Source organism: Mytilus californianus, unplaced genomic scaffold, assembly GCF_021869535.1.
Source record: "Mytilus californianus isolate M0D057914Y unplaced genomic scaffold, xbMytCali1.0.p SCAF_11, whole genome shotgun sequence".
Lineage (NCBI taxonomy): Eukaryota > Metazoa > Mollusca > Bivalvia > Mytilida > Mytilidae > Mytilus > Mytilus californianus.
The window spans coordinates 674,675-886,378 of NW_026262593.1; the positions used below are offsets into that span (position 1 = coordinate 674,675).

The window sequence follows — 211,704 nt, forward strand, 5'->3', positions numbered from 1 at the left end:
GGTAATAGAAATATGACTGAATAGTGACCCTTTATCATGTTTATTACGACGCTTTTTAAAATTAATACTGTTAACTGTTTACTGGTAGGTTCCTCCTATCTAAGGAGCACTCCCAAAGGATAAATTTATTTATCATTTAAGCAAAATGAGGATGTTAAATTTGATGTATGCCTTTTTGTGCTTCTTCGTTACATTTGTTTGTTTTTATAGTGATTAAGATGATAACACAATGTTGACTGCTTTAACCCTTATTTTTGACAATTTTACCTATTGTGTCCAGTGGCGGATCCAGAACTTTTCATAAGGGGGGGGGGGGGGGGCATAGGCGGTGTAATGATATTGCTATATCATCTTATCAATCTATTTACATTTATAGAGACTCCGCCTATCTTATCTTGATTGACAATATTAACAGTTACACGTGCTTAAAGTTCATTGACTTTATCTAGATATAACACACTGGGGCTTTATATCATGAGCAGTTCTATATCATGTAGTCTTACAATAAACATGTATTAATTATATGGATTAACTCAATTGGCCTCTAACGATGGTAACATAACATGGTGTCAGATGTAAAAACGACTTTAAAATAGTTAATAGCAAATGCTATCGTTATTGTTTGGTGCGGAAAAGATAAAAGAAAGAATGGATGGTCAATTTAAGCAACCGCCAGAAATGGATTTTTCCCATGAAGACAACCTATCCGAGAAATGGAAAAGGTGGAAACAAACAATTAACTTATACCTAGAAGTAGCTATGGGTGAAAAAACAGAAAAGGAACAGTGCAGAGCTGTCTTATATGTCATTGGATTAGAAGGCCGAGAAATTTACAATACATTCAATTTTGGTGAAAATGAAGCTGATAAACTTGAAGTACTGCTGAAAAAATTCGAGGACTATTGCATCCCGAAGAAGAATGTTACAGTAATCAGACATCGTTTCAACACACGCGTTCAAAATTCGAGTGAAAGTATTGATCAGTATTTAACAGACCTGAAGTTAATTGCCAAGAACTGCGAATTTGAACACTTAAAGGATGGACTCATTCGTGATAGAATAGTTTGTGGCACGAACTCTTCCAGAGTAAAAGAACGTTTACTTCGAGAGGATGGGTTGACACTGGACAAAGCTGTTGGTATTTGTCGCGCCGACGAAGAATCTAGAAAACAGATGAAAACGTTAAACGAGGAAGAACAAGTACACGCTTTGAGGAGGAAAACTCAAAATCAGAGACCCAACCGTAAAGAAGGCTACGCAAAGAAAGGTCCGAGCAGACGAGATCATGAGAAGCGAGAGTCGAATTCGAGTTTCAGTTGTGGAAAGTGCGGAACAACTCACGAGAGAAGAAACTGTCCCGCATACGGTAAAAGGTGCCATAAATGCAAAAAGCCGAATCACTATCAGAAGTTTTGTAAATCAAAGTTTTCGAAAAGTGTTCACGGATTAGATGAATATTCTTCATGCGAATCGGACGGAGAAAATTACTTCGTAGGAGCAGTAAACAGAAAAACGGAAATCAAAGAAAATGCTTGCTTTTCATCATTCAAATTGCAAGGTAAGACAGTACAATTTAAAATCGATACTGGTGCTCAAGTCAACATCTTACCGCTTTCAATTTACAAAAAATTGTCAAACGTCAAATTAAGCAAAACTTCCACTACTCTTACTAGCTATTCAGGAGATAAACTCAAAGTTGTAGGAAAATGTTCGTTGCATTTAAAAGACAAAAACTGTGAATTCTTTGTGACGGACACAAATCAATCTCCGCTATTAGGATTCAAGGCATCAAATGAGTTAGGTCTAATTCATGTTATCATGACGGTACAAACAGACGTTGACGATCCTGTCAAATCGTTTCCGAAAGTCTTTACAGGCTTAGGATGTCTAGAAAAACCGTACCATATTAAAATAGACTCAAGCGTCAATCCTGTAATAAACCCGCCGAGAAAGATACCAGCCGCGCTTCGAGAAAAGCTTAAAGTTACATTAAAAGAAATGGAAGACAAAGAAGTAATCCGAAAGGTCGATGAACCGACAGACTGGGTGAATTCGTTTGTTGTTGTAGAAAAGCCGAAAACAGGAAAGTTGAGGATTTGTTTAGATCCAAGAAATTTGAATAAAGCGATAAAAAGAGAACATTTTGCGCTACCAACAATAGAGGACATAACCACACGACTGACAGGTGCTAAGTATTTGAGTAAACTAGATTGTAATAATGGATATTGGCAGTTACGCATGGATAAAGAGAGCCAACTCCTTACTACGTTTAACTCTCCATTCGGGAGGTACTGCTTCTTGCGAATGCCTTTTGGAATTAAATCGGCTCAAGAAGTCTTTCAAAAACGAGTGTCACAATTGTTTGAAAACTTAAAAGGAGTTGAAACTGATATCGACGACATTCTAGTGTGGGGAACAACGCGAAAGGAACACGATGATAGACTTCGCTCAGTTCTTAACAGATGTCAAGAGGTTGGACTAACGTTAAATGCCGACAAATGCAAGTTTCGAGTCAAAGAGGTGACGTACATAGGACACACTCTAAGCGCAGATGGAGTAAGACCCGATCAGGAAAAAATACGAGCTATCAAAGAAATGCCGGCTCCAACAGACAAAAAAGGGGTACAACGACTACTAGGGACAATTAATTACTTAGCAAAGTTTGTTCCGAACATGTCAGCAGTTACAGAGCCTATCAGAAAGCTATTGAAAGAAGAACACGAATTCATTTGGACACATGAACAGCAACAAGCATTTGAGAAATTGAAAGACATTATAACAAAGAATCCAGTACTAAGTTTCTACGATGTGACAAAACCAGTAACTGTAAGTTGTGATGCATCCCAATGCGGTCTTGGGGCAATGTTGATACAAGACAATAAACCTGTTGCATATGCATCAAGATCATTGACAGATGCCGAAAGCAGATATGCCAACATAGAAAGAGAATTGCTTGGTGTGCTATTTGGATTGGAAAGATTTAATGATTATACGTATGGTAAACACATAAATGTTGAATCTGACCACAAACCGTTAGAGATGATCGTGAGAAAATCTCTAGGGTGTGCTCCGCCACGACTACAGAGGATGTTATTGAGGTTACAAAAATACGATTTCTCACTGAAGTATATACCAGGGAAAGATTTAATAGTTCCAGACATGTTATCGCGAGCGCCGATAAAGATCAACACAAATAATGAAGTGGAAAATGATATAGAGTGTTTCGTGAACATGGTCATAACAAATACATCAATATCTGATAGAAATCTAGAACAAATAACGGAAGAAACTTCAAAGGATGGTACTTTACAAACACTGACCAGGCTAATAATAGACGGCTGGCCAGATGATAAAAATGAGGTTCCAAAGGAGGTTTTTGAATACTGGAATTTCCGGGATAAATTTTCCAACGTAAATGGAATTATTCTAAAAGGAGAAAAAATAATTATTCCAGCGAGTATGAGAAAGAATATGCTCAACAAACTACACGAAGGACATTTGGGAATAGAAAAAACCCGAAAATTAGCAAGAGACTCTATATTTTGGCCAGGAATCAATGCACAGATTACTGATTTTATTTCTAAATGTAGTGTGTGCTTAGAAAGCAGAAGATCAAACACAAAAGAGCCAATGGCAGAAAGTGAAACTCCAGAACTACCGTGGATGACAGTTGGTACTGATATTTTTTATTGGAACAATAACAATTACCTAATCATTGTCGATTACTACTCAAGATATTTTGAAATTGCGAAATTAGAGAACATACGTGCGTCATGCGTTATAACACACATGAAATCCGTTTTTGCGAGACACGGCATACCGTCAAAAGTCCGAAGTGATTCAGGATCACAATACGTATCAGCTGAATTTCGACAATTTGCAGAATCATGGGGATTCACACACACAGTGTCTAGTCCACACTATCAACAATCCAATGGACTAGCCGAAAGATTCGTTCAAAGCGTCAAGAAAATGCTAAGCAAATCTAAACAGGACGGAAAAGATCCGTATATTGCTATGTTAAAATACAGAAATACGCCGTTGGAAAATCTTGACTCACCAGCTCAACTCTTAATGAATAGAAGACTGAGGACAACTATTCCAACAATAAAGAACCGTTTGAAACCAAAATGCGGTAATTTGAAGAACACGCAAAGGAAAATGAAACAGCAAAAAATAAATCAAAAACAATGTTACGATAAAAGTTCAAAACCATTACCGGAACTACAACCTAATGACACTATACGATTCCAGCACAATCCTAAAGGAAAATGGGACCAAGGAACTGTCGTAAGAAATAATAACACTCCGAACTCATATGTCATTGAAACACCAGAAGGACAAATTTTCAAACGAAACAGAAAACATTTATTGAAAACAAAAGAAGACAAAATCGAACAAACATCTCAAGAAGCAAATGAAAACAATCACAACGATTTTGACAATATAAATGATGAACAATCTTTAGAACCATCGTTTGTTAGAAGAAGTGAGAGATCCGTCAAAAAACCTACTCGACTAATAGAGGAGTGTTAAATTCAAAAGGAAATCTGAGTAGTGCCGTAAGGGACAGAATAATGCCCTTGCTCAGATTTTGCGAGTAGGAAAAGGCAGGATAGTCTATTCTGGCCTTACGTTTGTACGAAATTATTTAAATAGATAATCACAATTTATTAAAACTTGTCCGTGAAAATTATTTAATTTAGTATACGTTTTCTATTCATTGGCGAAAACATTTTATCTATTTTCTTTATTGATCAACATGTGATTTTCTAAAGTAATTTCGTATGATCGTTAAATTTAATGCTTGTCTGTAAATATTTATCGTAGTTAATTAGATTCAACATGCAACACAAACTGGCTAGACTTTCAATGTGACTTAATGAACTGTGTTAAATTTAATTGCTTGTCTCAAGAGGGGGGTTGTAATGATATTGCTATATCATCTTATCAATCTATTTACATTTATAGAGACTCCGCCTATCTTATCTTGATTGACAATATTAACAGTTACACGTGCTTAAAGTTCATTGACTTTATCTAGATATAACACACTGGGGCTTTATATCATGAGCAGTTCTATATCATGTAGTCTTACAATAAACATGTATTAATTATATGGATTAACTCAATTGGCCTCTAACGATGGTAACATAACAGGCGGATCCAGGGGGGGGGGGGGGGCCTGGGGGCCCGGGCCCCCCTTTCGTGGGAAAAATTTGGTTGATTATATATGGAATCACTGAAGCATGACTGGAGCGGGCCCCCCTTAGGTCAGTCAGCGCCCCCCCCCCCCCTTATGAAAAGTTCTGGATCCGCCACTGGGGCCGCTGACTGACCTAAAGAGGGGGGGGGGGGGGCGCTCCAGTCATGCTTAAGATAAGATAAGATAAGAAAACTTTATTTTGATTCGGCATAAGTTAAAAGACACAACACAAGCTCTAAGGAGCTTTTGACCGAATATAAAAACATATACATAACATAAAAACAGTCTAATTTGACATATAAAACAACCTGTTATACGAAGTTAAATCTCACTTACATAGCATGCAATAAAATTTAGCAACAAATTTAAAATGAAATAAAACATGCTAGACCAGAGCAAACAAAAGCAACATAAATAATAAACATCTCAAGAATTATCTGCAAGCAGAACATCGACATTCCAAACCATTCCAGGACTGAACAAGACTTTTAAAATGTGAGAAAAAATGCTTCAGTGATTCCCTATATAATCAACCAAATTTTTCCTCGGAGTTCAGTATTTTTGTGATTTTACTTTTTATGAATGATTAGAACGTATATGAATACTAACAAAGACTAAGTTTTAACTTATTAGTTGTTTTTTTTTTTAATTTGTGTAATTTGTATTTACCGCCAAAAAAAATCCTTGTTTGATGCGAAATCCTCGGGTTTTATCCTTGGAATGGAATGAGGAAGAAATGAGTGAGGTCTGTTCACGTTTGTTGCTAATATTATATCTATAAGTATTTTGTTCCCCGTGGTTCACTCAATTTTTATTTTAACTTCCTGGAATCCAATTATTGATTTTACGAAGAACTGATATAAAAGGCACTTAACAAACATACGAAATAACCTAAACTAAATTTGACAAACAATCAGTCATGTTCTAAAAGTATTATAAAAAATATTTATATAATAATGAGCTCTGAGAATGAATACAAGAACTTTAAAGTGAGTATTGACATATGTCTAAGCCTGTTTTGGGCTATAACAATTAATTTTGGGCATGCTTGGTTCAATGGAGAGTTATTTCTCATGTCAATGCAAACCCAATGGAAAGTGAAAGTAGAATTTTTTGCACATTTAACCAAAATTTGGTAGGGTGATCCCTATCAACCATATTTTAGCTGTGTAAAAATCCGATTTTCACAATGCCATTGAAAATTATGAGCTGGTCATATAGATATAAAATTTTAGATATTTTTTATTAGTAGGGCATGATTTTCTTTTCATTTTAATTTAGCACTAGCTGGTGAAGGACCCTTTATCTTGACCTGATCTTGATATGGTGGGTTTACATGTTTAGTAACAATTCTAAAGTTCTTAATCAACTAAAGTTCCTGGGTATGTTTCCTGCGCAAATGTAACAATGGAATGTCTACGTATATTTTTGGTTCCTACTTCACAAAATTTGTAAACACTCGTAGACACAACCATTTTACACCTCCACATTGAAGAGAGTTCAAGTGCTGTCATTAGTCAAGAATAATGTAGTCGAAATGGGCGTGACTTTTATCTACCGGTAGATGGCACAGCATTGTAATCACAAATGATAGCTTTTACTGCCAAGGGTGGAGATCTAGAGGAGGGGACTGGATCGTAACCCTTGGCTAGCAAAGATTCATTATTACATGGTGTGGTTACATGTGTAATGTACATTTTTATATGGTGTGGTTTCATGTGTAATGGACATTATTTTATATGGTGTGAATGGACATTATTACTGTATACATGGTGTGGTTACATGTGTAATGGACATTTTTACATGGTGTTGTAATATGTGTAATGGACATTATTATATGGTGTGGTTACATGTGTAATGGACATTATATGGTGTGGTTACATGTGTTTATAATGGACATTATATGATGTGGTTACATGTGTAATGGACATTATTATATGGTGTGGTTACATGTGTAATGGACATTATTATATGGTGTGGTTACATGTGTAATGGACATTATTATATGGTGTGGTTACATGTGTAATGGACATTTACATGGTGTGGTTACATGTGTAATAGACCTTATTATATTGTGTGGTTACATACATGTAATGGACATTATTTGGTGTGGTTACATGTGTAATAGACATTATATGGTGTGGTTACATGTGTAATGGACATTATTATATGATGTGGTTACATGTGTAATGGACATTTACATGGTGTGGTTACATGTGTAATGGACATTATTATATGGTTTGGTTACATGTGTAAAGGACATTAATATATGTTGTGGTTACATGGTAATGGACATTATTATATGGTTTGGTTACATGTGTAACATGTGTAATGGACATTATTATATATATGGTGCATCCATCATGTAGAAAATATCAACCACCCGCCATAAAAATGTCTGCAAATTATCTCACTCAGTCTATTTAAGAGTCCATCTTGTCAAAAATGTCCTGTGGAAATGAGTTCTTGTCCCTTATAGTTCAATGGATATAGCATGATTGAATCTGTTCAAGTTGGAGGACTGGGAAAGAGATATCTGTGTATTCTTCTTGGTATTTGGGCTAGATTTTGTCCTTTTTTATACGCCCGTTTACGGGACGTATTATGGTATACCGTTGACCGACTGTCCGTCCGTCCGTCGTCAACATGTCGGACATTAATTCAAAAACGCTTTAACCAATATGCATGAAACTTTGGTGAATTGTTTATATCTATTGACGTGAGCTCCATTTCTTTTTTAATAAATTTCAGATATACCATTTCCAAGTTTTGGGGTTTTATTCATTTAAAAAGGGGGGATTTTCCAGTTTTCGGACAATAACTCAAAAACAATATCACCAATTTGCATGAAACTTTTGTGAATTGTTTATTTCTATCGACATGAGCTCGCTTTTGATTTTTTTTAAATTTTAGACGATACTTTTCCAATTTATGGAATTTTATTCATTACAAAAAGGGGGATTTTCCAGTTTTCGGACAATAACTCAAAAATGATTTCAGCATTTTTTATGAAACTTTGGTAAATTGTTTATATCTATTGTTGTAAGATCCCTTTTGATTTTTATAAATTTAAGATTTTCCGTTTATTCATAAAAAAAGGGTTGATTTTCAAGTTTTTGGGCAATATCCTTAAAAGAGGGACGAAAGTTACCTTAGGGATATTCAAACTCATAGAATGAAAACAAACTGACAACGCCATGGCCAAAAATAAAAAGACAAACAGACAAATAATAGTACAGATGACACAACATAGAAAACTAAAGTCTAAGCAACACGAACCCCACCAAAAACTGGGGGTGATCTCAGGTGCTCCGGAAGGGTAAGCAGATCCTGCTCCACATGTGGCACCCATCGTGCTGCTTATGTTATTACAAATCCGGTAAATAGTCTAATTCGGTAGGTCACATTCGTGAAAAGGGAAGGGTATTGTAGTTACATATATTATTGTATATATATTGTAGGAACATATCCGATATCATCTGTGAAACGGTTATTCCATAACGGTCAACCAACTCGTGATGGCGTCTGTAAAATTTACGAAGGAATGATTTCAACTTCACCATTTGGAACTCTTGGTTTAATAGCTTCCTTGTGAGCAGCAATCCTCTATCAAGGAAATCATGATGGGAAATACAAGCCCGGGAATATCGTATCAATTGGGAGATATATACTCCGTATGCAGGCGCTGCTGGAATGTTGCTACATAGAAATGGAAAGTTCACAATTGGGAAGCTGAAATCATCTCTTTAATCGTAAAGTTTTGTTTGCAACCGACCCTCATTGTCAATTTCTAGATGTTAGTCAAGATATGAGGCAGCCTTAACTGTATCTGTATCTTAAAGTGTTTAGAGCAGTTTTCATTAAACTTTGATGACTGATTTATATCTATTAAGATAACCTCCCTTTAGTTTTTTTATAAATTTCTGATATAACATTGATAAGTTATTGTTTGTTTATAGTCTGACAACAGATTTACTAAGTATTGCGCAACAGCACAGTGTATTGCACAACAGCACAGTGTATTGCACAACAGCACGAAATCTTTATATAAAATTCAATTCATATAACCAATTTCAAGTTCTTTGACTACATTTATTCAGAAACATATAATATGTCAAATATTTAATTACAATCCAAATTCAGACCTGCATCAAGCTTGAATATTGTGTTCATTTTTGCCCCAACTATTCAGGATTGGACCTCTGCAGGCGAATCCAGCTGCGCTCAGCGAAACAGTTTATTTAAAAGACAAAATGACATTTTGGATTTTTTTCCTTTTTTTGGTAAATTGTTTGAAGAATTTAGTGGTAGGTTTGTTTGTCATTCTTGAAGATATTGATTTGATGATTAGTATATAGTTTTATCATGACAAGTTACAGATCAAAGAATTTGTAACCGGTAGGGGACTATGTATTGCCATGCAATACTCACAGAATGCTTGTTTTTGTGTAAAACCTATCCTATACAATTTTCAGAATAATGAAAACATCACTAAATTTTGTGCATTAACAGTACTGAGTGGTCATATATACTGCCAATGTTTGATGTATTCATGGCATTCAGGAAGCAGTTTACCAAGAACTTTGTATTTAGTTTGAACTTTCCATTGTACAGAGATCACACCATTCCAGTCACTTAGAATGTACTGTTCCATGTAAAAAGAGAAAAGTTACCACAGAAATTTGGTTGAAAGTTTCTCAGGTAAACTGACACCAAACACACAAGTTTAATGTAAAATAGGAGGAGTTTTAGCTAAAACACGCCTGAACTCCAAACACACAAGTTTAATGTAAAATAGGAGGAGTTTTAGCTAAAACATGCCTGAACTCCAAACACACAGGTTTAATGTAAAATAGGGGGAATTTTAGCTAAAACATGCCTGAACTCCAAACACACAAGTTTAATGTAGAATAGGGGGAATTTTAGCTAAAACATGCCTGAACTCCAAACACACAAGTTTAATGTAGAATAGGGGGAATTTTAGCTAAAACATGCCTGAACTCCAAACACGCAAGTTTAATGTAGAATAGGGGGAATTTTAGCTAAAACATGCCTGAACTCCAAACACACAAGTTTAATGTAGAAAGAATAGGGGGAATTTTAGCTAAAACATTCCTGAACTCCAAACACACAGGTTTAATGTAGAATAGGGGGAATTTCAGCTAAAACATGCCTGAACTCCAAACACACAGGTTTAATGTAGAATAGGGGGAATTTTAGCTAAAACATGCCTGAACTCCAAACACACAAGTTTAATGTAGAATAGGGGGAATTTTAGCTAAAACATGCCTGAACTCCAAACACACAAGTTTAATGTAGAATAGGGGGAATTTTAGCTAAAACATGCCTGAACTCCAAACACACAAGTTTCATGTAGAATAGGGGGAATTTTAGCTAAAACACGCCTGAACTCCAAACACACAAGTTTCATGTAGAACAGGGGGAATTTTAGCTAAAACACGCCTGAACTCCAAACACACAAGTTTAATGTAGAAAAGGGGGAATTTTAGCTAAAACATGCCTGAACTCCAAACACACAGGTTTAATGTAGAATAGGGGGAATTTTAGCTAAAACATGCCTGAACTCCAAAAACACAAGTTTAATGTAGAATAGGGGAAATTTTAGCTAAAACATGCCTGAACTCCAAACACACAAGTTTAATGTAGAATAGGGGGAATTTTAGCTAAAACATGCCTGAACTCAAAACACACAAGTTTAATGTAAAATAGAGGGAATTTTAGCTAAAACATGCTTGAACTCCAAACACACAAGTTTAATGTAGAATAGGTTTAGCTAAAACATGCCTGAACTCCAAACACACAAGTTTAATGTAAATTAGGAGGAATTTTAGCTAAAACATGCATGAACTCCAAACACACAAGTTTAATGTAGAATAGGGGGAATTTTAGCTAAAACATGCCTGAACTCCAAACACACAGGTTTAATGTAGAATAGAGGGAATTTTAGCTAAAACATGCCTGAACTCCAAACACACAAGTTTAATGTAAAATAGGAGGAATTTTAGCTAAAACATGCCTGAACTCCAAATACACAGGTTTAATGTAGAATAGGGGGAATTTTAGCTAAAACATGCCTGAACTCCAAACACACAAGTTTAATGTAAAATAGGAGGAATTTTAGCTAAAACATGCCTGAACTCCAAACACACAAGTTTAATGTAAAATAGGAGGAATTTTAGCTAAAACATGCCTGAACTCCAAATACACAGGTTTAATGTACAAATGAATGTAGAATAGGGGGAATTTTAGCTAAAACATGCCTGAACTCCAAACACACAAGTTTAATGTAGAATAGGGGGAATTTTAGCTAAAACATGCCTGAACTCCAAACACACAAGTTTAATGTAGAATAGAGGGAATTTTAGCTAAAACATGCCTGAACTCCAAACACACAAGTTTAATGTAGAATAGAAGGAATTTTAGCTAAAACATGCCTGAACTCCAAACACACAAGTTTAATGTAGAATAGGGGGAATTTTAGCTAAAACATGCCTGAACTCCAAACACACAAGTTTAATGTAGAATAGAGGGAATTTTAGCTAAAACATGCCTGAACTCCAAACACACAAGTTTAATGTAAAATAGGAGGAATTTTAGCTAAAACATGAATGAACTCCAAATACACAGGTGTAATGTAGAATAGGGGGAATTTTAGCTAAAACATGCCTGAACTCCAAACACACAATTTTAATGAAGAATAGGTTTAGCTAAAACATGCCTGAACTCCAAACACACAAGTTTAATGTAAAATAGGAGGAATTTTAGCTAAAACATGCCTGAACTCCAAACACACAAGTTTAATGTAAAATAGAAGGAATTTTAGCTAAAACATGCCTGAACTCCAAATACACAGGTTTAATGTACAAATGAATGTAGAATAGGGGGAATTTTAGCTAAAACATGCCTGAACTCCAAACACACAAGTTTAATGTAGAATAGGAGGAATTTTAGCTAAAACATGCCTGAACTCCAAACACACAAGTTTAATGTAGAATAGGGGGAATTTTAGCTAAAACATGCCTGAACTCCAAACACACAAGTTTAATGTAGAATAGGGGGAATTTTAGCTAAAACATGCCTGAACTCCAAACACGCAAGTTTAATGTACAAATGAATGTAGAATAGGGGGAATTTTAGCTAAAACATGCATGAACTCCAAACACACAAGTTTAATGTAGAATAGGAGGAATTTTAGCTAAAACATGCCTGAACTCCAAACACACAAGTTTAATGTAGAATAGGGGGAATTTTAGCTAAAACATGCCTGAACTCCAAACACACAAGTTTAATGTAGAATAGGGGGAATTTTAGCTAAAACATGCCTGAACTCCAAACACACAAGTTTAATGAAGAATAGGTTTAGCTAAAACATGCCTGAACTCCAAACACACAAGTTTAATGTAAAATAGGAGGAATTTTAGCTAAAACATGCCTGAACTCCAAACACACAAGTTTAATGTAAAATAGGAGGAATTTTAGCTTAAACATGCCTGAACTCCAAATACACAGGTTTAATGTACAAATGAATGTAGAATAGGGGGAATTTTAGCTAAAACATGCCTGAACTCCAAACACACAAGTTTAATGTAGAATAGGGGGAATTTTAGCTAAAACATGCCTGAACTCCAAACACACAAGTTTAATGTAGAATAGAGGGAATTTTAGCTAAAACATGCCTGAACTCCAAACACACAAGTTTAATGTAGAATAGAAGGAATTTTAGCTAAAACATGCCTGAACTCCAAACACACAAGTTTAATGTAGAATAGGGGGAATTTTAGCTAAAACATGCCTGAACTCCAAACACACAAGTTTAATGTAGAATAGAGGGAATTTTAGCTAAAACATGCCTGAACTCCAAACACACAAGTTTAATGTAAAATAGGAGGAATTTTAGCTAAAACATGCCTGAACTCCAAATACACAGGTTTAATGTAGAATAGAGGGAATTTTAGCTAAAACATGCCTGAACTCCAAACACACAAGTTTAATGAAGAATAGGTTTAGCGAAAACATGCCTGAACTCCAAACACACAAGTTTAATGTAAAATAGGAGGAATTTTAGCTAAAACATGCCTGAACTCCAAACACACAAGTTTAATGTAAAATAGAAGGAATTTTAGCTAAAACATGCCTGAACTCCAAATACACAGGTTTAATGTACAAATGAATGTAGAATAGGGGGAATTTTAGCTAAAACATGCCTGAACTCCAAACACACAAGTTTAATGTAGAATAGGAGGAATTTTAGCTAAAACATGCCTGAACTCCAAACACACAAGTTTAATGTAGAATAGGGGGAATTTTAGCTAAAACATGCCTGAACTCCAAACACACAAGTTTAATGTAGAATAGAGGGAATTTTAGCTAAAACATGCCTGAACTCCAAACACACAAGTTTAATGTAAAATAGGAGGAATTTTAGCTAAAACATGCCTGAACTCCAAATACACAGGTGTAATGTAGAATAGGGGGAATTTTAGCTAAAACATGCCTGAACTCCAAACACACAAGTTTAATGAAGAATAGGTTTAGCTAAAACATGCCTGAACTCCAAACACACAAGTTTAATGTAAAATAGGAGGAATTTTAGCTAAAACATGCCTGAACTCCAAACACACAAGTTTAATGTAAAATAGAAGGAATTTTAGCTAAAACATGCCTGAACTCCAAATACACAGGTTTAATGTACAAATGAATGTAGAATAGGGGGAATTTTAGCTAAAACATGCCTGAACTCCAAACACACAAGTTTAATGTAGAATAGGAGGAATTTTAGCTAAAACATGCCTGAACTCCAAACACACAAGTTTAATGTAGAATAGGGGGAATTTTAGCTAAAACATGCCTGAACTCCAAACACACAAGTTTAATGTAGAATAGGAGGAATTTTAGCTAAAACATGCCTGAACTCCAAACACACAAGTTTAATGTAGAATAGGGGGAATTTTAGCTAAAACATGCCTGAACTCCAAACACACAAGTTTAATGTAGAATAGGGGGAATTTTAGCTAAAACATGCCTGAACTCCAAACACGCAAGTTTAATGTACAAATGAATGTAGAATAGGGGGAATTTTAGCTAAAACATGCCTGAACTCCAAACACACAAGTTTTAATGTAGAATAGGAGGAATTTTAGCTAAAACATGCCTGAACTCCAAACACACAAGTTTAATGTAGAATAGGGGGAATTTTAGCTAAAACATGCCTGAACTCCAAACACACAAGTTTAATGTAGAATAGGGGGAATTTTAGCTAAAACATGCCTGAACTCCAAACACACAAGTTTAATGAAGAATAGGTTTAGCTAAAACATGCCTGAACTCCAAACACACAAGTTTAATGTAAAATAGGAGGAATTTTAGCTAAAACATGCCTGAACTCCAAACACACAAGTTTAATGTAAAATAGGAGGAATTTTAGCTAAAACATGCCTGAACTCCAAATACACAGGTTTAATGTACAAATGAATGTAGAATAGGGGGAATTTTAGCTAAAACATGCCTGAACTCCAAACACACAAGTTTAATGTAGAATAGGGGGAATTTTAGCTAAAACATGCCTGAACTCCAAACACACAAGTTTAATGTAGAATAGAGGGAATTTTAGCTAAAACATGCCTGAACTCCAAACACACAAGTTTAATGTAGAATAGAAGGAATTTTAGCTAAAACATGCCTGAACTCCAAACACACAAGTTTAATGTAGAATAGGGGGAATTTTAGCTAAAACATGCCTGAACTCCAAACACACAAGTTTAATGTAGAATAGAGGGAATTTTAGCTAAAACATGCCTGAACTCCAAACACACAAGTTTAATGTAAAATAGGAGGAATTTTAGCTAAAACATGCCTGAACTCCAAATACACAGGTTTAATGTAGAATAGAGGGAATTTTAGCTAAAACATGCCCTGAACTCCAAACACACAAGTTAATGAAGAATAGGTTTAGCTAAAACATGCCTGAACTCCAAACACACAAGTTTAATGTAAAATAGGAGGAATTTTAGCTAAAACATGCCTGAACTCCAAACACACAAGTTTAATGTAAAATAGAAGGAATTTTAGCTAAAACATGCCTGAACTCCAAATACACAGGTTTAATGTACAAATGAATGTAGAATAGGGGGGAATTTTAGCTAAAACATGCCTGAACTCCAAACACACAAGTTTAATGTAGAATAGGAGGAATTTTAGCTAAAACATGCCTGAACTCCAAACACACAAGTTTAATGTAGAATAGGGGGAATTTTAGCTAAAACATGCCTGAACTCCAAACACACAAGTTTAATGTAGAATAGGGGGAATTTTAGCTAAAACATGCGCTGAACTCCAAACACACAAGCTTAATGTAGAATAGAGGGAATTTTAGCTAAAACATGCCTGAACTCCAATTACACAAGTTTAATGTAGAATAGGAGGAATTTTAGCTAAAACATACCTGAACTCCAAACACACAAGTTTAATGTAGAAGAAAGGGGAAGTTAAACATGCTTGAACTTCTAGTATTAACGCCACCTGAAAAAAAATCTTCTCTTTCCTATTGCTATACGGGTAATTATAGAATATAGTAGTGAAGAAATATAGTTTTTGTTATTTTGAAATTTTACCCAAAATACACAACTGGACCCTTCTTGACATGGCATTGCCAGTTAAAAAAAAATGTCATCAACTTATGAGTGTGAATATCCCTTGGTATCTTCCGTCTCTCTTTTACAAATATTCTACGTTTCTTTTTTTGAATATTTATTAATGAAAGTATGTTTCCTTACCTATATTGTGTGCCCTTGTAGTGAATTACCTTCAGTATCTATAACTTATTGGTAACTTAAGTGTAGACCAGGTGACTTGTGAGGTAAGAACATTTATTTATATGATCTTAAATTAAGACAAAAACCTGGGACTTCTATGGTTTGAGGTCCTATTCATATGTTGATAATTGATAGTACTGGTAGAATTATGCTATTTGGACAAACAAGTTAGACTTAATGGTGTGGTTTGAGGTCCTGAACATAGAAAATGATGTAATATTGACAAAAACCTTGGACTTCTATAGTAGGAGGTCCTATTCATATGTTTAAATGACTAAAGTGATACATTACATTATTATGTTTTTCAGATAAAACCTGGGACCCCGTGTGGTACGAGGTCCTGATTGGATCTCAAAGAAGCAAGATAATGGAGAAGGCTTCCTGGGAACTGTGATATTTGTACCTAAGCCTGGCTCTGATGACAAAAAGGTTACCGTCATCTGGGACTCAGGACGAGAGCTGAGATATAGAGCTGGCGAGAATGGAAAATATGACCTACGAGTGTTTGACACGGCACCTTCAGGTAATATATATAGATATACAGGGCTGGGGAGAATGGAAAATATGACCTGTGAGTGTTTGACACGGCACCTACAGGTAATATGGACTGAGACACAGGGCTAGGGAGATTGGAAAATATGACCTACAAGTGTTTGACACGGCACCTTCAGGTAATATGGACTGAGACACAGGGCTGGTCAGAATTTAATATTTCTTATGTTTGACCCTGCACTTTACTGTAATAGGACTGAAACCCAGTGGTGGTAAAAAAAGTATAGGATCTATCACTGCATCAAGTTTGATATGATATATGTCTTCTTGTAAGACAATTGAATTTTATAATAGTCAAATTTTTTAGTGATTCCATAAACAACAGGACTAAGGTTCTTTGACATCACTTTTATTATTACATACTGAAAAAAAATGCATATAAAAATATACTCTATCACAAATGATCATATATTTAAGTTTTTATGCCCCAGCCGTAGGAGAGGGGGCATTAAGTTTTCCCTTGTCCGTCTGTACGTACGTACGTCCAAAAGTTGGTTTCCGTTCTCTAACTTTAGTTTGCCTCAACCAAATGTTATGAAACTTATACACAATGCTTATTACCACTAAATACAGATCAAGTTTGAATTTTGATTAGGTCACTTGTACCGTTCTAGAGTTATGCCCCCTTTACAAATTTTTCCCCATTTTTTCGTTTCCGTTCCCTAACATAAGTTTGCCTCAACCAAATGTTATGAAACTTATACGCAATGCTTATTACCACAATAAACAGTCAAGTTTGAATTTTGGTGCTGTCACTTTTACTGTTCTAGAGTTATGCCCTTTACAAATGGAAAAATTTCTAAATTTTTCATTTTTTTTTCTAAATATCAAGTAATTTTTAAAATTGGAGTTATCTTCTTTTGTACATGATTATAGTTGATTTATACAATGCAATATTCAATTTTACTTCCTACTGATAAATTAAAGCAATCTTTACCATTCAGTGCTTACAAGCTGTTTGATTACTGTTCTAGGGTTATGCCCCTTTACAAATGAAAAAACTTGCTGAATTTTTCGTTTCCTTTCTCTGACTTGAGTTTGTCTTAAAACTAATTGTAATTTCTAAAAATATCAATGTCATTATTCAAGTAATTTTTAAATTTGGAGTTATCTTCCTTTGTCCATGATTATAGTTGAATCAACTACAATCAATGCTTTATACAATGCAATGTTTAATTTTGCCTTCCACTGATTAAACACAGATCAAGTTGAATTTTGGTAGTGTCACTTTAACCATTATTGAGTTATGCCCCTTTATAAATCGAAAGATTGCAAAATTTTTAGTTTCCATTCTGTAACTTAAGTTTGCCCCAACCAAACATTATGAAACCTATACACAATATTCATTACCACAAAACTAAGATCAAGTACAATTTTTTTGTTTCCGTCTCTAACTTTAGTTTGCCTCTACCAAATGTTATGAATCTTATACACAATGCTTATTACTACATAATACAGATTAAGTACGAAATTTGGTGGCGTCACTTTTACCATTCTTGAGTTATGTCCCTTTATAAACATAAAAATTGCTGAATTATAACTATATCATGTATATGATATGTAAGCGGGGGCATCATCTGTGTCCACATGTGGACACAATCCACATTTATTTGTTTTATTGTTCAGGATTAAGGATAGGCAGGTGTCACTCTACATTACTTTCCAGTTGCTAGCTGAATGATTGTGCTGTAGAAAAATTTTCATCTACACATGAAGGCACATTTCAACTTGTATTCATATAAAATGAATAATATATTTACAGGAATATGCAGTCTAAATATAACTTGTAATGATAATGAAGGAATTGATGTATTATGTGAATTTGTTTGCAGGAGTTTGTCATCCTAACATAACTTGTGATATTTGTGGGGAGAAAGGAATCCATGGATTACGATGGAAGTGTTGTGATTGCCATGACTTTGATATGTGTAGTCCATGTTATATGGCCGATAAACATGACCTGAAGCATGCGTTTGTTCGAGTGGATACCCCTAACTCTACAGCGTAAGTACTGCTGTGGTCACATGACTTTGATATGTGTAGTCCATGTTATATGGTCGATAAACATGACCTGAAGCATGCGTTTGTTCGAGTGGATACCCCTAACTCTACAGCGTAAGTACTGCTGTGGTCACATGACCTGAAACATGTATTTGTTAGAGTGAGTATACCTAATCAACAGCGTAAATATGGCTGCAGTCATATGACTTTTAACATTAAATTCTGATTAAAGATTTATATTTTTTATGTTTTTTTCTGTCTTTTTAGTTCACCTGGTATTATTTTGCCTCTGTCATTTTGTCTGTCATTTGTCTTTCTGTCATCAGAAATTAAGAAAAAAAATGTTCTCCTCTGAAACTACTGGGCCAAATGTTATCTAACTGTAGTTAAATGTTCCATAGGATCCCTAGTTTTAAAATTATGTCCTGGGATTTGATCCAGAAAGAAACATAGCTGCTGTTGCTAATAATAGAACATATGGGGCAAAATGCAGTTTTTGGCTTATATCTCAAATTTTTTTTGAAAGAGAAAATCTGACATTGGTAAAAATGATTAGTAGGTCAAGCTATATCTTCTACAAAATTTTAAGAAAAATGGGTCAACCCATCTTGGAGTTATTCCCCCTGAAATGTGAATTTTTAGTAAATTTCAACATTTTCGGCCTATATCTGGAAAACTAAAGCAGTTCAAGCAATTCTGACAGGGATAAAATTCCCAGCAGGTCAAGATCTATCTCCTGTGAAATTTTCAAAAAAATTGGATAATCCATTATGGAGTTATTGCCCTTGAAATACCATTATTGTTTTTTGCAAATTTCAGTTTTTGGTTATCTTGAAAACTATAACAGATGAAGAGAAATTTAAACAATAAGAAAGACCGAAACAATAAGATCTGCCAATGAATCAACATGGACAAAAGGTTGTATTGTCCCCCTTTACATGAGTTATTCTCCTTGGAAGACTTATTTTACTCATTATTTTACAGAAACTATAATAGATGGAGAGAAATTGTAAAAGTGATCAGCAAAATAAGATCTACAAATAGGTCAACATTCATCAATTAGCCCCTTGTAGGAGTGGTCAACATTCACGATTCATCAACTAGCCCCTTGTAGGAGGTATTGCCCGTGAAAGACTAATTTTGCTCATGTTTTGCGTGCTTTGCAGAAACTATTATAGATAGCTATATGGAGAATTGTCAATTGATCGCTTACAGGTTGCACTTTGTAAATACAGCTGTTTCACAAGCCACACCTCTTTTGGGGAGATATATAATATTCATAGATATGTTAATTTGTTAACGTACTGGTTCCCAGATATGATCTCTGTGTTTCATCTCTTAGAGACATAACTTGAGAATGTTACCAGTTTAGAAAAAAATGGTAGCGCCTAAAATCTAATTCTTAGGAGGTCCAAAAGTGGAGGTAGGGGTAGTGTAGAAATTTAGTATAAGTTTAAACTCTTAGAAGTTCAGGGCATATAAATATTGAAAATATGCCACACAGCCCTATATTTTGACCTTTGAATAAAATAGAAGTGCATATCAACTTTCCATTCTGGGATATAATTTTTCACAAAACTTCCTAGTAAAAGTGGCACAGTTTTAGCCGCAAAGGGAGTTCCTATGGGAAATTGCATTGTCTATATTTACAGAATTGCCCTTGAATGATGGTTTTTATCTGTTTTTATACGACCGCAAAAAATATTTGCGGTCGTATATTGGTATGACGTTGGCGTCGTCATCCGAAGACACATTGGTTTTCGCACAATAACTTTAGTTTGAATGAATGGATCTCTATAAAATTTTACCATAAGGTTCAATACCACAAAAGGAAGGTTGGGATTGATTTTGGGGGTTATGGTACCAACAGTTAAGGAATTAGGGGCCAAAAAGGGGCCAAAAATAAGCATTTTTCTAGTTTCCAGACAATAACTTGTGGAACGGTGTATGGATCTCTCTGAAATTATACCACAAGTTTCCATACCATAAAGGGATGGTTAGGATTTGCTTTGGGGGGTTATGGCTCAAACCGTTTAGGAATTAGGGGCAAAAAAAGGGGAAAAACAAGCGTGTCCTGGTTAATGGACAAATACTTTAGTACAAAACATAATTTAAAGCAGTGTAAGGGAGGTAATTCAAATACATCATTTGAATTACCTCCCTTACACTGCTTTTAAATTATGTATTAAGTAATGGTTAATGAACAATTAAGATTTGATTTTGATTTTTGGTGTTTTTACGCCACTTTTAAGCACCACTTTTCGTGGCGGTCAGTTTTTATTGGTGGAGGAAGCCGGAGTGCCAGGAGAAAACCACCGACCTTCGATAGGAAAACTGACAATCCTAGTCAATTAAGATTGGAGTCGAGTGCACCCGCACGAGCGGGGTTCGAACTCACAACCTCAGTGTTGACTGGCTAGTGATTACAGTAGTAACTACTTAGACCACTCGGCCACTGAGGCCCCTGAACAATTAAGACAATTTAAAAGCAGTGTATGGGAGGTAATCCAAATACAATGTTTTGATTACCTCCCTAACACTGCTTTTAAATTATGTTTAAAGAAATGCATATTTATAAAGGAAGACCAGTAAAAATATCTGCAAATGTTGCATCTTTTTTTTTTTACAAAAAATTCCATATGAAAGATTTGACACCATATTTTAAATTCTATTATAAAATAGATTAAGTTAGCACTATGATAAATTTAAATGGGTAATTATGGTTGCAAACTCCATTGGAAATTTGAATTGAGATTATAACCATATCTTGAGGGAAAGAATTTTTTTGTGGAAAAAAGGGGGGGGGGGGGGGGGTAAAAAAAAATTGTGGGCGGTCAATTTTTTCTCATTTCAGATTTCAGAAATTAAAAAGAAAATTTCTTCAAATATTATTTTTTTTGCCAAAAAAAAGTGTGGAGGGGGGGGGGGGGGGGGGGGGGGGGTGTTAATACGTAACAGCATAGTATATTGCACAAAAGCAAAAAAAAGGGTGGTATATTTTTTATTTTTTTTTGTGGGGGGAGGGGGTGTCAATTCGCAACAGCAAAGCGTATTGCACAAAAGCAAAAAATTGTATGTAAATTCAAATCATATAACTCAAAGTTCTTTGACTACAGTTATTCTTTGTCAGAAACCTTTTATGTGTCAAATAAATATTTAATTACAATCCAAATTTAGACCTGTATCAAGCGCGAATATTGCGTCCATTTTTGCCACAACTGTTCAGGGGGGGAATTTTTTTTCAATTTTTTTTAGGGGTTCATACTTTTTTTCTTCAAGATTTTTCAAAATTACAAATTTTTCCAAAATTTTTTTTGGTGGGGGAGGACAAATTTTTTGGGGGGAATTTTTTTGCATAATTTTTGGGGTTTTTTTCCCAAATTTTTTTCAATTTTACATTGATAAATTCTGATTTATATATAAAAGCAACAAATACTGATATGGCAGGAGATACACACCAAACAGGGTGTGTAAATTATTATATATAACAGATTAACTAAGTATTGTGCAACAGCACAGTACTGTGCAATTGTAACAGCCACTATGTTCCGTCAGTTACTTTGTTCCGGCGGAACTTTTCAACAAGAAATTTCGTTCCGATGGAACTTTCCAACTAGTTGTTTTATTCCGAGTGCAGTCGAAAAGTTCCGGAAAAAGGAACTTATCAACTAGCCACAAAGTTCCTCTTTGGCAAATAAGTCAAAACCGGAACTAACAAACTAGCCCAAAAGTTCCAATGGAACTTATCAACCAGTCACAAAGTTCCATTTGGAGAATTGATGCAAAGAACCACATGAGGAGGGGGGTATTCTTCCCTCTGTTGAGGGTACTATGAATACTAAATTTGCATGATAATGCAACTTATTCCGTTTTATGTGAGCTATGAAATACAACTTAAATTTTGCATATTTGTCCCCAAAGAAACCCCTTTCAGTGCGTTGGGTATTCTTGTAAATTAATGATTTGCTCTTATATATACTGATAGTCATTCTTCCCCTCTTTCTACAAAAAGGACGAAATATGGTATATTCAGTATCTTGGTTTCCCTTTGAAAGGTTCAAATATAATATGTTGCGCTTTTACTTTGCATCAATTCTCCAAATGGAACTTTCTGCCTGGTTGATAAGTTCCGTTGGAACTTTTGGGCTAGTTTGTTAGTTCCGGTTTTGACTAATTTGGCAAAAAGGAACTTTCTAACTAGTTGATATGTTCCGTTGGAACTTTTCAACTAGTCACTTTGTTCCGGTGGAACTTTTAAACCAGAGGAAGAACAAAGTAACTAGTTAATAAGTTCCTCTGGAACTTTTCGGCTAGTTAGTTCTTTCCGCCCGGAACTTTCCAACGTCGGAACAAAAGAGCATTTACACAATAACACAGTATTGTGCAATAGCAAGAAATCTTCAATTGAAAATAAATACAAATCTTTTAACCAATTTCAATGGGATTAATTTAAAGTCTTTAATTATTGGGCCCCATTTTTAAATTGGTCTACATTGAGGTCCAAAGGGTCCAAAGTTAAACTTTGTTTGATTTCATCAAAAACTGAATTATTGCGGCTCTATGATATGCTGAATCTTATTGTGCATTTAGATTTTTGACTTTTGGCCCTGTTTTCAAATTAGTCCATATCAAGGTTTGAAGGGTCCAAAATTAAACTTAGTTTGATTTCAACTAAAATTAAATTTTTGGTGTTTTTTTTGTATGCTGAATCTAACCATGTTGTTAGATTTTGGATATCAGACCATTCTAGGTAAATTAAAAGTCCCATTTCAAATCTTTTAAGACCTTTGACCACATTTATTTTGTGTCAGAAACCTATATTATGTCAAAAATTTGATCACAATCCAAATTCAGACAGTATCAAGCTTGCATATTGTGTCCAAACTTGCCCCAACTGTTCAGGGTTTGGACCTCTGCGGTCGTATCAGGCTGCGCTCGGCGAAGCATTTCATAAACTAAGATTTTGGCCTAATTATACTACTGCAACAATTTGTCATCGCAACTCATCTGACACCACACAACAGAATTTCACGTGATTTTGTAGTTAATGAGGACATAATATGTAGATCCACAAGAAATTTTTATCAGTTGAGTTATGAGTCTTAGAACTTAGGAATCTGGTGAGATTTTGTTTGCCCAGTGAAAATGTGGGGCGTGGGGTATGTGAGCGTGCTCACAAAAGTTCTTTAATTTTTTTTAATTGTGAACCTTTTATAACAAAACTTATTAGGCCGCAATCCCCGGTTGTAATAAACCTTCTTTAAATAGCAAGGAAGATCATATTAAATTCAGGAAGATGCCTCATATTTCCAAAAATCCTGTCTGGTTACATATGAATACAAAAAGAACCATACCATTCAAAAACTGCAAAAATTAAATATTCATGAAGATAGAAAAAGAGAACAGTTGCAAGGATGCAAAGAGAATTTGTCTTATTTTATCTATTCTAGTTTCAATGTACCTACCAGATCAAAAAGTGCCAGTAGTAAAAGGACAGCCAAAGGTATATTTCCAAATGCTGAAGTAATGAGAGGTCCTCACTGGAAATGGAAAAATGACGATGGTAAATATACATAATTATATACTTATATAATAGGTTATTGGGTTATCTTTCCTAATGCATGTAATGGTGGATTGTTGGTGTGTCTTAACTGGAAATGGAAACATGATGATAAATATACATTATTATACATGTATTTAATGGATAATCTCCCCTGATGCTTATGTGGTCAGGGGTCCTCACTGGAAAGAATATGTTCAGTAAATACATTTATAAAGGTTTTACCATTGTACTAAAACACAAACATATTTAAGATGAAATATAGTTTCATTTTGATGTACTCACAAACATACACTCAAGAGGGATCTTCTAAATAAAATAAGGAGATGTGGTACGATTGCCAATGAGACAACTATCCACCAGAGTCCAAATGATGTGGATATAGGTTACTGTATGGCCTTCAAAAATGAGCAAAACTCTTACCGTCTAGTCAGCCATAAAAGGCCAGACTTTGACAGATGTAAAACAATTCAAACAAAAAGTAAACAGTCTGATTTATGATGAAACAATGAACTGAAAACACATATAACAGGTATAACAGACAGCAACCAAACAGTGAGTCATCATTCATATACCATGCAGCACAATGCAAATAAATTATCTGCATTAAAATAGGAGGACATTATTTTTAAGGTGGAGAGGGAGGTGTAGGCCTTGTGAAGACACTGGAGACCTGGGGTAAAGATTCATACAGAGGAGCTGTCAAAATTTTATGGAAAGCCGATAATTTGGTGAAGAACTATCGTGTTGGTGGAGAGGGTTGTGTAGATGTGATTTACACACGGATGACAGAAACTGCCTCTGGTGGGAATTATTATGCAGATCATCTTCCGTTTGTTGGTAAGTAGTGGTGGGTTGAAGAATTGTCCTTCCTAGGAGAGGAATTTGTAAACGTTATTTAGAAATTGCTGCGTGAGTGAGTGAGTAAATTTGAAACTATTAGTTACACAGTGTGCAATTGAAGCCAAACCAGATATGAACTTTATTGACCGGATAAATTCCGTATTAGGACAATTGCACATTGTGTAAAGAATTTATCCTGATTTTGTTATCACACCACTTATTTATTGTTAAAAAAGATATTATTAAAATAGTATTTAAAATATTAATTATTAGGACAATATCAACCAAATATATTTAGATATTTAATCTAAAACTGTGAAAAATGAAAAATATTAGGACTTTTTTTTTTATTAAGTCAATGGTATAAGGGAGATGATTCAAATTGACTTAATAAAAAATTGCACTGAAATTTATTAGGACAATATCAGCCAATCAAATTGGGAGAAATATACTCTAAATCAGAATAATAATTTTTACTGGAAGTTTGCAAACAGAGTAACAAAATGATAATGATAATAAATTGATAAAAGATCTTTGTATAATACTGCAAGCATCAAAATGGAGGTCTATCAAATATTGCTTGCAACTTTTCATTATCAATACAGGAGAAATGAAATTATTTTGGTACTTTTTTGTTGTAAGGTCCAATTATTTACAGAAATTAATAAAGTTTTGTGACAAAATGGTTTGTAAGATAGTATTCTGTTTCAGATGTGGTCAACCCTGGACAGATTCTGTTGAAGATTGGTGACAAAGTAATTGTCACTTTACCATTAAAAGGATTCAGGCAGCTACAGGACAACCAAGCATATGGTGGCTGGGATGATGAGATGAATCAGGTAAATTCACTGTGTCTCTAGACCAAAAAACGAAAATCAAACAAAAGTTTATTTACAACTTAGCTTTGAAATTATTGTATAGACATGTGTCCTATTTTTGAAACATTTGGTGACCTAGTGTTTAGAATAAACAAATACACATTTGAGTGTAGAATTATATTTTCTGATTTTAGTGTTTGGGAATAGGGTCATAGCGTAATATTGTATTATATTTTCTAATTTTAGTATTTAGAAGAAACAAATACACATTGTAGTGTAAAATAATTTTTTGTGATTTTAGTGTTTAGACGAAACAGGAACTATTGTTGGCTTCCTTTACAGTGGCATGAGTGTTAAAGTACAATATGAAGACAGTAAAACTTGGGTCATCAATAAAGTAGCTTTAACGAGGGTAAGTATCAATAAAGTAGTGTTAACGAGGGTAAGTATCAATAAAAAAGCTTTAACGAGGGTTAGTATCAATAAAGTGGCTTTAACGAGGGTAAGCACCAATAAAGAGGCTTTTAACAAGGGTTAGTATCAATAAAGTTGCTTTAACGAGGGTAAGCACCAATAAAGAGGCTTTAACGAGGGTTAGTATCAATAATGTGGCTTTAACGAGGGTAAGCACCAATAAAGAGGCTTTAACAAGGGTGAGTAACAATAAAGAGGCTTTAACAAGGGTTAGTATCAATAAAATTGCTTTAACGAGCGTTAGTATCAATAAAATAGCTTTAACAAGGTAAGTATCAATAAAGTAGCTTTAATGAGGGTAAGTAACTGTTTAATGAAATGAATCTTTGATCATCAATAAAGTATCACAAGAGTGAGCAACAATTTAATGTCTTTGAAATTTGAATTATTTAAAAAGTAGTGCAAACCAAAAAAATGAAATAAAAAAAGAAAAAGAAAGAAATAGACAACGTCACTAAAAGTAAGTTGCAAAATTGTACACTTTCAAGAATATAATTGAATGAACCTAAAGGCAACCATGATTTTAATTTCAGCTTAAGATGAAGCTTTTTTGTCTCCCTTGCCATGAAAGTCTCAGTATGTGAGACTTTGAAATTAGTATCCCTTGGTGGTGGCAAAAACTATTTGTATAAAACTTTTATATTTCAGAGGGTTGAAGACCTGGCTTTTTGTTATCTTGTTTTTTTGTATACAGATGCCTGATGTTACGAAGTTTCTGCCTTTCACATGTCTATTATCCTTGACCTCATTTTCATGGTTCAGTGAGTGCTTAAAAAAAATCTTTGTTTTTTTTTGGTCATGACTGAATTGCTCGCTTCTTATGAGATAACTATATTTGTTATATGGGTTCCTTGCAAGGTGTACATGTCTGACAGACATGGTTCACCTGACCTCAACCTCATTTCATCGATCAGTGACAAGGTTAATGTTAGGTGATTAGGTCTGTTTCTCAGATACTATTAGACAAAGTAAACTATATGTGGTGTATGGAATGATTGTAAGGTGTACATGTCAGTCTGGTAGGTTTCATCTAACCTAGACCTCATTTTCATGGTTCATTGGTCAATGTTAGGTGTTCATGGTTTAGTCCTCTTTTTATATACCATAAAGTTAAACAATGGGTTGACTATAGTTTGTGTATTGAATGATGGTAAGATGTCCATGTCTCTCTGGCAGGTATCATCTGACCTTGACCTCATTTTCATGGTTCATTGGCCAATGTTAAGTTTTTGTGTATTGATCTGTTTTTCAAATATAAATAATAGGTCACCAATGTCGCAGGAAAAATGGGACACCAATAATACATCGACTTGGGATGAGGAATAAGTCACCATAAACCCATAAACTTGTCGTGGTAATGCGTGTGGGCCATTTCTGCATTAAATGAGTCGTCCAATTTATATATACTTTATTATATAATCTGCAGCGGTGACTTTAGTCTGCCGCCTCCCCGATTGTAATAATGACCAGTGACTCACTCGAAAAGTGAAATTGTATTAATATATATATATATGGTTAGTATTGCCGCGCTTTGAGCTCATGCATAACTCATGCTATTTGAATATAAATATATATATCATTTAAATAATAATAAAGAATCGCTTTACCTTTCTATTGTACTAATTTAAATATTCGGTACGCAAAGCAAAACATAGCGTACAAAGCTATAGTTTATTTCAAAATACGCAGCGCAGAACTATTTTCGTCAATCGTCAAGAATCAAGAATATGAAATATGAATATGATATGAATGGGAAACATACAACACTGAAAACACAAATAATATGAAATGCTTTATAATGAACAAAATGGATAAATATATCCGGTGACACCAATATTTGGTGTATGGAATGATTGTAAGGTGTACATGTTTGAATAGTAGGTATCATCTGACCTTGACCTCATTTTCATTGTTCACTGATCAATGTTACTGTTAGGTTTTTTTATTGTTTGGTCCTCTAAATATAAACTATAAGTAATAGGTCAACAATATTTGGTGTATTGAATAATTATAAGGTGGGCATGCATATATATATGTATGTCTTACATTGCTCATCTGACCTTGACCTCATTGTCATGGAACTTTAAAAATGTGTAGTTTATGTGATACTTGTAGTAAAACCTTTATCTGAATGACTTTCAGCTTAAAATTACGGTCAGTTAAGTAGGTGAGATATTTCAGTGTGTGCCCTTTTGTTTCTTTACAGTAACACACCATCATTCATGATGATTATATTTCTCTCTGAGGAACAAGATGGTTTTTTTTTACAGAAACATACCTTTAATCAAGGAGATGCTGTTACTATTCTGAATAATTATAATGCTGTCAAAGAGCTGCAAAAAGGTCATGGTGGATGGAACGATGAAATGAAGACTGTAAGTAAAGGTCAAAGATTACAACAGTATAACCTTTAGACAAGTTCTATGGTTGAATGATTAAATGAAGACTGTAAGTAAAGGTTAAAGTTTACAACCTTTAGACAGGTTCTATGATGTGCTGCGAAAAATATTTACAAAGTTCTATCTTAATATTGCCATTAATGATAATTTCATCCATTTAAACATAGCAACCATTGTAAATATTTATAATATATTATACCATAAAACAACAAGATAACAAAATAAAATATGAAATAAGGGTGAATAAGCCAGGACCAATAGGTATAAGGATGAACAGTCCAAGATTAATGATGAATGACAGTACAAGGTTTATTGTCTGATTTATAGGCTCTAGGAAAGAATGGTAGAATAGTTCGTCTTGACAGTGATGGTGATATGCGAATTAAAATTGAGAATAAAACGTGGATATTTAACCCAGCATGTATAATGCCAATAGACGATGACAGCACAGCCAAATCGATACCAGTTTTGTCTAGACAGGACACCAGAGATCATTCTGATGATGAATCAGAGACAGGATCTGAAGGGGATGAGGGTGGACAGGGTAAGTGTAATATATCTACCTGACGTCTGACGGTGAATCAGATAGAGGATCTGAAGGGGATGAGGGTGGACAGGGTAAGTGTAATATATCTACCTGACGTCTGACGGTGAATCAGATACAGAATCTGAAGGGGATGAGGGTGGACAGGGTAAGTGTAATATATCTACCTGACGTCTGACAGTGAATCAGAGACAGGATCTGAAGGGGATGAGGGTGGACAGCGTAAGTGTATTATATCTACCTAACGACTGACTGTGAATCAGAGACAGGATCTGAAGGGGATGAGGGTGGACAAGGTAAGTGTATTATATCTACCTGACGTCTGACTGAATCAGAGATGCGATCTGAAGGGGATGAGGGTGGACAAGGTAAGTGTAATATATCTACCTGACGTCTGACAGTGAATCAGAGACAGGATCTGAAGGGGATGAGGGTGGACAGGGTAAGTGTATTATATCTACCTGACGACTGACTGTGAATCAGATACAGGATCTGAAGGGGATGAGGGTGGACAGGGTAAGTGTATTATATCTACCTGACGTCTGACAGTGAATCAGAGACAGGATCTGAAGGGGATGAGGGTGGACAAGGTAAGTGTATTATATCTTCCTGACGTCTGACTGAATCAGAGACGCGATCTGAAGGGGATGAGGGTGGACAAGGTAAGTGTATTATATCTACCTGACAACTGACCGTGAATCAGATACCTCATCTGAAGGGGATGAGGGTGGACAGGGTAAGTGTATTATATCTACCTGATGTCTGACGGTGAATTGGAGACGTGATCTGAAGGGGATGAGGGTGGACAAGGTAAGTGTATTATATCTACCAGACGACTGACGTTGAATCAGAGACATGTTCTGAAGGGGATGAGGGTGGACAGGGTAAGTGTATTATATCTACCTGACGTCTGATGGTGAATCAGAGACGTGATCTGAAGGGGATGAGGTTGGACAAGGTAAGTGTATTATATCAACCTGACGACTTACGTTGAATCAGAGACATGATCTGAAGGGGATGAGGGTGAACAAGGTAAGTGTATTATATCTACCTGACGTCTGACAGTGATTCGGAGACGGGATTTGAAGGGGATGAGGGTAGACAAGGTAAGTGTATTATATCTACCTGACATCTGACGGTGAATCGGAGAGGTGATCTGAAGGGGATACTGTTGGACAAGGTAAGTGTATTATATCTACCTGACATCTGACTGTGAATCAGAGACAGGATCTGAAGGGGATGAGGGTGGACAAGGTAAGTGTATTATATCTACCAGACGTCTGACGGTGAATCAGAGACAGGATCTGAAGGGGATGAGGGTGGACAAGGTAAGTGTATTATATAGATGATATGAAATCATGGTTTGTATAGGGTTATTTATAAATGACCTCTCCGACAATTTATTCTCAATACATCATCTTAAGATGACAGCAAAGCCCATTTTGATGTGGAATCAGACAAGGAACCAGAGCCCAAGGCGACAAGAAATCAGACACTGAGACATTGATTTTGACCCCTATGATAATATAACCTTGCCTGATTTGTGTCAGGGGCATAACTGTTGTACTGTAGAACTTAGATAGACCAGACTTGGTCTGTGGACACATTATGGGAAGGTAGTGTGTCACTTACGAAAACCAGATCAATATGACCTTAACTTTGACATTTGACCCCTATGATAGTAAAACCTTTTCTGATTCGTGACATAACTGTTGTACTGTAAAACCTAGATTGACCAGGCTTGGTCTGTGGACACATCGATCATGGGAATGAGGTGTGTCACTTACGAAAACTAGATAACTGTGACCTTAACTTTGACAGTTGACCCCTATGATAGTAAAACCTTGTCTGATCTGTTTCTGGGGCATAATTGTTGTACTTAAGTTGTCCGGTACTTTGGTCTGTGGATGCTTCATTGGATGTCGGTGTACAACAAACCAGTGTCAGGTCACTGCTATCTTGACTTTGACCTTTGCCCCTTACAACAGTAAAACCTTTTCTGCTTGATTTCAGGGACATAAAAATTGAACATAAATCTTATGCTGACATTGTCGTTATACTGAATTTCATTTTGCTGTTGTGCAACAAAAAAATGCATGTGCATAGGGGGATTATTCCATCAATGTGGACATCTCTATTTTCTGTTGACTAATATACTTCCATTTATTGTTTAGTATATTTCCTCAAGCATGTACATGGCAGATGGGAGTTTAAGATAATTTTGATATAAAAGATTTCAGAGAAGGGCATTGTGAAAGGAGTGATAAGGCAAACTGCATAGAGTTCAAAATGCTTTTTGACTTTTCAAGTATATTATTAATTTTAACTGGTCTAAAATATCAACCATGTTAGTTGAATTTTTCTTTAATGTTGGATATTATTTTGAGCTATAGCTATGTTTTACACAGACAAAATACTGATGTTGCAATTGTTTTCATGTGGTTGAATGCTATAAAGAAACATAGACTGATTTTAATTGCTGTCAAGCATATACTGATAAGAGAAGGATAAAACCTGGATACATTATTACCACTCCCTCAATGTAATCTATAATGTCCATTCTTACAACTAATCTGACATAGGAGTGATACTTTGGCAACAGTAAATCTTACAACTAATCTGACATAGGAGTGATACTTTGGCAACAGTAAATCATACTGACTTGACCTTATGCATATAAAGTAACTAAATACGGGTATTATATTTATCAGTCCATCACTGTTTTTACCATTAGAAAGGAAACGAATGTATATGGTATATCAAGTCCACACACATTTGACAAATCCAAAGGAAAAGGAAAAGTTCTTGTTTAAGTCTTCATCTAAAAATCACAATATTTATACCGTACTGACTTCCAAACAATAAAACCTGTCAACCTATAAAAATCTTCATTGTTTTGAATTAAGTACAAGAGGACCTAATGCATCTCTTACGCATGACAGAAGTGTTTTTAATCTAATATATCATGGTTTTGAACATATTTATATATATGTATATGTGTAAATGCAATTTTTGTCTCGCATGCCACGAAAGTCGCTGAAAGCGAGACATAGGGATTGCTTTTCCGGCGACGGCTGCCGCAGTGGTGGCATCAACAATTGTTAAGTTTTCTGCATTAATAAGTTAGTTTGATAGGAACTACTTGTGATAGATCATTGATATTTAATACAAAGTTGCATTACTATCAGTACATATCAGTTTGATGTCTATTTTTAGGCCCTGCCCCCTAGGTCATGGTTCAGCAACTTTGAATTAACTAGCAATTTTCAATGTTAAGTTTTCTACTAAAGTTAGTTTGATAGGAACTACTTGTGATAGATCATTGATATTTGATATGAAGTTGCATTACTATCAGTACATATCAGTTTTACAACTATTTTGAGGCCCTGGCCCCTAGGACATGGTCTAGTGACTTTGAATTTATAAGCAATTTTCAATGTTAAGTTTTCTACTTGAGTAAGTTTGATAGAATCTACTTGTGATAGATCAATGATATTTTGTATGAAGTTGCATTGCTATCAGTACATATCAATTTGACGACTATTTTGAGGCCCTGCCCCCCAAGCCATGGTTCAGTGACTTTCAATTAATTAGCAATTTTCAATGATAAGTTTTCTGCTTAAGTTAGTTTGATATGAACTACTTGCGATAGATCAATGATATTTTCTATAAAGTTGCATTACTGTCAGTACATATCAGTTTGATGACTATTTTGAGGCCCTGCCCCCTAGGTCATGGTTCAGTGACTTTCAATCAATTAACAATTTTCAATGTTAAGTTTTCAGATTAAGTTAGTTTGATAGGAACTACTTACAATAGACAATATTTTTATAAAGTTACATTGCTGTCTGTACATCTCAGTTTGTCAACCATTTCGAGGCCCTTTCCACTAGTTGGTCCAGCGACTTTGAATTAATGAGAATCTTGCTGTCCATCAGATTGTCTTTTTCTGAATATTATGCTAACAGGCGAGACATATCTCTGTGTCAACAGTTTATTACTCCTTTGAACACATGTTTTGTAGTACATGTATTCAGTTTATATAATGAAAGATTTCAAGAGTTAGGTAAACATCTCTTATGGGGTAATTCAGGAAAGTTAACAGGTCTAAATAATTTTTTTTTGTGTTCATATAGCTGTTGCTGAAGCCATTGCTCAGCTATTTGTGGCCATGTTGAGAGAAGCTCCAGGCACAGAAGAGGAGAAAGATTCCATCGTGGAGGCTGCAGCCAAAGGAGATTTTGATGTGGTCAAAAAGATTGTCAAAAAACACCCAGATAAGGTATGATGTTTTAATATGATATCCTGTTTGGGATTTTTGTATGAAAATGAGATGTGATATGATTGCCAATGAGACAGCTATCCACTAGAAATAAAATTAAGTGGTAGTAAGCAATTATAGGCAACAATATGGCATTCAACAATGCTAAAAATTCATACTGCATAGTCGGCTATTAAAGACCTGACATGAAAAATGTGAAACAATTCAAACAAGAAAACTAATGGCCTATTTTATAACAAAACAATTTATGAAAAAAAAACAAATACGTCAGATATGAACCAATGACAACAATTGTACTACAGGCTCCTGACTAAGGACAGGCACATAGAAATGTTGCGGAATTAAAAAAGTTTGTGAGCACTCAACCGTCCCCCTGGATTTCTGGTTTGTTTTATGTTTCATATGAATAAAGTGGTAAATTAAAGCTAAAAAATATCCATAATTTCTATGAAATCTTGACTGTGTAATGTAAAAGTTCAATACTTCACTAATGTAAAACACTGTATTTACTACTTTACAATTTCAGATCAATACAAAGATGGAGGGTAAAACAGCATTACAGTTAGCATGCTACGAAGGTCATCACAATATCGTAGAATTCCTAGTAAAGAACAAAGCTGATGTAAACATAAAGGATAGTGAAGGAGATACAGCATTACACTACGCTGCTTATGGGTAATTATATTTCATCCCTTCTTAGGAGCACCACCATAAGAGGAAACCTTAAATCCTAACATAAAGGATGACAGAAAGAAACTACCAATCCATTAGGGTAACAACTAAAACCCAAAGACATCTAAAAGATTGGTTTGATATATAGTTTCCAGCATGAATATTACTAATGGACTTGATCTGATGAGCAAAATGTACTCTCAACAAACGTAAAATGGAAAATATCCATTAAAGAAAATTCATCATTTACTGGAAATGAAGTGAAATAGGGAAATTTTCATACAGTAACAGAAGGGTTTCTATTTTAGAATTGCATTAAAAAAGGAAAAAACACATTTCTCATGACATTGAAATGGACTGGGTCCTTGGCTTTGTGATAATGGATCTTGAATGGAATGAATCTTTGGTTTTGTGTTGTTTTTAGCAATAAGTTTATTGGCTAGGGTTTTGTGTGGTTGTTTGATTTATTGATTTCTTTTCAATTAAAAAAAAGCAACAAATTGCTAACATAACTATGGAAAAAGACACGAATTACTGACAGTTACGAAGTGTTTACTGATTGAATCAAAAAGAATTTGTCATATCTGGTATTTATAAACCTTGGATTAGGTTAATTGTTTATTTTACAGGAAGGAAAGCAAAATACTCCAAGTTCTTTTAGACAACAAAGCAACAGTCAATGCTGTTAATGCCAAAAAACAATCTGCTTTACATATAGCAGTCAACAAAGGTCAACCTAACTGTTGTAAAGTGTTGGTAAACAAAGGATGTGACCCAAATCTTAAGGTAAGAGGTCAACCTTACTGTGGTAAAGTGTTGGTAGACAAAGAATGTGACCCAAATCTAAAGGTAAGAGGTCAACCTTACTGTTGTAAAGTATTGGTAGACAAAGGATGTGACCCAAATCTTAAGAGGTCAACCTTACTGTGGTAAAGTGTTGGTAGACAAAGAATGTGACCCAAATCTAAAGGTAAGAGGTCAACTTTACTGTTGTAAAGTATTGGTAGACAAAGGATGTGACCCAAATCTTAAGAGGTCAACCTTACTGTGGTAAAGTGTTGGTAGACAAAGAATGTGACCCAAATCTAAAGGTAAGAGGTCAACCTAACAGTGGTAAAGTGTTGGTAGACAAAGAATGTGACCCAAATCTAAAGGTAAGAGGTCAACCTTACTGTTGTAAAGTATTGGTAGACAAAGGATGTGACCCAAATCTTAAGGAAAGAATTCCCATGGAAACTTTGTTATAAACAATGCCATTATATCTGTTCCTGTATGTTCTCAATATGTGTTATATTATTCAGAATGGTGATCAACAATATCATTTCTAGGGAGTAGACCCATTTATTGACATTTGTTTGTATTTTTCAGGATGATGACCTTGACACAGCTATGCACGATGCCATATCACAGAAAGATGCTCCTAATGATATACTGAAATATGTCCTGGGATCTAAAACAGCAAAATTTGCTACAGAAAATAGTCGTGGATTTAATGTTCTACACTGGGCAGTTTTAAAGGATAATAAAGAGTAAGTTTAAGTTTACAATAAACAATTTAAGATCAGCTATGGAGAAATTTACGGGAGAATTTATAAGTATATTATTTTAATAAACAATTTGAGGTCTGCCTTGTATATATTCACAGGAGAATGTCACATCAGAACTATTTCAAGTTGTCTTAATTTTTGTCGAGCCTGCGACTTTTGTCGCAGAAAGCTTGACATAGGGATAGTGATCCGGCGGTGGCGGCGGCGTTAGCTAACTTCCTAAAAGCTTTATATTTTAGAAGCTAGAAGACCTGGATGCTTCATACTTTGTATATGGATGCCTCATGTTACGAAGTTTCCGTCAGTCAAATGTCCAATGTCCTTGACTTCATTTTCATGGTTCAGTGACTACTTGAAAAAAAAAGTCTACATTTTTTGTAATGTTAATTTCTTTCTTATTAGGAGTAAAAGGATAACTATATTTAGTATGTGCGTACCTTGCAAGGTCCTCATGCCCGTCAGACAATTTTCATTTGACCTCGACCTCATTTCATGGATCAGTGAACCGGGTTAAGTTTTCGTGGTCAAGTCCATATATCAGATACTATAAGCAGTAGGTCTACTATATTTGGTATATGGAATGATTGTAAGGTGTACATGTCCAACTAGTAGGTGTCATGTGACCTTGACCTCATTTTCATGGTTCAGTGGTCAAAGTTAAGTTTTTGAGTTTTGGTCTTTTTTTCTAATACTATATGCAATAGGTCAACTATAAATGGTGTATGGAATGATTGTAAGGTGTACATGTCTAGCTGGCAGGTGTCATCTGACCTTGACCTCATTTTCATGGTTCAGTGGTCAAAGTTAAGTTTTTGAGTTTTGGTCTTTTTTTCTAATACTATATGCAATAGTTCAACTATATTTGGTGTATGGAAATATTTTATGATCTATATGTCAGTCACGCAGGTTTTATTTGACCTTGACCTCATTTTCAAGGTTCATTGCTCAGTGTTAAGTTTTTGTGTTTTGGTCTGTTTTTCTCATACTGAATGCAATAGGTCAACTATATTTGGTGTAAGGAATGATTGTAAGGTGTACATGTCTAGCTGGCAGGTGTCATCTGACCTTGACCTCATGTTCATGGATCAGTGGTCAAAGTTAAGTTTTTGAGTTTTGGTCTTTTTTTCTAATACTATATGCAATAGTTCAACTATATTTGGTGTATGGAAATATTTTATGATCTATATGTCAGTCACGCAGGTTTTATTTGACCTTGACCTCATTTTCAAGGTTCATTGCTCAGTGTTAAGTTTTTGTGTTTTGGTCTGTTTTTCTTAAACTATAAGCAATAGGTCAACTATATTTGTTGTATGGAAGAATTGTTAGCTATACATGACTGCCTAGCATGGTTCATCTGACCTTGACCTCATTTTCATGGTTCATTGGTCAATGTTTAGTTTACTTGGTTAATGTTAAGTTTATGTGACAGTTGTAATAAAGCTTTATATTTAGGACTATCAACATAATATCAATGATTAATAAAGAAGGCGAGACATTTCAGCGTGTGCACTCTTGTTAAAAGATTGAATTTAAATCCATGTTTACTAAAACAGTTTTTGTTACCATCACTTGGTGTCTGTCCCCCATAAATTTTCCCATTTTCATCTTGTCTGAAACTGCTTGGCCAAAATTGATAAGATGTATTTCTGTTGACAGCTCTGTGGAGATAATAATAAGCAATGATAAAACCTGTGTGGATTCCAAGATGAAAGATGGTAGTACAGCCATGCATATAGCTGCCGCTAATGATCGAGTGGAGATTGCCAGTATTCTTCAGTCTGTAAGTACTGTAGATTAGGGTTAGGGTTAGGCCTGTATTCTTCAGTCTGTAAGTACTGTAGATTAGGGTTAGGGTTAGGCCTGTTTTCTTCTGTCTGCCGCTAATGATCAAGTGGAGATTGCCAGTGTTCTCCAGTCTGTAAGTACTGTAGATTAGGGTTAGGGTTAGGCCAGTATTCTTCAGTCTGCCGCTAATGATCGACTGGGGATTGCCAGTATTATTCAGTCTGTAGTACTGTAGATTAGGGTTAGGGTTAGGCCTGTTTTCTTCTGTCTGCCACTAATGATCGAGTGGAGATTGCCAGTGTTCTCCAGTCTGTAAGTACTGTAGATTAGGGTTAGGGTTAGGCCTGTTTTCTTCTGTCTGCCGCTAATGATCGAGTGGAGATTGCCAGTGTTCTCCAGTCTGTAAGTACTGTAGATTAGGGTTAGGGTTAGGCCAGTATTCTTCAGTCTGCCGCTAATGATCGACTGGGGATTGCCAGTATTCTTCAGTCTGTAAGTACTGTAGATTAGGGTTAGGGTTAGGCCTGTTTTCTTCTGTCTGCCGCTAATGATCGAGTGGAGATTGCCAGTATTCTTCAGTCTGTAAGTACTGTAGACTAGGGTTAGGGTTAGGCCAGTATTCTTCAGTCTGCCGCTAATGATCGACTGGGGATTGCCAGTATTCTTCAGTCTGTAAGTACTGTAGATTAGGTTTAGGGTTAGGCCAGTATTCTTCAGTCTGCCGCTAATGATCGAGTGGAGATTGCCAGTGTTCTCCAGTCTGTAAGTACTGTAGACTAGGGTTAGGGTTAGGCCAGTATTCTTCTGTCTGCCGCTAATGATCGACTGGAGATTGCCAGTATTCTTCAGTCTGTAAGTACTGTAGATTAGGGTTAGGGTTAGGCCTGTATTCTTCAGTCTGTAAGTACTGTAGATTAGGGTTAGGGTTAGGCCTGTTTTCTTCTGTCTGCCGCTAATGATCAAGTGCAGATTGCCAGTGTTCTCCAGTCTGTAAGTACTGTAGATTAGGGTTAGGGTTAGGCCAGTATTCTTCAGTCTGCCGCTAATGATCGACTGGGGATTGCCAGTATTATTCAGTCTGTAAGTACTGTAGATTAGGGTTAGGGTTAGGCCTGTTTTCTTCTGTCTGCCACTAATGATCGAGTGGAGATTGCGAGTGTTCTCCAGTCTGTAAGTACTGTAGATTAGGGTTAGGGTTAGGCCTGTTTTCTTCTGTCTGCCGCTAATGATCGAGTGGAGATTGCCAGTGTTCTCCAGTCTGTAAGTACTGTAGATTAGGGTTAGGGTTAGGCCAGTATTCTTCAGTCTGCCGCTAATGATCGACTGGGGATTGCCAGTATTCTTCAGTCTGTAAGTACTGTAGATTAGGGTTAGGGTTAGGCCTGTTTTCTTCTGTCTGCCGCTAATGATCGAGTGGAGATTGCCAGTATTCTTCAGTCTGTAAGTACTGTAGACTAGGGTTAGGGTTAGGCCAGTATTCTTCAGTCTGCGGCTAATGATCGACTGGGGATTGCCAGTATTCTTCAGTCTGTAAGTACTGTAGATTAGGGTTAGGGTTAGGCCAGTATTCTTCAGTCTGCCGCTAATGATCGAGTGGAGATTGCCAGTGTTCTCCAGTCTGTAAGTACTGTAGACTAGGGTTAGGGTTAGGCCAGTATTCTTCTGTCTGCCGCTAATGATCGACTGGAGATTGCCAGTATTCTTCAGTCTGTAAGTACTGTAGATTAGGGTTAGGGTTAGGCCTGTATTCTTCAGTCTGTAAGTACTGTAGATTAGGGTTAGGGTTAGGCCTGTTTTCTTCTGTCTGCCACTAATGATCGAGTGGAGATTGCCAGTGTTCTCCAGTCTGTAAGTACTGTAGATTAGGGTTAGGGTTAGGCCTGTTTTCTTCTGTCTGCCGCTAATGATCGAGTGAAGATTGCCAGTATTCTTCAGTCTGTAAGTACTGTAGATTAGGGTTAGGGTTAGGCCTGTATTCTTCTGTCTGCCGCTTATGATCGACTGGGGATTGCCAGTATTCTTCAGTCTGTAAGTACTGTAGATTAGGGTTAGGGTTAGGCCTGTTTTCTTCTGTCTGCCGCTAATGATCGACTGGGGATTGCCAGTATTCTTCAGTCTGTAAGTACTGTAGATTAGGGTTAGGGTTAGGCCTGTTTTCTTCTGTCTGCCGCTAATGATCGAGTGGAGATTGCCAGTGTTCTCCAGTCTGTAAGTACTGTAGATTAGGGTTAGGGTTAGGCCTGTTTTCTTCTGTCTGCTGCTAATGATCGAGTGGAGATTGCCAGTGTTCTCCAGTCTGTAAGTACTGTAGATTAGGATTAGGGTTAGGCCAGTATTATTCAGTCTGCCGCTAATGATCGAGTGGAGATTGCCAGTGTTCTTCAGTCTGTAAGTACTGTACATTAGGGTTAGGGTTAGGCCTGTATTCTTCTGTCTGCCGCTAATGATTGATTGGAGATTGCCAGTGTTCTTCAGTCTGTAAGTACTGTAGATTAGGGTTAGGGTTAGGCCTGTTTTCTTCTGTCTGCCGCTAATGATCAAGTGGAGATTGCCAGTGTTCTCCAGTCTGTAAGTAGGATTACTGTAGATACAATTTATTTACCAAAAATTTATGTATGCTCACCTTAAAGAAAGACCTTTAAAAACCTCAGTTGTAAAATTAATCCGGGAATACTACTTAAACTCAATTGAAAGATGAATAAAATTGAAGCATATTGTCTCATCTTTCAAAAGCCCTTTTCTGCTAAAAAGTAACAAGTAATTTCTAGGTCTTGTTGTCCATTTTCTAATTCTACCACTAGACAGTTAGCAAACAATAGTTATAAATAGAATTTTTATGAAAATAATATCTTGGCTTACAATCAATCAAAGGAACAATTAAACATTGTTTTAATGATCTTTACAGAAAGGTAAAGCAGACATGAACATTAGAGACAGTATGAAGAGGACACCTTTAATATTGGCTGTTTCTCAAGGCAAAAAGAAAACCATGGAATTACTGATAACTGTTGGTGAGTGTTATGTCTGAATCAGGGGGGAAGGATGGGGGAGAGGGCAAGAACAATGTATAGAATTAGCTGTTTCTCAAGGCAAAAAGAAAACCATGGAATTACTGATAACTGTTGGTGAGTGTTTAATGTCTGAATCAGGGGGGAAGGATGGGGAGAGGGCCAGAACAATGTATAGAATTAGCTGTTTCTCAAGGCAAAAAGAAAACCATGGAATTACTGATAACTGTTGGTGAGTGTTTAATGTCTGAATCAGGGGGGAAGGATGGGGAGAGGGCCAGAACAATGTATAGAATTAGCTGTTTCTCAAGGCAAAAAGAAAACCATGGAATTACTGATAACTGTTGGTGAGTCTTACATCTGATTCATAGAGCTAGTTGCATTTTTGAGAAAGTTTTTTTAGTTATCTCTTCATCAGGACTAAAGCTGAAAGAATAATTAAGGAGAAGTTAATGCTGATGAGAGTAGACAACCTGTGACTGATTCAAATAGAAGGGAGGAGTTATAAAGGGATGACAAAAATCTGGGATTTAAGAAGAGAGAGGATCACTATATAGGTGTTATTTTATCTTCTTGATTTTATTGCATCCGCTGTTTTTATATGTTGGCTTCTTAAACTTTTAACCTCAAGTTTACCATATAATACTTGAAATTATGGTAGCTGCACTGAACTCTGCTGGATACATTTATTCCTAAGCAACTCCTCTGGTTCTATATATGTTTGATAATTATTGTGTGGTATTTTTATGTTAAACTTATATTGTAGGCTGTGACGTCAATGCTCAAGATAGTAGTGGTAATACAGCTCTACATGTGGCACAGGTCAAGAAAAACTTAGGCCAAGCGGTAAGTTACATGTGGCACAGGTCAAGAAAAACCTATGCGAAGGTGAAAATTAGATGTGGCACAGGTCAAGAAAAACTTAGGCCAAGCAGTAAGTTACATGTGGCACAGGTCAAGAAAAACCTATGTGAAGGTGAAAATTAGATGTGGCACAGGTCAAGAAAAACTTAGGCCAAGCGGTAAGTTACATGTGGCACAGGTCAAGAAAAACCTATGCGAAGGTGAAAATTAGATGTGGCACAGGTCAAGAAAAACTTAGGCCAAGCGGTAAGTTACATGTGGCACAGGTCAAGAAAAACTTAGGCCAAGCGGCAAGTTACATGTGGCACAGGTCAAGACAAACCTATGTGAAGGTGAAAATTAGATGTGTCATAGGTCAAGAAAAACCTATGTGAAGGTGAAAATTAGATGTGTCATAGGTCAAGAAAAACTTAGGTAAAGGGGTAAGTGAGATATGGCACAGGTAAAAAAAAACATATGTGAAGGTGAAAGTTACATGTGTCATAGGTCAAGAAAAATTCAGGTCAAGTTGTAAGCTACATGTGGCATAGGTCAAGCTGTAAGTAACATGTGGCATAGGTCAAGAAAAGTTTAGGTCAAACGGTAAGTAACATATGGGCAAAGGTCAAGAAAACTTGAGGGAAGGTAAAAGTTACATGTGGCACTGGTTAAGTGGTAAGTGACATATGTCATAAGTAGTGAAGAAAAACTTTGGTCAAGATATTATTTCATGTGGCACAGGTCAAGAAAAACTTAAGTCAAGCTGTTGGTTACATATGGATAAGGTTTAACCTTAGGTCAAGTTCTAAGACAAACTGAGGACAAACAGTAATAATTAGCACTATTAAAGATAACTTAAATAACTTATGGCAGGGGTCTAGGAAACTGGAGGCTAAGGGATGAATTATATGTAGCACAGTTCAACAAAAATGATTCCAAACTCTAAGTTACATGTGACATAGGTACAGCCAGTTATTATCTGTATATAATTCCTGATATTTTAATTTCAGGTTGCATTAGACAAGGCAGCCAGTAGCAGTCAAGATACAGCTATCATATGTTCACTGATAGAAAGTGGAGCAAATATAGAAATTAAGAATGAAGAAGGGAAGACACCATTAGACTTTGCTAATGATGAAATGGTCAGACATTTCATGAGAACGTGAGTTTATACAAATTTAGAGAATTAAATTTTGCTGTTAGAATTTCTATGTGAGACTGCAAATGTTAACCTACGATCTCTATGTATAAAACATTAGTTACTTTTATAAGGCAACAACCCAACAATACAAGGTAAACAGACATAAAAAAAGGCCTCTATACAGTCTTTAATGTTTGACACATGTCATATTTGTATTGTTTGTTCGAGCTACTCAAGAGACAATGTTAACCTTTTCCTCCAATGTAAAATTATAGTTTGATTTGAAAAAGATGGCTGACAACTATTTACTTTTAATTTCAAGACCTTTAAAAAGCATAGTGTGAACTGCTGCTTTCTATTTTAGGTTAGCTAAGAGAGCAAAAAAGAAAACGTTTGCCACAACTGCTAAAGGTATTCCAGCTCCCTCTAATTGGACAGACATGCAAGGGGAAACAGTGTTGAAAATTTCAATTGGTCCAACAAAAGGTGGTATCATGCAGATAGAATTTGACAATGTAAGAAATCAGTTTGAGAAGACCCTACCTCAAGCAAGAATTGTATCAATCCATAGGATGCAAAATATGTTTCTATGGGAAATGTATTACTTGTAAGTATAACTTTATTATAGCCCATGCAAACAAGTTTTTGGGATTATATTGGAATCACTCTGTGTGTTGGTTTGTCTGTCTGTCAAAAATTGGTTTACGTTCTTTAATTTTTTCTCCATCAAATGTTATGAGACTTGTACACAATGCTTATTACCACAAAACACAGATCAAGTTCGAATTTGGGTGACCAGTGTCACTCTTACTGTTCTTGTGTTATGTACCATTATAGATGGAAAAATTGCTGAATTTCTTGTTTCATCACTTTAACTTAACTTTGTCTAAACCAAATTAATGTTATGAAACTTATACACAATGCTCATTACCACCAAACACAGATCAAGTTAGGTGGCGTTACTTTCAACTTTTTCAAGTTATGTCCCTTTGTAAATGGATAGATTGCTGAATTTGCCATATATTTACAAGTGGGGTCATCTATTCCCCATTGACACATTCGTTGTTTATTTCCCAATGTAGAACATAAGGGTAAAAAAAAATTACTTCCTTGCTAAGCACCTGAGATCACCACCAGTTTTTGGTGTGTTTTGTTTTGCTCAGTCTTTATTTTTATAAGTTGTGTTTTATAGAGTGTTGTTTGTCTTTTGGTCGATTTTTTATTTTTGCAATGCCATTGTCAGTTTGTTTTTGACTTCAGAGTTTGACTATCCTTTGGTATCCTTCGAATCTCTTTTATCTTATATCTTGAAAACCATAATAGGTAGAGAAATTCTGAAGGGACAGAAATGCTTAAAATGTCAAGATCTACTGCCTTCCTATTTCATCAAAATTATCAGATCACTCCTTAGGGAGTTATTGCCCTAAAATTACAATTTTGGCTAATTTCTTGTTTTCATGAGGTTCAATACCACAAAAGGCAGGTAGGGATTGATTTTGGGGGTTATGGTACCAACAGTTAAGGAATTAAGGGCCAAAAAGGGGCCAAAAATAAGCATTTTTGTAACTTCCAGACAATAACTTGTGTGTTAGTGTATGGATCCCTCGGACATTGTACCACAAGGTTCCATATCACAAAGGGAATATTGGGATTGATTTTGGGGGTAATTGCCTCAAAATTTTAGGAATTAGGGGCCAAAAAAAGGGCCAAAAACAATCATTTTTCTAGTTTCATGACAATAACTTGTATGTAAGTGTATGGATCTTTCTGAAATTGTACTACAAGGTTCCATATCACAAAGGGAAAGCTGGAATTGAGTTTGGGGGTAATTGCCCAAAATGTTTAGGAATAAGGGGCCAAAAAGGGGCCAAAAATAAGCATTTTTCTAGTTTCCAGACAATAACTTGTGTTCAAGTGTATGGATCTCTCTAAAATTGTACTGCAAGGTACCATACCACAAAGGGAAGGCTGGGATTGATTTTTGGGGTAATTGCCTCCAAATTTTATGAATTAGGGGCCAAAAAGGGGTAAAAAACAAGCGTTTTCTAGTTTCAGGACAATAACTTGTGTGTAAAAGTATGGATCTTTATGAAATTGTACTACAAGGTTCCATATCACAAAGGGAAAGCTGGGTTTGAGTTTGGGGGTAATTGCCCTAAAATAGAACATAGGGGTAAAATGTAGATTTTGGCTTATATCTCTGAAACCAAAGCATTTAGAGTAAATCTGACAGAGGGTAAAACTGATTATCAGGTCAAGATCTATCTGCCCTGAAATGTTCAGACAAATCTGGCAACCTGTTGTTGGGTTGCTGCCCCTGAATTGGTAATTTTAAGGAAATTTTGCAGTTTTTGGTTATTATCTTGAATATTATGATAGATAGAGATAAACTGTAAACAGCAATAATGTTCAGCAAAGTAAGATCTACAAATAAGTTGTCATGACCAAAATTGTCAGTCGACCCCTTTAGGAGTTATTGCCCTTTATAGTCAATTTTTAACAATTTTTCTTAAATTTTTGTAATCTTCTACAAAAAATCTTCTTCTCTGAAACTACTGAGACAAATTTAACCATACTTGGCCATAATCAATATTAGGGTATCTAGTTTAAAAAATTTGTCAGATGACCCCGCCTTCCAACCATCATGGCCAACTTGGTTAATATCTCTGAAACTAAAGCATTTAGAGCAAATCTGACAGGTGGCAAAAATGTTCATCAGATTAAGATTTATCTGCCCTGAAATTTTCAGACAAATCCGACAACCAGTTGTTGGGTTGCTGCCCCTGATTTAGTAATTTTGCAGTTTTTTGTTATCTTAGATATCATTATAATATCTAATATCTAATACTATTGATTATGATTTTAACCTTATTTTACATGATTTCCAAAGCATCAGTAAATACAGGTGAGTGACACAGGCTCTTGAGAGCCTCTAGTTGGTTATTATTTTGAATATTATTATAGATAGAGATAAACTGTAAACAGCAATAATGTTCAGAAAAGTATGATCTACAAATAAGTCAATATGACCAAAATTGTCAATTGACCCCTTAAGGAGTTATTGTCCTTTATAGTCAATTTTTCGTTAATTTTTGTAATCTTTTACAAAAATCTTCTCCACTTAATCTACTGGGCCAAATAGAGTATCTTGATTGAAAAATGTATCCAATGACCCTGCCATCCAACCAACATGGCTGCCATGGCTAAAAATAGAACATAGGGGTTTACTATAGATGTCTAAGGGAAAATTGTAAAAAAAAACAATTTCAGAGGGTCACAACTTGAAAACTAATTTAAATAATGATAAGGGGTCTTCAGTAACTATTGTAAGATTAAAATAGGATGACCTGCTTTTAATTTAACTACTGGGCCAAATTAAACCAAACTTGGCCTAAATCATTATTAGGGTATCTAATACTATTTATTATGATTTTAACCTACATGATTTCCAAAAACACAGTAGATACAGGTGAGAGACACAGGCTCTTGAGAGCCTCTAGTTTTTCTTTCTTTTTGGTCTTGGGCAAGTGTAGACTAAATGCAAAACAATATATCTGATTTAATACTTTTTAGAGGGACTCCTTTTCTTTGATACATACACAGGAGGAAATTAGATGAAGACCTAACTTAGATTTACTTCTTTTGTAAAAGTACAAAGATTATATTTATCAGGCTTGAAACAGGAGAAAGAGAGTCTATAATATATGTATCCTTCATTTAATGTGCCTTTACCAATAGTAGGGAATAATAAATGTAGTAGGCTTCAGGGTGTATTGGCCAATCTTAAATGGAGACTTTTGGAAAATCTTTTCAAAGTTGATTAAAATGTGTGAGGTATATATGTAAAAGAGACAGCAACCTAATGTTAAAAATAACAAAAAATATCTACAGGTCAATATAGTCTTCAACTATAAACAGATGTCTATACCATATGTCAAGCTTGAAGTGACCCCAAGTCTAAAAACAAATGTGATAAAAATTTAACAGAGACTATGAATGAATTGCCATCAACAACAGTTACCTCTGTCATACAATGGGTAGCATAAAAGCAGTGAGCTCTCATACAATGGGTAGCATAAAAGCAGTTACCTCTGTAATATAATGGGTAGTATAAAAGCAGTGACTTCTGACATACAATGGGTAGCATAAAAGCAGTTACCTCTTTAATACAATAGGTAGTAATAATTAAAAGCAGTGACTTCTGTCATACAATGGGTAGCATAAAAGCAGTTACCTCTGTAATACAATGGGTAGTATAAAAGCAGTTACCTCTGTAATACAATGGGTAGTATAAAAGCAGTTACCTCTGTAATACAATGGGTAGTATAAAAGCAGTGACTTCTGTCATACAACGGGAAGCATAAAAGCAGTTACCTCTGTAATACAATGGGTAGTATAAAAGCAGTGACTTCTGTAATACAATGGGTAGCATAAAAGCAGTGACCTCTGTAATACAATGGGTAGCATTAAAGCAGTGACCTCTGTAAGTAGCATAAAAGCAGTGACCTCTGTAATACAATGGTTAGCATAAAAGCAGGTACCTCTGTAATACAATGGGTAGCATAAAATCAGGTACCTCTGTCATACAATGGGTAGCATAAAAGCAGTGACCTCTGTCATACAATGGGTAGCATAAAAGCAGGTACCTCTGTAATATAATGGGTAGTATAAAAGCAGTGACTTCTGACATACAATGGGTAGCATAAAAGCAGTTACCTCTTTAATACAATAGGTAGTAATAATTAAAAGCAGTGACTTCTGTCATACAATGGGTAGCATAAAAGCAGTTACCTCTGTAATACAATGGGTAGTATAAAAGCAGTTACCTCTGTAATACAATGGGTAGTATAAAAGCAGTTACCTCTGTAATACAATGGGTAGTATAAAAGCAGTGACTTCTGTCATACAACGGGTAGCATAAAAGCAGTTACCTCTGTAATACAATGGGTAGTATAAAAGCAGTGACTTCTGTAATACAATGGGTAGCATAAAAGCAGTGACCTCTGTAATACAATGGGTAGCATTAAAGCAGTGACCTCTGTAAGTAGCATAAAAGCAGTGACTTCTGTCATACAACGGGTAGCATAAAAGCAGTTACCTCTGTAATACAATGGTTAGCATAAAAGCAGGTACCTCTGTAATACAATGGGTAGCATAAAAGCAGGTACCTCTATCATACAATGGGTAGCATAAAAGCAGTGACCTCTGTCATACAATGGGTAGCATTAAAGCAGTGACCTCTGTCATACAATGGGTAGCATAAAAGCAGTGACCTCTGTCATACAATGGGTAGCATAAAAGCAGGTACCTCTGTCATACAATGGGTAGCATAAAAGCAGGTACCTCTGTAATACAATGGGTAGTATAAAAGCAGTGACCTCTGTAATACAATGGGTAGCATTAAATCAGTGACCTCTGTAAGTAGCATAAAAGCAGTGACCTCTGTAATAAAATGGTTAGCATAAAAGCAGTGACTTCTGTCATACAATGGGAAGCATAAAAGCAGGTACCTCTGTCATACAATGGGTAGCATAAAAGCAGGTACCTCTGTCATACAATTGGTAGCATAAAAGCAGTGACCTCTGTCATACAATGGGTAGCATAAAAGCAGGTACCTCTGTCATACAATTGGTAGCATAAAAGCAGTGACCTCTGTAATACAATGGGTAGCATAAAAGTGTAACAGTGGTTTGATTCCGCCAGTGTACTTTATCCGGAGGAAGAAAATCCCCAGTGATTTTTATCCACCAACAAAAAATCACTAGGGTTTTCTATCCGGGTCCAGTGTAAAAGATCCACCAGTCATTTTAAGGTTCTAAAAAGGTTTTTTTAAAGGGGAAATATATATAAAATGTGGCTTAATAGTTTTTAGTGTATTTGAAAATTGCATAGTTGATTTATGTAAAAATTAGAGAGTTTACATCCAAGGAATGTTCACACTAGTGTTTTTGAACCAGGAATGATTACACTAGTGATTTTGTATTGGAATGATTGCACTAGTTATTTTATACCTGGCGAGATTAATTACACTAGTGCTTTAGATCCATTCATTGATGAAGTGATTAGTACTCATTTTGAACACACGATAACTCAATAATGCTTATTAACGAATGAGTTTTAAATAATTTTTCTAGGCAAATCTATAAAATCATATGCTTTTAAATTGTCACTAATTGTAATATTTATATTTATTGGATTGCCGAAGTTTTTCTATGTATTTGCTTTTTGGATATTTAATCATATCTTCTATTTCATTATCAAAAGATGCTTCTGTAATTGAAACTATGTAAGAACAAATCTGCTCTTTAAATTTGGTTTGTATCAAGTTCAATGTCCTGATCATTGATAAAGTATTTTGAGTTATAAAAATATCCTCCTCATCATCATCAATATTATTTACCAGATTGACTCAGATTAATTAAACTGGTTCCTTGAAAATCATTTTAATTTTAACCCATTTATTTATGTAAACAATAAACCGATCTAATATAAACAAAACAACGATATCAAGATCGACGCTTTCACACTATTTACATCCAATATTCTCTAGTGAAAAACAGTTACCCGGAATAAATACACGGCGGAATGAAAGTATATATATACGCTTACAAAAGCAGGTACCTCTGTCATACAATGGGTAGCATAAAAGCAGGTACCTCTGTAATACAATGGGTAGTATAAAAGCAGTGACTTCTGTCATACAATGGGTAGCATAAAAGCAGGTACCTCTGTAATACAATGGGTAGTATAAAAGCAGTGACTTCTGTCAAACAATGGGTAGCATAAAAGCAGGGAATTCTGTCATACAATGGGTAGCATAAAAGCAGGTACAAGCGATAAATAAGATATCAAACAATGGTTGCAGTTACAGCAGGCAAGTTTTAAGTCAATAAAGAAATCATGTGTCCAACACTCTTAATATCAGTAGCTGTACTTCAGAGTAGATTTCTTGCAGAATATTCATAATCAATAGAGAAAGACACAATTTTGTGCAATGTCCAAAAAGAAAGGATTTTATGTTTGTGATTGTTTACCCTTTTTACAAACTAGTCTTACCTTTATATTTCAGTTGTGTGATTAAATGCAACTTTAATTTCATTTTTTATTTTGCAGGAGAAAAAGGCAGTTTGAGCATGCATATGGAAATGGATGTGCCAATGAGCTAGTCTTATTCCATGGTACAACACCAGATAAACTGGATGTTATTGCAGAACAAAATTTAGACCCTCGACTTGCTGGAGGTCGTGTAGGTGCATTGTTTGGTAAAGGTACTTACTTTGCCACAGATGCTAAATATTCTGATTTGTATGCCCAAGCTGATCACAACGGACATAAATTCATGTTCCTTGTGAAGGTATTAGCAGGGAAGACTTGTATTGGAAGACCAGACTATGTAAGACCACCACCACAAGATACCAAGAATCCAACAGGTCCATTGTTTGATAGTTGTGTTGACAATGAGAAGACCCCTAGAATTTATTGTGCTTTCCATGACAGTCAATATTACCCAGAACACCTTATTGAATACACATAAACTTTTATAACCATTTATGGAAGTGGTGTTGTGCTTTTCCCAACTTTTCCAAAAATTCCAGAAATGCATAACTTTAACCTTAACAAGATTTGCAGCGTTAATGTTGTTGAGGTGGCTGAACCATATACCTGCTAAGAGTCAGTATCTTGTGATGTCAGCTTATATTTTTTTATAATTTTGATTGATTGTCATGCAATATATGGTAGTATTTATTGAAATATTTCATCAGTTATTTCATGTAACTTATTTAAAACACCATTGAATATATAAAGGGTATTTGTGGTTATAACTGAAGAACAATTATCATTTACTTCTTCTACAACAGCTTAAGGATGTTTGCTACTCTGTTTCAAAATAACAAGCTTTTAAAATGATTGTTCTAAAATGATAGTATATAAATAAAGGAACTAAAAAAGCAGAAAAAAATGAAGGGTCCGTGTGCTTGTGTTCGAGATATAAGCCATTGAAAATTTGGCGGGAAATGATTCTCTCTAGATTTTTCATACTTTTAAACATTGGCGGCTTTTTTGTTTCAAAAACTATGAAAAAATAACAAGGATTTTATAAGATTGTCAAATATGGCTTTTTAAACTATATGTAATAAAATTATGAAAAGAAAAGTAGGGGTTAGTGGGCAAATTTTTTTTGTGACAATACATGGATAAAACTAGAGGATTCCGAAAATCTGGCAAAAATTCAAGAACAAGTGGAGCAAACATCCTTAAATGGAAAAGGTGTCTAGAGATATTTTGTGTTGATCACTGTGTAGTTATGTTTGAAAAATGACAAAGTTTTCTTGTCGTTTCACTCCCAACAACAGCAGGTCACCTTGATGTACATTTTATGCTCAAATGAATACAATTACATTTTACATGCTTCTTGAATTTTCTGATATTTTTTGTAATTTCTTCACCCTGAACTATACTTTCTTTTTGACATAGATATGCAGCTAAAAATTAAGATATAACTTGGTAAATAAAAGTTTATAATTCATATGATATAGCTAATCTAATCTATCATTTAATCTAATCTATCATTTCAGTTTGAAAGGGTTAACAGACAAAATTTGCTACAAGTTTTTATGAAGATTGATAATTTATATATTGTATCAATATCAATGTCAGACACTGATGTCAGTGTAGCATTGTTACTCTTTTCCATGTAAACTATCTTCACAGGATATTATGCACGATAATTGTATGTATTGATAGTTAAACATGAGTGAATGATTCCATTATAACCAAATTGATGTGGTTTTTTTTATTTATAATGAGAATACACTTGTTTGTTAAGGAAGGTGTTAATGTTTTTGGTTGTTAATGACATTTTGAATGTTTAAAATATTAGTAGATACTGTAGACTTTTTATAGGAATAAACATATTTTGCTGTAAGTGAAATTTTGTGAATTGATCCTCAGTGGAAACTTGAAAATTATCAGCATAAATTTCTAGAGTAACAGAACTGTGAGATTACCTAAGATGAAATAAGTGATTAAAGTGAACCATTAAGTTTTTGACATTTGTTTAACAACACAGCATGTATTAAATGGGATCATCGATTCCTACAACACTAAAGAATTTAGGATTTTTTAGGAAAAAAATGTGGCTCAAACTGAAAGAGATTGTTACAGGCATTAACTTCATTCAAGGTTAGATTGTACAGGTTGCTCTCACATTTGGAACATGCTCTTACAGATTGTATAGGTTGCTGTAACATTTGGAGCATGCTCTTACAGGCATTAACTTCATTTAAGGTTAGAGTGTTTAGTTTGCTCTTGCATTTGGAACATGCTCTTACAGATTGTATAGGTTGCTGTAACATTTGGAGCACGCTCTTACAGGCATTAACTTCATTCAATGTCAGATTGTACAGATTGCTGTCACATTTGGAGCATGCTCTTACAAGCGTTAACTTCATTCAAGGTTAGATTGTACAGGTTGCTCTAACATTTGGAGAATGCTCTTACAGGCATTAACTTCATTCAAGGTTAGATTGTACAGGTTGCTGTCACATTTGGAGCATGCTCTTACAGGCATTAACTTCATTCAAGGTTAGATTGTACAGGTTGCTCTCACATTTGGAGCATGCTCTTACAGGCATTAACTTCATTCAAGGTTAGATTGTATAGGTTGCTCTCACAATTGGAGCATGCTCTTACAGGTATTTACTTCATTCAAGGTTAGAATATACAGGTTGCTCTAACATTTGGAGCATGCTTTTACAGGCATTAACTTCATTCAAGATTAGATTGTTCAGGTTGCTCTCACATTTGGAGCATGCTCTTTTAGGCATTAATTTCATTCAAGTTTATTTGCAAATGCATTATGTATTCACCTTTGAATGAGTTATTCTCCCAACAGTATGTAAAAATAAGGAAATGTCGTATGATTGCCAATTACACACCTATCCACCAGAGACCAAGGAAGTGGTACCGCCCTCAACACTGAGAAAAACCCACACTGAAAGGATTGATCTTCATCATTATATAAGAAATATAAAATACTGTGATAAGATGACAGACATTATCTCTACAAAACAAGAGGCAGAAGCACTTGGCATGTCAACATAAGGGAGCTACCATTTGATTTTTATGGGGCTAGGATGAAAAATTTTGTCCTGCATTTTTTTTTTAGTTGTAATCTCTGTCCTGCCTTTTTATTAGCTCACCTGGCCCATAGGGCCAAGTGAGCTTTTCTCATCACTTGGTGTCCGTCGTCCGTTAACTTTTACAAAAATCTTCTCCTCTGAAACTACTTGGCCAAATTTAACCAAACTTGGCCACAATCATCATTGGGGTATCTAGTTTAAAAAAAGTGTCCAGTGACCCGGCCAACCAACCAAGATGGCCGCCATGGCTAAAAATAGAACATAGGGGTAAAATGTAGATTTTTGCTTATATCTCTGAAACCAAAGCATTAAGAGCAAATCTGACACGGGGTAAAATTGTTTATCAGGTCAAGATCTATCTGCCCTGAAATTTTCAGACCAATCAGGCAACACGTTGTTGGGTTGCTGCCCTGAATTGGTAATTTTAAGAAAATTTTGCAGCTTTTGGTTATTATTATACGACCGCAAAAAAATTTTTGTGGTCGTATATTGGTATGACGTTGGCGTCGTCGTCGTCGTCCGGCGTCGTCGTCCGAATACACATTAGTTTTCGCACTCTAACTTTAGTTTGAGTGAATGGATCTCATTGAAATTTTACCATAAGGTTCAATACCACAAAAGGAAGGTGGGGATTGATTTTGGGGGTTATGGTACTAACAGTTAAGGAATTAGGGGCCAAAAGGGGCCAAAAATAAGCATTTTTGTAACTTCCAGACATAACTTGTGTGTAAGTGTATGGATCTCTCTGACATTGTACCACAAGGTTCCATATCACAAAGGGAATGCTGGGATTGATTTTGGGGGTAATTGTCTCCAAATTTTAGGAATTAGGGGCCAAAAAGGGGCAAAAAAACAAGCATTTTTCTAGTTTCATGACAATAACTTGTTTGTAAGTGTATGGATCTTTATGAAATTGTACTACAAGGTTCCATATCACAAAGGGAATACTGGGATTGATTTTTGGGGTAATTTCCTCCAAATATTAGGAATTAGGGGCCAAAAAGGGGCAAAAAAACAAGCATTTTTCTAGTTTCATGACAATAACTTGTTTGTAAGTGTATGGATCTTTATGAAATTGTACTACAAGGTTCCATTTCACAAAGGGAATACTGGGATTGATTTTTGGGGTAATTTCCTCCAAATATTAGGAATTAGGGGCCAAAAAGGGGCAAAAAACAAGCATTTTTCTAGTTTCATGACAATAACTTGTTTGTAAGTGTATGGATCTTTATGAAATTGTACTGCAAGGTTCCATATCACAAAGGGAAAGCTGGAATTGAGTTTGGGGGTAATTGCCCTAAACGTTTAGGAATTTGGGGCCAAAAAGGGGCCAAAAAACAAGCATTTTTCTAGTTTCCAGACAATAACTTGTGTTCAAGTGTATGAATCTCTCTGAAATTGTACTGCAAGGTACCATACCACAAAGGGAAAGCTGGGATTGAGTTTGGGGGCGATGAATCATAAGGGGGTTCAAAAAATGGGGGGGGGGGATTTTTTTTTTCCTTTTTTTTCTTTAACATTTTCCATTTTAAATTGGTTATTTCTGATTTATATATAAAAGCAAATAATAATGATATGGTTTGAATAGGCATACATGTGAACCTCCTGACGGGAGTACAATAATCCCGTTTTCAGGGGTCTCCTCCCGACCTCCCGTTGAAAAAATCCCGTGTATGAAATTTTTCTAAATGAAAAATTTCTGCCCAACATAACATCTCAGGCATCTGGTGTAACTGACATTACCTGAAGTTATATTTTACCTGTAAATCAATTAACATGCATAATTATATGGCTTCACTTGTCAGCTTGGGTGTCAAACATACTGGTAAGCAACGATTTTTACCTCAGGCTAACTGCCGTTGTGTAACAAAAACTGTGTATTTATTGGGTTACTTCCCTTGATTTATCCTGTTTTAAGTTACTTTCCTTTTAATAATGAAAATTTTTAAAAGAATATAAATAAAATATAAATTGAACAAATAATCATAAAAGGATGGTTATTAAATGATTTTAAATGTCTTAGGACAAATAAAAAAATAATAATTTGAAAATTATTTGAGGATTCTATACTTCCTTTTAAAGCTTAAATTGAAATTTATATAATAACTATGACCCTAACTTTACAGATAGAATGAATTTCTGAGTTTGCAAATAAAAACTATTTGCAAGAGAAAAAATAAAAAAAAATAAAAACTATTTGCAGACAGCTAAACAAATGTTCTGGTTGCAATGATTGTTTTATAGAATATGAAGTAAAAAATTTAAAGAACGTACTGGAAAAAAACAATGTTAGATTGAACATGTAGAATATAAAGATGGAGAAACTTTATAAGTACAAGGGTACTATAAACATAATAAATTGGTTGGAAAGTTGAAGAAAACACACTTTAAAAGACCATTTTTACAGCACACGGTTACATTTACAACAAAATTAATGTCGATTAAAAACCTCCTGATCTGAGTCCTAATCTCCTGACCAAAATTTCCCAATCTCCTGATCTGAGTTTCACAGTCCATCACATGTATGAATAGGTAAATTGAAAATTTTTAAGTTCTTAGACCACTTTCATTCTGTGTCAGAAACCTATGCTGTGTCAAATATTTAATTACAATCCAAATTCAGTGCTGTATCAAGCTTGAATGTTGTGTCCATACTTGCCCCAACTGTTCAGGGTTCGACCTCTGCGGTCGTATCAAGCTGCGCCCCAGCGGAGCATTTTATCTTGAATATTATTATAGATAGAGATAAACTGTAAACAGCAATAATGTACAGCAAAGTAAGTTCTACAAATAAGTCAACATGACCAAAATTGTCAATTGACCCCTTAAGGAGTTATTGCCCTTTATAGTCAATTTTTTACAATTTTCATAAATCTTTACAAAATATTTTCCACTGTAACTACTGGGCCAAGTTCATTATAGATAGAGAATATAGTAAGGAGCAAGAATGTTCAGTAAAGTAAGATCTACAAACACATCACCATCACCAAAACACAATTTTGTCATGAATCCATCTGTGTCCTTTGTTTTTACTCAAAACTCCTGTCCTGCCTTCTTTTTCAAATTTCATCCTAGCCCCCCCCCCCCATAAAATCAAATGGTAGCTCCCTAAAGGTTAAAATAACTTGTCAGAAAGGTAATCAAGTAGGAAAAGGGCAAGTTGTTTGAGTTGTGTGTATTACAATTTCCCTAAATGAACTTGTCAACAGACAGAAAATGAAGTAATAAACATTAGAAAAGTTATCTCAAAGTGGAATGATTGTAAGGTGTATACATGTCTGACTGGCAGGTTTCATCTGCCCTCTACCTCATTTTCATGGTTCATTGGACAATGATAGGTTTTTATGGTTATGTCAGTTTATCAGTTACTTGAAATAAAAAATTGAATATATTTGGTGTATGGAATAATTATAAGGTGTACATGTCTGTCTGGCAGGGTTCATCTGATCGCGACTTCATTTTCATGGATCATTGTTAATGTTAAGTGTATGTGATACTTGTAGTAAAACTTTCATATTACAGACTTTCAACATGAATTCAATCATAACTGAAACAGGCGAGACATTTCAATGTGTGCTCTCTTGTTACAGTTGGTACTTACGTTATGCTGTCCTGCTTAGGAGTGTTGAGTTCTCATAAACATAATAACTCCTCCACATTCTATATGTGCCTGTCCTAAGTCAGGCACCTTTATTTCAGTGATTGTCCTTGGTTAATTTCTGTCATATTTGTCTTTTTTCATAAATTGCATGGTTATAAATTAGGACTGTAAGTTTTCTTGTTTGAATTCTGTCAAATTTTTCCTTTGGGGGCCATTTATGGCTTACTAAAACAGAATAGGTGTTTTCACTTTGTTGAATTCCGTATGGTGACCTTTAATTGCTTATATCTATCTCATTTGAACTGATGGATAGTTGTCTCATTTTTTATGCCACATGACCTCATGTCAGTTTAAATTTACTGTCTAGCAACTCCTTTTTGTCTCGCCTTGAGGGAGTCAAAAAGCGAGACTCAGGTATGCTGTTTCTGGTGGGGGCGGCGTCGTCAACAATGAATTAGTTTGTGATTAGGTCTAGTTTATAGTGGACTACAAGTGGTAGGTCAATGATATTTTGCATGCATTTGTATTAGCATTGGCACATCTCATTTCCATGGAGATTATTTGGCTCCTCCCCTAAAACTTTTGCTTACTGTGCATGTATTAGTTTGTGATTAGGTCAGTTTAAGAACCACTAGTGGTAGGTAAATGATATTTGGTATGTAAATCCATAAGTATTGGCACATCTCATTTCCATGGAGATTATTCAACTCAGTCATGGTTTATTGACTTTGAAACTTTTGCTTTCTTTACATGTATTAGTTGGTGATTAGGTCAGTTTAAGTGGAACCTCTAGTGGTAGGTCAATGATATTAGGTATGTTGAAGCATTAGCATTGGCACATTTCATTTCCATGGAAATTATTTGGCTCCACCCCTTCAGTCATGTTTATTGATTTTGAATGTTTTGCATAGTTTACATTTTAAGTTTGTGATTAGATCAGTTTAAGAGGAACTGCTAATGTTAAGTCAATGATATTTGGTATGCAGTTGTATTAGCATTTTCAAGTCTCTTTTCCATGGTGTTATATGGCCCCACCCCTCTGCATGGTTCATTGACTTTGAAGTTTTTACATTGTTTACAAATTATAGTTTGTGTTCAGGTTATTGTAAAAGGAACCACTTGTGATAAGTCAATGGTAATTGGTATGCAGTTTTAAAAGCATTGGCATTTCTCATTTCCATTAGGTTATTTGGTTTACATGTTTAAATATTGTCATTTGGATTCAATATTTGCAATATACTATCAAAATTACAAAAAGGCGAGACATGTCTCTGTGTCAACAGTTTATTTATAGGTTAGCATATTCAGGAACCTTGTGAGCGTTTTTTTTTTTATCTGAATGTTTTTGTCATAACGGGAAGTCTTTGACAGTTGGTTTAAAATTTGAGTATTTTTCTGACTCGAGACTATTGCATATTGTGTCGATTGTTGAAGACCTTATGCTGACACCAATATATCTGGATGACGTTTTCAATTTTTTATTTAATTGGGTTCTGAGTGTCTCAATATGACCGCCTCTGTGGTCTCATGGTAGCATGCTGGCCTAGAGCTAGGGTTAGATCTCTAGCCAGGGCAAACCAAAGACTTAAAATTGGCATTTGCTGCTTCTCCCCTACAAACTCTGCATTTAGGAGTAAAAGTAAAGACTAGTCAGCTCGGAGTCAGAATAATGTGTTCCGGTAGGGTTCGGCTTCCTATAGACTGTTACCTTGCGAATTAGCACTTAAATAATCGAGCTCAGTGTGTCGGTTTAGTACAAAATAGTGTTTAATTCATATCACATTTTCATGTTCTCATCCAGATTATGCATTTAATTTGCCACTTGACATTAAACAACCATCCATCCATCATTGGCAGATACACAGCATCTCCTTTTATATGTTAAACCTTATAATAGCCCTCCATTAATCATTGACATATACACAGCATCTCCTTTTATATGTTAAACCGTATTAAGCAGATGTAATTGTCGAGCATGCAACATTTATGTCGTGAGAGCGAAATATAGTAATCCTAGATTCTGTCGTCGACATTTAGGTTCAGTCTGTGAATAAAGTTTTTTTAGACATAAATAACTTTGTCAAACCTTCATGGAATTTTATGAAATTTGGACAAACGTGTTTTAATATGACCAAAAGACAGTATCAATTAGCAAACTTTGTAGAAATTAGCACAATTTTACCCTGCTTTTCATATAAATTTGTTTTTTGCCATCTTTGCTTTCTTGTTCAATGTAGTGGTCATTCTTTTTAGCTGGACTGTATAAGTTTTTTTTGTATGATTTACTTTTTATGACATATGGTCTAGATAAAACATTCTTCCAAGACCAATCTTAATTGTCTAGGATTGCATTTTTACTGACGGACGGTTGGTGGTACTCTTGAGGCACTATGTTTTCCTTCAATTAAAACTGGTATAAACAAGAATGCTGAAATCTAGTTTATACAAAAACAAGCAATTAATCACAATCTAGATAAGATAAAAATCAAAGAAGATTGTGTCTCAGGACAGGAATGCCCCGCTCCAGCTTTGCAACTTTCCTAGTTAAAAAGGGCCATAACTCTAGAACCGTAAGTGACTCGCTGCCAAAATTTGAACTTTGTCTGCGAGTATTGGTTCTTAGCATTGTATATGAGTTTCATAAAGTTTGGATGAGGAAAATTTAAGTTAAGAGTGCAAAAACAATAATGATACGGACAGTAAAGGGTAACACTTAATGCCCCCTTTGCCTACGGCAGGGGCATAAAAAAAAGGGGAGGTTATTGAAATTACACGGATTTGAAATTTGGTCCATTATAAGTTCCTAACTGCATGCAGATGGACATGTACTTTAAAACTCCGGTTCATACAATATTCCAATTGAACTAAGATATTCCCTATATTAATACCAATTATAAACATTAATATAAAAAAGGCACCAAATGAACAAAAGAAAAAACAAAATACATTTATTATCTGTGCAAAGATATCTTAGATTGTTTAAATGAGGATTCTATATTTGAATGTGAATCAAGAGAAAGACATCATTGTACAACCAATGTAACATAAACATGATAAAGCTGAATACTGTCTTCTAATTTCCATTTTGTATACTTTCTGTCTGACACAATTTCTGAAATAAAATGAAAATCAATTAAGAAATGATATACATGTGTAAGGTAAATCTTGTCAAGACATTACTTAAAAAAAGATGTGGTTTCCTACAGGTAGTATCTGAAAATTAAAGGTAACCTACAATACAAATGAATAGTAGTAGAACCTACAAAATACCTAACAACTGTAGAAAGGTGCTTCCTACTGCAGGTAGTAGCTGCAGGAGTGTAAAGGAAATCTATATAATGTAAGATCTTACAAAAATACCTCCAAACTGACAAAAAATGCTTCCTACATGCAGGTAATGGAAATATCAACAGAATTATATCCTACTATTATACAGGCTGGAGAATACCTAACAACAGAAGAAATAATAAGTAGCTTCCTACAGCATGTACAGATAGTATCTGGAGGGTAAAGTAACTGTACAAATTTGTTTCGCATTTATTGGCTCTTGAAATAAACAAAGTCTACCCACCTATCCTCCCTAATTTTCAAGACCATGTAAGCAGAATCATATGAGAAGATAAATCCTAACAAAATAATGTTCATATAATGAATAAAATTCCCTCAAATATGACAGGCATTAAACTAACAAGGGTAGTATTCATGTAAAGGCATAAAAATGATACCTTACATACACACCAAGATAAAAAAAGACCCAGATAATGATCATCTATGCAGAAACTTTCATTGAAGTAAGCTTGGAGCAGTCTTCAACTTATACAGGTATATTTTCTATACCAGCACGCTAAAGTGTTTCAGAGCATTGACTTGAGAAGTTGAAATGATGAAAAAAGTCCTACAATGTTAAATCTCATACCTTTGCCTCATTTTGACAGGTATTTCAATTTGAATTTAATGCTGGGAACTCTTCAAATACAGTACTCTTATTCCTTTAAGGTGGTACCCAACACCTTGACTAATATTAATTTGGCTCGTTTAATTTTCATTAAATTTTGACAAAATGTTTACTTTGACCCTTTGACAAAAATATAAAAATTTCAAAAAATTTGAACCAACCACTTTATCAGAAAAATTTCATTGGTTATATAGCAGTTTGACAAACACTATTTTTGATCATTGAAAAGCTTAATATTTCCTTAACAATACATTTTGTACAACGTAATTAAAACGTTTAGCTGATTTTTACAGAGTTATCTCCCTGTAGTGTTAGGTACCACCTTAAACATGATTTTCATATACAATTCACTCTCATTGTCTTGAACTCTGTTGAGTTAAAATTCTGTAAGATTCCAAATATTTCTGTGGTCCAGATATTGAAAGAAGGTTATCAATGGTTATATATATATATATACATTTACTTCCTTTGAGTCTAATTTCGATGAGCCGATTTTGCATTTTGGAGAAAGGAAATGTGCTTGGGTCAGTATAAAGCATGGAGTGTTCAAACAAATCCAATACCAAATTGTTTTAACAATAGGTTGTATTTTAGAAGAGTATAAACAGTTAGTTGGTTTATTGGATTTTATTGTCCTTCGACTGGCATTTTTTCCTTCAGGTATTATTTTTTAACAGGCAGTTACCTTCCTAGCAAATTCTGGTAAAACAAATGCACTGCTGTGTATTTTAGAGTTGTAATACTTTAAATCTAACTTCTGCATTTCATCAGGTGTAAATTTTCTCAACGGTTCTGCAAAATTGGTATCCTAAAAGAAAGAAGAAGAAATAAATATTCTCACTTTTAATCTTTGTTGAAAATGATTGCTTGGCATAAAATTTTACAAAAAGTCCTTTGAAAGGAAATAATTGAAATTTCCTTACTAAATAGGCTTAGGAGTATTCAATCCTTTAGTCTACAACCTTGAAGGAAAACAGATAACAAAGACTTAATGTGATTAGTTGTACACAACTGTCTGCTTACCAAGTTTTTACTCTACATCATAAATACTGTTCAATAAAGTGGTTTTTTTTTTTTGGAATTTCTGTATATTAAAAATCACATCTGTCCACCCGTATAGGTGAATACCGACTGTTTCTTTATACTAGACATGTTAAATCCTATCTATCAACTCATATTGGAGGAAAATGTCACTAGGGTAGTTGGATAGTTACTTGGTTTTTACTAAGCATGATAATTCTTTCCACTAAGATAGGTGGATAAGTACTAGTCTTTTACTACACATGATAAATCATTTCCTTCAACTAGGATATGTGGATATTTACTGGGTTTTCACTACACCTGGTAAATTCTATCTTTCCACAGGATAGATGGATATTTACTGGGTTTTTACTACACATGATAATTCCTTCCACTAACATAGGTGGATACTTACTGGGTTTTTACTACACATGATAAATCCTTCCACCAGGATAGGTGGATACTTACTGGGTTTTACTACACATGATAAATCTTTCTACTAAAATAAATAGATACTTACTGGAATTTTACTACACATGATAAATCCTATCTGTCCAATATGATATGTGGATACTTACTTAGTTTCCAATAGGATAGGTGGATACTTACTGGGTTTTTACTACACATGATAAATCCTTACTACACCTGGTAAATTCTATCTTTCCACAGGATAGATGGATATTTACTGGGTTTTTACTACACATGATAATTCCTTCCACTAACATAGGTGGATACTTACTGGGTTTTTACTACACATGATAAATGCTTCCACTAGGATAGGTGGATACTTACTGGGTGTTTACTACACATGGTAAATCCTTCCATTAGGATAGGTGGATACTTACTTAATTTCCACTAGGATAGGTGGATACTTACTGGGTTTTCACTACACATGATAAATCCTTCCACTAGGACAGGTGGATACTTACTGGGTTTTTACTACACATGATAAATCCTTCCACTAGGATGGGTGGATACTTACCGGGTTTTTACTACACATGATAAATATTTCCACTAGGATATGTGGATACTCACTTAGTTTTCACTACACATGATAAATCCTTCCACTAGGATAGGTGGATACTTACTTAGTTTCCAATAGGATAGGTGGATACTTACTGGGTTTTTACTACACATGATAAATCCTTCCACCAGGATAGGTGGATACTTACTGGGTTTTACTACACATGATAAATGCTTCCACTAGGATAGGTGGATACTTACTGGGTGTTTACTACACATGGTAAATCCTTCCATTAGGATAGGTGGATACTTACTTAATTTCCACTAGGATAGGTGGATACTTACTGGGTTTTCACTACACATGATAAATCCTTCCACTAGGACAGGTGGATACTTACTGGGTTTTTACTACACATGATAAATCCTTCCACTAGGATAGGTGGATACTTACTGGGTTTTTACTACACATGATAAATATTTCCACTAGGATATGTGGATACTTACTTAGTTTTCACTACACATGATAAATCCTTCCACTAGGATAGGTGGATACTTACTTAGTTTCCAATAGGATAGGTGGATACTTACTGGGTTTTTACTACACATGATAAATCCTTCCACCAGGATAGGTGGATACTTACTGGATTTTACAACACATGATAAATCTTTCTACTAAAATAAATAGATACTTACTGGAATTTTACTACACATGATAAATCCTATCTGTCCAATATGATATGTGGATACTTACTGGGGTTTTACTAAACATGATAAATCTTTACACTAGGATAGGTGGATATTTACTGGGGTTTTACTACACATGATAAACCTTTCCACTAGGATAGGTGGATACTTACTGGGTTTTTACTACACAATATAAATCCTTCCACTAGCACAGGTGGATACTTATTGGGTTTATACTACACATGATAAATATCTCCACTAGGATAGGTGGATACTTACTTGGTTTTTACTTCACATGATAAATGCTTCCACTAGGATAGGTGGATACTTACTGGGTTTCTACTATACATGATAAATATTTCCACTAGGATAGGTGGACACTTACTTAGTTTCCACTAGGATAGGTGGATATTTACTGGGTTTTTACTACACATGATAAATCCTTCCACTAGGATAGGTGGATACTTACTGGGTTTCTACTACACATGATAAATATTTCCACTAGGATAGGTGGATACTTACTTAGTTTCCACTAGGATAGGTGGATATTTACTGGGTTTTAACTACACATGATACATCCTTCCACTAGGATAGGTGGATACTTACTCGGTTTTTACTACATATGACAAATGCTTCCACTAGGATAGGTGGATACTTACTGGGTTTCTACTACACATGATAAATATTTCCACTAGGATAGGTGGACACTTACTAAGTTTCCACTAGGATAGGTGGATATTTACTGGTTTTTTACTACACATGATAAATCCTTCCACTAGGATAGGTGGATACTTACTTGGTTTTTACTACATATGACAAATGCTTCCACTAGGATAGGTGGATACTTACTGGGTTTCTACTACACATGATAAATCCTTCCACTAGGATAGGTGGATACTTACTTAGTTTCCACTAGGATAGGAGGATACTTTCTGGGTTTTTACTACACATGATAAATCCTATCTGTCCACTAGGATATGTAGATACTTAGTGGGGTTTTACTACAAATGATAAATCCTTCCAATTTGATATGTGGATACTTACTCGGGTTTTACTAAACATGATAAATCCTTCCACTAGGATAGGTGGATACTTCCTGGGTTTTTACTACACATGATAAATTTTTCCACTAGGATGGGTGGATACTTACTGGTTTTTCACTACACATGATAAATCTTTCCACTAGGATATATGGATACTTACTGGGTTTTTACTACACATGATAAATCCTTCCACTAGGATAGGTGGATACTTACTGGGTTTTTACTACACATGATAAATCCTTTCACTAAGATATATGGATACTTACTGGATTTTTACTACACATGATAAATCCTATCTGTCCACTAGGATAAGTGGGTATTGCTGTATAGGCATAACTTGTTACAGCATATAGATTGCCACAAAAATCTAACATTCCTTTAATCAAGTCTATATGAAGCCACAAACATTCTCCTGAAAGAAATGTCCCCAGTATAAGTCAATCATTCATAAATAGATTGTTCTTTAATTCAGATCTTCATCAGACTGCTATATGTAATTCATACCCTTTCACTGTGACATTTTTAGAAGTAATTTCTATTGTACAACTACCACTTAACCCCATTACATTAAATTGTGTCATTTGAAAACCAGGCATTAATGGTTATGTTTGATGATAAAGAAGTTGGGTACATGTCAATGAAACAGCCATAAATAATAAAAGACATATAATTTATTTGCTTTTTCCTTTTTTCATCTTACACCATCTTCAGTTCCTGTACAATGTTACAGTTAAAACTCATCATTTAGGAAGTGTAGAAAAGAAAAGGTAACAAAACATTGTTGCAGTCAGAATTTAAGTGTAGCAAAGAAAAGGCAACAAAACATTGTTGCAGTCAGAATTTAAGTGTAGCAAAGAAAAGGTAACAAAACATTGTTGCAGTCAGAATTTAAGTGTAGCAAAGAAAAGGTAACAAAACATTGTTGCAGTCAGAATTTAAGTGTACAATGTAGCAAAGAAAAGGTAACAAAATATTGTTGCAGTCAGAATTTAAGTGTAGCAAATAAAAGGTTACAAAATATTTCTGTAGTTGGATGTCAACTGTATCAAAGAAAAGGTTACAAAAGATTTCTGCAGTCAAGAGTAATAAAAAAGCTCAAAGTGAACAAACTGTTCTGCAGTCAGAAGGTAAGCATAGCAAAGAAAAGGTTACAAAACATTTCTGCGCTTGGAGGTTAAGTGTAGCAAAGAAAATGTTAAAAAACTTTTCTGCCATCAAAGGTAAATGTAGCAAAGAAAAGGTAACAAACACTGTCGAGTCAGAAGTTGAGTGTAGCAAAGAAAAGGTTACAAAACATTTCTGCGCTTGGAGGTTAAGTGTAGCAAAGAAAATGTTAAAAAACTTTTCTGTCTTCAAAGGTAAATGTAGAAAAGAAAAGGTTACAAAACAGTTTTGCAGTCAGAAGTTAAGTGTTACAAAGAAAAGGTTACAAAACATTGTTGCAGTCAGAAGTTAAGTGTAGCAAAGAAAAGGTTACAAAACATTTCTGCGCTCAGAGGTTAACTGTACCAAGGGAAAGGTTACAAAACATTTCTGCGCTCGAAGGTGTAGTGTAGCAAAGAAAAGGTTACAAAACATTTCTGCAGTCCGAGGTGAAAGTAGCAAAGAAAAAGTTTCAAAACTTTTCTGCCGTCAAAGGTAAAGTGTTGCAAAGAAAACATTAAAAAACTTTTCTGCCGTCAAAGGTAAATGTAGCAAAGAAAAGGTACCAAAACATTGTTGCAGTCAGAAGTTAAGTGTAAGAAAGAAAAGGTTACAAAAAATATCTGTACTCAGAGGTTAACTGTAGCAAGGAAAAGGTTACAAAATATTTCTGGGCTCAGACATTATGTGTAGCAAAGAAAAGGTTACAAAATATTTCTGCAGGTGGATGTCAAGTGTATCAAAGAAAAGATTACAAAAGATTATTTCTGCAGTCAAGAGTAAATAGCAAAGCTCAAAGGGAAATAACTGTTCTGCAGTCAGAGGTTAAGTGTACCAAAGAAAAGGTTACAAAATATTTCTGTAGTTGGATGTCAAGTGTAGCAAGGAAAAGGTTACAAAACATTTCTGAGCTCAGAGGTTAAGTGTAGCAGAGAAAAGGTTATAAAACATTTCTGTAGTTGGAGGTTAAGTGTAGTAAAGAAAAGGTTACAAAACATTTCTGCGCTCAGAGGTTAACTGTACCAAGGGAAAGGTTACAAAATATTTCTGCACTCGAAGGTTAAGTGTAGCAAAGAAAAGGTTACAAAACATTTCTGCAGTCTGAGGTGAAAAGTAGCAAAGAAAAGGTTTCAAAACTTTTCTGCCGTCAAAAGTGAAGTGTTGCAAAGAAAACGTTAAAAACTTTTCTGCCTTCAAAAGTAAATGAAGCAAAGAAAAGGTACCAAAACATTGTTGCAGTCAGAAGTTAAGTGTAAGAAAGAAAAGGTTACAAAAAAATTCTGTGCTCAGAGGTTATGTGTAGCAAAGAAAAAGTTACAAAATATTTCTGTAGTTGGATGTCAAGTGTATCAAAGAAAAGATTACAAAAGATTACTTCTGCAGTCAAGAGTAAATAACAAAGCTCAAAGGGAAATAACTGTTCTGCAGTCAGAGGTTAAGTGTACCAAAGAAAAGGTTACAAAACATTTCTGCAGTTGGAGGTTAAGTGTAGCAAAGAAAAGGTTACAAAAGATCATTTCTGCAGTCAAGAGTAAATAACAAAGCTCAAAGGGAAATAACTGTTCTGCAGTCAGAGGTTAAGTGTACCAAAGAAAAGGTTACAAAACTTTTCAGCAGTTGGAGGTTAAGTGTAGTAAAGAAAAGGTTACAAAACATTTCTGAGCTCAGAGGTTAAGTGTAGCAAAGAAAAGGTTATAAAACATTTCTGCAGTCGGAGGTTAAGTGTAGCAAAGAAAAGGTTACAAAACATTTCTGAGCTCAGAGGTTACTTGTAGCAAAGAAAAGGTTATAAAACATTTCTGCAGTCGGAGGTTAAGTGTAGCAAAGAAAAGGTCACAAAACTTTCAGCAGTCAGGGATTAAGTGTAGCAAAGAAAATGTTACTAAACATTTATGCAGTCAAGAGTAGCAACAAAGCTCAGAAAGAACAAACATTTTTTGGCAGTCAGAGGTTTTGAGTAGCACTGAAGTTCAGATGGAAAACGTTCAGCTTTCTGAGTTTGAGAGGAGCATATGAAGCTTGGAAATACTGGCAATAATTTTTGCTGTAATCAAAGTTTTAGAATAGCTATGAATGTCAAAGGGAACAATATTTAGCAGTCAGAGTTTAAGAGTAGCAATGAAGCTCAGATGGGAAAATATCTATCTGCAGTTAGAGGTTAAAAAGAGCAAAGGAGCTAAATGGGTTAAACAAGTCAGCTTTAAGTCAGCCTCTAACTTTTCTATCACATCTTTTAATTGATAAGTATTTCAAGATTATATATTTGTACAAACAGGAAGTTTACAGCCAATAGATCACTGAGGTGAGGTTTATCAAAAACCATGCAGATAGTCACTCATAGCATTAGGTCCTATGGATCTCTTCTGAAAACATTTAATAAGTTCACTATTTCAATCATTTAAGTGTAAACATATTTAATTCATGAATTTGTTTTGTAAAAACAGTAGTATAAACATGTACCAATTATTAAAATAAGTAATTCAAAAATGGAAGTAGGGAACAAAAACAGTGCTCTTATATAGATTCATTCAAAATTCAAATTACAAAATTATATTTACATGCTGATGTTTATATATATTGTATAATAACATAGAAAATAAAACATTAAAATAAAATCATAGCAATTAATAAATCAGAATGAATCATGTTTCCATTTATCTATACTAAATAATGGTTACCTTGACAACAGACAATGCCACCTGGTTTTAATGCAGTCTTCATCAACTCATAATATGACTTCTCAAACAATGAGGATGCTGGTCCTAAAATATACCAATATACTGTAAATTCAGAAATTATTGCGATGTTTTTATTATTGCGAAAAATGCGACAGGGTTATAATCGCAATAATTTAAACTGGCATTTTGAAATTTTTTATATGAATGAAACAGGATTTTTCTCAATATCACAAAAATTAAAATCACATGACAAAATCGCAATAATAAATGCACACAATAATTTCTGAATTTACAGTAATCCTTGCTAGTATCACTTGTCATTTAGATGAAAGTTGAAATTGAGGAATATCAATACTGTTTTTAATGAAATGCCATATCAATTGGGCAGTCACAACAGGTGTTACTGTCCACATGTGTCACCATCAGTTGGTTATTTGACAGTCAAAAACTAGTGTTACTGTCCATGTGGAGAGAATCCAGTCAAATATCTAATTGATGGTGGCAATTCTTCAAATACAGACTGTTATTCCTAATTATATTCATACTAGTGAAATGTTCAAAAAACAGAAAAAAAAATCTGAAATATTGATTCCAATAACACAATTTTTTTGCCAGTTTGCCAATAACTCTGACATCAGATGTTTTCCAATCAAAAGTGGTGCTTAACATAAGATATAACCTTAGAATAGGCTTTAACATACCAATATCATAACTGTTATAAAGATAAACACAAGAAATTGATCAAATATTTTAAATAACTTAAATTTGAAATTTTTTCTTACATTGGAGAATGGTTGATTTATGTAACTATGGAGACAGTTAAGATTAAAAATACTGTAATAAATTTACAGTTCCAGTTTGCTATGATTTTATGCACATCATCCTGTACCTATTTTTAAGAAACAAACACTAGTAAACTCACGAAATTCTAATTGAGGGGCACACATGGACAACAATTTTATATTGTGATCGTAAAATTTGACAGATTTCTTTTTTGCGATCGTTATATTTTGACAAATTTTTCCTTCATTTGTCAGAATTTGACAATTAACATTCCATTTACTTTAAGATTGTTTTAAGTCCCGCCAAATTTGTCAATGATGAATATTGTTTTGACCATCTAGTTCTTTTAATAAAAATTACCATCTGTCAAATTATGACGTTAGCAAAAGAATGTCAAATTCTGATGTATGAATGAATAATATCCATCAGTGACATAAGAAAAATACAAAAATCCATTTTTTTCGCTTTTAAAAAAATCTTTATGTATAATACCTTCTTATACATAGCTTGTCTATTTAAGTTAAAAAACTTCAGACCGAATTATCACAGTTAAACATTTTTAAACACAGTTGACAGTAAAACTACCGATGGACGTCTGCAAAGCTTCAAATACAATATAGTTATCTCTTAATTTTAATTTTTAACTACATGTACCTCTTTAACTGTTATCTTTTATAATGTTACATTGAACTATATGATTGTTTATTATCTATGTGTAAATATCTGTTGATGATTGCATTGTATGTGAGGGCCTCAGGGAAGATAAGTTTGTTGTATCTAACTGTGTTTACCCTCTTTAATTAAAGAATATATTATCATTATTATTGCTCTCTCTTATAGCTTTAGTTGCCCCTGTAATACAAAGACTTAGAACATGAAGAAGACACATGGAAAAGTATCATGTGATACACCTTTTACAACCTCCATGTTAAAATGGCCAGCCTTGGAAATACCCTTTTGACCATGTAGTATTTAGGCAATTAAACCTTGTAGTTTTTTTATGTATTCAAACAATACCTAATTTGTCTGTAATTTGTCACCATTACCATAGTAACAATAGATTACTCACCAATGGGATCTGATGAATCTGTTATTATGACATCAAATTCACCCTGATGTTTTTTCATGTATTCAAATCCATCACCTATATGCAGAGTTAATTTGTCACTGTTAAACCCACATGACATGTTTGGTAAATACTTTTTCGATACCTCTATTACTTTCTGAAATGAAAAAAAAAAATGATTGCCAATGAGACAACTATCTCCCAAGGTTCAAATGAAGTGGATGTAAGCAAAAGAGGGTCACAGTATGACCTTTAACAATGAGAAATACCCATATCTTATAGTTGGCTATAAAAAGCCATGACAGGAAAATAGTGAAGCAATTCAAACAAGAAACTAACAGCCTAATCTATAACAAAAAAATTGAAGAACAACAATTAAGACCGATATGAACTAAGGACCACCACTGAACTACAGGCGACTTTGGACATCACATTTCAGTCTTATTATTGTCAACTTTCATTATTATAGTAGTAACATATTGTTTGTCATTACCTTTTCTCAGTTGATGTGTTTAAGGTATGTTACGTTATTGACAATTTTACTGATGTTTATGATAACCTCTGAGATTTTAAGTGATGTAACATACATTTTCCTCTAACATGTCTAAGGTTATGATAAAACATAAATTCTAAATGAGAATACTTTCAAAATCATGAAAAACAATCTAAATCATGAACTCGCAATATAACATGTTATTGTGATTCCAAAAGTACCATATATTTGCAAAAATCTTATAAAATGGAGGAAAAAAAGGATTATTTCCAAACTACTTCAATTAAGCTCCGTTACATTTTAGTTTTGTTATCTAATTATTTTTAAACTGTTAGCTTAGGCATGCTGGATGTGATCTTGATTATTTGCTAAGGTAACATGATAAAGCTAAGAGTATAATGCAAGCTTTGTTCTCTTGAAAGGTGATAGATATTATTTCTATTGAGGTCATGCATTGAAAACTTAAGGTGGTATTATACTTATTATTCATGATATTGTTGTCTTTAGAAATTTTTTAAATAAAAGGGTTTAGATTAGACAATTTTCAATACACTTTGAAATGTGCATGATACTTTAACTTTGTTTAAACCTGTTTATTTACTTTTGACTTTAATTATTTATCCCTTGTAATTTTTTATTAACTGTGTATTTGCATTCAGGTGTCACAGGTCAAATTTATTCGTTCATTGTGTGTTAATTTACATTTTTTGATTGAGTTAAGCCTTCCAATTGATATTTTATAGTGTGTTTTTCTATGTTGTGATGTTATACTATTGTTTCAGAAAAGGGAGAAGGTTTGGTACCATTAAACCGTTTTATCCCGCTGCAAATGTTTGCACCTGTCCTAAGTCAGGAATCTGATTACAGTAGTTGTCGTCTGTTTATGTAGTTCATACGTGTTTCTCGTTTTTATATAGATTAGACCGTTGGTTTTTTCGTTTGAATGGTTTTACACGAGTAATTTTTTGGGGCCCTTTATAGCTGGCTGTTCGGTGTGAGCCAATGCTCCGTGTTGAAGGCCGTACCTTATCCTATAATGGTTTACTTTTATAAATTGTAACTTGGATGGAGAGTTGTCTCATTGGCACTCATACCACATCTTCCTATATCTATATCCATCATATTATAAATAATAGTGAGAAAACTAAAATTAATATTCATCTAATTATAAGGTAAATCAAGGAAAAAAGAAGAAAAAGCATAAACAATGTACAAGATGTATATACTGTTTACACAGATGCTCCCAAAGGGTACAAGCAGATCCTGCTCCAGATGTGGCACCCGCCGTGTTGCTCATAAGTACAAACAAGGTACAAGATGTATATACTGTTTACACAGAGATATGTCTTGCCTTTGTAATGTAATCACTAAAACTGATACAACTGTTGATGCTGCAAACATTGCTGAAAAGGAAACCTAAGTCCGAGATAAGTCACAGACAAGACAAATATGAAATAAACTAGATCAAATGCAAGCAAAGCATACAATTAAAGCATGTATATTATGGTGTAAACTTTTACTTTCAATATGCTATCCAAAGTGTACCAAAACAATTAGAGGACTATTTTCAGCATCAGCTCAAAGATCTGACACAAAAAGTAAATATTGGTATCTATACAGTCTTGAAAATCTGAAAGAGAAATCAATACCACTTGATGTATTACCTGTTATTTACTAGAACTGTAGATATTGAAGTACCTGCTATTTTGTCATGTGTGTATCATATAGGTATTTTGTCATGTTTGTATCATACAGGTATTTTGTCATGTTTGTATCATATAGGTATTTTGTCATGTTTGTATCATACAGGTATTTTGTCATGTTTGTATCATACAGGTATTTTGTCATGTTAGTATCATATAGGTATTTTGTCATGTTTGTATCATATAGGTATTTTGTCACGTTTGTATCATGTAGGTATTTTGTCATGTTTGTATCATATAGGTATTTTGTCATGTTTGTATCATATAGGTACGTTGTCATGTTTGTATCATATAGGTATTTTGGACTACTTGTTATATGCCAGGCAGGTATTTTAAATTTCTTTGATAACAATGACATCTACATTTACAAAAACTTCATAAGTGATACATGCATTAATGTGTATTTCACATGGATATCACAGAACACTTGATTTTATCTGTAACATGTGATAACATTAATGTATTCATGTTAGGTCTTGAAATACCTTTATTACCATGATACCTGTTTGAACGTACCCTTTACTAACGCCACCTGTGGAGGTTTGATACATAATCTATTTCACATATAATCTGACAACACATGTGGATGCTCAGCAGCTGCATTAACATACCTAATCTATTTCACATATAATCTGACAACACATGTGGATGCTCAGCATGCTCAGTAGCTGCATTAACATACCTAATCTATTTCACATATAATCTGACAACACATGTGGATGCTCAGCAGCTGCATTAACATACCTCATCTATTTCACAAATAATCTGACAACACATGTGGATGCTCAGTAGCTGCATGAACATACCTAATCTATTTTACATATAATCTGACAATTAACACATGTGGATGCTCAGTAGCTGCATAAACATATCTCATCTATTTCACATATAATCTGACAACACAAGTTGATACTCAGTAGCTGCATTTACATACCTCATCTATTTCACATATGATCTGACAACACATGTGGATGCCCAGTAGCTGCATTAACATACCTCATCTATTTCACATATAATCTGACAACACATGTGGATGCTCAGTAGCTGCATTAACATACCTCATCTATTTCACACATATCAACTGACGACACATGTGGATGATCAGTAGCTGTATTAACATACCTAATCTATTTCACATATAATCTGACAATTAACACATGTGGATGCTCAGTAGCTGCATAAACATTTCTCATCTATTTCACATATGATCTGACAACACATGTTGATGCTCAGTAGCTGCATTAACATACCTCATCTATTTCACATATAATCTGACAACACATGTTGATGCTCAGTAGCTGCATTAACATACCTCATCTATTTCACACATATCAACTGACAACACATGTGGATGCTCAGTAGCTGCATTAACATACCTAATATATTTCACATATAATCTGACAATTAACACATGTGGATGCTCAGTAGCTGCATAAACATATCTCATCTATTTCACATATAATCTGACAACACAAGTGGATGCTCAGTAGCTGCATTTACATACCTCATCTATTTCACATATGATTTGACAACACATGTGGATGCTCAATAGCTGCATTAACATACCTCATCTATTTCACATATGATCTGACAATTAACACATGTGGATGCTTAGTAGCTGCATAAACATATCTGATCTATTTCACATATAATCTGACAACACATGTGGATGCTCAGTAGCTGCATTAACATACCTCATCTATTTCACACATATCAACTGACGACACATGTGGATGATCAGTAGCTGTTTTAACATACCTCATCTATTTCACATATAATCTGACAACACATGTGGATGCTCAGTACATGTTGCTGCATTAACATACCTTATCTATTTCATTTATAATCTGACAACACATGTGGATGCTCAGTAGCTGCATTAACAGACCTCATCTATTTCACACATATAATCTGACAACACATGTGGATGCTCAGTAGCTGCATCAACAGACCTCATCTATTTCACACATATAATCTGACAACACATGTGGATGATCAGTAGCTGTATTAACATACCTCATCTATTTCACACATATAAACTGACGACACTTGTGGATGTTTAACAACCTCCCTCAGTACACCCCCATCACCTCCACCAATTATCAAAACCTAAAACAAAAATTTAAAAGATATAACTTAAATATAAATTCCAATTTTAAATACTTAACATTTCTTTACAAAATTATAAAAATAAGAAGATGTGGTAAAATTAATTGCCAGCGAGACAAATCTCCACAAGAGACCTAATGACACATGTACAGAAATTAACAACTATAGGTCACTGTACAGCCTTCAACAATGAGCAAAACCAATATTATTTATATTACTGTTGATGCATTATTTGTCATGTACAAATTTTTTGTGGGTAAACAATGATAAAGGTGAACCAGGAATTTAAATATAAATCATTGTAAATGAAGGAAACACAAATTTTCTGTACGCTTGTGTACAGGAAAACAAAAGATAAAATATCCATAAACATACATTTTTTTCCTTTAAATCCACAAAAATGGGTACAAACGAAAAAAAAAAAGGGTATTTAATGTTTCTGTTACAACATGTACACTATGAAGTAGACTCTATATAGAAACAAACAATAATCAGTATATGTGTCTTTTATCTTTTTATAAGTTGTTATATCATGTACATTGTATATATGTGCTTTGTGCCTATATCTGATGAGTCAGGCCAGTCAAATGATTTTTACATTTTGTTCTTAATCAGGATGGGGAGGGCTCACAAACATATTTTACCCTGTCACATTCTGTATGTCCCTGTTCCAAGTCAGTAGTCTGTAACCATGGTAACTCAGTGGTTATCATTGGTTACTGTTTCTCATATTTGTTTTTCTTTTATCATAGGATTAAACACAACTTTTCTGGAGGTAATTGATATGTAAACTGAGGTTGGTTAATTCACATACTAAATAAAAGTCAAAAGGGCTTTTATGTACAATTTGTGAGTCAGCTTAAACATCAATAACCTTTAGAAAAAAGTCTGTGTCTTATTTTCTCAAAATTTCCAAAATAATAAAGGTTATGGTATTTAGATTTTTAGATAACTTCAAGCATAGAAAACCATAGATTAATTGACATAATTCCCTTCCCTAACTGTTCACTGGTTACAGGATTACCTTAGGATAATTGGATCTCCCCTTCCCAAACTGTTAAAAGTGCAAACCTTTTGTGGGTTATGATGAGACATAACGAGTTCTCCCCTTCCCAAACTGTTCAATGTGCAAAACCTTTTGTGGGTTAGGATGAGCCATAACAAGTTCTCCCCTTCCCAAACTGTTAAAAAGTGCAAACCTTTTGTGGGTTAGGATGAGAATTAAGTGGTAAATGTGCCAACATTTCTTGATATGAAAATTCATCTCTTTCTGTGCACTGTATAACACCATCTAACACCAAAACATTACCATAAGTCTTACTAAAATAGAGAACACTGACATATTATGTATACTGAAATAGGGAACACGTACTGACATGTATTGTATACTGAAATAGAGAACGCTGACATATAATGTATACTGAAATAGGGAACACGTACTGACATGTATTGTATACTGAAATAGAGAACACTGACATATAATGTATACTGAAATAGGGAACACGTACTGACATGTATTGTATACTGAAATAGAGAACACTGACATATAATGTATACTGAAATAGGGAACACGTACTGACATGTATTGTATACTGAAATAGAGAAAACTGACATATAATGTATACTGAAATAGGGAACACTGACATATAATATATACTGAAATAAAGAAAACTGACATATAATGTATACTGAAATAGAGAAAACTGACATATAATGTATACTGAAATAGGGACCATGTACTGACATGTATTGTATACTGAAATAGAGAACACTGACATATAATGTATACTGAAATAGGGAACACGTACTGACATGTATTGTATACTGAAATAGAGAACACTGACATATAATGTATACTGAAATAGGGAACACGTACTGACATGTATTGTATACTGAAATAGAGAACACTGACATATAATGTATACTGAAATAGGGAACACGTACTGACATGTATTGTATACTGAAATAGAGAACACTGACATATAATGTATACTGAAATAGGGAACACGTACCGACATGTATTGTATACTGAAATAGAGAACACTGACATATAATGTATACTGAAATAGGGAACACGTACCGACATGTATTGTATACTGAAATAGAGAACACTGACATATAATGTATACTGAAATAGGGAACACGTACTGACATGTATTGTATACTGAAATAGAGAACACTGACATATAATGTATACTGAAATAGGGAACACTGACATATAATATATACTGAAATAGAGAAAACTGACATATAATGTATACTGAAATAGGGAACATGTACTGACATGTATTGTATACTGAAATAGAGAACACTGACATATAATGTATACTGAAATAGAGAACACTGACATATAATGTATACTGAAATAGGGAACACGTACTGACATGTATTGTATACTGAAATAGGAGAACACTGACATATAATGTATACTGAAATAGGGAACACGTACTGACATGTATTGTATACTGAAATAGAGAACACTGACATATAATGTATACTGAAATAGGGAACACTGACATATAATATATACTGAAATAGAGAAAACTGACATATAATGTATACTGAAATAGGGAACATGTACTGACATGTATTGTATACTGAAATAGAGAACACTGACATATAATGTATACTGAAATAGAGAAAACTGACATATAATGTATACTGAAATAGGGAACACTGACATATAATGTATACTGAAATAGGGAACACGTACTGACATGTATTGTATACTGAAATAGAGAAAACTGACATATTATGTATACTGAAATAGGGAACACGTACTGACATGTATTGTATACTGAAATAGAGAACACTGACATATAATGTATACTGAAATAGAGAACACTGACATATAATGTATACTGAAATAGGGAACACGTACTGACATGTATTGCATACTGAAATAGAGAAAACTGACATATAATGTATACTGAAATAGGGAACACGTACTGATATGTATTGTATACTGAAATAGAGAACACTGACATATAATGTATACTGAAATAGGGAACACTGACATATAATGTATACTGAAATAGAGAACACAGACATATAATGTATACTGAAATAGGGAACACTGACATATAATGTATACTGAAATAGAGAACACTGACGTATAATGTAAACTAAAATAGAGAACACTGACATATAATGTATACTGAAATAGGGAACACTGACATATAATGTATACTGAAATAGAGAACACAGACATATAATGTATACTGAAATAGAGAACACTGACATATAATGTATACTGAAATAGAGAACACTGACGTATAATGTAAACTAAAATAGAGAACACTGACATATAATGTATACTGAAATAGGGAACACTGACATATAATGTATACTGAAATAGAGAACACAGACATATAATGTATACTGAAATAGGGAACATGTACTGACATCTATTGTATACTGAAATAGAGAACACTGACATATAATGTATACTGAAATAGGGAACACGTACTGACATGTATTGTATACTGAAATAGAGAACACTGACATATAATGTATACTGAAATAGGGAACACTGACATATAATGTATACTGAAATAGGGAACACTGACATATAATGTATACTGAAATAGAGAACACAGACATATAATGTATACTGAAATAGGGAACATGTACTGACATGTATTGTATACTGAAATAAAGAACACTGACATATAATGTATACTGAAATAGGGAACATGTACTGACATGTATTGTATACTGAAATAGAGAACACTGACATATAATGTATACTGAAATAGGGAACACTGACATATAATGTATACTGAAATAGAGAACACTGACGTATAATGTAAACTGAAATAGAGAACACTGACATATAATGTATACTGAAATAGGGAACACTGACATATAATGTATACTGAAATAGAGAACACAGACAATTATGTATACTGAAATAGGGAACACTGACATATAATGTATACTGAAATAGAGAACACTGACATATAATGTATACTGAAATAGAGAACAATGACATATTATGTACATGTATACTGAAATAGAGAACACTGACATATAATGTATATTTTGTATACTGAAATAGAGAACTCTGACATATAATGTAAACTGAAAGAGACAACTCTGACATATAATGTAAACTGAAATAGACAACACTAACATATAAGTTTTACTGAAATAGAGAACACTGACATATAATGTATGCTGAAATAGGGAACACTGACATATAATTGATTATGAAATAGAGAACGTTGACATATAATTATAAATGTATACTGAAATAAAGAACACTGACATATAATGGATACTGAAATAGAGAACACTGACATATAATGTATACTGAAAAACAGAACTCTGACATATAATGTATACTGAAATAGAGAACCCTGACATAAAAGTTTTACTGAAATAAAGAACACTGACATATTATGTATACTGAAATATGAAACAGTACCTACATATAAATTTTACTAAAATAGAAAACTCTGACATGTAAGTTTTACTAAAATAAAGAACACTGACCCATTATGTATAATTGTAGAACCTTACCATAAATGACATATGTTTAACGGAATCATAGATGGGTCCTTACCATACATGCTACATGTCTAACTGAACCATTGAACATCACCATACATGTCATATGTCATATGTTTAACTGAATCATAAAACTTCACTATACTTGCCTTATGTTTAACTAAATCAGAAAACCTCACCATAGAAGAGAGAATGGAAACTGTGAATGTGTCAAAGTGACAACAACTAAAGAGCAGAAGGAGGGTCTTCAATGCAGTGAGAAAATAGCACACATGAAGGCAGGCTTCAGCTGGCCTTAAACATGTTAAACATTTATGTACAGATGAAACTAAGCAAAATGACAATGATAAACAAAAAAAGGACTACTAGCAGTTCTCCAGACATGCCAGACTTCAATTAAACTGATCTGGAACATACCTGCCAAGTTTTCAAAATCTCCATCATGTCCATGGGGGATTTCAAGAGCGAGATGACTAAATGCTTCTCTTATATTGTCATAAGACTTTCTAATCTACTACTATATTGTTTGAATGAGTATGCATGTGCTTAAATCCCCTTTTAACTCATTTGAATGCCTGTTTTCAGGTGTTAAATTTGTATAATAACGAATTTCAAAATTCAGGTCAACACCTCTCATGGGGGAAATCCCCCATAAAGCGTGAATGTTGGCAGGTCTGCTGGAATAGAGAACTTTACCATAGGTTTTACTGGAATTGATAACCTAACCATAAGTTTTACTGGAATAGAGAACTTTACTACAGGTTTTACTGGAATGGTAAACCTCACCATAAGTTTTACTGTAATACATGTAGATAATCTTACATGTACCATAAGTTTTTTCAGACATATAGTCCATTTCGTATGAAGTAGAAAATCTCACCAATATTGTGTGTACAAACTTGTTTCATCATCATCATGATCATTCAGTGCATAATTTATAGATAAACAACAGATTAATAAATTCTTTAGACATTGTCATGATTGTCATAAATAATAACCCGAGAATATACAGAAGATTTTTGGCCCTTAGTATGTACCCTTTTGTTGTTTTAAAGCTAAACATATGGAAATTTTATACATAAAAAAAATTGGCAGCCTTTCCCATTGTACTCCTATATTGATAATTCATTTCTTAATAGAGGATTATTGCATGCGGTGCTAGTAATGATTTCCCTAAAACAAGTATAGATCAAGATATTGGTTCAAACAAGAAAAATTTTGACTTATTCAAGTACACCTTCTACATGTTCTAGGGTGTGCTCCACTTTCATGACTCGGCACAAGGATTTTTTTATTATACATGTATATAGAGGTTGTTTAGGACTTTTTGTAAACAATAAACGATAGCACATCATGTGTCACGGAATAGAAGTTCCTTCATAATATAAATTCCAAGTGGAAACAATATTCTGGAATATTATTTCCACTGGAATAAATATTACAGTAAATGTTCCTAACGGAATAAATGGTATAGAATATTTGTTCCAACAGGAACAGATATTATGACATTGTTTATAACAAAGTTTCCAGTGGAACTTCTGTTAGGCGGAACAAATATACGTTGACAACTTTTATTCTGTATTTTTTCTGTTTTGATATTGCAGCACTTTCATGAAAATTTCTGCTTAATTTCTTTAATACACAAGATTACTGAAGGGGTCATAAACCACAAGTATACACATGATACATGTATGTATTTTTCAGAGATGGATTTAGGGGTGGACCAGGGGGTCAGGGAATATTTTTTTTAATTGGAAAAAATTTGGTTTTGATTATTCAGAGAATCACTGAAGCATGACTGGAGCGGGCCCCCTCTTATGGCAGTCAGTGCCCCCCCCCCCCCCCCCTCCTTTTTATGAAAATTTCTGGATCTGCCGCTGAAAGCGAAAATGTTTACATCAAAACATAGATATGGTTTTTTGATTGAAAACTTTGATCGAGTAAAGAGTACTTTACAGTTAAAATCTGCGTATCAGTCTCTGATTTTATCCTAAAATTATGCATTGAATGATAATGCATCATATGTGATAAAATAACAGTTTGGACACGTGTGTTGTTAGTCAATAAAATATATCAAATTTTACCTTTTAAAGACAATTAAATCCTGGTATTTAGATTTTTCATGAAACAACAATTCTTCCACTTGGAGTGACATACATTGTCCTGGCCATAGTTCACTTAACTCACTAAACCACCCGTCTTTAATTAAATCCATCGGTAATCAGCTGATAAGCCGAGAAACGGAAACTGTTAATTTCGGAGTCTCTCTTGGATTTTCCAGGTAGATGAAAACTGCAGAGGATTCCAGAAAATGGCCTCCTCAGACGAACCCTTGCCAAAATTCCATGAAAGAGTTGGATCGCTTGTTCAACTGAGTAATGAGAACAGGACAGCTCAAAGAAACCATCCAGCTCAAGAATTCAATAATGGTGTCGCTATTAGCAGAGACCCATTAAAAGAAGACCAATTATTTGAAGTCAAAATAGACAAAAAGGTGGTCCATGTCTCTGCATGTCTTATAAGTTTTCTTAGTTGTCAGCGTTCTCCACAGTCCCTTGAACATTTTTCGACCAATATCAGTCTTACACTGGTGCAACATATGTGTGCTAACATTTAAAATCAAAACTTGAACATACCCACAAACATTTTGACTGAGCACTTTCCATGTACAATACATGATCTTTCAACAGACCACTTTCTAGTGAATTATAGTTATCTCGTACCTTTGTAAACTCGTACCAATGTCAACTCGTACCACTAAAAAAAAACTCGTACCAATGCTAACTCGTACCACGGTAAATTCATACCATTGTAAACTCGTACCAATTTATTTAAATGCATTCAAATGGTGTTTAATGATGAATATATACTATAATTTCACTCAATACCTCTTAAGTCTGTAAAATGTATATAATTTGAAATTACAATGACCAATTTGTAGCTAATTTTCCTTGTCTAATTGGATAGAGAAAACCATGGCAAATTGGCTTTGTTGTCTCCCTTGAATAGACTCTTTTTTAAACTTTTACTGACAACTATTTGATTTAATTTTTAATCATTCCAAATCAGTAACATTGAATAGATTTGGGTATATTTCTATTGTTTCTAAAAGGAATTTTATTTAATGAAAGAATTTATTTATTGTGTTTTAAAGGTTTAAAATTGTTTATGACCAACAGTTAGTAAGTATTAAATTTATTTTTATACAATATTCAGCACATATTTCCACTGTGTATCATCGCCACCGGAAATTGGGTACTAACGAAGCGGAGAGAAATGGAAAAAAAGTAAACAATGTAAGAATTCATTCAATTTAAAGCATTTCGACTGATTTAACGAGGGTACCGCTTAAGAAATGATTTTCTGATATATAATTCTTTAAATTATTAGGCCAATAAGTACAAAATTATGACAAGATTTTGTGTTATACTTCAAAACTTGCCACTTAGTACCCGGAAATTTTGAGGTCGATTGTCCTCTGTCGCCCCATTGGCAAGATATTCAACTGTTTTTCATTATTTTTCCAGACACACTTTTAGATTATTATAGTGTGGCATCATATTTACTGAAATTAGTTGTCAAAAAGATGTTTTTTAAAGAATATAGACCATAAAAAATAAAGTCTAGGGTACGGCAACTTGCTCGTGTTGACAAATTTACTGTATGGCAACTTGTTTTCAACTGTATGGCAACTTGCTAATTTTAAAATATGTATTTGCCGTCCTTTTAAAGAAAATAAAGTATTAAGTTCAAATATCTAATTATGCATTTGATAAAAATACAATTCGATTGACAGCATTTAAGATTTATATACAATATAAGGTTGAACACAGTCCTATTACATCTTTTACATATCCGATGTATACAATATGAATACGGCATATACAAAAGCTGGCAAATGTTGCAACTTTCTGGAAAGATATGTCACTGTTTCACTGACCTGTTTTATGCCCCTGACGTTATATGTGTCTGTCCCTGGTCAGGAACATGTAATATATAGCGGCTGTCGTAGGTTGCTGTCTGACATTTGTTCATCATTTTGTTATAAATCAGGCAATTTTGATACCGGATATGGGTTTTGTTCATTGTGAAGTGTATAATGACCAATAGTTGGATAAATCCATTTCATTTGGACTTTGTTGGATAGTCCTCTCATTGAAAATCATTCCACATTTCCTTATTCAATTAATGTTCTTGTCTAATTTGTAAAAGGTAGATACAGCCTATATATTAAAATAAAGAACATTAATTTTCTAGGAAATGAACAAGCTCGGTGGCTAACACTGTTTGAATTTTTAAAAATATTAACCTTATATTAATCATTTTTGGAAAGAATGGAAAAAAATCCGATACAAGGGATACAAATCCCGCTGTGACTACGGCATAAACTATATAAAAACTTTCTACTTGAGAATAAAGATGACCTTGTATGTATTTTTTGTTGTTGTCATTTTAATGCTATACTTATTAATACAATACACAAAAGCTAGCACCTTCGACTTGTAAGTTAAAGAAATATAATCAAATAACATCTAATAAGGACCGTTGAAATATTTTTTAATTCCTGATGATGCATACTCATAAAAGTCTTTTGGAAAAATCCACAAAAATTTAAATGTTGATTTTATAGCTTTCTTTTATTCATTTGCCCTCGTAAACAGTTTTGTTAAAATACCGAAATCGGTAAATTCTTATCGTGAAAGAATAAGTCGGGTACACCTTTTTACATTCAGGCGTACTTTAGTTGCACTTTTTTCTTCTTATTAAGAAAAATGATTTTAATTTAAGCATCTATCTAAAAATTAGATTATTTATACACACACACAAAAATAGGGCTAACTGTTGATTTTGAAACACTATGAATTCACATTTATATTCAACCAAATAGATAGGCCGAGATCCATACATTTATAAGTTTCAAAACAGAGAAGGTGTGTTTGAAAACAAATAATCACGTGCTGCTACATGTATATCTTTTAAAGCAAATGCAAGTCTTACTTGTATTAATTATATAATTTTTATTGGCACAATATCACATTACAATTTACTGAGAAATATTATACATAGTAATCATGAAAATGTACTACAATGAGAATTCGGACGAATACACTCCTTCTCACTACCCCTCCATCTACCCCTTTAAGTTTAGGCCAAACAGCCTTAGCAACCGTGTTTTATTCTTTTTTCCCTGTAAATAAAAAGATTGATTGAATTTACTTAAACTAAAAAAAAATACAATCTTAATTTCAATAAGATTAATTCGAAACACAATTTATGATTTATTTCTTCTAATTTTCAATGAAAAAAAGATATTTTCTTCACTTTTCTTTTAACAAATTATTCGTTTCAGAAATTAAAAAAATAAACAATGTATTTAACCCAGCACATTCTTAAAGTGTCTATCCGAAATCACGAGCCTGTACATGTAGTTCGGTGGTTGTCGTTGGTTCATCTCTATCGTATTTGTTGTTTTTCGTACATTGTTTTGTCATGAGTTAGGCCGTTAGTTTTCTTGTTGAATCCTTCCATATTTTTCATGTCGGGGCTTTTTATAGCCGACTATAAGGTACGTGTTTTCGTTGTTGAAGGCCGGACGAGAGCATATAATTGCTTAGTACATACACTTTATTTGATCCTGTTGATTAGTTATCTTATTTGCAATCATGCCACATCTCCACTGTTTATATTAAAAAAAAAAACATTCTTTCAAGCACCAAGGAAAGATGAATGGTCGTTTTTTTTTTAATTTAATTTACAAAATTTCACTCTGACAACAAATAAGACAACAGTTGTTAGTAGTGTAACGATATATGAATGTCTTTATGATAATATGATCGAAAACAAAAACTTTTTGTCTTTAAAACCACAAAGTCGAATAGAGGTACGCAACGACGACTTCTGAACAAAATTAACGGCATACATTGTATAATATTTGATATGTAGTTTATTTTGTATATTTATAAGCCGGTAAAGCTTTGATATGGACAAAATATCGTCACTTGATATCATCTTAACAGTGATTAATTTCATCTTTAAATTAGAATATATTGCAAGACGCCGTACAGACAAAAGTTGTTATTTTGCAATTCGCCGTACAACGTTCTGCAATTCGCCGTACAATAAACAAACAATGTTTTGATCCATATTCTTTAAAAAACATCTTTTTTACAACAAATCTCAGTAAATATAATGTCACATTATCATAATCTAAGAACGTGTCTGGAAAAATAATGAAAAACAGTTGAATATCTTGCCAATGGGGCGACAGAGGACGATCGACCTCAAAATTTTCGGGTACTAAGTGGCAAGTTTTGGAGTATAACACAAAATATTGTCATAATTTTGTACTTATCGGCCTAATAATTTAAGAATTATATATCAGAAAATCATTTCTTAAGCGGTACCCTCGTCAAATCAGTAGAAATGCTTTAAATTGAATGAATTCTTACCTTGTTTACTTTTTTTTCCCATTTCTCTCCGCTTCGTTGGTACCCAATTTCCGGTGGCGATGATACACAGTGATTTCAGTCTATTGCTGAGTGACAGCCCAGGCAGCCCAGGCTTGTAATATTGCTCTCGGGCCTGTAAAAATATCTACAAGCCAACAGAATCTAACTAAAAATTTTCAAAAATTGAGCTCCCGGCCTGTAGATTTAGCAGTTCATCGTGAAGACTGAATTTTAGCAGAATATGACCATGCTAATATGATTAAACAAGTTGATTAGTTAATAATCAACCAATAATCACACAATCAAAGGAATTTAATATATTTATTAGCACGGTAATTAAGAAATTACATTCGTATTTTTGTCTAAGTTTTCATTAAAATCTGGTATAAAATTCAAAGATATTTTAATTTTTTGTATAAAGCTTAAAAAAAAATAATCATAAAACATTCGTATTTTTGTCTAAGTTTTCATTAAAATCTAGTATAAAATTCAAGTAATTCAACTTTTTTTATTTAGTTTACCAAAAAAAAAAATCATAAAACATTTGTATTTTTGAATATATTTTTAATGGTACGAGTTTGCAGTGGTACGAGTTCTGATTGGTACGACTTCCCAGTGGTACGAGTTTACGTTGGTACGAGTTAACTTTTTTGGTACGAGTTTACGTGGTACGAGTTTACAATGGTACGAGTTAACTTACTTCCCTTTCTAGTAATGCCATTCACCTGAAAAGTTTGTGTGCTAATATGATGTAATTTACCAGATAGAGGGGACTGCCTGTATACCTGCACTATTAAAGTTCATCAAGTGTCTTCATGATCGTCATCATACAGGATAAACTAGAAATATTGTTTGTTCCATAGGTACTTAATCACAATTCCCTAATGACAGAAGTGCTGATTATCAATTATAAGAATTTAATTTGCCGAATAGATCGTGCAATATAGCATCATATTTTTTCTACCGCTCGCTCAACATGGGTAAGAAGTGAAGATTCCCTTAAACGCACAAATAATGTTCATTAAAACCAAAGTTTTTGATGGAAATGCATTATGAACTAGAAGTGGTCTATTGGTGCTTTTTCCTGAAAAAATTTGATGTCACAAATCAAATATCTTAATGTGACATTGCCCATGAAGTGTTTTTGTAACAGTGGTTTGATTCCGCCAGTGTACTTTATCCGGAGGAAGAAAATCCCCAGTGATTTTTATCCACCAACAAAAAATCACTAGGGTTTTCTATCCGGGTCCAGTGTAAAACATCCACCAGTCATTATAAGGTTCTAAAAAGTTTGTTTTTGAAGGGGAAATATATATAAAATGTGGCTTAATAGTTTTTAGTGTATTTAAAAATTGCATAGCTGATTTATGTAAAAAGTGGAGAGTTTTCATACAAGGAATGTTCACGCTAGTGTTTTTGAACCAGGAATGATTACACTAGTGATTTGTACCGGAATGATTGCACTAGTTATTTTATACCCGGCGGGATTAATTACACTAGTGCTTTAGATCCATTCATTGATCAAGTGATTGGTACTCATTTTGAACACACGATAACACAATAATGCTTATTAACGAATGAGATTTAAATAATTTTTCTATGCAAATCTATAAAATCATATGCTTTTAAATTGTCACTAATTGTAATATTTATATTTATTGGATTGCCGAAGTTTTTTCTATGTATTTTCTTTTCGGTCGAATTGGATATTAAATCATATATCTTCTTTGTCAATATCAAAAGATGCTTCTGTAATTGGAGCTTCATGTAAGAACAAATCTGCTCTTTAAATTTGGTTTTTATCAAGTTCAATGTCCTGATCATTGATAAAGTATTTTGAGTTATAAAAATATCCTCCTCATCATCATCAATATTATTTACTAGATTGACTCAGATTAATTAAACTGGTTCCTTGAAAATCATTTTAATTTTAACCCATTTATTTATGTAAACAATAAACCGGTCTAATATAAACAAAACAACGATATCAAGATCGACGCTTTCACACTATTTACATCCAATATTCTCTAGTGAAAAACAGTTACCCGGAATAAACACACGGCGGAATGAAAGTACGCTTACATTTTCACCCAAGTGACCAAAGGTCATGTAGGTCAACAGGGGCAGTTCATTCATAAAATCTAAATTTGAATCTCATGTATTTAAACTGCCAGTGTTTTCCCTATATAGAGACAAACCGATCTAATTATCATGGATTTCACAAAAGCCTTTGATTAAGTTCCACACAACCGACTGCTATACAAAGTTAAATTTTATCAGAAGAAGCTACATATTGGATAAAATCTTTTCTATCAAAGAGAACACAAACAGTTATACTAGTGCAACCGGAATGCATGATTCTATTGCAAAATCACTTATGTCTCCACCTGGACTCGAACACGGGACATCTGTGTTACAAGGCAGAACATATACCGACTGAGCTAAAGAAGTACTTCCTTAGCTCAACCGCTTACGGCTGACAAAGTATCTACCACATTTTTTTAAGGGAAGCAATCCCGTCACACTAGAAAACCATTCATCTGTCAAAATACCAGTTACATCTGGTGTTCCTCAGGGCACTGTATAAGGTCCAATACTATTTTCATATATACATTAATGACTTTTATACCTAACTATATACATCACAGTCAAATCAGGCACTTTGCGGATGACTGTATCATTTACGGACAGATAAAATCAACATCAGATTGCCTAAAACTCCAAGAAGACCTAGAAGGGATAATTCCTGTTTGACAAAAATATGAATCAGGCCTTGGATACATGTATCATGTGTATATTGGTCAGGGACATCACTCCAACAGTTTTTACATAATTGACCTGTAGGCAGTATATGAGACAAGATGGAGACCAAACAGTTGGTCATTATGCTTTTGCAGGCACATGCCTTTTTGTCTCAAATGCGCCTTAAGTTGCATAATGTGAACTTTCTATTTCAAGGTTAGAATTCATTATTTTAAGGTGTTCATGTCCCCTCTGGCAGGTTTCATCATACATTTACGTAGATAATTCGATAATATTAATTTATGGGATATTTGTAGTATAACCATTATCTTTCAACATGAATCAACCATGAGCAGTAAAGCAGGCGAAACTTTTCAGCATGTGCACTGTTGTTTTCTATTTATGGCACATTTTGGTGCCCTTATTCATGTTATTAGATTTTTGCACATTTTTGGTTTCATTTTACATCGAAGTTGCACAATTTTTGTGTGCTTGAGGGGGAAAAATATTTTGAACAGAAACACAACCAACAGAACACTGAGGTCTAGGAATCAACAAAATGATATCACATAAAAAGATATATATGTATGTAATGTATACAGTTGCATTTTGTGAGAAGGAGTATTTTAAGTACATGTACTAGTCTAACATCGTAATTTTGGGAAACATTTTTTGATTGTTTCAGGTGAATTCATGGAGTGGATCTATAGAAATTGGAGTGACTACCTGTGATCCAAATAACCTGAATTTTCCCATTAGTGCAACAGGTTTCAGAGAGGGCACATGGGTTATGTCTGGCAGTTCTATACTTAAGGATGGACATTCTATAACGGAGGAGTATGGTGCAGGTAAGTTTGTATACAGGGGTCACACTACTTCAGAATCATAGAGAGAAGTGACTTCTCTTTTTGAAACTGATAGGGAGATGTGGTGAGGCTTGAAAGAGAAGTGCTTGTTTGCTCTTGGCGCTACAATTTCGTGTTTTTGTCGAGCCTGCGACTTTTGTCGCAGAAAGCTAGACATAGGGATAGTGATCCGGCGGTGGCGTTAGCTAACTTCTTAAAAGCTTTATATTTTAGAAGGTGGAAGATCTGAATGCTTCATACTTTGTATATGGATGCCTCATGTTACGAAGTTTCCGTCAGTCACAAGTCCAATGTCCTTGACCTCATTTTCATGGTTCAGTGACTACTTGAAAAAAAAGTTAAGATTTTTTTTGAAATGTTAAATTCTCTCTTATTATAAGTAATAGGATAACTATATTTGGTATGTGCATACCTTGCAAGGTCCTCATGCCCGTCAGACAGTTTTCACTTGACCTCCACCTCATTTCATGGATCAGTGAACAAGGTTAAGTTTTGGTGGTCAAGTCCATATCTCAGATACTATAAGCAATAGGTCTAGTATATTCGGTGTATGGAAGGACTGTAAGGTGTACATGTCCAACTGGCAGGTGTCATCTGACCTTGCCCTCTTTTTCATGGTTCAGTGGTTATAGTTAAGTTTTTGTGTTTTGGTCTGTTTTTCTTATACTGTATGCAATAGGTCTACTATATTTTGTGTATGGAATGATTGTAAGGTGTACATGTCTAGCTGGCAGGTGTCATCTGACCTTGACCTCATTTTCATGGTTCAGTGGTCAAAGTTAAGTTTTTGAGTTTTGGTCTTTTTTCTAATACTATATGCAATAGTTCAGCTATATTTGGTGTATGGAAATATTTTATGATCTATATGTCAGTCACGCAGGTTTTATTTGACCTTGACCTCATTTTCAAGGTTCATGAATTGCTCAGTGTTAAGTTTTTGTGTTTTAGTCCGTTTTTTCTTAAGCTATAAGCAATAGGTCAACTATATTTGTTGAATGGAAGAATTGTTAGCTGTTCATGCCTGCCTAGCATGGTTCATCTGACCTTGACCTCATTTTCATTGTTCATTGGTCAATGTTTAGTTTACTTGGTTAATGTTAAGTTTATGTGACAGTTGTAATAAAGCTTTATATTTAGGACTATCAACATAATATCAATGATTAGTAAAGAAGGCGAGACATTTCAGTGTGTGCACTCTTGTTACTATGATATAAAGGGCCATAGGTACCCTTTTTATTTCATTTTTTATGCCCCCGCAGTAGCGGTGGGGGCATTAAGTTTTACCCTTGTCCGTCTGTACGTACTTACAGTTTTGGGACGTACGCACGTCCCAAAATTGGTTTCCGTTCTCTAACTTGAGTTTGCCTCAACCAAATGTTGTGAAACGTATACACAATGCTTATTACTACAAAACACAGATCAAGTTTGAATTTTGGTGGAGTCTCTTTAACCGTTCTAGAGTTATGCCCCTTTATAAATGGAAAAATTGCAAAAGTTTTAGTTTCCGTTCTCTAACTTAAGTTTGCCTCAACCAAATGTTATGAAACTTATACACAATGCTTATTACCACAAAACACAGATCAAGTTTGAATTTTGGTTGCTTCTTTTTAACCGTTCTAGAGTTATGCCCCTTTCTAAATGGAAAAATTGCAAAAGTTTTAGTTTCAGTTCTCTAACTTGTTTGCCTCAACCAAATGTTATGAAACTTATACACAATGCTTATTACCACAAAACACAGATCAAGTTTGGATTTTGGTGGAGTCACTTTAATCGTTCTAGAGTAATGCCCCTTTATAAATGGAATTTTTTTTATTTTCTTCTAAATATCAAGTAATTTTTAAAATTGGAGTTATCTTCCTTTGTCCATGATTATAGTTGAATCAACTAAAATCAATGCTTTATACAATGCAATGTTTAATTTTGACTTCCACTGATAAAACACAGATCAAGTTGAATTTGGGTAGTGTCACTTTAACCATTATTGAGTTATGCCCCTTTATAAATCGAAAGATTGCAAAATGTTTAGTTTCCATTCTGTAACCTAAGTTTGCCCCAACCAAACATTATGAAACCTAAGCACAATATTCATTACCACAAAACTAAGATCAAGTACAAATTTTTTGTTTCCGTTTTCTAACTTTAGTTTGATTCAACCAAATGTTATGAAACTTATACACAATGCTTATTACTACATAATACAGATTAAGTACGAAATTTGGTGGCGACACTTTTACCATTCTTGAGTTATGTCCCTTTGTAAACATAAAAATTGCTGAATTTTTCGTTTCCGTTCTCTAACTTTAGTTTGTCTCAACCAAATGTTATAAAACTTATACACAACCGTTCTAGAGTTATGCGTGTTTACAAATAGAAAAATTGCTGAATTTTTAGTTTCTGTTCTCTGCTTAAGTAAGCCTCAACCAAATGTTATGAGACTTACACACAATGCTTATTACCACAAAACTCAGATCAAGTTCAAATTTGGGTAGCGTCACTTTTACCGTTCTTCATTTATATCCCTTTATAACTATATGATATGCAAGCGGGGGCATCATCTGTGTCCACATGTGGACACTATCCACATTTATTTTATATTGTTCAATTTATACCTGAGTATACACTTAAGGTAACAGTTGTTTCAGTTTGTCTTAAATAATCACTGATTTATACAGAATTATATTTTCCCTCTTTTAAGAAACTACTAACTAAATATCTAGCACTAAAAAGAACTTTTTTTATATCAAAAAGGAAAAGAAAGTATACTAGTCCCAGCATATTTTAATTTGAATTCAATTAAAAAACTATTCTGTTTATCATGTTTATGAAATTCATTGTTTCACATTAAACATGTTAAAAAGATATATATAAATTAAACATGTTAAAAAGATATATATAAATTAAACATGTTAAAAAGATATATATAAATTAAACAAAGTTAAGCAACTTTAATCCATAAATTGAAACAATGCATTTACATGGAAATATTAACATTAAGCAAGGAGTACATGGAAGTATTTACATTAAGCAAGGAGATCTAACCAAAAGTGTTCATGTGCGTGTGGAATGCGTAATTTTTTTCCTATTTGGGATCATTTTTCTTCTGTCAGATGTGCCATTTGTGCTTCCATAGTTATTATCGTAAGAATACGGATTTCGATCATATCTTTTCCGCTTCTGATGAATCCTGCCTCCGATCCATAGTTCGAACAAATATTTCAATGGCAGACGAAGAAAAATTTACAAAAATAAACGATGTTTGACAAGGGATTTGGAAAGGAATACGACACTTTTAATGAAATAAAGGGATGAAACATCAACTATAGTCAATTTTCATCAGATTCTAACAAAGTGAAAGAAAATACTTCTTATAAAGTTGTCTGTTTGAAATAACATACAACCAATCTGTAAAGTCAATGCTTTCACTGCTTTTCTAAAGAATTAAATTGTTTATGTCTTTGAATTTCTTTACTTATAAATGAAAAATTGCTGATTCATTGACTTGGTAAAAATTGAAAATTCCTGATGACAAAAGCGACTACACCAGGGCGCCTTGATATCGCTTTTGATGTTTGGGCAAAGTGAAGTGACGGACGGAAAAGTCGCCTGCTAGCATGAGCCCTGTGTATACTGTATATGTACTTATTTTCACGGTGTATTTATTTTCACGAATTTCGCGGTAGGTATAATTTCGCGAAAATAAATACACGCGAATTCAAATACAGATTTCATATATATAAAAATATAAAACCATTGAATAAATATTACTGGAATTTATAACTGTACATGCATATTCACCTTGTTGGCCTAAGATAACCTCAACTGAACTGTGAAACTGTAAAACAACACCAGTTATCTTTTCAGAAATTCAATTAAGAATAATAAAGAACAAAAGGTGAAAAATAATAGCCCAAGCTAATTATGACAGGTATATTAAGTAATTAACGACTTAATCGGATTACTAATATTATACATCTATCAAAACAGACGACTGATTTGAAGATTAAATAATCTTTGTTTATTTTGTTTCATATCGTTACACAAATAAAGATATAATTCAGGAAAATTTTAAGAATTATATAAAGTCCGTTTTTTATGTTCTGAAATTTTAGGAAATACTGCGAAATTAAATACACGCGAATTCATCGACAATACCAAAACACTGCAAAATCGTGAAAATAAGTACACGCGAAAAAAAGTACATATACAGTATTTGGGTTTTTTCTGGCAACTTTATAGTTAAAGATTGGAATTTAATAAGCATTATAACAGACGACAATGGACATGTAAGTCGGTATGCATAGGTTATGTCTGGCAGTCGTATACTTAAATATCTTAAAGATGGGCATTTTCTGATAGAGGAGTTAGTGATGGGTAATTTGGTGTATATTTAGGTTACCGTATGTCTAAAAGTTCGGCATTGAAGGTTGCCATTTACTAACAGATAAATTTTATGAGTTATTTTTAGATTTAGTCCAGCTATCAGAGGGGATACAGTTAGTGTCGAGAGAAATTATGGTTCTTTCATTTATTTTCAGATTTATAACAGTAATCAGAGTGTGATACAGTTGATGTTATAAAGAGAGAGTTATGGTTCTTTGATATATTTAGACCAGTTATTGGAAGGGACACAGTTGTTAGTATAGAGAGAGTTATGGTTCTTTGATATATTCTCAGATTTAGACCAGTTATCAGAGGAGGATACAGTTGATGTTATAGAGAGAGAAATAGAGAGTTCTTTGATATATTTTCAGATGTAGACCAGTTATCAGAGGGGGATACAGTTGGTGTTAATAGAGAGAGTTATGGTTCTTTGATATGTTTTCCTGATTTAGACCAGTTATCAGATGGGGGATACAGTTGGTGTTAATAGAGAGAGTTATGGTTCTTTGATATATTTTCAGATTTAGATCATTTATCAGAGGGGGATACATTTGATGTTATGGAGAGAGAGTTATGGTTCTTTGATATATTTTCAGATTTAGACCAGTTATCAGAGGGGGATACAGTTGGTGTTAATAGAGAGAGTTATGGTTCTTTGATATGTTTTCAGATTTAGACCAGTTATCAGAGGGTGACACAGTTGGCGTTATGGTGAACTGGAAGAGAGAGTTAAGATTCTTTGTAAATGGTGTTGATCAAGGAATAGCTGCTTCAGACATAAATTCTAAAGTTTATGCTGTTGTAGACATGTATGGAAAATGTGCCCAGGTTTCTATAATTAGACCCGGCTCTGTACATAGAACAGATAATAGTGAGTAATTCTTTTCATCACATTTCACTGAAAATTAAAGTTTATCATTATCAGCCAGTATAGTGGTTTGGTCATTTAGTTTATCTCAAGGATCCGGAAATTTTTCCACACAATTTCGGTCATTTTGAGATGATTGAAAAGTTGGTGCCCCTTTCCAAATTGTTGATGTCAACTTGACTAGATTCATAGCATCAACGAACTTGTATTGCTGTTTCATCGCATTTACTAAGTAAATGTCTTACCATTACCATGAAGAACAGTTTAGGGAAGGCAATAGTTTAAAACTGAAATGATTTTAATGACTCAAAATGGTAAATCTCTCAGACATTGCCTCTTGCTTACGTTTCTTTCGATTTGACAAAAGTTAAAACCGGAGGTTTGCGATAAAGTTAAAGTACGAATAATTCCGGATTAATTTCCGGGATTTGTTTTGTTTATCAAATTGACAGGAAATCACCGGCTTTTTATGGCTTTTTTATTTTATTACCTTTACAAGTGTTTGAATGTAACAGACAATAGTTGCACTCGTTTAATTTAGCATGAAATCAATTTGCATTTTACGATTAAATATTAAATTTGCTGAAGACAATTTCACGCATGCGTATTATATAGTAAATAAAGCACATGAAAAAATACTTTTTTCTCCGTAAATTTAGGTTAAATTTTTAAATCAGATTTGATGATTGTCTTTGCTGAAAAGTAATTAAATAATGAATACACTTGTCAGGGAATTTCAATTTTTGTTAAGATATCATTCTGAGCTTGTGATCATTGTCAGGTGTGAATTAAAACCACAGGTAAAAAGTGATTAGCGATCATTAGCCAATGTTTCCGGAGGCATTGATATAGATATTAGGAGGGCCCTCAGGATTATCAAACTACTGGAGTGGCAGTTTTATTACAGGAAAGGGATTATAAACAAAAACAAGTGATCACAACTTACACAAGACAGTGCAAAATGGCGATTAAGAAATCCGATTTCAAACATTGAGTCAATGAAATGACCGAAATTACTTCTTTAAAAAAATAAAATTTGTCCTAAATCCCAATTACTCGTTTAGGACAAATAGTTTCATCTTAGGACATGACTGGCATATATGACCGTTTCCGGACCCTTGGTTTATCTTCATATGTCTTAAAATTCTTAGTGGCTTGAGTGCTCCTGTACAATGTATAGAACAATGCCATACTAGACAGATAGACCACCATGAGCTATATTTTATGTTTGATTGAATTCTTTTAAAGCTTTGCATTTAGGTTCATTTACAATTACAACTATTATTTCACAGTTAGCCAATCATTTGTTATAGAAATTACCTCTAGTGATGTTGCCATTTGTTATAGAAATTACCTCTAGTGATGTTGCCAGTCAGATAGCCAATGAATTCCTGACACAAACTGTGTAACAATTATCCAATCAATTGGCTTTCAGGTATTATCCTCCAATGATTTTGACACAAATTGTGTGACAATTTACCAATCAATTCTGTTTCAGATATCACCTCCAATGATGTTGCCAGTCAGATAGCCAATGAATTCCTGACACAATTATCCAATCAGATTGTCAATGATTTAACAAGAAGTGCAGATATTTTATCAACATCCAATACTTCCAATGCAGAAACTTCACCTTCAAATGATATGTTGACATTCCATCAAAAGTGTGGTAGTCTTATTAAATTAACCAATGAAATGAGAACAGCAGAGAGAAAACGCCCCCTAGATGAGTTTAATAATGGAGTTGTCATGACAAACAGACCTTTGAAAAATGATGAAATGTTTGAAGTATGTTGTACTATATTACCCAATGTAAAAATAAGGACATGTGGTATGTTTGCCAATGAGACAACTATCCACCAGAGTTCAAATGAAGTGGATGTAAGCAATTATAAGCAACCACACAGCCTTCAACAATGAAAACACTGAACACTCAAGTTTAGGAGGAAAACAGCAGTTAACTACAAAAGTGTAGTATTGGTTTGACTAGGTGGATGGTTTAAACTCACACAGTCCTGTAATGCCACACTTCACTACTGTAAAACTCATCAACATTTGCTTACAAAATAATTGGGTCAAACAACTTACTGTATTTTCCCTAAGTATAACTCTCACCATTCAAACAAAGATTATAATCAAAAGTATTGTCTTATGTACATGTGGGATTGCCACATTTTTGCTCAACTTGATTTGTTTATGATAATTTAACAGTACTTACCAGTATGGCACAAAATTAACAAACATGTTATTAAAAACTCACTGAGCAAAAAACCAATCAGATATTATTAAACAGTTATTTTAAGAGTTTTGTTTATCTGGCTTCTCTTATCTCTCCTTTCAGGAGAACAATTCACAACATGTACAACTGTCTCTATAGTATCATAATTTATGACTAATATGTTTTCATCCAATAATAACCATATAAAGATTTTTCCTTTTATCAAAATGTATATCATGATAATACCATCATGAATTTATACGACCATGAATTTATACCATCATGAGTTTATACCATCATGAGTTAAACATGTGGAATTACTACATCTGTTCAGCAGTATGAAATGTTGTGACATAGATTAAATTATTGAGAGAACATTTCTTTAAAATTAGGCTATCAAAAGTGTGAGTTATTTTTGCAAAACAAATCCTCTCACATTTTTGCAATTAAAAAAAATATTGCAAATATTTATGAATAAACAGTACACCTTGTTAGACTTTCTCCATACAATAATTGTGCACCTTGTTAGAATTACTCCATACAATAAACAGTACACCTTGTTAGACTTCCTCCATGCAATAAACAGTACAGCTTGTTAGACTTCCTCCATACACTAAACAGTACAGCTTGTTAGACTTCCTCCATACAATAAACAGTACAGCTTGTTAGACTTCCTCCATACAATAAACAGTACAGACTTCCTCCATACAATAAACAGTACAGCTTGTTAGACTTTCTCCATACAATAATTGTGCACCTTGTTAGACTTACTCCATACAATAAACAGTACACCTTGTTAGAATTTCTCCATACAATACTGAAGTTGGGAACCCTACGATTAACACACAACTAAAAGATAATAGTGGCACTGGCACTTAAAGCCTGTTAAGACATGGCCTCCTTTTGAAATTAACTTGTTCATTGGCTTACAGCCACAAGGTCCTACATTGAATCCTGTGGTACAAACATGCTCCGCAGTCCCTAAATAAAATAAAGTGTATTGAACATTACTACACAGTATTAGATTAACTTGTTCATTGGCTTACAACCAGATGCTCCTACATTGAATCCTGTGGTACAAACATGCTCTGCAGTCCTTAAGTAAAATAAAGTGTATTGAACATTACTAGGTACACAGTATTAGATTAACTTGTTCATTGGCTTACAGCCACATACTCCTACATTGAATCCTGTGGTACAAACATGCTCTGCAGTCCTTAAATAAAATAATGTGTATTGAACATTACTAAGCACAACTGCACAGTCTTAAATTAATCACTTAAAAACAATTACTTATTGTGCTTTCATTGTCTGACAACTGTTAGGATGGATAGGAGTTAAAAATACAACTAAAAACCTTTTGTATTGTTAGAATAATCTAGAGTTTTTATCAGTGTATAGATAATGATAAGCAATAGAAATTATATAATGGGAACTAATCTGTATGTCTGTATGTTTTAGATTCGTTTGGATATTTTGGTAGATAAGTGGTCAGGATCTATAGAGGTTGGAATTACAACACATAATCCTGGTACCTTGGACATTCCAGCAACTATGACAAATATGAGATCTGGTTAGTTTTTCTTCAAAGAGGGTAGATTATGTTTGACACAAAAAATTAAATGCTAAAAAGAATATGAGATTCTAACCTAGCATGATATTTATGCTTTAATAAATTGATCAATTACACAAATTTTAGGCACATTGAAGACTTGGGCATGAACGTTTACTACATAATAATTTGGTTACTGTTTGAGTAGTTTTCACACATCTCACAGGAAGTGTATTCTTTCTAACTATATCATTGTAACTATACCAAATCTCAATAAAGCTTTCGTACAATTCATACTTGTACTTGAAACTAATTGATCACACTATTTATTTGTAGTCATCAAAAGATTACTATTTCATCACATAATGCATTCCAAGCAAATGAAAGGTTACTATTTCATCACATAATATATTCAAAGCCAATGAAAGGTAACTAATTGATCACATGATGTATTCTCAGTCAATGAAAGGTTACTGTTTCATCACATGATGTATTCATAGCCAATGAAATGTTACTATTTGATTGCATGATAAATTTGCTGCCAATAAAACATTACTAATTCATTGCATTTTATTTTGTAGGTACTATTATGATGAGTGGTTGCGGGATTCTAACAAATGGGAAAGGTACAAGGAGAGAGTATGGACAATATAACTTGGATGAATTGGCCGTAAGTTAATTTTAGTTTTTATTGTTTGACCTGAACTGATTCCTTTGATGTGTTAACAACCTTACCCGGACAGAGTTAAACAGATGATGGACAATATAAAAATATTTTCTCTGTATACATATCTTTTTGAGTAGTTACATTGACATAATCCTTTAAAAATTTATGATGAAATAATTATTCTTAAGACAACTGCTGCCTTTATGCCATCAAGTATTTGCTATATTGATCACTAATTGGGTCTAAAGGTCATTTCTGCCAGATGATTGATGTCCTGATATTATGGAAGCCCCAGTGAACATTTCATTCTTCATTAGTTTCAAGATAAAGTCATAGTATGTTTTGATTTGTATTTGATATTGGAAATAATTTGATTGGATTGAACAATCCATAATCCCTGTATTAAAATGGATTAAAACTAAACCCCATCAATTGTTCATTTACCCCCCTAAAATGACCCAACATTTATGTGACAAAAATTGGTTCCGGGGTCAGTGATGCATAATTATGTGTGTCCAAAACTTAAGGGTCTAATTAAAATTATACCGTTTAGTCAAAACATGTAAGTAATGATTTGTAGAAAATTGAAAGGAATAAACTATTATCAAACTGAGACAATATATCATTGTATTTTAAAGTTAATACTTATAACAGGGTTTTGATATGACTGATAATTGTTATACTGGTGTAATATGTGATGAAGTTATTTTGTGATTTGCCATAATGCATCTAATCTTCTTACAAAGTAATTAAGAGTAGTAAATTGTCAAATCTAAACTGATGAAATCCTTTCCTGAAAATTTGCCATTGTTAATGAGAATAAAGAAACTGTCCTAAAGCACTTGTGGGCTTTGATTTTAGATTCTTGAAACACAAAAGATGTCATACATGAAATGAACCATTTATTGTGAAAAAATTGTAAAAAGAAAAAATTCTGTAAGCTTTTAAAGTTTATCTGTTATTACAATAAAACTTTTATGAAAAACAATATGAAATTGGTTCTTTGGCTAAAAATTAACACTTAATTCATTTTTCAGTTGAAAATACATATCTTAATTGCACAGTTCCATTGAAATAAAATTGAGAATGGAAATGGGGAATGTGTCAAAGAGACAACAACCCGACCAAAGAGCAGAAAACAGCCGAAGGCCACCAATGGGTCTTCAACACAACGATAAAATCCTGCACCCAAAGGCGAGCTTTAGCTGGCCCCTAAACAAAAATGTGTACTAGTTCAATGAAAATGGACGTCACACTAAACTCTAAAACATATAAATGAACTAAAATTAAAAAAACAAACAAGACTAACAAAGGCCAGAGGCTCCTGACTTGGGACAGGCGCAAAAATACGGCAGGGTCAAACATGTTTTGTGAAGTCTACTTCTATCATTATTCAATATACTTCTTGACTTTATTTCCAGGAGGGAGATAGAATCGGTTTGATGAGGAAATCTAATGGTCAGTTACATTATTACATCAATGGTCAGGACCAAGGTGTGGCCTCTAACGAGACCCCACAGACTATATGGGGTGTGGTTGATCTCTATGGGATGGCTGTCAAAGTAACCATTCTGGATAGAAATGATCCTAACTACCCTAACAACATACAAAACACAGTTACAAGGAATAACGTCTTTAGACATTTTCCTGATCTGTATGATGAAGAAGCATTGGAAGTTACTAATATTGGTAATTGATTATCTCCCTTGTATATTAACAGGGAATTATTTCTTGTATATTAGTAGGGATAATCTCCCTTTAATATTACAGGGCTTATCTCCCTTGCATATTAAGAGGGGATTTACTCTTTCATATTCAAGATGTCCCAGTGTTTTGGGTTTGATGCCTGAAGCGTTGCTATGATGTTAAACTGTATAATGGTAAATAGAAGTGTTGCTATCATGTCAAATTGTATGATGGTAAATAGAAGTGTTGCTATCATGTCAAACTGTATGATGGTAAATAGAAGCGTTGCTATCATGTCAAACTGTATAATGGTAAATAAAAGTGTTGCTATCATGTCAAACTGTATGATGGTAAATAGAAGCGTTGCTATCATGTCAAACTGTATAATGGTAAATAGAAGTGTTGCTATGATGTCAAACTGTATAATGGTAAATAGAAGAATAATGTTTCGTGAAATTTGTTGTTTTATGTAGTTTTTTTCACAAAATAATGACTATTTGGATAGATTTGTTTACTTTGCATCAGAATATAGATAACTGTACGTTTTACACAAGACAAGCTTCAAAGAAAATACACTTGTTTCTGAATTTGATTTTTTCACAACTTTCTGTTTTCCTTTACTTTGATTTAGACAAAGTTAGATTTGCTTTAAAACAGCATAGGTATATGATAGTGAATCATTTCTTGATAAAGATGGACATGTTTGGGCATTTTCAATATATGGACTTCATGGGACACATGTATGGGCATAACATCATGTAATATGTACATGTGTTGAGGATTGGACGACTTTGAGGGGAAGGACATGTTTTTGAGTGTTACATATAACTAAATTTTACTTATGCTACTTGCAGGTGGTGTCCATACTAAATCTTTGCTACTTATAAATGGAAAGTTCATGCCTTTACTTTTGTTGTTTAGGGCTGTTTTCAAACTAGTCTTAATTGTCATTATGATTGTATCTGAAGTAATAAATTTTGCTATTAATATTAAAATTGTTGAGATATATTTTTTAGATGAAGATGAATCTGACAGGCTACTATTTCATACATCCTGTGGGTCACATGCTACTGTTATGAGTGGACAAAGAACAGCTCTCAGACCAAAGTAAGTTTATTTTAAAAGGGGTAATATAGGAACAATTTAGTAAAACTTCATTAAATATATATATATATCTATCTAGCCACCGCATCAGAGTCATCAACTAGTTGTTGAAGTTTGTGATTAGGTAAGTGGGTAAATTTTAAACCAATATTTGTAAGTAAATGATATTTTGTATGCAGATCAATGTTAAACCAAACATTTGTATTGATTAGCACATTACTCTATGTAAATTCAAAAAAAGAAATTTTTTGGACCACACTAAATTTTCTGAAACAATCTTGAAATTTACAAAAGAAAGTTCTTGATCGTAATGTTGTTCAATTCCTCCAAAAATAAAAATGTAGGAAATAAGAAAAATGTGAATCCCATATAAGTAAACATTGAAAAAAACATTTGATTTTGCAGTGCAATGGATGATTTCAACAATGGGGTTGTACTTACAACCAGAACACTGAAACCAGATGAACTATTTGAGGTCAGACTTGATAAAATGATAGACAAATGGGCCGGGTCAGTAGAGATAGGGGTAACATTACATTGTGCTGAGGAGCTTGAGTTCCCATCCACAATGACAAATATCAGATCTGGGACCTGGATGATGACAGGGAACGGAGTGATGCATAATGGGACAACTGTTATTGATGAATATGGACAGAACCTTGATCGCTTAAAGGTATGATTGCTAAGGGGTAGCGTTTGGATGATGCTTATTGGTTATAAGACAGAATCATGAAATATTTTAAGGTTGAACGAGTGTTCCACATAGGTTGCACTCTGTTAATAATAATCTGTGTATTAAATTCATGTATCTTTTTAACACTTTTTAGGTAGGAGATGAATAGGAATATTTGGTGAAGAGCTGATGGGAGACTAAATTTCCATAATAACAGTATAATCTGTCCCACAAGGCTTTGATTTAATATTTTTTAGGCAGGAGATTGAGAAGAGCAAGGATAAGAGCTGATTGTACATTGAATTACTTTGTAAATGGTAAAACCTGCCCACAGCATCTACACTTCCTTGTTATAACATTTTTTAAGCAGGAGATCAAGAAGTCAGGAGAAGAGTTGGTGATAATCTGAATTTCTATGTGAACAGTATAACCTGTCCCACAACACTCACAGTGCTTTGGTTTATCATATTTTAGGTAGGAGATTCAATATGAGTCAGGAGAAGAGCTAATGGAACTGAATTTTTATGTAAATTGTATAACCTATCCGACAACATTCACAGTGCTTTAGTTTAATATATTTTAGGATGGAGAATTGAGAGCTAATGGGATTATGAATTTCTATGTTAACAGTATAAACTCTCCCACAGCACTCACAGTTATTTGATTTAACATATTTTAAATGGAAGGAACTTTGAATTTTTATGTAAATTATATAACCTTTCCCACAATGCTCACAGTTCTTTGATTTTGATTTAATATATTTTAGGTAGCAATACACAGATAGGGGTTTGGTTTCGCATTTTGGCCCTGGTGGATTTTTCAAATATGAAAGTTATTGTGTAATAAAATTAATTTTTAGACAGCTGAGTACTAATTTAGCCTTCAAAGGTGGTTTATAAGAACATCAAGATTATTTTTTACATGTTTTATGGGCTATTTTCTGTTTGACTCTCCGTATTTTCATAGCTAGACCGGTCATCGGTCCAGAAATTAATGTAATGTTTACAAACACTTTTTTTCTACACAAAGTTTTTGACGCAATTTTACAAAAAAATGAGACGAAAGACATATGATTTTCATTGGATTTATTGAAAGATATATGTAAACAGTTTCAGAAAAGGTATTACTTGAAGTGATTGAAATTCTACTTTTGGTCAAATTTTGGGGAAATATGTGACATCTTTTCCCCCCTTTTTGCTATATTTTATAACAAAAAAATGCAGATTGTTGCCATGGATACACCAAGGAGAAATTATATTTTACTATTTCATATACTGGATATGAAATCTATGGAAGATTCTGATTACATACATATGCACATATATGACACAAACAGTAAGCTTAATATTGCAAGAAGGCAATGAAAAGGGGATGGTAAAATTTATGAGGGAACATTTTAATATTTTTTCCTAACTGTTTATTGCTACCTTATGGCATACTTACCAAGCTCAGAATTGTACAATTTAAGACTTTTCATACCACAAATCTATTGATATTTAGATTCTAAATCAACTTCTGATGGGATTAAGTGTTTAAGAATGACAATACATGTCAATTTTATTGTTTACAGTCCTTAGCAACCAAAATTAGACATTTTGACACAAGGCTTATAATTGTACTCTATTTGCTTAACCCTTGCTTCTGAAGGATTGCGCAGTATGTAGTAGCCTAAGTATTGAATGTTTTGTATTTTTTCTTGCGAATATATCAAATTATTATTTTTATCAAGATTTCATGTTACATTTTGACATATATTAAATGTATAGTTGATTCAGCTGTAAGAAATTGATTCCCCATTACCAAGTGTTTTAATCAAGTCTTTGGTATACATTAAACATAAAGATTAACATTTGCATGCTTGAAATTGTTAAATTTTGTACAATTTTGCATCATCAGAGGTTTTATAAAGATTTTCAACATTAAAAAACTGACAAAAGAGGTATAGTTTTTAAGATTTTGCCAAAAATTGAGGTAGAAACAAGATTTTACACTTTGACTTGGCACCTTTCTTTAAATCAGTTTTTGTCGAGTTTCAGTGTCAACTGCTAACCTTCATAAAATATTCATTACTCAACCAATTTTCAAAAATAAAAGGCCATTTTACTCGTTTTAGCTAGCAGAACACAGAAAATTAGTTAAAGGGGAGGATTTGAAAAAAAATATTTACTATTAAGGTAGCAATACACAGTTAGGGGTTTGGTTTCGCATTTTGGCCCTGGTGGATTTTTCAAATATGAAAGTTATTGTGTAATAAAATTAATTTTTAGACAGCTGAGTACTAATTTAGCCTTCAAAGGTGGTTTATAAGAACATCAAGATTATTTTTTACATGTTTTATGGGCTATTTTCTGTTTGACTCTCCGTATTTTCATAGCTAGACCGGTCATCGGTCCAGAAATTAATGTAATGTTTACAAACACTTTTTTTCTACACGAAGTTTTTGACGCAATTTTACAAAAAAATGAGACGAAAGACATATGATTTTCATTGGATTTATTGAAAGATATATGTAAACAGTTTCAGAAAAGGTATTACTTGAAGTGATTGAAATTCTACTTTTGGTCAAATTTTGGGGAAATATGTGACATCTTTTCCCCCCTTTTTGCTATATTTTATAACAAAAAAATGCAGATTGTTGCCATGGATACACCAAGGAGAAATTATATTTTACTATTTCATATACTGGATATGAAATCTATGGAAGATTCTGATTACATACATATGCACATATATGACACAAACAGTAAGCTTAATATTGCAAGAAGGCAATGAAAAGGGGATGGTAAAATTTATGAGGGAACATTTTAATATTTTTTCCTAACTGTTTATTGCTACCTTATGGCATACTTACCAAGCTCAGAATTGTACAATTTAAGACTTTTCATACCACAAATCTATTGATATTTAGATTCTAAATCAACTTCTGATGGGATTAAGTGTTTAAGAATGACAATACATGTCAATTTTATTGTTTACAGTCCTTAGCAACCAAAATTAGACATTTTGACACAAGGCTTATAATTGTACTCTATTTGCTTAACCCTTGCTTCTGAAGGATTGCGCAGTATGTAGTAGCCTAAGTATTGAATGTTTTGTATTTTTTCTTGCGAATATATCAAATTATTATTTTTATCAAGATTTCATGTTACATTTTGACATATATTAAATGTATAGTTGATTCAGCTGTTAGAAATTGATTCCCCATTACCAAGTGTTTTAATCAAGTCTTTGGTATACATTAAACATAAAGATTAACATTTGCATGCTTGAAATTGTTAAATTTTGTACAATTTTGCATCATCAGAGGTTTTATAAAGATTTTCAACATTAAAAAACTGACAAAAGAGGTATAGTTTTTAAGATTTTGCCAAAAATTGAGGTAGAAACAAGATTTTACACTTTGACTTGGCACCTTTCTTTAAATCAGTTTTTGTCGAGTTTCAGTGTCAACTGCTAACCTTCATAAAATATTCATTACTCAACCAATTTTCAAAAATAAAAGGCCATTTTACTCGTTTTAGCTAGCAGAACACAGAAAATTAGTTAAAGGGGAGGATTTGAAAAAAATATTTACTATTAAGGTAGCAATACACAGTTAGGGGTTTGGTTTCGCATTTTGGCCCTGGTGGATTTTTCAAATATGAAAGTTATTGTGTAATAAAATTAATTTTTAGACAGCTGAGTACTAATTTAGCCTTCAAAGGTGGTTTATAAGAACATCAAGATTATTTTTTACATGTTTTATGGGCTATTTTCTGTTTGACTCTCCGTATTTTCATAGCTAGACCGGTCATCGGTCCAGAAATTAATGTAATGTTTACAAACACTTTTTTTCTACACGAAGTTTTTGACGCAATTTTACAAAAAAATGAGACGAAAGACATATGATTTTCATTGGATTTATTGAAAGATATATGTAAACAGTTTCAGAAAAGGTATTACTTGAAGTGATTGAAATTCTACTTTTGGTCAAATTTTGGGGAAATATGTGACATCTTTTCCCCCCTTTTTGCTATATTTTATAACAAAAAAATGCAGATTGTTGCCATGGATACACCAAGGAGAAATTATATTTTACTATTTCATATACTGGATATGAAATCTATGGAAGATTCTGATTACATACATATGCACATATATGACACAAACAGTAAGCTTAATATTGCAAGAAGGCAATGAAAAGGGGATGGTAAAATTTATGAGGGAACATTTTAATATTTTTTCCTAACTGTTTATTGCTACCTTAGGCAGGAGATAGGGTAGGAGTCAGGAGAAGAGCTGATAGAACTTTGAATTTTTATGTAAATTATATAACCTTTCCCACAATGCTCACAGTTCTTTGATTTTGATTTAATATATTTTAGGCAGGAGATAGGGTAGGAGTCAGGAGAAGAGCTGATGGGACTTTGAATTTCTATGTAAATGGTATAGATCAGGGTCAAGCTGCCACTAATGTTCCAGAGAATGTTTTTGGTGTGGTAGATTTGTATGGACAAGCTGCACAGGCCACAATTATAGACCGATATGGTAAGACAATAAAAAGATCTAAAAGAGAACTTTGGACACAAACAGTAAATGATTTTCAAAATTATATTTGAGCACATGAACTGTAAAAATGTTTCTGGTTCTTCTTTCTTGCAAACCTTGTCTAAAAAAGCTAATATGGACTTTAAATTGGCTTATACTTTGAACAGTGAGTAGGAATGTTTTTTTTGTTGTTGACTGATATTTTACTTCAAAGTTACCCATACTTGTTTACAAAACCATTTCATTCGATGGATCAAAATCACCAAGGGGTAAAATTTATAAAATTGACAAGTTTAGAAATCTGTCAGATCTGTTAGTTTTCTTTGAATTGACAAAAAGGGGTATTGTTAAGAAGATGACATCAAATCAAATACTAAGGAGAAAACAATCACGGAATTTAAGAAAATAGTGCTAAAATTTCAAATATAAAATATGCAGGATTTCTGGTATGGAGTAAAAATCATTTATAAATGTACCATGGAAATTTATTTGGGTATTTACAGATAGCCTTAGTTCTCCAGATGCAGAGTCTAGTAGTATGGTTGAGACAGAAGAATTACGGTTTCATCAAGTCCATGGACAGAATGCTGTTATTGTCAACAATGGCAGAACTGCTACACGTCCTAATGCCACTGGAGAATTTAATGATGCCATCATCATGAGTAACAGACCATTGAAGGATAATGAACTGTTTGAAATCATTATTGAAAAGATGGTGGATCGTTGGTCCGGGTCCATTGAGGCTGGTAAGTAGGCCACATCAACGAAAATAATGGATTTTTGGTCTTTATCTGTTGAGCCTTTTGAATACAAGTACTGTAAATTCAGAAATTATTGCGAGGTTTTTATTAATGCGAATAATGCGACTAGATGAGTATCGCAATAATAAGAACTCGCATTTTGATAACTAGAACATAGATCTGTATGTAGATTTTCCTGAAATCGCAATAATTAAACTCGCATTCTTGTCCATTTTTTAAAAATCGCAATAATAAATGCACTCAATAATTTCTGAATTTACAGTATGCAGACCCACTAAATTATGTCCATTGTTTGTCTTGTTCTTTCTAGGGTGTGATAAGGCAGTCCCCAGGAGAACATGATTGGTCTATGATTTTGCTGTAATGTGCCTGACTAGTAAGCAAAGTACTTAGTTCAGGTTTTGTTTATGGGGATTTTTTTATGCAAAAGAGTTAATATGAAAGTGAAGAGAATTTATTTTTAGGAGGAAGGCTGAAATCAACAGCAATAATGTATATTTTTCCCCCTAAGGTGTTAAGCTATTTTATTTATGTGATATATTCTTTTCAGGAGTAGCAGCTTTTAAGCTTGAAGATTTAGAATATTTTCATGTGGTATATTTTTTTAGGAGTAACAGCCATCAAGCCAGAAGATTTAGAATTTCCTAACACCATGACAGATATAGATTATGATACCTGGATGTTAAGGTATGTTCTAGTATTTCCTAAGATACCTGAGGAGTGAGGGGAAATATTATGATACTTGGATGTTAAGGTATGTTCTAGTATTTCCCAAGATACCGGAGGAGTGAGGGGAAATATGCCACAGATGCCATATAATAGAATAATGGGGTCTGTCCTAATTTTTTATGCCCTCCCCCAATAACGGACTGATTAGAATTCCTTTCTTACTTACCATTGACAATATTTTTGATAAGACACATGCCTTGGACTAGACTAAAATTGTGTATCCTAAATTGTTCAACCAAATTTGGTTTTTACAAACTTCATTTTTGATGAATTTGTGAGCAATGATAAGACATGAAAATTAAACATTCTGGAATTGAATCACCAAATATATAAGAATAAAAAGACATGTGAGGTAAATGTCAAAAAGACAGAAACCCAACAACACTTAAAGACAACTAGAGAGGTCAACATTCAGTTAACAACTATAGACAGATGCCAATACAATATATCAAATTTTGAATAAATGACTTTCATTGACATATGTTTATTAAAAGAAAAAAGATAAAGATTTTGTGGGTTCTGCCATACATACTAGGAGGGTAATGTTTATAGTGGATCTGCTACTATTAAGACATGACATTTATGTGTGTCTCAGTGGATCTGCTACAATACAGCCAAAACTTTTATGTGTGTCCACTTAATGTTTTTAGTGGATCTGCTATGATGCAGTCATGACATTTATATGTGCTCACTATTTTTTTTTCAGTGGATAGGCTTTGATGCAGCCATGACATTTATGTGCGTCCACTTTAAGTTTAAGTGAATCTGCTACAATACAGCCATGACATTTAGGTGTGCCCACTTTAAGTTTTCAGTGTATCTGCTATTATGCTGCCATGACATTTTTGTGTGTCCACTTTTTTATTTTCAAGGGATCTGCCTCAATGCATTCATGACATTTATGTGTGTCTGCTTTTTGTTTTCAGTGGATCTGCCATCATGCAGGATGGTACTACTATAAGAAATGGTTATCCTTTAGATTTAGATTTAGTTACTGTGGGGTGTCGTCTAGGGATGATGAGGTGTTCTGATGGGACACTACACTTTTATTATAATGGAAGAGACCAGGGAGTGGCCTGTTCAGATATTTCTTCAGGTAAGTTGGTAGATTGTCATTGACTATCTGTTGATGTTGGGATGATAAATGTTCAGGATGGGACACTTCACTGTGAGTATGGCCTAACAGCGTGTTGTCCATCAACACATAGGGATCACTTCTCTCACCTCCATGTGGTTTGTGTCACATTTTTGTTTAATCTGCAACTCCTTCAAAACAGTCAGCAGAATTCCACCAAACTTGCAAGGATTCTTCTACAGGGCATGCAGTTTTGTACATAATGTTTTAATTTCTTATTTGAATAATTTTTGGGGTGTCAGATACCACAAAATGGACTTCACCTTGTTTGCTTATATTATCTAGGGTCTTATCTAATTGGAGATTCCACACATCTTCCTTGAAAGACTCACATATTTTATTACAAAGGTAGAAATGGAATCTGGGACTGACATGGTCAGTCCACTTCCTTAGATGTTTTGATGGGTGTTTAAGTGTACAGGTCATTGAAGGTTGTTCAACAATGAACAAAACCCACCTTGTATAGTAGGCTATAAAAAGTCCCCAGTATAACAAATGTGAAACATTTCAAAAGAGAAAGACAACAGTCTTATTTTAATATACTTCAACAATGAATGTAAAAACAGTTATGGAAAACAGCAAACAACCACAACTACTGGTTGCAGCTGGTGCCTGGTTTTGGACAGGCACATAAAGAATGTGGAGAGGTTTAACATGTTTGTGAGTGCTCAACCCTACCATTCCTAACCAGGGACAATGGTGTAACAACACAATATAAGAACAAATAGTTAAAATTAGTTGGAAACGGCTGGACTTTTTAGTTTGGTTATAAAATAACAAAAAGATAAAAGAAACAATATACCGATATAGTATTTTTAGTAATGTGTTGATTCATTGCTTTACATGTATGACAACAAAAACAAAATTTTCTATCATGTGATTTAATGTCTTTCAACTTGACTAGTTATGAATAGTGGTAGATATTTAATTGAGAAATGATATAATGATAGTATGAATAAATTTTTTAAAGAGTTATGGGATATATATCAGTGAGACAGGGGTCCAGTGTATAACAGAAGAAAACCATATCAATTGAATGAGGTTTAAAGGTTTCCATATTATTTGAAATGTGATAATTAAATGTTGTCTTAAAATTAGTTAAAAATCAAGAAATTGGAATAGAGTCTTATATAATTATAGCATTAATACATAATAGATAATGGAAGCTTAAATAGTCTTATAATAAGCATCTTTGGGTGTTTTTTTGTCAAGCCTGCGACTTCTGTCGCAGAAAGCTCGACTTAGGGATAGTTATCCGGTGGCGGCTGCATTAACTAACTTCTTAAAAGCTTAATATTTTAGAAGGTAGAAGACCTAGATGCTTCATACTTTGCATAAAGATGCCTTATGCCTTATGATATGAAGTTTCCGTCTGTCATATGTCCATTGTCCTCGACTTCATTTTCGTGGTTCAGTGACTACTTGAAAAAAAAAGTTCAGATTTTTTGTAATGTTAATTTCTCTCTTATTATGAGTAATAGGATAAATATATTTAGTATGTGCGTACCTTGCAAGATCCTCATTCCTGTCAGACAGTTTTCACTTGACCTCCACCTCATTTCATGGATCAGTGAACAAGGTTAAGTTTTCGTGGTCAAGTCCATATCTCAGATACTATAAGCAATAGGTCTACTATATTTGGTGCATTTAATGATTGAAAGGCGTACATTTCCAACTGGCAGGTTTAGTATAGTAGGCGAGACATTTCAGCGTGTGCACTCTTGTTGTATTTTATAGGTGTATTTTTATACGACCCCAAAAAAAAAAATTTTTGAAGGGGTCAATTTTTTTTCCTCAAGATTTAAAAAATTATCAATTTCCAAAAAAAATTGAGGCTCACAAGTTATTTTGCTAATTCTTTGTATATAGTCTGAAAACAGATTAACTAAGTATTGTGCAACAGCACAGTGTATTGCACAACAGCAAGAAATCTTCAATTGAATATAAATTCAAATCATATAACCAATTTCAAGTTCTTTGACTACATTTATTCTGTGTCAGAAACCTATAATGTGTCAAATATTTAATTACAATCCAAATTCAGACCTGTATCAAGCTTGAATATTGTGTCCATTTTTGCCCCCCAACTGTTCAGGGTTGGACCTCTGTGGTCGTATCCAGCTGCGCTCTGCAAAGCACATTTATTGTATTTTATAGGTGTTTTTTTTTTGTATTTTATAGGTGTATTTTTTGTATTTTATAGGTGTATTTTTGTGTTTTATAGGTGTATTTGCAGTCATAGATTTATATGGACAGTGTAGCCAAGTGTCTATTACAAGTGGTTCTGGAATCCTTCCTACAGATAATAATTTATTACAAAATAGTACAGATGTGTCTATAATATCACCATCAGGTAATGTTTTTATTAACTTCAGACTTTGACCTTAGTTAATATACAGAATAGGATCTATCAGTCTTTAAATATTACTTCGGTCAAGTAATTTTGTTTATTAACTAAGATTTTATCGTCCACAGTTTATATTCAGATTAGATCAGATCAGTTTATAATATCTCTTATCAAGTAGTGATGTCTAGTTAGAGCTTTTTTTTTGCACATGTTATAAACATGTCCGACTTTAAATAAAACTTTTTTGTATTTGCATGTTGATCAATATCAGTCCACAGTTAATATGCAGAAAAGTGAAGACTATTCTATGATATCACTTAGATATTTCGTCTTATTAATCTCAGACTGGTCCTCAATATATATACAGAATAGTGATGGTATGTTTTGTATTGACCTGGTATACCATAATTAGATGTAAACAGATCATTTTGTTAAGTTGAGTAGTACATTGTTCTCAATCAGTACACATTGTTCTCAATCAATACACATTGTTCTTAATCAGTACACATTGTTCTCAATCAGTACACATTGTTCTCAACCAAAACACATTGAAATGTAAATTAATAATCCTTCTGTGAAATGTAAAATAATGATCATTCAAAGTTCATAACTACTGACAAAATGTATTGTTTTTATTTACCACAAAAATTGTTCATTCTCAAATAAAAGCACTTTCTTAATTACTTTTATGAAAGGTACCTTATTTTTTTCAGATGTCACACACAAGTTTAGCCAGTGTTGCGGGAAGAATATTTCCATAAAAAATAATGGTTCCTCTGCCTGTAGAACCAGAAATTTTAACCATGGTCTTGTATTTAGTTCTGATCCACTGAAAAGAGATGAACTTTTTGAGGTATTTTTATCAGGAGTGTTACCATATTCCTTTATATCTTTATAACTTCCATGACTCATCTCAACACCGATTTGTACACATGATCAGTTGCAAATTTGTAAAATATTGTATGCATCATTTTATGAAACAAGTGTACAAGTTAGGCTTAGAAAACTATAAGCCATTTTTTCACTTATTTAGTTTCGCTGAATTAGTATACATTATTGTTTAGTTGAAGCCTGCCTCTAGTTGCTGAATTTTCTTGCTGTGTTGAAGACCCATTGGTGGTAACCTTGGGCTGTTTTCTGCTCTTTGGTCCTGTTGTTGTCTCTTTGACACAAAGTAAGATGATGTAGTATGATTGCTAATGAGACAACTCTCAACCCGAGTTGAAAAAGATGTGATGGTTATCAATAATAATCAATTATAGGTCATCGTACAGCATTCACAAATGAGAAAAACCCATACTGTATCGTCACCTATGAAAGGGCCAGACATGAAAAATGTGAAATAATTCAAACGAAAAAAACTAACGGCCTAATATATACAAATGTAACAATTCAATTATATAAAGCAAATATGACAAACATGAACCTAGCTTCAAGGCACATCAAGAATGTGGCAGGTTAAACATATCTGTAAGCATTCAACTCCCCACCTAACAAAGGACAATAGTGTTCAAGCACATCATAAGAACAAAGTGTAAAAATCAGTTGCAAATTGCTTAATCCAATTGATATGTACGAAGCACAAAAAAAACAACAATAGAAATAAAATTGAGAATGGAAATGGGGAATGTGTCAAAGAGACAACAACCTGACCAAAGAGCAGAAAACAGCCAAAGGCCACCAATGGGTCTTCAACACAGTGAGAAAATCGGCACTCGGAGGCGGGCTTCAGCTGGCCCCTAAACAAAAATGTGTACTAGTTCAATAAAAATGGATGTCACACCAAACTCCAAAACATATAAATGCTCTAAAATTAATAAACATACAAGACTAACAAAGGCCAGAGGCTCCTGATTTTGGACAGGCGCAAAAATGCGGCGGTGTTAAACATGTTTTGTGAGATCTCTACCCTCCCCTGAACCTCTAGCCAATGTAGAATAAACAAACACACAGCAATACGCACAGTAAAACTTAGTCTAAAAGAAGTCTGAGTCCGATGTCAGAATAGGTAACAAAAGAAACTTAGCAAGATGACAATGATACATGAATTAACAAGGGACTAGCAGTTACTGACATGCCAGCTCCAGACCTCAATTTAACTGATTGAAGGATTATGTCTTCATCATATGAAAATCAAGCACAATCCCTCCCGTTAGGGGTTTAGTATCATACCATCATAAATATATGAGAAGAACATAAGTCGTATCATGCCAACAACTGGTTTTAGAATAAAATTGTTTATTTCCAATGCAAAGACCCTATGAGTGAATCAATATTAATACCAAAATATGCCATCATCAGTATCATCACTATATCCCTTCTGAATAAGTCTGATTAAAGGTTTGGTTAGCTTTTGAGGTGAATGTCGATATTTTTGTCCTTTGTATTGAATATTACCATAAAAGATTTAATGTGAAATACCTGAACGTATAAGATGTCTGCATGTTGATTTATATTTACGAATGATGTCCTTGTACCTATGATAAAATTTAGTAAATATTTTGACTAGTTTGCGATATCGAAAACCCTGGTGTAATCATTTTTCAGTAATACAGAGATTTCTTTTGTTAAAATCAAATGCGTTGTTACATACACGAGCGAATCAAACAAGTTGAGATATATAAATACCATAAAATGGTGAAAAGAGAACGTCACCGTCTAAAAATGGATAATTAACAATAGGAAAATGAAAAATCATCTCTTTTATCATAAATTTTGGTATTAAGCTTCCCGTTAAAGATATAGATATCAAGATCCAGGAAAGGGCAGTGTTCATTGTTAGTATTAGCTTTATTTAAAGTCAGTTCAGCAGGATAAATCTCTAAAGTGTACATACTGAAGTCGTCATTATTGAGAGCCAATATGTCATCCAAATATCTAAAAGTGTTATTAAATTTTTTGTATCAGATGTTGTTTTGATGGGTCTTTGCTGATTATAGTCATAAATTGTAACTCATAACAATACAGAAACAGGTCCGCAATAAGTGGTGCACAGTTAGTCCCCATTGGAATTCAGATAACTTTACAATATACAGAATCTCCATAGCGAACAAAAATGTTATCTAGTAAAAATTCAAGGGCAGTTATCGTATCAAAACAGGTCCAATTGACATAGTTCTTTTGTTTGTTGTTACTAAAATATGACCTAAAAGAGTTTGAACATATATATTCGCATTCTGACTTTTTAATGCCCGTTTATAATTTTAAATTATAAACGTGAGGTGGATAGACCTTCAACTGTCCTATGAACAATATGTTTTTAATTCTAAACCTTTTTTGTAGATAAGAATAGAAACACTATCCAAAGTATGGTCAGGATCGTTACACATTGGACTTACCAGTTCAGCTATATCAGACTCTACTCCACAGTCCTTGGTCCCAACTAGAGCTACAGAACTCATCTCTAAACCAACTTGGGTAGTACTGGGCTCAGAGGTCAAGAAATGTGGTTCATTGATTAAGGAAAATTACACTCCATCTTTATATAGACTAGAGGTAAGAGTAATAAATTGTATTGTTCACAGATTGAATGTATACCTGTCAATATTATTCATGAATATTTATAGCTCTGTGTTTATCTGTGCAGTATGTCGTTATCTTCCTTCAAATTTCCCTTTATGACTAGAATTAATATTTCTCCTTCATTGTAATAAAATACAAATTTCGAAAACATTTGGTCACTGGTTCATTTTTTTTTTGGTAAAAAATAAATGTAATTTATGCAATTGTACATTTTCATCATTAAATATTCAGATAGGAAACAGAGTTGGGGTGAAGAGATGTGCTGACGGAACCATGCATGTATATATCAATGGAGAAGATATGGGCATTGCTGCTTCTAACATTCCTAAGGTAAAGTGTTAATTTAATTGAACAGTGCATGTTTATATCAATGGAGAAGATATGGGCGTTGTTGCTTTTAACATTCCTAAGGTAAAGTGTTAATTTTATGGAACAATGCATGTTTATATCATTTGAGACGATAAGAGCATTGCTGCTTTTAACATTCCTACGGTAAAGTGTTAATTTTATGGAACAATGCAAGTTTATATCAATGGAAAAGATATGGGCGTTGCTACTACTAACATTCCAAAGGTAAAGTGTTAATTTGATGGAACAAATTTTATTAATTATCATTTGTGCATCATGGGGAGTTCATGAATAAAATGTGCATATTGATGGAGAAAAATGAATAAGAAAACAGATAGTGCATGATTTTATGATATATGCTTGACCATGGAACTATTTTGAGAAAATAACTAGCCTTTGTCTGAGTTCGCAATTTCCATGTTTTTTTATGGAGTGCTATCTGACTTCCCATTGTTCAGCCAAGTCCTGAAAAGGCCATATGATGCAGAACATTCTCAGACTAGAATAAAGGAAAATTGAAAAAATAAATCATTGTTGTAAAGTAAGATTAAAAGGAAGGTTTTATCTTGGTTCTTAAACATTATTTTTTTTAACATATCGTCCAAGATGTTACTTTGTTATGTTTCCTTACAGAATGTGTTTGCTGTGATAGACTTATATGGATCTGTAGAATCAATATCTGTGATTAGTAATTCAGGAGGAGATAATCCAATGCTTGCCAGCCAGGTGTCAACAGTGTCTGAACTTGTAGAGGTAAGGGGAAATAACTCTTTGGTCAGGTATTCCGGTGGCAATAATCCCATACTGTCCAGCCAGATGTCAACAGTATCAGAACTTGTAGAGGTATGGGAAAATTACTCTCTCTTTGATCAGTTGTTCTCCTCATGCAAATAAAGGATCGTCAGCATCAGAACGTTAAGAGGTAAGGGGAAATGACTGTCTTGTCAATCTGTAATTCAAGAGGAGATAATCCTATGCTGACCAGTCGTTTCTTCAGTGTCAGAAATTTTAACAGTAAGGGGAGATATATAGATTACACCACTGCATCAAGTGTGTTACGATATTTCTCCACTCGAGACAGTTAAAATTTTAATATTTAAAGTGTGAGGCTTGCCAAGTTTTTTTGAATAATTAAAATTTAACTGTTGAGTGTGGGCAATATCGTAATACAAGAGTTAATATAGTAGTGGAATCTGTTTCTCTAATGATTTTAAGACGATATTTTAAACCTTCCTTTTCAAAGAGTTGCAGAAAGTTGTGTTCTTTATGTGTGACTTCATCAAGCATGGTCACCTTTTTTCATGACGTCACAATAGGAAATTCAGAAGAAACCAAGAAAAATTTGACATCATAATTAAATTACGACCAATCATTTACAGAGAACAAAATTTTCTTTAGACATGGGAAATATTTTTCTCACACTGATCTAGAAATGTGAAAAAAGTATGAAAATTAGAGAAAAACTTCCTCTCTGATCAATACTATTAAAGGAGATAATCCCATATTGACCAGTAGGGTGTCTGTTGTGTCAAATATGGTTGAGGTAAGGGGAAATGACCTTCACTTTATCAAATTATAGGTCATGAAAACTGTGATGGTTTTTATCTATTTATTTCTTTTATTTGACAATTGACTTATATATAATTATAATTCACAGAATATCCACTCTCATGAGAAAAAAAAGAAAGAATTTTTTGAAATTGTGAACAGTTTATTGCCTGTGTGTTGATGCTTATAAAATAAGGAGATGGTGTATGCTTGCCAATGAGACAATTATCAATCAAAATGTGGATGTAAGCAACTATAGGTCACAGTACGGCCTTTGACAGTGAGCAGAACCCATAATGTGTAGCAGGTTATAAAAGCCTGAAATAACAATTGAAGGGAGAATGTGTATTCACTATTATTTGTAGGTAATAGTGAACCAGGAATTTAAATGTTCAAGAAGTCCAAATTTTGGTGGTTCTCTCCTAGCACTACAGCTTCCTCCACCCAAGAAAACTGACCGCCATGAAATAACCAACAGTGCTGAAAGTGGTGTTAAACATCAATCAAGCAATCAACTAATCTGTTTTTAAGATTTTTAGCTTTGAAAAATAAAAACTATTAAAACAAACCAAACAATTTCAATACTATAGACTATTTATATAATTATAGATTGACAAAGATCAGGATCAAGATACATCCAGTGATGTTAGTTTCCATGGTAACCATGGCAAGAATATTATACTGTCAGCGGGAAACTGTACAGCATGTAGAACAGGCAGTTATAATCAAGCTGTTATAGTTACTAGTTGTCGTCTCAAGAGAAATAAGTTATTCCAGGTTAGTTTACTTAAGTTTTTTTTTTAAACAAAGATTTTATGAAACTCACATGACATGAAAAACTTGTAATTGTGAATAAACATGCTCTATAGATAAGAACAAATTACTAAATAAGACAATTAATTAATTAAAACAATGTTATGCAAATGAAATCAGTTTCCTGCAATTATTTCACACCTTATGCAAGCAGAAAGAAAAGAGTTCACAACAGTTTCAAGCAACCTATATATAGTAAACTTTATAACCAGTTAAGGTTGTTAAACACTCCTATAGGGGTATTCTAAATTAAGTTGATAATGCCTTCACTTGCACTTGCTCTCACTGGAACCCCTTTTATTGCCTCTAACTACACTTGCTTATCTTTGTAAGAGAAATTCTCAAAGATCAGGCATTGTCAGTGGGAACTTTTAGAAAATTCAAAGTACTTCACTGGTTGATAATGAAATCATCAATTAGAATCTCAGCTGTTATACCTCTATTGAGACATGCTTTCAGATAAGAGTAGATATTTAAACTCCTGTTTAGCTCATCTGAATCTGGAGCCAAGTGAGCTTTTCTCATCACTTGGCGTCAGTCGTTCGTTGCCATTTGTCATCTGCCACCATCTGTTTACTTTTACAAAAATCTTCTCCTATGAAACAACTGGGCCGAATTTAACCAAACTTGGCCACAATCATCATTGGGGTATCTAGTCTGATGGCCATGCCTTCCAGCAGAGATGGCCGACATGGCTAAAAATAATACATAGAGGTAAAATGCAAGTTTTACCTATTATTTTGAAAACTGCTATAAATAGAGAAAATCTGACAGGGCAAAAATGTTCAGAATATTCTACCTATTGTCCATTTACATTGAAACTGTCAGATAACTTTTTATAGGAGTTATTGCCCTTAAATAACAAATTTTATCATTTTTAAAATTTTTTGCCTATTATAATAGATAGACAGAAACTTTAAATGGCAAAAATTATCTAAAAGACAAGATTTACAAATAAGTCAGTGTGACCAAAATCGTCAGACGACTCCTTGTTAGATTTATTGACCTTTAATGCTGATTTTTACTAAATCATTGCCATTGTTGAAGATGCAGGTGAGCGACATAGGCTCATTAGAGCCTTTAGTTTAATTTTCTAAATAACTGTTGGGCTATTATATTGTGCTTTATATATAATTTCAGATAAAAGTAGATAAATTAAATCCGTGTTGGAGTTGCTCACTAGTTGTTGGTGTGTTGGGATTCACACCAGACAGATTTAACTTTCCAGTATCTGCCATTGGTATTAAAAAGTCCTGTATAGTAGTACAAGCAGATTCAGTTTACAGTTGTGGTGTAAAGGTGATATGAAAATTCATTAATGTTAGGAGGAACTAAATTACCTTGACACTCTTATAACAGACTTCACAGAAAAATAAACAATAGATATAAGAAGATGTGGTATGAGTGCCAATGAGACAACTCTCCCTCCAAGTCAAAATTTATAAAAGTAAACCATTATAGGTCACAGTACGGTCTTCAACACGGAGCCTTGGCTCACACCGAACAGTAAGCTATAAAGGGCCCCAAAAATTACTAGTGTAAAACCATTCAAACGGGAAAACCAAACTTTTGTTTTGAAAGGAGAGATTAAAGATTATTTATAGTTTATTTTCCATGTGATATAAAGTTGATGCTCATTCATCTTCCATGGACCATTCAGTCAAATATAGTAAAATATAATCAACAGGGAAAAGGGGATTTTACATCTAATTCTTTATTCTATTTTACTCTGTCTTTGTCCATACATAAATCTGAATATCATCAACTGGAAAAAGAATTCTATGGATATATATTACTAATTTTAGGAAAATTTATAACATCTCACACAATAAATTGGGAAAACACAACACTGAAGTTTTATATTGGTTTTCCACTGTAATATTATTTGTTTGATGGATTCTTACATTGCTGTTAACTAATCTGTAAGTGGGAATATTATGTAAACAAATCCTAAGAGAAACAATGAAATAATTATAAAAATCATTTCTATTACAGGTGAAATCAAAGTACGGACCAAATCTAGATCAGTTAAAAATAGGCCAAACTGTTGGCTTATTAATTGATAATGATTTCTGTTTACACATATATATAGATAATATGGACCAAGGTGTAGCAGCCAGGGATATTCCCTATCCATGTTATGGAATAATAGATCTATATGGTCAATGTGAACAGGTAATTATCTCCCCTGACTAGGGATGGGGGCTAACGTTAAGTGCTTTGCATTCATGAGAACAGAATGTATGTTGATGTAAACATGTTATTATCTCCCCCCCTGATTTTGGAATGTGCCATCATTTTTGCACATTAAAAGCTTTCATAACATAATAAATCAACAAAAAAGATGCAATTCATAACAGAAAATAAAATTACCTCCCTTTATTTTTATAACCATAGTTACAATTCATATCATTGTGTTGAATGACAGGAACTGATAGTGCCACATAGTGATTACGTCTGTCCTACTTTGATGTTGTTCGCCTCGTATGAAGGAAGCTGATAGATAAATAGTGATTACTTCTGTCCTACTTTGATGTCCTTCAACTCTTATGAAGGAAGCTGATAGAGACACATAGTGATTACTTTTGTCCTACTTTGATGTCATTCACCTTGTATGAAAGGAGCTGATAGAGACACATAGTGATTACTTCTGTCCTACTTTGATGTCATTCGCCTCGTATGAAGGAAGCTGATAGAGACACATAGTGATTATTAAGTCTCCCAAACGAAGTTTGGGAAGACTTATTGTTTTTGCTCAGTTCTTATTATTATTATTATTCTTCTTCTTCTTCTTCTTCTTCTTCTTCTTCTTCTTCCGCCGCTTTTAAATTTGAACTTGTCCGCACCCGTTCTCCAAAACCGCTTGTCAGATTAACTTAGGGTTTCACAATATGTTAGACTAACATGTCTAGTGGTGCAATCAGGGTTTTGTTTGTGCAATGGGGTTTATAAAGGGGTACTTTGAGGGGCAAAAAGAAAAGAGGGTTTTACTATAGAACCCTATGGGATTTTATTTTTAAAAATTTTCAAATGATTATAAATTGAAAACCGTTTGTGATAGACACAATCTTTTTAATTGAAAATGTTCTAAATGATAAAGCCCATTAAATGAAATACAGGGTTAGTCCCCAGGGGTCACCCCCACCCCCTGCCATTTAAGAAAGTTCTAATACCTTGTAAGTGGTCAAGATCCCCACCCCTAAACCATATATATTCTGGTTTGTCATTCTAAGATGGTTTGAATGATATACAGGGTTAGTCCCCAGGGGTCATCCCGACCCCCTGCCATTTGAGAAAGTTCTAATATCTTGTTAATGGTCGAGATCCCCACCCCTAAACCATATATATTCTGGTTTGTCATGATAAAGCACATCAAATGTAGTACAGGGTTAGTCCCCAGGGGTCACCCCCACCCCCTGCCATTTAAGAAAGTTCTAATATCTTCTAAGTGGTCAAGATCCCCACCCCTAAACCATATATATTCTGGTTTGTCATGCTAAGATTGAATGATATACAGGGTTAGTCCCCAGGGGTCATCCCGACCCCCTGCCATTTGAGAAAGTTCTAATATCTTGTAAATGGTTGAGATCCCCACCCCTAAACCATATATATTCTGGTTTGTCATGATAAAGCACATCAAATGAAATACAGGGTTAGTCCCCAGGGGTCATCCCGACCCCCTGCCATTTGAGAAAGTTCTAATATCTTGTAAATGGTCGAGATCCCCACCCCTAAACCATATATATTCCTATTTGTCATGTCTCGAACATTTGAATGACGTATACGGTCAGTCCCCAGGGGTTCCCCCCACCCCCAATGTTCTTATATCTTGTAAATGGTTGAGATCCCCACCCCTAAACCATATATATTCCTGTTCCTCATGTAATGAACATTTGAATGACGTATAGGGCCAGTCCCCAGGGGTTCCTCCCCACCCCCAATGTTCTAGTATCTTGTAAATGGTCGAGATCCCCACCCCTAAACCATATATATTCTGGTTTGTCATGCCAAGATGATTTGAATGATATACAAGGTTAGTCCCCAGGCATCACTAATGCATATAACTTTACTGGACCAAACCAATTTTCACTGGATGTGGCCCAATGTCAGGCGACCCTGGGAATTACGAATTATGGGAGCTTCGTTTGGGAGACTTCGTAACAGCATCCTGTTACAATCATTTCTTGTTTCTGTCCTACTTTGATGTCATTCGCCTCGTATGAAGGAAGCTGATAGACAAATAGTTATTACTTCTGTCCTACTTTGATGTCATTCGCCTCGTATGAAGGAAGCTGATAGACAAATAATGTTTACTTCTGTCCTACTTTGATGTCATTCGTCTTGTATGAAGGAAGCTGATAGAGACCCGTAGTGATTACTTCTGTCCTACTTTGATGTCATTCGCCTCGTATGAAGGAAGCTGATAGAGACACATAGTGATTACTTTTGTCCTACTTTTATGTCATTCGCCTCGTATGAAGGGAGCTGATAGAGACACATAGTTATTACTTCTGTCCTACTTAATGTCATTCGCCTCGTATGAAGGAAGCCGATAGAGACACATGGTGATTACGTCTGTCCTACTTTGATGTCATTCGCCTTGTATGAAGAGAGCTGATAGAGATGCATAGGGATTACGTCTGTCCTACTTTGATGTCATTTGCCTCACACTTAATCATCCTCAACTCCTTACAGCCGTTTTTGACTGAATTCAAAGGAACTTGCAAAGATTGTTTTATTGGACATTAAGGATGTGCTTAGGTCAGGTTTAGGAATTTGTGTCAGATGTTTTTCCTACGATACAGGGTAAAATATTTTGCCCCATAACACCCATTTTTCTTTTCATATAAGACTTCAATAGCTCATAAAAGGTCATTTACCAAAAGCCGATTCTAGATTTCTTTTCTTTCGATTTGAGATGCAAATAATACAAATGCAAATATAAGGTAAAAGTCCGAGTCAGCCTTTTCCCGCCATTTAAAAAAAATTAAATATTTCGAAAAGGAGCTCCATAACCTATCAATATTTTTAGCTTATTTTGTGCCTTAACTAATGCTTCTCCGACTTATAGTATCCATTTTAAATTCTAGATTTTTTTAATTTAACCTCAGTTAATCCTTAAGTTGTACACCTGCTTTTTAAATTTCTTACTGTGGATTCATTATTATTTGTTTGATACCAATTTTCGTGGGTATAGGGGAACCACGAACTTAAATGTTCAACAAATTAAGAATTTTCTATAGGAATGTATACAGAATTTGTCAAAACTATGAAAACAAATATCCAGGAAAATGCAGGTTTTCCTCAATACTCGAAAACTGGTACCCAAGAAAATAAACGAATCCACAGTATTTTAATGGTATAAAGGGGTTTACCATATCAATAGGATTTTTTCTTTAAACACTGATTGTCAGAATTCTACCAAACTTACACAAAGATCTACCAAACTTGCACTGAATTCTACCTAACTTGTACTGAATTCTACCAAACTTGCACTGAATTCTACCAAACTTGCAAAGAATTCTACCGAACTTGCGCTGAATTCTACCAAACTTGCAAAGAATGTTACCATACATACAAAGAATTCTACCGAACTAACACAGAGATCTACCAAACTTGCGCAGCAATCTACCAAACTTGCACTGAATTTTACCAAACTCTAACTTTACAGTATGGGTTTTTCTCATAGTTGAAGGCTGTATGGTTGCATATAATTGCTTACATCCACATCATTTGAACTTGAGTGGATAGTTGTCTCATTGGCAATCATACCACATCTCCTTATTTTTATATTACTCTAATTCTTCCAAACTAGCACAGAATTCTACAAAACTTTCACACACAGTATTACAGGACATAAAATTACTATAAATTCAGAAATTATTGCGAGGTTTTTATTGATGCTAATAATGGGACTGGATGAGTATCACAATAACAAGAACTCACAATAACTGATACATATATCTGCATGCAGATTTTTCTGAAATCATAATAATTAAACTCGCAGTTTTGTCCATTTGTCAAAAGTCGCAATAATAAATGCACGCAATAATTTCTGAATTTACAGTATTTTCCATGACAAATGTGTATTTCACTATTGATGCATATATTCTTAAAAGTCAACAGTCAACACAAGTCTTCTTGGAAGACCCACATATTTGTATCTGACTGAATGATAGGGAATCACCAATCATTTAATTGAAGTTATTAGTACTGGTATGAATGTAATTCAAACTGAATGAGTGTAATACATACCACTACTTATGTTTTTTTGATCTATTGAAAAAAAATTCAATCTTTGTTTCTGTAAATATGTATTTGGCTTTTAGAGAAAGTTATCTCTATGTATACAGCAAATTATATGTTATGTCAAACACTCTGTATGGTGTAATTTTGGGTTATATAATATTGTATTTATAGGTTTCAATCGTACCAACTGAACGTGTATCACCAGTATCTATGTGTATAGTAAACTCTTTATATTGATAGGTTTCTGTAGTACTAACTGAACATTATCACCAGTACCTATGTGTATAGTCAACTCTTTATATTGATAGGTTTCTGTCATACCAACTGAACATGTATCACCAGTACCTATGTGTATAGTCAACTCTTCATATTGATAGGTTTCTGTCATACCAACTGAACGTGTATCACCAGTTGCTATGTGTATAGTCAACTCTTTATATTGATAGGTTTCTGTCTTACCAACTGAATGTGTATCACCAGTATCTATGTGTATAGTAAACTCTTTATATTGATAGGTTTCTGTCGTACCAACTGAACGTGTATCACCAGTATCTATGTGTATAGTAAACTCTCTATATTGATAGGTTTCTGTCGTAATAACTGAACATTATCACCAGTATCTATGTGTATAGTAATCTCTTTATATTGATAGGTTTCTGTCATACCAACTGAACATGTATCACCAGTACCTATGTGTATAGTCAACTCTTCATATTCATAGGTTTCTGTCATACCAACTGAACGTGTATCACCAGTAGCTATGTGTATAGTAAACTCTCTATATTGATAGGTTTCTGTCGTAATAACTGAACATTATCACCAGTACCTATGTGTATAGTCAACTCTTTATATTGATAGGTTTCTGTCTTACCAACTGAATGTGTATCACCAGTATCTATGTGTATAGTAAACTCTTTATATTGATAGGTTTCTGTCATACCAACTGAACGTGTATCACCAGTACCTATGTGTATAGTCAACTCTGTATATTGATAGGTTTCTGTCATACCAACTGAACGTGTATCACCAGTATCTATGTGTATAGTCAACTCTTTATATTGATAGGTTTCTGTCGTAATAACTGAACATTATCACCAGTACCTATGTGTATAGTCAACTCTTTATATTGATAGGTTTCTGTCATACCAACTGAATGTGTATCACCAGTATCTATGTATAGTAAACTCTTTATATTGATAGGTTTCTGTCATACCAACTGAACATGTATCACCAGTACCTATGTGTATAGTCAACTCTTTATATTGATAGGTTTCTGTCATACCAACTGAACGTGTATCACCAGTACCTATGTGTATAGTCAACTCTGTATATTGATAGGTTTCTGTCATACCAACTGAACGTGTATCACCAGTATCTATGTGTATAGTAAACTCTTTATATTGATAGGTTTCTGTCATACCAACTGAACATGTATCACCAGTACCTATGTGTATAGTCAACTCTTTATATTGATAGGTTTCTGTCATACCAACTGAATGTGTATCACCAGTAGCTATGTGTATAGTAAACTCTCTATATTGATAGGATTCTGTCGTAATAACTGAACATTATCACCAGTACCTATGTGTATAGTCAACTCTTTATATTGATAGGTTTCTGTCTTACCAACTGAATGTGTATCACCAGTATCTATGTGTAAAGTAAACTCTTTATATTGATAGGTTTCTGTCATACCAACTGAACGTGTATCACCAGTACCTATGTGTATAGTCAACTCTGTATATTGATAGGTTTCTGTCATACCAACTGAACGTTATCACCAGTATCTATGTGTATAGTCAACTCTTTATATTGATAGGTTTCTGTCGTAATAACTGAACATTATCACCAGTACCTATGTGTATAGTCAACTCTTTATATTGATAGGTTTCTGTCATACCAACTGAATGTGTATCACCAGTATCTATGTATAGTAAACTCTTTATATTGATAGGTTTCTGTCATACCAACTGAACGTGTATCACCAGTACCTATGTGTATAGTCAACTCTTTATATTGATAGGTTTCTGTCATACCAACTGAACATGTATCACCAGTACCTATGTGTATAGTCAACTCTGTATATTGATAGGTTTCTGTCATACCAACTGAACGTTATCACCAGTATCTATGTGTATAGTCAACTCTTTATATTGATAGGTTTCTGTCGTAATAACTGAACATTATCACCAGTACCTATGTGTATAGTCAACTCTTTATATTGATAGGTTTCTGTCATACCAACTGAATGTGTATCACCAGTATCTATGTATAGTAAACTCTTTATATTGATAGGTTTCTGTCATACCAACTGAACGTGTATCACCAGTACCTATGTGTATAGTCAACTCTTTATATTGATAGGTTTCTGTCATACCAACTGAACATGTATCACCAGTACCTATGTGTATAGTCAACTCTGTATATTGATAGGTTTCTGTCATACCAACTGAACGTGTATCACCAGTATCTATGTGTATAGTAAACTCTTTATATTGATAGGTTTCTGTCGTACCAACTGAACGTGTATCACCAGTACCTATGTGTATAGCAGAGGACAGAGAAAAAGCAGATTTCGATGAAGGTATTATATGCTGTGTAATTTTAAGTGTAGATATTTGAATATTGCCATTCAGAGCCCATTTTGATGTAAAGATTGCATGAAATGCAATTAAACCCTATGGTACTGACTTGATATCTATATCTTCCAAGGTTTATCACTACTTTTGATAGTTCAAACAAAATAGTGCAGTGCAGTGATCATTATTTAGATCCTATCCAGTCAAGGTCATTCAATTTATTGATGATATGTTATACTATGATACGTTACAGTATGATGTGTATTTGAATTACAATATTTGTCAAGAAAACATTTTTTATGCCCCCACCATAGTGGAGGGGGCATTAAGTTTTACCCTTGTCCGTCTGTACATACGTACGTACGTACTTACGTCCCAAAATTGGTTTCCGTTCTCTAACTTTAGTTTGCCTCAACCAAATGTTATGAAACTTATACACAATGCTTATTACCACAAAACACAGATCAAGTTTGAATTTTGGTGGCGTCACTTTTACCGTTCTAGAGTTATGCTCCTTTACAAATGGAAAATTGCTGAATTTATCGTTTCCGTTCTCTAACTTTAGTTTGCCTCAACCAAATGTTATGAAACTTATACACAATGCTTATTACCACAAAACACAGATCAAGTTTGAATTTTGGTTGCGTCACTTTAACCGTTCTAGAGTTATGCCCCTTTACAAACGGAAAATTGCTGAATTTATCGTTTCCGTTCTCTAACTTTAGTTTGCCTCAACCAAATGTTATGAAACTTATACACAATGCTTATTACCACAAAACACAGATCAAGTTTGAATTTTGGTGGCGTCACTTTTACTGTTCTAGAGTTATGCTCCTTTAAAAATGGAAAAATTGCAAAATTTTTATTTTCTTCTAAATATCAAGTAATTTTTTAAATTGGAGTTATCTTCCTTTGTCCATGATTATAGTTGAATCAACTACAATCAATGCTTTATACAATGCAATGTTTAATTTTGACTTCCACTGATAAAACACAGATCAAGTTGAATTTGGGTAGTGTCACTTTAACCATTATTAAGTTATGCCCCTTTATAAATCGAAAAGATTGCAAAATTTTTAGTTTCCATTCTGTAACTTAAGTTTGCCCAACCAAACATTATGAAACCTATACACAATATTCATTACCACAAAACTAAGATCAAGTACAATTTTTTTGTTTCCATTTTCTAACTTTAGTTTGCCTCAACCAAATGTTATGAAACTTATACACTATGCTAATTACTACATAATACAGATTAAGTACGAAAATTGGTGGCAACACTTTTACCATTCTTGAGTTATGTCCCTTTATAACATAAGAATTGCTGAATTTTTCGTTTCCTTTAACTTTATTTTTTCTAAATTACATGAAAGAGGGGCGAAATATACCAAAGGGACATTCAAAGTCATAAGTCGAAAATAAACTGACAACACCATGGCTAAAAAAGAAAAAGACAAACAGACAAACAATAGTACACAAAACACAACATAGAAAATTAAAGACTGAGCAACACCAACCCCACCAAAAACTGGGGGTGATCTCAGGTGCTCCGAAAGGGTAAACAGATTCTTCTTCACATGTGGCACCTGTTGTGTTGCTCATGTAAGTAAAAATCCAGTAATAAGTCTAATTAATGCATGGTGTAGGAATCTGTTATAAAAATAGGTTCAACTACAAATGTACAATCATGAACAAAGGAAGATAATCCAACTCAAATTTTTAATTTGCTTAGGAAAATACAATTCAATCTTTTATTTAAAAATTCACAAAATTGCAAAATAAAAGTAATATTTACCCTTCAGTGCTCACTAGCACTTTGATTATTTAATTGTCTGATTGCCTAGTATTTAGGATATTAAGTGTTGTTCATAATAAGATGATTAGAAAATTAGTCATTATTTACAAAAAATGGTATATGTAATTGAATATAAAGTACTTAGTTTCTTATATGAAAAGTCCTGAAATTGTGTATTGAAATCATTTTATCACGTTTGTTGTGGTCAAGGAAAAATGTGTATTGAAATCATGTTATCCATTTGTAGTGGTCAAGGACAATTGTGTATTGAAATCATGTTATCATGTTTGTAGTGGTCAAGGAGAAATGTGTATTGAAATCATGTTATCATTTTTTGTAGTGGTCAAGAAGAAATGTGTATTGAAATCATGTTATCTTGTTCATAGTGGTCAAGGAGAAATGTGTATTAAAATCATGTTATCATGTTTGTAGTGGTCAAGGAGAATTGTGTATTGAAATCATGTTATCTTGTTCGTAGTGGTCAAGGAGAAATGTGTATTGAAATCATGTTATCATGTTTGTAGTGGTCAAGGAGAATTGTGTATTGAAATCATGTTATCACATTTGTTGTGGTCAAGGAAAAATGTGTATTGAAATCATGTTATCACATTTGTAGTGGTCAAGGAGAATCGTGTATTGAAATCATTTTATCACGTTTGTAGTGGTCAAGGAGAATTGTGTATTGAAATCATTTTATCACGTTTGTAGTGGTCAAGGAGAAATGTGTATTGAAATCATTTTATCATGTTTGTAGTGGTCAAGGAGAATTCTGTATTGAAATCATTTTATCATGCTTTGTAGTGGTCAAGGAGTATCGTGTATTGAAATCATTTTATCATATTTTGTAGTGGTCAAGGAGAATTGTGTATTGAAATCATTTGATCATGTTTTGTAGTGGTCAAGGAGAATTGTATATTGAAATCATTTTATCATTTTTTGTAGTGGTCAAGGAGAATTGTGTATTGAAATCATTTTATCATGTTTTGTAGTGGTCAAGGAGAAATCAGGAAGGATAAACATTGTAGAACCAAACTTAGTCCGGAACTGTGAACACCAGAACGTGTGTTCTAGGATAAAATTACTGTTAGGAATTCCTGGTATGTATAACAACACTTAGTCCAGAACTGTGAACACCAGAACGTGTGTTCTAGGATAAAATTACTGTTAGGAATTCCTGGTATGTATAACAACACTTAGTCCAGAACTGTGAACACCAGAACGTGTGTTCTAGGATAAAATTACTGTTAGGAATTCCTGGTATGTATAACAACACTTAGTCCAGAACTGTGAACACTAGAACGTGTGTTCTAGGATAAAATTACTGTTAGGAATTCCTGGTATATATAATATAACTTTTTCCCTAAGATTATATAGCACAAAATGTATAACACATTTTATTATAAATAAATTTGGTGTATTTACTGTCTTCTGATTGGTTAAAAGTATTACCTTTATTTTCAATGTTGTCAATTTTTATGGCGACACGCCCACTCTGACGTTGTGTATTCATACGCCAACATGTGTGTGCATTGTTATTGTTAATATAAATAATATAAAAAGCTTTTTGAGCCTTATTTTTGATAGAAATTTATTTATAATGAATGGCTATTATTTATTTTGAATTTATTGAACCATAAAATTAATTTTTGACTCTTCACAATGAATAATCCGCGAACATTCATTAAATGAAATCTGTTCAGATAGCACGATGGTAAACAAAATATAGTAGAGGGGCGTAAAGAGGGGGTATATGCACGGAAGAATGCGAAATAAAATTGCCATTTCACGATGAACGAACAATTAAAAATTTCTTGCACGTTGATCTTTTTACTGATTTCACGAAACACGGTGAATAACGAACCTTCTTCACGGCTGCACGTGAAATAAAAATGGCAAAACACGTTGCACGAAAATAACCCTTTACCACCCTCATAGTACCATGGCATCATGTGCACAAAATGACTTGTGAAAGGGAACAATAAATCTTTATTTTTTAGATGAATATTTTGGCTCCTCCATGAATGGTTGTTATTGAGACCCCAATCAAAATAAATCTTTATTTTAAGTTGGATATTTTGACCCCTCTATGAATGTTTGTCTATTTTTAGATGGATATTTTGACCCTTCCATGAATATTTGTTACTGTGATGTCTGTCACAAACTTAGATCTGATGAAATGTACCATTGTAGAGGTGATCCGCCAAAAGAATTTGCTCTTCCTTCCTCTTGGTGTAAATTCTCTTTCAAGTAAGTAACCCAAATAATTCAGTTGTTATATCTCGCTGCTCTGGGATAGCTACATTAATGCCTGAAGACCTAGACAATGAAAAATAGTCTATTAATTATTTAGAATTGGCTCTAGATTTTCTCATCTCGAATGACATTGTAAGATACCAGCTGACCAGAGAATGCCAATCGAGATACAGGATTTGTGACACGTTTTTATCGAATGAAGCGTTTAGACCCTCAATAATAGGAGAGTCATTCAAAGTGAGGACCTGAATTAGTCGGGTTATTGAGTATGTTAATGATCACAACGTTTTGAGATTTATGACTCATCAAATTCAAATTCTTGTATTTTCTAACACATAATGGTCATGTATTTGTGACATTTTTCTAGAGAACTACAAATAAGAGCTTCCATTTTTCTAGAGAACTACAAATAAGAGCTTCCTGTCATTTGTTGTCAGTTTACAGATTCATTGCTCATCAACTTCATGTTTACCCAATGCTTCAGGCGGGGGTATCATTAGTGAAGCAGTGGCTCACAGCTTTACTTATTGCCACTTCAGCTTTTATTTGTATGAAATTCTGATACATCAGTTCAACATTTTGTAGGTATTATTTTTTAGTTTTCATAATAAAACATAAATAGAATGGTTCAGTAATACCATTCCTCCTTTTCATTATAACCTATTTTAACATCCTCTTAATGTGTCCATACCATATTTGAAATAATAAACATGTTGGAGAAAATCTGAAATGATTGACTCTAACTTAGATGCCCCTGTAGACAGTATACACTGTTTCCAAAGATCGTTTTTGTATTCTGAACTTTGAACCCTCATCCAGGTCCTTTAAGGGATCATAAAGACAAAAATGATGTGGAAACCATAGTCCTACAGGGAACAAATATAAACAGTGTAGCCATTTGAAGAAAATTAAATTGTAAATTCATTGTTTTATTTCAGATTACCAAATAAAGCTCACACATTAAATGTGCAGGACAAATGGCACTCAGCGTATTATGGAACACGGATGGATTTGTTACGGAGAATTGTAGATACTGGTGATTTACATGTATCAGGTAGGCACTCAGGGTATTATGGAACATGGATGGATTTGTTACGGAGAATTGTAGATTCTGGTGATTTACATGTATCAGGTAGGCACTCAGCATATTATGGAACACGGATGGATTTGTTAAGGAGAATTGTAGATACTGGTGATTTACATGTATCAGGTAGGCACTCAGCGTATTATGGAACACGGATGGATTTGTTATGGAGAATTGTAGATTCTGGTGATTTACATGTATCAGGTAGGCACTCAGCGTATTATGGAACACGGATGGATTTGTTATGGAGAATTGTAGATCCTGGTGATTTACATGTGTCAAGTAGGCACTCAGCATATTATGGAACAGGGATGGATTTGTTACAGAGAAAAGTAGATACTGGTGATTTACATGTGTCAGGTAGGCACTCAGCATATTATGGAACAGGGATGGATTTGTTACAGAGAATTGTAGATACTGATGATTTACATGTATCAGGTAGGCACTCAGCATATTATGGAATACGGATGGATTTGTAACGGAGAATTGTAGATACTGGTGATTTACATGTTTCAGGTAAAAATAAACTGTTTTGGGCAATTCATGAGGTCATGTCTTCTTGTACTGCTTATGATGTTGCATGTGAAATCATCTATGAAGTATAGCCACAGATATTAGAATGTAGAGAAGCATAAAAAGTTAATTACTTTGAGCTTGCTTTGATGTGGTATTGTTTATTATTATTTTTTATCTGTTAATCTTATTATTGAGTAAAATCATTTTCCTGTACTGATGTTTATGTATCTTATGAATTACATGTTGATAACGTGAATATGACAAACAAATGTAATTTTGGGAGTTAATGTTATGGAAGAATGTATACAGTGACTTTCATCATTATATTATAAGATAATTAACCAAATTTTTAAGGGTTAAGAACATTTTGTTTGATATTTTGTTTAAAAAGATGTTCTTGAAAGAAATCTATCTCTTGCTTCAGTTGAACAGAGAGCAAATAGCAGCCATTTTTTATCCCTCCACTTGTGAAAGCATTTCCTCAGAGATCTGTTTAGTGTGATGCTCGTTCATGATTAACTAACTGATGATAAAATTACCAGCAGTAATCTTTTTAATGTGTTCTATTCTGGGGTTTATTAGCTGTATTAAGCTTTGTCAATTTAATCTATTTTTAGGAAGTGAGAGTGGATCATGTAGTATTTTAACGTCATCTATAACAAAATACACGGAGAAATCACGACCAGAAACATGTGGTCTGAAGCCAGTGTATTTGTCTCCAACTATTAAATATGCTGGATGTAATGAATTCAGTCCTAAATACAAGTAAGTACTGTAAATTCAGAAATTATTGCGTGCATTTATTATTGTGATTTTGTCATTTTAGACTAAAATGCGATTTTAATTTTTGCGATATTGAGAAGAATCCTGTTTAATTCATATAAAAAATTTCAAAATGCGAGTTTAAATTATTGCGATTATAACCCTGTCGCATTTTTCACAATAATAAAAACATCGCAATAATTTCTGAATTTTCAGATCATCAAGAATCTAAACTCAGATTATTTAGGTTGTGTTTCACAAAAATGCTAAAAAAGCATTGATGAAACTGCAGAATACAAACACATAACTGATTTAAGGAGTTATCTATCAAGATTTTCCACCTTAAGTACTCTGAACTTGAAATCATATTTGACACCCTGTGTTCAAAATCACCAAAACATCTATATATGGCCTTTAACAATAGACAAGTACCTATACAATATGTTCAGCTCTTACTAATTGTAACCATGACACCTTGTGAATGCAACTCCTCTGTGATCATTTAGGATAAAGCTTTCAGACTTGGTAGGATTGTTTGCCATCAGACTTGGTAGGATTGTTTGCCATCAGACTTGGTAGGATTGTTTGCCATCAGACTTGGTAGGATTGTTTGCGATCGGACTTGTTTACCATAGTGTACCATCATTTTGATTTTCCCATTTTAACAGGAGTCATGGGACTTCTTTATTACTTTTGTACCACAAGACACTTTGAGAACTTCTGTGACACTATTTGACAGAAAGCTCTCATACTTGGTATGATTGTTTGCCAATATCTGTTGTTGACCATATTGTACTGTCATTTTGATTTGTTCAGTTTTTGACTTTTACTATATTTTGACAATATCAACTACCAATGTCTTACCATTAGTGGGTTTCTCATAAATTGACATAATCACATAATCAGTTGACATTGCCTACACTGCCAGACACGGCATATGTATTGACATAATCACATAATCAGTTGACATTGCCAACACTGCCAGACACAGCATATGTATTGACATAATCACATAATCAGTTGACATTGCCTACACTGCCAGACATAGCATATGTATTGACATAATCACATAATTGGTTGACATTGCATACACTGCGAGACACAGCCTATGTGTTGACATAATCACATAATCAGTTGACATTGCCTACACTGCCAGACACAGCATATGTATTGACATAATCACATAATCAGTTGACATTGCCTTCACTGCCAGACACTGCATAAATTAGTCTAGTTTCAACTACTCTATCCCCAACAAGACAAAACTAGAAATTAAACAAAGAAAATTGTATGTAAACATACTGACCCAACAACAAAAGTAAATCAAAAGAAGACTGTGACAAACTCCACATATCTCCAACTATAGTCAGTATTTACATCATTAATCTAGCTTTCAAACAAAACTATAGTCAGTATTTACATCATTAATCTAGCTTTACTGTATACGGATTTATATTTTATTGTACTTAAATTGAGAATTTAATTATTTTATTTTACAGATTAACAGATCCAAAGACAAAAAAGACCTACTGTGTTAGAATAGGATTACAAGTGTGGTTAAAACCAGGGTCCTATAAAGTTGGACCTCAGTCTTTAGGCTTTGATGAACAAATAGACCCTAAATTTAAAAACAATGAACTAGAATGGTCAACAAAAGAACGAGGGTCCATTATGTTACAGTCTTTGTTAATTAAGATTGAATGAAAAATGTTTGTTTTGTTTACAAAAGTGAAGGGTCGATCATGTAACAGCCATTGTAAATCAAATATAATGAAGACTGATCATTATAAACAAAGCTCCATCATATAATGATCCTTAAAAAAAACTGTTCTATTATCAAACAGTCATTGTTAATCAAATGTTATGAAGACTGATCCTTAAAAAACCAGTTCCATCATCAAGCAGCCATTGTTAGTCGAATGTTATGAAGACTGATCCTTAAAAAACCAGTTCCATCATCAAGCAGCCATTGTTGGTCAAATGTTATGAAGACTGATCCTTAAAAAAAAATAGTTCCATCATCAAGCAGCCATTGTTTATCAAATGTAATGCGGTGTGAAAAAGGATTTACTATCTAACAGTCTTTATATATTCAGGTTGAATGAAGAATTGTTAAGCATACTTGAAACAGGATTTCAAATTGAGTATCGTTCTGAGCATGCATGAAATATTTGCCACTGGACAATAAGCAACCAACAATCTATCAATTAAATTGAGTTAAAGAAGAGATAAATAGCCTAAGGGCATCATGTTTTCAAGTCTGTTTGTCCATCCTTTCCATATCAGGTTACACTTTTGCTTTAAGATAGTATATATTACCAGGAGTTTGTTGTCAAATTAACTTGAATGTTTATACTTAACTTTTTAAAATATATGCGAAATTAAGAGTTTTGACACTGATTTGCAGTTCATCAAATTTGAGGAATTATTTTGGTTTAAGATAATTTCCATGAATTTGTGGTCACAAATCTCAACCAGAGACCATATGACACAGAAGTAAACAACTATAGTTCACCGTACAACCTTCAACAATGAGCAAAACTCATACCGCATAGTAAGCTATAAAAGGCCCCTATATGACAAATGTAAAACGATTCAAGAAAACTAACAGCCTGAATTTGATGTGAAATTTATAAATGTATTCCAAATTAGGGGTTTGACCAAGATTTCACAGTTCACTGAACATGGAAATGTGATATTGCGAGCAGGGCATGGTTTCCTATGGACATATTTCTTGATTTAAAATTTGAACAAATCAGCAATATTTTTAAAAGTCCTTTGAACAATTCATCAAAGTCCACCATTCCTTATTATTCATGACAAAAGCAGAAAATGACAAAGGTAGATAACTCCATGGTAATTTCAACAGACATGTCACATGACAGAAGCAGAAATGACCATGGAAGATAACTCCATGGTAATTCAACAAACATGTCACATGACAGAATCAGAAATGACAAAGGTAGATAACTCCATGGTAATTCAACTTACATGTCACATGACAAAGCAGAGATAACTCCAGGGTAATTTCAACAGACATGTTAATGTCTGTACAACAAAATATTTCTTAGATCCCTTAATAACAGGCTATGTTACTGCCTCCTACATAAATACCATAACTCATATGTTTTTTAACTTATCCACATGTAACATTTATTATTAAAATGGTATTTTCAATTATGTTTTGTATCATGTTAGTTCAGAATTCTTATGGTGAACATTCCAAGGACGCATTCTTATGTGTAACTTGGTATAGTGACCATTTCAAGGACGTATTCTTACGTGTAACTTGGTATAGTGACCATTTCAAGGACGCATTCTAACATTTTAAGGACACATGTCATGTTAAATGATCATAGCTTTTTACAAGTTACAATAATTTATTTCCTATTGTTATAATTGTTTGTGTAAATTATATGTTGCTTAATGATTAAATGTGATAACAAGTTTGACATGTTTCCTTTTTATTTCCATTCCTAGTGGAAATGATTACATGTGATAACAAGTTTGACATGTTTCCTTTTTATTTCCATTCCTAGTGGAAATGATTACATGTGATAACAAGTTTGACAAGTTTCCTTTTTATTTCCATTCCTAGTGGTATGATAACAAGTTTGACATGTTTCCTATTTATTTCCATTCCTAGTGGAAATGATTACATGTGATAACAAGTTTGACAAGTTTCCTTTTTATTTCCATTCCTTGTGGAAATGATTACATGTGATAACAAGTTTGACATGTTTCCTTTTATTTCCATTCCTAGTGGAAATGATTACATGTGATAATAAGTTTGACATGTTTCCTTTTTATTTCCATTCCTAGTGGAAATGATTACATGTAATAACAAGTTTGACATGTTTCCTTTTATTTCCATTCCTAGTGGAAATGATTATATGTGATAACAAGTTTGACATGTTTCCTTTTATCACATCACTTGGCGTCTGTCGTCGTCTGTTAACTTTACAAAAATCTTCTCCTCTGAAACTACTGGACCAAATTCAACCACAATCATCATTGGGGTATCTAGTTTAAAAATTATGTCGGATGACCCCGCCTGCCAACCAAGATGGCTGACATGGCTAAAAATAGAACATAGGGGTAAAATGCAAGTTTTGTCTATTATTTTGAAAACTGTTATAAATAAAGAAAATCTGACAGTGGCAAAAATGTTCAGAATGTTGAGCTCTACCAATTGTCTGTAAACGTCAAAACTGTCAAACGACTTATTATAGGAGTTATTGCCCTTAAATGACATTTACTTTTTTTTTCTTTTTGGCTATTATCTTGAAAATTATAATAGAAAGAGAGAAACTTTAAATTGCTAAATTGATCAGCAAGACAAGATCTATAAATAAGTGTGTGCACAGTCGAAATTGTCAGTCAACTCCTTACTAGAGTTATTGCTCTTTCATGACAATTTTTTCCTGCATTTTTGCCTTATATCTTAAAAATTATAATAGATAGATAGAAATTTAAATAAGCAAAAGTGATCAGCAAGACAATATCTACAATTAAGACAATATGGAGGAATTCGTCTGACATCTCCTTATTGGAATTATTGCCCTTTAATAACGATTTTTATTCTCCATTTTTTTTGCATTTGCTTTATATATCAAAAATTAAAATAGATAATAGACACTTTAAATCACAAAAATGATCAGCAAGGCAAGATCTACTAACAAGTCAAATTTTGTCAATATAGCTAGTAGACTCTCACTCTTTATATGAGTGATTGCCCTTAAATGAGTTTTTGTTTTTACCCTCTTTTGTGTTTTGAGCAAAAACTAAAGAAGATAGAAAGAAACTAAACAGACTAAATGATCAGCAATACAAAATCAACAAAACAGAGATTTTTGTCATGAATTCTATTCTCATCTACAATGTTGGAGAGTGTCCTTTGTTGAATATGCACAAAGACCAAGGTGAGTGAAAGCCTCTAGTTTCCATTCCTAGTTGAAATGATTAAATGTGAGAAAAAGTTTTTTCTTATTATTTTTAGCTCTCCTGTCCAGAATGTCCATGTGAGCCTGTCTCAGTACTTGCCCTGTCATCTGTCGTCCATAAAACTTTTACAGAAATTGTCTCCTTTAAACTAATTGGAGAATAGTCTATTCGCCTATTACCTATTTAATCTGTGATTACACACTTTTAACACAAGTTATTTCCCTTTGCTAATTGTAGACTGGAAATGCAAAGCATGTAAAGTTGAAAGTGATATTCAGACATTTTAACCAAGTTTTAATGTAAAATAATTATTTATATCAACAGTTTTAGCTTAACAAATGATTCAATGTTATTACTGTGACTTGACTGTAAGTGTTGCTCTCCACCTATTGAAGTTTATTCAAAATTCTGACCAAATTGCAATTTGTTTTATCAAACCGAACTGTTCATGAAAGTGCAAGATTTAAAATCTTTACGATTGCAAATAGATAAATTTTCTCTTTCCTCAAGCTTGACATTGTCAATTAAAAATTTATGTCCCTCTTTATGGAAACAACTCTCAAAATGGATTGTTAATTAGTCAATTAGGGAACTTGCAAACAGACTAGTAAACAAACTTGACTACAATCGTCCTTGGGGTATCTAGTTTAAAATAGATTGCAAAGGGTTCTGTAGAACCCTGTATTTTATCTGCTTTTGCTGCTGTCAGAGCAAAAGTGTAATATTGTCTGCAAAAAACTATATCCATTTAACAGTAAAATACGGCAATTTTTTTTTTTAATTACATATTTTTCTGCAGATGCAATTTCATGTTCGTGAAGAAATTTCTGTCCAAATTGAATAACATTCCATGAAGGTTTAACAAATTCATTCATGTCTGAAAAATTGTCGGAAATATGGAGAAAAATATTTTCAAAATTTTGCTCTGGATACTGTCTTTTGACCATAAAAGAGCTTTTGTTCATGCATATTCATACAATTCCATGGAGGTTTGACAAGTATGTCCTGCCAACAAACATGGCCATGAAGGCTAAAAATAGAACATTGAGGTAAAATACAAGTTATGTCTATTATCTTGCAAACTGTTGAAGATGGAGAAAATTTGACATGGGTAGAAATATTAAGTGTTGAGATCTACTAACTTATTATTTTGACCAAAAATGAAAAAAATATAACTTATTGGTTCAATAGTCCATTATTAATTTACAGACTTGAGTTTCCAATCTAAAACTTTTTCCATGGGAAGGAACTCTGTGGTTGGGTAAACTGTATCCTTGCCTAAGCAAGAAAGCAAGCAGAAATAGCCTAGTATGGGATCCAACAATTATTATAGTGCAAGATTTGACAAATAGCTTTCATTTCATAAGTGCATTACATATTTTTGGTAAAAATGGGATCATTAAATAGTTGATTACACAATGAAAATTCATAAAATCTTGCATACATATAAACTTAAGCATGTTAAGGTTATCAATAATCCGTGTCAATGAGGTCAAGGTCAGATGAACCCAGCCAGACAGACATAAACACCTCACAATTAATACCATACACCAATTATTGTTAGCTGATTGATTTTAGTATTTGAGAAACAGACCTAATTAAGAAAATTAAATATTGACCAATGAGCTATAAAAATCAAAGTGATCGAAATCACTCATGGAAAGATTGGAAAAGTAGTTTGAATAATTTCAAATCATATCATCGGTATGGTGTGGACAAAAAAGAACATTAATAAATCACTATTGTATTAACTGCATGTCTTTAGAAGGATAAGCACTTTTTAAGTAAATAAAATGAGTTAAATGTGAATCTATGATTTGCACAACAATTTATAAACCAAATAACGCTCCCTATTACCAGGCATGGGGTAATGCCAATTTGTAATTGTAATGCATGGTAATGCCTTACATTTTTCCAAGTAATTGCATGAATGTGTAATGCAGCATTTTTTGCATTACATGTAATTGTAATTTGATGCATTACTTGAGAAAAAAGTTGTGTAATTTCATGCATTACATAGCATTACATGGCATTACCTTTTTTACATACTATGTATCTTTTACAGATTTTTGGAGATATAGCTAAAGCAGGATTTAAAGGTTTCTGGATTAATTAAGAACATAATCATTTGAGTATTGATTTTTTTATTTGAAAAGCATTACTGTGAAAATGTTTTATTGTTGTCAAAAGATCAATGAATTATACCTTGTCATGATTAAATAATGGAAAATTGACCATTGTCATAAAACACTAGGTGTATATATTTGCTACAATTATACCCTATGGGTAGTGCTCCACAATAAATGGAGGAATATACAAGAAACTGAACTGAACTGAACTAATTAGTTTCTTTTACAATCAATCTTTTCACCATTTTGACACTTAATTGGTCATATTAAAATTAAGCTCTTTGTTTATTACTTAATTAGGCTATTACATGTTTCACCTTTTACATTTTATCTTTAGAAAGAGAACAAATTTTCCAAATGAAGACACTTCTAATAAAGTTTATCATTTATCCTTGTAGAACATGGGACGAGCAGATAGACTTTGAAACGACGATCTTTATTGTCTTCAAAATTAATCTAAAAAGGTTGTTTTGGGGGCATTTTGTAAGTTAAAACATAGGTATACTATATTTCTCCTCCAAGAATTGCTGATTGATTTTGAAAACAACTATCATGATTATAAGACACTGTAGATTAAAAGTTGAAGTCTGTAGAGAGTATTTTAATTAAATTTATAATTCAATATTTTCCAGAAAAGGGCATTTTATGTATTACTGAAAAATTATTACACCAGGGTTTTCGATATCATAAACTAGTCAAAACATTTACTAAATTTTATCATTGGTATAAGGACATCATTCGTAAATATAACTCGACATGCAGACATCTTATACGTTATATTTCACATCCAATCTTTAATGGTAATATTCTTTGCAAAGCACAAAAATGTCAGTATTCACCTCAAAAGCTAACAAAACCTTTAAACAGACTTATTATTAATTAAGAAGGGATATAGTTACGATACTGTTGTCAGGTCATTAAAGATTGCATATTTTGGCTTTAATATTGATTCACTTATAGGGTCTTTGCATCGGAATTAAACATATTTATTCTGAAACCAGTTGTTGGCATGACACGGGTTATGTTCTTCTCATATATTTTATGATGGTATAATACTAAACCCCTAACAGGAGGGATTGTGCCTGATATTCATATGATGAAGACATAATCTTTTAATCAGTTTAACTGAGGTCTGGAGCTGGCATGTCAGTAACTGCTAGTAGTCTGTTGTTATTTGTGTATTATTGTCATTTTGTTTATTTTCTTTTGTTTCCTATTCTGACATCGGACTTGGACTTCTCTTAAACTGAGTTTTACTGTGCGTACTGTTGTGGTTGTTTTTTCTACATTGGCTTGAGGTATAGGGGGAGGGTTGAGATCTCAAAAAACATGTTTAACCCCGCCGCATTTTTGCGCCTGTCCTAAGTCAGGAGCCTCTGGCCTTTGTTAGTCTTGTATCATTTTTAATTTTAGTTTCTTGTGTATAATTTGGAGTTTAGTATGACGTCCATTATCACTGAACTAGTATACATATTTGTTTAGGGGCCAGCTGCTTGCTGCATTGAAGACCCATTGGTGGCCTTCGGCTGTTGTCTGCTCTATGGTCAGGTTGTTGTCTCTTTGACACATTCCCCATTTCCATTCTCAATTTTATTGGAAATTTACCTTATCAACATAAACAATTAAAAAACTTATTTTATTGACATTGCCTTTGACCTATTGACCCAAAAATAAATAGGGCCTTTCTCACTTCATATGTCAGTATAAAATCAAGCTTGGTAAGAAGACATAAAGTTCAAAAGATAACATCTGAAAACCAAAATTTAAAAAAAAATTTGATCTCTGAAATTTTCAATAAAACTATTGAATTATGTACTTGACAGCCTAAATATCTTGCGTTTTATCTAATTCTTTTATTAGGTTGTTCTCTTATCTCATCAATATTTTTCAAACTTCTTGTTTCATTCATACAAAAAACAAAAAGGGGAGATAGAATATCATTTCATATTTAATGTATTTCATGTTTTGCAGAACATATTTTCTCTGATAAAAATGATTAATTACTCATGTGTCCAGAACTAATAACTATTAATTACTCATATACACATGTTTAATTCCAGAACTAATAACTATTAATTACTCATGTGTTAACATCATCGTCATGGTTAATGTCCAGAACTAATAACTATTAATTACTCATGTTTTCAGAACTAATAACTATTAATTACTCATATACACATGTTAATATCCAGAACTTATAACTATTAATTACTCATGTGTTAATGTCCAGAACTAATATCTATTAATTACTCATGTGTTAATGTCCAGAAGTAATAACTATTAATTACTCATGTTTTCAGAACTAATAACTATTAATTACTCATATACACGTTAATATCCAGAACTAATAACCATTAATTAATCATGTGTTAATGTCCAGAACTAATATCTATTAATTACTCATGTGTTAATGTCCAGAACTAATAACTAATAACTACTCATGTGTTAACATGGTTAATGTCCAGAACTAATAATTATTAATTTGGTATGTGTTTATGACTGGAATGAAGATGTCTAATTTCCTCCAACAAATCAGAAAAAGATTTTCTATGGAAGTCAGGTATTCCACTTTTCAACTTATAGAACTGTTTTTGTATATAAGTTGCTGATGGACTGACATCAACAAATGATTGATTAATTTCATTCCAATCAATATCTGTTTCTATAGAATAGTCTCCATTGGATAAAATATCTATCAACAAATAAGAATGTTGTCGCCGCCATTTTGGCATGTGACTAGCATTCCCATCAATATTTTGAAGCTTCCAACGTTTCAAGGTAGAAAAATGTGCCCTGCACTGTTCTTCATGTCTAGTGGGTACTAGCTCTGCTACTGACCTCCATGGAATTTCCAGTTGTTTTATTTCATTCAAGTCTTGTAAACCAGAAACTTCTCGTATGGCTTCAATTAACTCTTCCTCTTCTTCCCCTGTCCAATTCTTGCTCTTTACTGCTTTTTCATGACGACGTAATTTGTCCTGTACTGACTGTCGATCACGTCCCATTTTGTCAGCAATATACTGAAAATTTTTCCTGTGTTTTCTTGACAGTTTTTTTAATTGCTTCATTTCTTCTTCCAAAAATTTTCCATTTTTCAAAGTTATTGTACGTACATCTCGTCGAAGTTTATAGTAACAGGCGTCTGTTGGCCTATTTAATGACCTTGAAATGACCTTAAAAAATTGTGTATCTTTCATCAGAGCAATTAAATCTGATCTTCCCCTCCTGTCTAGTAAATCTAACGGGTCTTCAAAAGCAGAATCATATTTTTCCAGATACCAATTCCAATTTTCTAGCAGTTTTTCCTTCTCTTCATTAGTCCATTTCCCATACCTATAAAATAAAACAAAAGATCACAAGTGTTTATTTAATTATAAATATGACCAGTATAATATGGTTTCTGTGACTGAGCTTTGCTTGAAGAAGTATGCCATTGACTGTCATTCAATTAGATTTATATAAATCTTACCACAAACCAGTGTTCCTAAACTAACCATCAAATAAATGACCAAATGACAGTCAACAAGTTATGCCCCCTCCACTACAGAGGGGGCATAAATTTATGGATACTCCAACGCTCAGAAATATCTGGTATTCCAATCTCAGAAATATCTGGTATTCCAAATCTCAGGAATATGAAGGTATTCAACTTTTTTCAGAAATATGTGGGTGTTCCCACCGCCAACAATGAGTGGGTGTTCCATCTGTCAGAAATATGTAGGTATCCCAACTGTCAAAAATATGTGGTTATTCCAACTGTCAGATATATATGGGTAAGTTTCACTTTCGAAAATATGTGGGTATTCCCACTAGCTTATACTTGTGGGTTTCCTGTACAAGTAGCAACAAAATAAAATTTCCAAGGTCTGCTCCTTTACTTATGATAGAATAATAGGTCCCTTACTCAAGAGAGAATAGGGCACAGAAGGTCTGTTCCCTAACGAATGAGAGAATAATAGGGTCCATAAGGTCTGCAATGTTTCTAATGAGAGAAAAATAGAGCCCAGAAGGTCTGCTCCCTTTCAAAGAGAATAATAGGGCCCAGAAGGTCTGCTCTCTAAGGAGAGAATAATAGGGCCCAGAAGGTCTGCTCCTTTACTAATGAGAGAATAATAGGGCAAGAAGGTCTGCTCCCTTACCAATGAGAGGATAATGGGGCCCAGAAGGTCAGCTCCTTAACTAATGAGAGAATAATAAGGCCCAGAATGTCTGCTCCCTTACAAATGAGAGAATAATAGGGCCCAGAAGGTCTACCCCCTTACTAATGAGAGAATAATAGGACCCAGAAGATCTGCTCCCTTACTAAGGAGAGGATAATAGGGTTCAGAAGGTCTGCTCCTTTACTAATGAGAGAATAATAAGGCCAAGAATGTCTGCTACCTTACAAATGAGATAATAATAGGGCCCAGAAGGTCTGCTCTCTAACTAAGAAGAAAATAATAGGGCCCAGAAGGTCTGCTCCCTTACTAAGGAGAGAATAATAGGGCCCAGAAGGTCTGCTCCCTTACTAATAACGAATAAAAGTGCCCAGAAGGTCTGAGCCCTTATTAATGCTAGAATGATAGGGTCCAGAAGGTCTCCTCCTTTACTAATGAGAGAATAATTAGGCCCAGAATGTCTGCCTCCATTACTAATGAGAGAATAATAGGGCCCAGAAGGTCTGCTCTCTAACTAAGGAGAGAATATTAGGGCCCAGAAGGTCTGCTCCCTTACTAAGGAGAGAATAATAGGGCCCAGAAGGTCTGCTGATTTACTAATGAGAGAATAATAGGGCCCAGAATTTCTGCTCCCTTACTAATGAGAGAATAATAGAGCCCAGAAGGTCTGCTCCCGTACTAAGGAGAGAATATTAGGACACAGAAGGTCTGCTCCCTTACTAAGGAGAGAATAATAGGGTTCAGAAGGTCTGCTGATTTACTAATGAGAGAATAATAGGGCCCAGAAGGTCTGCTGATTTACTAATGAGAGAATAATAGGGTCCAGATGGTCTGCTCCCTTACTAAAGAGAGAATAAAAGGGCCCAGAATGTTTGCTCCTTTTAATAATGAGAAAATAATAGGGCCCAGAAGGTCTGCTCCCTTACAAAGGAAAGAATTATAGGGCCCACAAGGTCTGCTCATTTACTAATGAAATAATAGGGCCTAGAAGGTCTGCTCCTTTACTAATGAGAGAATTAAAGGGCCCAGAAGGTCTGCTCCCTTACTATTGAGAAAACTGTAAGGCTCAGAAGGTCTGCTCCTTACTAATGAGAGAATAATAGGGTCCAGAAGGTCTGCTCCCCTTACTAATGAGAGAATAATAGGGCCCAAAAGGTCTGCTCCTTTACTAATCAGAGAATTAAAGGACCCAGAAGGTCTGCTCCCTTAGTAAGGAGAGAATAGTAGGGTCCAGAAGGTCTGCTCCAAAAGGTCTGCAGCCAGTTGTACGAACGTGTCACTAGTCTAATGAGTCATTAAGTCTTCATTAGCCTAATGCATCATAAAGGCTTAATGAAGACTTAATGACCCATTAGGCTAATGCCACGTTCGTACAACCGGCTGCTGTTCCTTTACTAATGAGAGAATAATAGGGCCCAGAAGGTCTGCTCCTTTACTAAGGAGAGAATAAAAGGCCCAAGAAGTTCTGCAACTTTAATAATGAGAGAATAATAGGGCCCAGAAGGTCTGCTCCCTTACAAAGGAAAGAATAATAGGGCCCACAAGGTCTGCTCATTTACTAATGAGAGAATAAAAGGGCCAAGAAGGTCTGCACCTTTAATAATGAGAGAATAATAAGGCCAAGAAGGTCTGCTCCCTTACAAAGGAAAGAATAATAGGGCCCACAAGGTCTGCTCATTTACTAAGGAGAGAATAATAGGGCCCACAAGGTCTGCTCCTTACTAAAGAGAGAATTAAAGGGCTCAGAAGGTCTGCTCACTTACTAAAGAGAGAATTCAAGAGCTCAGAAGGTCTTCTCACTTACTAATGAGAGAGTAATATGGTAAAGAAGGTCTGCTCTCTTACTAATGAGAGAATAATAGGGCCCAAAAGGTCTGCTCCTTTACTCGTGAAAGAACTAAAGAGCCCAGAAGGTCTGCTCCCTTACTAATGAGAGAATAATAAGGCTAAGAAGGTCTGCTTCCTTACTAAGGAGAGAATATTAATAGGGCCCAGAAGAATAGTATTGTCTATAGATATGGTTTTATCTACAACTTGTACTTTACCTGTAGTAAATTCCTTTTGCTTCCCATTCTTCCTGTTTTTTCTTGTATAAACTGTTATATGGATGGATAAGTTTGTCAGTTTCTTCATCAACAAACAGTGGCCTTCCAAAGGAAGAATTTCTTTTCTCCATAATGCAATAACAATCTCTTCAAGAACCTCAATCACAATTCATATCTTCATAGACCTACAATTAAATAGTAATACATAGACCTACAATTAAATAGTAATACATAGACCTACAATTACATAGTAATAAATAGACCTACAATTACATAGTAATACATAAACCTACAATTACATAGTAATACATAGACCTACAATTAAATAGTAATACATAAACCTACAATTACATAGTAATACTTTAACCTACAATTACATAGTAATACATAAACCTACAATTACATAGTAATACATAGACCTACAATTACATAGTAATACATAGACCTACAATTACATAGTAATACATAGACCTACAATGACATAGTAATACATAGACCTACAATTACATAGTAATACATAAACCTACAATTAAATAGTAATACATAAACCTACAATAAACCTACAGACCTACAATTACATAGTAATACATAAACCTACAATTACATGGTAATACATAAACCTACAATTAAATAGTAATACATAGACCTACAATTACATAGTAATACATAGACCTACAATTACATAGTAATAAATAGACCTACAATTAAATAGTAATACATAGACCTACAATAACATAGTAATACATAGACCTACAATTAAATAGTAATACATAAACCTACAATTACATAGTAATACATAGACCTACATAGTAATACATAAACCTACAATTACATAGTAATACATAGACCTACAATTACATAGTAATACATAGACCTACAATTACATAGTAATACTTTAACCTACAATTACATAGTAATACATAGACCTACAATGACATAGTAATACATAAACCTACAATTACATAGTAATACATAGACCTACAATTACATAGTATTACATAGACCTACAATTAAATAGTAATACATATACATAGACCTACAATTACATAGTAATACATAAACCTACAATTACATAGTAATACATAGACCTACAATTACATAGTAATACATAAACCTACAATTACATAGTAATACATAAACCTACAATTACATAGTAATACATAAACCTACAATTAAATAGTAATACATAGACCTACAATTACATAGTAATACATAGACCTACAATTAAATAGTAATACATAGACCTACAATTACATAGTAATACATAGACCTACAATAAACCTACAGACCTACAATTACATAGTAATACATAGACCTACAATAAACCTACAGACCTACAATTACATAGTAATACATAAACCTACAATTACATAGTAATACATAAACCTACAATTACATAGTAATACATAGACCTACAATTACATAGTTATACATAGACCTACAATTACATAGTAATACATAAACCTACAATGACATAGTAATACATAAACCTACAATTACATAGTAATACATAGACCTACAATTACATAGTAATACATAGACCTACAATTACATAGTAATACATAGACCTACAATTACATAGTAATACATAGACCTACAATTAAATAGTAATACATAGACCTACAATTACATAGTAATACATAGACCTACAATAAACCTACAGACCTACAATTACATAGTAATACATAAACCTACAATTACATAGTAATACATAAACCTACAATTACATAGTAATACATAAACCTACAATTACATAGTAATACATAGACCTACAATTACATAGTAATACATAGACCTACAATTACATAGTAATACATAGACCTACAATTACATAGTTATACATAGACCTACAATTACATAGTAATACATAAACCTACAATGACATAGTCATACATAAACCTACAATTACATAGTAATACATAGACCTACAATTACATAGTAATACATAGACCTACAATTACATAGTAATACATAGACCTACAATGACTACAGACTACAGACAAGAATGACTGTACATAGACAGCAAAGCAACCATGAAGATTTAACAATCATCAGGGCATCGTTGTTCTAATGGACCATTTAAAATATTTCCCTTGTGTATGGTCAATCGTCAAGATGATTTTCTCCCGAAGAAGAAAGAAGAATTATTCATAAACATTCTCAACACGGGATTAAATGATAAATAATATTTTAATTTTTACGAAACATTTTAAAGACTTTACTCCAATTTTAAAATGACATTAGTAGTCTCCCTTGTATTTGTTAACGTCATACTATTGTTAATGTCAATCAATTGTTTTATAACATTTATGTATACAAGTCACATTACATGAAGATCTGTGAAAGCAGTGAAAGCGCTAGTAAAAGTGATGAATTGAAACCGTTATTATCTTTTATTAATTTTCTTTATATATATAAACAAGACTAAATTGAAAACAACGTTCAAACCTATGATTGCGTTGGATAAAAACCGCAATTTTTATACGTGTGCATGCAAAACAAATTTCTTGTTAGAGGGGTCTAAATACAGCACAAACAACATTTTCCAAAAGACCAAAAAGGTGAAAAAGTATATTTTAACAAAACGCATTTGACTAACAGGTCGAACAACAAATGTTCTTAAACCCTGCTGACTGCCATAGGCGATTGCCAAATAAACGGATCACCAATGTAATAAATGGATCTTAATTATAAATATAATACTAAACAGAAAACAATAAACTTGCGGAAAAGATGGTATACCGCAAACAAAAGGTGCAAAGGTTTTTGTACACCATATCCGGATTTCGACAAATAATGTCTCTTCAGTGATGATAGGAATCGAAACCGTATTTGGAAAGCCATACAATTTACCTCAATTTAGGATAGACTCTTGAATTTTGAGGAGTCAAAATAGGATGAACAGATCATATAAACCCGAAGGCAAATATAATACAAGCCCAAACGAAAAATATAAACAAGTCTAAATTGAAAACAACGTTCAAACCTATGATTGCGTATATATATATATATATATAACAGTCTAAATTGAAAACAACGTTCAAACCTATGATTGCATTGGATAATAAAATGCTCCCTGCTGGGGCGCAGCTTGATACGACCGCAGAGGTCGAACCCTGAACAGTTGGGGCAAGTATGGACACAACATTCAAGCTTGATACAGCACTGAATTTGGATTGTAATTAAATATTTGACACAGCATAGGTTTCTGACACAGAATGAATGTGGTCTAAGAACTTAAAAAATTTTAATTTACCTATTAAAACCATATCATTATTAATTGCTTTTATATATAAATCAGAAATAACCAATTTAAAATGGAAAATTTTAAAGAAAAAAAAGGAAAAAAAATCCCCCCCCCAAATTTTTTGAACCCCCTTATGATTCATCACCCCCAAACCCAATCCCAGCCTTCCTTTTGAGGTAAGGTACCTTGCAGTACAATTTCAGAGAGATCCATACACTCAAACACAAGTTAATGTCTGGAAACTAGAAAAATGCTTGTTTTCTAGGCCCCTTTTTGGCCCCAAATTCCTAAATGTTTAGGGCAATTACCCCCAAACTCAAACCCAGCTTTCCCTTTGTGATATGGAACCTTGCAGTACAATTTCATAAAGATCCATAAACTTACACACAAGTTATTGTCCAGAAACTAGAAAAATGCTTGTTTTTTTGCCCCTTTATGGCCCCTAATTCCTAAAATTTTGAGGGAATTACCCCCAAAATCAATCCCAGCATTCCCTTTGTGGTATGGTACCTTGCAGTACAATTTCAGAGAGATCCATACACTTGAACACAAGTTATTGTCTGGAAACTAGAAAAATGCTTATTTTTGGCCCCTTTTTGGCCCCTTATTCCTAAACGTTTTGGGCAATTACCCCAAAACTCAATTCCAGCTTTCCCTTTGTGATATGGAACCTTGTAGTACAATTTCATAAAGATCCATACACTTACACACAAGTTATTATCATGAAACTAGAAAAATGCTTGTTTTTTGCCCCTTTTTTGGCCCCTAATTCCTAAAATTTTGAGGCAATTACCCCCAAAATCAATCCCAGCATTCCCTTTGTGATATGGAACCTTGTGGTACAATGTCAGAGAGATCCATACACTAACACACAAGTTATGTCTAGAAGTTACAAAAATGCTTATTTTTGGCCCCTTTTTGGCCCCTAATTCCTTAACTGTTGGTACCATAACCCCCAAAATCAATCCCAACCTTCCTTTAGTGGTATTGAACCTTATGGTAAAATTTCATTGAGATCTATTCACTTAAACTAAAGTTAGAGTGCGAAAACCAATGTGTGTTCGGACGACGACGACGACGACGACAACGACGACGACGCCAACGTCATACCAATATACGACCAAAAATTTTTTAATTTTTGCGGTCGTATAAAAACCGCAATTTTAATACCTGTGCATGTAAAACTTTTTCTTGATAGAGGGGTCTAAATACAGCACAAACAACAATTTCCAATAGACCAAAAAAAGTGAAAAAGTCTATTTTAACAAAACGCATTTGACTAACAGGTCGAACAAATGATGTTCTTAAACCCTGCTGACTGCCATTGGCGATTGCCAAACAAATTGATCACCAGATCTAACAAAATGGATCTTAATATTAATTTAATACCAAACAGAAAACAAAAAATGTGGAAAAGATGGTATACCACAAACATGAGGTGCAAAAATTTGTACACCATATCCGGATTTCGACAATTAATGTCTCTTCAGTGATGTTAGGGATCGAAACGGTATTTGGAAGGCCATACAATTTACCTCAATTTAGGAAAGACTCTTGAATTTTAAAGAGTCGAAATAGGATGAACAGATCATATAAACCCGAAGGAAAATATAATACAAGTCCAAACGAAAAAATATATAAAAGTCTAAATTTAAAACAACGTTCAAACCTATGATTGCTTTGGATAAAAACCGCAATTTTTATATGTGTGCATGTAAAACAAATTTCTTGATAGAGGGGTCTAAATACAGCACAAACAACAATTACCAATAGACCAAAAAAAGTGAAAAAGTCTATTTTAACAACACCCATTTGACTAACAGGTCGAACAACTGATGTTCTTAAACCCTGCTGACTGCCATTGGTGATTGCCAAATAAATGGATCACCGATGTAAAAATGGATCTTAAGGATGTTCGCTACTCTTGTTTTTGACTTTTTGTCAGATATTCGGAATTCTCTAGTTTTATCCATGTTAGTGCCAATAAAAATTTTGCCCGTTAACCCTCACTTTTCTTTTCATAATCTTATTATATATTGTTTAAAAAGCCATTTTTGAAAATCTTATATAATCCTTGTTATTTTTTCCCAGTATTTGAAAGAAAAAAGGTGCCCATGTTAAATACATGAAAAATCTAGAGAGAAACATTTCCCGCCAAATTTTCAATGGCTTATATCTCGAAAACAAGCACACGGACCCTTCATTTTTTTCTGCTTTTTTAGTTCCTTTATGTATATACTACAAATTTATAACAGTCTTATAAAAAGCTTGTTATTTTTAAACAGAGTAGCGAACATCCTTAATTATAAATATAGTACTAAACAGAAAACAATAAACATGTCTCTTCAGTGATGTTAGGGATCGAAACAGTATTTAGAAGGCCATACAATTTACCTCAATTTAGGAAAGACTCTTGAATTTTAGAGAGTCGAAATAGGATGAACGGATCATATAAATCCGAAGGAAAATATAATACAAGCCCAAACGAAAAAATATATAAAAGTCTAAATTGAAAACAACGTTCAAACCACAGGCGCTTGTCTCAGAATTTTTTTCCCCTATATACCTTAATATAACACAAGGTACTTAACTCGCATTTTTGAAAAATGTCACCCGGTCGCGTAATTCCATTATATGCCGATTTCTCAGTTGTCAACCCCACTAAAACTTGTTATGTCGTAAATCTAAATTGATTTTTCTACACAATGGTGTATGACATGCCTACTTCAGTCTGTGCCAAACGCCATCGGTCAGAAATACACGAAGGTCCGCCCTATCGTATGTCAGTTCCAGTCCGTATGTCGGGTGCCTCACTGTCTCGGTTCTGTGTCTTATAATAGTATTTTGTTTAGGCGACGCAATGATCACCTTCCGGAAATCATTACTTCCATTCTGGTACGTATGTACCGTGTTTTAAACGTCTCGGTTCTGTGACTTATATTATTTTTGATGGCAGATGCGTGCGCACAGATCAGAAATGATAACTTCTGTGTAAACATTTAAAAATGTTTAAAAATGTTTACGCCTAAGTATTTAAAAGGGGATCCTGGCAAGCAATTAAAACGCGACAACTTTATTTCTGAAGAGGCCAATTGGTCTTCAGTGTTGGCTTTTGCTCGTGACTCTTAGTTTTACAATGTTCCTGTCAAATTAATATAATAGATTCTAATAAATTTAATATATACAAGTATAACAATTATTTTTATTTAATAAAATCAGCTGCTTTCCTGAAATGCAAATTTACCATGAATATCATCATAAAACAATAAACAACACTAAAATCTTATTTAATTGATTTTTTTTTTTCGGACAGACAAAAATCTGTTCGGTCAGACAAAACCTACAACACTGTCTGACCAAATGTCAGACACAAATCAAAAGAGTTTGGCACAGACTGCTACTTTTGTTTTCGGAATCATCAGTAGCTATCCTACCCAAGTATGTCAATCGTAATTATTTCGTCTACCGACGCCAAATTGGAAACCTACATCTCGCAGTAAAAGGTATCTTCCCATTCTCTTTATATATCTCGGTTTCTGATTGGTCAAATTTTATGGGAAGGTCTTTATGTTTCTCAGAATTATCTGATCTTATTTCATTTCATACGTAAAGTCCAGAGAGAGTCTGAATGACATTGACGTAATGGGAAAAATTTATGTCTAAAAAAAGAAACTTGTAACTTATTAGACATACAACATATATAACACTTGTTAGATATTTTTTCATAGTATCTTATAGTATACAATTTTACTTACCATTTGCTTACTGGGTGATAAGTTCTATTCAGAAAAAAAACTAAATAAGTTTTTTTTTAAATAATTTTTATAATTAATCATTTACTGCGAGTTTTGTGTTTCCAATCTGACGTCGGTACACGAAATAATGACGATTGACATACTTGGGTAGGCCTACTACTGATGATTCCGACAACAAAAGTAGGCGTGTTATACACCATTGTGTAGAAAATCAATTTAGATTTACGACATAACAAGTGTTAGTGGGGTTGACAACCAAGAAATCGGCATATAACGGAATTTCGCGACCGTGTGACATTTTTCAAAAATGCGGGTTAAGTACCTTGTGTTATATTAAGGTATATAGGGAATTTTATTCTGAGACAAGTGCCTGTGGTTCAAACCTATGATTGCGTTGATATATATATATATATTGAGTTTATAAGGGAAATTATAGTTTACATTTCACAAACGCAACTTACATTTTTTGTACCTGAATGAGCTTTCTTCAAAGGGGAAAGGAAACGATCTGCTGAATGTGCGTATGTTCTGTATCTCCCGCCTTTTTAGGAGCACCAATATGGTGCACAGAAGGAACATTAAAAGTATCATCACTATGATCAAGGACGTATAACTAACATAATATAGGTCCTTGCTATGATGGGTATAATAAAAAGATACAGAATTTGTTCATTCTTTGCTAAAATGCAGTTGATCTGAGATGAATTTGACTATTATTTTCCGGGCCTTCGGCAATATAGCTCCTAACATAAGTTACGATGTTGTGTTTTGTGTATTGGTTGTTTATCTTTTTGTTGGTTTTTGCCATGGCTTTTTCATCGACTTATACGTTTAAATAACCTTTTTCCTCCTGCTCCTCTCTTATCTAACTATTTATACATCCCTAAATATCCAATTTGGCTTCAGCATTCCTGATGGAGCGGGTATATCTAGAAAAGCCGGTTATAGAGACACACACAATTTGTAAACTATGATACAAAAACAAAATAGGTCATCGTGCTGTTTCTTAACTACTTGTGAAAATTATCAACTTATGTAATGACTGTACAGAAAAAAAATATTTGAATAGAAAGACAATCTAAATGACAAAATTAAAGAAAATATGGTGTTAATATGATCCTTTTTTCTGGCTATAATACAAAACAGAAAAAAACATACTGTACATTCCATTTAAAAAAATCAATTATCTGAGCTACCGCCCCTTGTCGAATAAAGCCTTTGAATGATCCAAACAATTTAAGAATCCTGTTTGCAAAAAAACACGGTCTGTTAATAGGATAAATCTTACACTTCTTTTAATGAAAAGTCATACAAATGAATTGCATTCAGGTATGTGTCATCTGTTTATTGAATATTATCAATTCCATATTAGAAATCTAGCCTAGGTCGATCGCGTACTCCTATTGTACGATCCAAAATGGCTGATGGTCCACAACTACACTTAAGCACTATTCAGATACAGATTAATGTGAGCATTTGCCATACCCAATTCCATAGCCTATCAGTTTTCTGTCTCACTACCAGAAATCTAACATTAAGCTTCCCTATAACAGATCAATATACACTTAGAAATACAATAACGCGACAGAGGAGAGGACGACTACGACTCAGACAGACGGACATGACCGTACTATGGTACGAAAATGTATCCTATGGTAAATCCCATTACCCAAATAATACGGATAACTATGAACATGTTTATCACAAATGTACATTACTTCCGACTTATTGACAATGCTATGTTTACAAATGCTAAACGTATAAACCTCTAGAACCTTTACTGATTCAAGACAAGGAAAATCACGTCCTAATAGTATCATATAGCTCATACCAAATTTCTGTTTATCCTGACCAGCTGATCACCTTTAGATCGTTTAATTACTTTCAATCGAGACAAAACAAATAGAACCAACTAAATTTTATTACCGTACACCCGAAAACATTCTTCTTGTATCATTTTTAATTTTAGTTTCTTGTGTACAATTTGGAGTTTAGTATGGCGTTCATTATCACTGAACTAGTATATATATTTGTTTAATAACTTTAATAATTTTGTTTTTTCTACATTGGCTAGAGGTATAGGGGGAGGGTTGAGATCTCAAAAAACATGTTTAACCCCGCCGCATTTTTGCGCCTGTCCCAAGTCAGGAGACTCTGGCCTTTGTTAGTCTTGTATCATTTTTAATTTTAGTTTCCTGTGTATAATTTGGAGTTTAGTATGACGTCCATTATCACTGAACTAGTATACATATTTGTTTAGGGGCCAGCTGAAGGACGCCTCCGGGTGCGGGAATTTCTCGCTGCATTGAAGACCTGTTGGTGACCTTCTACTGTTGTCTGTTCTATGGTCGGGTTGTTGTCTCTTTGACACATTCCCCATTTCCATTCTCAATTTTATTACTTGTTTTAATTTGCACTTAATAATATCCGACAATCCAACTTCAAAATTAAAGAGAAGCGAAAGAAACCATTACAATCATGAGAATATTTCATATACTGGTGAATTCATTTCAAAAAGGTATGATATCCGCCCTTTTTCAGCAACCAGCTACCCGTCTCAATATAACTGGTCAGTATCGTAGTACTCGGCTGTATATGTGCATGAATCAAATTGAGAATGGAAATGGGGAATGTGTCAAAGAGACAACAACCCGACCATAGAGCAGACAACAGCCGAAGGCCACTAATGGGTCTTCAATGCAGCAAGAAACTCCCGCACCCGGAGGCGTCCTTCAGCTGGCCCCTAAACAAATATGTATACTAGTTCAGTGATAATGGACGTCATACTAAACTCCAAATTATACACAGGAAACTAAAATTAAAAATGATACAAGACTAACAAAGGCCAGAGTCTCCTGACTTGGGACAGGCGCAAAAATGCGGCGGGGTTAAACATGTTTTTTGAGATCTCAACCCTCCCCCTATACCTCTAGCCAATGTAGAAAAAACAAACGCACAACGGTACGCACATGTACAGTAAAACTCAGTATAAGAGAGTTCCGAGTCCGATGTCAGAATAGGAAACAAAAGAAAATACACAAAATGACAATAATACATAAATAACAACAGACTACTAGCAGTTACTGACATGCCAGCTCCAGACCTCAATTAAACTGATTATGTCTTCATCATATATATGAATATCAGGCACAATCCCTCCTGTTAGTTTGTTTAGTATTATACCGTCACAAAATAGATGAGAAGAACATAACCCGTGTCATGCCAACAACTGGTTTTAGAATAAAAGTGTTTAATTCCGATGCAAAGACCCTATAAGTTAATCAATATTAAAGCCAAAATATGCAATCTTTAATGACCTGACAACAGTATCGTAACTATATCCCTTCTTAATAAGTCTGTTTAAAGATTTTGTTAGCTTTTGAGGTGACTACTGACATTTTTGTGCTGTGTAAAGAATATTAACATAAAAGATTGGATGTGAAATACCCGGACGTATAAGATGTCTGCATGTTGAGTTATATTTACGAATGATGTCCTTGTACCGATGATAAAATTTAGTAAATGTTTTGACTAGTTTATGATATCGAAAACCCTGGTGTAATAATTTTTCAGTAATACATAAATTTCTCTCGCTAAAATCTAATACGTTGTTACATACACGAGCGAATCGTACAAGTTGAGATATATAAACACCATAAGATGGTGACAAGGGAACGTCACCATCTAAAAATGGATAATTAACGACAGGAAATGAAAAATCATCTCTTTTATCATAAATGTTTGTATTAAGCTTCCCGTTAAATATATAGATATCAAGATCGAGGAAAGGACAGTGGTCATTGTTAGTATTAGCTTTATTTAAAGTAAGTTCAACAGGATAAATTTCTTTAGTATACATACTGAAGTCGTCATTATTGAGAGCCAATATATCATCCAAATATCTAAAAGTATTGTTAAATTTTTGTGTCAGATGTTGTTTCGATGGCTCTTTGCTGATTTTAGTCATAAATTGTAACTCATAACAATACAAAAACAAAATTCCTTCCTGGACTTCTTTGTATTAATTAACTAAAAGAGAAAAAAATGGAAAATTAATTCAAAAGTATTTTTTTTTGGCACAAAAGGAATCTCCATCGATCAAGTTGTTCATATTACAAAAGAGGTATAGAGGTTAATTATGCAATTTGACAAACTTGACGATTTTAGCTTTCCCATTGTCAATTTCCCATTAATAAAATTAACGTGCCCTAAGCACCTTCATGGTTTACCGTAAGAAGACCATTACGACTCAATAACCAACTCCTGTTTTATATATCTCAATTGATATGTTAAGGTAGCACAATACAAAGATTTTATACCTCCAACTCCCCAGTTTTAAAATGCTGTAACTTTCTTTATAATGCTTGAAAATTTATAAAAGTGGTATTTATGGATAGCTAACAGATTACTCTTTCAAATTAATGCAATGTTAGTATTATACAACAATTATGTAATTAATTATAATTTTAACTGTGTCTACAAAATTTTACAAGAAATTTCCACTTTCAATTAAAATTAGCTTCTTCATGGATACCCCGAGAGGGTTGATTTTATAATATGTTGTTCCTAGAGCCATTATCTACAAAAGGGTGTCTCAGATTTTGGATAGAATGTATAGATCAAATTTTACACCTAATCAAATAATCTCTACTTTTATGTGGTAAGGATGTTTACACTAATTACAGATTTATGAGAGAATGGAATACGATAGCGATAATTTGAGACACCCTTTTGTAGCTCCTGCTGTGTTGGTTAAGATAACGTTAAAATTTCTTGTGTAGTTATAGAGATGTCAGAGCTAAATTCATTCAAGTGAACTGACCAAGATTTTGCCATTAATTGCATAATAATTGATTACATAATCATTGCATAACAAAAATAGTACATTCATTTAAAAGATTAATCTATTATCTATCTATATATACCTCTTTTATTAATTTGTATGCAGTCATAAGAAAGTAACATCATTTTAAAGGTTGGAGACTGGAAGTAAACAAATCTTTGTATTGTGCTACCTTAAACGCGCGTCCATTTTAACATTATACGGACTTCCTTATAACGAAAGAGTGCATCTGGCGACAAGGTGTCTGTGTCCATTCAACTCGAGAGAAAAAAAAACATGTTTCCGACGTTTCAGATGATTTAAGATACCAGAATAGACGTCGGATCTGTCATTTACCAGGTCAATTGTGTCCTATATACTTTTTTAAGATACCAGAATAGACGTCGGATCTGTCATTCACCAGACCAATTGTGTCCTATATACTATTTTAAGATACCAGAATAGACGTCGGATCTGTCATTTATCAGACCAATTGTGTACTATATACTATTTTAAGATAGCAGAATAGACGTCGGATCTGTCATTTACCAGACCAATTGTGTACTATATATACTATTTTAAGATATCAGAATAGACGTCGGATCTGTCATTAACCAGACCAATTGTGTCCCGCTATATAATATTTTAAGATACCAGAATAGACGTCGGATCTGTCATTCACCAGACCAATTGTGTCCTGTATATTATTTCAAGATACCAGAATAGACGTCGGATCTGTCATTTACCAGACCAATTGTGTCCTATATACTATTTTAAGATACCAGAATAGACGTCGGATCTGTCATTTACCAGGTCAATTGTGTCTTATATACTATTTTAAGATCAGAATAGACGTCGGATCTGTCATTTACCAGACCAATTGTGTCATATATACTATTTTAAGATATCAGAATAGACGTCGGATCTGTCATTTACCAGACCAATTTTGTCCCGCTATATACTATTTTAAGATACCAGAATAGACGTCGGATCTGTCATTCACCAGACCAATTGTGTCCCGCTATATACTATTTTAAGATACCAGAATAGACGTCGGATCTGTCATTTACTAGACCAATTGTGTACTATATACTATTTCGACATCTGATTAACATACAACTAAATTATGTTTGTTAGTGTTCAAGTCCAAGTTTTGACCGAGTCGCTTGACAGTTGATGCATTCATGCACGATAGCATGTGACATTCACCATTTCGATGGGCGCTATCTCGCTCTGTTTGGAGTTTCATGCGATTTTCAATCATCATGAATGATATAGACTGAAAGTCAACGGAACATTGTTACTTTGCTCCGGACAAACAAAATGAGCATTACTTTGTTTTGAGAGAAAACAAAACCCAAATAAACGTAATTTGACATTCAACTTAAACGAAAAACTAAATTTCTTGTGAAGATTACTCTTGGCAAATTTCAAACAAAAGAAAAGTATGTAAAAACATTTATTAGGCTTGGATCAGCATCTCAAAAACTTACAGGTCTACATAACATAAATTATACACACAATACAAAAACAAATGACAGTCACAATACAAGTACATGTAACTTACTCAAACAGAAGGTACACTTGAAAACCTATCTTTCAAAAAACCCGCTAAACACACGGGAGAAAAAAAAATTAGAATAAAACTAGGGCTGAGTGGGCGGGTATTTCAAGAATTATAAATTTAAGTCGATCGACGCGTCAACTTAATAAAAATTATGACCTGTTCAGAGAAAACTGATTAGAATAATGACCATACGAATATAGTGATTTGAAAGGAAAACTTTACTGAGTAGAAATTACCAGTAGGACCAATTGAACTGGACAAGCCGGGTAAAAAAAGGAATTCACTGAACCAATGAGAAAACATGTATCATTCTAATCGTGCATGCGGAACCAGCACTAAGGAAAAGTAAATGCTAATAGTTATAGAAAACAAATAAAAGATAATTGAATTTTAATTATGCATTTTTAGAATAAAAATTTTACAATTACTCTTCAATCTTTTAACTCTATCTGGCAAATTTCAAACAAAAGAAAAGTATGTAAAAACATTTATTAGGCTTGGATCAGCATCTCAAAAACTTACAGGTCTACATAACATAAATTATACACACAATACAAAAACAAATGACAGTCACAATACAAGTACATGTAACTTACTCAAACAGAAGGTACACTTGAAAACCTATCTTTCAAAAAACCCGCCAAACAATCGTGTAAAATTAACGAATTGGGAGTCAGCTGCCTTAAACCTCTCCAGTGTAGAAAGGAGATAAGCTTTAAGTAACCCTCCCGTCTGTTAAAATCCAACATAAAATGGTCAAGGATAAGCACTTAACTCTCCCCCGATATATATAGGGGTCAGAGAAAATATGCCTCCCTTAAAACCTTAAAATTCTTACTTACTGTCTATATATAAGCTAAAGTATTAGCAATAAAATGAACCATTTTATTAATGCCTGCATGATTCAAATGAAGCCGGTCAATTTGATCAAATAAAGGAAATTTTGGTCTTCCAAACTTATCGTAAAAAGTTCTATTACAAGACATGAATTGAATTCTACATCTTTGAATACTAAGATCACTGTGATTTAACGCCAAATCCCTTAATTCTGCATTAAAACTACCTAGTATAACCTCTGAAAATCTGTAATCAACCGGTCTAGGTAAAATAGACGACAATAAAATGCAACAATTACTATTAACAGAAGCAATGAGATTAATGATAGAAATAACATTAGATCTAAATTGACCACTAGCAGGGGCGGATCCAGGATTTTGGAAAGGGGGGGCGTAGTATTGAAGGTTGCCGAGCGGAGCGAGGCGAAATTTTTTTTTGCTAAAAAACATAAAATAAGTGTAAAATACATTTTATAGTTAAAGTGTAGGGGTTAGATATTTTTGGTGCCGTATTCTCTCCATCAATTGTCTATTATGAAATGATTGGATGAATCCAAAGCTATGTACTAATTAATATATTTGATGTGGGATTTGTCAGTAAAAAATGGACATGGAAAATTCTCGTTTGTTGTATGGTTAGTTAACATAACCTCACAGATTTCTTGTTGTAAACAAGATATACGGCTATTCAATGACATTTTCAATACGACCGACACGAAGAAAGACAAACAAGCAATTTTCATCCAAATGTTTGGTTGGAATGTTTCACCCAACAAGGGAAGTGAGGGGTTCCAAATAAACCAAAGGCTACGAATGAGTCGGAAATGACAATGAAGTTGTGAATGACGGTCGACACATGGAGACATAAAGGCCACACCCAGCAGGCAGGTTGCAGTCGGGCCTTGAAAAAAGTATTCAGTATATCAGTTCGGCGAAACAGACATTCCGGTCAGATATGGGATTCACATGCAACCCCCCCCCCCCCCCCCCCAAAAAAAAAAAATTACGCCCGTTTTTTATTCATCATGTTCATTTAATGCTAAATAATTCTGTTGAAAATATTTTTTTCTAATAGCAAAAATGTGGACAAGATTATTGTTTTCAATCCAGATACGGCCAGAATTTTTGTTTAAGGAAAAAATCAGGGTCAGAATTTTTTCTCTAAAATATCTCAGACTGCACCCTCAGATCAAATGGTCCGTACCTTAGACTTTAAATCTATATCTAGAGTTACTGACTGGGGATCACTATTCAGCAATGTAATTAATGGGCTGGGGCGTGTGGGGTTAAACATGTTTTCGTAGGTAAATAATATTGCTGTGGAACTTTTTTTTTCATGAGAGTGTAATAGAGTATTACTTTCTGTTGGGTTGAATTGTGAAATAGAAGTCAATACATTCTTGCTCAATACTTTGTCGTTTTGAAGGCGTCATGCTTGTCATCCTCAGCCTAAGCAATTTGTTACTGTAATTTGAATTTCAAAATGACTGAGTACGTTTTTTTCGACGAACTGGTCAACTCCACCGTAGAGAATCACATGACTTTGACATAATCAATCAATAATATATTACAGTAAATACGAGTGAACAATATCTTTATAAGTAAAGAATTAAAAATTAAATACACGGGAAATGGCAAAGTTCACGAAGTCTAGTCTGATTAATCATTTTACAAAAAAAAAAGTGCAAGCAAAGGGGGGGGCGTACGCCCTCTACGCCCCCTCTGGATCCGCCACTGACTAGTTAAATGAAAAATATCATTTGTACCAACATGAATAATTACATTACAAAAATCTTGTACATTTAAATCAGATCTGCTCAGCTTACGGACAAGTCGCTCTGAGGTTAGTCCTCCAAAAGCTTGAATTGTAGTATTCTTTAACTCTGGGAAATATTTGACTATAGAATCCCCTATAATCATAGTCGACCTGTTCCACGCTTTCTGTCCTAAAATGACATAATACAGATCAGCAGTGAGCAGACATACAGTTAGCAACAATAAGTTTATCTGATAACCCATATTTTAAATAACGTTTATAAGCTGAGCTTTTCCAATCTCCTTGTAACTGTATTAAATTGGAGGGAACACCACATTTAAAAGCCCACGTCGCTCCACCTCTTCTGAAACTATGTGTGGAGTAGTGTTCCGAATTTAAATCAATATTATTTATGCATGTTTTCAAGAAATGATTAAATACTCTATAGCGTACGGGCTTAACTTCGCCTTTACGGGATCCTCGCATTAAAAAGGCTGAAGAACTTAAAGGTGCTTGAAAATATTTCAAGAATTATAAATTTAAGTCGATCGACGCGTCAACTTAATAAAAATTATGACCTGTTCAGAGAAAACTGATTAGAATAATGACCATACGAATATAGTGATTTGAAAGGAAAACTTTACTGAGTAGAAATTACCAGTAGGACCAATTGAACTGGACAAGCCGGGAAAAAAAAGGAATTCACTGAACCAATGAGAAAACATGTATCATTCTAATCGTGCATGCGGAACCAGCACTAAGGAAAAGTAAATGCTAATAGTTATAGAAAACAAATAAAAGATAATTGAATTTTAATTATGCATTTTTAGAATAAAAATTTTACATGTGGGATTTACCGTAGATCCTGACTTAAACTTTGAACAGTCATATATCTGAAATATATGTTAAAAGGCATCAAGACAATTAAATATTCAGCTTAAACGAATGTCGGCAAATATTTAAGCATGCTAGGCAGGTTAACAACATAATGTTTATATATGCATATGTGTATATGTGAGTAATAAATCCTACTATAGGAAAAAACGAAAGTCTGCCAAAAGATAAAAATTATCTCTAAAATTAGGAGAATAATATCTATAAATATTACAACAGAAACATTTAAAAATAATCTATAAAAAGGTCCAGGTTATCTCCAGTTAAACGCTTGTGTTTTATGCAGTTTATTGAATTGAATTGAATTGAATTGAATTGAATTGAATTGAATTGAATTGAATTGAATTGAATTTCACTTTTATATTATTTTATTTATTCATTTATTTTTTATGACTTTACGATTAAAAATATTTTATTTCTTTTAACGTTTATTATGAAATTACCGCTGAAATCAAATGATAGAACAAGACTGCTCTCGGTGAAAACCTCAGTCTAAAAAACAAGGGATTTATAATAAATTTCACCTTTTTTGTTTTCATTTTTGTCCTTTGGTCTTCAGGTGGATAGTTGTCTTTTTTACAATCATATCTTTATAACAATAAGCATAATGATTTTGTGATTCATTTCCAATTTTAAAATTAGTACAAAAAAATAGTAGTAGATTACGGATATCGAGTTCTGTTTCCTAACTTGAGTCATAGTTTTCGTCGTAAGAACGATAACTCCTCATTTATTTTTGACACGACAACTTCCTGTAAAGTAAAAGCTGAAATCAGATTTTCCCCATACATCCAACACGATGGATCTCGAAAGATTTCTTCCAGAAGCATTTAAAAAAGTTCCTCTGCACATGGTAACTAAAATTATTCGACATGCTAATGGTTTGATGCAGGGAAATCTTTTTATCTTGCTTCTTTCGATAACAGCTGTTAACACATGTTTAATTTCAATATCATTTGTGAATGTAAACCTGAAAGTGTTCATATTTACGATGAAGATACATAGCTTTAATTTCTTAAGAAATTACAAGAAACCTTAGCTTTGTACTGTACACATGAAAAAAAACTTTCAAAATTGAAAAATTTAAGGCAATAGACCACTTTCGAAATCATCCTTCACCGGAAAAATCTCGTCAATTATGCGCGCCTCTTTGATGACATTTACCAGATAGAGGGGATCGCCTGTATCCCTGCACTATTAACGTTCATCAAGCGTCTTAATGATCGTCATTGTGCAGGATTAAACTAGAAATAATGTTTGTTTTGTAAATACTTAATCACTATTCCCTAATGACAGCAGTGCTGGTTGTCAATTATGAGAATTTAATTTGCCGAATAATTCGTGCAATATAGCATTATAGTTTTCCAACCACTCGCTCAACATTGGAACGGAAGTGAGGATGCCCCTAAATGCACGAATGATGTTCACTAAAACCAGAGTTTTTGACGGAAATGCATCGTTGTCTATTTAAACAAACACAATAAAATTTGGACTGTAGGGTCCATTTGCTCAGGTACCTCGAATGACCGAATAACACGGTTATTATCAGAATAACACTTGTAATGACCGAATAACACTTGAAATTTTAATATTAGCACATATTGGTGACTTTTAAACATTGATTAATAAATAATAGTATATTATTAATGTATTTTATAACTTAAAAATTATTTTCAGAAAGCAGGTAAGTTCACGAAGATTATTTAAAATATAGTGTGTACATCCAACATGGCGACAAAGGAAATCACAATAGTCGCCATGATGGATGTACAAATGTACACACTAAATTTAAAACGATCTTTATGAACTTACCTGCTTTCTGTTAATCATTTTTAAGTTATAAAATACACTTATAATATAGTATTATTTAATAATCAATGTTTAAAAGTCACCAATTAGTACTAATATTAAAATTTCAAGTGTTATTCGGTCATTATAAGTGTTATTTGGATAATAACGGTGTTATTCGGTCATTCGTGTTACCCCGTTTGCCCTAATTACATGTTAGTCTTGGTCCATTCGCCCACAGAGTCAGTCGCCATAGGTTTGTTTTCCCTAATTTTTATATAAAAAAATGATTGAGTAAATATTAAAGGGGCATTAGCTGTACGTATGAAATGCTCATACATCATAGCGAGCTCATGCATTGTTAATTGTTCATATTGGACTTTTTGTAATTTTGATATTCTCTTTAAGTTTGTTATCAATAAACATGATAATGGTCAACTGAACATGGATTTGACAGCTAATAGATATAAAAAGATGTGGTATGAGTGCCAATGAGACAACTCTCCATCCAAGTCACAATTTATAAAAGTAAACCATTATAGGTCAAAGTACGGTCTTCAACACGGAACCTTGGCTCACACCGCACAGCAAGCTATAAAGGGCCCAAAACTAGAGTAAAACCATTCAAACGGAAAAACCAACAGTCTAATCTATATAAAAAACGAGCCTTGTTAAAGAATGTCATATATATGTGGAGTTTTTGTTGTCCTTTAATAAATGTTGTAATCTTACTGTTGATGTCTGTTGTGGGTTAACTTGTGTTGTTTGGTATCGACGTTTACCTGTATGTAATTTGTATTATATATACATGATATATATTAAATCTTAAGATAATATTGCATATATTTCATTGTATTTATTAACAAAGACTTATATAGTACCCATGTAGTATACATGTCTCTGTTATTGATTTGTATATATAAAAATTTGAAATATGAAATAGAAAGAACCTGTGGGATAAAGTTCAATGAGACAGCAACTAAAACAAAACACCAAAAGATATCTTAAGGTAAACAACAAAAGAGGGTTAAATTTAATGTTTGTTTATGTTGTGTAGAATTCATTGTATCTTCTATTTTTTAGGATTTTGAAGGACAGAAAAGAGCAGAAAGATTATTTCAAGTCATAATTTTAGTTTTTGGGGTATGTCTAGTTATAACTGAAAATGTCAATAATTTTAGGTTTTATAACTTTAAGAAGATCAAGAATTATTAATCATGTTAATGATTGGTTTTGAAGAAACCACATATTTTTGTCTGTTTAAGCCATTTTTCTTTAATACATGCAGTGTTTTCATACTGAACATGTTCTACCTGAAAAATTCAAACATCCTGGCTTAATGGAATTGTTCAGATGCATGTCGCAATCTCCCAGTTAAAAAAAATAACTGGTAATATTGTTTATTTATTGTTGTCAAGCATTAAGTAATAATGACCTCTGCTGTTGAAAGATACCAAAAGGGTAGGGGGGATCAAAAACTAAAGATCAAGAAAATACAGACAAATCCATTGTCAGACGAGGAAAAAAAAGACAAAAAGTCAAACAAACTTTCACAAAACATTACACATAAAACTATAGATTGAGCCAGTAAACTAAAGATTGAGAAATATGAACCTCATGACAAATTGAGGTTGAAGACAGGTGCTCCAGAAGGGTCAACAGTTCCAGCTGTACTAAAGACACCAGGTTGAAGACAGGTTCTCCAGAAGGGTCAACAGTTCCAGCTCTACTAGAGACACCAGTACATTGAATGTGATATACTTTTTGTTAACCTTTTCTGACGGGAGATATAGAAAATAATTAAACAAATCATAGCCTTTATTTTGTTCTTCTGAAAAAAGTTTTTAACATGTGTAAGGGCATTTTTTATTTTGGTTTAAGTACAAAACACAATTCTCAAGACTCAGTCAAGAGGTTTTATTCCAACAATTATAAAACTTTTAAGGGCAAATGTTGATTTTTTTTTTTTCACTTTTACATTCAAAAATTATTCAGAAGGGATTGGAATCGTTGGGATTGTTTTAAAATGACAAGTTATTTTTCAGATTGTTGGATTTGGATGGGGTTACATATGTCAACAGTTTTCACAGACCATGTATATATTGATAGCTGGATTTATATTGTCTTGTTTGGTAAGGTTATACAAACCAAATCTTTACACATCATGTATAATATATACTTAAAAATTGAAGCTTGATTCATATTGTCTTGAATGGTCAAGTCATAGAAACTTAAGTGCCAGTCTTTGTAAGAATCAGGCAATTTAGAAAAAATTCTAAAAAACATGACCGAAAAAAAAACCACTGATCGAACCACCCTATTTTGAAGGTACCCTCATCCTGAGTTAGAAATGGTACGTCTTTTGTTTTCTGCGTGTCTGGTAATTTGAGAAATATCTAGATAAATTTTGGTTAGAATGATAACAAATTACGGAGTTATCTCCCCTTAATTGTTAATTTCTAGTGCATTTCAACCAAATTATAACTTGAATTACCAGAACTGGAAAAGGGAACAAATATTCGTGCATCATTATACATTTTGAACATAAATTAATGTCAACTTGAGTGGGTTTTTATCTGTCGTGTTTTCACCACTGCCTGATTCTAAGGTTGGCACTTAATCATTACACTTACAGCATATCAGTTGTCATCAATGTTACTACCAAGTTACTAAAGACAACCATGTGCACAGAAGCTCATTTAAGTGTAAATGTATATAATGTATGTAAAAAAGCAGTGAACAAGCTCTAAATGTATACAAAATTAGGGGCTAGGATGAAATTTGAAAAGAAAGGCAGGAAAGGAGTTTTGAGTTAAAAAAAAAAAGGCAGGATGAGCAACTTGGCAACAAAAAAGGCAGGATGACAATTTATGTAAAAAAAGTCAGGATAAACTAATAAAAAAGGCAGGACCGAATAGAGTGAAAAATAAAAATGCAGGACAGAGATTTCAACTAAAAAAAAAAAAACAGGACAAAATTTTTCATCCTAGCCCCCCCCCCCCCCCCCACCCACTAGTAATCAAATGGTAGCTCCCTTAGTCTAAATGTTTAGAAAAAATCATATTATTCTTTCCTTTTTTTTCCAAATACATATTTATATTTCAGTTAACACTACCACCATGGCCAATGTTCAGAAGAATGAATATTGTTTGGCAGAAATCTGTAGAAACAGTTGAATCAACAGATCAACAGAAAGCAAAGAAAAAGAAATAAACTATTTCCAGTTTTCATTTGTTGTCATTAAATTTGTAAAAAAATGTATGGGTACATAAATCTTAGTCATCTGATGTTTGTGGAACTGGATCATCAATGTGCTTGAATGCGGAGAAACTTGATCATAAGAATGTTTGGTATCTTTTTAAGAGCACAGTGAAGTGAATCTCTTTTCATATTACTAAGTTTTCTATTTTCATAATGTATCTTCAAAAGTGTAAAAATAATAGTACCATTGAAAATTGTTCATACTAATAGAGTGCGAAAGAAAGTATAATGGGTAAGTAGACAAATAAGGTGTCTTTATCAATCATGGTACAAGGTTTTGATACCAAAAGATCTGCATTTATAGTTTATTCAGAAATAAATCTTGAGATCATCAATGAGAAAAATAATAGAGTTGGTGTGAAACAGAATTGAATGTATATTTCCTTTGTGAAAAAATTCTTCATTTGTACATCAATTGTATTGACATATTTATTTGTAAGATGACTAATTGTGCAATAAACAATTGTTGGACCAGATTTCTTAGTTTTTGTCGAGCCTGCAACTTTTGTCGCAGAAAGCTCGACATAGGGATAGTGATCAGGCGGTGGCGGTGGCGGCGTTAGCTAACTTCTTAAAAGCTTTATATTTTAGAAGGTGTAAGGTCTGGATGCTTCATACTTTGTAAATGGATGCCTCATGTTACGAAGTTTCCGTCAGTCACATGTCCAATGTCCTTGACCTCATTTTCATGGTTCAGTGACTACTTGAAAAAAAAGTTAAGATTTTTTGTAATGTTAAATTCTCTCTTATTATAAGTAATAGGATAACTATATTTGGTATGTGCGTACCTTGCAAGGTCCTCATGCCCGTCAGACAGTTTTCACTTGACCTCGACCTCATTTCATGGATCAGTGAACAAGGTTAAGTTTTGGTGGTCAAGTCCATATCTCAGATACAATAAGCAATAGGTCTAGTATATTCGGTGTATGGAAGGACTGTAAGGTGTACATGTCCAACTGGCAGGTGTCATCTGACCTTGACCTCATTTTCATGGTTCAGTGGTTATAGTTAAGTTTTTGTGTTTTGGTCTGTTTTTCTTATACTGTATGCAATAGGTCTACTATATTTGGTGTATGGAATGATTGTAAGGTGTACATGTCTAGCTGGCAGGTGTCATCTGACCTTGACCTCATTTTCATGGTTCAGTGGTCAAAGTTAAGCTTTTGAGTTTTGGTCTTTTTTTCTAATACTATATGCAATAGTTCAACTATATTTGGTGTATGGAAATATTTTATGATCCATTTGTCAGTCACGCAGGTTTTTTTTACCTTGACCTCATTTTCAAGGTTCATTGCTCAGTGTTAAGTTTTTGTGTTTTGGTCTGTTTTTCTTAAACTATAAGCAATAGGTCAACTATATTTGTTGTATGGAAGAATTGTTAGCTGTACATACCTGCCTAGCATGGTTCATCTGACCTTGACCTCATTTTCATGGTTCATTGGTCAATGTTTAGTTAACTTGGTTAATGTTAAGTTTATGTGACAGTTGTAATAAAGCTTTATATTTAGGACTATCAACATAATATCAATGATTAGTAAAGGAGGCGAGACATTTCAGCGTGTGCACTCTTGTGTAAATACTAAATATGTTACTGTTAAGTGGGACTTTCTTTTACTAATTTTGCAACAACAAAAAAACATAAATTTACATATTATCTCATGTAAAAACAAAATAAAAGACAAGAACATAACCTACACTACATTATAATGGAGAGGAAATTGTAGAAAAAATATTGATATAGAATATATAGTACTAAATCAACCAATAAAAGACAAAGTCACAAAATTTATCAGAAACACACAGTGACCTGTGGTTATTAACTTCTACATCATGTGATCTTTGGTGGAGAGTTGTCTCATTGGCAATCATACCACATCTTCTTATTTTTATATACAGTAGCTCATGTAAACATCATCCCGGTGTGAAAACTTAAAAAGTACATTCTTGTTATATATACCCTATAAATATACAGGAGATATAAAAAAGAAGATGTGGTATGATTGCCAATGAGACAGCTCTCCACTAGAGACCAAATGACACAGAAATTAAAAACTATAGGTCACCGTACAGCCTTCAACAATGAGCAAAGCCCATTCCGCACAGTCAGCTATAAAAGGCCCTGAATTGACAATGTAAAACAATTCAAACGAGAAAACTAACGGCCTAATTTATGTACAAAAAATGAACGAAAAACAAATATGTAATACATAAACAAACGACAACCACTGAATTACAGGCTCCTGACTTGGGACAGGCACATACATACAGAATGTTATCGGGATCCCAACCCTCCCCCTAACCTGGGACAGTGGTGTAACAGTACAACATAAGAACGAACTATAAAATTCAGTTGAAAGAGGCTTAACTCATCAGATGGATAAAAATATAAATGCTACAATTACAAGTGGACCTGGCCTGGTACTTATACATCCAAACAACAAAAAGACACTAAGTTCAGATCTGAGAGTACTCACAGTTACTGACAGCTAGTTCAAAGCCACTAACAACTAATAAAAAAAAATCATGCATCTAAGACTAGACTAGGATAATTAACTTAATACGAATCCATTTATTTATTGGATACAAAGAGGTGTGACCTGGTATAGATCTTTGTATCCTGCTGACAACAAAGAAGTGTGACCTGGTATAGATCTTTGTATCCTGCTGACAACAAAAGAGGTTTGACCTGGCATAGACCTTTGTATCCTGTTGATAACAAAGAGATGTGACCTGGTATAGATCTTTGTATCCTGTTGACAACAAAGTGGTGTTACCTGGCATAGATCTTTGTATCCAGTTGATAACAAAGAGGTGTTACCTGGTATAGATCTTTGTATCCTGCTGACAACAAAGAAGTGTGACCTGGCATAGATCTTTGTATCCTGCTGACAACAAAGAAGTGTGACCTGGTATAGATCTTTGTATCCTGCTGACAACAAAGAAGTGTGACCTGGTATAGATCTTTGTATCCTGCTGACAACAAAGAGGTGTGACCTGGTATAGATCTTTGTATCCTGCTGACAACAAAGAGGTTTGACCTGGCATAGATCTTTGTATCCTGTTGATAACAAAGAGATGTGACCTGGTATAGATCTTTGTATCCTGTTGATAACAAAGAGGTGTGACCTGGTATAGATCTTTGTATCCTGCTGACAACAAAGAGGTGTGTCTGGTGTGACCTGGTATATATCTTTGTATCTTGTTGACAGCAACTAGGTTTGACCTGGCATAGATCTTGTATCTTGTTGACAACAAAGAGGTGTGACCGGGTACAGATCTTTGTATCCTGCTGACAACAAAGAAGTGTGACCTGGTAAAGATCTTTGTATCCTGCTGACAACAAAGAGATGTGACCTGGAATAATTCTTTGTATCCTGCTGACAACAAAGAGGTGTGACCTGATATAGATCTTTGTATCCTGTTGACAACCAAGAGGTGTGACCTAGTATAGATCTTTGTATCCTGCTGACAACAAAGAAGTGTGACCTGGTATAGATCTTTGTATCCTGCTGACAACAAAGAGATGTGACCTGGAATAATTCTTTGTATCCTGCTGACAACAAAGAGGTGTGACCTGATATAGATCTTTGTATCCTGTTGACAACAAAGAGGTGTGACCTAGTATAGATCTTTGTATCCTGCTGACAACAAAGAGGTGTTACCTGGTATAGATCTTTGTATCCTGCTGACAACAAAGAAGTGTGACCTGGCATAGATCTTTGTATCCTGCTGACAACAAAGAAGTGTGACCTGGTATAGATCTTTGTATCCTGCTGACAACAAAGAAGTGTGACCTGGTATAGATCTTTGTATCCTGCTGACAACAAAGAGGTGTGACCTGGTATAGATCTTTGTATCCTGCTGACAACAAAGAGGTTTGACCTGGCATAGATCTTTGTATCCTGTTGATAACAAAGAGATGTGACCTGGTATACATCTGTGTATCCTGTTGATAACAAGGAGGTGTGACCTGGTGTAGATCTTTGTATCCTGCTGACAACAAAGAGGTGTGTCTGGTGTGACCTGGTATATATCTTTGTATCTTGTTGACAGCAACTAGGTTTGACCTGGCATGGATCTTGTATCTTGTTGACAACAAAGAGGTGTGACCGGGTACAGATCTTTATATCCTGCTGACAACAAAGAAGTGTGACCTGGTATAGATCTTTGTATCCTGCTGACAACAAAGAGGTGTGACCTGGTATAGATCTTTGTATCCTGCTGACAACAAAGAGATGTGACCTGGAATAATTCTTTGTATCCTGCTGACAACAAAGAGGTGTGACCTGATATAGATCTTTGTATCCTGTTGACAACAAAGAGGTGTGACCTAGTATAGATCTTTGTATCCTGTTGACAACAAAGAGGTGTTACCTGGTATAGATCTTTGTATCCTGCTGACAACAAAGAAGTGTGACCTGGCATAGATATTTGTATCTTGTTGACATCAATGAGGTGTGACCTGGCATAGATCTTTGTATCTTGTTGACATCAAAGAGGTGAGACCTGGCATAGATCTTTGTATCTTGTTAACCTCAAAGACTATGTTGACCTCTACATGGTTTCTAAGGAGATTCTGGGTGCCTGTTTCGTTGGCATATACATACTCCCTCCATTCATATTCATACAAGGGCCTCTAAACCTGAGTTTACCTCAGCTGAACAAAGAAGATAAATAACTTCATCTTGTTTCTATTACTTCTTTTGATAGGAACAAATCATGTATAGTAATTTGTTGATGTTAATCTTTTTTTTTTGCTTTTTAGATATTTTTTTTTCTCAGGATCCCATGTGTGGAACGGGTCATTTTAACAAGTTTGTGTCACCTGTATTTAAAACAGATTTCCTTCAACTTTATTCAAACAATTCACACTGATTTCACAGTGAAGTGTGCACCTCTTATTTTGAAGGATATTTTTCTCGATTGTTTTGTTGATGCACATATTTTACCTGTCCAAGTGCAATTATTCCAAAAAAAATTTTAAAGCTCGTTTAAACTTTTTAATGAATTCACATGCATTCAGTTTAAATGCAATTATTCAGATAATTTTTATTTTCAAGGCATATATCTCCATTTTTGAAGATCCATGACAATCCATGTTGAATCAAATTGAGCCGCAGACTCCACTCCTATTGGTGCCTTTCAGTCAGTTTTCCCCAGAATGAGGTCAAGGTCAGATAAATCCTGTCAGACAGACATGTGCACCTTACAATCAGTCCATACACCACATTTACTTGACATATGCTTATAGTTTTTGAAAAAACAGATCAAAACACAAAAACTTAACATTGACCAATGAACCATGAAAATGAGGTCAAGGTCAGATAAAACCTTCCAGACTGACATGTACCCCTTACAATCATTCCATACACCACATATAGTTGACCTACTGCTTATAGTATTTGAGAAACAGACCTTCAAACATGTTTAACCCCACCACATTCTTATGTGCCTGTCTCAAGTCAGAAGCCTGTAGTTCAGTGGTTGTCATTGGTTCATGTCTGTCATATTTGTTTTTTGTACCGGTAAATTGTTTTGTTATGAATTAGGCCGTTATTTTTCACAATTGAATTATTTCATATTTTTCATGTCAGGGCCTTTTATAGCCGATCATAGGGTATGGGTTTTTCTCATTGTTGAAGGCTGTACGGTTGCCTATAATTGTTTACATCCACTTCATTTGAACTTTGGTGGGTAGTTGTCTCATTGGCAATCATACCACATATTATTTTTATACTAATCTCGTAACTTCAACGTTGATCACTGATCCATATAATGAGGTCATGTTCGGGTAAACTCTGTTGCAAGAAACCCATATACCATATATAGTTCTCATATTACTCATAATAAGTGAGAAATTCACATCACTAGAAAACAAGAGGCTGTCAGAGTGACAGCAAACCGGATTTTCCTGCATGAAAATGATATTTGCAAATCTGGACCCCCAAACAGGATCAAGTAAAAAAAATAAATGAATTTTTGTAGGGTTCAGAAATGGAAAGGCCAAAACCAATCTAAGTATCACTTTTCCCTACATATAAAGGTGTACAACTCAACAATGATAAAAGCTAAAATCGTGAAAATCGATTTAGACCTTCATTTTGTCACAGGAAACAACATATCTGAATTTGAAAAGATTTTGTCAAAGCGTTTTCAAGTTATTGCACGGACAACACTCAAAGTATCACTTTTTGCTACTTAAAGATAAACAACTCAACAACGGTAAAAGCTAAAATCATGAAAAAATCATGAAAATGGAACTTGACCTTCATTTAGTCACAGGAAACAACATATCTAAATTTGAAAAGATTTCGTCAAAGAGTTTTCAAGTTATTGCACAGACGACAATCTAAGTATCACTTTTCGCTACTTAAAGGTCTACAACTCAACAACGATAAAAGCTAAAATCGTGAAAATCGAACTAAACCTTCACTTAGTCACAGGAAACAACATATCTAAATTTGAAAAGATTTTGTCAAAGAGTTTTCAAGTTATATCACTTTTCGCTACTTAAACATGTTAAAGGTCTACAACTCAACAACGATAAAAGCTAAAAGGTCTACAACTCAACAAAGATAATATATATGGTTTCGGCGTGGGGATCTTGACCGTTTACAAGTTTTCAAAAAGAAGGGGGGTGGGGGTTACCCAAGTGGATTTCCCTTAATTTCATTTGATTTGTTTTATTGTCCCATTCAAGAAAATATATGGTTTAGGGGTGGGGATCTAGACCATTTACAAGTTTTCAAAAAGAAGGACGGTGGAGGTGACCCCCATGGACTTCCCCTATATTTCATTTGATTTGTTTTATTGTCCCATACAAGAATATATATGGTTTAGGGGTGGGGATCTTGACCGTTTACAAGTTTTCAAAAAGAAAGGGGGTGGGGGTGACTCCCATGGACTTCCCCTATATTTCATTTGATTTATGTTATTGTCCAATTCAAGAATATATATGGTTTAGGGATGGGGATCTCGAAATCTGTCACTCCAATTTTTATTGTGAGATAAGACAAGTCATAAAATAATAACAAGAGATAAATATTTTAAAATTCCACTTTTGGATATTAAAAATGGATTTGATTTGTTTTATTGTAACATACAAGAACATAGATATATGGTTTTAGGGTGGAGATCTTGACCGCTTACAAGTTATCAAAAAGAAGGGGGTGGTAGTTACCCCAATGGACTTCCCCTATATTTCATTTGATTTGTTTTATTGTCCATTAGAGAACGAAAACCAATTTTGGGACATACAGCATACGTACTTACAGACAGACAAGGGTAAAACTTAATGCCCCCTCAACTACAGGCATAAAAGTGTGGCAAACTGATTTGCCAAACTGAAGGACAAACAGACAGAAAGACAGACAGACACACACACAGCCTACCAAAAAAGTTTCAAACAATTTACCAATGATATTTCGCCAATAACTCAAATTTATTTCCATGAACCAGTAACAAAACACCAAAATAATTCTCTAAAATTAGATATGACTTAACCACTCATAAATCTCTAATGATTATCATATGCTAAGATATAACCCAGATCTAATTAATAATTAATAATGTAATAATCTTCAAAATGTCTTATAATATAGCTTATAATCATCACTACTTAGGAAATAGATAATTTTCAAATAAATCTGTCACTCCAATTTTTATTGTGAGATAAGACAAGTCATAAAAAGATAACAAGAGTAAAATATTTAAAAATTCCAGTTTTGGATATTAAAAATGACGATAACTCACAAAGGAGATATACTAATATCTTGAAAATTGAACTAGACCTTCATTAAGTCCCAGGAAACAACATATCTAAATTTGAAAAAAAATTGTTAAAGCGTTTTCATGTTATTCTGCTGACAAGCTGTTTGGCAGCCGCCAGTCTGCCCAGCCGCCTGCCGTATGTCACCATTTTAATAACCGATATTTCCTTTGAAAATCCGGTTAACAATATTTTTTTTTCAAGTAGTTGTTGAACCATGAAAATGAGGTCAATGACAATGGACGACATTTACATACAAGGTAGGAAGCAACCAGGTCTTGTACCTTATGAAATATAAAGCTTTACACAAATAGTTTACACCAATGCCGGAAAGTAATCCCTATGTCTCCCATACTGCAACTTTCATCGGAGGTGAGGCAAAAATAGATTGATCCCTGCTGATTATCAAACCCTCCAAAACCTTTGATATAAATTCCAGAACAATCTGACAAAAAATGAAGTCCTGAGATCAATTGTTAACAATACATTTTTCAATATAAATCCTATTTCAAAGCGACATAATTCCTGTCAAAATAAGTAATCAGAAGTGATTTTCGAACTCATCTCAGATGATGATGATGATGGATGGCTGCTTAACATCCAGCGTCAAATTTGCATAATTAGGACAAGAACATGTAAATGTAATATTAATATTAACTCTGCTTTGTACTAGACTGACACACTGAACCAAATTTTTAATGTGCTAGTTCACAAAGGTAACAGTCTGCAGGAAGACATGTCACCTTACCCGGACACATTATTCTGACTCCAAGCCGACCCGTTTTTGCTCTTACTCCTTAATGCCCCGTGCTTAGCAGAGAAGCAGCAAATACCAATTTTAAAGTCTTTGGTTTGACCTGGCCGGGGTTCAAACCCACAACCTCCCGCACTTGAGGCATACATGAGACCACAGAGGCGGTTAACTCATCTAAGACATAACTGAATTAACGAACTTTTTATGAGTCACTAGTTACATGTTTAATGACAAAAAATGCATACATGACCATTGATTGGGGAGGTTATTTGTAGAACACTATTATTACTTCTCACCAGTTTTAAGGTATAGAGAAGAATTGTCTGATCAAAATGGCCAGAAATGTATATGCTACAATCTAATATTGTTGTGATTTATTAAAATATTTATCCAGCTGGTTAGTATATAAACATAGGAGATAGGGTATGTGGTATGAATGTAGATAAGACAAACTATTTCCACCAAATACCAATCATTTTCTTGTTTGTGTAAATTACTTTGTCATAATTCTTGTCATTTTGGATGCTGTTTCTGTTCTCATTGTCCTACAGTCCTGATAATGGAAGTTTTAGAAAGAGAATCAATGTCATGACATATGTCATAGTGTTGTCCACTATGGTAGGTAAAATACTTCAAATGAAAAAATCTCATACTTTAATGATAAAAACAAATCAAAGCACTGTAAGCGCTGTAGGCAGTTAACCAAAAACCAAGGCAAACATAATTATGAAAACTGTGGCTATGTTGCTTCATTTTTTTTAAGATTTAAAAGAACAAACATTAAACATTCATATATTGTGCATTTATGTTCATTTAATGAATTAATTATTAAGGCAAATAATTCATATTTTATCAAGGTTTTCCAAAGCAATGCATATATCAAGTATATTTTTAATGGTCATGTGTCTGCAGTGGTACAAGTTCGAAATGATTGCAGTTGTTCTAGTTGATAGTTCACGTTGGTATTAGTTGACTGTTAGTAGTTCAAGTTGACTTAGTACGAGCTTGTAATAGTATGCATGGACTTGCTTCCCTGGAAAGAAAACTGAGTTTGTGTTCTACAGTGCAAAAGTTATGAGACACAAATCAGACAAATGTTTACTACTACGGGGATCAAAGGTGAGGTCTGACTGACCTGCCCATAGTAAATGTAAATAACCCCTGCCTTCACCCCAAGTCCATGATGTCTAAGTTTGGAATAAAATGACAGGTGATTATAATAAAGTTGGTCAAACATTCTTGGGCTTGAAAGATATGTTTTCTTTAAAATGAGCCATATTAAAATGAAATTTTTTATAGAACCAGAAATTATTCAAAATATAATTAAGGTAAATTCTTTAAACCTACTCATTTTTTGCATCAATAAAATTTTATAATAAACAAGAAATAATTGTAACAGAATGCTGTTACGAAGTCTCCCAAACAAAGCTCCCATAATTATTCATTCCCATGGTCGCCTGACATTGGGCAAAGTCTAGTACACATTGATTAGGTCTAGTAAAGTGATATGCATATGTGATGCCTATGAGATTGACCTTGTATGTCATTCAAATCTGTTTGAAATGACGAACAGGAATGAATATGGTTTAGGAGTTGGTATCTCAAACTTTTACAAGTTCTTAAAACACACACAAGAGGGGATAGGGTGACCTTAGGGACTACCCCTATATTTCATTTGATTTTTTATGTTGTCCCATACATGAATATATATATGGTTTAGGGGTGGGGATCTCGGCCGTTATCAAGTTTTCAAACAGGAGGGGGTGGGGTGACCCCAGTGACTTCCCCTATATTTCATTTGATTTGTTATATTGCCAAATACATGAGTATATATGGTTTAGGGGTGGGGATCTCATCTGTTTCCAAGTTATCAAACAGGACAATATTTCATTTGATAAGTTCTGCTGTCCCATACATGAATATATATGGTTTAATTTAGAGGTCGGGATCTCGACTGTTTCCAAGTTCTCAAACAGGAGGGGTGGGGTGACTGCAGGGACTCCCCTATATTTCATTTGATTTGTTATATAGTCCCATACATGAATATATATGGTTTCGGGGTGAGGATCTCGACCGTTTCCAAGTTCTCAAACAGGATGGTTTACAGTGACCATAGGAGCTGCCCCTATATTTCATTTGATTTGTTATATTGTCCCATACATGAATATATATGGTTTAGGGTGGGGATCTCAACCGTTTTCAAATTCTCAAACAGGAAGGGGTAGAGTGGCCCCAAGCACTCAACCTATATTTCATATGATTTGTTATATTGTCCCATACATGAATATATATGGTTAAGGGGTGGGGATCTCGACCGTTTCCAAGTTCTCAAACAGGAGGGGTGGGGTGACCCCCAAGGACTCCCCCTATATTTCATTTCATTTGTTATATTGTCACATACATGAATATGTATGGTTTATGGGATCATTATTTTTTTGTATGCTCCAATGAACAAATTATGTCTTTAAGAGAAAGGTATATACCTACATATTACACACAAAATCCTTCCCAATTGAAACTTACTGGTCTTACTGCTAACAAAAGTGTGCATGTTTCTAAGACATATTGAAAAAATATTTTCATAATACAAAGCATGTTACAATAACTTCATATCCACGTTGCAATTAAGAATTTTGCAAACAAATCAATCAAATATGGTTTATTTCAATTTTATTGTATGATATCACTTATTTATTTATTGTGTGTCTTGCTTGTAAATGTATAAGTATATATGTAATTGTTAATGTATAATTGTTATCCTCTTGTAGCACCATACGTGTGCTTAAGTTTAAATAAATTGTCTTGTCTTGTCTTGGGATCTTGACCGTTTCCAAATTCTCAAACAGGAGGGGTGGGGTGACCGCAGGGACTCCCTCTTTATTTCATTTGATTTATTATATTGTCCCATACATGAATATATTTGGTTTAGGGGTGGGGATCTCGACCATTTCAAAGTTCCCAAACAGGAGGGTTGGGGTGACCCCAGGAACTCCCCTGTATTTCATTTGATTAGTTATATTGTCCCATACATGAATATATATGGTTTAGGGGTGGGGATCTCGACTGTTTCCAAGTTCTCAAACAGGAGGGGTGGGGTAACCCTAGGGACTTCCCCCCATATTTCATTTGATTAGTTATATAGTCCCATACATGAATATATATGGTTTAGGAGTGGGGATCTCATCCGTTTCAAAGTTATCAAACAGGAGGGGGTAGAGTGACCCAAAGGATTCCACCTATATATCATATGATTTGCTTACATTCAGGTATCATATAATCTAGTTGCACTATTTGTGAAAACAAAGTAAGAAACTTCCAGCTATTTTAACTGACCCTTCAAAATTGAGAAAAAAATTGCAGTAATATGTTTACACTTTAAAAGCATCTTACATGCATTATCAACATTTATCACTGATAAAGAAGATTTATACTGTCACCAGGAACATATATATTGTTAGATATACTGTTCCCAGCTGTCACATTGTATTGGATTTGGACATTAAAATTTGTCAGAAAGTAATTTTGAGTTTCTGTATCAAATATGTTTTGCTTTTTCTTTCTTTTACAAATATCTTTTGGTTTCCATTTCTAGTGTTTATATTTATTTACCATGCATAGATGTATTTTGTCACCTGCCTGAAATTTTTTTTTGTAGTTGATCTCCAAAACCCGGAATTACCCTTATCCGCTTCCGGAATCGGACCCGATATTGTAATTGTCTACACGGCATCCATTGTTTTTCGATGTTGTTTTTGTCAGTCAGATACGATTTTACTCGAATTTACACATTACTTGTCGGCGATTATCTGTATAAAGCTAGCGGTTGAACAAAATGAACATCGCTGTTATGAATAATAAAGATGAAAATACGTTTTGAGATCGTTTATTTAGAGACTTTGGTAAAAAGGTTTGCAAAGTTATTTTTAATTTCTTTCAAGTGAAAGGTCCGTCGGGCGTAGCTAGTAACCAAGTCGAGAGTCCGATTGCAAAAGTGGAAGGTCGCGGACCTCGGACCACCGCTAATTTGAACCCCTGCCTCCAAATTGAAATGATACGAAAATTTCGTCTTCTAATTTGAAATTGCCGCCAACAGCATGAACAGTTGAACTTATTAATAGACTACTGCCGTAGTTGTACCACGTATTGACGACAAACAATATTCCTACGACTTTTGCCATTTGGGAAATCTTAACTACTTGTCTTTAAAGATTTTCGGCGATTAAATATTTCATACAATTGTTCTTTGACATCTCAGCCAAAAGCACAGGGGATAATAAACTACATAAGGATTCCTAATGTGCTCTACTTCCTATGTGCAACTTCAAAACTTTTGGGTGGTTCGACGATCATTTAAGGTTTTTTCTGGTCATATTTTTGTAATCCAGAATTAAAAGTATGAAAAAACTATTCAATTAGTTATAAATAACATTATATCCAGCTAGATAATAACAATGGCACGTATTCCAGCATTTATTGGGTAGAACAAAAATCTAGGGTGCTCGCATAAGGCAGCTTAACTGCCTAAAAATCCATAACAATGATTATACAAAATATAATATCGACCTTATACTCTTCCAAAATTGTAAGGCAAATCTTCTCTGCTAACATTTGTGTACAGCAAATGATCATTGATGAAAATAAAAGTTCAAATCTCCTTTACATACATATGTAACATTAATTTATCACAAAACACACATTTTACACATGCTATATATTTAACACATACACACACCAAAGTCTTAACAAACAGAATAGTGACACTTTACTATCTTTTAATGTGTTATATAAGTAAATCTGTATCCAATAATTTAACTATTGTTTATTAGGTGTGGAATACATTAATGACACCATTTGATTAGTTTGAGTTATAATACGAACTCATTCATAAGTATTGTAAATATTCTCTTTTATTAAAAAAATAAAATGCTTCGCTGGGCGCAGCTTGATACGACCGCAGAGGTCGAACCCTGAACAGTTGGGGCAAGTATGGACACAACATTCAAGTTTGATACAGCTCTGAATTTGGATTGTGATTAAATATTTGACACAGCATAGGTTCTGACACAGAAAGAATGTGGTCTAAGAACTTCAATTTTTTTAATTTACCTATTATGGTCCAATGTCCAAAATCAAAATACATGGTTAGATTCAGCATATCAAAGAACCCCATATATTCAATTTTTGTTGAAATCAAACAAAGTTTAATTTTGGACCCCAACTTGAACAAACTTGAAAACTGGTCCCATAATCAAAAATCTAAACACATGTTTAGATTCAGCATATCAAAGTACCCCAAGAATTCAATTTTTGTTAAAATCAAACTAAGTTTAAATTTGGACCCTTTGGACCTTAATGTAGACCAATTTAAAAAACGGGACCCAAAATTAAAAATCTAAAAACACGGTTAGATTTGGCATATCAAAGAACCCCAATAATTCAATTTTTAATGAAATCAAACAAAGTTTAATTTTGGACCCTTTTGACCTCAATATGAACCAATTTGATAGCGGGCCCACAAAATAAAAAATCTAAATACATGGTAAGATTCAGCATATCAAAGAACCCCATATATTCAATTTTTGTTGAAATCAAACAAAGTTTAATTTTGGACCCCAATTTGGACCAACTTGAAAACTGGGCCAAAAATCTAAAATCTAAATACATGTTTAGATTCAGCATATCAAAGAACCCCATATATTCAATTTTTGTTGAAATCAAACAAAAGTTTAATTTTGGACCCCAACTTGGACCAACTTGAAAACTGGTCCCATAATCAAAAATCTAAACACATGTTTAGATTCAGCATATCAAAGAACCCCAAAAATTCAATTTTTGTTAAAATCAAACTAAGTTTAATTTTGGACCCTTTGGACCTTAATGTAGACCAATTTAAAAAACAGGACCCAAAATTAAAAATCTAAATACACGGTTAGATTTGGCATATCAAAGAACCCTAATAATTAAATTTTTGATGAAATCAAACAAAGTTTAATTTTGGACCCTTTTGACCTCAATATGAACCAATTTGATAGCGGGCCCACAAATAAAAAATCTAAATACATGGTAAGATTCAGCATATCAAAGAACCCCATATATTCAATTTTTGTTGAAATCAAACAAAGTTTAATTTTGGACCCCAATTTGGACCAACTTGAAAACTGGGCCAAAAATCTAAAATCTAAATACATGTTTAGATTCAGCATATCAAAGAACCCCATATATTCAATTTTTGTTGAAATCAAACAAAGTTTAATTTTGGACCCAACTTGGACCAACTTGAAAACTGGGCCCATAATCAAAAATCTAAACACATGTTTAGATTCAGCATATCAAAGAACCCCAAGAATTCAATTTTTGTTAAAATCAAACTAAGTTTAATTTTGGACCATTTTGACCTTAATGTAGACCAATTTGAAAACGGAACCAAAAATTAAGAATCTAAATACACGGTTAGATTCGGCATATCAAAGAACCCCAATAATTCAATTTTTGATGAAATCAAACAAAGTTAAATTTTGGACCCTTTGGACCTCAATGTGGACCAATTTAAAAACGGGGCCCAAAATCCAAAAACTTAATACACGGTTAGATTCAGCATATTAAAGAACCCCAAGAATTCAAGAATAAAACCCCATTGAAATTGATCAAGAAATAAGCAATTTATACAAAGTATCTTCTTTTGCACAATACTGTGCAATTGAATATTTCTTGCTATTGTGCAATACTGTACAATTGACAATTTCTTGCTATTGCGCAATATTGTGCTATTGGATATTTCTTGCTATTGCGCAATACTGTGCAATTGAAGATTTCTTGCTATTGCGCAATACTGTGCAATTGAAGATTTCTTGCAATTGTGCAATACTGTGCAATTGAAAATTTCTTGCTATTGCACAATACTTATTATATAATAATTTACACATCCTGTTTGGTGTGTATCTCCTACCATATCATTATTATTTGCTTTTAAATATTAATCAGAAATAACCAACTTAAAATGGAAAATTTAAAAAGGAAAAAAAGAAAAAAAAAGAAAAAAAAAAAATTCCCCCCCCCCAAATTTTTTGAACCCCCTTATGATTCATCACCCCCAAACTCAATCCCAGCCTTCCCTTTGTGGTATGGTACCTTGCAGTACAATTTCAGAGAGATCCATACACTTGAACACAAGTTATTGTCTGGAAACTAGAAAAATGTGTTTTTTGGCCCCTTTTTGGCCCCCAATTCCTAAACGTTTTGGGCAATTACCCCCAAACTCAATTCCAGCTTTCCCTTTGTGATATGGAACCTTGTAGTACAATTTCAGAAATATCCAAACACTTACACACAAGTTATTGTCATGAAACTAGAAAAATGCTTGTTTTTTGCCCCTTTTTTGGCCCCTAATTCCTAAAATTTTGAGGCAATTACCCCCAAAATCAATTACAGCCTTCCCTTTGTGATATGGAACCTTGTGGTACAATGTCAGAGAGATCCATACACTTACACACAAGTTATTGTCTGGAAGTTACAAAAATGCTTATTTTTGGCCCTTTTGGGCCCCTAATTCCTTAACTGTTGGTACCATAACCCCCAAAATCAATCCCCACCTTCCTTTCGTGGTATTGAACCTTATGGTAAAATTTCATGGAGATCCATTCACTTAAACTAAAGTTAGAGTGCGAAAACCAATGTGTCTTCGGACGACGCCGGACGACGCCAGACGACGACGACGACGACGACGACGACGACGACGACGACGACGACGACGACGACGACGACGCCAACGTCATACCAATATACGACCAAAAAATTTTCAATTTTTGCGGTCGTATAAAAACTAGGAAAATTACACATAAGCAGTGAAAGATGGCTAAAGAAAGACAGCTAGTGTAGAAACATAATAATAAAATAGTATAGTAAATGTGGAAGCTAAGCATACATATAAAACATCATACCAAAGGCTTATAACAAAATATAGCAAATTAAAATATAAATAAAAAAATAAAATGCTCCGCAGGGCGCAGCTTGATACGACCGCAGAGGTCGAACCCTGAACAGTTGGGGCAAGTATGGACACAACATTCAAGCTTGATACATCTCTGAATTTGGATTGTGATTAAATATTTGACACAGCATAGGTTTCTGACACAGAATGAATGTGGTCTAAGAACTTAAAAATTTTAAATTGGACATTCACCTATTATGGTCCAATATCCAAAATCTAAATACATGGTTAGATTCAGCATATCAAAGAACCCCATATATTCAATTTTTGTTGAAATCAAACAAAGTTTAATTTTGGACCCCGATTTAGACCAACTTGAAAACTGGGCCCATAATCAAAAATCTAAATACATGTTTAGATTCAGCATATCAAAGAACCCTAAGAATTCAATTTTTGTTAAAATCAAACTAAGTTTAATTTTGGACCCTTTGGACCTTAATGTAGACCAATTTGAAAACGGAACCAAAAATTAAGAATCTAAATACACGGTTAGATTCGGCATATCAAAGAACCCCAATAATTCAATTTTTGATGAAATCAAACAGAGTTAAATTTTGGACCCTTTGGACCTCAATGTGGACCAATTTAAAAACGGGGCCCAAAATCCAAAAACTTAATACACGGTTAGATTCAGCATATTAAAGAACCCCAAGAATTCAAGAATAAAACCCCATTGAAATTGATCAAGAAATAAGCAATTTATACGAAGTATCTTCTTTTGCACAATACTGTGCAATTGAATATTTCTTGCTATTGTGCAATACTGTACAATTGACAATTTCTTGCTATTGCACAATATTGTGCTATTGGATATTTCTTGCTATTGCGCAATACTGTGCAATTGAAGATTTCTTGCTATTGCGCAATACTGTGCAATTGAAGATTTCTTGCTATTGTGCAATACTGTGGAATTTAAAATTTCTTGCTATTGCACAATACTTATTATATAATAATTTACACATCCTGTTTGGTGTGTATCTCCTACCATATCATTATTATTTGCTTTTAAATATCAATCAGAAATAACCAACTTAAAATGGAAAATTTTAAAAGGAAAAAAAAAAGGAAAAAAAGAAAAATAAAGAAAGAAAAAAATCCCCCCCCCCCCAAATTTTTTGAACCCCCGTATGATTCATCACCCCCAAACTCAATCCCAGCCTTCCCTTTGTGGTATGGTACCTTGCAGTACAATTTCAGAGAGATCCATACACTTGAACACAAGTTATTGTCTGGAAACTAGAAAAATGCTTATTTTTGGCCCCTTTTTGGCCCCCAATTCCTAAACGTTTTGGGCAATTACCCCCAAACTCAATTCCAGTTTTCCCTTTGTGATATGGAACCTTGTAGTACAATTTCAGAAAGATCCATACACTTACACACAAGTTATTGTCATGAAACTAGAAAAATGCTTGTTTTTTGCCCCTTTTTTGGCCCTAATTCCTAAAATTTTGAGGCAATTACCCCCAAAATCAATTACAGCCTTCCCTTTGTGATATGGAACCTTGCGGTACAATGTCAGAGAGATCCATACACTTACACACAAGTTATTGTCTGGAAGTTACAAAAATGCTTATTTTTGGCCCCTTTTTGGCCCCTAATTCCTTAACTGTTGGTACCATAACCCCCAAAATCAATCCCAACCTTCCTTTCGTGGTATTGAACCTTATGGTAAAATTTCATGGAGATCCATTCACTTAAACTAAAGTTAGATTGCGAAAACCAATGTGTCTTTGGACGACGCCGTCGCCGACGACGACGCCAACGTCATACCAATATACGACCAAAAAATTGTCAATTTTTGCGGTCGTATAATAACAGTTGCATTCTCAGATCACTTTGTAGTACCGGGGTTCAAATTTACTTTAAATAATGAAAGGTTCTGCTTAAGAAAGTCAAAGGTCCTGTATCAGTGTAAAGAAGGGAAGGTCTTTGACTTTTGTAATTCAAAAATGAAAAGTTTCCTCACAGAAAACACAGGTCCAGGACCTCAGACCCACACTAAATTAGATCACTGTAGCATCAACTTTCTTATCATCTACTTTACTAAAACAAATAAAACAAAAATACTTTTTAGAACATCACAACATTATTGAAAAATATATTAATACTGAAAAGGGCTTTATCATTGTTACAAAATTCTAATTCATTAATGGTTTTTTTCTTAAACTTTTGCTTTTCTCTTCTGAAATCTAGAATACATTGGTAATCAAGAAAAAAAATGTATTAAAATAACAAACTGAATATTTTATGGTCATTCAAATAATGAAGTGGTATTTTGATGCAACAAAAACATAATATGACTCTTCCAGGTTTCATTCATTTGTCCTTGACCTACATTTCTCCACATTTGATTTTATGAAAGACTTCTGACAACATCTGATTACACATGGCAGCATATGGATTCATGGCAACCACCTGCTGCTTTGCAAACTGTCCTCCTAAAGAAGCTGCATGTTTAAAATCTTCTAGAGATTCTTCTTCCATGCCTGAATAAAAATCAGTCAAATTAATGGTAATAATTTAACATAAAAATATAATTCTATTCAATGCAACAATTTTTTTTAAAATTACAGTATTTTATTTATATCATTTTTCAGATGTGTTGATGTATTGCAAATCAATTTTTATCCCTATGTTCTATATTTTGTCTTGGTGATCACATTGGTTGGTAGGTGGGAGCATTAGACATATTTCAACAACATACCCCCAGTTGTTTCAGAGTAGAAAATGTTTGTAAAAGTTAACGCAATAATGACAACATGTGCTCTTAGGGCCAAGTGTGCTTAAAAGAGGGGGCTAAATAGTTGAATGCAGTAACAATTAGTTTTTATACAATCACAATTTTTTACGGTCATCCAAAGACATTTGGTTTCCAGACAATAACTTGAGAATAAGTGTATGAATCTCTATGAAATTATACAATTAACAGTTATTGACCCGTCGACCGGAAAACATAGATCGTTTACAAAACTCTTTAGCTATTAGGAAGTATCGAATGTATGCATAAATTTTCGCGGAATTTCTTTTTGTGATTTTCCTTCATCCGCCAAAATAAGCGGAAAAATAAACACCCCACGAAAATTACCCGCTATACAGTACTATCTTATGATCATAAACAAGCTTCTGTCCAAGTTTGGTAGAAATCCAGGATAGTTTGAGAAAGTTATTAAAATTTTTAAAACTTTAACCACAGAGTGAATGTAATGTTTCCTGGCAGAAAAACTAAGTCCATTTATAAGTAAAAGATGGAAAAACAGGATTTTTTTTTTTACAAAATTTACTTCTGGATACTATCTTATGATCATAAACAAGCTTCTGTCCAAGTTTGGTAGAAATCCAGGATAGTTTAAGAAAGTTATTAAAATTTCAAAAACTTTAACCACAGAGTGAATATTTGTGGACGCCGACGACGACGACAACGACGCAGATGGAATGTAGGATCGCTATGTCTCGCTTTTTCGACAAAAGTCGAAGGCTCGACAAAATTGAAAAATTTAGCAATTTTTCCATTTGTAAAGGGGCAAAACTCTAGAACAGTAAAAGTGACGCCCCCAAAATTCAAACTTGATCTGTGTATTGTGTTAATAAGCATTATGTATAAGTTTCATAACATTTGGATGAGGCAAACTTAAGTTAGAGAACGGAAATGAAAAATTTTGCAATTTTTCCATTTATAGAGGGGCAAAACTCTAGAACGGTTAAAGTGACGCCACCAAAATTCAAATTTGATCTGTGTTTTGTGGTAATAAACATTGTGTATAAGTTTGATAATATTTGGTTGAGGCAAACTTAAGTTAGAGAACGTAAACCAATTTTGGGACGTACGTACGTACGGACGGACAAGGGTAAAACTTAATGCCCCCTCCGCTTTGGCGAGGGCATAAAAAAAATATTTTTTTGAGTTCTTTGATATGCTGAATCTAACTGTGTATTTAGATTTATGATTTTGGAACCTGTTTTCAAATTGGTCCACATCAAAGTCCAAAGGGTCCAAAATTAACTTAGTTTGATTTAACAAAAATTGAATTCAAGGAGTTCTTTGATATGCTGAATCTAAACATTAATTTATATTTTTGATTTTAACCCATTTTCAAGTTGGTCCGATAAGCTGAATCTAACCGTGTATTTAGATTTTGGATTTTGGGCCCTGTTATCAAATTGGTCCACATTGAGGCCCAAAGGGTCCAAAATTAAACTTGTTTGATTTCCTCAAAAATTGAATTCTAGGGGTTCTTTTATATGCTGATTCTAATGTATTTAGATTTGGGATATTGGACCATAAAAGGTAAATGTTCAATTTCAAATTCTTAAGTTCTTAGACCACATTCATTCTGTGTCAGAAACTATGCTATATAAAATATTTAATCACAATCCAAATTGAGAGCTGTATTGCACAATCTATAGAAATTGTAAGAAGAGTCATAGTTAAGAATAGATACAGCATTTTTTTAAGACTTTGTATTAATGAGGAATAATATTTTGGAAATTTTTATTAATTTTCATTACCCAGTTTTAATTTACCTTCTAGTTTGTAGATTAATCCTCTCTGTGTATAGGCCTGACAAGCTACTTGACCATGTCCATTACTTAAATCAATAGCTTTATTCAAATCATCTATGGCACCTGAAACCAGTTCAAATTCATATTTGTTTTAGAGAATACAAAAACACTTTTTGTTTTTATTTTATTTTTAGAATGCTAGTGAGATGAAAAAGTTTCACCATTCTATTAAATATGAAAACTAAACCTGAAATGTTCATGCTTTCCTGGGAATCTGCACATATTGTTTGAATTAATGTTTATATAAGAATTTCAACACAAATTCTTGCTGCTGATAAGCATCAAACATAAATCAAAGTGATGGAAATCACTCATGGAAAGATTGGAAGAGTAGTTTGAAAAATTTCAAATTACATTAAGGTGGTACCAAACACTTTGACTAAAATTAATTTGGCTTGTTTAATTTTCATAACATTTTGACAAAATATTTACTTTGACCCTTTCAATGACAAAAATACAAAAAATTCAAAAACTTGAACAACACACTTTATCGGAAAAATTTCATTGGATATATAGCAGTTTGACAAACACTAATTTTGATCATTGAGAAGCTTAATACTTCCTTAACAATAGAACGTGATTAAAATGTTGAGCTGATTTTTACAGAGTTATCTCCCTGTAGTGTTATGTACCACCTTAAATTATGGTGTGGACAAAAAAAGAACATTAATATAGCACTATTTGCATTAACTACAGGTCTTTAATAGAAGAATAAGCACTTTTTCAGTAGATAAAATGAGCTAAATATGAATCAATGAGAGTGGGTGAACAATTTCGTTAAAATTGTTATTATCTTAACCAAATGATATATGTTCCCTGTTACATGTTTCACCTTTTACATTTTATCTTTAGAAACTGAAGAAATTGACAAATAAAGATTCTTCTAATAAAGATTATCAATTATCCTTGTAGGACATGGGACCAACAGATAGACTTGAAACTAAGATCTTCATTGTTTCAAAAAATTAATAGAAAAAGGTTGTTTTGGAGGCATTTTGTAAGTTGAAACATAGGTATACTATTTTTCTCCTCTAAGAATTGCTTATTGATTTTGAACACAAACAAATTAAACAAAAATTGTTTTATTGTAAAATGGATTCATTCTTCATTGTAAAAATATACTTCCTGTATTCAAATGACTAATATTGTTCAAAGAAATTTGATGGGGATTAAACTAAAAAAAATATTGGTTTGCCAATCACTGATAAGTAGAACCTAAATTATTGATTCATTACAGATGATTATTGCACAAATTTATCCAATAAAATAAAGACCTTACTTGAATATCTTTTTTTATATTTAGATTTAATATTTTGTCTTTTTTTGAAAAAAAAAATCTTGTTAATCCTTAATCTTCTATCTTTCAGGCATAATTTATAGAATTATTTTATGTAGTGTAGATCAAAAGTTATAGACAATGAATAAATATATCATTCTTATGATCTATCAAACATCAAATTATACATTTGTCATTTTTTGTGTATTCAATAATGAGGTCAAGTATTTGTGTATTGAGATATATAATTATGAAGAATCTGCTTAATTATGTAAGACTGAGGTTGATTAGTAATTTGGTCAATATGATTGGCATTTAAGAAGGTGGGACATTCTAATTAGGCTCCACCTTGTTTCTGATTGTTTGGTGATCATCATGTGATCATGGCAGTTGTCAATCATACTGGTATTGTATCATTACTCTCACCTAATTAAATGACAAAACTAGCCTGCAATTTGACAAAACTAAAGACACACATACTTGAATGAACTGCTCCAAAGATATAACCAAAATTTTTCACAGTACACCTGTACATATGTACATATAGGCATGATAATTACAGGGAACTATATTTCAGTGTCTATAATTTTGTAGATTTAGTAGCTAACCTGTGCTACTTCCTGTTTGGGAGGCAGGTGCCTTAAGAAAGGAATGAAAAGAAAGGAACTATATCATTTACTCATATTAAGACTTTACCTGTAATTTTTGTATTTTTGTAGGCTTTATTTAAGTTGTAACAAATTATACTGTGCATTTTAACAACTGGTATTCTGATCATTTCCTTTGCAATATTATTAATCTTCTTTTAATCAGATACACAATGTATACTTTAGTAATGTTAATACTGATGAAACATAATTATTCATTTTGACAACAACCTTAGATACTTCCAGTTTAACGATCTGAAATCTGTTTTCGTTATCCAGCTGCATTCTTTGGTATCTAGTGACTAGAACTGATTGTTTCACTCTATACTTGTACTTATCTTGATGTATGAGGACCTAGTCTTGGGCAAGTTGGGAGTTCTTCTGAACTAACTGTAAACATAATTTAAACAACAAACATTCCCATAATTCATTTTAGTCAGAAGGCCTGTGCTCTACAAAATCTAATCAAATATCATCTGAGGTTAGGGCTGGACATTAAGCAACCAACAGTCAATCTGAGGTTAGGGGACTTAGAGGTCTGGTTTTATTCTACATGTTCTACATGCAATGAATATCTCCTTTTTGTTCTGAGGATCTATATTAGATAGATGCTTTATTCCTATTACTGCATTAATATTCCTTTCATGGCAGTAGGTTTTTTTTAGTGGTCAAGGGCTAGGCTTTATGTCTCTCAACTTAGCGATTTCATTCAATTTGTATAACCCATACATACCCTCAATATCTCCTTTAAGTCTAAGGGCCTGTGCCCTATTATTATATCCAGATGCCCTCCTAGGTAATACATTGATGGCCTTAGAGAAGAGGTCCAGTGACTTATGTAGGTCCCCAGATTCAGCTGCCTTAACTCCATCTGCTTCAAGAATCTTTACTTGTTTTATTTCATCAGTTTCAACTTCCTCTGTAAAATATATCAGTAAAGACATTAAACATATGTACAAATATTCACCTTTAAAAGTTAGAACTCAAGACTCAAATCATAAATGTAGAAATATTCACCGATAATCATGATAATGATGTTGTATGACAATGTATGACTGTTTAAGGTCAGTACATAAACATTTAGGATGATATGAATATATACAGCTGTTCGGTGTGAGCCAATGCTCCGTGTTGAAGGCCGTACCTTGACCTATAATGGTTTACTTTTATAAATTGTTACTTGGATGGAGAGTTGTCTCATTGGCACTCATACCACATCTTCCTATATCTATTGTACCCTATTTTTTACTACACTGACACACTAACATGACTAAGCCAGTTTTTAACATGTTAAAACATCCTAGTCCACACAATTAACAGTGAATAGGTAGACATGTCATCCCACGAGGACACGTTAGTCTGACTTTGAGCCCCTTTTTTGCTTTTATCCCTAAATGCCAAATTTTAAGTCTTAGTTTGACCCAGTCATGCTACAAACCCACAAGCCCCAACACTTTAGGCAAATTTACTGAGGATAGAAAATTTAGCAAAAGGCAAATGATTAATAAATTCTAATAGGAAGCCATATCACCTTTTTAATTGTGCACACTATTGTAATCATGGTAATCATGGTAATAGAGTGAAAGTAAATTTCCTACAATTAAAAAAAATAGATAAATATAAACACAATAACAATTTTAACTAACCCAGTTAAACACGGACAGCGACTAGAAGGTTTAAGAACACATAGATTTGACTTGTTATTGAGTTATCCTTTTGAATTGGGATTTTGGTCATTTTTTTTAAGTTATCAATATCATGGTTATCACGCAAAATTAAAATTTTTAATTTTATGCATCTTGTCTGGAGGGCTTAAATTTTATTATCATACCACACCTTCAGTAGATGGTGTGTCTTTATTGTCTTCAACTACATCACCGTACGGTAAGTTTGGATTAAACAATCTGTCCAAAACTTCTTTATCATGTTCAGAAATTCCCGTATTTTCAAACGACATTTCAAGATCGTTACAAGGGAAATATAAGTAAGGGGAAAGGGACGTCAGATTCCTTGCCTTCTTCTCTTACGTGTAGTGGATTCCTCCGTTATCGGAGCACCCGTATCACACGGTTCGCCCGACAACTGGTAGAGTAATCTGCATTTTATTTCCTTAGGGATGGAGGGTGGTAGGCTTTTTTATGTTTGATTCTTTATATCTAGGAGGATGTTTCAGAAGGTTCTGAAGTGCATCTCTTTTTCTTCTCCTCTTCTTCTTCTTCTTCTTCTGTTATCTTTTCAATTTTATTTTTCATGAAAAAAAATATATTTATATTCAGAGACACAATATTTAATTGTATAAAATATTTCAATTAAAGTGGTATTATCATAATAATATGATAAAAGTAGGAATACGAATAATAATTGCTACAACTTTGATTAATTAAAAAAATCATACCAGGTTCTTCTTTTAGTTTCTAGCGATCCTTCAGTTATTGAAGATTATTCGCCGGGCGTCGACTATAAATTTTGATTTATAATTTACAAGGTAACCAGATTAAAGAAACAAAATCAAAAATCAAAATAATATATGTACATTTGAAAAATAACATTTAGATAATAAAATTGAGAATGGAAATGGGGAATGTGTCAAAGAGACAACAACCCGACCATAGAACAGACAACAGCAGAAGGTCACCAACAGGTCTTCAATGCAGCGAGAAATTCCCGCACCCGGAGGCGTCCTTCAGCTGGCCCCTAAACAAATATATATACTAGTTCAGTGATGATGAACGCCATACTAAACTCCAAATTGTACACAAGAAATTAAAATTAAAAATAATACAAGACTGACAAAGGCTAGAGGCTCCTGACTTGGGACAGGCGCAAAAATGCGGCGGGGTTAAACATGTTTATGAGATCTCAACCCTCCCCCTATACCTCTAGCCAATGTAGAAAAGTAAACGCATAACAATACGCACATTAAAATTCAGTTCAAGAGAAGTCCGAGTCTGATGTTAGAAGATGTAACCAAAGAAAATAAACAAAATGACAATAATACATAAATAACAACAGACTACTAGCAGTTAACTGACATGCCAGCTCCAGACTTCAATTAAACAGATTGAAAGATTATGTCTTCATCATATGAATATCAGGCACAATCCTATATACATTTGATAACAATGATATTATAGTTAAGGGCAGAGAATAGGGATTAGAGCAGATTCTGAGATCACACTCTCGAATCCCTGTTCTATTGTCTAGTGGGATCAAAAGGTTAAATGTAGGGACTGCAACAATTTCGTGTATAATTTTGCGTAATTGATCTTTCGAGAACTTGGACCTTTACACTATTATATAACGTGTACCAACACGGCATCTGACTTCACGAAGGGTTATCATCATTGGGCAACATTTGGCTACAGAACATTTTGGATCCTAGGTTGCGGCCAAGGATTTTCTCAAGCTTTTAGGTCCAAAAAATGCACAAAAAACCTTCGTATATTAACAATATATCCAAAGTGAGCTGACTTTGAAACCTAGAATGTACACAAAAGAAGAGATGAGATTTGTTTAACCTGTTAACCTTGAACCAAGGCTTTTGAAAAAGATCCATTTAAGAAACAAATTATGGCCATTTTGACATTTTATGATAAAGTTGAAATTCAAGGCCATATTTGGCCTAAAGTGAATCTTGTCCAAATTTGATTGACTTGTTTAAATGATTTGTATAGTGAGAAGGATTGGAATCTTCTATTGGATGTCCACCCTATTTGCAGGGTCACCGCATTAAAAATATATGCGTTTATTTTAAAATAATTTAATGTAAAAGAGAGACGAAAGATACCAGATGGACAGTCAAACTCATATATCGAAAACAAACTGACAACGCCATGGCCAAAAATAAAAAGACAAACAGACAAATAATAGTACAGATGACACAACATAGAAAACTAAAGACTAAGCAACACGAAGTGTAACTTGTTTATATAGTTATATTAATTAAATAAAATAAAGATAAAATGGTAAAAAGAGAGAAAACATGTATTTTGTCCGTCTGACAAGAAATTATAAAACTTATATTATTTCAAAATGGATATAAAACTCATTGATAAGACTTTATAGTTAGATTATCTACAGTTAAAAATTTCCACTTGTTATAATACAAGTATTCATGGTTTTTTGATTGTCTGGACTAATGGATAGGGTCCAGTTCTGATTTAATGACATGATTATAAATAATCTGGTTGTCTGTCATTATCTGTTTTAATGAGCTGCGGTGAGCATTTCTCACATTATCTAGGCTTTTACGGGTAACTAGGAAATGTTTGTAATCTTCAAGCCCTTCCATACATAACTTACATTTAGTCGACTTTGTTTTGTCAAAACGGTGATGATGGGAGTTTTTAACGACCTTGACTGGCTATACAGCCCTCGCACGGTCGGTGTCAAAACGTGAAATGACACTTTGGGTTTTATAAGTCTCTTTGAGAATTCTAGATTTAATTATACATTTACTGATGTCTCTTTTGTGGTCTCTGACACTGCTCCAACAGATATTTGGTTTCCAAAAATTCCAGTTGTTTATTTCTGCGTGTTCAAGAGTAGATTTGGTTTCAGCTATGTCTGTCCATCTCTTTTTCCAGGTTGAACCAATCATATTGTGGGTTATGTTTTTCCAATTTTTCTTTGGATTAAGTATAATAATAATAATAATAATAATAATAAATTCTTTATTTACAGAGGGTAAACTCAGTTAGTTACAATAAACTAATCTTCCCTGAGGCCCTCACATACAAATTACAATCAATATAAAACAGATATTTACGTATATGTAAGAGAATGATAATCCCTTTCTTCATGAATAAGTACGAGCGTTAGCGAGTACTTATCATGAAGTAAGGGATTATCATTCTCTTACATACTTAGAATATTGCAAAGTGCTCAAGGCTCAAATGATCTATTCAAGAATTAGTTTCATTGTCAGTGCAATGTGTATATGTAAGAGAATGATAATCCCTTTCTTCATGATTAAGTACGAGCGTTAGCGAGTACTTATCATGAAGTAAGGGATTATCATTCTCTTACAAACTTAGAATATTGTAAAATGCTCAAGGCTCAAATGATCTCTTGATTGGTTTTACTCAGAATTAGTTTCATTGTCAGTGCAATGTTTATAATTTATGCATGACTTCCTTTTTAGGCATTTCATTTATGGATTAGTTTTAGTGATGTCAGGACTTTCTTATAATTTGGGAGTATTAAATAAAAATGCATTTTAGACATTAGGTGACACAACAATACAAAGAAAAAGGTAGGAATTGTATATGTTTCCTGATTGTGAGTATGAATGTAAATCATGTAATATTTTAGTGAGGAATTATCCTTTTTTTATTTACAGTTTAAATCAACAAATACATTTGAGTTACAACTAATTTTATTTCACAGCCAATATTTTGGTCCGGCTTTTTAAATCAAATACTATTTCATTATGTCAGGGGAATGTTCAAATAAAATGATTTTAAAAGATTTAAATATATTCAAAAATTAAATTCCTGTTTTATTTTATTTTATCGGAACATTGGAAATAACTCTTTTTTCCCAACCGCTGGTCCAGTAATCAGAGTTTTGGAAAGCTAAAGATTTTGGTTGTTTTTGATTTTAAAACTTTTTTTTTGTATTGCTTTGATATTGTTTAATTTTTTAGTAATTTGAAGTTATTAATATTTTCATAATTAATTAAAGCTACCAATTTTACTGCACCAGTAAACTTCAACTTATTTTGATTTTTTTGTTTGTTTCACAATTCAACAATCACTGTGTGATAAATCCTTTCAATCTGATAAATGTGCTTCAGGGCAGTTGTTACTAATTTATAGAAACTCTTTGTTTTGAACTGTAAATAGACCCAAACAATAGGATAATCCTTTACTAAGAACATGATTTACATTCATTCTTCACAATTAAGAGACATCAAATCCTACAATTTCATTGGTCGAGAGCACTTTGCTATATTCTAATTATAATTGATGCATGACTTCCTTTTTCGGCATGTCATTTATGGATAAGTTTAAGTGATGTGAGGACTTTCTTATCATTTGGGAAATATTTAAAAAAAAATGCGTTATAGATATTAGGTGACACAACAGTAGAAAGAAAAAGTATGAATTGTATGTTTCCTGATTGTGAGTATGAATGTAAATCATGTAATATTTTAGTGAGGAATTATCCTGTTTTATTTACAGTTTAAATCAATTAATACATTAGAGTTACAACTAAATTTTATTTCACAGCCAATAATTTGGTCCGGCTTTTTACATCAAATACTGTTTCATTATGTCAGGGAAATGCTCAAAAATAATGCCCTTAAAAGTTTTTAATATGTTTAAAATTTAATTCCTGTTTTTTATCGGAATAATTGTATTGGAAATAACTATTCTCCCCAACCGCTGATCAAGTAATCAAAGTTTTGGAAAGCTAAAGATTTAGGTTATTTTTTATCTGAAAGATTTTTTTTCTTTTTTTTTTGCATTGCTTTGGTAATGTTTAATTTTATAGTAATTTGAAGTTATTAATATTTTCATAATAAAATTCACGGTACCAATTTTACTGCACCAGTAAACTTCAACTTATTTTGAGATTTTTGTTTGTTTCACAATTCAACTTTTAGTCAGTTTCAATCACTGTGTGATAAAACCTTTCAATCTGATAAATGTGCTTCGGGGCAGTTGTAAATCATTTATAGAAACTCTTTGTTTTGAACTGTAAATAGACCTAAATAATAGGATAATCCCTTACTAAGAACATGATTTACATTGAATTTCATTCTTCACAATTAAGAGGCATCCAATTCTACAATTTCATTGGTCGAGAGTACTTTGCTTTATTCTAAACATAGTTAATTTACAGTCAATTAGTTCAATGTAATATTACTAGCATGGTAAGATATAAGGCTGTTCAAGATGCACATGTAGTCAAAAAATCAAATAAAAATAAAAGAATATACAAATACATTGTAGAAAACATAATCTTATCAGGACTGTGTTAAGTACTTCTTGATACTTTGTTTAAAAGTATAAGTGTTTTGAGCTTTACGAATTTTGTGTGGTAGTCCATTCCATAACACTGATCCAGAATAAACAAAAGATTTCTTAAATAGCTCAGCTTTTGGCTTAGGAACTATCAGATTACCTTGAGTGACACCTCTCAAGGAGTAAGGATTATCTGATTTCAGCTTATTATCCCTTCATTTTTACATTCACCCCAAATAATACAACAGTAGTCAATCAGGGACAGAATATACCCATTGTAATATGTTTTCCTTGCATTTATATCTAAAAATTTCTTTATTTTAGAAAGAAGGTATATTCTGGATGATATATTAGCACAAACTTGGTCAATTTGATTTCTCCAGTTAAGTGTGCTGTCAATTTTAACACCTAATAATTTTTCACATGAAGAATTTTGTAATACTTTTGAATTTATTATCAAGTTTGGTTGATAAGTCTGAATTGATAGTTTCTGCTTTGTTCCAGTAACCAAACATTTTGTTTTATTTGCATTAATGAACATGTTATTCATTTTGCACCACTCTTCAACCCTGTATAAATCTTCTTGAACATCATCATGTATATTTTCTATGTTTTCCCCTGATTTATGAAGAGTGGTGTCATCAGCATATAGGTCTGTTTCACAATTTTCAATGCATAAGGGAAGGTCGTTTATAAATAGCACAAACAATAGAGGACCAAGTATAGAACCTTGGGGGACACCAAATTTTACATGTTGTTGTTCAGAGTAAACATTACAAATGTTTACCTGCTGTTTTCTGTTATTCAGGTATGACTTGAAAAAACTAACAGTAGCCTCACTAAATCCATAAATTTCAAGCTTTAAGCAAATAATGTCATGATCTACCAAATCAAAAGCTTTTTTAAAATCTAATAAAATTGCTAGGTTTAAATTACCATCATTCATTTCTTGCAACCATTTGTCAATGATATTAATAAGTGCAGTTTGACAAGAATGCTCCGGCCTGAAACCAGATTGTGTAGGGTGTAAAAGTTTAAGCTTAGATAAGTATTTGTACATGTTATTAGAAACATGCCTTTCTATTAATTTTGATAAAGTTGGAAGAACAGATATAGGTCTGTAATTTGTTGCTTAAAGCTTGTCACTATCCTTGAAAACTGGTGTTACCTTAGCATTCTTCAGTAAAGAAGGATATATACCAGTATCTATCATTCGGTTAAATATGTATCTGAGAGGTGATGCAATAACAGGGGCGCTTAATCTTAGGATTTATTTTTGGTCCTATATTATCCATACCAGATGCTTTGTTTATATCAAGTTTTGTTAACTCATTAAATAGCTCATTCATGATCACTGGTGGTATAGAAAATTTATCATGTTTATGTAATTTATTTTTAACAAATTTACCAAGATTACTGAAATCTGCTTTGTTTACAGGTGTATAACTTCCTTGTTCTCTTAATTTTTCAGCACAGGAAGTGAAAAAGTTATTAAAAGTTTCTGCTATTGATTTTTTACTTTTAGTTGTATTGTTATCTTCTGTGGCTAACTCATATGGTGTATTTTTAACTTTTGGGTTCAGACTGTGAAGACATTCCCATAAAGTTTTAGGGTCATTGGAGTCTTTTACCATATTTTTATTATAATTCTTATTTGAGCTATCTATGATATGTTTAGTTTTATTTCTCCAAAATCTATACTCACTCCATAAACCAAGTGCATTATATTTATCTCTCATATTCCTAGCGTAAATGATTTCACTGTTATACCATTCAGGCTGTCTGTCCCTTTTAACTCTATTTTTAACAACAGGAGCATGTTTATCTAAAGCTTTGTTCAACATATCATAAAACAATTGTAGACAGTCAGAGGGGTTTTCTTCAAATTCAATTTTATGAAAAGGTGAAAGTATAATTATGTGCTGTAGGCAAATCGTAGGATCTGAGAATATTGTCCACCTTAATAAACTGGCAAATATTGGATTGATAATCTTTTGTTGCCAGTTGTCTTATTCCTATTCTATGTTCAATTGAATTTTCATCTTTTGATATTCTGAGGAATAGGGAGGTTACTGCTTTGTGAATAAGTTGTTCAACCGATTCAGCTCCGAGTAGGATATAAATTGCGGCATCAGCAGTTCTTTGTGATAAAGACAGAAGTTGCTAGAATGTCTTTTTTTGAAAATTTTCAAATTTTTGGAAATTTTCTTATTTTTGGATATCAGTTTTAGTAGTATTGAGAACTTCAATTCCATAAAGCATTCTGGGTGTGTATACGATCTACAACATTGGAAGCCTTTTCAGCATCTAAGGTAAAAAAGATGAGACACTTATTTTTATCCTTAGCCTCATTAATTGCTTTTGTGATTAAGAGAGCAATGTTTATTGAAGATGCACCCGTGGTGAAACCTTTCGGAAGTTTGTTTGATGTTTAATGAGGATGCCTTCAATCCTTGCTCTGATACAAAGATATAATACTTTGCATATAATAGAGATAACTGTAATGCCTCTGTAATTCGATGGTACGGTTGGGTCTTCGTCTTTTTTATGGACTGGGATAAGAAGACAATAGCATCAGGAACATGTTTTGTGTAAAATATATTATTCAGTAAGGTAGTCAGGTATTCAGCTAACACTGATCCGCCATAAATAAGGTGTTCTGAAGTTAGACCATCCACATCATTGGACTTCTTTCTTTTTAACAAAGAAATAGGTTTCGAAATTTCTGATGAAGTAACCGGTTGAAAGGTAGAAAGCCTTTTTTGATTTGCTAACAGCTTGAACTAATTTTGGTGACCAACTCATCTTTTTTGCAACTCCACTATGTCCTCTTGGTCTACCAAATGGATCTCGTGGACTATTTGCATAGCCTGTATTGAAATAAGATGCGTATGCTGAGATTTTGCGAGATTTACAGTGATGCATCTCTTTTGTCGTTTTTCGACCACCATTGCAATTTGAAGTTTTGTCACTTCTGCTTCGTATTCTGCTTCTGCCGTTTAATGACCGTCATAATTTTTTATTATTCTGCCACTTTTGGTCAAACTACGGTGTGCGCATACGCTTATTTGTGTTATTTACAAAGGAATTTCTAAAATATTTACAAAACAAGCAAATGGTGCTGTACAGATCAAAATGTGCAAGTTTGCACCTGTCCTAAGTCAGGAATCTGATGTTCAGTTGTTGTCGTTTGTTGATGTGGTTCATAAGTGATTCTCGTTTTTTATATAGATTAGACCGTTGGTTTTCCCGTTTGAATGGTTTTACACTTTTGGGGCCCTTTATAGCTTGCTGTTCGGTGTGAACCAAGGCTCCGTGTTGAAGAACGTACTTTGACCTATAATGATTTACTTTTATAAATTTTGACTTGGATGGAGAGTTGTCTCATTGGCACAGTGCCACTCATACCACATCTTCTTATGTCTAAGTAAAAACAAACCGATTTATATCAATCATCTAACTGAGTCTTGAATGATTCGAGACTTTAATCATGGCAGTATTAGTGGGTAGGGCATTCCAGTCTCGAATAGTCCTTGGATAAAATGATTCCCTCCGAGCAACTGTGCTGCAAGATGGTACTTGGAAGGAAACGCTATGCATATTTCGACTAAATCTTGTTGGTGTTATTAGTCTATCAGAGGCATCTATGTGGACTAGCCCATTCACGATTTTGTACATTAGTACTAATCTTGATTTTTTTCTTCGTTCTTTTAGTGATGTCCATTCTAGTTTTTCTAACATGTCTGTGACAGATGAGGTGCTGTTGTATCTGTTTTCAACGTATCTGGCAGCCGGCCTTCGCTGAGCAATCTCAATCCGATAAATATCCTCCTTCAGATATGGATCCCAAGTTGTACAGGCATATTCCACAATTGGTCTAACTAGTGCTTTAAATGCTCTTTCTTTTAGTGTTGGGTTTCTTATATTTAGGTTTCTTTTGAGGAAGCTCATTGTGTTGTTTGCTTTCTTACAGATGCTTGTAATGTGTCCACTCCACTTCATATCTGATGTTATAGAAACACGTATATATTTGGCTGCTGTCACATGTTGTAGTTCATGGTCATGGAGTACATACTTGTTTATGGTTGGTTCTCTCTTTCTTGTGATGATAAGCACTTTACTTTTTTCTGGATGAAAACTCATTTTCCAGGTTTGTTCCCATATTGCCAGTTTGTCAAGGTCGTCTTGAAAGTGGATTCTATCGACATTTGATGTTAAAGTAAGATATGCAATGGTGTCATCTGCAAATAATCTTACAGTCGATCTATTGTTTTATTATGTATCCTGATGATTCTCCTTCTACGACTACAGCTTGTTTCCGGTCTCTCAGGAAATTTTGGATCCAAATGTTGGTGTTCCCTTTTGTACCATAGTGGTCAAGTTTGTGTGTTAATAGGCTGTGGGACACTTTGTCAAATGCTTTGCTAAAAGCCATAATTAGACAATCTGTTTGTTGACCTAGACATGCTAGATTCAGGTTTTTGGAGACGTCATCTATGAATTACACTAGCTGGGTGTCGCAGGACAGCCCTTTACGGAAACCATGTTGTAGGGGATTTAAGATATTATGTTGATCAGCATGAGTCATGATGTTGCTAGTGACAATGTGTTCCATAAGTTTGCAGGAAACACAAGTCAGCGACACTGGTCTATAACTCACTGCTTCAAATTTCTTATCTTTTTTAAAGATGGGACATACATTTAGGATGTTTGCCTTATCCTTTGATTCTGTATGAAGGGTTCCCTTCGATTTAAGGGGAGGGATGCTGTTATTATCAGATCATTTGTGTTGGATGTAAGCCCAAAAGCGCTTCATGCAGTTTCTAGTGCCAATGTGGTCATCCTGTTGTGGTGTAACTGTGCCCTCTATATATTTCCAATAAGCACGTCGAAGTTCTCGTTGTGTATCTTGTTTTAGTTTTTTGTATTTTGCCGCATCGTCATGGTTCCCAGATTTCATTTTCGTTCATACCACCTATCCTGTTTCCTTATAAGTTGTTACAGGTCTCTATTTAACCATGGACTTCCATCTTTATTCTTTGCTGTTTTGTGAGGTCTGTTATTTTTGACACTTTCCTCTAACCTTTTCTGGAATATATTCCACAAGTTCTCTACTGACTTATCTTCCCTAGTTATATCTAGTAGTGACTGATAGATGGTTTTGATGTCATTTCTTACATTCTTCCATTTTGCTTTGCCATATAATGGCATCTGGCGAGGTTGTTGTCGATGTCTAGCTGGTGTTAACATTATTTCCGAATACGCTATATCGCGATCTGATATACCTGGTATAATCTCAGTCCCACGGAAACTAGATGGATGGTTTGTAACTATAAGATCTAATATGTTACTGCCTCTTGTTGGTTCCTCGACTAGTTGAGTGAAACCATAATCATCTAGTATGTTTGTAAATTTATGGTGTATGGTAGGATACTGGAATTTTGGTTTTAGAGTATTTTTCTTCCAATCCCATCCTGGTAGGTTGAAATCTCCAGCAGATAACATAAACGCATTGTTTATTCTTGGTGCTCTTTCTATGCTTCTACCAAACTGATTTATATTTTCTTCATTTGAGGTCCTATGGTTGTAATACGGGGATAGGTAAATGACTTTGTATCCAACTAGCTCTAATTTGCCCCATATAGTTTCGCAGTCAGTTTGCAATTCTGGAACAGATGTAGTTAAATACATGTTCTTTACTGCAGCTATGAGGATATCTCTTCCGGATATATATATATTATACCCATTCAAGATAAATGTGATACTTTTAAGTGCAAGTTTATGACAGTTCGGATTCAAAAAACCAGTTTATATCGTTACAACATGTACAATACACATTACATTATCTGCATATAAATTTACTATGCATTTTATCTGTTGGTCACTCATCGTAAGAATCCCTCCAAAATAGGCGGTCCAAACCACAACTTTAATCTCCTCCTTCAAAATGAAGATTTGTGTTAAGAAACTTGAATGATATGAAATAAATGTGTTTGGTACGTGGATATTATAAAAAATCCTTGCTTATTTCAAAGGCTGCTTTAACACTTTCATATTGTTGCACTTTGTTGAGTGTTTTCGTATTACTGAAAACAATGTACACATTTGCTGAATTTCTGGTGGTAAGGACTATTCATGCAAGATTTGCGTTTATTAATTGTATTTTCTTGATGTATTATGAAACTTTTTGTATTACAATTCCATAACATAATAAAATGCTCCGCAGGGCGCAGCTTGATACGACCGCAGAGGTCGAACCCTGAACAGTTGTGGCAAGTATGGACACAACATTCAAGCTTGATACAGCTTTGCATTTGGATTGTGATTAAATATTTGACACAGCATAGGTTTCTGACACAGAATAAATGTGGTCTAAGAACTTAAAAATTTTAAATTGGACATTCACCTATTATGGTCCAATATCCAAAATCTAAATACATGGTTAGATTCAGCATATCAAAGAACCCCAAGAATTCAATTTTTGATGAAATCAAACAAAGTTTAATTTTGGACCCTTTTGACCTCAATGTGGAAAAAGTTGATAACGGGGCCCAAAAATCAAAAATCTAAATACATGGTTAGATTCAGCATATCAAAGAACCCCATATATTAAATTTTTGTTGAAATCAAACAAAGTTTAATTTTGGACCCCGATTTGGACCAACTTGAAAACTGGGCCCATAATCAAAAATCTAAATACATGTTTAGATTCAGCATATCAAAGAACCCTAAGAATTCAATTTTTGTTAAAATCAAACTCAGTTTAATTTTGGACCCTTTGGACCTTAATGTAGACCAATTTGAAAACGGAACCAAAAATTAAGAATCTAAATACATGGTTAGATTCGGCATATCAAAGAACTCCAACAATTCAATTTTTGATGAAATCAAACAAAGTTTAATTTTGGACCCTTTGGACCTCAATGTGGACCAATTTAAAAACGGGGCCCAAAATCTAAAAACTAAATACAAGGTTAGATTCAGCATATTAAAGAACCCCAAGAATTCAAGAATAAAACTCCATTGAAATTGGTCAAGAAATAAGCAATTTATACGAAGTATCTTCTTTTGCACAATACTGTGCAATTAAATATTTCTTGCTATTGCGCAGTACTGTACAATTGACAATTTCTTGCTATTGCGCAATATTGTGCTATTGGATATATCTTACTATTGCGCAATACTGTGCAATTGAAGATTTCTTGCTATTGCGCAATACTGTGCAATTGAAGATTTCTTGCTATTGTGCAATACTGTGCAATTGAAAATTTCTTGCTATTGCACAATACTTATTATACTTATTATATAATAATTTACACATCCTGTTTGGTGTGTATCTCCTACCATATCATTATTTTTGCTTTTAAATATAAATCAGAAATAACCAACTTAAAATGGAAAATTTTAAAAGATAAAAAAAAAGGAAACCCCCCCCCCCCAAAATTTTTTGAACCCCCTTATGATTCATCACCCCAAACTCAATCCCAGCCTTCCCTTTGTGGTATGGTACCTTGCAGTACAATTTCAGAGAGATCCATACACTTGAACACAAGTTATTGTCTGGAAACTAGAAAAATGTGTTTTTTGGCCCCTTTTTGGCCCCAAATTCCTAAACGTTTAGGGCAATTACCCCCAAATTCAAACCCAGCTTTCCCTTTGTGATATGGAACCTTGTAGTACAATTTCAGAAAGATCCATACACTTACACACAAGTTATTGTCCTGAAACTAGAAAAATGCTTGTTTTTTGCCCCTTTTTGGCCCCCAATTCTTAAAATATTGAGGCAATTACCCCCATCATCAATCCCAGCCTTCCCTTTGTGGTATGGTACCTTGCAGTACAATTTCAGAGAGATCCATACACTTGAACACAAGTTATTGTCTGGAAACTAGAAAAATGCTTCCAGGGTTTTCGATATCACAAACTAGTCAAAACATTTACTAAATTTTATCATCGGTATAAGGACATCATTCGTAAATATAGCTCAACATGCAGACTTCTTATACGTTCAGGTATATCACATCCAATTTTTTATGGAAATATTCTTTATAAAGCACAAAAATGTCAGTATTCACCTCTGAAACTAACAAAACCTTTAAATAGACTTATCAAGAAGGGATATAGTTACGATACTGTTGTCAGGTCATTAAAGATTGCATATTTTGGCGTTAATATTGATTCACTTATAGGGTCTTTGCATCGGCACTAAACACATTTATTTAAAAACCAGTTGTTGGCATGACACGGGTTATGTTCTTCTCATATATGTTATGATGGTATGATACTAAACCCCTAACGGGAAGGATTGTGCCTGATATTCATATGATGAAGACATAATCTTTCAATCAGTTTAATTGAAGTCTGGAGCTGGCATGTCAGTTAACTGCTAGTAGTCTGTTGTTATTTATGTATTATTGTCATTTTGTTTATTTTCTTTGGTTACATCTTCTGACATCAGACTCGGACTTCTCTTGAACTGAATTTTAATGTGCGTATTGTTATGCGTTTACTTTTCTACATTGGCTAGAGGTATAGGGGGAGGGTTGAGATCTCATAAACATGTTTAACCCCGCCGCATTTTTGCGCCTGTCCCAAGTCAGGAGCCTCTAGCCTTTGTTAGTCTTGTATTATTGTTAATTTTAGTTTCTTGTGTACAATTTGGAGTTCAGTATGGCGTTCATTATCACTGAACTAGTATATATATTTGTTTAGGGGCCAGCTGAAGGACGCCTCCGGGTGCGGGAATTTCTCGCTGCATTGAAGACCTGTTGGTGACCTTCTGCTGTTGTCTGTTCTATGGTCGGGTTGTTGTCTCTTTGACACATTCCCCATTTCCATTCTCAATTTTATTATTTTTGGCCCCTTTTTGTCCCCCAATTCCTAAACGTTTCGGCAATTACCCCCAAACTCAATTCCAGCTTTCCCTTTGTGATATGGAACCTTGTAGTACAATTTCAGAAAGATCCATACACTTACACACAAGTTATTGTCATGAAACTAGAAAAATGCTTGTTTTTTGGTCCTTTTTTAGCCCCTAATTCCTAAAATTTTGAGGCAATTACCCCCAAAATCAATCCCAGCATTCCTTTTGTGATATGGAACCTTGTGGTACAATGTCAGAGAGATCCATACACTAACACACAAGTTATGTATGGAAGTTACAAAAATGCTTATTTTTGGCCCCTTTTTGGCCCCTAATTCCTTTACTGTTGGTACCATAACCCCCAAAATCAATCCCAACCTTCCTTTTGTGGTATTGAACCTTGTGGTAAAATTTCATAGAGCTCCATTCACTTAAACTAAAGTTAGAGTGCGAAAACCAATGTGTCTTCGGACGACGCCGGAAGACGCCAGACGACGACGACGCCAATGTCATACCAATATACGACCACAAAAATTTTTTTGCGGTCGTATAAAAATAAGGAGATGTGGTATGATTGCCAATAAGACAACTCGCCACGAGAGACCAAATGACATAGAAATTTTAAAAAAAATACATTGAACATCATAATCATTGCATTTTGAGTGGAGAGATTTATTCGATAAATGAGAATTCTTATAGGTACTAGTAATCTGAATAAACAACAAGAGTCTCAGCGAGTTCCTGGTGGAGGTAAATTACATTCAACTACGAGAGGCTCTGAACTCTTCTGTTGCGGTATAATGATTACAACATTAAGAGTTTATGAGCCTCTTCATGGAGTACACTGAACATAACTAGAGGCTCTAAGCTTTCCGGGTGAGGTAGACTGAATACAACAACTATGTACAGTCTCTGGGCTTTCTTGTTGGAGGTAAGCTAATACAAATACCAGAAGCTCTGACATTCTCTGATGAAGGTATATTAAATGCTGAATAACTTTGAGGTTTTCAGATAGGGCTACACTGAAGACCTTAAATAGAGGCTTTGAGCTTTCTTCATGGAGATAAACTGTATACAACTACCAGATTTGAGCTTTCCTAATGTAGGTAAACTAAATACAACAACCAGAAGTTTTGCGCTAAACCAAGAAATTTAAGATATACATGTTCAACTCCTCGGCTATACTAATATAAGTAAACTGAATTCATTAATACCAATAATACAACAAGTACAACAATAAGTACTGAGCTTTCCTGAAGGACTGAAAACAAACAACTCGAGGCTCTGAGCTTTCTCGATGGAGGTAAACTTAATACACTATCAGAGGCTCAATATCTCAGCTTTGTTGATAAAGGTACACTTAATATAACTAGTGGCTCTTGGCATTCCCGAAGGAGGTAAACTTAATTCAACTATCAGAGGCTCGAGATCTGGGTTTTGTTGATAACGGTACACTGAATATAACTAGTGGAAATTGGCTTTCTTGGTGGAGGTAAACTATAAATACAACTTGAGGCTCTGGGCTTTCCTGATGATGGTAAACTGAATATAACTATTAGATCATCTAATATTTTTTGCTTCGGGTAAACTAAATACAACTTACAGATGCTTTTAACTTCCTTAGTCTACATAAATCGAGTACGTCTACAGGCTCTGAACTTTCTTGATAGAGGTAACCGAAAAGAATGACCAACGTCTCTCCTGGTGAAGGAAAATTAAATAAAACAAAATAGTACCAATGTCTCGGTGTAGATAATTTAAATACTAGTATAACCACAAGAACCATGAAATTTACCGACGGAGGTAAATTGAATACAACATAAGGCTCTACTAATGGAATTTACTAGTAACAAAATCAAACTAGAGGCTATGGACTTCCCTGCTAGAGGTAAGATGGATACAAATATAGGCTTGGAGACTAAATACAAATACCAGAGGCATTATGCATCTCTGATAGAGTTAAACTGAGCACAATATGAGGCATTGAGCTTACCAAATGCAGTAGACTGATTTCACTACAAATACCAGAGGCATCGTGCATCTCTGATTGAGTTAAACTGGGCACAATAAGAGGCATTGAGCTTACCAAATGCAGTAGACTGATTTCACCAGAGGCTTTAAGCTCTCCTAATGGAGGTAACTAAATACAAATAATAGAGACTTCCTGATTTAGTATGAGTTAGTAATAGTGGTAAACTGAATACATGAAGTACAAATAGAGGTCCTGGCTATTCTTTTCCTGCTAATGGTATACTGAATACAACAATTTTAGTCTCTGCAATTTCATGTAGGAGGAACAACCAAGGCTCTGAGCTTCCTACTAAAACTAAAATAGATACAAGAGGCTCTGAGCTTTTTCTGCTGGATGTGAACCAAAAAAAAACCAAACTTTAAGCTTTGAACTTTCCTGATGGATGCATACTAAATACAAGAAACTAGAGGCTCTGAGCTTTGTCAATGGAGGAAAACAGAATATAACAACTAGATGCTCTGAGCATTCTTGATGAAGATGAAGATGAACTTAATACAAAAACTAGAGGCTCTGAGCTTTGATGATGAAGGTATGGTACATATAATCAGAGGCACAGGGCTATCCTGGTAGAGATACACCAAAAACAACCAGAGCCTGTTTCATTATCTGACACCTTTGTTTAATAGAGGTGTGCTGTCCAGCAGATATATATGTGCAGTAAAGAGTCCAGAGTAACATACAATGGGTCATATCATATATTTTTATGATAATCTAATCATTTTATACTTTTTTAAATCCGTTTTATTTTTATTTCATTTTTAATATTATTGTAATATGTAGTTATTCAGCTCATTCTTGGTGCTGTGATTGACTAATAATTTGTTTGTTTCATTTGTATAAAATTGAGTCAATCTGGTTACCACCATTGTACAACTATGTTCTGCATTGGTCTGAAAACAGGTAAATCTCATCAAAGATACCAGGCTTATCATTTGGTATGCAACTATCTTCTTGAGTAGCAGGCTACATAATTTGATGTGAATAATATTGTAATTTAATAATTCAATATAAAATATAAGAACAGAGTTTCAATGTCCCCCACGTTGCACATATTTTATCTATCCAAGGGCAATAACTAAAACAAACTCTTTTTTTTGTTCTTTAAAACAATTTATAAATATCTTAGAGAAATGAAGGCTCCTGACCAAATGCAACGTGATTTCTGTTATAAATAATTTTTCCAAGGGCATAACTAGTTAAAATATTTGATCAGCACTTATTTTCGAAATTGTCATAGATATTGCTGATATCAACCTATGATATAAGTTTCATAAAATTCCGGCAAGAATTGTACACATGAGAGTGCTAACAATGCAATTTTCCATATAATCAATATTTCCAAGGGCATAACTCTTTTAAAAATAAAATGCTTCGCTGGGGCGCAGCTTGATACAACCGCAGAGGTCGACCCTGAACAGTTGGGGCAAGTATGGACACAACATTCAAGCTTGATACAGCTCTAAATTTGGATTGTTATTAAATATTTGACACAGCATAGGTTTCTGACACAGAAAGAATGTGGTCTAAGAACTTGAATTTTTTTAATTTACCTATTATGGTCCAATGTCCAAAATCACAAGAGTGCACACGCTGAAATGTCTCGCCTTCTTTACTAATCATTGATATTATGTTGATAGTCCTAAATATAAAGCTTTATTACAACTGTCACATAAACTTAACATTAACCAAGTAAACTAAACATTGACCAATGAACCATGAAAATGAGGTCAAGGTCAGATGAACCATGCTAGGCAGGCATGTACAGCTAACAATTCTTCCATACAACAAATAGAGTTGACCTATTGCTTATAGTTTAAGAAAAACAGACCAAAACACAAAAACTTAACACTGAGCAATGAACCTTGAAAATGAGGTCAAGGTCAAATAAAACCTGCGTGACTGCCAAATAGATCATAAAATATTTCCATACACCAAATATAGTTGAACTATTGCATATAGTATAAGAAAAACAGATCAAAACACAAAAACTTAACTATAACCACTGAACCATGAAAATGAGGTCAAGGTCAGATGACACCTGCCAGTTGGACATGTACACCTTACAGTCCTTCCATACACCAAATATACTAGACCTATTGCTTATAGTATCTGAGATATGGACTTGACCACCAAAACTTAACCTTGTTCATTGATCCATGAAATGAGGTCGAGGTCAAGTGAAAACTGTCTGACGGGCATGAGGACCTTGCAAGGTACGCACATACCAAATATAGTTGAACTATTGCACATAGTATTAGAAAAAAAGACCAAAACTCAAAAAATTAACTTTGACCACTGAACCATGAAAATGAGGTCAAGGTCAAATGACACCTGCCCGCTAGACATGTACACCTTACAATCATTCCATACACCAAATATAGTAGACCTATGGCATACAGTATAAGAAAAACAGACCAAAACACAAAAACTTAACTATAACCACTGAACCATGAAAATGAGGTCAAGGTCAGATGACACCTGCCAGTTGGACATGTACACCTTACAGTCCTTCCATACACCGAATATACTAGACCTATTGCTTATAGTATCTGAGATATGGACTTGACCACCAAAACTTAACCTTGTTCACTGATCCATGAAATGAGGTCGAGGTCAAGTGAAAACTGTCTGACGGGCATGAGGACCTTGCAAGGTACGCACATACCAAATATAGTTATCCTATTACTTATAATAAGAGAGAATCTAACATTACAAAAAATCTGAACTTTTTTTTCAAGTAGTCACTGAACCATGAAAATGAGGTCAAGGACATTGGACATGTGACTGACGGAAACTTCGTAACATGAGGCATCCATATACAAAGTATAAAGCATCCAGACCTTCCACCTTCTAAAATATAAAGCTTTTAAGAAGTTAGCTAACGCCGCCGCCGCCGCCGCCGGATCACTATCCCTATGTCGAGCTTTCTGCGACAAAAGTCACAGGCTCGACAAAAATACATGGTTAAATTCAGCATATCAAAGAACCCCATATATTCAATTTTTGTTAAAATCAAACAAAGTTTAATTTTGGACCCCAACTTGGGCAAACTTGAAAACTGGGCCCATAA

General features: G+C 33.8%; 6 protein-coding genes and 4 long non-coding RNA genes across 14 annotated transcripts; 6 read left to right on the forward strand and 4 right to left on the reverse strand.

The window, feature by feature from the left end:
* The first annotated feature begins 15,979 nt into the window (after positions 1 to 15,979).
* On the forward strand, positions 15,980 to 51,433 carry LOC127720744 (E3 ubiquitin-protein ligase MIB2-like). The gene is given in 20 exon segments (XM_052227499.1): positions 15,980 to 15,985; positions 16,347 to 16,361; positions 16,363 to 16,561; positions 18,423 to 18,594; positions 24,042 to 24,154; positions 24,785 to 24,991; positions 25,706 to 25,833; positions 26,114 to 26,224; positions 28,557 to 28,661; positions 29,013 to 29,229; positions 33,366 to 33,511; positions 34,038 to 34,186; positions 34,813 to 34,969; positions 35,552 to 35,712; positions 37,387 to 37,510; positions 40,421 to 40,526; positions 41,290 to 41,369; positions 42,377 to 42,528; positions 42,872 to 43,114; positions 49,621 to 51,433. Coding segments are annotated over 20 exon segments (3,012 nt in total). The 3' UTR covers positions 50,042 to 51,433.
* Positions 46,891 to 47,999, reverse strand: LOC127719324 (uncharacterized). Its single transcript, XR_007990226.1, has 3 exons — positions 47,983 to 47,999; positions 47,746 to 47,885; positions 46,891 to 47,153 (listed from the first exon to the last, which is right to left on the reverse strand). It is a non-coding gene; the product is annotated as an uncharacterized LOC127719324 (long non-coding RNA).
* Positions 47,612 to 48,408, forward strand: LOC127719323 (uncharacterized). Its single transcript, XR_007990225.1, has 4 exons — positions 47,612 to 47,671; positions 47,742 to 47,846; positions 48,084 to 48,118; positions 48,154 to 48,408. It is a non-coding gene; the product is annotated as an uncharacterized LOC127719323 (long non-coding RNA).
* A 1,651-nt stretch (positions 51,434 to 53,084) lies between the features above and the next one.
* On the forward strand, positions 53,085 to 54,851 carry LOC127719325 (uncharacterized). Its single transcript, XR_007990227.1, has 2 exons — positions 53,085 to 53,736; positions 53,898 to 54,851. It is a non-coding gene; the product is annotated as an uncharacterized LOC127719325 (long non-coding RNA).
* Positions 54,852 to 59,186: 4,335 nt separating this feature from the next.
* LOC127719327 (spermidine synthase-like) lies at positions 59,187 to 80,658 on the reverse strand. The gene is made up of 8 exons (XM_052225385.1): positions 80,487 to 80,658; positions 75,090 to 75,210; positions 73,798 to 73,890; positions 69,589 to 69,742; positions 67,737 to 67,820; positions 64,182 to 64,327; positions 60,891 to 61,013; positions 59,187 to 59,362 (listed from the first exon to the last, which is right to left on the reverse strand). The coding sequence occupies exons 1-8, from the start codon at positions 80,615 to 80,617 to the stop codon at positions 59,324 to 59,326; spliced, it is 891 nt and encodes a 296-aa protein (XP_052081345.1). The 5' UTR covers positions 80,618 to 80,658; the 3' UTR covers positions 59,187 to 59,323.
* LOC127719328 (uncharacterized) lies at positions 64,335 to 65,454 on the forward strand. The gene is made up of 3 exons (XR_007990228.1): positions 64,335 to 64,823; positions 64,925 to 65,155; positions 65,341 to 65,454. It is a non-coding gene; the product is annotated as an uncharacterized LOC127719328 (long non-coding RNA).
* A 10-nt stretch (positions 80,659 to 80,668) lies between the features above and the next one.
* Positions 80,669 to 136,022, forward strand: LOC127719326 (neuralized-like protein 4). Of its 4 annotated transcripts, none has more exons than XM_052225381.1 (28): positions 80,669 to 80,896; positions 88,279 to 88,441; positions 93,510 to 93,710; positions 95,206 to 95,495; positions 97,387 to 97,498; positions 98,059 to 98,147; positions 99,566 to 99,833; positions 100,847 to 100,937; positions 101,340 to 101,607; positions 105,972 to 106,134; positions 106,638 to 106,880; positions 107,504 to 107,582; positions 108,551 to 108,720; positions 110,984 to 111,112; positions 111,820 to 111,959; positions 114,389 to 114,601; positions 114,860 to 114,958; positions 115,610 to 115,729; positions 117,134 to 117,301; positions 118,478 to 118,636; positions 119,333 to 119,512; positions 126,089 to 126,170; positions 128,950 to 129,057; positions 130,069 to 130,207; positions 131,152 to 131,267; positions 131,346 to 131,423; positions 132,431 to 132,578; positions 134,075 to 136,022. In XM_052225381.1, the coding sequence occupies exons 1-28, from the start codon at positions 80,714 to 80,716 to the stop codon at positions 134,277 to 134,279; spliced, it is 4,404 nt and encodes a 1,467-aa protein (XP_052081341.1). In that variant the 5' UTR covers positions 80,669 to 80,713; the 3' UTR covers positions 134,280 to 136,022. The 4 variants fall into 4 exon arrangements, with proteins under 4 accessions (XP_052081341.1, XP_052081342.1, XP_052081344.1 ...); XM_052225382.1 differs by lacking the exon at positions 131,346 to 131,423 and adding an exon at positions 131,424 to 131,501; XM_052225384.1 differs by having other exon boundaries at positions 131,152 to 131,193; positions 131,350 to 131,423.
* A 5,561-nt stretch (positions 136,023 to 141,583) lies between these two features.
* Positions 141,584 to 153,357, reverse strand: LOC127719329 (cyclin-D-binding Myb-like transcription factor 1). Of its 2 annotated transcripts, none has more exons than XM_052225387.1 (3): positions 153,314 to 153,357; positions 145,851 to 146,035; positions 141,584 to 142,981 (listed from the first exon to the last, which is right to left on the reverse strand). In XM_052225387.1, exons 2-3 carry the CDS (start codon positions 145,979 to 145,981, stop codon positions 142,126 to 142,128), a joined length of 987 nt encoding a protein of 328 aa, XP_052081347.1. In that variant the 5' UTR covers positions 145,982 to 146,035; positions 153,314 to 153,357; the 3' UTR covers positions 141,584 to 142,125. The 2 variants fall into 2 exon arrangements, with proteins under 2 accessions (XP_052081347.1, XP_052081348.1); XM_052225388.1 differs by having other exon boundaries at positions 153,325 to 153,342.
* Positions 153,358 to 163,430: 10,073 nt separating this feature from the next.
* LOC127719330 (signal peptidase complex subunit 1-like) lies at positions 163,431 to 168,252 on the forward strand. Its single transcript, XM_052225389.1, has 4 exons — positions 163,431 to 163,580; positions 165,599 to 165,658; positions 166,561 to 166,647; positions 167,621 to 168,252. Exons 1-4 carry the CDS (start codon positions 163,527 to 163,529, stop codon positions 167,726 to 167,728), a joined length of 309 nt encoding a protein of 102 aa, XP_052081349.1. The 5' UTR covers positions 163,431 to 163,526; the 3' UTR covers positions 167,729 to 168,252.
* A 15,089-nt stretch (positions 168,253 to 183,341) lies between these two features.
* Positions 183,342 to 192,773, reverse strand: LOC127719331 (tetratricopeptide repeat protein 36 homolog). Its single transcript, XM_052225390.1, has 5 exons — positions 192,605 to 192,773; positions 191,502 to 191,687; positions 188,807 to 188,908; positions 185,787 to 186,771; positions 183,342 to 183,748 (listed from the first exon to the last, which is right to left on the reverse strand). The coding sequence occupies exons 1-4, from the start codon at positions 192,723 to 192,725 to the stop codon at positions 186,617 to 186,619; spliced, it is 564 nt and encodes a 187-aa protein (XP_052081350.1). The 5' UTR covers positions 192,726 to 192,773; the 3' UTR covers positions 183,342 to 183,748; positions 185,787 to 186,616.
* Between the last annotated feature and the right edge of the window lie 18,931 nt (positions 192,774 to 211,704).

Bases quoted from the DNA above. Each gene is read 5' to 3' on its own strand.
- LOC127719329 (XM_052225387.1), bottom strand. From the start codon at position 145,981: ATGGAGAAAAGAAATTCTTCCTTTGGAAGGCCACTGTTTGTTGATGAA. The intron at 142,982-145,850 runs GTAAAGTACAAG...TTTATTTTATAG, and splicing joins GCAAAAGGAATTTACTACAG to GTATGGGAAATGGACTAATG.
- LOC127719331 (XM_052225390.1), bottom strand. From the start codon at position 192,725: ATGTCGTTTGAAAATACGGGAATTTCTGAACATGATAAAGAAGTTTTG. The intron at 188,909-191,501 runs GTATGTATGGGT...AACTGGTTTCAG, and splicing joins ACTTAAAGGAGATATTGAGG to GTGCCATAGATGATTTGAAT. The intron at 186,772-188,806 runs GTAAATTAAAAC...ATTTTTATTCAG, and splicing joins ATTAATCTACAAACTAGAAG to GCATGGAAGAAGAATCTCTA.
- LOC127719326 (XM_052225381.1), top strand. From the start codon at position 80,714: ATGGCCTCCTCAGACGAACCCTTGCCAAAATTCCATGAAAGAGTTGGA. The intron at 111,960-114,388 runs GTATTTTTATCA...CCTTTTTTGTAG, and splicing joins AAAGAGATGAACTTTTTGAG to ATAAGAATAGAAACACTATC. The intron at 118,637-119,332 runs GTGATATGAAAA...TTTCTATTACAG, and splicing joins TTTACAGTTGTGGTGTAAAG to GTGAAATCAAAGTACGGACC.
- LOC127719327 (XM_052225385.1), bottom strand. From the start codon at position 80,617: ATGGATTTAATTAAAGACGGGTGGTTTAGTGAGTTAAGTGAACTATGG. The intron at 69,743-73,797 runs GTATGTTAATAC...TTTTCATTTCAG, and splicing joins ATATGTGTGAAATAGATGAG to AAAGTAATAGAGGTATCGAA. The intron at 67,821-69,588 runs GTGAGTAATCTA...GGTATATTTTAG, and splicing joins AGATTCATCAGATCCCATTG to GACCAGCATCCTCATTGTTT.
- LOC127719330 (XM_052225389.1), top strand. From the start codon at position 163,527: ATGGATCTCGAAAGATTTCTTCCAGAAGCATTTAAAAAAGTTCCTCTG. The intron at 165,659-166,560 runs GTATGTCTAGTT...GTTATTTTTCAG, and splicing joins TCATAATTTTAGTTTTTGGG to ATTGTTGGATTTGGATGGGG. The intron at 166,648-167,620 runs GTAAGGTTATAC...TTTATATTTCAG, and splicing joins GATTTATATTGTCTTGTTTG to TTAACACTACCACCATGGCC.